At 41.3% G+C, this 288,358-nt stretch overlaps 1 long non-coding RNA gene and 1 pseudogene across 1 annotated transcript; both read right to left on the minus strand.

Annotated features, from left to right (window-relative positions):
* Window positions 1-70,372: 70,372 nt before the first annotated feature.
* On the minus strand, window positions 70,373-232,752 carry LOC132209851 (uncharacterized). Its single transcript, XR_009445994.1, has 4 exons — window positions 232,637-232,752; window positions 132,819-132,954; window positions 75,982-76,082; window positions 70,373-70,571 (listed from the first exon to the last, which is right to left on the minus strand). It is a non-coding gene; the product is annotated as an uncharacterized LOC132209851 (long non-coding RNA).
* Window positions 182,525-185,137, minus strand: LOC125454029 (transmembrane protein 39A-like; annotated as a pseudogene).
* Window positions 232,753-288,358: the final 55,606 nt, after the last annotated feature.

Raw genomic sequence — 288,358 nt, forward strand, 5'->3', positions numbered from 1 at the left:
CAAAGAGAAAAAAAAGGCAATTGATCAGGAGGTAACATCATTGATGAAGCTTGCGGCAACCTGTGAGTTTGTGCAATTAAAGGATGGGTGAATTAGAGACAGTTTGTATTAGGAATCTGTGATCCACAAGTGAAAGCATGCCTGAGGGAAGGCAAACTTAGGCTCAGGAAAGTAACTCACTTGGGGAAATGCCAAAGTTGTAAATCTATACTTGGAACATATTCACGGAAAAGCAAATCAGGTATTACATTATATCAGCACATACACAGGGCAGAACAATTACAGACAAAGAGCTGGATGCAAATACAGTGGAAAACATCATATAAGGCTTACAGAGACATATCCAGCATGGAGAAGTCAATGTTTACACCGAAAGAAACCGAATCATTTTGCACATAAGTGTATAGCTAAAAAAGGAGCACAGCAAGCATGTGAAGATGACCATGAGAAAAATATCATCTGAAGATCCTGCTATATCATGATACATTATTCAATAGATTGCTTCAGCTACTTTGACGGCAGAGTCATATTTTGTAACTGTTGGAATAAGGACTGCAGAAGAAGACCATTAAACGTCTCTGGTGTGTCGTACAATGCTATGATCTTTATGAACCTGGGCAAGCAAATGTCGCTCATCTCAGCTGAAGCAAGTCTACATCTGAGGCTAGTTGGTTTGGCCATGCTAAATTGCCCCTTAGTGTTCAGTATTTAGGTTAGGCGGATGGTCTGAGTGGGATACTCTAAGGGTCGGAGTTGATTTGTTGGGCTAAAGGGTCTGTTCCCATACTGTAGAGTTTCTATGATCTTTGGCCTATGATCTTGGACTGGCAACACGCACCATGCCAAAAGAGATTTGCAAAGTGTCACAGCACACTAAACCATTGACTGTGGAGCTGTTCCCAGGTGAGTAAAAATATATATTTGTAGGATTATGCATTCTTCCAGGAGAATATTTTTCTTAAAATAAATGAGAATGCAAAACCAACTAAATATCAGCCAAGGAAAGTTGCTACTGTCCCCTGAGGTCAGACTGAAAGACAAGATACAAGGATTGGAAAAGAAGGATATCATTCAAATCTAGCTATTGGGGGAATCTGTAGAGCTGTGGTAATGTCCTTTCCTCTGAGTCAGAGGGGCCAGGTTCAAGTCCCATTTCTTCAGAAATATGTCCAAACAATTTAATTAAAGATATCCATCACCTAAATCTGGTAGACATTTTGGACTACTGCTAGCTGACAGTGAGCCAGCTGCATGCCAATGTTAGCAGGGTTGTAAGATAATCATTCCCATTTGTAGGATATTGCCACTCAATTCACACCCAGTGAAGGCAGTGGAAAGATAACTTTTCATCCTTTGTTTTTCTAACGCCTATTGGAGAACAATTGAATTAATTTTATTTTTCAATTGTTTTGTTTCAAGTGATCAGTAAATATCAAGCCTACAGCATGCCACTGTTACGTTTCATTATCTCAGGCTATTTAAAATCAGAGGCGGTGATTTCTGAAGTAATTTTTTAAAAAGTAAATGTACTTTCCATGCTTCAAAATCTGTTGAAATTACACCTTTGGGGTCGAACAGGGTTGTAATAATCACGGTGCGAATCTTGTCCCTTTCTGTGGATAGATAAAGATGGCCAGAGTAAAAATATCTGCAGTTTTGATATTAGTTGATGAGATTTTAATTAAATAAGTGAATATACTAAAGGCACAATACAAAAACAAAAGAAATGGCTTTGGTACTAAAGAATGTAATCATTTTTGTTGGTGTAGATAGCAGTCACGCTATTAAATTGTGTAAGCACACATATATGCACTCTCTGTCTCACATGCACACACACAGTAGGAGCCATACACTGAGCGAAGTTAGGCAAATTAACAATGAAAAGCATTTATTTTATGTTTTAATTCATAAGAATACTTCAGAGATTTATTGCTACAAACTAGCAGTGGCAAACAAATCTTACATCGTAATTTCCTGTTGGAAATTTAATTAAACGTTACAGCTGCTTATCAGTAACTCAATTATAAATGCATATGTAAATTACATTAATTAAGATCATGATACTTGTGTAAATGTCAACCAGTTTAATGTTCTGTTATTAACTTCTAACCATTGATTTGACAGCAAAATGCCTATGATGAATTATGTTGTGAACAGTTGGTTTGTCAGTTCTGAATGCATATTCATGCTTTTACTCTCTACAAACAGAATGAGACTGCAACCAATGACACTTCAGATTAAAACAGATGAATGCTTCCAGCACTTCCGAATTCAGCTTTTCTTAATCCTTAGTTACCTTCCCTCTAATATTTTTGTAGAGAGAACACTCAATGTAGCTGAGAGCCTACTGTTTCTTAATGCAATGTGTGTTATTTTATAGGGTGCATTCTGACCTTCTACTTAACGTGAACCTCAATTAGTTGTCACTGTGAGATTGTCCATGTGTATCTCTTTAGTATGGCATAAGGCTTGACAATAGACATATTTAGACTTGATAAATAATGAATCAGCAATGAGTCCTGATAGGATTTTCATATTTCATACACTGAATGCAGACCTCAAATTTCATATAACCTTTTCAGAGTTAAAATATGTAATTTTGACTTTACAGTATAACATTATACATTGCTCTGGATATGGGTATAGGCCAAACGCTGACAAATGAGTCTAAATTAATTTAGGATATCTGGTCTTCATGGATGGGTTGGACGAAAAGGTCTGTTTATGTGCTGTACAACTCTATGGCTCTATCAGAGTGGTGATCACAATCAGGTCAGAAATCACACAATACCAGGTTATACTCCAACAGGTTTATTTAAAAACACAAGCTTTCAGAACATACCCACTTTGTCAGGTGAAGCAAGCAGGTGAAGAGATGAAGAGTCTACGCTCCAAAGGCTTGTGTTTTCAATTAAACCTGTTGGACTATAATCTGGTGTTGTGTAATTTCTGACCTTGCCCACCCCAATCCAACACATCACAATCACAATGAGATCATCACTCCACTTCTATTTTTTTCCAGTCAAACTGAGCTCCACATTTCCAGCCATGAATTCCGATTTTAGCACCATCAGAAGTGTGGAGTGTACTTGAAATGAAACATTTCCCTTGCAGTGCGGAACAGACAGGAGGATGTCAAATCACGCTGCCTTTTACAGCAATCAGATGTTTTGTTTTCTGAATGTAATTGTCCAGCAGCTCAGCCAGATACCTTACCAACTCCTGCATAGATGTGAGTATGTAAGGTGAGTGCGGTTAGGGTAGCAGTTGGTTAAGGGTTAGGTTGCCAAGGAGCCAAATGACTAGAGTGCTAGTTGGGTATCATACCAGGGGATAGACAGCCAAGGTGAAGGGTTGGATAGTATGTCAGTAAAGTGTACTTAGGCTAAGTCTAGGTCAGTATTTGTGAATGGGATCAGGTTTGGTGATGGGCAATGGGGGATACTGTGCCTGGAAGGAAAGAGGGTATTGGGTTCAACAGCAGGGAAAGAGGGTGTCCGGTTTGTGGAATTGAGGGGAGGGTGACTGTTTCATGGGATGCCAGACCAATGGGGAGAACGGATATTAGGACTGGTGTTGGGTGGGAAAAACCTGTTGGTTTGAGGGTTGATCAGGTGGAGTGTTAGTCAGAAGTCTAAGTGTTGTAAGGAGCCTTGGATGTGTAGATGGGAGCTATTTTTTACTTAATAGACATGTTTAAGCATGATAGTTAATGAATCAGCAATGAATCCTAGGAGGATTTTCATATTGAATATACTGAATGCAGACCTCAAATTTCATATAAACTTTTCAGAGTTAAAATATATAATTTTGACTTTACAGTATAACATTATACATTGCTCTGGATATGGATATAGGCCCAATGCTGACAAATGAGGCTAGATTGATTTAGAATATCTTGTCATCATGGATGGGTTGGACCAAAGGGTGTTTCTGTGCTGTACAACTCTATGGTTCTACCGAAGACTGGTAGTCACAAACAGGTCAGAAATCACACAATACCAGGTTATACTCCAACAGGTTTATTTAGGTTTATCACATTCATGTGATTTGGGCATCGCTGGCTTGGCTAGCACCCCTAAGTGGTTTGGTGAGCCAGAGAGCCAGCTGAACAGTTATTAAGGAGTTAGGCACAGCTTGGAACCTTCCCAAGCCCTGAACAACAAAGGCCACAGTGAGAAATTTGGGAAAATCATTTGAGAGGTCCAGCCAGGCCTTTCTCAACATCACGGGGACCAACTCACACTTTCCAATTGAGGTCCAGACATGGAATGAGGATTTTCACTCATGAGTGGTAACAAGTGCATCAACAGGGGTTATTGCTCATTGTCATTCTCTCATTGCCTAATCTCACCTCACTAAGAGACATTTTCTCACAAGCATTAAAAAGCAACCAAATGCTGAAAATTCGAGATATGGACATCAGAATGAGTAGGTGGCATCTGCAGCTCACTGCTTGCTGCTCTGGGCTTCAATATGGCATCTGGTACCAATGTTTCATGGTATGGTGCATGGGCAGTGACTGCTCACACCCTACACCAATGAATGTGGGCGTCCAATAGTATCAACTTTTCCACATCATCATGGCAGATCTCTCAAGCTTCTGTACTTTAATGCTATACTTCTCATTGCAAAGCTGCTTCAAGTACTCTCTGCTCACAGGGACAAGTGCTCAGCTCATGGATTGGACGAGGCTGCGTCTCAGATCTGCTCACTTCCTTTCTTACGGATCACTCACTTAGCAACTACATGGATACTTACAGATCCCTACCTTGCTTTGCCTTGCCTTTTATTGCATTGCCCTTCAGTTGCATTTAAAAGGTTCACAGTCCCATTGTTCCTGCACTAGCAGTCAAGGAATTGGCAGATCATCAGTTGGGGACCTTGTCAGGGCTGTCCAGCAAAGTCAGCCAGAGCTGAGGGACAACAAAGTGAATGTTATGGGTGAGCATCTGTGAGCATTGTTTGTAGTAGGGAAGTAGGAGGGCTCACCACTGGGGATTAGAGGTAGCAACCTAGAATGCAAAGGGCTGAAGGACAGGAAAAGGGGGAATTCAATGCATAAGTAGGGGAGCTGGTACTTACAAATGGAGTACTCAGGGGCAGCACAGTGGCTCAGTGATTAGCCCTGCTGCCACACAGTGCTAGGGACCCAGATTCAATTCCACCGTCGTACAACTGCCTGTGTGAGGTTTGCCTTTTCTCCCTGCATCTGTGTGGATTTCCATAAGGTACTCCAGCTTGCTCCCATAGTCCAAAGATGTGCAGGTTAGGTGAACTTGCCCATAGTGTTCAGGAATATATAGATTAGGTACGTTAGCCAAGTGAAATGCAGGGTTAGAAGGAAAGGGTAGGGGAATGGGTCTGGGTGGAATGCTCTTCAGAGGTGTGGACTTCTTGGGCTGAGTGGCCACTGTGGATTCTGTTATTCTGTGACATGGAACACTGTGGGAAGTGGTCACTAACACCATTGTTTCAGCAAGGGACTGTGAAGCATGATGGCATGATGATGGGGTTCAGGGTGTAAGGAAGAAAGCTGGAGTTCCACTTTGTGGTGGTTGGTGGAAGCACATTCGATAAAAGCAAAAATCCTACAGGTGCTAGACAAATGAACACAGAGAATGCTGAAGAAACTCAGCAGGTCTGGCAGCCTCTGTGGAGAGAAATGGAGTTAATATTTTGTGTCCGGTATAACTCTCCTTCAGAACTTTTAGAGTCATTGAGTAATCCAGCATGGAAACAGGCTCTTCAGCCCAAACAGGTCCATGCTGACCATGGTGCCCATGCAGCTAGTTCCAACTGCTACATTTAATCCCTCCTCAGCCCCAATAATTTGAACCCTTTTCATCCATGTACATATCCAAATGATTTTAAATGTTGCTACTGTATCTGCCTCAACCACTTTCTCCAGCACCCCATTCCATATACACACAACCCTCCACATGAAGATGTTGCTCTTCAGGTCGTTCTTAAATCTATCTCACCTTAAACCTATACCCTCTGGGTTTCAATTCCACATCTCTGGGAAAAAGACTAAATGCATTCGTCCTATCTATGCCCCTCATGATTTTATACACCTCAATAAGGTCACCCCTCATTCTCCTATGTTCCAACGAATAAAGTCCTATTCTGGCCAACTTCTCCCGAGAACTCAGGCCAACAAGTCCTGGCAGTATTCTCGAAAATATTCTCTGCACACTTTCCAATTTAACTATGTCTTTCCTATAAGAGGGTAACCAAAACTGTACACAACACTCCAAGTGTGGCCTCATGAACAACTTATACAACCATAACATAATGCCCCAACTCCTACACTCAATGCCTCAATTGATGAAGGCCAGCATGCTAAATGCTTTCTTTACCACCCTGTCCACCTGTGAAGCCGCTTTCAATGAATTATGTGCTTGTACTCCTTGGTCCCTCTGCTCCGCAACACCCTTCAGGACCTTACCATTTACTGTCTAAGTCCTACTTTCGTTTGACTTTGCAGAATGCAACACCTCACACTTATCTGTGTTGAATTGATTCTGCCAATCCTTAGCCACTTCTCCATCTGATCAAGATCCCTCTGTTAATTTTGATAATCTTCTTCGCTATCAATGATACTTCCTAATTTTGTATTATCCGCAAACTTACCAATCATGTCTTGTACATTCACCGCCAGATCATTTTGTAAATAATAAATAACAAAGATCCCAGCACTGATCCCTATGCCACATCACTAGTCACAGGTCTCCAGTTTGAGAAACAACCTTGAACAATCACCCTGTGCTTCCTACCATTGAGCCGATTTTGAATCCTATGAGCTAGCTTAACCTGGATCCCATGTGACCTAACCTTTATGACGAGCCTGCTATGCAAGACCTTGTCAAATACCTTACCAAAGTCCACATAAACAACATCCACTGCCCTACACTCATCCATCCTCTTTGTTACCTCTTTGAAAAACTTGAAAAGATTTGTCACACATGGCTGCACAAATCCATGCAGACTATTTGTAATCAGTCCTTGAATAACCAAATTTTGGTTGATCTTGTCCCTCTGTATCCTTTTCAACAACTTGCCTCTACCACTGATGTCAGGCTCACTGGCCTGGAGTACCCTGATTTGTCTTTGCTACCTTTCTTAAACAATGGAACAACATTAGCCACCTTTCAGTCTTCTGGAACTTCACCAGTGGTTAAAGACAAAACAAAAATCTCTGCAAAGGCCTCTGCAATTTCTTCCCTAGCCTCCTACAATGTCCAAGGATGAACCTGATTAGGCCTGGGGGATTATCCACCTTAAAGCGCTTTAAGGTTGCAAATACACTCTCATTGGTAGTGTGCAAGCAGTCTTCTGGTGGGGTTCAGAAGACATAGGCTGTCTCAAGAGTGCTGGTTATAAAGGGATAGAGAGGGTCAATGGGGGCACTGGATGACCAAAATGAGCCTGGTATTTATGGTGCCAGTGCCACCTGTGGTGTCTCCCATGATCTATCATTTACTACAAATGGAAAATGGTTGTGAATATGCCCAGAGTGGGTGAAGTCATTGGTCCACTTGGTGGCCATAAATGTGGACTTCACCTCTGTGTGATGATCGACCTTTCAAGAAGCATTTGCATCAATCAGGAACGTACAGAATGTAGATTGAAATCATTTGCAAGCATATCATCGTACACAAGGAATATACGTTGTGTACAAGTACGTGGGATGCAAATGTTAGTCACATGTAACATCAACCATGTCTTTTGTCCTTGCAAATTGCAGATAGATATCCCTGTGCAGGAAGAGTATTCACAAGCCTAATTCATTAAGGCACCCACAGGCCATAATATACAGAAATAATGCAGCCTCTTAGGCTGTGCATCAAAATGGAAAGGATTATCTCTCCACACAAACTGTAAGCATAATATAAGACTCTTATATACAATGATGCCTTTCATGGAAATCAGGATCTAGGAGCAGAAGAGCAGAACACTATATTGCTATCTTGGCATAGTTCTGTTCTTCCACGATTTAAAGTGGTTTAATCTGAGAGTCACCACACCTCAGGTAAGGGGAGATTTTGAGGAGTTAGGACTTTTATGAAAACCTCAGCTTGTACGGAACCCATGTCATTGGCCTCACTCTGCACAGCAAATGTACAGGAATACAGAGTACTGCACTAATGGTAAGATTCTTGGTAGTGTAGATGAGCAGAGAGATCAGTGTCCATGTGCATAGTTCCGTGAAAGTTGCCACCCAGGTTGATAAGGTTGTTAAGAAGGCATACGGTGTGTTAGATTTTATTGTTAGAGGGATTGAGTTTCGGAGCCATGATGTCTTGTTGCAGCTGGAAAGGGTGCAGAGGAGATGTACCAGGATGTTGCCTGGTATGGAGGGAAGGTGTTATGAGGAAAGGCTGAGGGACTTGAGGGTGTTTTCGTTAGAGAGAAGGCGGCTAAGAGGTGACTTAATAGAGACATACAAGATGACCAGAGCATTAGATAGGGTGGACAGTGAGAGCCTTTTTCCTCAGATGGTGATGGCTAGCATGAGGGGACATAGCTTTAAATTGAGGGGTGCTAGATATAGGACAGATATCAGAGATAGATTTTTTATTGAGAGTAGTAAGGGTGTGGAATGCCCTGTCTGCAACAGTAGTAGACTCGCCAAGTTTAAGGGCATTTAAATGGTCATTGGATAACCATATGGATGATAATGGAATAATGTTAGTTAGATGGGCTTCAGATTGGATTTACAAGTCAGCGTAATATCAAGGGCCGAAGGCGCTGTAATGTTCTATTCCCTGCTGACTGAATTAACCTACCCCCACTGTTTACCACAAGACTGGTGATGTTTTTATTGAAATAAGATCCAATGTCAAAATACAAAGTTGAATCAATGCATGGTCCTCCAAGTCAGAATGCTCCGTGGAGGTGCATGTTAAACTGCCATTTGTAAGGGTTGCAAATTTTGACAGTTCACATTGCTGAGGACATGTTCTCTTCATTTTGCTCCCAACAAGGCTTTACAACAAGTGTAACTGTTAGATCCAGTCCCGGTAGATGTGATGTCGTTGTTGCTGTAATGCAATGAAGGTGGAGGGAAAAGGATGAGGAACACACAAGCCAGCAAGCCCAGGAGCAGCAACAGGCTCCAATGGAAGCTGAATATTACTACTTGAGGAGGTCACAGCTGAAAGGTCCCTCAGGATACCCACAAGGCACAGGAGCGTCAGAGATTTTCATCCTCTATGCCATTCTCTGCAAATGAGAACAATGTACATTGAGCCTGAATTATAACTGAACTATATCAGTTGATAGATGGTGACTTGGGAATCGAGGGAGTGCATGGCCATCCTATTGAGGTGGCTGTCAAGGTGACAGGTTTGTTGAACGTTTACACAGTTGACTCTTTCTAAGGAGCCACTGGGGACTTGTGTAGGATCTTCTTAATCGTCCACCCACAAATGTATTAAGACTGTTACTGATGTCATTTTTACTAGACCACACTATTTCATCCTGGTTAGTAGGATTCAGAAGCATAGCGGGTTTCCCTGGCACAAAGCACACTGAGAGGGCCATATATACAGCTAAGTTCATTAATATAAAAGGGTTTCATTCCATCAATGTCTCATGTCTTTCCACTGTGACTGTGACTGGTGACTCTACTGCACAACTCTGGACTAATGTGGAACTAATGCAGCCTCCCCATCCTTCGACTAGGACTTGGTTAAACAGAAAACAGGCATCCTCAAGAGAAGGCTCCAATGTGTCGATCAGTCTTAGATTAGTACTCTCAACATAGTGTGCTGTAGGCAAATTCAGTGACAAAAACAAAGAACTTCAGATGCTGGAAATCTGAAACAGAACTGAAAATTGCTAAAGGATCTCTGCAGGTCTGCCAGCAACTGCAGAGAGAAAGCAGATTCAACGTTTCGGGTACGGTGACCCCTTCTCTCATCATAGATGGTACAAACATCAAGCGCTGTGCTCTGTACAACTGGAGCAGGCAACAAGTGAATGTGGTGGATTTGAAGGAACTGGAAGAGCAGGAGCTGCCTTCTAAGGAAGAGGATGAGGATATGGAGCAGGAGGAGCAGCACTTGGTGCATGATTAATCCCAGTTGTGTTGGACATTTCAAGCCAGACAGGACCTAACTAATACTCACTTCCAATGGAGGAGAGCTGGATACAATGATTCATTATTGACTGTAAAATTGTTGGTACTCATCATGTAAATGGTTTGCTTGTTTTCCAAGAGGCAAGTCCAGCTTCTATCTGTTCTTGGTGATTGTGAATAAAAGTTAATATTTCAAAATATTTTCGTGTATTTGATGGCCATACATTCATCACTGATCAGATGCTGAGACACAGTACGCATTCGGAAAGTGTAGTGTTAATCTAGAAAGGCTTGTAGAAAGGGTTGTGGCTAAGGACCATTGAAATGTGTAGGTTGGTGTTTTAACCGCAACTGGGTTAGGAATGTGAGGTTGTATATGTAAGGAAGTGTCAGCTGTGTTACCGTTAAACCATGAGAAATTTTGGTTTGCAGCTATTGTGCCACTACATTGCTGGTGAAAGGCAGCTCTAGCCTGCTAACTCTTGATAGGTGCCCTGCTTCAGTTCAAACATAGCATTGGCTTCACAGATGCCAGAATATGCTGAGATATCCTAGCAATGGTGAATATTTCTGGCTATAAAAATTGGGAGAATTGAGCTAGCAATGGATGAGAGGGCACAGTAAGGGATGTGGTAAGTTATTAATAAGGTGAATTGCGGATGATAGTGTGAGAAAAATTGGTGGCCCATGCAGAAAGGGACCCTCCATGACATTTGACAAAAATGACACTTAGTCCAAAACACTGTAAGATTCAGGCCCATGTTTTTAATTTCTTAACCATTCTTGAATATCTACTAACTTAATTGAAGCAAATCATTCAAGTTGTCTACATTTAAGGGATTCTTCTAGAAGGTTCCAAAAGCAGGGGAATTGCCCATTGGAATCTTCAATTCCGTAGGAAACTTCAAAGGAGACTGCTGTGTCTGGGCTTCTGCAGGGTATTGAAGACCTCTAGTCTCCACTGCTGTGACGGCTATCTGACGGTTGTAATGTTTTGGCAATTGAAACCAGTAGATTAAGAATCAAGAGGGTGGCTCTATGCATTTTAGATATTTTCTGATCAACCCGTTCAGAGATAATATCATTCACTGAGAGCAGGTCAGGGATTTGAACCCAGGCCTTCTAGTTCTGTGCACATTGAATGTTTTATTTTCTAATTAACCTGCTCAGAGATGTTATTATGCACCTTTGGAGCAAATGGGACTTGAACTCCTAGTCTCCTGTCTCAGAGGTAGGGACACAGATACTAAGACACAAATAATCTATCCTGTGCATATTTTACTCAGTGATCTCAAACAAAATCCACCTGAGAAGCTTTTTTTTATTTGAAAAAATATACTTTATTCATAGAATATACAAAAAAACTATATTTATACACCTACCCAGTCATACAAGCCGCTTCAGGTACCCCGGGGGTACGTACACCAACTAAAAGAAAAGAAAACAAAAACAAAACAAAGAAGACAAAGAAAAAAACCAAGCGGTCGTCTCCCCGCACAGTCCCCGTTGGCCCTCTGACCTGTTGGGGAAGGCGCCAGCTGGGCCCAGTTACCAGATAGGGCCCCTTTTTCTATTCTGGACGAGGGGTTTCACACGGTGGTCTTTCCCCACAGAGCCTTGGCAGCGGCTGCCCCAAGCTTTAGTGCGTCCCTCAGCACATAGTCCTGGACCTTGGAGTGCGCCAGTCTGCAAGACTCGGTGGGGGTCAGTTCTTTCAGCTGGACGACCAGCAAGTTGCGGCCAGAACAAAGAGCGTCTTTCACTGCATTGATGGCCCTCCAGGCGCAGTTGCCAAATCCACCTGAGAAGTATTGCAGGGTAAAATATCCTAACTGTGTTTTGAGAGGAAATTAGAACTGCAAATCAGTGCACTAGCATGCATTGATATGGTTTTGTCAGAGTGACCAGCAAATGCTGTTTCAACCCCTGGCATTCTGAAGGCTTGGGAACTCCAGACATTCAACATAAAATCACACAGCACAAAAGGGAGCTGTTTAGCCCACTCTGCCTATGTCAGCTTTCTGAACAAGTTCCATTAGCTTGCTTTTTCTTGCCTTTGGCAATGCAAATTATCCCTTTAGAAAAATGTATGAAACAGTGAAGAATACAGTAATAGACAGATAGGGAACTTAGATGGGTGAAATGAGCAGAAACGTAATGGACAGAATTTCATGCAGAAAAGTGTGTAATGATGCATTTTGTTAGGAAAAATAAGGGCACATTATATAAGCTAAATTGTGCTATTCAGTTTGTGTGAGAACAGGAGACCTGGAAGTGTATACACAGCTTTGAACATGACGGGAAATATTTGAACATGAGAAGGCTGTAAAAGATGAATGGGATTTTTTTAAAAATTCCTTCATGGGACGAAGGCATCATTGGCTGGACCAGTATTATTGTCCATCCCTAATTGAGAGTCAAACACATTTCTGTGGGTCTGGAGTGACATGTAGGTTAGATGAGGTAAGGATGGCAGATTTCCTTCTCTAAAGGGCATTAGTGAATCAGATGTGTTTTTTTACCCCCAACAATTGACAATGGATTCATGGTCATCATTACGTTCTTAATTCCAGATTTTTATTGAACTCAAATTCTACCATTTGCCACAGTGGGATTCAAACTTGGTCCCTCAGAGCATTACCTGGGTCTCTGGATTGGTAGCCTAGCAATAATACCACGAGGCTATCGCCTCCCCTATGTCTTGTGTATGAGAAAGGCTACTTGGGTAAACAAATTGAGATAAATTGGTTAACCATGACACCGAGAAATACGACATTTGGAGCAGTGGAAAAAAGGAGGGAATTGAGGTGGGAAGAAGTTTGAGGATGCAGTAGTAGATATAACAGACCTGAAGATGGGAGGGCATTAGAGAAATAATGACAATTATGTGAATGGCTCACTTTAAAATCATATGAAAAATGATGTTTAAAAAATATAGATTTCAGATTGGAAATAACCCATTGCAGTAGCAAAAAATTGGTTGATGCATTTTGAAAGATGATGTACCAAACAATGAACAAATATTGAGCAATATTTAGGCATGAGATCAACAAACAGATTCTGCTTCTAACCGTTTAGCTAGTGCATTTCACATTATTAACAATGCCTTGTATAATTTGTTTCTTCCATTACCAATGACTTTAAATTTTTCTCATCTGGATTTGAATGCATTATGACTAGCAACAATTGCTCATGAGTCTAAGAAGACCATTTATGATTTTGAACACCTATCAAATCTGCTCTTAACTTTTTTGCTCTAAGAACAATGCCCGACTTCTCCACTTCTTATACGTAAATAAAACTCCTCATATTTGGGTATCATTTCAGTAAAGCTCTTCTGCAACTGGACGGGTTGCACATGAACTGGAGAGACACCAATTTCCTGGGCAGGAGGTTGGCTAGAGCTCTTCAGTAAGGTTGTAACTAGTTTGGCAAGGGGATGGGAACCGGAGCTACAGATCAGGGGATGGAGTAGCCGGCGTACAGACAGATACAGCATGCAGGGAATCTGTGAGGAAGGATAAGCAGTTGATAGGGCAAAGTGGCAGTTAGTGCAATGGGTTGAGGTGTGTCTACTTCAATACAAGAAGTGTCAGGAATAAGGGTGATGAACTTAGAGCATGGATCAGTATTTGGAATGACGATGTTGTGGCCATTACAGAGACTTCGATAACCCGGGGGCCGGAATGGTTTTCGGATGTTCCAGGGTTAGATGCCTCAAAAGAAATAGGGAAGGAGGTAGAAAAGGTGGGGGAGTGGCATTGATAATCAGGGATGGTATCACAGCTGCAGAAAAGGAGGTTGTGGAGAAGGGTTTCTCCACAGAGTCAGTATGGGTGGAAGTCAAAAACAGGAAAGGAGCTGTCACTTTATTTGGACTTTTCTATAGGCCCCCCAAAAGCCATAGAAATACTGAAGAACAGATTGGGAGACAAGTTTTGGAAAGGCACAGAAGTAATAGGGTTGTTGTCATGGGTGACTTCAACGTCCCAAATTTTCCTCAGTGTAAATTGTTTGGATAGAGCAGATTTTGTCATGTGTGCCCAGGAAGGATTCCTGACTCAATATGTAGATAGGCCAACCAGAGGGGAGGCCATATTGGATAAGGTGCTTGGCAACGAACCAGGTCAGGTGTCAGATCCCTCGGTGGGAGAGCATTTTGGTGATAGTGATCACAACTCCCTAATCTTTACTATAATCATAGAGAGGGATAGGAGCAGGCAGTATGGGGAAGCATTTAATGCAGGAGGGGAAATTACAATGCTATTAAGCAGGAACTATGGAGCACCAAATGGGATCAGATGCTCTCAGGGAAATGCATGACAGAAGTGTGGATGTTGTTTCAAGAGCAGTTGCTACCAGTATTGGACTGGTTTGTCCCACTGAGGCAAGGAAGAGATGGTAAGGTGAAGGAAGCCTGGATGACAAGACATGTGGAATACCCAGTCAAGAGGAAGAAGGAAGCTTACTTAAGGTTGAGGAAGCAAGGATCAGCCAGGGCTCTAGATGCCTATAAGATAGCCAGAAATGAACGGAAGAATGGACATAGGCGAGCTAGAAGGGGGTATAAGAAAACCTTGGCTGGTAGCATGAAGGAAAACCCCAAGGCTTTCTATATTTATGAGAAGATGGCCAGAGTGAGGGTAGAGCCAATAAGGGGTAGTGGAGGGAATTTGCGTGCGGAATCAGAGGGGATAGGGGAGGTCCTTAATGAATGCTTTGATTCTGTATTCACCAGTGAGAGGGACCTTGATGTTTGTGAGGACAGCATGAAACAGGCAGATATACTCAAACAGGTTGATGTAGGAAGGAGGATGAGCTAGAAGTTTTGAAAAACATAAGAATAGAACCTGCCCATGAAGTTGGGATTCCACTGAAGGTGGCTTGGGAGCCAATGGGAGTTAGACAAGGCCAGAAAGAGCTGAAGGCAGCTTTATGGGATGCTAGGCGCCAAGTTAAGACCATAAGATCCGTGAACAGAAGTAGCCATTCAGCCCATCGAGTCTGCTCAACCATTGAATAAGACGATTGTTGATCTGAAAATCCTCAAATCCACTTTACTGCCTTTTCCCTATAATCCCTAATTCCTTTACTGATTAAAAACAGGTTGAATATACTTAATGATGCAGCCTCAACAGTGCTCTCTATTGAAAAATTCTACTGATTCATAACCCTCAGGGAGAAGAAATTCCTCCTTATCTCCATCTTGATGCGTTATGCTCTTAATCTAATCCCCCTGATTTTAGACTGTCCAGAAAGGAATACAACATTTCTGCATGTACTATGTTAAGTTACCTCAGAATTTATTATTTCAATAAGTTTACTTTTCATCCTTCTGTAGTTCAATGAGTACAGGTTCAATCTACTCGATCTTTCACCATAAAACAGTCCCTTCACACTGGGGATCAGTCTTCTGAGTGAACCTTCTCTTTGCTGTCTGCAATACCAATATATCTTTCCTTAGAGGAAAGAGACCCAAACTGTTCATGGTAATCCAGTTGTAGTGTGACTATGCCTTGTACTGTTTTAGCAATATCTCTCTATTGTTGTTCTCTATTCACTTTGAAATAAAGACCTGCATTCCATTTGCCATCTCTATTATCTGGTTGCACTTATGTAATAGCTTTCTGTGATTTATGCATGGGGGCTCCCAAATCTCTCTATCCTGTGGCTTTTTAGAATTTTTCCCTATTTAAATAATATTCAGCTACCCTATTCTTCCTATTCACGGGCATTACCTGACATTTACCCATACCGTATTCCATCTGTAAAGATTTTGCCCACTTACTTAACCTGTCTATATTCCTCTGCAGAGTCATTGATTCCTCCTCAACCTTCCCATCTATTTTTGGAACATCTGCAAACATGGCTATTGCACGGATAGTTCCATGCCATCGTCCGAGTTATTCATATATTACAAATAATCATGCCTCCGGCATTCCCTATGGCACCCTACTAGTTACAAATTCACATCCTGATAATGGTCCCCTTATTCCAATAGTCAATCTTCTCGCAGTTAGGCCAATCCTCTATCCATGCTAATATACTACCTTCATTACCATGGGCTCTTAGCTTATTAAGTAACCTAATGTTGTACCTCATCAGACATCTTCTAGCAATCCAAATATCGTACATCCACTGCTTCCCCTTCAACCATCCAGCTTGTTCCCTCCTCAAAGGATTTTTTTATAAATTCATTGGCATGATTTCTCCTTCCTGAAGCCATAGTGCTTTGAAGCAGTTTAAGCAGGCTGTTTAAAAAGGCCTGACTCAGTGCTCTGGAATATTATCACAGTTATAATAAAATGGTAAGGGCTTCTAGCTCTCAACTCTCTATTTTCTAAATCCACGCAGACAGCCCTCTGCTTTTCCAATCATGCCTTTGGCCTCATTATCCTATGTGCCAAGCTATGGCACTCACATACACATTTACCTACTACACTTGGTAACAATGAATCTCATAATAACAATAAAATGTGATTAAAGCTTTTAAAAATCCAGTCATTCAGTCACAGGCCAAAAGGATCAATGATCCATACATTTTAAATATCAAAAGCAGAAACTGCAAGTATTTGAAAAACTCTTTGTCAGTTTAATTAACTACTGTAGAACTGACAACAGCCACAATGGAATAATTGATCTTCTTAAGTACCATAAATTACATTTTTTTCATGTAATTAAACACATACCTATATTTCAAACTACCAGTAAAAAGAACAGAAACAAAAAAAAAGAAAATTCTGAGGCTTGGGGAAAAGTTGTTTTGAGAATCAATTGAAAAGCTCAAAGTATTACAACATCGTATTTGTTATTAAAATGTTCCTGAGAGCACTTGAGAATAAATATGTATACTTACTTTCACCTGTCAACCAATGATTGTAGATAAAAAGAAACCCCAAATGATTGAAAACACAAGGATAGAATATACTGTGCAGCGGAATTCAGGTCATGATGTTGGTGCCTTGTACAAGCGACGTCGTTTACTGAGAGAGTTCTTTTAACAGTTATCCATCACAAATGGAGAAAAAACAATTGCCACTTTAGATCAGAAAATCTCTGGATTATAACAAATAAAGTCTGTAAATTAATGGAAACAAGTTGTTGATGTTTTAAACAGGAAAATTTTGGATTTTGCTTGAATGAAAACCTGATTTGCCGATTATCCCTTGACTGTGTTAAACAGAAGGCAGCTTCTTTTCAGATAGACGAGATAGCGCATTGCCAATCAATTCAAAATTTATTTCTTCAATTTATACATAGGGCAGATGTTTCAAACAGTGGCACAATATGGTCAATGTTTTTAGTAGAATGGATCATAGGTTTAACACAAGTAAACCCATAAACTTTCATCAGCAATTATTCAGTTGATAGATCAAATAAAAAAACTATTAAATTGTTCATTGAAAGGAGTTTATGGTTACTATAAGTTTCATTTTCCCTGCTATTTCCAGATCCAGTCTTTTTCTTTTAGAGATATTAACTAAATTTATATTACAAGTCATAGCACAATTAAAACAAATACCTATACAAGAACAGTGAAGAAAGAAATTTCAATGAAGTATTCTAATGCCTATGTTGTCTTTCCTTCCATGCCTAAACAATTTTTAAAAAATCAATCCTGCAACACTCAATCACTCTTCAATGGAAATCCAGCAATTCCTTTTAAGTGAATCCAAGTCAACAATATTTTGTGACAATTTGTTCCACATGTCCACTACATTTTTTTTCGAAAAATTAATCTTACTGGAATTAACAAGGTATAGAGCTGGATGAACACAGCAGGCCAAGCAGCATCAGAGGAGCAGGAAAACTGACGTCTCGGGCCTACACCCTCCTTCAGAAATGGGGGAGGGGAAGGGCATTCTGAAATGAATAGGGAGAGAGGGGGAGGCAGATAGAAGATGGACAGATGAGAAGATAGGTGGAGAGGAGACAGACAGTTCAACGAGGTGTGGGTGGAGCCGGTAAAGGTGAGTCTAAGTGGGGAGTTGGGGGGGAATAGGTCAGTCCAGGAAGGACGGATAGGTCAAGGGGGCAGGATGAGATTCGTAGGTAGGAGATGGGGTTGGGGCTTGATATGGGAGGAGGGGGTAGGTGGGAGAAAGGATGGGTTAGGGAGCTGGGGACAAGTTGTCAGAGGGGGAGTTGAAATGGTCCGTGAGGGAGGTGCAGTTGTTTAGTGTGAACTGAGCATAGGTGTTCTGCAAAGCAGTGCCCAAGCTACCGCTTGGTTTCCCCAATGTAGAGGAGACCACATCAGGAACAGCGGATGCAGTATGCCACATTAGCAAATGTTCAGGTGAACATCTGCTTGATGTGGAAGGTCTTCTTGGGGCCTGGGATGGGGGGATGAGGAGAGAGGTGTGGGGGCAGGTGTAGCACTTCCTGCAGTTGCAGGGAAAAGTGCCGGGTGTGGCAGGGCTGGAGGGGACTGTGGAGCGGTCAAGGGAGTCATGAAGAGAATGGTCCCTCTGGAAGGCAGGTAAGGATGGGGAGGGAAAAATGTCTTTGGTAGGGGGGTCAGATTGCAGATGACGGAAGTGTCAGAGGATGATGCATTGGTTCCGGAGGTTGGTGGGGTGGTCTGTTAAGATGAGGGGGATTCTGCTTTGGTTGTTATTACGGGGAGGGGGTGTGAGGGATGAGTTGCGGGAAATACAGGAGACACGGTCGAGGGGATTCTCGACCACTGAGGCGGGGAAGTTTCAGTCCTCGGAAAACGAGGACATCTGAGGTGTTCGGGGGTGGAATGCCTCATCCTGTGTCACACTACAACTATGCCTCTACATGTTTGTTGCACTGACCTCTACATCGCCGAGGCCAGACGCCAGCTCTCTGACACCTCCTCCTGCTGACCCCACCCCCGACCAACAAAACATCATCTCCCAAACCATTCACAAACTCATCTCATGACTCTACAAAGCCTATCCATTATCTACAAGGCACAGTCAGGAGTGTGGTGCAATGCTCCCAACTTGCCTGGATGGATGCAGCTCCAACACTCAAGAACCTTGACACCACCCAGAATAAAGCAGCCCACTTGATTGGTACCACATCAACAAACACCCACTCCCTCCACCACCGAAGCTCAGTGGCAGAACTGTTTTCACTTTACAAAATGTGCTGCAGAAATTCAAAAGTCCTTAGATAGTACCTTGCAAATGCATGAGATAACAAGGTGTAGAGCTGGATGAACACAGCAGGCCAACCTTGTTATCTCAGAATCTCCAGCACCTGCCCTTCCAAATGCATGATCATTTTCATTTAGGAAAAAAACAAAGTCAGCAGATACACTGGAACACTATCACCTGCAAGTCCTCCTCCAAGCCATACACCACCCTGACTTGGAGATATGTCATCGTCCCTTCACTGTCCCTGAGTCAAAACCCTGGAAATCCCCCCCTAAGGGCACTGTGGACCTGCCAACACCACATGGACTGCAGCAGAATAAGAAAGTAGCTCATTACTATCTACTCGAGGGGACCTTGATAAGGACTATAAATGCTGGCCAGCCAGAGATACCCATACCCATGAGTGAATAAACAAAAGGTAGAGAAGATCGAGAAATATTTGATGAGTGAGCATGTACAGCATTGAAAAGCATTGAACACTTAAAAATTCAAATACTTAGATACCAGCGAAGGTTTCTAGAATATGCAACCAGCCCAGATCATTAGTAATCATGATACTGCATCATTGAGTCACAAAAGCCAATTCTGAACAAAGTACAAACATTCCAATCATGCACAAAGAGAGTAAGGAAGAGCACTCCAATGATGAAACACTCCAATTGTTCAGTGAAGTTGAGTGACAGCAATTAGCAGAGAAGACAACAAAGTTGAAAACCAGAGAACAATATACACCTCTCCAGATGGTGCATAATTGTTATATTATGATCAGTTGTAAAACCTCAAAAGTGTTATACTGAAGTTTGAAATGACAGTCTTGTAAATTCTGTTTTACCTGTTTGCACTATTGTCTATTCGGCAACATATACTTACATACATAGGTAATACATCAATTTGGAGAATTTTTCACCTTTGAAAAAAGAGGATATTCTGTTATTTCTTCAGTCATTACATCAATATATCTTTAAATGACATATTATGTCTGTGTGGCTCCTATATAATCACTGCATCTTAGCATGTGATGTAAGGGATTAAAGATCCATACGCCATCTTAACTTGAAACATGTCACACAAATGGAAGCATTCTACTGCTAGCAAACACAGAAGTAGGAGAACAGAGCAGCTGAATGCATGACTCAAGACTAGATGTAGGGGGTGCGGTTTATATTAATGAATCATTGGGAAAGTTTCTGGGGAAGGTAGAACCTGTACAAGCAGAAAGGTCTGTGCCTGAACCAGAATGGGAGTAACATCCTTGTGGGGTGGGGGGGGGGGGGGGGGGGGGGGTGTCGTTACTATGCAGAAGTGGAATTTAAATTAGTTCAGCAGAGGCAGTGTATTAACAAGAGTGCCACAATGTAAATTAAGAAAGTAAGCAAGCCAGAGTGAGTTCAGACATGTTGTGTCTCAAGGCAGTTAGAAAGGTTGGATGGGCTTCTACTTTAATTCCAAAACTTTGAGAGATAAAACAGATGAGATAAAGTGTTAATAAACATGGAGCCAGACAAACACAGCATCAGAGGATGAGGAAAGTCAATGCCTCAGGCCAAAGTATGTCCAGGTCAAAGTGTGCCCTGTGTGGCCTGCTGTGTTTGTCCAGCTCCATGTTTATTGAGTTTGACTCCCAGCATCTGCAGTTCTTACTGTCTCCTAGATAAGGATATGGATTGACTTGTGGAACTACAATGTTGTGGCCATTACACAGATATGGCTCAGGGAGGAAAAAGGGTAGTGCCTTAAAATTCTGGGGTATGGGATCTTCAGGCAGGATAGGGAGGGTGTAAAAGTGAAGATGGTATTGTCTCATTAGTTAGGGAGTCAGTTACTGTGGTAAAAAGGGGTGATGTTTCGGAAGGGTCCTCAAATGAGGCTTTGTGAGTAGAGCTTGGGAATAAAAGGTCACATTCTTAGGAGTCTATCGTACAGCTCAAAACAATCAATGAGCAACTGAGGAGCAGATATGTAGTCAACTCACTAAGACAAGTGAAAACAATGACAGGGTCATTATATTACGGGATTTCAACTACCCCAGTGTTAACTGGGATAATCACAGTATATAGAGCTTGGGGGGCGGGGGGGAGCAGAGCTCTTCAAATGTATCCAGGAAGCTTTCTTATATTAAAATGTAGATGGTCCTACAAAGGACAGTGTAGTGCTGGACCTAACATTGTGGAATGAAGCCAGAAGGGTGCTTGAGGTGATGGTGGGGGAACATTTTAGTGATAGTGACCACAACACTGTGCATTTTACATTTGAATTGAGAAAGGTGATGTTGGCGAAAAGGGTTTTGGATTGGGGCAAGGCTGATTTTATTAAAATAAGGCAAGATCTGGTCAAAGTAGACCGGGAACAGTTACATGAGGGTAAATCTACAGTGAAACGTATTCAAAAAAGTATGGGGGGAGTTCAGGCCCAACAACCTCCATTTTGGGTGAAATGCCGGAACAACGAGCCCAGAGAACTCTGGATATAGAACATAGACCAGTACAGAACAGGAGAAGGCCACCATGTCTGAGCCAACCATGTTGCTATTCTCAACTCATCTCATCTGCCTGCCCACAGTCCATATCCCTCCATTCTCTGCCCATTTACGGGTCTGTCAAATATTTCTTCAACTTTCCTGTTGTGTCTGTGTCTACTATTTCCCCTGGCAATGCATTCCAGGCACTTAGCATCTACAGTGAAAAAAAAAGCTTTCCTCGCACATCTCCCTTAAACTTGTACAAAAACAAAGTTGCTGGAAAAGCTCAGCAGGTCTGGAAGCATTTGTGAAGGAGAAAACAGAGTTAATAATTTGAGTCTGATAACGCTTCCTCAGAGCTCAGAACTCTCATAAATTTAGATACACCCATGGCTGCCTCCTCAGCCTCTGATGCTAATGTGAAAGCAATCCAAGTTTGTCCAACCTCTCCTTGTAACCAGTACACTTCAATCCAAGGAACATCCTGGAAAGGACTAAATTACTGCAGAAAACACAAAAATGCTGGAAATCGCAGTGGATCAGGTAGCGTCCATGAACAGAAATCATGTTAACGTTTTGTGTCTGATGAAGTGTAATCCCGACTTGAAACGTTAGCTTGCTCTCTCTCCACAGATCCTGCCAAACATCCTGGTAAACCTCTTCTGCACCCTCTCCAAAGCCTCCACATCCTTCCTATATCTAGGAATATTCAGGACTGCATGAAAGGAAAAGACAGGCATATAACAGGTGTAAAGGGAACAGGGGGGGCTCAAGAAAGCAATTAGGAGAGTAAACAGGAAGTAAATGAAAATCCTTGTGGGCAAGATGAGAGAGAATTCTGAAATATTCAACAAGAATATTAGGGGGAACCAAATAATCAGGGAAAAACTAGGGCCCATAAGAGTCCAAGGGGGGTATCAATCTATGCATGGAAGCCAGAGGACATTGTTAGAGTGTTAAATGAGTACTTCAGATCTGTCTTACTTAAGAGATGGAAGATGCAAATATAGAATTCGAGAAGGTTAACTGTGGTGTTCTTGAACCCATTGTTATAAAAGGCAAGGAATTATTGGAGGTTTTGGTGGATTTAAACGTGGACATATCCCCAGGTCTGGATGAGTTATATCCCAGATTGCTGTGGAAAATGAGAGTGGAAATTATTGGGATCCTGATGCAAATTTTTAAATCATTTCTGGCCACTCAGGCGAGGCGACAGAGGACTGGAAAACAGCTAATGTTGAGTCATTTTTAAAAAAGGTGGCTGAACCAGGCCAGCGAGTCTATCATCTCTAATCGAGAATCTGCTGGAGAAAATAGTGAAGGAGGAAATTAATTTCCATTTAGAGAGACAAGGTTTGATGAAAAATAGTCAACATGGCTTTGTCAAAGGGACATCATGCCTCACAAATCTCAGGGAAAGGTGATGTGACCCAGTGTGGAAATGATGGTAGGGAAGTTGATGTAGGTCAAATGAATTTCAGCAAGGCCTTTGACAAGATCCCACATGGGAAACTGATAAAGAAGTTAGAAGTTAAAAGCATATGGGATCCAGGGTAACTCGTCAGGAGACAGAGGAAAGTGGCAGAAGGGTACTTGTGTGACTGGAATCTGGTCTGTACTCAACAACCACAATGATAGTGTTGGGTCCCTTTTTGGTTTGTGATATGGGGGTCTGTTAGTTCAGTCTGGGTTGACAGCTGATTTACAATGCCAAAAATACGGGTTCAAATCCTAGACCAGCTGAGGTTACCATGAAGGGCTCTTCTTCTCCAATTCTGTCTCTACCTGAGGAGTAGTAACCCTCAGATTAAACGACCACCAGTCTTCCTCTCTCTCTTTCTCTAATGATCAAGCAGCCCTAATGTCTGGTAAAGTCACAGGGCACAGAAACAAACTCTTCAGCCCAATTCATCTATGCCAACCAGGTTTCCTAAACTGAACTAGTCCTATTTGCCTGCAATTGGCCCATATCCCTCTAAATTATTCCTATTCATGCAACTGTCCAAATGTCTCTTAAATATTGGAATTGTACTCGATTCTACCACCTCCTCTGGCAGCTTGTGATATGTACGGACCTCTGTGTGAAAAGGTTGTACCTCAATTCCCTTTTAAACCTTTCCCTTCTCACTGTAAACCCATGCTCTCTAGTTTTTGGTAAAACTATGGTGTATTCATAAATGATATAGATGAGAATGTTGCAGGGGGAGGGATGGTAATAAGTTTGGAGATATCATTTACCAGGTGGGTGACAATGAGGAGAAAAGTATTGCATTAAAGGGGAATATAAATGAACTGGTCAGATGAGCAGATCAGTGGCAGATGTAACTTAACGCTGATAAATGTGAGATGATGCAGCTTGGAAGAAGGGATGTGGTGGGGGAACATTCAATGAATGGCAAGGCACTGGGAAGCTCAGAGGAACAAACAGATCTTGGGGTGCTTGTCCACAGATGCCTGAAGGTGGCAGGGCAGGTTAATAGAGCAGTTAATAAAGCATAACAAGACACTTTCCTTCATCAGTCACAGCATCGATTAAAAGAGCAGGGAGGTCATGTTGGAGATGTACAGGTTAGGTCACAGCTGAGTACTGCGTGTAGTTCTGGTCACCGCACTAAAGGAAGAATGTGATTGCACTGTAGAAGGTGCAGAGGACATTCACCAGGATGTTGACTGGCATGGGGCTTTTCAGCTATGAAGAGAAGTTGAATAGGCTCAAGCTGTTTTATTTAGAGCAGAGAAGGTTAACAGAGAAATTGGTAGAAGCAAATTAAAAGAGATACGGACAGGTTCAATAAGAAGCTGCTGTTCCCCTTGTTTGAAGGGCCAATAACGAGGAGCATAATTTTAAAATGAAAGGCTGGAGGTTTAGAGGGGCAGAGGATGGTGGGGTTCTGGAATAGGAAGGTTGTTGAGACAAGAAACCTAACCTTTAAAAAGTATTTGAATGAGCACATGAAGTGCAATAACATTCATGAAAACTATGAAAGTGGCACTAATGTAAGTAATAGTATCTTTTTGGTAGTACAGACTTGATGGGCCAAACAGCCTCTTCCCTATTTTATGAATGTATAAATCCGTGATACTCTTCGTAACCGATGAGCTTAATATTAGGCTTGACACTAATATTCCTTTCAATGTGATATTTGTAAATATTAGTGAGTTATAAGACGTGTATTGCTTTCTTCAATACTACATTATCTATGCCTAGTTGCTTATGTTACAAGGGATAACATAAACATATATGCATCAGATAAGCTGATCACCAATATCCATAGGGAGACCTAGGTAAACCGACAGTGCTGTTCAGAAAGAATCTTCAGGATTTCAAGCCAAGAGATAGTGAAGGAATGACAATTGAGCAAGCCTGTGGCTTGGAGGGGAATCTGCAGTTTTCCATGCATCTGTTGCTACCATCTGCCTGTCTTGTCTTTTTTTTTGAAGGTGCTGCTGATGGAATCTTGGTGAGTTGTTGCAAGGCATCTTATAGACAATACACTCTGCTGTAACTGCTGAGTTGGTGGTGGAGGAGTAAATGCTTAAGGTATAATGGATCAAATGATCAGGATTGTTTTGGAGGAAGTAATCTTTAAAATTTTGGATGATATTTAACAGGGGTAACAGGGACCTGACTGGCAGCTGAACAACCTCATGTAGGAAGACCAACTATCTTAAGTGCCACTTGGGTACTTACCTGAACAATGGTAACTCTTTCTTGTGCTGAGGAACCCTAGCAAGCAGTGTTTACTGCTCTTACCAGAGGCCCAGTTTTGTTGCTAGGTCTCAGATGCAGGATGGGGTGTTGATGTTACAGAATGTAGGGGCAGTGGTATCCATAGTAAAGGATGAACGTGGCTGTCAATGACATTTCATCAGACACAAAGTGATCTTCAGTGATGGACACTACTTGCAAGCGCATCACACTATTTTTATGGCAAGTTTATTCCAATATAATCCCCTTACCCACCATTGGGTTAATACTCAAGGTGGCAGAATGAGGCTATTAGGTTTCTTAATTGCCAGCAGAGTGGGAAAGTCATCCAAAAATCTTCCTGCCATTGACTTAAAAAGTCTTGCGATGATTGATACACACCCACCACCTGATTACATGCATCTTACAATCAAACTCACCATGGGGAAGGCAGCAAATTCCACCATTTGTTTCTAACTTTCTGTCTATTCTGTCTGTTAAACTTAGTATTCCAAACGATTCTAACATGCTGGAGCGGTGTTATTAGAAATTCTAGCCCTTGTTGCTCACAGGCATATCCCCCACAAATGCCATGAGACGTCATACAGAGTGAAATTTTCTATGTAATTTACAGGACATCTCAAAAGCTTGGTTTCCAGTGCTGTATAAAAAAGCCTTGTTGTAAAATTGCAAACATAAATAATAACTCTAAAGGCAATATTGATAATTGAATGAGAAAATTGACGTTGTGATTAGTTCTACAGTTGACAGCATTAAAGGCATGATAATAGAAGTTAATAGAATACATTAGCTTTTGTAAATCACAAACTAACCCTGAATTCATTTTGCTATCCCAAAGTTTCTAGATAAAATTGGTAAGAGTGGATGAATGACTCATTGTCAGGATACCTTTCCACCAATTATTATTTAGATGATCGTGATTTAAATTTTTACTTTTTTAGTTATGTATTTGTGTTGTTGGGATCTATATATTCAATACACTCTCAATCTAAAGCACATAATAACTCTGAAAATGTAGTAATCACATAGAAATATTGTGAAGTTTAGTTTTATATTAAGATTGAAAGGAATTCACTAAAATCTGTTGCATAGTACTCAGCTCCAGGAAATCCAAGAGCAACGATCCTCGCATAGCTGTAAGCTGCTAAATGCAATATAATTTAGAGTATGAATGACCATGCATAATCCTTTAAAGATTTTGGAAGGACAACATAGCACAGAAATTAATAGCTACTGTCATCTTCAAAGCTACTATTAATGCAAGTGAAGTTGTAAATTGAGATTTTAATTCACATAGTACCTCTCTTAGATTAAGCAGAATTTGTCTGCTATGGATAGATCTTTGCTTTTCTGTAAGACCCTTAGATAATGCAGTTCCAGGTGGTAATTCTGTATGGAAGTTAGCAAATTATTTCTCTGTGATGTTTCTTGTTCGTTAAGAATTTCTGTCCAAAAATAGAATATTGCAAGGTAGAAAGAGGTTATTGTATTCTTCAATACCGTGTCAATACATAATCCTTGATCTTCTTAGTCCAACACCAATCTTCTTTCCACTCGCTACCTTGAAAGATTCCTATTTTGTTTAATGCAGTTATAAAATGCCCAAGCAGGAAAGTTAGTGGAGATTGTTTCAATAACAGTCTGTAGCAAATAATGCTTGCAGCTGTTAAAATCATGTTTGCAAAAAAGCAAATGTTCTATGTTTGGGCAACTTTATCATGCTGTTGCTTTATTGAAGACAATTCAATGTGGATAAGAAATATCTAGAATTTCTAAATGAAACCTCAGGTGACGTCTACTCTCTAGTTATGAGCTTCATTGTCTAACACTCATTTTGCTATTAAACAGACCTACCATGACCCAGATACAAAAATTCCAGCCCCACAATATGTAATTCAAATATATATGCACACAAATGTCTAAAAGTATAACTTGAGCAAATATTTAACCAGAATAAAGTGGCTACAGCTGTCACTGAATTTACGCATTTATTTCATTTGTGGTAATGTGTTGAAAAATCTTGACAGAAATAATACCAATGTTTGTCCAGGATAGAATAGCCCTAATAAGAAATCTACATTCTAGTCTCCAGTCTTCAGATTAATACCATGATCTAACACTCAGCAAAAGCAGTGAAAGAAAGAACTTAATTCAGTTAGTTAATAACACCACTACAAAATATTGCCAGTTCATTTTATATTTTGAAATAACATTTGACCTTCAGTCTGGCAATCCATATAAAACTGCTACATAACAAAGCCACACCACCAGGATTTGTAATAATTTTATGATATATTGTCATGCACAGTATAGGAATGTCTTATTAGGAGCTTTTAGTCAATACTTTTAAAAATTGGGAACAAATAAGCTGTTAAGGTGACTGCCACAAATCGTGTAATTATTGGCATTTGGACTACAGTATCAATTCTCCAGAGAATATTTCATCAAATATAGACATAGTCGAGACTGCCTTGCAGCTATCAATGGAATTTAGTTATTATTATTTTAGAATGAGCAAAGCAAAAAGAAAACTATGTGTTTCCAGGTTCTTTTCTCCATTGTCGAATACTGGGAAACAGCGAAAATTGAAAACCCAGTGGCCACTATCAACTTCTCTTTGCAGTTGGCCTGTGCCATCCAAAATAACCAGGGTGGGCCTCAGAATTATTTATGGTCATGTGATTGAAACTGTTTTCAGGGACTGCACCCTCATTCCTCTAGGAGCTTATGAAAATGTGTTGCTTAACTGTTTAATTGGAATACTCACTCTAAGGGTAAAAAAAAGGAATATCTTTCCATTGTGAAGACCGTACTATTTTATTTCTGAATAGTTTTGAATGTGGACTAAAATGGGAATGTTTTACAAATGAAAAATTGTTGAGGGATTGCTGCAGATTTTAAAGGCAATAACCTAACCCCTACTGTGTGTACTGTTTACACAGTTGCTTGTTCAAATAGTCTAGTTTGCAGACAAGGTACAGACTAGGGGTGTCTATGTGTGGATCTTTCACCGACAACAAGTAGCTGATTTTTCTGGGAATAGAGACCATTTATCAATGACAAATGCCTTTTGCTTGTCAACAATTATGTGATTGGCTCACAGACAGCTGAACAACCAAGGGAGTGAATGATTTGGAGGAAACCATTGGACTTGTGGATGAGAAAGACCATTTTTTTACTGCAGTGAAAAGCCCATCAAGCCTGTTGATAGCATTTTTTCTTTCCTTGACTAGTTGTTGTAAACTGTGACTGTTACCCAATAAGCATTACTGGTTACATAACATTATAATTTTAAACCAGCCACCCTGTACCTTCTATAAGCAAGTGGCTGTATCTGGAGGAGGAGAGTCAAGAACAACATATCCTAATGAGAGAACAGGACTATACTAGCAGATGCTGAACAGTGACAAGTTGAATAGTCTTTCCAAGGCCAAATAGTCATCTTGTAAAGTACAGAAACCTGGCCCATGCTTTCTGTCAACTTTGGGCTGAAAGACAAGTAAATTGGGAAAATATGTACCTTTTAGAAATCTCTAACTTTTGTGACCACTTCAGGAGTGATGTGGCTTGATTTCCAGTGTGCCAACCCAGTGAGGCATATGCATTTTGTCCATGGCAGTACTTTTAAAAGTCATTAAAGATCCCTTGTAAAATCAAACTACTGTGCAGTATAAGCTGTTCACAGATATCCATTACAAGTCTACCAACTCCCCAACTACCACAGTTCCCTTGCCTACACCTCCTTACACCCTGCTTCCTGAAAGGACTCTATATCATCCTCACAGTTATTTTGTCTCTGCCACACCTGTTCTGGTGATGCCGCCTTCAAAAGGGTGCCTCTAGGATGTCCCCCTCTTTCTGAGGAAACTAACGCCCCCCCCCATTCTCATTGAAAGGGCCCTCTCCTGTTTCTGACCCATCCCCCCAAACTTCTGCCCTCACCTTTTCCCCTCCCTTCCAGAATAATGATTGGGTTCTACTTGTCCTCACCTTCTATCCTACCTGTCTCTTCATTTAAAGAATCATCTTTTGCTTCTCGAGCACCTGCAGCATGATACCACCACCAAACACATCCTCCCCTCCATTGACAGCATTCCACAGGGACTGTTCCCCTCTGTGACATCCTAGTCCACTCCTCCTTCATACCTAACACTTCCTCACTCTGTCATAACATCTTCCCATACAATCACAAATGTAGCACTTATTGATTCACCTCCACCTTCTTCATTGCCCAAAACCCCAGTAATACCGTCCATTGAACAACATTTTATTTGTATTTCTTTCAGTCTATTTTATTGTATTTACTGCTCAACATGTGGCCTCAACAGTGATGAGCCTCAATAGTAATTGGATGACGACTTTGTGGAACACCAGCATTCTGTCTGTTGAAATGACCCTGACCTTCCCTTTGCTTGCCATTTCAATAAACCACCTTGCTCCCCTGCAAACGTTTCTACTTTTAGCCTACTACATTGTTCCAACAAAGCTCAGCAAAACTTGGAGAAACAACAACTCACGAGTTCCTGAGGCACATAGGGCCTGTAAGTCTCAATAATGAGATGCACAACTTTAGAGCATGACCAATGTATTTCATTTATTTTACATCACCCCCATCCTGGCCATGTTTTGTTGACTTTGCTCTTAGCAGACTGGATCATAAGAACATAAGAACCAGGAGCAGGAGTGGGCCATCTGGCCCTTCAAGCCTGCTCTGCTCTTCAATAAGATCATGGTTGATCTTCTTGTGGACTCAACTTCACTTACCCATCCACTCACTCTGGCCTTTAATTCCTTTACTGTTCAAAAATCTACCTTTGCCTTAAAAACATTCAACAAAGTAGCCTCAGCTGCTTCACTGGGTAGGGAATTCCACAGATTCACAACTCCTTGGGTGAAGAAGTTACTCCTCAACTCAGTACTAAATCTGTTCCCACTTATTTTGATGTTACGCTCCCTCTTTCTAGTTTCACCCAGCAGTGGAAACAACCTCCCTGCTTCTAGCTTATCTATTCCATTCACAATTTTATATGTTTCTCTAAGATCCCCCCTCATTCCTCTAAATCCCAATGAATACAGTCCCAGTCTACTCAATCTGTCCTCATAACCTAACCCTCTCAACTCTGGGATCAACCGAGTGAACCTCCTCTGCATCGCCTCCTGTGCCAGCACATCCTTTCTCAAGAAAGGAGACCTAAACTGCGCACAATAATTCAGGCATGGCCTCACTAGCACTCTATACACTATACACTCTATAACCTTCCTATTTTTAAACTCCATCTCTCTGGTAATGAAGGACAATATTCTATTTGCCTTTTTATTTGCCTGCTGCATTTGCAAACCACATCTTGTGACTCATGCGCAAGGACACCCAGATCCTTCTGCACAGCAGCATGCTATTAAATCACCATTTAAATCATAGTCCAGTTTGCCATTATTACTACCAAAATGAATGACTTCATATTTGTTAACATTGTACTCTATCTGCCAGAACCTTGCCCACTCACTTAATTTATCTATATCCCTCTGCAGACTTTCAGCGTCCTGTATATACTTTCCTCTGCACTCAAATCAGTGTCACCTGTGAACTTTGACACAATACAGTATGTAAATTGTAAACAAATACACTCCCAATACTGATGTGGAAGGATCCATTTTCTACTTTTCACAACTATCATTTAAATACCCTTAATGTCTCTATGTGTCCTTCATCACTGTTAACGCTCCTTTTGTCTTTTGCTTTAAGTGTTCTCACGAATTCTAGAAGTCAGTAAACCAGGAAGTCAGAAATCAAGAAGAAAGGACTCTCACACTCTGACTGCTGCCAGCCAGCCACTGTCAAAAGGGAGCAGAACAAAAGATTTCCACTAACCTGCAAAAACAAGAATCCAAAATCCAACCGTTCAACTATGGTCATTCCATTAACTTGTCTTCGTAAACAGCCTAGGGAGACTTATGCACATATCTTTTATCTTTTACTTCTTCTGGACTCACTTCTCATTTCTAATCTGTGCATATGTTGTTATGTTATTATTTCTTGTGTTCTGTAAGATTAATTCACTCTTCACTGAATTCACGAAAACTTTGTTAAATTGGCTCATTTTAAAACATAAACTCGTTTGGTGTGGGTGGAAGGTGTCCACAAAGGAGGGGATTCTTTATAAATTAACCTTGTAGGAACAAACTGACACGGACAGTGAAGAAAGAAAGGGAGCAAGTTTCTCCCAACTAATCCAAGAGCTGGACAATTTGAGATATGTGGAACTGTAATGACTCCAGGAACCCTGGCTGGGCTTGATCATAATGGAACACAGCTACTACCTTAGCATCTATCAAATGGAAAGGAGGCCCATTCATTCCAGCCAATTACTATCCCTAACGTCCACTCTCAATCATCAGCAAAGGGATGGAAGGGATTATGGACCGTGCTATCAAGTTACACTTAGCAATAAGCTGTTCATGGATGCATGGCAGACCCAGCAGCTGGTCTCATTAAAGCCTTGGCCAAACATGGACAAAAGATCTGAACTCAAGAGGTGCAGTGATGGTCATGGCCCTTGATGTCGAGGCAGTATTTGACCTGTCATGACATTAAGAAGCACTAGTAAAGCTGAAGTCACTAGGAATTACAGGGAAATCTTTTTTACAAGGTGGAGTCATACCAAGTAGGAAAGGCGATGTTTTTATTTGTTGGAGAACTCAGTCTCAGCACATTGCTGTAGGAATTGCTCAGGGTAATGCTTCGATGGCCTTCCCATATCCTCAAAAAATGGGGATGTTCACTGATGATTGCACTAAGTTCAACATCATTTGCAACTGCTCAGATACTCAATCAGTCAGTCTCTATGTAAGGCAGGAGTTTAGTTCCACCTGCCTGCGCTTGGCCTATATCCCTCCACATCATGTGTGTACTCAAATGTCTTTTAAGCATTGTAATTATATCCATATCCACAACATGAACAACATGCAGGCTTGGAATGATAAGTGCAGACCTACAAATGACAATTATTAATTATCCAATAAAGTTTTTGCTTTTACACATTACCTGGTATTGAGTCACTAATTCCCACAAGGTTTAAAGTACAACTTCAAAATTAAATCAACCTCCGGAAGGTAAAATTTGTACCACACAAATGCCAGACAATAACCATTTGCAATAAGAGAGAAGCTCACCATCTGATCTGACATTATACGGCAGTGCCATTTCTGAATTCCCAACGATCAACATCTCTGAGTTTACCATTGGTTATAAACTCAATTGCTTCGACAATATAAATACCATAGTGACCAAACCAGGTCAGAGATTAAGAATTTTGTGGTGAGTAGTGCAATTCATGTCTCTACAAGACCATAAGACAAAGGAACAGAAGTAGACATTCAGCCCATCAAGTCTAGTCCACCATTCAATGAGATCATGGTGATCTGATAATCTGCGAATCCAGCTTGCTACCTTTTCCCCATACACCTTAAATCCCTTAATGATTAAAAATCTGTCTATCTCGACTTTGAATATACAGAATGATGCAGCCTCAATAGCACTGTGAGGTAAAGAATTCCACAGATTCACTATCTTCGAAGAGAAGAAATGCCTCCTCATCACTGTTTTAAAATGTGCAATCTCTTATTTTGTGATCATGCCCTCTGATCCGAGACTCACCAACAATGGAAACTGCCTTACAGTGTCTCCGCTGTCAAGTCCCTACAAGTCTTGTATTTTTCAATAATGTGGCCTGGCTATATTCCAACAAGTACAGGTCCAACCTACTCAAACCCACCTCTATACATGGAATCAGCCCAGGAAACATTCTCTCGACCACCTCAAATACCAGCAAATCTTTCCTTAGATAAGGGGCCCTAAATTGTTCACATTATAATAGCTGACTTAATGCATTGCAAAGTTTGAGCAAAACTTCCTTACTTTCATATTCTGTTCCCATTGATATAAAGACCCACATTTCAATTACTTTCCCCATTACCTGCTGAACTTGGATGCTAATTTTTTTGTGATTCACACAAAATAAATCACAAATCTTTCTGTTCCATAGCTTTCTGCAGTCTTTCTCCATTTAAATAAGAATTCAGCTCCTCTACTCTCCCTGGAAAAGTGCACAACTCCAATTTTTGACCACTCTTTAACTTGTCATATCCCTCTGCAGACTCTTTTTGCTATCTTCACCACACTTCTTTCCACCTATTTTTGTGTCATTCACAAATCTGGCTGTAATATGTTCACTTTCCTCATCCAAGTCATCAATATACTTTGTGAACAATTGTGATCACAACAATGATTCTTGTGAAACACCAGTAGTTACAGGTTTCTCTCCTAAAAATGCTTCTGTTATCCCAAGCCTCTGTCTTCTATTAGTTAGCCAATCTTCCACTAGTGCAATATACTACTTCCAATGCCATCAGCTCCAATTTTATTAAGGTGCCTAATGTATGGTACATTATCAAGCACCATTTGAACACTTCCCAAACCCTGTCCACCACCCTACAAGGTACATATCAAGGCTGTAATGTAGTTCTGTCCAGTTTCCTGAATTGATGCAGTTCCAACAACAATCAAGATACCATCCAGGACAAAGCAGCCACCTGAACTGACATCTTATTTACCTCCTGAACATTCACTTCCTCCACTGTCAAAGCATCTGCATGTACCAGCCAGAAGATGCACTGCAGGACCTTCCATATTAATGACCTCTACTAATTAGAAAGGCAAAGGCAACCGGAACTAGGGATCGCTTCACCACTCCTTCATTTTGAATGAGTCGATATTCTAGAACTCCCTTCCTGGCAGCACTGTGCGTTTACCTACCCCATTCCTCTGATAATGCGGTGGTTCAAGAAGGTGGCTCCTCACTACCTATGCAAGAGCAATTAGGGATGAGAAATAAATAATGGCTCAGCCAATGATTCCCACACCCTTTCAATAAATAAAATGAAAATAATAGCCATTTAAGGTCATGCTCCTATAGCTGGCATGTTTCTCACAACTAGGGACGGCAGTGCCAAGTCTCTAAAGTGGCAGGTGAAAACCGGTTTGGGGATGATTCCAGGTCATGCGTCCTGTGCCCATCAGAATTATCCCTGACTTTCCCACCCAGGTCTACCTTAGGATCTCTCATCAGGGTCTGCCAGCTTAGCTTTGGTGAGGCTTGGACTCACTTGTATGTCCAGGCTCCTGACTCCTCCAAGGCTGCCTGTTGTGTAAAAGATGAGACTTCCATCCTGTTGGGGCAAGACCCAACTCAGTTAGAGGTACCAGAGATAATGGGAACTGCAGATGCTGGAGATTCCAAGATGATAAAATGTGAGGCTGGATGAACACAGCAGGCCAAGCAGCATCTCAGGAGCACAAAAGCTGACGTTATGAAGGGTCTAGGCCCGAAACGTCAGCTTTTGTGCTCCTGAGATGCTGCTTGGCCTGCTGTGTTCATCCAGCCTCACATTTTATCATCAGTTAGAGGTACAACAGCTGTTGAAAAGAGGCAAAGGGAACCATCCAAATGCAGCTGAGCTTGACTCTAAATTTAGATGAGATGGGGTGGGGGAGCAAAGTCTTCACGGCCACAACCATCGACCTCCAACCTCCCATTCAAATGGAGCTGGGGTACACCGGTATGTTCATTTCTAAGTACTGTGTTTTTTTTTAACTGAGACTTTTGTCTGGCCTAGTGCTACAGCATTAACCTAACACAAGGTAAAGGACACCTCACATTTAAGAAAAAGGCTTAACTTATAACTTCATCAATAGACAGAAATCAAGACTACATTAGACATCGTACATCCTTAAGTCATTGACCTGACAAACTCAGTTTTTTGCTGGTACGTAATTTTGCCAGGGTTACTCACTCAATATGTATTAGTGTTTTCATTTATTCATTGGCTGAGAGCATTGCTGGCTAGACCAACATTTATTGCTCATCCTTAATTACCTAGAGGACAATTAAGAGTGGGTCTGGAGTCACATATAGGGCATTCCTGGTAAAGATGGTAGTTTCCTTCCCTAAAGCACATTAGTGCACCAGATGAATTTTTACAACAATCAATTCATGGTCATCATTAGATTCTTAATTCCAGATTTTTACTGTATTCAAATTCCACCATCCACCATGGTGAGATTCAAATCCAGGTCCCTAGGTCATTACCTGTGTCTCTGGATTAGCTATCCTGCGATAATACTACAACGTAGAAAGACAACGACACAAAGAAAAAGAAACAGTCAGCATCAGTGAATAAGTTTTAGTAAAAGGTAAAATAGCTTGGTCTTAAAATCATCATGAAATGAAAAGATATACATATTAGTTTTAAGCTTATGCCAAAGTTGGAGATGCACCAATCCCTATATTTTAATTGGCTTTCTTCATCCTCAATGAGAAATAACAAGATTATATAAGTCTTTATAAATACTGTGTTTTATGTCAGTGTGCAAACTCCGAGGATATTAATGAAATGTAAAACAAATCATAAATCTTAATTCCACATAAGCTTTAGGAAATTGTCAGCTCAAAATTACATGAAACACATATTAATGCATATATTTTCCTTTCCAGCTGTACACTGTAGCAGAATAATGCATTCATTTCTGCCTGGCACAGATCAAGAAAAAAATGGCGTTTGCCAATAGCCAGAAATCAGATACATTGTTGCCAATCAATGGTCACTGCTGGCAGGAGAGAAATATCAGGATTCATGGACAAAGATTCATGGACACTTTTGAAACCAAGCAAGAGATTGGTAGTCATCATGCCCCATGATCTTTGAGTTTTCCATGCAATAAAAGTACATCTTAGTGACACCCGAAGTGCGTTCCAACCACTCTCATTTATGTTGCAGTCAAATGTAATAGATTAAACATTTCAAATAATCCAACAAATAGGAGTCTAATGATTGGAAACAAAACTCTGCTCCCCTCCAAAGACGCTTCCTTTTCTACTGAGTACTTCCAGCGGTTTCTGTTTTTATTTTTGATTTCCTGCATGGGCAGTATTTTGCTTTTGCATTTTGGCAACAGATGGGACACGTTTGAGCAGGAATTACTAGGATAGAAAAGAATTATCGACCGAAATTTCCTGAATAGATGTTGATCTGAAGAGTCAGAAAAAAAGCCCCATTTAGCAATGAAGGAGCAAATTATTGCAGAAGCTGGAATCTGTACTTAAAATGGATGCTGCCTGACTGGCTGTGATCTATAGTTCCCTGGTATTTCCTGACCAATTTTCTTACATAGAGGCACAACATTAGCCAACCTCCTGTCTTTTGGCACCTCACCTGTGGCTATCGATGATACAAATATCTCAGAAAGGATTCAGCAATCTCTTCCCTCACTTCCCATGGAGTTCTAAGGTACATCTGATCAGGTGTGGGAGATTTATTCACCTTTGTGCGATTTAAGACGTTCAGCACTTCCTCTGCAATATGGGCATTTTTCAAATTATCGGTATGTATTTTCCCATATTCTCTATCTTCCATATCCTTCTCCACAGTAACTACAGATGCACAATACTTGTTTAGTATCTCCCCCATCTCCTGCAGTTACACATATGCAAGTCAAACAATGTCACAGTCAGAAACAAGACTAATCAACCTTGAACTGTTGGCAAATGGAACTAGATTTATATAGAATATCTGGTCAGCATGGATGAGTTAGACTGATGGGTCTATTTCTGTGCTGTATATCTCTATGACTCTATGATTCATCATACTGTCTTGCCATTAGATGTTTGTACTTGAAATGATCTTAGTTCTTACATTATAACATGCTAATAGCTGCTATCCTAATTGGTAGCATATCCTAAATATCATTTCAGATGCTTTTAGTGAAGTAACTCCACATCACATCACCAAGTCACCCTTTATTTATATGTGCAAAGTACTTGAGACTGGTCTGGTTTCCTCAAAACCAGCTCTCAGGAGAGCCCTGGCCAGGGCTCCCTGATTGGACCAGATTATAAGCCTCCATCAATGAAGCCATATTTTATGAAGTCTTTTGGATCACTTTGTTACAATCACCACAGTTCGATCCATTTGGCTGGAAATTGGGAGAAGAAATTGCTAATGGATTCCTGCAAACATCAGATTCTCTGTATGATGATTAAATATTCATAAGTTTGCACCAGCAAGGGCTCTCTTTTATTAAGGGCACTTAGAGATTGACCATGATAATACTACAGTTTTGAACATGTTCTGTCACTTTTTAGTGGGGCCACATGTCATCAGATGGGTACTGTTCTCAAACTTTCAATCTAATATTCAGGATGGGTAATTCATTACTTGCACGCTAATCATGAGGAACTTCCTTTTCGCCTGCGGTATGTATTCAAGGAAGAATTAAAAAGTGATCACTGGGGATGGTTTTTCACACTCGTCTATTTTATAACAAGTCCATGTTCCTTCTGCAGCATGAAATTTGCAAGTTCAGAATAGGTGTAGATTCTGTGTTCAAGCAGTGTTTTGCAGCATTTTGGCTGACTATCTACATTGCAGTGTCTGGCCATCTTCTCCCAGCATAAAAATGTAACAGAAAACCTCAAAAGAATGACAGAAGCTAGAAATCAGACAAAAGCAAAAATTGTTGAAAAATCTCACCAGGTCTGCAGCATCTATAGAAAGAAATCAGAGTTAATATTGGGTCCATGGACCCTTCCTCTGAATGTATGGTAGTTAGGAAAAGTTGTTTTTATGCACAAGATAGGGTGGGGGGCTGAGGGAAAGGAGTAAACGATAGGTGGATATAGAGCCCAAAGACCCAAAAGAGCAGCTGGACAGACAAAGGTGTGGAATACAATCAGCTTAAGAGAACAAATGACAGGTAATGGGAACAGTTAGCAGCTAATAATAGGTAGTGTACAATATCAGACCATATGGTAACAATGCCTAGTGTGTGGATTTGGGGGTAAAGACATGAGAGAAGGTGCCTCAAACCCTTCAATTCAATGTGTAAATCTTTGTTGCTTGACACTCAATGATCGTTAACTTGGATGAGTATACAGTACATACTGTGAGACCATTTGAGCATTAATAGTAGTATGATGTGACATGGATCAATTCCTATTTTGTTATTAACAACTGTTCCTCCGAATTAGTTTGGCACCTGTCAGGCTATATCAGTCTCAGATGACTGAGGAGCCCAGTGTTGGGTCCACAAGTTTATTCTGCAGTGGGGATATGTTGTTCCATGGAGAAATGAAATTTATATCTTCAGGTTGCCTTCTTCCTTCCCTTGCCAACATCATTATATCTCGATGAGTTGCTGAGCCTTGAAGCAAGTTGTGCCTTGGTGGATCAGGAGCTGTGTTGTCCTCCCAGTCAGTGGTGTCGATGTTTCAGTGCTTTCAGGGAACCATGTGCCTATCCTTTTTTTTTCCCCTTTAGCTGCCCTTTTCAGCTTTGGCTAAAGAGTTGAGAGAGGGGAGCTCGCCAATAAAGGCCTTTTGAACCTGGACACAATCCATCACAGTTGCTTCATTAGGAGCAGGGCTTCGAAGGAGACAGAATTTCATAGCAGGTTCTCACAGTGGTCCAGCAGCCCTCTTATTCTATCATCAAGATCTGGTGTAACCACTACAGATCGAAGCTCTCAAGCATTTTAAAATGATGATTGTGGACAGTTCAGATTTCACTCCTGTAGTGCAAGTTGTTCCACACAAAAGCCTTATGGACCAGAATATTTCACTTCCTGGTGTCAAAGAAGCATTGTTGCATTGGCACAGTTGACCTGGGGATAGAAGTTTTTATTAATAGTAATGCTCACCATGTAGTATATATGTCGTGCAGTAGTTTTCCAATTCTTGACTTAAGTTTCCACTACTAATTTTCCAAGCAATGAGATATTTAGAGAAATAATACATCATGAGGAAGCATTCTTTTCTTTGCACTACGAATAAGCTTGTTGCTGCTTGTCAAAGGAATGTGGATTTGGAGTGTGCCTCTACTACTGGGTTTGAAATGTTTGTCATGCCTCATACACAATTATGAATCATTGAATATTCTGACTCATCCCTGACCCATACGCAGATTCACATACTAGCTGCCTTATGCATGCAATGCATATGGGGCAGTGGAGTGATATTTTAATGTAATGCTTTTGGTAATTGGACTTGTTTGTCTTTGAGAATGACATTTCATGGTACTGCAAATTTGTCTTTGTATGGACAAAATGAACAAACCTTCTCAGGTGCTTCTTCAAGACCATTCCATATTATGCCTACAGTACGGAAGCAGGCAATTCAGCCACACCAACTCTCTGAAGAGCACCCCACCCAGACTCACTTCCCTACCCTATCCCATGGCTAAACCACCTAATTTACACATCTGTGGACATTATGGGGCAATTTAGCATAGCCAACCAACCTAGCCTGCACATCCTTGGACTGTAGGAGGAAAACAAAGCACGCGGAGGAAACTCACGCAGACACAGGGAGAACATGCGAACTCCATACAGACAGTTGTCTGAGGCTGGAATCAAACCCAGGTCCCTGATGCTCTGAAGGAACAATGCTGACTACTGAACCACCAGGCTGCCCTTGAGTGTTGATCTTGTACAATTCTCACAATTGATCATCTTCAATTACAGCTGCTCACACTGGCTCTGGACAAAGTGTAACATTGAGAATGTCATCTTTGATTCAACCACTAACACGTCAATCAAGTGAAATATTATAATATCGTGATCTTTTTGTGAGTTGGATCATTTGGTTCAAACATCTGTCAAACATAATCATCCTGATACCTGGCTTGTACTCACTTTGAAGTTATATCCGTACACCTGGACAAGTCGAAGTGGCAAATATGGCGGTATACTCTCCAGTGGTTTATGGCATATAATTTCCAATAGTTTATAATCTGCTTCAATGTTAAATTTCTTGCCACATAATTGTGAAATTGCATGGTGCTGTAAGTCCAGAGTTACCGTCTTGCATTCTACACTGGAATAATTGGATAATGCAACTGACAGGTTTTTGAACAAAAGGTTTCTATTACACAAAAGAAACGCACTTAGGCTTTTTTGCAATACATCCACTTTGAACAATTTATTTTTCATGTTGCAATATTGTAGACACTAAGATTATACTGACAGATACTGTTTAAGAAAATTAAAGATATATTTGTTGCCAAAATACCACATAGAGGATATCCTTCTTGAGTAAATTTCTCAGCAGAAATATCTGCCCCATAAGGCTTTGAATATACAGCCAGAGGTAATAAATAAGTCCGAGATAACATTACAGATCCTAATTATTTGGTAAGGTAAACATTCATATAACATCTTTAATCTCAAATGGATCAAGACAGATTCCATGGGCAGGGCAAATGGAGCAAAGAAGTTCATTTGATTTATGCTGACCTGACACTTTGTGCTGTTAAATACTAACCGTTCTGTGTAACACTGCTGTCTTAATAGATAAAGACTGCCTTTGTTGTAGCCATGGCCACTATCAGCATCTATACAAGTACAATCTGATAAATTCTCATCCATGTACTGCTGAAATATCCTTTGGCTAACTGAACGCCAAAATGATAACTCTCAAACAGTATCATCCAAATGATGTCCTAAATTTCACAGAACTCTTGGAATTCTTCTGTTAAATGGACCAAACTAGTATTCATACTTAGCATCCTGCTCCTCTGATGCTGCCTGACTTGCTGTGTTTCTCCAGCTCCACACTGTCTCGACGCTCACTCTAGCATCTGCAGTTCTTGCTAACTCTTGGCATCTAGCTTGAAGTTCAATTTTGCCAGTTACTGATATTTTGTTTGGACAACTTCTTTGTGAAAGTTTAAGGCACCGTGGAACTAAGTGTTCTCATATGATGCCATTGCCCTTTATTGTGCATGTGATGGATCTAAGTCTGTGTAACTGTCAATTTTCCAAATGATACCATTTTACTCCATCTCATTTGGTTCTGGCTATAATTTCTCTGGAATATACACACCACTTCCCTGGAGAATTAATAGATGTCATACTCAAAACAAATAGTTTTCTTCTATTTTCATTACAAAGAAGTCAATATCCCTGGTCTTGACTCCATATTTAAAAGGTTGTTCTGCTCCTGATCAGGCACTGTTAGTCTGAAACTTCCCTGCATTGTTCATGCCATCAAATCAGGGGAAAATCAATGCTTCTCTTTATCTTGTGATCCAAATGAACATGGTGCTGCAGAAATAGGATGTCCTTTTGCTCCAGGACTGGCAGAGAAGACAAAATAACAGCCCACACCAGACTTGCCTGAGGGTACCACCAGGGTCAGTGCAGGCTCCACAGTTAAGAAAAAAATGTGCAGAAATGTCACAAGACATCTCCACTTTGCCATGATAAAAGCCACCATCTTGTCTCTGGTGCCTCACACAGATTCCATCTCTGCTATTGCACTCACCTCCAAATATTCTGTGATACTAGCATCCTTCTAATTTTGCTACTTTGATCATCCCTGATTTGCGTTGCTCCATTACTTTTAGCCATGTCTTTCAGCTGCCAAGCCCCCAAGCTTTGAAATTCCCTCCTTAAACTTCACCTCCTTCTCTTTTCTTTCTTCCATTTAAGATGCTTATAGGTTATCTCAGGTTCAGCTTTTGGCCATCAAAGTTGATACACTAGTCCAGTGCCAAATTTTGCTTTCTGACTCACCTCAGGACATTTTTCATCATTTTGAAGATGGTATGTAAATGTAAGATCTCATTGTTTTAGTTGCTGTTACTAAAGGAGACATATGGAGAGATCTGGCCTTATTTTATCTATCTAGCTGCCATTTGTTTCTGGTCTTCTTTTGATCAAAGTCAAGGGTAAGCCACAGAGTGCATCTATTGGGTTCCTCTGTGGTGCATTGCAGTGGGATAGAGCTTTTTATCCAAATATGGATTATTGGGCTGAATTTTACAGTGGGCCTCAGAATGTTGATGTGGAGTCCAACTGAAACCCTTGAGCCACCATTTCCCGCAAGGGGATTGGCTCAATGATTTCATTGTACGTAGACTCCTGGTCAGCTAAGCAAAGGTGCAACAAAGATCTGCCTTCATCATCTAATTATGGACTGTGGGCATATTTTTCTGATGTTATGAGCCCAATCACAGTAGTGATAACTCTGAAAGCTTAGCAGCCCCATTGGGAGAGGAGGGCTCTGCTGTGTAGGAATACAATGAGGAACTTCCAAGAGCCAAACACGTATGAGAGTTGATAACAAGGCTGGTGCAAACTGTGAACATTTCTTGCCTATAACTATGTATATAAACATAGTAGAGCAGGAATCGACTCATGCTTCTTCCTCAGTCTCAAGTGACATCATAGAGGGAGTGCAACAAAAATTTACCAGCTTAATTCCTAGGATGGCAAGACTCACATATGAATTTTGAGAAGATTTGTAGCTCAGGTTGATGTTCTGGATGTGAGTTTGCTTGCTGAGCTGGAAGGTTAGTTTTCAGACGTTTCATCACCATTCGAGGTAATATTGTCAGTGAGCCTCCGACGAAGCGCTGGTGTTATGTCCCTCTTTCTATTTATATGTTTAGGTTTCCTTGGATTGGTGATGTCATTTCCTGCGTTGGTGATGTCATTCCCTGTTCTTTTTCTCAGAGGATGGTAGATTGGCTCCAAATCAATGTGTTTGTTGATGGAATTCCGGTTGGAATGCCATGCTTCTAGGAATTGTCATGCATGTTTCTGTTTGGCTTGTCCTAGGATGGATGTGTTGTCCCAATCAAAGTCACAAGATGACATGACCCACTATCACTCGTATCCTTACACACAGATGAGGAAGGACACCACTTTGATTGGGACAACACACCCATCCTCGGACAAGCCAAACAGATACACGCACGAGAATTCCTAGAAGCATGGCATTCCAACCAGAACTCCATCAACAAACACATTGATTTGGAGCCAATCTACCATCCTCTGAGAAAAAGAGCAGGAAATGACATCACCAACACAGGAAATGACATCACCAACCCAAGGAAACCTAAACATATAAATAGAAAGTGGGACATAACACCAGCGCTTCGTCGGAAGCGCACTGATGATGTTACCTAGAATGGTGACAAAACGTCTGAAAACTAACCTTCCAGCTCAGCAAGCAAACTCACATCCAGACTCACATATGAAGACAGAGAAAACAAGGTGTAGAGCTGGATGAATACAGCAGTCCAAGCAGCATCAGAGGAGCATGAAAGCTGACATTTCAGGCCTAGACTGACAGACTGGATTACTTCGGACCATATTCACTGATGTTTAAAAGAATGAGAAGGGGTCTCATGGAAACCTATAAAATTCTAACAGGACCAGACAGGATCTCCAAACGTCAAGACCACAGTGTGTGCTCTGCCCTATGAAACTGGATCTTCAACATCCTGACCCACAGACGGCAATCAGTGAGAATAGGCAACAAAACCTCCTCCATGGCAATCCTTAATACCAATGGCCTGGAAGGCTACATACTCAGCCTCCTTACTATACTCCCTGTACACTCATGACTGTGTGGCTAAATTTCATCCTAACTCCATCTACAAGCCCACTGATAACACCGGCATTGCAGGCAGGATCTCAAACAATGGAGAGACAGAACACAGGAAAGAGATAGTGTAGTTCATGATGTGGTGTGAAGAAAACAATCTCTCCCTCAATGTCAGCAAAAGGAAAGAGCTTGTCAATGCCCACAGGAAGCAAAATAGAGGACACACCCAGATCTACATGAATGGTGCTAAGATGGAGATGGTCGAGAGCGTCAAGTTCCAAAGAGTGACCATCACCAACAGTCTGTCCACATTGATGTGATGGTCAAGGAAGCACAAAAACTCCTTTACTTCCTCCAGGAGTCTAAGGAAATTCAGTATGTCTGCAAAGGTCCTTACCAATTTTTATAGATGCACCATAGAAAACATTCCATCCAGATGAACCACAGCTTCGAATGACAACTGCTCTGCCCAGAACCATAAGACACTGCAGAGACTTATGAGCACAGCCCAGGCCATCATGCAAACCAGCCTTCCATCCATTGACTCCATCAATATTTCTCACTGCCCCCGGAAAGGCAGCCAACATAATCAGAGACCCCTCTCACTTTGGTTATAGAACATAGAACATAGAACTGTACAGCACAGAACAGGCCCTTCAGCCCACGATGTTGTGTCGACCATTGATCCTCATGTATGCACCCTCAAATTTCTGTGACCATATGCATGTCCAGCAGTCTCTTAAATGACCCCAATGACCTTGCTTCCACAACTGCTGCTGGCAACGCATTCCATGCTCTCACAACTCCCTGTGTAAAGAACCCGCCTCTGACATCCCCTCTATACTTTCCACCAACCAGCTTAAAACTATGTCCCCTTGTGCTAGCCATTTCTGCCCTGGGAAATAGTCTCTGGCTATCAACACTATCTATGCCTCTCATTATCTTGTATACCTCAATTAGGTGCCCTCTCCTCCTCCTTTTCGCCAATGAAAAGAGTCCGAGCTCAGTCAACCTCTCTTCATAAGATAAGCCCTCCAGTCCAGGCAGCATCCTGGTAAACCTCCTCTGAACCCTCTCCAAAGCATCCACATCTTTCCTATAATAGGGCAACCAGAACTGGACGCAGTATTCCAAGTGCGATCTAACCAAAGTTTTATAGAGCTGCAACAAGATCTCACGACTCTTAAACTCAATCCCCCTGTTAATGAAAGCCAAAACACCATATGCTTTCATAACAACGCTGTCCACTTGGGTGGCCATTTTAAGGGATCTATGTATCTGCACACCAAGATCCCTCTGTTCCTCCACACTGCCAAGAATCCTATCCTTAATCCTGTACTCAGCTTTCAAATTCAACCTTCCAAAATGCATCACCTCGCATTTATCCAGGTTGAACTCCATCTGCCAAATCTCAGCCCATCTCTGCATCCTGTCAATGTCCCGCTGCGGCCTACAACAGCCCTCTATACTGTCAACGACACCTCCGACCTTTGTGTCGTCTACAAACTTGCTGACCCATCCTTCAATCCCCTCATCCAAGTCATTAATAAAAATTACAAACAGTCGAGGCCCAAGGACAGAGCCCTGTGGAACCCCACTCACCACTGACTTCCACGCAGAATATTTTCCTTCTACTACCACTCGCTGTCTTCTGTTGGCCAGCCAATTCTGTATCCAAGCAGCTAAGTTCCCCTGTATCCCATTCCTCCTGACCTTCTGAATGAGCCTACCATGGGGAACCTTATCAAATGCCTTACTGAAGTCCAAATACACCACATCCACAGCTCGACCCTCATCAACTTTTCTAGTCACATCCTCAAAGAACTCGATAAGGTTTGTGAGGCATGACCTGCCCCTCACAAAGCCGTGTTGACTGCATTTGATCAAGCCATGCTCTTCCAGATGGCCATAAATCCTATCCCTCAGAATCCTTTCTAACACCTTGCAGACAACAGACGTGAGACTTACTGGTTTGTAATTGCCGGGGATTTCCCTATTTCCTTTCTTGAAGAGAGGAATTACATTTGCCTCTCTCCAGTCCTCAGGTACGACTCCAGTGGAGAGCGAGGATGCAAAGATCTTCGCAAGTGGCGAAGCAGTTGCATTTCTTGCTTCCCAAAGCAGCCGAGAACAAATCTGGTCCGGGCCTGGCGACTTGTCAATCTTAATGTTTGACAAAATTTTCAGCACATCAGCTTCCTCTATCTCTATCCATTCCAGCATGCACACCTGCTCTTCAAAGGTTTCATTCACTACAAAATTTGTTTCTTTCGTAAAGACAGAAGCAAAAAACGCATTTAGGGCTTCCCCTACCTCCTCAGACTCCACACACAAGTTCCCTATGCTATCCCTGATCGGCCCTACTCTTTCTTTGACCATTCTCTTATTCCTCACATAAGTGTAAAATGCCTTTGTGTTTTCCATAATTCGTTCTGCCAAGCCTTTCTCGTGCCCCCTCCTGGCTCTCCTCAGACCATTTTTGAGCTCCTTCCTTGCCTGCGTGTAATCCTCTCTAGCTGAACTTGACCCTAGCTTCCTCCACCTTATGTAAGCTACCTTCTTCCTTTTCACAAGAAGCTCCACCGCTCTCATCATCCAAGGTTCCTTTATCTTACCCCTTCTTGCCTGTCTCAGAGGGACATATTTACTCATCACTCGCAACAACTGTTCCTTAAATAGTCTCCACATGTCTATAGTTCCCTTACCATGGAACAATTTCTCCCAGTCCATGCTTCCTAACTCATGTCTAATCGCGTCATAGTTTCCTCTTCCCCAATTAAATATCCTCCCATTTTGCCTAATCCTCTCCTTCTCCATAGCTATGTAGAATGTGAGGCAGTTATGGTCACTATCACCAAAATGCTGTCCCACCACAAGATCTGATACCTGCCCTGGCTCATTTCCGAGCACCAAGTCTAGAATGGCCTCTCCCCTCGTCGGCCTGTCAACGTACTGCGTTAGGAAACCCTCCTGAACACACCTTACAAATACAGCTCCATTCAAATCTTCTGCTCGAAGGAGGTTCCAATCAATATTAGGAAAGTTAAAGTCACCCATTACAACAACCCTACTGCGTTCACACTTTTCCAAAATCTGTCGATCTATGCTTTCTTCAATCTCCCTGCTGCTATTGGGGGGCCTGTAGTAAACCCCTAACGAGGTGACTGCTCCCTTGCTGTTCCTAATTTCCACCCATACTGACTCAGTAGGCAGATCTTCCTCGACAATGGAAGCTTCTGTAGCTGTGATACCCTCTCTGCTTAGTAGTGCTACACCCCCTCCTCTTTTCCCCCCCTCCCTATTCTTTTTAAATGTTCTAAACCCTGGAACATCCAGCAACCATTCCTGCCCATGAGAAACTCATGTCTCTGTTATGGCCACAACATCATAGCACCAGGTACTGATTCATGCTCTAAGTTCATCACTTTTATTCCTGATACTCCTTGCATTAAAGCTAACACACTTTAACCGATCCCTTGGTTCCTTCCCAGGAAAATCCTTCCCACTAGCTGGTCTACCTCTTGCTACTGCCTCACCTGCATCAACTCTCACCTCCGGTATACAGCTCAGGTTCCCACCCCCTGCCATACTCGTTTAAACCCTCTCAAACTACTCGAGGAAACCTTCCACCCAGGACATTGGTCCCCTTCCAGTTCAGATACAACCCGTCCTTCTTGTACAGGTCCCACCTTCCCCAGAAGCCATCCCAATTATCTACATATCTGAAGCCCTCCCTCCTACACCAGCTGCGTAGCCACGTGTTAAGCTGTGCCCCCTCCCTGTCCCTCGCCTCGCTATCTCGTGGCACTGGTAGTAAACCAGAGAACACTACTCTGTTCGCCCTGCTCTGCAGCTTCCATCCTAACTCCCTGAAATCACTTTTTATATCCTCAATCTTATTTCTGGCTATATCATTAGTGCCAATATGTAACACGATTTCTAGCTGTTCGCCCTCCCCTTTTAGAACGTTATGCACCCGATCGGAGACGTCCCGGACCCTGGCACCAGGGAGGCAACATACCTTCCGGGAATCCCGATCCTGACCACAAAATCTCTTCCAACCTCTTCCATTGGGCAGAAGATACAAAAGCTTAAACACACATAGAACATTGAACAGTACTGTACAGGAACAGGGTCTTCGGCCCGAGATATTGTGCCAAATATGACGCCGAATGAAACTAATCCTTTCTGCCTGCCCTTGGTCCATACCCCTCCATTCCTTGCATATTCACGTGCTTATCTAAAGGCCCCTTAAATTCCCTTATTGCATCTGCCTCCACCACCACCCCCGGCAGTGCACTCCAGCCTCCTACCACTCTCTGTGTAAAATATGTGCCCCTCACATCTCCTTTGAACTTTCCTCCTCTCGCCTTAAATGCATACTCCCTAGTACTAGAGATTTCAACTCTGAGAAAAAGATTCTGACAGTCAACCCTATCTATACATCTCACAATTTTGTAGACTTCTATCAAGTCTTCTCTCAGCCTCTGCCACTCAAGAGAAAACAACCTGAGTTTTTCTCGCCTCTCCTCATAGCTCATACCCTCTAATCCAGGCAGCATCCTGGAAAACCTCTTTTACGCCCTCTCCAAAGCATCCATATCCTTCCTGTAATGGGGCAATGAAAATTGAATACAATCCTCGAAGTGTGCCTAACCATAAGTTTTATAAAGCTACAACACGGCACCCTGACTATTGTACTCAATTCCAGAACCAATAAAGGCAAGTATGTCATTAGCCTTTTTTACCACTCTATTTACTTGTGTGACAGTTTCCACGGAGCTATGGAAATGAACCACAAGATCCATTCATATATCAATGCTGTCCAAAGTCCTATCATTAACTGTACACATTTTCTTAACATTTGATCTCCCAAAGTGTAGTACTTCACACTTTCATGGATTAAACTCCATCTGCCATTTCTCCACCCATATCTGCCATTTTTTTATATCCCACTGTATCCTTTGACAACCTTCTAAACTATCTAGAATTCCACCGATCTTTGTATTGTCTGCAAATTTACTAACCCGGCCATTTGCATTTTCATCTTAATCATTCATTTATACTGCAAATAGCCGAGGTCCTAGTACAGATCCCTACTGAGCCCCAGTAGTCATGGACCTCCACCCTGAAAAACACCTTTCCACCACTACCCTCTGGCTTCTATGGGCAAGCCTATTCTGAATCCAAGTGGCCAACTCACTGTGGATCCCACACACTTCGTCTTCTGATGAACCTACCATGGGGAACCTTGTCAAAAGCCTTACTAAAATCCATGTAAACAACATCACTGCTCTACCTTCATCAATCACCTTTGTCACCTCCATAAAAAATTCAATCAAATTAGTAAGGCATAACCTGCCCTGCACACGGCCATGCTGACTGTCCCTAATTAGGCCATGCTTTTCCAAATGTGTATAAATCCTATCTGTTAAGAATGCTCTTGAATAGTTTCCAAATCACCAATGTGAGACTCACCAGTCTGTAGTTTCCTGGATTATCCCGATTTCCCTTCTTGAACAGAGGAACAACACTAACAACTTGCCAGACCTCCGGGACCTCTTCAGTGACTAGCCCTAGTCAAAGCCCTAGCACGTCCCTCTTTTGCCCCTGTCAGTAAAATGGGACAGATACCATCAGGCCCTGGGAACTTCCCCACATTAATGCACTTTGAGTAATCCAACACCACTTCTTTGCTGATCTCAAAATGCCATAGCATATGAGCATGCATCACACAAAACTCATTATCTTCCATGTCCTTTTCCTGGGTGAATACTGATGCAATGTATTCATTTAGGATCTCACACATTCTCTGCTTCCAAGCAGAGGTTTGCTCCTTTATCCTCAAGTGGTCCCACTTTTTCCCAAGCTATCCTCTTGTTTATAATGTATCTATGGAATGCCTAGGGATTCTTTTTAACCCTACTTGCCAAGGTCAGTTCATGGCCCCATCTTGCTCTCCTAAATCCCTCCTTGAGTATTTTCCTGCTTTCTTTATATTCCTTATGGGCCCTGTCTAAGTCTAGCTTCCTAAACCTTACATATACTTAATTTTGCCTTTTGACCAAATTCACAACCTCTCTCCTTTTCCAAGAGCCCCTTTCCTTTCCATCCTTGTCCATACTCCTTACTGGAACATGTTGGTTTAGAACTCTTATCAGCAGGTCCTTAAACAATCCCTGCATGTCAAATGTGGACTTATCTGATAACAGTTCCTCCCAATTACCACTCCCTAGTTCCTGCCTAATATTGATGCAATTTGCCTTCTCCCACTTTAGTACCTTACTATAAGGTCCTGACTTGTTTTTGTTCGTAGCTATCTTAAAACTTAAGCAGTTGTGATCACTGTTTCCAACATGGTCTCCCACTGAATGTTTAGAGGCCTGGCCAGGCTCATTTGCTAATACAAGGCCTAGTATGTCCCTTCCTGAAGTTGGACTATCCACATACTGTTTCAAGAAACCCTCCTGAAAGCACTTAACAAATTCTGCCCTGTCTAAGCCTCTTGCTCTCAGGGAATCCCAGCCAATATTGTGGAAGTTAAAGTCACCCACTATAACAACTTTGTTTTTATTGCACCTTTCCGTAATGTGCCTACATATTTGTTCCTCAACCTCTCGATGGCTGTTGGGGGGCCTACAGTATAATCCTATCAAAGTGGTTACATCCATCATATTTTTGAACTCTACCCATATTGCCTCAGTGGATGAGCTCTCCAGAATGTCCTCTCTGAGTGCAGATGTAATTTACCTCCTGATTAGCATTGCAACTCCTCCACCTCTTCTACCTTTCTATCCATCTCGCCCAAAACAATGAAGCCCTGGAACATTGAGCAGCCAGTCCTGTCCCTCTATCAACCAACTCTCTGTAATGACCACAACATCATAGTTCCATGTACTGTACTGATTCAGGGTCTAAGATCATCTGCCTTACCTATAATACTCCTGGCATAGAAATAAACATATGTCAGCCCATTAGTGCCATCACGTTCACTTAACTGTCTCTGTCTGCCCTTGTTTTCTGATTTACTGGCCCAAACATTTACCTTCCTCTCAATCGTTCCGCATGCTGACCTGTTGCTCTGGTTCCCAGCCCCCTGCCACCTGAGGTCTAAAGCCTTCTGACTAGTACTAGCCAACCTCTCTGCGAGGATACCCCTCCAGTTTTGGGGCAATGTGTCCCTCTTGTACAGGTCACCCATGCCTCAGAAGAGGTCCAAATGATCCAAGAACCTGAAATCCTGCCCCCTGCACCAGCTCCTTAATCACATATTCATCTGACCTCTCGTTCTATTTCTTTCCTCATCTGCATGTGGCACTGACAGTAACCCAGAGATTACTACCCTCAAGGTCCAGATTTTCAGCCTCTTTCTGAGCTCCCTGTATTCATTCCTCAGGACTTCATCCCTCTTTCTACCTAGTATTGGTCATTAGTACCAATGTACACCACGACCTCTCACCCTCCACCTTAAGAATTTCGTGCACTCATTCAGAGACATCCTTGACCCTGGCACCAGGGAGATGACACACAATTCCTGAGTCTTGAACGCAGCCATAGAAATGCCTGTCTGTGCCCCTAACTAGCAAGCCTCTGACTCTGACCCTGCTTGGATCTTGCCTGACCAGCAGAGCCAGTTGTGGTGCACAGGCCTGGCTGCTGCTGTTATACTCCCCTGAGAGGTTATCCCCCTCAACAGTATCCAAAATGATCAACCTGTTAGAGAGGAGAATAGCTACAGGAGATTCCTGCACTACCTGCCTGCTTCTCTAAGTCAGTGAGGTGAAATCAAATGGGATACGGGGGGCGGGGGGAGCTAGCCAACTGGATACAAAATTAGCTCAAAGGTCGGAGATAGAGGATGGTGGTAGTGGTTTTGCTTTAGGACTGGAGGCCTGTAATGAACAGTGTGCCACAGGGATTAGTGCTGCCTCCACTGCTTTATGTCATTTATATGAATGATTTGGATATGAATCGAGGAGATGTGGTTAGTAAGATTGCTGATGACACCAAATTAGGCAATGAAGTGCACAGTGAAGAATATTATCTCAGAGTAAAACATGACTTTGATCAAATGGGCCAAATGGGCCAAGGAGTGGCAGGTGGAGTTTAATTTAGAGAATTTTCTCTGGGAAGCGAGGTAAGAGATTGCAGGGCCTTCGGCGATGATCTTTTTGTCCTCACTGTCCACAGGTATAGTGTCGGAAAATTGGAGAGAGGCAAACGTCATTCCCTTGTTCAAAACGGGGAATAGAGATAAATTACAGGCCGGTTAGTCTTACTTCAGTGGTGGGCAAATTATCAGAAAGGTCTCTGAGAGATAGGATTTACAATCACTTGGAAAGGCACAGTTTGATTCGTGATAGTCAGCATGGATTTGTGAGGGGTAGATCATGCCTCACAAACCTTATTGAATTCTTTGATGAGGTGACCAAACACATGGATGAAGGTGGACCAGTGGATGTGGTATACATGGATTTAAGCAAGGTTGTTTGATAAGGTTCCAGATAATAGGCCCATGCAGAAAGTAACAAGTCATGGAATAGGGGGAAATGTGGCATATTGGATTCAGAACTGGCTGACCACTAGAAGACAAAGGGTGGTAGTGGATGGAAAATTTTTAACATGGTGCTCAGTTACGAGTGGTGTACCACAAGGAACAATTCCAGGTCCTCTTCTATTTGTGATCTTTGGTAATGGTTTGGATGCAGCAATGGAAGGGTGGATTAGTAAGTTCGTGGACAATACGAAAGTGGGTCATGTTATAGATAGTGCAGAGGGCTGTTCTAGGTCACAAAGGGGCATTGATAGGATGCAGAGCTGGGCTGAGAAGTGGCAGATGGAGTTTAACCCTGAAAAGTGTGAGGTGATTCAATTTGGAAGGACCAACTTGACAGCTGAATACAGGATTAACAGAAAAATTCTTGGCAGTGTGGAAGAGCAGAGGGATCTTGGGGTTCATATTCACAGTCCCCTGAAAGCTGCCACCCAGGTGGATAGAGTTGTTAAGAAGGAGTATGGTGTGTTGGCTTTCATTAATAGTGGGGTTGAGTTCAAGAGCCATGAAGTTATGCTCCAGCTATACAAAAGCCTGGTTCAGCCACATCTGGAGTATTGTATCCAGTTCTGGTCACCTCATTACAGGAAAGATGTGGAGGTTTTGGAAAAGGTGCAAAGGAGACTTACCAGGCTATTGCCTGGAATGGAGGGTAGGTCTTACGGGGAAAGGTTGAGAGAGCTAGGGCTTTTCAATTTCGAACAACGAAGCATGAGAGGTGACTTGATAGACGTGTACAAAATGATCAGAGGTATAGATAGAGTGGATAGTGAGAGACTTTCTCCTAGGATGCAGGTAGCTAATATGAGGGGATATAGTTTTAAAGTAAGTGGAGGTAGATATAGGCGAGATGTCAGAGGTAGTCCTTTACTCAGAGAGTGGTCGGGGCATGGAATGCATTGCTGGAGAGGGTAGCGAAGTCAGCGTCATTAGCGGCTTTTAAGCGAGTATTAGATAGGCATATGGATGATATTACAAGGTAGGGATGGAGGTTAGGTAGACCTTAGGTTTAGGGTAAAAGTTAAGCACATCATAGCACAACACGTGCTGCACTGTTCTATGTTTTAAATGTGAGGTGTTGCATTTTGGTAAGGCAAATCAGGGCAGGACTTATACGATTAATGGTAAGGCCCTGGGGAGTATTGCTGGACAAAGAGACCAAGGGGTGCAGGTGCACACTTCTTGAAAGTGGAGTCACAGGTGGACACGGTGGTGAAGAAGGCATTTGGCACACTAGTCTTTCTTGGTCAGAACGTTGAGTACAGGAGTTGGGAGGTCATGTTGCAGCTGTACAGGACATTAGTTAGGCCACTTCTGAAATATTGTGTTCAGTTCTGGTCAGCTTTCTATAGGAAGGATGTTGTTAAACTTGGGTGGGTTCTGATAAGATTTACAAAGGAGTTGCAGGGGTTGGAGGGTCTATGCTTTAGGGAGATGCTGGATAGGCTGGGACATTTTTACCTGAAGCATCAGAAACTGAGACGTGATCTTAAAGAGGTTTACAAAATCATGAGAGGCATGGATAGGATGAAGAACCAATGTGGTTTTTTTTCTCAGGTGTGGGAGTCCGAAGCTATAAGGCACAGGTTTAAGGTGAGAGGGAACAGATTTAAAAACGACCTGAGAGGTAACTTTTTCACGCAGAGGGTGGTGTTCATATGGAATGACCTTCCAGTCGAAATGGTGGGGCGGGTAAAATTACATCATTTAGCAGGCATCTGGATGGGTATCTGAACAGCAAGTGTTTAGAAGATAATGGACTAAATGCTGACAAATGACTAGGTCGTGTTGGGATACCTGGTCGACAGGGATGAGTTGGACCAAAGGGTCTATTTCTGTGCTGTATGACTCTACGACTCTATAGCAGCTGATTATTTTTCTTTATCTCAGTTGCCTGACATTTACAGAAAGCCAGCCAATAATTAAATGAATAGTTTTACAACAGGTGGCCAAACGTTAATTCCCATCCAAGCTACATAACATTAGGATGTGGAAATGTCTTCCCGTTTGTTTAGCGGCGCTAAGTTGAAATCTTAACCTCCACTCCACACAGGACTGTGGATGTATCTGCACCATTGCAGCAGCCCATGAAGCAGCTCTCAAGGGAACTCAGGGATAAGCAGTAAATGGGTGACTCATGTACCTCAAAGTTAAAAAGCACATTATGCACCCTGGAGATTTTCAATTTAAATACAAGTTTATAACAAATTAACATGGGAAATTGTATAATATCCATGTACAAAATGAATGCTACGGTCTCAGTGTTATAGCCCCGTAATAGAATACATCCGTGTTTACATCTGTACATTCATGTAACATGGAAAAGGCCATTCTCCCCATTACACCAGTGCTAGGAGTTGGAGGGGACTAACAAGTTAGTCCTATAGCCCTGCTCTATATCCATTGACTTGACCAGGTACAGCAGGTAACTAAGAAGGCAAAAGGAATATTTTGCCTCATTGCAGGGGCATAGAGTTTAAAAATAGGGAGGGAATGCTGCAGTATGGGGTGTTGGTAAGGCCACACCTGGAGTACTGTGTATATTTCTGGACTCCTTACTTGAGAAAAGACATGCTAGCACTGGATGGGGTGCACTAGGTTGATTCTGCAGTTGAGAGAGTTGGCTTACAAGGAGAGATTGAGTAGACTTAGGACTGTACTCATTGGAACTTAGAAGAATGGGGAGGTATCTATCTGCTAATGAAAAGAAGCTCAGTTCAATTTTTTTTTACAGTGATCTCCCCTTCAACTCAAGTAAAGGAAGAATGAAGTTAATATTAGCCAGTTAACTATTTGTACATCAAGATGAAGGGGATCTGAGCAGAACATTTAGGTGGTGTTTTGTTATGGCATGGAGTATATTGATAATAGGTTTCAAGAGTGAATGGCAATACATTTGAAAATGAAAATGCTCATAAGAACTTATGAAATTGGAGTAGGAGTGGGCCATCTGGTCTGTCAAGCCTGCATCACCATTCAACAAGATCGTGGCTGACCTCTTTGTGGACTCAACTCCACTCACCTGCCTGCTCACCACAACACTTAATTTCTTTCCTGTTCAAAAATCTATCTACCTTTGCAATAAAAACATTCAACAAGATAGCCTCGACTGCTTCACTGGACAAGGAATTCCACAGACTCACAACCCTTTGGGTAAAGAAGTTCCAGAAACATATAAAACTAATGAAGGGAATAGGTAAGAAAGAAGCAGGGATGTTGTTTCCATTGGTGGGTGAAACTAGAACTAGGGGGGGCATAACCTCATGATAAGGGAGAGCAGATTTAGGACTGGGTTGAGAAGGAACTTCTTTACCCAAAGGGTTGTGAGTCTGTGGAATTCCTTGTCCAGTGAAGCAGTCGAGGCTATCTTGTTGAATGTTTTTATTGCAAAGGTAGATAGATTTTTGAACAGGAAAGAAATTAAGTGTTGTGGTGAGCAGGCAGGTGAGTGGAGTTGAGTCCACAAAGAGGTCAGCCACGATCTTGTTGAATGGTGGTGCAGGCTTGACAGACCAGATGGCCCACTCCTACTCCAATTTCATAAGTTCTTATGAGCATTTTCATTTTCAAATGTATTGCCATTCACTCTTGAAACCTATTGTCAATATACTCCATGCCATAACAAAACACCACCTAAATGTTCTGCTCAGATCCCCTTCATCTTGATGTACAAATAGTTAACTGGCTAATATTAACTTCATTCTTCCTTTACTTGAGTTGAAGGGGAGATCACTGTAAAAAAAAATTGAACTGAGCTTCTTTTCATTAGCAGATAGGTGAATTTGATGTTGACAACATTAAGAATTTGCAGAACAATATTGTTAGCTGTTATTCTGAGGCTCTGCGACTTTCCAGTAAGTAATTTGCAGTATTAAATCTGAGTATATTTAAGGAAACAGGGATACGGGACGAATGAGCTGGAGTACTCTGGAAAAAGGCTGTTGCAATCTCAATGGGCTGTACGGTTTCCCTCTGGACACTACTATTCAATGGTGGCACATAGCCAGATATTTATTATTGCAAATTGTTTCTGCTTATTTTAATGGAATTCTGACCACAGTATTAGCAGTTTCAGGAAGTTGATACTTGGTACAATAACTCAAGCAACTTTAAAATAAATGCTTGGACTGCCACCTGCCCACTTACCATGAGAGGGCACTGCAATACCACTAAATAGCTTCACTGGCACCAACAACTGTCTTGTATTACCTTCTCCGTTCTCACTATCCAAGGCTCCAAACTTCTTCCTGCTGTAAAAGAGGTTTTCTCATTATACTTCCAAATTATTAGAAGTGTGCATTGCTCAAAATGAGGTCAGCTACACAATGGGGAGAATAAATGCAAATTTGCTCCTTTATTCAGTTTACGAGCATAATACCAGTGTTTCCAGTCACCAGTATTTTTAATTTCTAACTTTATCGTCAATCTCTGTCCTTGACCAATATAAACTCGGGACAACTCCCGCAACTTTTGATTGGGCTGTTTCTTTTTACTGACTTTTCCATTCAACCTGTTCAGAGATTCTTTCAAAAAAAAACTAACCTATTTTTCTAATCAACCTGCCCAATGATGTTATTACACGCCACTAGGGACAAGTGGAACTTGAACCTGAGCCTCACAGCCCAGGGACAGGGACACTACCACGGCATCACAAAAGAGCCTTCAGAGATGTTACCAGCTTTCTGGAGCTGAACAATTTCAGTTTGGAGCCTTGAACCCCATTTCATCATTTATGTTTACCTTTCTCACTGAAAGCAGCTACTAGTGATTAGTACTTATTCCATAAATACCTCTTTTCGACATATAAACAGAAAATGCTGGGGTTACTCAGCAGCTGCAAACATATTTTTTGGCGGAAAGAGAAAGGTTAACTTTTCTGGTCATTGTCAGAACTTTACGAACGCTAGATCTCAACACATCTTTCTTTTCATTACTTGTCTTGTTTTTGTTGTCACGCATTCTCATCACAGTCAGTTAATCTTATCTGTCTGTCGCCCTGTTGTATCTTGCGTTTATTTGTTCTATCCCTTCCCACTCTCTCTGTAGGCTTGACTTGTGCCTGTTAGATCTCTAACTGTTTCCAGCCCTGACGGAAGATGTTGAGATGTTGGTGAGTTTAGACATGGGAAAATTGATCAGAAGAACGTGTGGCTCAAGAATTGCTGCAAGAGGGAGGGTTTTAGATTCCTGGATCGCAGGAGGAAGGTGGGACAGTCTGCAACTGAATCCCATTAGGACCAACATCCTTGCAAGTAGGTTTGTTAGTGACATGGGGAGGAGCTTAACATAGAACATAGAACATTACAGCACAGTACAGGCCCTTTGGCCCTCGATGTTGTGCCGACCTGTCATACCGATCTCAAGCCCATCTAACCTACACTATTCCATGTACATCCATATGCTTGTCCAATGATGGCTTAAACGTACCTAAGGTTGGCGAATCTACTACCGTTGCAGGCAAAGCGTTCCATTCCCTCACTACTCTGAGTCAAGAAACTACCTCTGACACCTGTCCTATATCTTTCACCCCTCAATTTAGAGCTATGCCCCCTCGTGCTCGCCGTCACCATCTGAGGAAAAAGGCCTTCCCTATCCACCCTATCTAACCCTCTGATTATTTTATATGTCTCAATTAAGTCACCTCTCAACCTTCTTCTCTCTAATGAAAACAGCCTCAAGTCCCTCAGCCTTTCCTCGTAAGACCTTCCCTCCATTGCAGGCAACATCCTAGTAAATCTCCTCTGCACCTTTTCCAAAGCTTCCACATCCTTCTTATAATGCGGTGACCAGAACTGTACACAATACTCCAAGTGCGGCCGCACCAGAGTTTTGTACAGCTGCAGCATAGCCTCTTGGTTCCGGAACTCGATCCCTCTATTAATAAAAGCTAAAACACTGTATGCCTTCTTAACAGCCCTGTCAACCTGGGTGGCAACTTTCAAGGATCTGTGTACGTGGACACCGAGTTCTCTCTGCTCAACTACACTACTAAGAATCTTACCATTAGCCCTGTCCTTTGCCTTCTGGTTACTCCTACCAAAGTGCATCACCTCACACTTGTCCACATTAAACTCCATTTGCCACCTCTCAGCCCAGCTCTGCAGCTTATCTATGTCTCTCTGCAACCTACAGCATCCTTCGTCACTATCTACAACTCCAGCGACCTTAGTGTCGTCTGCAAATTTACTAACACATCCTTCTATGCCCTCATTCAGGTCATATATAATAATAACAAACAGCAATGGACCCAACACCAACCCTTGTGGTACACCACTAGTAAGTGGTCTCCAGGATGAACATTTCGCATCAACTACCACCCTCTCTTCTTTCAGCAAGCCAATTTCCGATCCAAACTGCTTTATCTCCCACAATTCCATTCCTCCGCAATTTGTACAATAGCCTACTGTGGGGAAACTTATCGAACACCTTGCTGAAATCCATATACACCACATCAACCGGTTTACTCTCATCTACCTGTTTGGTCACCTTCTCAACGAACTCAATAAGGTTTGTGAGGCACGACCTACCCTTCACAAAACCATGCTGACGATCCGTAATCAATTTATTCTTTTCTAGATGATTATAAATCCCATCTCTTATAACCTTTTCCAACACTTTACCAACAACTGAGGTAAAGCTCACTGGTCTATAATTGTGAGGGTTGTCTCTACTCCCCTTCTTGAACAGGGGAACCACATTTGCTATCCTCCAGTCATCTGTCACTATTCCTGTAGACAATGACGAGTTAAAGATCAATGCCAAAGGCTCGGCAATCTCCTCCCTGGCTTCCCAGAGGATCCGAGGATAAATCCCATCCATCCAGGGGACTTATCTATCTTCACCCTCTGTAGGATTTCTAATACCTCTTCCTTGTGAACCTCAATCCCACCTAGTCTAGTAACCTGTATCTCAGTATTCTCCTCGACAACATTGTCGTTTTCTAGAGTGAATACTGTTGAAAAATATTCTTTTTAGTGCTTCCCCTATATCCTCTGACTCCACACACAACTTCCCACTACTTTCCTTGATTGGGCCTAATCTTACTTTCGTCATTCTTTTATTCCTTAAATACCTATAGAAAGCCTTAAGGTTTACCCTGATCCTATCCGCCAACAACTTCTCATGTCTCCTCCTGGCTCTTCTGAGCTCCCCCTTTAGGTTTTTCCTGGCTACCTCATAGCTCTCAAGTGCCCTAACAGAGCCTTCACATCTCATCTTAACATAAGCCTTCTTCTTCCTCTTGACCAGAGATACCACTTCCTTCGTAAACCATGGCTCCCGCGCTCTACCACTCCCTCCCTGCCTGACAGGTACATAATTATCTAGGGCACACAGGAGCTTTTGCTTGAATAAGCTCCAAATTTCTAATGTGCCCATCCCCTGCAGTTTCCTTCCCCATCCTATGCTCCCTAAATCTTGCTTAATCTCATCGTAATTGCCTTTCCCCCAGCTATAACTCTTGCCCAGTGGTATACACCTATCCCTTTCCATCACTAAAGTAAACATAACAGAATTGTGATCGCTATCACCAAAGTGCTCACCTACTTCCAAATCTAACACTTGGCCGGTCTCATTACCCAGTACCAAATCTAATGTGGCTTCACCCCTTGTTGGCCTGTTGACATACTGTGTCAGGAAGCCCTCCTGCACACACTGGACAAAAACTGACCGATCTATAGTACTCGAACTATAGTGTTCCCAGTCAATATTTGGAAAGTTGAAGTCCCCCATGACAACTACACTGTCTCTCTCACTCTTATTGAGAATCATCTTTGCTATCCTTTCCTCTACATCTCTGGAACTATTCGGAGGCCTATAGAACACTCCCAACAGGGTGACCTCTCCATTCCTGTTTCTAACCTCAGCCCATAGTACCTCAGTTGACGAGTCCCCAAACATCCTCTCTGCAACTGTAATACTGTCCTTGACCAACAATGCCACACCTCCGCCCCTTTTACCATCTTCTCTGTTCTTACTGAAACATCTAAATCCCTGAACCTGCAACAACCATTCCTGTCCCTGCTCTATCCATGTCTCCAAAATGGCCACAACATCGAAGTCCCAGGTACTAACCCATGCTGCAAGTTCACCCACCTTATTCCGGACGCTCCTGGCGTTGAAGTAGACACACTTCAAACCAACTTCTTGCATGCCGGTGCCATCTTGTGTCCCTGAAACTTGATTTCGGACCTCCCTACTCTCAACCTTAAACTAGTCTGGCAGGGGGAGGGGACACAGAATATTGATGAAACAGAGGCAAGTCATGCTACAGCAAAGGAAGCAAAGCCACGGTCTGTTCAGCTGTGTTGAGTGTCAAGAGAGTGAGGCAAGGCTGAATGGTCCTCATGTTAATGTTAGGAGTGTAATAGGTAAGACTGATGAGTTAAAGATGTGGATTAACACATGAAAGTACGATACTGTTGCCATTACAGAAACATGGTTGAGGGAAGTGCTAGACTGATAACTCATTATTCCTGGCTATAAGATGGTCAGGCAAGGCAGAGAAGGGTGTAAAAAGGGTGGTGGCATCGCACTATTAATTAAGAACTATTAATTAATTGGCGTGGCTCTATTAATTAGTTGGGTACTGCAAATATAATACACAAGATTGGAGGAGGTACAGGTGAAATGCTGCTTCACCTCGAAAGCCTGTTTAGGCCCTCGGATGGTGAGCAGGGAGAAGGTGATGGAGCAGGCGTTACACCTTCTGCATTTCACCTGTGCTTCCTCCAATCTCATGTATTGTATTCGCTGTACCCAATGTGGCCTACTCTACATTGGAGAAACCAAATGCAGACTGGGTGTCTACTTTCAAGTCTGGCAGGAGACACACCGTCATTCTGCCATTCTCACATTCAAATCACTTAATCTGAACTATCAACATCCCTTCTCCATCAGTGCCCTACACCCAGTATCCCTGAGTCTCCAATCACCACCCTCCCCGCCAACTGTAGCATAAATGTTGTCCAATCCACATTTCACACCAGCTCTGATGAAGAGTCATCCAGAATCAAAACATTAGCTTGCTCCCTCTCCATGGATGCTATCTGACCTGCTGTGATGTCCGGCATTTATTATTTACAGTACAGATTCCAGCATCAGTAGTAATTTGTCCCTGCATTTGAGGAAGCTTGATGAGATGGATTAGAAACTGGCTTAGTAATAGGACGCAAGGGATAGTGGTAGAAGGCTGTTTGAGTGACTGCAGTCCAGTGTCCAGCCGTGTGCCATAAAGATCAGGGCTGAGACCCTTATTGTTTGTTATATACATAAATGACATAGATGAAAATGTGGGGGGCATGTTAAGCATATTTGCAGATGACACCAAGATTTGTAGAGTGGGTAATAATGAAGTGGATACTTGTAGGTTACAGGAAGCTATAGATGGGCTCATCAGATGGGCAGACCAGTGGCAAATAGTACTTAAGTCTAATTTGTGTGAGGTGATGCGTTTTGGAAGAAACAAGATGAGACAGTATTTAATGAATGGCAGGACACCAGAGTGCTTAGAGAAATTGAGAGATCTTTGGGTAATTACTCATAGAACTCTGAAGGCAGCAGAGTATGTGAATGGAATAGTCAAGAAGGCAAATGGCACATTTGCTTTCATCAGTCATGGCATTGAGTATAAGAGCAAGGAGCTAATGTTGGGGTTTTACAGAGCATTGGTCAGGCCACAAGTGGAGTACAGTGGGCAGTTATGATCACCTCACTACAGGAAGGATGTGATAGTACTAGAAGTGATGCAGAGGAGGTTGAGCAGGATATTACCTGGGATGGAGAAATTGAGCTATAAAGGTGACTAGATAGGTTTGGATTGTTTTGTTTAAAGCAGAGAAGACTGAGCATGGACATGATTGAAGTGTATAAGATTATGAGGGGTGTGGAAAGGGTGAATAGAGAGCAGCTGCTCCCCATGATTGAATAGTTGATCACGAGAGAACATAGTTTTAGGGGAAGGTGATTCAGAGGGGATTTTGGGGAGAGAAACTTTTTCACTTAGCGGGTTGTGGAAATCTGGAATGCACTGTCTGGGGAGGTAGTTAAGGCCAGAAACCTTGCAAATTTAAAAAAAAATTTGGATGAACACTTCAAATATCATAACATTCAATGATGTGGGACAAGTGCAGAAAATCGATATTAGTGCACTTTTAGTAACAGTTATTGTCAGTGCAGACTCAATGGGCCAAAGGGCTTTTTCGGTGCAGTATGAATCTATGCTAACTCCATTTCTTCCCTCATCCCTTCCTCATGCTGCTCTTTGGCAGGTTGAATACTCCAGCAAGTTATTCTTTTTGAACTGTCTTGCAATCTGAAGAGGATTCAAATTAACCTTGTATAAAAACAAGAAAGTCATCATCACCGCTGCTCTCAACTAGAGTCAGAATGATATTTTAATTTGTTTTTTGATGACATGCTTAAGACAGGAGCACATAAGTGAGGTAATCAATTAAAATCCAATATGGAATCTGCCATTTTAACTAAATAAGACAAACAGAATCTATTTCAGAATCTCGTGCTTAGCTTGTTCATAGCTTATTTATTGTAAACTTAATTGTAAATATTTATATTTATTAAGTCCCACACTCAAAAACATAAGTTTATATGTGTATACCAATACAACAATTGCCAAATGGGAAAAGACCCAAAGCAAGAAACTGATTTCTGACACTACCATATTGAGGACAATGGCCCTGTGCGTCTCAGTCACAGGCTGAAACAAGAGACCAAGCTGCTTCTGCTTTCCCTCCCAAGGCCACAGGGGGAGCACTGCATGGAAGTAGCCAAGAGTGGGGACCAGCGCTCCAGTGGTGCACTGGGTGGATCTCTGAGCTGCGTACACTTTTCTTTCCTTTTGAGACACATTATAAATATTGACATCTGAAACCAAGGGAATGCAGTAGTGTAGTGTTAATATCACCAGACTTGTAACCAGAACTCCCAGATAATATTCTGAAGACATGTTATAGCAAAATAGGAGGCCATTCAGCCCGCCAGGTAATAGAAGTGGTGGGCTGAATGGCCTTCTATTTTGCCATAACATGTCTTCAGAATATTATCTGGGAGTTCCGGTTACTAGTCTGGTGATATTAACACTACACTACTGCATTCCCTTGGTCTCAGGTGTCAATATTTATGAAGTGCTTCAAAATAAAAAAAGTGTACGCAGATCAGCGATCCACTCAGTTTCTAATACCTAATGCCAAGCTTCTGCCTTTTCCTCATATCCTTGCACATCATTTCTATCCAAATAATCATCCAATGCCTTCTTGAATGCCTCATTTGAACCAGCCTCCATCACATTTCCAGGCAGCATGTACAACACTCTACTTGTTGTGTGAAAAAGTTTCTTCTCCCATCACCCTTACTTTAAATGTTTAAACATGAATCAAAATCTGAAATAAAGGCATCCACGTCTATTTGCAGTCATGTAAGTATCATCAATAATCATTAAAAACACAACTGGTTCACTAACTTCCATCAGGGAAACAAATCTGCAGCCTTTGCCTGGTCTGCATTACATGTGACTCCAAGCCTCTTATGTTATGTTATGTTTCACAGTAGGTATGTGATATACTTTTAAGGGACTTGCTCACCTTATCATGGCATGTGACCTCATGGTATAAATATCACAGCCTGTCACTTACTGAGCTCTGTTCTCTTGCAGTGAGACAAACTGAGGGAAATGTAGTGGAGTACATCTGGATTGCCTAACTTGAGTCCAAATATACAAAGTCTGAGATTGAATATATATGTACATACGTACATGCATGTATGTCTTGTTGTGTCATGGGAACAGACATAAATAGCAGACTGTGATCATGGCAGATTGCCACCTTTTCATGTCATGGTGGTGCTTCACGTCACAGATCTGCAGCAATATGATTGATGACATTTAATTTCCATCTCAATGATAATGAATAAGCAATAAATATTGATCTAGCCAGTGACGTGCATGCTCTATGAATGAATTTAAAATGTGTTAAGCTCCTTTCATTGACACTGGTACAGAAGAAGATGGATGAAATGGTGAAAAAGGAGAGCAAAGATTCATGAACGTTGACTGTAACACTTCTGAGCACATGTGAACCCATCATTGCAGGAGGGTTGAATTGTTTCAGGCTTCATCTTCAATGAAAACCTTCTCATAGGCAGCTCAGAGTGATTGCCAGATCATGCTGTTACTCTCCTGTCAAAGTGGTTCAGCTCAACTGAGCTTTGACATTGAGGGCTTTCTGATATGAGCTTCAAGCTGTACATTAGCCTCAGTCATTTTCTCAGGCACCTGAACTCTGCATTCTCTTCCTCCTTTACTCCTCCTCCTCTTCCTGCAATGAGCTGTGTTCATTCAGGACCGTCACTCTTCCATATCCATACTTCTCTGGAGGTCCATGTAATAGAGAGTGCAGCCGACAGCTATAATGCATGATAATAAAATGTGAGGCTGGATGAACACAGCAGGCCAAGCAGCATCTCAGGAGCACAAAAGCTGACGTTTTGGGCCTAGACCCTTCATCAGAGAGGGGGATGGGGGGAGGGAACTGGAATAAATAGGGAGAGAGGGGGAGGCGGACCGCAGATGGAGAGTAAAGAAGATAGGTGGAGAGAGTGTAGGTGGGGAGGTAAGGAGGGGATAGGTCAGTCCAGGGAAGACGGACAGGTCAAGGAGGTGGGATGAGGTTAGTAGGTAGCTGGGGGTGCGGCTTGGGGTGGGAGGAAGGGATGGGTGAGAGGAAGAACCGGTTAGGGAGGCAGAGACAGGTTGGACTGGTTTTGGGATGCAGTGGGTGGGGGGGAAGAGCTGGGCTGGTTGTGTGGTGCAGTGGGGGGAGGGGATGAACTGGGCTGGTTTAGGGATGCAGTAGGGGAAGGGGAGATTTTGAAACTGGTGAAGTCCACATTGATACCATATGGCTGCAGGGTTCCCAGGCAGAATATGAGTTGCTGTTCCTGCAACCTTCGGGTGGCATCATTGTGGCAGTGCAGGACGCCCATGATGGACATGTCATCAAGAGAATGGGAGGGGGAGTGGAAATGGTTTGCGACTGGGAGGTGCAGTTGTTTGTTGCGAACTGAGCGGAGGTGTTCTGCAAAGCGGTCCCCAAGCCTCCGCTTGGTTTCTATAATGCATGACTGTCTTGCAGGGGAGTTCTGCACAATGCCACTCAACAGTGCTAAGCAACATAACTTCATCTTCAGAAACCCAATAGTTTGTCATGGTGAGCAAGCAGCATTACTTTTGGTGCTGTGTGCCTCTGTCCTAGGTTTTCATCCAGAGATGAGTGGCCATCTCTTCAAAGGACATCCCTTTTTCGCAAAAATCCATTCACAAATGTTTAGGGGACAGAGTGGAGAGCTAAAGCAGTCTGCACTGGAAAAGGTGAAAAGAGTCAAAGGCAGATCCATGGAGGAAGGGCTTTCTGTAGTCACAGACCAGTTGAACATGAAGGAATGTAAATGCATTCTATTGATGAATTTTGTTGCTCATTTACTGGGATTTTGATGGCCACAGAGGTGTAATCAATGATGCCTTGCAGCGAGGGTAATCCAGTTATTGGAGACTAAACTTATTGTCGTCTTCTCCTGTGAGGCTGACTGTGTCTGGATTGGATTTTACTATCGAGCTCATGAAAAAGGGGTCAGTGATCTACTAAGTGCCCTAGTGAGCAATCTTGGTGAGATACTATTAAAGTCCATAGCTGATTCTGGGAAGGAGACAGAGGTAAAGAGGTTCAAGCTCTATTGACAGGGCAAGGCATTTAGTGCAATAAGTATGAGGCTTTTTATCATTGAGGTTGCAGATCTCTGTGACCACCTGCCTGATGAAACACTAATGCTCAGTCTTCCCACAGATCAACTCTGTAAAACCGGAGGTCATGTTAATGTTTCAGCTGCTACTTTTGAGCCCAGTTAGCCATCTCATTGCATTTGACAGTCTTGCTCTTTTAGCCTCAGGACACTAGCAATCCACACTTTCCTTTTACCATCCTAACACTTTACACTGCACGCTAAATACTTTGGTCAGCTCAGTGAATGTTTACCCTTTCATGGTGTTTATCTGATTCCCTGAGGTGGTTCTGATGATTTCCCCTTTGTATGCCCACCTCCACTCAGCTGCTTTGCGCCTCCCACAAAAAAAAGTACCGTGCACGCCACACAAATTTTTGAACAGAATGTTGAAATATAGGTGTGCAAAATGTCTTAGTTGTCATGGTTTACAGACCAGTGGGATCTTGCAGTTACATTCCCCTTGCACTGCTAAAAGTCACCAAGAATGACATCAGCAAATCAATGTGTTGGCTGACACTGGCATTTTACTTCGACCTCACTGTTTTCCAAAATTCCTCCAATCTCAGCCATCTGCTTTTCTTCCTTCAAGTCACTCAGTACCTTCCCATCTACAAGTCAAAGATTAAGTGATACATTTGAAATTAAACACCTCCCACATTCTGTGAATTTAAAAAAAAACATTATAAACCTTTTCAAATCAACAATCATATTTACTTAAGTTGAGGCTCACTTTTTTATAAAGTGCATCTTTACCTCTTTCTGTAGAAGCTGTCCAGTCTCAAGTCACCTTCAGGCAAGCTCCAGTGAAAATGGGAACTGCAGATGCTGGAGAATCCAAGATAACAAAGTGTAGAGCTGGATGAGCACAGCAGGCCAAGCAGCATCTCAGGAGCACAAAAGCTGACGTTTCGGGCCTCGACCCTTCATCAGAGAGGGGGATGGGGAGAGGGAACTGGAATAAATAGGGAAAGAGGGGGAGGCGGACCAAAGATGGAGAGAAAACAAGATAGGTGGAGAGGAGAGTACAGGTAGGGAGGCAGTGAGGGGATAGGTAGGGACTGACCTATCCCCTCCCTACCTCCTCACCTATACTCTCCTCCCTACCTATCTTGTTTTCTCTCCATCTTCGATCCGCCTCCCCTTCTCTCCCTATTTATTTCAGAACCCTCTCCCCATCCCCCTTTTCTGATGAAGGGTCTAGGCCCGAAACGTCGGCTTTTGTGCTCCTGAGATGCTGCTTGGCCTGCTGTGTTCATCCAGCTCCACTCTTTGTTATTCAGGCAAGTTCCTCCATTTTATAACTCTGAGACATTGCAATCAATAAAATCTGTCCGCTTTAATATCAGAAATCAATCTCATGTGAGTTTCTAAGGATTTTCTGTGGATGAGAAGCTATCCATTAAGTCACCGTTTGTACATATTTACAGAAATCCAATCTTATTAAAAATTCAAAAGCAAGACTCTATGATTAAAAATAAATGGAGAACATATCTCCTAATGATTGGAATCTTTGTTGGTTCCTTCCTTGCCTTTGTTTTGGTAAGAACCGAAAGAACTGCAGATGCCAGAAATCAGACATTGCTGGAAAAGCTCAGCAGATCTGGCGGCATCTGTGGAGAGAAATCAGTTAACATTTTGGGTCCAGTAACCCTTCTTCTTGTTTTGGTATATTTGTTTCCAAGGAATTTTTGTTTTTGTTTTCATGGCTCAATCATTAAAGTATGAATTTTCCATTTTGCTTTCAATTATATGCAGTAATGTAATCCTTACAAAGCTACAAACTTAGTCATGTTATGGAGACATAGAAGCAAAGTTATTACATGTGATTAAAATCTTGAAGACCAATGTTTGCAGTTAGTCACGTTATAGTACAAATAAGCAATAAAGTAATTGGACATTGTGAAATGTTCAAATAGGAATTGCTGCATATAATCTGTTGTATCAGCCTGATCCTTTATCACGTAAATTTAAATATTTAAGAGGTCAGTAAGAGGATGAAAACCTTTTGCAGAACCCAGTAAAACAAATGTGGAAATACTGCTCAACTTGATGACAAGGCCTCGTAACCATAACACATTGTTTCATTGTTACAGGTTAGAAATTCCTTTATAATTAGTCAGATACACAGTATCAATCACTACCAAAGGTTTTGGAAGTGCAGGTTTAAGGACAGTTTGAGAAAATAGGTGTATTGTAAATGCTTGTTTTTCTACCCTTCCTCATTACATCATCAAGGCACTTAAAATTATTTTTTGTCAACCTAAAACACTGTAGATGTTGGAAATCTGAAATTAAAAAAAAAACCATAAACTGCTGGAAAATTCAGAAAAAAAGCAAAAGAACAGCAGGTGCTGAGAATCAGGAACAAAAACAAAGTTTCTGGAAAAGCTCAGCAGGTGCGGCAACAGCTGTGGAGGAGAAAACAGAGTTAATGTTTCGGGTCCAGTGACCCTTCCTCAGAATATTCAGTAAGCCTGGAAGCATCTGTGGGAGAGAGAAACTGAGTCAACATTTCAAATTCAGCATGCCCTCTTTAAAACTGAGGTTAATTTTTGTGACCAGTGTGTGGTAAATGCAGCAACCTATCTTCACCTTCTAAGGCCTAATACAAAGCAATGGTATCCAAGAGTGCTTCGTCTGTTTTGTGTGACTTTGGACTGGATTTGGTATCTGCAGAAATAGAGAACACAGGTTCAGAAAGCATCACTGCCACCAATCTGTGCGCCAGTTCCCCAACTCTGTCCCACTACTTCTGGGTCATTACCCAGAGGCAGGAAGGATTGGTTACTCTCACATGAAGGGAGTAGCAAATCCAGCTTGTGAAGGGCCGCTTGAACCTAATTGAAAAGTGGGGGAATGAAGGGTTAGACTGGGAATTTCCAGTCTGCCTCACGGTTCTCAAAGGAATAAGGGTATTTTCAGTTTCATGGACACAGGCTCTTGACAGCAGAGCCGGGAGCCCTCCAAGTTTAGAGGGCGCCAGAGTGGCCAGTCTCGCCCACTGTTCTTGCCTGCTTCAGAGATCAATGTTTTATTTGCAACTGTAGCTATGGGCAACACTGTCGTCAGGTGAAGTGTTGCAGTCTGCAAGAACAAAAGGTCAGCGATACCTCTCTGAATGTGGCAAAAACACACATGTATGTCGCATAGAAATTCATTCCAAGTACAAAACAAGCAAACAGACCATAACAAGGTGTAGAGCTGGATGAACACAGCAGGACAAGCAGCATCAGAGGAGAAGGGAGGCTGATGTTTCGGGCCTCGACCCTTCTTCAGAAATGGGGAAGGGGAAGGGGGTTCTGAAATAAATAGGGAGAAAGGGGGAGGCAGATAGAAGATGGATAGAGGAGAAGATAGGTGGAGAAGAGACAACACGGTCAAAGAGGTGGGGATGGAGGCAGTAAAGGTGAGTGCAGGTGGGGTGGTAGGGAGGAGATAGGTCAGTCCAGGGAGGACGGACAGATCAAGGGGGTGGGATGAGGCTAGTAGATAGGAGATGGGGGTGCAGCTTGAGGTAGGAAGAGGGGATAGGTGGGAAGAAGGACAAGTGAGGGAGGCGGGGACGAACTGGGCTGATTTTGTGTTGCAGTGAGGGGAAGGGGAGATTTTGAAGCTTGTGAAGTCCACATTGATGCCATTGGGCTGCAGGGTTCCCAAGCGGAATAAGAGTTGCTGTTCCTGCAACCTTTGGGTAGCATCATTGTGGCACTTCAGGAGGCCCATGATGGACATGTCATCTAAAGAATGGGAGGGGGAGTGGAAATGGTTCACGACTGGGAGGTGCAGGTGTTTAGAGCAAACTGAGCATAACAATTTCTCACTTTAAATTTTAAACTAGTTATAAGATCCATGAAAACAACGGCAACGGTTTGTAAATTTCTTTGCTATCAGCACTTTTGATGACTGTTAAGTATATAGTACACAAGTATAGTGCAATGTAGTCTGAAAATGAAACGTTTCATTGAAACTCCGGGTTCTCCCGACAAAGAAATTTATAGATTTATTGTGATTGTTGCTGTATTTCCAAGACCTTACATCTAATTTAAAATGTGATGCTATTCCAACATAATGTTATGGGACATCTGCGCTGGTACAGATGGATTACAGTAGCCATTTTTATGTTCAGAGTCAATAGTGAGGGGGTGTAGTACAGTGGTAGAGCAATTAACTGCACAGCAGGTGGTACTTGGCTCAAAGCCAGCTATTTCTTTTATTATTTACAGCATTCAAAAGGGCATTTGATAATTATTTGGACAGAAATAGCGTGCAAGGGTATGGAGTAACAACAAGAGATTTTCACACTGTAATGATGCTTGATTGGAGAGCTGGTGCTTGCATGATGAGCTGAATGGCCTCCTTCTGCACTGTTGAGATACTCCAGGTGGATCTTCCCAGCTCCTGAACAATGTGGGCCACAAAGAGAAAATTGGAAGAATTGCATGAGATGGCCAGCGCAGTGTTTCTGATATCGAAAGTGAAAGTTTCCAACTAAGTGTTGGGCAATAAGATATGAATCTCGCTAGTGAATGATGAGAGACCTTTTGGCATGCATTAAATCCTCATTCTGATGTCATTTCATCTCATAGTCAGTTTCACATTCAACCACCCTAAAGGTCCCTATTGAAAAAGTGGGTGCCAATTTCCCTCTGTCCGGCAATTAACAGACCCCTCACAGGGCAACTGCAAACTGATAATGCTTGACTGTATATGCCATGGGCTCTAGAGTCAGTCCTAACAATAGCCAATGTGTCAACCAATCGTGACTGGGTAAAAGAGAGGAGCTGTGTCCCACATGGTGCATTGTCAAGCTTCAGAAGTTAGCTAGAGAAAACCTGTTAGGCCTCACAGAGAGAAACCTTCCTTGCAACTTGCCAAAATTGATACTTGACCAACTCCAGTTAAAATTCAGTCCTCGGCTCTCAAACATTGAAGAGGTTGGACAGAAGACTCCACACCTACTGTGGCATCACGTTTTGAAGCTGACAAGTCACAAATTTGGTCTTCCAGACTTGGGCATCTACCTATCGGACAATGAGACTGCCCAATCACCCTTAATTTAGTTGGCTACTCCAGGCAAAAGTCAATAACCAACTGTTTCCTGCACAGTGCGAGCTTCCAAACACCATTTGATCCCAGTTGCATAATTCAGGGTCCTCCAGGAAAGATCCATCTAGTCTTGGCTTCAAAACTTGCATTATCGTGTATTTTTTTCAAGGGCTCCTGTTAAAACAGCCACCTTACCAGATCATATAAAAATGCTGAAATTTAACGTGAAACTTCTTTTACCACTAGGTGGCAGCATACTTCCTGTGGTGTGTTAAAGTCTTTCAGAGACAGCAAGAACTGCAGATGCTGGAGTCAGAGTCAATATGGTGTGGAGCTGGAGGAACACAGCAGGTTAGGCAGCAACAGAGTCAATGTTTTGGGACCACAGATTTGAGTCTCCTGCTCCTCTGATTATGTCTGACCTGCTATGGTACTCCACTTCCACACTGTATTGACTTCCCCTGTGGCAGACAAGGAGGAAATCATTTGGAGAATAGGTTCTAGGCACTGGTGAAGTCAGCTTCTGTAATCGAAATGCAAAGCGATCACAACAGACAGTGGTGTTACAGAAATTGGGAACTGGCTCTCCCAGTAAAGGAAACTTAATTGAATAACAAGGCAAAGTTTGGAATGTCGAAGTTTGTCAAGTCAAATAAGCAGCCATTAAAATGCCAATTGCCTGCTTTCCTGAACAAGAAAGAAAAAAATATTTCTTTTTCTCCAGCACCAATGTAAAAGATGTATACCAACAGTTCTGCATAAAATTGTAAACTTAATATGAAGCTGATTTAGTTGTGTTCATATTTTGACCCCAATAACAGCCATGAAAGTAAATCCCCTTGACACTACGTTCTTTCCTGTGTAGGGGATAGGGTATAAAATGCTGATGAGCACATGGAATATGGGGTGATTTGCCAACAGACCTCACTGATGCTGCAGATGCCACATATCACCCGGTTTCTTCAAGGTTCCTGTCACTTTGGCAATGAATACCTGTCTCAGCAAGAAACCGCCAGCGACAATATGTCCACCGTAGCGAAAACAAGAACTATGCAATGTAATATTATTTTAAAAATCATCCATGTTACAGGGGCATCGCTGGCTAGGCTAACATTTATTACCCATCCCTAATTGCCCAGAGGGCATTAGAGAGTCTACCAGATTGCAGTAGGTCTGGAGTCACATGTAGGCCAGACAAGATAAGGACAGTAGCTTTTTTCCTGAGAGAACATGAATGAACAAGATTTTTTTTCCCAGAAATTAATAATGCTTTTATAATCAGATTTTTTTAATTGAATACAAATTCCATTATCTGCTATGGCAGGATTTGAACCCAGGTTCTGCAAAACAATATCTTGGCTTCCAGATTAATAGCCTAGCACCAATTCTATCAATTCTATCGAGAGCGGTGGAGCTTCTAGTGAAAAGGAAGAAGGTAGCTTACATAAGGTGGAGGAAGCTAGGGTCAAGTTCAGCTAGAGAGGATTACATGCAGGCAAGGAAGGAGCTCAAAAATGGTCTGAGGAGAGCCAGGAGGGGGCACGAGAAAGGCTTGGCAGAAGGAATCCGGGAAAACACAAAGGCATTTTACACTTACGTGAGGAATAAGAGAATGGTCAAAGAAAGAGTAGGGCCGATCAGGGATAGCATAGGGAACTTGTGTGTGGAGCCTGAGGAGGTAGGGGAAGCCCTAAATGAGTTTTTTGCTTCTGTCTTTACGAAAGAAACGACCTGTGTAGTGAATGAAACCTTTGAAGAGCAGGTGTGCATGCTGGAATGGATAGAGATAGAGGAAGCTGATGTACTGAAAATTTTGTCAAACATTAAGATTGACAAGTCGCCAGGCCCGGATCAGATTTGTCCTCGGCTGCTTTGGGAAGCGAGAAATGCAATTGCTTCGCCACTTGCGAAGATCTTTGCATCCTCGCTCTCCACTGGAGTCGTACCTGAGGACTGGAGAGAGGCAAATGTAATTCCTCTCTTCAAGAAAGGAAATAGGGAAATCCCCGGCAATTATAGACCGGTAAGTCTCACGTCTGTCGTCTGCAAGGTGTTAGAAAGGATTCTGAGGGATAAGATTTATGACCATCTGGAAGAGCATGGCTTGATCAAATACAGTCAACACGGCTTTGTGAGGGGTAGGTCATGCCTTACAAACCTTATCGAGTTTTTTGAGGATGTGACTAGTAAGGTTGATGAGGGTCAAGCTGTGGATGTGGTGTATATGGACTTCAGTAAGGCATTTGATAAGGTTCCCCATGGAAGGCTCATTCAGAAGGTCAGGAGGAATGGGATACAGGGGAACTTAGCTGCTTGGATACAGAATTGGCTGGCCAACAGAAGACAGCGAGTGGTAGTAGAAGGAAAATATTCTGCCTGGAAGTCAGTGGTGAGTGGGGTTCCACAGGGCTCTGTCCTTGGGCCTCTACTGTTTGTAATTTTTATTAATGACTTGGACGAGGGAATTGAAGGATGGGTCAGCAAGTTTGCAGACGACACAAAGGTCGGAGGTGTCGTTGACAGTGTAGAGGGCTGTTGTAGGCTGCAGCGGGACATTGACAGGATGCAGAGATGGGCTGAGAGGTGGCAGATGGAGTTCAACCTGGATAAATGCGAGGTGATGCATTTTGGAAGGTCGAATTTGAAAGCTGAGTACAGGATTAAGGATAGGATTCTTGGCAGCGTGGAGGAACAGAGGGATCTTGGTGTGCAGATACATAGATCCCTTAAAATGGCCACCCAAGTGGACAGGGTTGTTAAGAAAGCATATGGTGTTTTGGCTTTCATTAACAGGGGGATTGAGTTTAAGAGTCGTGAGATCTTGTTGCAGCTCTATAAAACTTTGGTTAGACCGCACTTGGAATACTGCGTCCAGTTCTGGGCGCCCTATTATAGGAAAGATGTGGATGCTTTGGAGAGGGTTCAGAGGAGGTTTACCAGGATGCTGCCTGGACTGGAGGGCTTATCTTATGAAGAGAGGTTGACTGAGCTCGGTCTCTTTTCATTGGAGAAAAGGAGGAGGAGAGGGGACCTAATTGAGGTATACAAGATAATGAGAGGCATAGATAGAGTCGATAGCCAGAGACTATTTCCCAGGGCAGAAATGGCTAGCACGAGGGGTCATAGTTTTAAGCTGGTTGGTGGAAAGTATAGAGGGGATGTCAGAGGCAGGTTCTTTACGCAGAGAGTTGTGAGAGCATGGAATGCGTTGCCAGCAGCAGTTGTGGAAGCAAGGTCATTGGGGTCATTTAAGAGACTGCTGGACATGCATATGGTCACAGAAATTTGAGGGTGCATCCATGAGGATCAATGGTCAGCACAACATTGTGGGCTGAAGGGCCTGTTCTGTGCTGTACTGTTCTATGTTCTATGTTCTAATACACTTGGTCATCATCACCTCTGATCCATAATGTTAAATTAAAAAGTCAGTCCTAAAATTGTGCATTGTAAAGCTTACAAAATTTATGAACTATGATAATTGTGAGGCAGGAGGAGGAGTTGGGGGAAGGGTGATGGTAAAAGGGGAGGTTTAAAGGCTGGGAAATGTCTGACATGGTGAGGAGAGGTTGGAGATAGCTATTTAAATTGGGAAGGTGAGTCAGAAATTGAACATTGGAGGTTCAATACCAAGGACAGATGTTGCAGGCGATGTTGGCCAATCAAGATATTTGGATCACAAGTTATTTCCCAGGCTAGCTTGGCAGACAGGGCAAGAAAAGGACTCTTCCCTTCTCCAGGTTTATGAGTAATGCCAGAGAGATACCAGTCACACCCAGCCATTTTCACCTGCCTTTAGTCATTGGGTTTGCTGATGCCTGGAAAATCCATTTTAATGTGAAAAAAGGGGATGGAATTTGAAGCCAGTATCATCAATGAAATACATTAAGGACAGGCATGCTGCTGGACTGTCGGTTAGCTCTCCAACTTACATATCTCTGGTGAAATGGAAAATCAACAAGTTCCAATTGTTCAGATTTGAACTGCACTGCCTGGGGCAGTGGTGGAGACAGATTCCACAGGGGGTTTCAAAAGAGAGCCAGATATATATTTGAAAGTGATGAGTTTAGAGGGCTACTGGAGAATAGGATTAGCTCTTCCGGGAGCCAGTGGTGGGGTGATGGGTTGAATGTCCTCCTTCTGTCTGTAAATTCTATGATTCTATGGTTTAGTTCACTCTGCCATCTTTAATTCTCCTCTTACTTCACCACCTCACTACTTACTTATCTCTGAGCCTGTCCTCAGCGGTCTAACATCACCCACCTCCCTCCAACTGTTCACCATATCCATCAATTTTCTCTGAAATGACCATGTGAAATTAGAATTAATGGTTACACAATAAGCAGTGGAATGATCTTGTGGGTCATTGAAAAGGTTTGATAGTTTGATAAGTGTTTCATAGTTTGAGGGGCATAAATGATAAAATATTAAGTGGGGAGAAGTTAGAATGGCTAATGGCAATGATTCAAAAGTTGAGATCAGGGAACTGGACAGCAGAGGTCTCAATTAATCATTGCCAGTACTAAGAGTGAAAATTTTGCAAAGTGTAGTAATTTGAACCAATATCTTAGTTACCCCTGGTAGCCATTTAGCTAGTAACCCAGTTTCAGCAAGTGTGTCTGCACTGTGCGAGTTAAGAAGGGGGAAGCAACTGTACGCATCAACCATTTATGATATCCTTCGTGCATATTTTGTTCATCAATAAATACAGTCTAGAACAGACATTAACAGGACAATGAAAACATTTAATTTAAAACGTTCTCACCCTGAAGATGGCACTTCCAAAATTTACTGCTGGAGCCAATGTCTGTTATTCTCGTCCACCAACATCATCCTTCAAATTCGGATATTAAAAGTATCAGAGCTCTGCCAATGCAAAATTTAAATATTATATAATAATAAGTTATTTTAAGACTTGTTTATGAGAAATTTGGCTGGATGAAAGCTATGATGAATTCTAACTGTAAATTACCAGCACGTTCCCCACCTACGTTGTTCCTGTCCACGTTTAAATACGGTCTAATTAGTGAGCTGGTTTTAACAAATTTCAGAATACTGCTGGCACAACTTTCCCTTTGAAAACACTATGGCCTTGAACAAAGATATATGAAGATATCAGGCACGTGACAAGATGTGGCAATGTTTTGAGAGCCTTGTTTTCTTTAAGTACTGACTGACGATACCTATGCAATTCTGCTTTGTATTTCACCTATATTATAGCTTTGAATACAATACCTTCAGTGGAACAAAAACATTTAAGTTCCCGTATATTTAAGTAATCAGATCAGAATGTCAAAGTAATGGACTTTATCAGGGGCTCATCAGATAGATTTGATCTCATTTACTGAACATTATGGGCAAAGAATTGAGATCATTGATGTCTCTTTTTGTGGATTGTCTTAATGTTCCCAAACAATATGCAAACTTTTGGCCAAGCTGTGCCTGATGCCAACTGAGTGAGAGTTTTAACGAATGCTCATAGGGATCGCCTGCCAGAGGCTTTAAAGGGAATTAGATCATTGCATCAATCAGTCTGTCACCAGCCATTTTTTGAACCTACTGCTGCGACTAATAACATGCATTAAGTAACTGGGAGGGGGATCTTAAGTTCCTCCCACCCTGTGCTCTTTGAAAGATTCATCTGCAACTGTAATTCTCTAAGTGTTTCAGGATTTCAATGATTTTGGAGAGTGGTAGAAATCTTTTTCAAATTAATTTACAGGATGACAGCATTGCTAACTAAGCCAGCATTTATAGCCTATCCCTAGTTGCCTCATGGACAGTTAAAATTCAACCACATTTCTGTGGGTCTGAAGTCAAATGTAGGCTGGACCAGGTAAGGATGGCAGTTTCCTTTCCTAAAGCACATTAGAACTGGATGGGTTTTCTGAGACAATTGGTAATGGAGTTATGGTCATCATTAGACTCTTAATTCCAGATATTTATTGAATTCAAATTCCACCATCTGCCATAGCAGACTCAAACCCAGGTATCCAGAACATTTTGTGGGTTTCTGGATTAACAGTCCAGTGATAATACCACCAGGCTGTCCCCTCCCCCATCTGTAGAATTTGATGTAACTGGTACGGCAAGATATTATACAAACAATAAGATTGCTGCACAAATGTACTCCCAGATTTGGGTGTGTCTGGGTAGGCATTTCTTTAGGAGTAAAGCATGACATAGAGAATGTCTAGAGTCCATTCAGTGTAAGAAAGTCAGCCAGATGATGGAAGAAGCACAGAGGGACGAGGATGTGTCCATATTAGCCTCTGCTTTCCAAAGACAAAACCTACCACCTGCCCCACATAAATAACAATCAGCAACGTAACATGGCTTTGATAAGATCACTCCACTGAAATTTGTCACTTCCTGTGCCATAAGTACATACTCAGAACAGGATATGGTCAACTGTGCCCAAAGGAAATGAAGGTGGCCGTGGCAAACTTTCACTTGACTGGCTCCTTCGAGGCTCGGCCAGTATACATTGACAGCATCTCAAATAAGGGGGTTGCTGAGGGTCTCCACTCAAGAACTTAACTACGTTGCATTTACTCTCACCAGCAAGATGGATTGAGCATAGTGGGGAACAGCAGACTTCGCCTTCATATAAAATATCCCTGATTGCACCCATGTAACTTTATCAGCTCAAATTGTTGCAATCCAGAACTAAAAGTGATTCCACTATCCCACTCCTGCAATGTTCAGCAGGAGTGTGACTATCTAGAGTGAATCATGAAATTCCATGCCCAATGTCTGACAACAATCATGATGACGCCTTTGTTCTGTGGAATTGGAGTCAGGGATAAGAAAGAACAGGTAAAGACAGCCAGTTGTTTGTATTTTATTAATACATGGGATGAGGGAGTTGTTGGCTAGGCATAATTATTGCTCGTCCCTAATAGCCCAGAGGACAGTTAAGAGTCAATCGCATTGCTGTGGGTCTAGAGTCACATTTAGGCCAGACCAGATAAGGATAGCAGTTTCCTTCCCTAAAGGACATGAGTGAACTAGTCCATCTTTTTTTTTGAAGATTTAATTAATTAAAATGTGTACGTGCAGATAATGAAAGGTACACTGTCATTGGAAAAATGATCGTGTAGATCTTTGGCATGCCGAAGGAATGCTTCTATTTCCTGGACTTTTCTTGAGGATCCTTGCAGCACACAGAAAGCTGAGAGTCAAGGATCACTGTGGCTTCCTGCACTTAGAGAAGTTTAACAATGGCAGGAGATCTCAGACCCGTGTAATGCTCCTCTTGCTCAATGTGGGAGCTCAGGGACACGGCTGATGTCCCTGACTGCTTCACGTGCAGGAAATGTGTTCAGCTGCAGCTCTTGTTAGGCCGCATGATGGCTCTGGAGCTGCGAATGGACTCATTTTGGAGCATACACGATGCTGAGGATGTCGTATGCCGTGGATAGCACATTTAGCAAGTTGGTCACACCACAGATTAGGATTGCTGAGGAAGAAAGGGAACGGGTGACCAAAAGACAGAGAAAGAGCAGGAAGGCAGTGCAGGTGTCCCCTGCGGTCATCTCCCTCCAAAACAGGTATACCGTTTTGGATACTGTTGGGGGAGATGGCTCACCAGGGGAAGGCAGCAGTAGCCAGGTTCATGGCACTGTGGCTGGATCTGCTATAAAGAAGGGCGGAAAAAAGAGTGGAAGGGCAATAGTCATTGGGGATTCAATTGTAAGGGGAGTAGGTAGGCGGTTCCGCGGTAGAAAATGAGACTCCCGAATGGTATGTTGCCTCCCAGGTGCATGGGTCAGGGATGTTTCAGATCGGCTGCAGGATATTCTGAAGGAGGAGGGCGAACAGCCAGTTGCCGTGGTGCATATAGGCACCAATGATTTAGGCAGAAAATGGAATGAGGTCCTACAAGGAGACTTTAGGGAGTTAGGAGCCAAATTAAAAAGTAGAGCCTCAAAGGTAGTAACCTCAGGATTGTTTTCAGTGACACGTGCTAGTCAGAGCAGAAATGAAAGAATAGCCAGGATGAATGCATGGCTTGAGAGATGGTGCAGGAGGGAGGTGTTCAGATTTTTGGGACATTGGGACCGGTTCTGGGAAAGGTAGGTAAGGCAGATGAGCTTAGGGCTTGGATTGGTACCTGGGAGTATGATGTTATTGCTATTACTGAGGCTTGGTTGAGGGAAGACCATGATCAGTAACTAGTTGTCCCAGGATATCGCTGCTTCAGGCGGGATAGAGAGGGAGGTAAAAGGGGTGGAGGAGTTGCAATACTGGTCAAAGACGATATCACAGCTGTACTGAAGTAGGACAGTATGGAGGACTCAAGCAGTGAGGCTATATTGGTAGAACTCAGAAATAGGAAGGGTGCAGTAACAATGTTAGGGCTGTACTACAGACCTCCAAACAGCGAGCATGAGATAGAAGTACAAATATGTTAACAGATTATGGAAAGGTGTAGGAGCAACAGGGTGGTGGTGATGGGAAATTTTAATTTTCCCAACATTGACTGGGATTCACTCAGTGTTAGGGGTCAAGATGGAGAAGAATTCGTAAGGAGTGTCTGGGAGGGCTTTCTAGAGGAGTATGTATGTAGTCCAACTTGGGAAGAGGCCATACTGGACCTGATGTTGGGGAATGAGCCCGGCCAGTTGGTTAAAATTACAGTAAGGGGCTGCTTTGGAAATAGTGATCACAATTCCATAAGTTTCACAATACTCATGGACAAACATGGGAGTGGTCCTAAAGGAAGAGTTCTAAACTGGGGGAAGGCCAACTATACCAAAATTTGGCACAATCTGGGAAATGTAAATTGGGAGAAACTGTTTGAAGGTAATTCCACATTTACTATGCGAGGCTTTTAAAGAGAGGTTGATTAGCATGCAGGAGAAACATGTTCCTGCGAAAATGAGGGATAGAAATGGCAAGATTAGGGAATCATGGATGACAGGTGAAATTGTGAGACTATCTAAGAGGAAAAAGGAAGCATACATAAGGTCTAGGCGACTGAAGACAGACGAAGCTTTGGAAGAATATCGGGAATGTTGGGCGAATCTGAAACGAGGAATTAAGAGGGCTAAGAAATAACATGAGATATTGCTGGCAAACATGGTTAAGGAAAATCCCAAAGCCTTCTATTCATATATAAAGAGCAACAGGTTAAACAGGGTAACTAGAGAAAGATAATAAAATGTGAGGCTGGATGAACACAGCAGGCCAAGCAGCATCTCAGGAGCACAAAAGCTGGGATTGGCCCACTTAAGGGCAAAGAAGGAAAGTTATGCGTTGAGTCAGAGAAAATGGGTGACATCCTTAACGAGTGCTTTGTTTCGGTATTCACCAAGGAGAGGGGCATGACAGATGTTGAGGTTAGGGATAGATGTTTGCTTACTCTTGGCCAAGTCAGCATAAGGAGGGAGGAAGTGTTGGCTATCCTAAAAAGCATTAAGGTGGACAAGTCCTCAGGTCCGGATGGAATCTACCCCAGCAGAAAGCTTTTTCTCAGAGTGGGGGACTCAAATACTTGGGGTCATGAGTTCAAAGTGAGAGGATGAAAGTTCAAGGCAGATATGGGTGGAAAGATCTTTACACAGAGGGTGGTGGGTGCCTGGAATGCGTTGCCAGCAGAAGTGATAGACACAGACACGATAGTGTTCTTTTAAGATGTATCTGGACAGGTACATGGATGGGCGGGGAGCAAAGGGATACAGACCTTTAGAAAGGTTTAGACAGAGGATCTCAATCGGCACTGGCTTGGGTGGCCGAAGGGCCTGTTCTCTGTTTTTTGTTCCTTGTTCTACATTATGAGTGGCACCCTTTTCCACAAGAGTCATTCAAGTGTAGCCAAAATCCCAATTCCTTATTTATCTGCCATCCCAAAATTTCCCATCCTTTTTGTATGACCTTCAAGTCATGCAAAGTCCTAATATAAAATCGAAAACAATCACAAAATATATACTCCAAACTAAATTTATAGATCAAACCAGGCAGTATCAGATGCCAAAGTCAATAATTATCCCTGTGTGCTCCCTCAGTGATTGTCCTAATGTTCCGGTGTTGTGTTCCAACAATGGCTGCAACATGACAGGAGAAAGATTATCTAACTGTCTGTTAGAGGGCAGGTTGTTGCATTGTCATGGGTACCCAGACTCTTTTTGCACTGTAATCCATAGCAATGATGACAAAAGTCTGAGCTTTTATTTGCAGCACTGAGACATTGAGTTCTGCTACTTTTTGTTTTGTATTCACAGGCTGTGGCCATTGCTGCTGAAGACAAAGTTTAATGCCCAGCCTTAATTACTCTGGATACAGTGAAGGTGAACCGTGTTCTTCAACCATGGAAGTCCATAACGAGTTGGCACACCCACAGCACCACAAGGAAAGGAGTTCATGGAATTTGATAATGAAGGAACAGCAATATAGTTCCACATCAGAATGGTACATGTTTTACAAGGGAACTTTTAGGTATTAGTGCTTTCTTTTTATTGTTGTCCTTGTCATTGTTTGTGGTAAATGTCAAAGGCTTAGAAGGTGCTATCAAAGGAGCTATGGCAAGCTGCTGCAGTGCATCTTGAAGATGGTATGCATGGCTGTGATTCTGCTTCAGTGGTGGAATTGAATTGAAGTATGTTTCATTGTTACATGTACTCACATGAGCACAGTGAAAAGTTTACAAGACACCACTTATGGTGCCATCTTAGGTAAAAAGACACCTAGGTTCAGAATCTTGGAGGGAACAGAGAAGGTGGTGCATGGGTGCCAATCAAGCAGATTGCTTTATCCTGAATGGTGTCAAACTTCTTGTGAGTCACAACGAAAGATGAGACGCTAACCATTAGATGCTGCATGGCTACATTCACATCTATCCAATTTGTTACCACTTCTACACTGGATAGAATGGGCTCCAAATTCTGAGAAATCCCTGCACCAATTTGTTTCTGGAACCCTCCGTGCTCCTTGACATTGATTGGAAGCATTCTGACAAGGCTGCCAAAGCCACAAACTTTGTGATCATTTTTCTTTTAATGGTTTCCCAGCAACATATCTGTCCGAGTCTTCTGCAGTAGAACCCAGGCACCACATGCTGAGTTTAAATAGTATCAGAGATAATGGGAACTTTTGCTCATGTGCTCCTGAGATGCTGCTTGGCCTGCTGTGTTCATCCAGCCTCACATTTTATTACCACATGCTGAGTGTTTCTTTTCTCAGCTTTGCCATTGGCCTCTTGTGCCCAATATCTCCCCACATGGGGATCTGACCTCTATTCTGTCTGTTAAAACTGAGGCAGTTGAAAGCACAGCCACCAATAGTCAAGTCATTCAAATCAGAAATACTCAAGAGGATGTGAAATGCCTTAGTTATGATCGTACAACTGAAATCTGCATGCAATACGTTCCTTACTCAGCTTGCATCGTGTTACTTTGAACTCATACTGACATATACATGCAAAATAGATTAGTGCATTCGCAGCTGGGATGGAAGATTAATAATGTAATGTTGTTGGAGGTCCCTCAAGATATGAGTTTTAAATCAACTTTGAATGTTTGCAGTTCTGCTTAGGAAGTTTTCAGTTCAAACACTCTTGTTACATTAGCACAGCAGCCGACGATGTCAGTTTAATTCATTGGTATCCATTATTACCTTTTCTAACATATGAAGAATCATTGGGTTAGACTTCAAGCATAGTCAGGAGCTTCTATTTATGACTCCAATTTGTGGAAATTGTCACTTTTGAATTCAGCAGTACCTGCACCAAAGCTGTTCTTGGTGAAGCTACTATTAAGCGCCTGACGGCATTTTAGCATGGTGAAGGTATGATGTATATTATTTGCTGTTTACGTACCACCAATTATTACCACAATATTACCAAATTATAATACTTTAACATGTATGGCTTAGATTTTTTGATTAGTTCTTTTAAAATCTTCAAAGTATATTTGCTCACTTGAACACAGCCTCATAAGGCAATGCACCTACTCCTCTGTAAGACTGACAGTTCTGGTAGAAAGGTCTTATGTTGGTCCTCATTTGGGTTTGCAAAGAACAAACTATCCAACCAGATACAAGTCAGTCATCTCCACTTCTTCAGCTTTTCAAATTCAGCATCACAAAAAGACTTCCAAACCTACCAAAGATGTGAACAAGGTAAAAATACAGTAATCTGAACCTCTGAGGAGATTTTGGTATCATATGTTTTCCAGCAGTGAACATAATATCAGGGTGTAAGTTTCAGTGCACGTGTTTCTTTCAAAGTACAAAATGCATTGATCTATTAAAAATAAACGGCTTTGGAAGTAGATTAAAATACATTGGTACATGATGAAGCCAGTTCAGTCATCCCTTCAAAAACTTCATGACCGCATGAAATAATATGGGTAAAAGTAATGGATGTATATTGATTTAAATTGTAAGAGCAATTCACAAGAGTGGTTGAAGAAGTGAAATGTCTTGTTACATGTGAATATATAACACTCAACATTATCTCAAATTTATGTGATTCAAAGCAAGGCAGTCATTTAAATTCAAATAGCCAAATAATCTAAATCAAGTCACCCAAAAGCTGAATTGAAAGCTTGTTTGTAAGTATATACATAGGTGCACAATGAATGAAAATTTTAAATGTATGTAATCTCATTAATGATCCCTGAAAGCTACACTAATTGTTCCGCCGCTAATTGAAAATTCTGTAGGAGAGATTTTGCATTGTCTGGCAAAAGGCCTAAATTCTCTTTTAACTCAAGTACATTAATAATTCATGCAACATTTCCTGCTCTCACCAAGGAAATATTCATTCTGAAGGACCTTCTCAGAACTAAATCTTTTTGACAAAGCAAGTACTGTAACTATGGAGTCTAAGGGGCTCGTGGTGTTTCTAGCATTAAGCTACCAAAACACTTGTCAATTTGTGAGCCTCACCTAGATACTGGTTTCATCAGCTATCGTATATAATCGATGGCCTTTCTCCCAGATCACGGAAGGTTTGTATATTTGTCATATAAGGTTACTTCTGGCAGGTACATGGCAATTTTTTCAGGATGTGGCTGCAGTTTCGTTTTTACGTCAGCTGCCTTTGTTTTGTCTCAATGCCAAGTAGAAAAATAACAGGCATGGAAGAACCAAAGTTATCATTCCTCTTGGATTTTAAGAGTGTTTCATGATTGAACTTTTTCGGAAGGTCATGTATATTAACACTAATGTTCAGCTGAAGAGCCACTCAACACACCTGGGAGAATGAACTGAAACTCTCTCAGTCAACAGCACAGCTTTTAATCAATGTGAGTCATGCACCAGGTACCAGACTAGTTGCATGAAATGTAATATTTTATGTGGAAATGAAAATAACTCTACCAAAGAATCTTTGCAAAATATCATTGACAGTATTGAGTCTCAGCATTTCTTTTCTTGGCAAAACTTCTCAACACAGAAGGTACAGCCACTAAGAGGGACAATTTAAGAATGGCAATCATGGTGACTCCTGTCAGCCTCACTTTAAGTCGATGTATCAAGCAAAGAGAAACAAATGTGAATGATGGGTCTAGGCCCAAAACATCAGCTTTTGTGCTCCTAAGATGCTGCTTGGCCTGCTGTGTTCATCCAACTCTAGACTTTGTTATCTCAGATACTTCAGCATCTGCAGTTCCCATTATCTCTGAATGATCTGACTACTGTATTTGATTAGCAGAAGACAATTTGGTCTAAAAACCTGTATTTCCCTCATAAAATACACTTTTTGCATAGCCTTTGTGTGACCTGGTAGATAAAATAAGACCCTTTGCTAAAATATGAGCATCACAACTTATCTCCTCAGCACTTTAATGAAGTACTGCTGAGATTTCCTTTCCCCGCCTATCTAGTAGTTGGTCTGAATTTTATCTCCTCCCACCTCAAAGGTAATAATCAATCAGGTGGGCCTTTAACCAACAATACTTACATGGCCAACATTAGACTAGATTACTTTTTCTTTAAAATTCCTGTTTTTTTAAACTGAATTCAAATTTCACCAGGGGAGTATTTGAACCCATATCCGCAGAAAATTAACCTGAGATTCTGGATAATTTGATCAGTGAAATTATCACTACATCACTGCATATAATGCACCAGTCTACACAAATTCTTCTATTACTCAGAGCTCTGCAACTTTTGCCAATCAAATAATATGCAACTTTCATATTCTTCCTATGAAACTGAACATGTTCATGGTTCCCACATTAAACCCCAGCTGCCAAACCTTTTACCTACTCACAACATATCTTTGGCAAATTCCTATTTTCTCTTTATAACTCACTTTGCTACTTATTTTTGGATCGTTGACAACTTTAGCAACCAGATGTTCAGACCATTCATCTAAATCATTCTCGTAAATTATATATGATTTTAGCCTCAGCACTGTGGCACACCATTTACCACATCTCACCCCATCCAGGCCGGTAAGCATATTCTCTCTCATTCCTGATTTGTGTCTTAAAGATCAGGGACAAGCTTTGGGGACAGGAGGTGAATTCCTAGAATTCTAGAATTCACAGAATTCCTAGCTTCTGCCTTGCTCTAGTAGCCATGGTACTTGTATGGCTGGTCAAATTCAGTTATTGGTAAATTATAGCACCCAGAATTTTGATAGAGGACTCAGTGATAGTTACAAGACTGAAAGTCGAGGGGGAATGCTCAAATTTGTTTTTCTTGGAAATATTCATTGCCTCGTGTTTCTGTGGTGTGATCATTACCTGCTGCATATCATCTCAAACTTGGATGTTATCTAGATCTTGCTGCATATGGATACCGACTGTTTTAATGTCTGAGAAGCTCCAAATTATGCTGAATATTGTGCAATCATCGGCAAACATCCACAATTTTGACCTAATGATGGAGAGAAGCTGAAGCCCCTGAAGATGAGTACGCTTAGGACATTATTCTCATAGAGAGGTAGAGTCACAACATCTCTATAACACGGCAGGAGGCCCTTTGGGCAATTGTATCTGTGCTGGTCATCAAATATCCAACTATTCTAAACCCATCTTCCAGCAGTTGGCCCATTGTCGTCAATGTTATATCATTTCAAGTGTACACCTAAATAATTCTTAAATGACTCTGAATCTATATTTGATGGAGTTTGGAAGGACGAGGGGATCTCATTGACACTCATGGACGGGGCGGCACGGTGGCTCAGTGGTTAGCACTGCAGCCTCACAGCACCAGGGACCTGGGTTCAATTCCAGCTTCGGGTAACTGGTTGTGCGGAGTTTGCATGTTCTCCCCGTGTCTGTGTGGGTTTCCTCCGGGTGCTCCGGTTTCCTCCCACAGTCCAAAGATGTGCATGGTAGGTGGATTGGCCATGCTAAATTGCCCATAGTGTTCAGGGGTGTGTGGGTTATAGGGGAATGGGCCTGGGTGGATGCTTCAAGTGGCGATGTGCTCTTGCTGGGCCGAAGGGCCTGCTTCCTTGCTGTAGGAAATCTAATCTAATCTAATCTAATACTGAGATACCTGGATAGAATAGAGTTGGAGAAGATGTTTCCATCAGTAGGACAGAGAAGAACCCCAAGGATAGAGCCTCAGAGTGAAGGCATGGTCCTCTAAAACTGAGATGAGGAGGAATTTCTTCACTCAGATGGTGGTGAATCTGTGGAAATTATTACCACGTAAGGCTGTAGAGGTGAAGTCATTCAGTATATTTAACACATTGGTGGATAGTAGGGTATCAAATATTTCAGGGAGAAAGCAGGAAAATGAGTGTCAAAAACATATCAACCATGAGTAAAGCAGAATCATGGGCAGAATAGGCCAATTCTGCTCCTAGACATTAAGAATTTGTGGAAATATTGAGTGGCTTGTTCCAGAGGTAATAGGTGAATGTGTCGCAATACATGTTATTATGGAGATATGTCAAGGTATTCTGTTTCCTTCAAAAGATGCTTGTTAAGTTGTTAGCCTCTTCGTGCAAGTAAGCAACATCAGTACTGTGGTTCAAAGGCTTACGTTTGGCATTTCCGCATTCTTTGGAAATGCCCCACTTGGAAAATTTTGCATTGACACAAGAAAGCTGGGCATATTTTCTGTTTACGTCCTTTATTTTTATCTCCACATCCAAAAGTTAATCTTAGCGTCAAAGCATTGAATCCTTTTTTTTGTATTAGCATATTGTGTGTTATTTTGATGTTTACATGCATTAAAAATTGACGAAGCAAGACAATCTCCTTGAGCTAGGTTAACTTTCAGTTCGCATCATTCTGTTTTGTTGTTTTTGAATTTCAGTTTCCATCATTATCTGGATTGGTCTTTCCAATGTGAGGTCCTTTTCTGCTTGTTACAGGAATGGATCAGGAATTCTGAAAACAATTTTGCCTCAAATTAATCCTGGCAGTAAATCTTCATAATCACAACATTCTGACAATATACGGAGATTATGAATAAAGTTGACAACATCTTTCTCTGAAAGAGCAAACTTTGCTCTTCCATTAAAGTAAATTGTCAACTGTTCCTACAATACAGTCATATGGTTTCTGTGTCTTGTCTTACATTCTGTCATTTTAAAAGATGATCGGCTGCTGGACCTACAGAATAAAGTAATGTGTTTGCTTCGCTTTTTCTTGGCTTCTTCTGTAATCTGAGGCATTTCTACTCCTCATGAATTGTCTTTTCCATACAGTTCAGCTTAATATCCTGCATGAAATATTTGTGATTTTAAATCTGCCAGGAAGTGTATTATCATTCTTCATTTTTCACTGTGTCTAGAAGCTGTTACTTGCTTTTTATTCACTTGGCTGTTGCAGGATTTTTTCAGTTGTTTGTATCTGTAGCTGGTTCTGTTGCTTGGAATTTTACATTGTACAATGACTTAAATTGCATTAAACATTGTGTTTTTCAGCTATTTGTTTCAATTTTTCTAAATTTTTACTTTAATTGCTAGATAATGATGATAAATTGCTAATGAAGATTTATTATTACAATGCTTTGTTGGTTCAGTGAAGATTCTCTTTTCTTCAATCTTCTTATTTTCCATTTCAGAAATTTTCTTAATTTCATCTTACTAAAGTTGGAAAATTTATAAATAATTCAAAAATTATACACCCGTTTTGGCTGGAAGAAATATTGTCAAGCATTTAAAAATTGCTGAAATGCCTTAAAACTAAAGAAATTCTGTAATTTTAGACAGCCATTTTCCCTTCTCAGTGATTTCCATGCCTCTATATGGATGATACATGCCTTTTCTGTATTTTTGTAATGTAAACTTGTGCAATTTATATATTTCAAAATATGGTGCCACACTTTTCATTGCATCTTTAAGAATATTTCAGGTGCATAATAAAACCAGTTATTTTCCTCAAAGCACTGATTGATTTTTTTTATCTCTTCTGCCTTTGGTTTATTTTCACTCTCCTCACTCAAATTATACTTTTCTAATAATTTTCCTAACAAGCATCCTTTTATCATAAACGGAAATTGCTGGAAAAACTCAGCCGCCCTGGCAGCATCAGTGGAGAGAAAGCAAACTCGACATTTCAGGCCCAGTGACCATTTATCAGAACTAGTCGTAGATGGGAAAATGTGATATATATGCAGAAGAAGGGCTGGCAAGATGATGGTAATGGATTTCCAGCATCCGCAATATAAATCTTTTTTTTAGCTTCTTAGTCCAGAGTTTTCCTTCATTATAAGAACTTTCATCCTTTCAAAATGGGATTTTCCTTACTCAAGGCGTTCAATATTGACTGCTGAGTCTTTGGTTTGTGATTCAGATGTTTCCCATTGTAGCTTTGGTAAGACAGTTTGTGATTGACATATTTGTTCTAAGCTTCTATAAGCAGGCTTAGCATTGCTAACACTTCTGCAGCCTTTCTAGCCAATGTCTGCGGCTTTCACCAAAACTGGCAGAAACTTTATTTGATTTTCAGCTGCTGAATATTTAAAGATATGACTTTACTTTTCTGACTGAATTGTTTTTAATTCTTTCTTCTCAGATTATGTTTGTCGAAGGTACGGATTCTTCAAGCTTGTGCTTGCTACCTGGAATCCAGCAGGCCAAACAGCAACTTGTGCTCTTAAGACGCTGCTTGGCCTGCTGTGTTCATCCTGCTCGACACCTTGTTATCTCGGATTCTCCAGCATCTGCAGTTCCCATTATCTCTGTTATATCTGGAATCCACACTGCTGGCTACCATGCTGTATGCTGTATTCATGTACTCTGGTACCATGTGAGATGCTTTGGGTAGATTTGCTATCACTAATCATTCTTATCGCTATTAATCTAAGATAATGATATCAAACAGAGAAGGATGCCCAATTGCTTCTGGGTCTCAGAAAAATATACCCATCGTTAAATGTGATTCAATTATTGGAAATCATTTATTAAATAATCCAGACTGTGCTGTTTGTTACACCAGAAACAGATTTGAGATCATCTACTGGGTCCACAATGTGATATTACTGTGGGCTAGAAGCATGTGAATCCCTACCCAGAACTTTATTTATGTAGACAAAAGGAATTTGCACATTCATTGCAACTTTCTCAAAAAGAAAGTGTTCTGGATAGAGCCACAACAGTTACATCTCCATGACAGCACCCCAGCTAATCTTAATCTACTTCCCTGCTGTGTGGATTAAGATTGGTTTGGGTCATCATCAGCATGGTGATGTTTCCAGAACAGTTAACTGTCATCAGCACTTTCATGTTATATAAAACAATGTCTCTTGTTTTTCTGCGATAACAAAGTGTAGAACTGGATGAACACAGCAGGCCAAGCAGCATCAGAGGAGCAGGAAGGCTGACATTTCCGGCCTAGACCTACATTTCTGAAGAAGGGTCTAGGCCCAAAACATCAGCCTTCTTTCTCCTCTGATGCTGCTTGGCCTGCTGTGTTCATCCAGCTCTACACCTTGTTATCTCAGATTCTCCAGCATCTGCAGTTCATACTGTGTCTTTTTTTCTCAGAAGTTTGTTTCTTACGTCCTGGTTCTGATGTCTGCAAGAAGAAAACCTTCAACTTCTAGTGATAATGGGAACTGCAGATGCTGGAGAATCCAAGATAACAAAGTGTGAAGCTGGATGAACACAGCAGGCCAAGCAGCATCTCAGGAGCACAAAAGCTGACGTTTCGGGCCTAGACCCTTCATCAGAGAGGGGGATAGGGAGAGGGTTCTGGAATAAATAGGGAGAGAGGGGAAGGCGGACTGAAGATGGAGAGAAAAGAAGATAGGTGGGGAGGAGAGTATAGGTGGGGAGGTAGGGAGGGGATAGGTCAGTCCGGGGAAGACGGACAGGTCAAGGAGGCGCGATGAGGTAGTAGGTAGGAAATGGAGGGACGGCTTGAGGTGGGAGGAAGGGATGGGTGAGAGGAAGAACAGGTTAGGGAAACGGAGACAGACTGGGCTGGTTTTGGGATGCAGTGGGGCAAGAGGAGATTTTGAAGCTTGTGAAGACCACATTGATACGATTGGGCTGCAGGGTTCCCAAGCGGAATATGAGTTGCTGTTCTTACAACCTTCGGGTGGCATCATTGTGGCACTGCAGGAGGCCCATGATGGACATGTCATCTAAAGAATGGGAGGGGGAGTTAAAATGTTCTTGATTGGGAGGTGCAGCTGTTTATTGCGAACCGAGCGAAGGTATTCTGCAAAGCAGTCCCCAAGCCTCCGTTAGGTTTCCCCAATGTAGAGGAAGCCACACTGGGTTCTGCAAAGCGGACCCCAAGCCTCCGTTAGGTTTCCCCAATGTAGAGGAAGCCACACTGGGTTCTGCAAAGCGGACCCCAAGCCTCCGTTAGGTTTCCCCAATGTAGAGGAAGCCACACTGCGTTCTGCAAAGCGGTCCCCAAGCCTCCGCTTGGTCGACAACAGCCTTGATCGCGTATCCCGCATTTCCCGCAACACATCCCTCACACCCCGCTCCCGCCACAACTGCCCAAAGAGGATCCCCCTCGTTCTCACATACCACCCCATCAACCTCCGAATACAACGCATCATCCTCCAACACTTCAGCCAACTACAATCTGACCCCACCACCCAAGCCATTTTTCCGTCCCCACCCTTGTCTGCTTTCCGGAGAGACCACACTCTCCGTGACTCCCTTGTCCGCTCCACACTCCCCTCCAACCCCACCACACCCGGCACCTTCCCCTGCAACCGCAGGAAATGCTACACTTGGCCCCACACCTCCTCCCTCACCCCCATCCCCGGCCCCAAGATGACTTTCCACATTAAGCAGATGTTCACCTACACATCTGCCAATGTGGTATACTATATCCATTGTACCTGGTGTGGCTTCCTCTACATTGGGGAAACCAAACGGAGGCTTGGGGACTGCTTTGTAGAACACCTCCATTCAGTTCGCAATAAACAACTGCACCCCCCCGTCGAGAACCATTTGAACTCCCCCTCCCATTCCTCAGACGACATGTCCGTCATCGGCCTCCTGCAGCGCCACAATGATGCCACCCAAAGGTTGCAGGAACAGCAACTCATATTCTGCTTGGGAACCCTGCAGCCCAATGGTATCAATGTGGACTTCACCATCTTCAAAATCTCCCCTCCTCCCACTGCATCCCAAAACCAGCCCAGTTCGTCCCCTCCCCCCACTGCATCACAAAACCAGCCCAGCTCGTCCCCTCCCCCTATTGCATCCCAAAACCAGTCCAGCCTGTCTCCGCCTCCCTAACCTGTTCTTCCTCTCACCCATCCCTTCCTCCCACCTCAAGCCACACCCCCATCTCCTACCTACTAACCTCATCCCACCTCCTTGACCTGTCCGTCTTCCCCGGACTGACCTATCCCCTCCCTACCTCCCCACCCATACTCTCCTCTCCACCTATCTTCTTTTCTCTCCATCTTCGGTCCGCCTCCCACTCTCTCCCTATTTATTTTGGAACCCTCACCCTATCCCCCTCTCTGATGAAGGGTCTAGGCCCGAAACGTTAGCTTTTGTGCTCCTGAGATGCTGCTTGGCCTGCTGTGTTCATCCACTTTGTAACCTTCAACTTATAGTCTTCTTTTAGCTGAAGAATATGTAGAATTAAATATTAATTAAATTACCATTATTTATTTATGAATATTTATTAATCAATCAAATGTACAACTTACAAGTTAGTTCCTCCCGGGAGTAGTCTGTTATATCTATTCGGCAGAGGTTATATTGTGATGCCATTTAGCCCTTGAAGATATGAACTGCTTTCTACAACAGACAATAGCTCCTGCTAACGAGTAGATTAGAGTATCCGGCATTACTTAATCTTCAGCTTCTGCTATGAAGTAGCAAACCTTCGGACTGATCATGAGCATCATGACAGGAAATCTAATACTCTTAACAAAATGGCTTTGGTTGGGAATTGGCAACCATCAGCCGGGTTCTCAACCTAAATGTCACAACAATCATTATCTAATCAAGTTGACAGAGTAGAAGTGTTATGAAGCAGACTTCAAATAAAATGTACTTTTATTCTTGTCAAAGACCCATTACTGGTAAGCTTGTCAGAATTGCACAGGAGCTCTCTCAAGCAAACAACTGATCATACTTCCAAGAAAAATTTGGATCGATATAGTCACATATGTTTTTTCAGTACACAGAACAGTTTGCATTCATTTTGCCAGGTCTAGCATTGGAATGCAATTAACGTAGCATTCTCCTATTCATTCTTCAGTTCTGAGGAAGGGTGACTCAATCTGAAACAATAACTCTGATTTCTCTAGACCTGCTAGACCTGCTGAGCTTTTCCAGCAATTTCTGCTTTCGTTCCTGATTTACAGCATCCACAGTCCTTATGGTTTTTGTTAAGGTTATTACTGACTATAGGAGGAGTTTCTGTGTCACATATCCCAACCCCCAGCAATGCAGGATGACAGTTCACTAGTTTGTGCATTCATTTCTGCTCTTTGCAGGATCCAATGGGTCATTTGTCACTGTGCATTCTCTCCATCAGTAGTCTGACATTGTCCTTGACATTGTCCTTGATCGAAATGGACATCATTCCCTGAGCATGCAGCTAATTATAACCACTGGAACACGTAATGCAGGTTTATGCCCAGATGCTTTGCAGCATCCTAGATGTCATCATTTGAGTTGTGAGGAATGGTCACTGCACCTGAAACATTAACTCTGATTTTTTCATCACAGATGCTGCCAGACCTGCTGTGCTTTTCCAGAAACTTCTGTTTTTGTTCAAGTCATTTTTAAGGGTTAACAAGCTCTAATACCAAAAGCATTATGCCAGGATATCAAGTCCATATTACATCAGAAACACATAAGAGTCTAGCACTTGAATCTGTGTATTAGTCAAGGATGAATCTGGACGTAGAATAACTGTGACTGCATGTGATGCACGCCAAATGTAATGTAAAATACTCATTAGCAGAGGAAACCTTTAGATCATAAGACCACAAGACCATAAGTCCTAGGAGTGGAAGTAAGGCCATTTGGCCCATCAAGTCCACTCTGCCATTTAAATCATGGCTGATGGGCATTTCAACTCCACTTCCCTGCACTCTCCCCGTAGCCCTTGATTCCTTTTGAGATCTAGAATTTGTCCATCTCTGCCTTGAAGGCATCCAACGTCCCGGCCTCCACTGCACTCTGCGGCAATGAATTCCACAAGCCAACCACTCTCTGGCTGAAGAAATGTCGTCTCATTTCAGTTTTAAATTTACCCCCTCTAATTTTAAGGCTGTGCCCACGGGTCCTAGTCTCCCCGCCTAACGGAAACAACTTCCTAGTGTCCACCCCTTCTAAACCATACATTATCTTGTAAGTTCCTATTAGATCTCCCTTCAACCTTCTAAACTCTAATGAGTACAATCCCAGGATCCTTATCCGTTCATCGTACGTTAAACCTACCATTCCAGGGATCATCCGTGTGAATCTCTGCTGAACACGCTCCAGGGCTAGTATGTCGTTCCTGAGGCGTGGGGCCCAAAATTGGACACAGTATTCTAAATGGGGCCTAACTAGAGCTTTATAAAGTCTCAGAAGCACATCGCTGCTTTTATATTCCAACCCTCTTGAGATAAACGACAACATTACATTCGTTTTCTTAATTACGGACTCTACCTGCAAGTTAAATTTTAGAGAATCCTGGACCAACACTCCCAGATCCCTTTGTACTTCTGATTTGAGAATTTTCTCACCATTTAGAAAATAGTCCATGCCTGTATTCTTTTTTCCAAAGTGCAAAACCTCACTTTTACTCACATTGAATTTCATCAGTCATTTCCTGGACCACTCTCCCAAACTGTCTAAATCTTTCTGCAGCTTCCCCACCTCCTCAGTACTACCTGCCCGTCCACCTATCTTCGTATCATCGGCAAACTTCGCCAGAATGCCCCTAGACCCTTCATCCAGATCATTAATATATAAGGTGAACAGCTGTGGCCCCAACACTGAACCCTGCGGGACAACACTCGTCACCGGTTACCATTCCGAGAAAGACCCTTTTATCCCAACTCTCTGCCTTCTGTCAGAAAGCCAATCCTCAATCCAAGCCAGTAGCTCACCTCGAACACCATGGGCCCTCACCTTGCTCAGCAGCCTCTCATGAGACACCTTATCAAAGATCTTTTGGAAGCCTCGATAGATAACATCCACTGGGTTTCCCTGGTCTAACATACTTGTTACCTCTTCAAAGAATTCTAACAGGTTTGTCAGGCACGATCTCCCTTTACTAAAACCACGCTGACTTGTTTTAATTTGACCCTGCACTTCCAGGAATTTAGAAATCTCATCCTTGACAATGGGTTCTAGAATTTTACCAACTACTGAGGTTAGGCTAATCGGCCTATAATTTTTCATCTTTTGCCTTGATCCTTTCTTAAACAAGGGAGTTACAACAGCAATTTTCTAATCATCTGGGACTTTCCCTGATTCCAGTGACTTTTGAAAGATCACGAACAAAGCCTCCGCTATTTCCTCAGCCACATCCCTCAGAACTCTAGGATGTAGCCCATCGGGGCCAGGAGATTTATCAATTTTTAGACCCTTTAACTTTTCTAGTACTTTCTCTTTTGTAATGCCTACTGTACTCAACTCTGCCCCCAGCTCTCACTAGTTGTTGGCATACTACTCATGTCTTCCACTGTGAAGACTGATGCAAAGTACTTATTAAGTTCTTCAGCTATTTCCTTGTCTCCCATCACTAGCCTTCCAGCATCAATTTGGAGAGGCCCAATATCTACTTTTGCCTCTTGTTTGTTTCTTATGTATTGAAAGAAGCTTTTACTATCATTTCTAATATTACTAGCTAGTCTACCTTCATATTTGATCTTCACCTTTCTTATTGCTCTCTTTGTTATCCTCTGTCTGTTTTTGTAGCCTTTCCAATCTTCTGATTTCCCAGTGCTCTTGGCCACTTTATAGGCTGTCTCTTTTTCTTTGATATATTTCCTGACTTCCTTTGTCAGCCATGGCTGTCTAATCCCACCCCGGATAATCTTTCTTTTCTTTGGGATGAACCTCTGTGCTGTGTCCTCAATTATACCCAGAAACTCCTGCCATTGTTGGTCTACTGTCTTCCCCGCTAGGCTCTGCTTCCAGTCGATTTTCGTCAATTCCTCTCTCATGCCCCTGTAATTACCTTTATTTAACGGTAACACCATTATATCCGATTTTGCCTTCTCTCTTTCAAACTGCAGACTGAACTCTGCCATATTATGATCACTGCCTCCTAAGTGTTCCCTTACTTTGAGGCCTTTTATAAAGTCTGGCTCATTACATAGCACTAAGTCCAGAATAGCCTGCTCCCTTGTGGGCTCCATCACAAGCTGTTCCAAAAAGCCATCCTGCAAACATTCCATGAATTCTCTTTCTTTGGATCCACCAGCAACATTATTCACCCAGTCCACCTGCATATTGAAGTCCCCCATGATCACCGTGACACACAATGTTCCAATCAGACCTATTTACAATGAATGTTGGAGATTATATCCTGTAATAGATTGCATCTCCAAATTTCCCATTGTACAATGACCTGGCAACAAAACAGGAATGAATTTCACTGACACCGAAGTGCTATTCTCAGTTATCTCAGAATCCCAGAAAAGGTAGTGTCTGACAATGGACATTAGTAAAGTCAGGTACAGCGAGTGGGTAGTGACCACTATCACATCATCACTCCAGTATCCATGCTCAATTTGTCTAGCAGAATGGATGGCCATTTTGAGATGCTGCAGTCTATTGAGTGTAGGGAGGCCCACTATACAGTTAGGGAGTGAGTTCTAGGCTTTTGAATGACTGTGAAGAACCAATGATCATTTCATGTCGAACAGCAAAACAAGCTTTTTGCCTTACATTGGTACATTTTTGTGCAACATTAATGGAGGAGGAATTATTAACCTCAATGGAAATTATTGCAGGATATGTTGGAATTTGAATTTGACAAAAATCTGGAACAAAGATTCTAATGATAATCGTGAAACCATTGTTGATTTTTTAAAAGCCCATCTGGTTTACTAATGCCCTTTAAGGATGGAAACTGTTGTCCTTATCCTTGACCCAGCCTATATGTCCCTCCAGGTCTACAGCAATACAGATTACGCTTAAGTGCCCTATGGACAATAAATGCTGGCCTAGCCAGCAACATCCATACCCTGTGAGTGAATTAAAAAAAAGAAGAATGAAAAATGAATGCACAGTTAAAGAATGACCAAAACTGGACTGGGCAGAGTGAGAGTTAGAAGCACAAATACAAGAGCTTAGATCCCATAGAATATTTGTATAAATATACATCGGACCCAGGACATGGAAAGTCATCACAGATCATAGTTCTACATTGCAAAGGAACCAAAACCAAGTCAGACCGATGTACAACACAATGATCACGCATGGAGAGATTGAGGAAGAACACTCCAATAATTGTGCAGTAACAAGATAACCAAGTTGCCAAACAAATGTAACAGAGAACATGACACAACTTTCAGTTGATAGTTTCAGTTAATAAGACAGTAACTTTTGGGAGAAGAATTGGCCATTCGGCCCATCGTGTCTGTTCCACCATTTGATAATAGCTATTAATGTTTTTCAAATTAATTCTCCTGCATTGAACCCATAACCTTTAGCCCCTTTACTAATCAAGATCGTAGCTATCACTGTCTTAAAGACACTAAATGACTTGGCCTCCACAGCCTGCTGTGGAAATGGGTTCCACTGGTTCGCCATCCTCTGAAGTTCAGGACGAATTCTCAAATGTCCAAAGTGTTATACCGAACTATGAATATTAGTTGTGTAAACTTTTTTTTACCTGTTGAGTATGCGTGGTCAATTTGATAATTACATTGGGTGCAATCATGTATCCTCTGAATGAATAATTTTTACCATTGGACTTAACAGGGGATGTTATTTTATGTCCCGTAGCCAGCCATTCAGCAAACCCATGAGATATCCCAAAGTCAGCATGTCAGTACTTTTAAAAGATGTGTATATATCACTACATCATAACATGTGACCTAAGGGTCTAAAGGTGTCATATGCTATCTTACCCTGAGATCTCTTGACGCATGACAGATTTCTATTAAATGCTCTTCTGTTGTAACCTTATAGCTTAATGTTAGCCCAGTTACAAATGTGCTGGAAGGATATAATATCTGTACATAATGGATAGCTCTAAAAAAATGACTATTGGACTCTTCAAAACCAAAATGCATCCAATTTTGTTTTGTTATATATTTTCACAGAGTGTGGATATTACTGGTTAATCCAGCATTATTGCCTATTAGAAATTTCTAGTGAGCTGCCACTTTGAGATGTTGCAGTCTATTGGGTGTAGGTAGGCCCACTATACAGTTAGAAAGGGAGTTCTAGGTTTTTGAATGACTGTGAAGAAATAGTGACATATTTTCAAATAAGGATGGTGTTTGGCTTGGACGGCAATTTGCAGATAGTGATGTTTCCATGTATCTGCTGCCCTTATCCTTCTATAAAGAACTGGTTGTGGTCTTGCAAGGTGCTACCTAATGACCCTTGGTGAATTTCTGTAGTAGATCTTGTAAATGGTAGTCACTTCTGCTCCTGAGTTTGAATGTTTAAGATTATAGTTCCAGTAAAGTAAGTTTACTTGTTCTGGATGGTGTTAAGCTTCTTCAGTGTTTTTTTGAGCTGCACATGCAGGCAAATGTGGAGTATGGCATCGCACTCCTGAATTGCACCTTATAGATGGTGGACAGGCTCTGGAGAATCAAGAGGTTAGCTACCAGCTGCATATTTCCAAAGTTTTGAACTGTTATTTTCACATGATATTTTTTATGAATAGTCCAATTCAGGTTCTGGTGAATGGTAAGTCCCAGGAAGCTGATAGTAAGGAATTCAAGTAAAGTAATGCCATTGAATGTCAAGGGAGAATGATTGGATTCACTCTTGTTAAAGATGGTCATTGACTGGCACTTGTGTAATGTGCTACTTGCTAGCTTAATTCTGCATATGGGCGTGAGCTTTCTCAGTATCTGAGTACACATGCAACATGTTGAAAATTATGAAATAATCAGCGAACATCCCCTCTTCTGATCTTTGAGAGAGGAAAGGTCTTTGATGATGCAACTGAAGATGGTTGGGCCCAGGAAACAACATGAGGAAATCCTGTAGAGGTGTCCTGGAGACGAACAACCTTGAATAACAATTTTCCACTTGATTCATGTTCTTTGTGTCATATTTGACTCTAAACAGGGGAGAGTTTTCCCTTTGTTTCCTAATGACTCCAGTTTTGATAGGGTTCCTTGATGCCACATGATATTTAGTCAAAATATCAAAAGATGTGGGCAGCTATGATGTCAGGGGCTGTCACTTCCACCTCACTTCTGGCATTCAACCCTTTTGCCCATGTTTGAACCAAAGCTGTAATAAGGTCAGGAGCCCAATGGCCCTGATGGAACCCCAACTGACCAACAATGAACAGATTATTGCTGAGCAGGTGTTGATTGATAACCTTGTTGAAGATATTCTACTGGTGATCAAGAGCAGACTGATGGGCTGGTTTTTAGCTGAGTTGGATTTGTCCTGCTATGTGTGTACGTCCATAACTGGGCAGTTTTCCACATTGGAATTGATCTGACAATGTTGCAGGTAGTTAGGAACAGTAGGGGTGGAGCAAGTGATGGAGCTCAGATTTTCAGTACTATCGGAATGCTGTCAGAGCCTACAACTTCAGCTGTATCCAGTGCCTCCAGCGATTTTTTTGATGTCAAGTGGAGTGAATCAAATTAGTTGAAGAGTGGCCTCTGGAAGACCCTAAGATGGGCCTTCCAGTCAGCACTTCTGGTTGAATATTGTCACAAATGCTTTAGCCTTAATTTTTTTGTACTGATGTGTTGGGCTCCCCCATCTTTAAGGAAAGGATATATGTAGAGCGTTTTCTTCCAGTGAGTTGTTTAACTGTCCACCATCAGTCACAACTGATGTGGCATGATCTCAGAGCTTAGAACTGTCCTGTTGGTTGTGGGATTGTTAAGCTCTGCCTATCACATGTTGCAGTTTGGAAAGCAAGTAGCCCTGTTTGTAAATTGACCAATTCCTAGTTGGAAGTAAGGAGGATATTGAAAGTTTGCCATTTCTGGTACTTTTGTTTTGAGGCTTCCTAGAGGTTGTTATTACTGAATAACTTGAATCACTGAGGATTGTTAGGATCACTGGGTTCACAAATAGGTCACAACAGTAAGCACAGTAACCTTCATGAACAGACTTTTCATTTTTAACTTCTTATTCCATGGCAGGTTTCGAATTTAAGACCCTAGGGCAATACCTGGGTTACAATACTATTACCATCATCTTCCTCTCTTCCATAAGCATCACTGTCTCACATAAAACACCATCATAGAAGCAAAAATCACAGCAACTTCGATTCATTTTGGACCATCAAGCAACAGACATCAAAAGGTTTTCCATCCTGATGTCACTTTATGATGTGAATCCCGTGATAGACATAAGCTTCAAATAGAATCATACCATCATCAGGGATATAATTGAGAATGCTCAAACATTGTATCCACTGCCTGAACTGTTCTGGCAGAGGTGTGCAGTATTTATCTGCCAATTTCTTCAAATATATTACTGTTCTCTGCATGGCACCCAACCACTGGATTGACCACCTGGAGACTATGGGGAGAGTAGTAACACAAACAAACATAAACAGCTTTACCCATCAACTTCGCTCAGTATCAGAGCACTCAGAGCAACATATCCCACTACTGGCATTCACTGTTCAGCCTTCTCTTCCTATCCCTGACATACAGCTTTCTGGAGATCTTTCTACCTATGGAGGATAAAGCAGGAACGTACTTGGTAGGATTGTAATCTTCATCCTTTTATCAATGTCCTGCATGAGGCTCTCTAAAGCTGCATAAAAATAATCCTTAACTTTAGTGCCTAATTTTCTTATTTCTTCCTGACTGCAGCCACAATGCACCTCTCCTTGAAGAGCTGAAAGTTGCCTTTAAATGGAGCCAATGACACCTGATTTCTTTGAAACAGCCAATAGATTTTGCTGACTGCTCTTCCATCTCAGTACCATGAAAAGCAAGTAGTATTATGTGATCAGAGATAATGGGAACTGCAGATGCTGGAGAATTCCAAGATAATAAAATGTGAGGCTGGATGAACACAGCAGGCCAAGCAGCATCTCAGGAGCACAAAAGCTGACGTTTCGGCCCTAGACCCTTCATCAGAGGCCCTTCATCATCTCTGATGAAGGGTCTAGGCCCGAAACATCAGCTTTTGTGCTCCTGAGATGCTGCTTGGCCTGCTGTGTTCATCCAGCCTCACATTTTATTATCTTAGTGTTATGTGATCACTGCCAACATCTGTGTGCAGTGCACTCACCATCTCCCATGTGGCCATTTTCCAGAACAAAATTGAATTTCTTGGCCAAGGTAATTAAAGTAAATCAGCAACTTACTACTAAGCAATTTCAGTAAACAGAGAAACTTCTGCTAGCCCCAGCATTAATTTACCCAGTCACAGAAGCAGCTTGACCCTGATTGTTATGTCATAATGCTTTCACAACTATTTCAAAAGATCGTCCCATTCTCAGAATTCTACTTCAGTTCAAGTCTTTCCAGTTCATTTCTATAAATGTTCAATTTTTTCTCAGCTTTGATTTTATTCTATGAACATTTTGAAACATTCCATCTAATTACCTTTTTACCTGCAAATATTACACAATAAACTAAATTCAATGTTTAAATCAGTTAATTTTTCAAGATACATTTGTCTAGGTGTGTCTGTCACAAAATGAAGGGATTATTTGACACAAAGTTATTTTACAGGCATAGATGTTGCAAATCCAGGTTGGATAATAATTCACATTAGAATTTTTTCCACCTTAATCTGCTCTGAAATTAAGATTATTTGACCTTGTTAGATCTGGTTGCACAGTACTCATGATTTTCTTACTGACAAAATACTGGCGGTATCATTTACATTACTATTAATAATGTAGTCCAAGGGTTAACATTGATATAGTTGACAAACATCCTGGTAATAATTCCACATTTGAATATAGTTTCCAATCATACTATGTATCACTACAATTGTTCATTTCAAACCTAATTTAGTCATTTCATTCTGAAGCATGTTCTGTACTGGTAGATAAAGAACTTTATTTTTAATTGACAAATTTTATTTAACAGAAATGAAATATGCTGATCAATGTTTGGGCCTTAGGCAAGACTCTTTTTACATTATTCGTCAAATAAAATCAATTTATAGCATTATAGCATGATTATACCAACAAAGCCCAGTTTTGTTTGCACATAGTCAGGTTTCGATTCAAAATAATAGTTCAGCTATGAAGAGTAGTGACCCAGTGTAAGTCCTCCTGCTCTGTGTTCTTTCAATGTGCCAGTTGAACAAGTGCCAGTAGCAGCCATTTGTTTAACACATCAATACCAATCAAAGCAAATTTTAAAAGTCAGGTATGTTTCTCAAGATTTTTGTTCCCACTGTTCACCAATTTCCTCCCCCTCTCATTCTTATGATAACATTACTTCTAATATTGATCAGAAGAGTAAGCATGGCTATCCCTTGTTTTTTATGAATCAATAACAATTAAGTGAATGTTCATTAAATGAGAAATAAAAACTGGAAGAACTGTGGGCACTGGAAATGAGGAACAAAAAAAGAAATTGCTGGAAACGCTCAGCATGTCTAGCAACATCTGTGAAGAGAAATTGTTTGGGGTCTGGTGAGGAAGGATCACTGGATCTGTCATGTTAACTCTGATTTCTCTCCACAGATGCTGCCAGACCTGCTGAGCTTTTCCAGCAACTTCTGTTTTTGTTTCTTTAAATGGTGTCAGTTCAATTTTGACTTGGGAGTTTTGAAAAGAGTGGTCAGAAAGAAAAACTTAATCAATACTATTTAATAGGATGTGGGTATCCCATTCATTAACTGATTTCGAAATAAGACCTATGTTCAGACATTACAGAGGGCAGTTAAAAATTAATCATACTGCTGTGGGTATAAAGCATGTGGGCTAGATGAAATAAGGATAGTAGATTTCCTTCCCTGAAGGAAATTAGTGAACTAGACAGATTTTTAGGGCCGTCAATGAGAGCTGTATTGGTTACCTTTTCTGGGTCTAACTTAATGATTCAGATTTATTAATTGGATCAAATTCCACAAGCTGTCATGACAAAGCAACCTTCATGGCTGGTATTACCCCCACAAGCATCCATTTCTCCAACACTGACATTCAGTGGTGACAGGATATCTACAGGATGTACTGTAGAAATTTACCAAAGATCCTTAGACAACTGCTTCCAAATCTATGACCACTTCCATCTAGGAGGGCAAGGGCATCAGTCATATTGGAACACCATCATCTGTAAGTTCCGCCAAAGCCACTCACCATCCTGACGTAGAAATATATCATCATTTCTTCAATGATACTAGATCAAAATCCTGGAATTGCCTCCCTAAGGGTATTGTGAGACAACCCACAGCAAGTGGACAGCAGCGGATCAAGAAGGAACCTCCCACCATCTTGTCAAGGATGGGCAAGCAATAAAGGAACAGAGTTAATGTTTCAGGCTCGGTGACTCCTTCCTCACAACTTCCCCAGTTCTGAGGAAGGGTTACCAGACCTGAAATGTTAGCTCTGGTTTCTATTTTCACAGATGCTGCCAGACCTGCTGAGCTTTTCCAGCAACTTCTGTTTTTGTTCCTGATTTACAGCATCCACAGTTCTTTTGGTTTTTGTTGGCCAGCCAGCAATGCCAAGATTCCATGAGTTAATAATTTTTTTTAAAAATTGAATTCATGTCCCCAGAACATTTTTCTGGGACTTTGGAATTCTCATTTTGTGATATTGCAATGATGCCACCATCTCCTAAATTAATTTTGCAATTGTCCTGTAGTCTTTCTAAATGATTAATTGTGAAACTTAGCAATTACCTTCATACTCTGTTGTTGTTTCTCTTTTTCAATATCTCCTGATCTCCCTCAATATCCAAGATGTTATTTTGGATGTTGGCTCACAAAAGTGTTACATTTTGAAGTCATATCTGGAAGTTCCATCTTTGAAGTTGCCACAGCGATGTTACTCCCTCATGTTATTCACTCCTCACATGGAACTTCGATTAATGTGAACTAATAATTTGCAAAATATTTGGTTGATTGAATCATGTGCCATGTTAAGTGACAGCATGCCCTCTTCATAACTTTAGATATGGATGCTGTGTTCATACAGATACTCCTGGAATGGCTTTTTATTTATAATGGTCTTTGATGAACTGCTCAGGTCGCTGTGAAAAGCCAGATAAACTTTGCTTAATAGGCAAAGGTTATCTCAAGCTTTTGCAATGTTCTAATTGAATCCCCCCTGAGTGGTGCCTTTTTTGTTGATTTGGGCAGGCAAAGACAATTGCTATCTGTAAGATTTATGTACACTATTGTTAATGATTCACCTAAAAACTGAAAGCAAAAAAAGCCTTCAACTTCTCATTTCCAAAATCAATGCTTTCACAAAAGAGAGCTGATAGATTAGTTATCTACAAAATGCACGTGAAAGACCACAATGTATATCCTATTATGTATGAATTGTTATTTATCTTTAAGACATCATGGCTGGACAATGGTCATTGATCGAGTGATTGAAACTGGTCTCTAACGCAGAAATTCTAAATTATCCCAAAACCAAGAAACAATGACACGAGATACCTGAAAATTCAATAGATGCAGGAGAAAATAGTATTAGGTTTGTTTTTTAAGAACTGAGCGGCTGTAAAATCTTTCAAAATCTGACAGTCTAATTCCAAAACATGAAGCCCATCTGCAAAGAAATGTGTCCACCTACTGCAATAGCCTAACTTGCTGACTTGCTGAACACTCAGATCATTGAGGCAGTTCAGCAAAAATCCAACATCTGACTTTACCTGTTTTAGAAATTTTCTATACAATCTGTCCAGATGTTATGCCACACTTGTGGAACAGATAGATCTTAAACCTGGCTCTCCCAGTTCAGAGGCAGATACTCTACTACTACACCACAACAGCACTTAAAAGAACTAATTGAGGACTGTGCATGAACTGTCTGACCTACTACATTAAACCAAACATATGAACTGTTAATTGTTCTGTTAGTTCACAGCATGAGAAAATCTTCTTTAATTGTTGTTTTGCTTTAGCGTATGGTACGTGCATGTTATAATTTTTTGACTTTTTATATTGGTATGTATAAATTATCTTTATTTTTAAACCACTAAATAGTGAGTTGCTATTCCTTCAAATTGACAACACGCTGAAAGGATCTTAGAAACACACATATCCACCTTTCCTTCCAAAAAAATCTCACAGATTATGAATAATAATATAAGGGAATTAGGGTTTCCAGTTTATTTCACCTCTGCTCTCCATTATATGTGACAACATGTTGGATTGCTTTCAATTTTCTTAAATTAAAATAGAAACAATGATTAAATGTCTCTTTCATCATCCAGTCAACAAATATAATCAACTGACAATAAATAACCTAGCACTCAACAATGAGATTGGTCAAAGATGTGTTACATGTGACTTCCATTTTAGCATATTCAATATAATAAAATACTCCACACAACTGTAGAACACTACTTACTTAGAACTATTCATTCCTTTGTGACTGTAACTCATATTTATCAACCCTGAATAATTTACAAGTTATCACTTTGCAGGAGTTTCAGTTGTGACTCTATTGTAGCACACTCACTCTGAGTCAGTATTATAGGTTAAAGCCACATTCCAGAGAGTTAAGCACAAAACTTTCAGTTGGCAGTCCAATGTAGCAGTGAAGAAGTGGTACATTGTCAGAGGTGATGGCTTTCTATTCTCCACTTATACAGCCCAGAAAGTTAAAGATTATAGGGGAGAGAGAACAGAGTTGAAACAAGAGCCAGATTACCCATGATCTTACTTAAGGCTTGAAATGATGAATACCCTACTCCTGCTCCTCAGCCACTTGCTCTTACTACTCCTTCTGTTGGATCCATAAGCTATATATAAAATCCCTATAACACTACTTCAAAGAATAACAAAAGAGTTATCCCTAAAGTCCTGACCAAAGTCCACTCCTCAATCAAAGTGACAAATATTGGTTACCTCATTGTTGTCACATTGATCTTTATACGAGCTGGCTACCACAAACTGCCTACTAGATTTTCTATACCCTAAGTGTGAATACACATCAAGAATAAAGTACTTCAACAACTGCAAACCACTCTTCAACCAATGAAGGCAGTTAATTTGCAACATAAAGTTGCAAATGCAATCCTGTCATTCCTGGAACATCACCACTGGCATTCCTCAGGGTAGTATCCTGACCCCAACCATTGTCAGCTGCTGAATCCACGACCTTTCTCCAATGTAAGGAGAAAAGTAGGAATGTTCACTGGTGACCGTACTATTGGTGAGTCCTCTGATATTGAAACTACCCATGTCCATTTGCAGCCAGACCTGGACAATACCCTACTTGGGTTGATAACCAACAAGTAACGTTCATGCCATGCAAGTTTTAAGCAATGGGCATTTTCAATAATAAAGAATCTAAAAATCCACCTTGACATTCAATGTCATTATTATCTCTGTTTTTCCCCACTATCAGCACTCTGGCAGCTTCCACCAGAAACAAAACTGAACAGTCCCATAAGTACAGTGTCTGTATGTAAAGGTCATAGGCTGGGACAGTGGACAATAATTCAACCCCGACACCTGAACAACTGTTTAGAAGACACAAGTTCAGAGTGTGATGGACTATTTCTCATTTGCCTAGATGAGTGCAGCTATGCAAAGGAGTTTGAGGCCATCTAATACAAAGTAGCCTCACTTGATTTGCACCCCATCCACCAACCTCAATAAGCATTGTCTCTACAATCAATGATCAGTGGCAGCACTCTATACCAATAAGCTGCAGCAACTCACCACAGTTATTACACCACATTTGAAACCCATACCTTCTATCACCTTGATGAACAAGGGCAGTTGGTGAATGGTTGCACTACTACATGCAAGATCTCCACAAAGTTAATCAACCTGCCAATTTGCAACTATTTTACTTTTCCTTCACTGTTGTTGGGTCAAATTCCTGGAGCTTCCTTCGTAACAGCATTTTGAGGGCCTCTTCTACTCTATGGGCTACAACACTTCATTAAGCTCAGCATCACCTTCTTAAGGGCAATTACAGATTGGCCTAGCCAGCAATATCCACATGCGATGAACAAATAAATGAATAATTGCGCGTCATTATTTTGCATACATATTTCTGTTCCATCATCTGTGTAAACTCATAACCAAGTTCAGAAGTACTCAAAAATGTATTTAAAACTGATAGAATTTCTCATGAATAACCCACCTATTGAACTGTAAACAGTGCGGCAGCTCCTTATGAATAGAAATCAATCTCTTCTTCCTGGCTGTTGACATACAAGTGACTATACTGTGTTCAGAAGATTAAAAAACTAAACCTTGCTAATTTATTTGCCTGCTGAGTCTGAAATGATTGGCATCATGAGTAATGTTTAATTATATTTTATAAATGCGATTGTTATGTATGCATTGATTCTGATACACTCAATTAAAACTTGCAATTTTTAGAAAACGATGATAAAAGACGGAATAAGCTGAGGCTTTTCTCCCTGGAACATCGGAGGCTCAGGGTTTATAAAATAAGGAGGGGCATCGATAGGGTGAACAGCTAAGATCTTTTTCCTGGTGTGGGGGAGTTCAAAACTAGAGGAGTTTATGTTTAAGGTGAGAGGAAAAAGATTTAAAAGGGACCCGAGGAGTAAGTTTTTCATGCAGAGGGTGGTGCATGCATGGAATAAGCTGCCAGAGGAAGTGGTGGAAGTTGGTTCAATTACAACAATTACAATTACATTCATATTGTAATTATCAAAAGGAAGAGTTCAGAGAGATATGGGCCAAATGCTGGCAAATGGAACTGGATCAGATTGGGATCAAAAACAGAAGCTGCTGGAAAAGCTCAGCAGGCTTGGCAGCATCTGTGAAGAAAATATTCGGAATAACGTTTCAGGTCCAGTGGCCCTTCCTCAGAACTGATGGTAACTGGGAAAACATTGGCTTATATGCAGAAAATAGGGAGGGGAATGGGACAGGGAGTAAATAATGGGATAGAGCTCAAGGAGAGAGAAGAGCAGTTGGATAGACAAAGGAGTTGGTAACAATTTGGCTAGGAGGGTGAATAGCTGTTAATGGGGACTGTTAGTGACTAACAACAGGGGTGTGTAGTGGCAGGCTATGTTATAACAAGGCCTGGTGTGTGGAGTAAGGGGCTGGGACATGGGAAAGTTTAGGCCCTAAAATTTTTGAACTCAATATTGACTCTGGAGGGCTGCAGGGTCCCCAAGGTTGAGATGTCTGGTTGGTGTAGACAAGTTGAACCTAAGGATCTGTGTGACTATATAACTCTGTGACTGTATGCTTCTAAAAGGATTCTTAATATAAATAAGTACTTTCACAAAAGATGACTTTGTAAACTACAATTCACATGAGCCATAGTACTCATTACTGAAAATAAAACCGGTCGCTAAAGCAGCTGAATTGATTTTGAGTTATAGTTTCTTTGTACCTTGCGCATATGGCAAAGGGCAAATTATTGCACAATATGTTTTGCAGTATCCTGGCCCCCATTGTTCCTTCAAATAGAGATACAAATAAATGATCCAATTGTCATTACAGAAACTTGGCTGCACAGTGATCAGGACTGGGAAATGAATATTTAAGGATATTTAATGTTCAAGAAGTTCAGATATGAAAGAAAAGAAAATGAAGTTGCACTGAAATTAAAGGATGAAATCAGTAAATTATTAAGAAAGAATCTCAGATTAGACAAACAATGTGTTGAAGATATTTGGGTGGAAATAAGTAGCAAACGATAACCAACATTACTTGGAGTCATTTATAGGCCAGCGAATGGTAATCTATTGTGGGGCATGCTATTAATCAGAAGATGAGAGATGCATTTAGCTTGGGTAACATAGCTGTCTATCATGCGAGACTTTAATCTGAATATAGACCAGGTAAACCAGTTGAGCACTAAAACTGAGGAGGTTGTGTTCTGGACAGTGATAGGGATTTTTTTTGTAGAATCCTCAGAGTGCTAAAGCAGGCTATTTGGTACATTGACTCCATTTGCCCCACCCAAAAACACTCAACCCAGACCCTATCAGGGCATCAACTATAGCCAACTCATCCAGGCTGCACATCCCTGGACATTATGGACAATTTAGCATTGCCAATCCACCTAACCTGAACATCCTTGGAATGTGGAAGGAAACCAGAGCACCCAGAGGAAACTCATGCAAACATAGGGAGAATGTGCAAACTCCTCACAGACAGCTGCCTGAGGCTCCTTGAACCTGCGTTCCTTGTGCTGTGAGGCAGCGGTGCTAACTGCTGACGTATTGGGCCACCAAGATTGGTTCTTGATTATCAAGGGGATCAAGCATTACGGGGAGAAAGCAGGAGAATAGGGTTGAGAAACTTATCAACCATGATTGAATAGCAGAGCAGACTCGATGAGCTGAATGGCCTCATTTCTGCTCCAATGTCTTACAGTCTTGTGGTTTTCTAGAGCAGTATGTTGAGGACCTAAATAGACATGTTGTTTTAGATCATGTATTATGTAATTTGGAAGGTTAATGATCAATCTTTTTGTAAAAGAATGTATGGAGATGATTGACCACAATATGACAGAGTTTTACAAAACAGTAGAATGAGAGATAGTTCATTCTGAAGCTCGGTTGTTAAATTTAAATAGTTGAGTTTAAAAGTTAAGAGTCACAAAATTGCTGCAGTGCATTGTGCAGTAAATTAAAATGCTTGACTGTAAATAGGCAGTGATAGTCTTTAATGAACTATTGCACAGTTTAGAGCAACAGGAATTTTTTTCAAGAAACAAAACCTCAAAACAGCAGTTAACCGTGGCTGACAAAGCAAGCACAGGATCACATAAGATTAAAATAAGAAGTCTAAAACATTGCCAGAAATAGCAATAACTCTGAAGATTGGGTAGTTTATTGAATACAACAAAAGATGATTAAGAAATTAATGAAAGAGAGAGTAGAGTATGAATGCAATCTAGCAAGAAACCGCAAAACAAAACTGGAAAAGTCTCCCTAGGTATTTAAAAAGGAGACATTTAGTTCAAAGGTATGTATGTCCATTTCAGGCAGAGGCAGGAAAGTTTATAATGGGGAATAGGTGAAAAGGTAAATTATTCCTTTGTGTTTGCTATCACTGAGGAAGATACCAAAAATACACAGGAACAAGAGATCCAAGTGGCTGTGGAAACTAGAGAGATGAAAGCAACCCAGCAAGAAGAGAGTTCTGGAGATGTTAATGAGGATGAAACTTAATATGTTCCCAGGACCTGATGGCCTACATCCCAAGGTGTTGAAGCAGGTGTCTATCTTCCAAAATTCTATCAATTCTGGAATGAGTCCTGCGGGTTAGAAGGCAGCAAGGGTCACTCCGCTATTTAAAAGGAGGGTAAGACATCAAACAGGGAATTACAGATATGTTGGACTTTACATCAGTAGAAGGGAAATTGCTCAAATCTACTATGAAGGATGCTAATTAAGAAACACCCAGATGGCAATGATCTGATTAGACATTGTCAGCATGGATTTGTGAATCATTTTTAACAAATTTGTTGGAATTTTGTTTTGAAAACATCACCAACTATATTGATAAATTGATAATTGATAGATATAGTTTACTTAGATTTTCAGCTTTTGCAAAAAATACCTCAAAGGGGGCTGGTTAGAAAAAATAAAGCACAAGGGAAAGGAAGTATTGTACTGAAATGGAGTAATGGTTACTTAACAACAGACTGTAGGAATAAATGTGCGCTGTACAGTTTTTGCCTCCTTACGTCAGGAAAAATAATGTTGCCATTGATGGACCGCAATAAAGATTCACCAGGCTTGTTTCTAGGATAGTGGGACAGTCTTATGAAGAGATTGCGTTAACTGAGCATGCCTTCTCTTGGGTTTCAAAGAACAAGAGGTTATCATATTGAAACCTAAATATATTTAAAAGGAGTGGTGCAGATTCAGGTAAGATTATTCTCCTGGTTAGGGAGCCCAGAACCAGTGAGCCCAAAATGAGAGGCATGCCACTCTGAAATACAGAGTTCTTTTTTTATTCAGACATTTTACTTTGGGATTCTTAGCCACAAATGACACAGGATGCTTTGTCTTTTGCATATGATTAAGGAAGAGATTGATTCATTACTGATTACCAATGGCATCCGGGCTTATGAGAATGGAGTGAAGAAAAGTATTGAAGCATTTCATCAGCAATGATCATCGTGAATGGTTGGCTGTCTTGATGGGTTGAATGGCCTACATCTGTTTCTTATGTGTCTATGCTCCTGAGGTAATGACACCAAAATAGCTAGCTAAGTGAAAAGGAGCTTATGTAAAAGTTACTGTGGTCTCACTTCAAGCAGATGCTCGTAACGGTACTACAGTGGAAACATTATGCCATAGAAGATATAGGAAAGATAATTAAATTGATACATTGGCTGTGTTGCATGAGCCGCAAGGACAACTTTATAAGATATAACATTCTATCCCTGATGGTTTCTTGTACAGTTCAGACATGAGAATTTCACAAATAAAAAATGAGGCAACATTAAAAACTCAAATTAAACACTAATATCTTTAGGATGTTTGAAAAATAATGTACCTCTTGCAATCATTGGAGGCAGCAAGGCAGGTTAACAGAACATCTAATGAGCCATAAGGCGTCCTAGAATTTATTAGTGGGAGAATTGAGTACAAAAGCGAGAAAATTATGATGAACTTGTGAAAAACATTCACTGGTTCAGTCTTAACTGGAGCATTACATCCAGTTCTGGCCATTGCATTTAAGCTTGTGAAAACATCAGCGAGCTATCAGGGATGAGAAACTGTAGTTTACATGATTTTGACAAGTTGTTCTTACAGGAGACAAAGTTGAGAAAAGGTTTGACAGAGACGCAGACAGACAAAGAGAAACATTCCTATTTATGGATCAAGAACTAAAGTATCACCCACTGAAGGTGATTGCAAAAGGAAGCAACGATTACATGAGGAAAAGCATTTTCATTATGCAAGTAGTTAGAATCTGAAATGCACTGCCTCAAGTGTGGTGGAGGCAGATTCGACTGTGGACTTCAAAGTGGAATTGAATAATTATTTGCAGAAGACACATTTTAAGGCTACGTGGAAAAGGCAGGGGAGTGGCACTAGGTGAACTTGCAGAGAGCAAGTATACGCAGACTAAGCCAAATGACCTCCTTCTTTCCTATTAGAATTTGGTGGTTCCATGCATCTATTAATAATACTCATGTTTACAATATATTCATTAAAGTTTACCTGTGGGTCAGGAATACATGTCAAGAATTCTTACATATGAGCGTATAGCCTAACTTTAGCCAATTGAACCTTTTAGCAGCTAACCAACCTGCTTTGGCATCATATTACTTTCTGCACTGATGAGTATTTTCTTCCTTCCTAATTTGGGAATGTTGTTGATTGTCTATGTCAAATTGGTCAAGCCACAATATGAGTGATTTCTTCAACAAATTGTGTGTGCAAATTTCCATCCATGTTGCATTTGCTTTCAAGATCTTTAGCAGTCCTCCTTGTCATACATACACACACACACACACACACACACACACACACACACACACACACACACACACACACTTCATTACCATGCAGTAATTAAACTATTCATGCCACTTAGAATTACTTGATTTCTTACAAACTATTATCTTCTAGTTAATCAACATTACATCTGTCAGTTTGCAAAGCACTTAAGATCAATTGACAAACTGAATTGCATTAATAAAATAAATGCTTTCCTTATATAATACAAATAATATTGAAATAATTGCACAGAAGCCAGTATCCCACGACCAAGTCACTTTTTATTTACGTGTGCAAAGTACATGGGCTCTAACCAGCCAGTTCAGAACCAGTCCCTAGAATGAGGTGACTCTCTGAATCTCCTGTTTATATCAGTCAGCCAGAGCTTCCTGACTGGCCCAGGTTAACAATCTCAATCAAGGCTCCCATAGTCAATGAGATCCACATGACCCTTGTTCCAATCACCGCACATATAATTCCATTATCTCTATATTGCCAGATATGATGTCTGAAGATTTCCCTGTGTGTAAATCTTCTCAGTTGTCATTTGACAACAAGTGAAACATAGCTTGAAGATATATCTGTTCATTGATTTTGATAAATTTCATGACATCTTACGCATCGGTTTAAATTTTATAGACTAATCCTCTGCTATTTTGAACAGAGGAAACCATTAGCAGCTGTTACCCTCTGCACAAAGCGCTGTTTTCTATAGATCATTTAAACTATTAATCCTCTTGGAGTTAAATAACTTCTGTAAATCTCAACGATAAATTTTAGTTAAAAGCAACAAAATCATTCAAAAATATTACAGCTCCATACATTGTGGAAACAGGTATTCTTGGCACTAGAGAAAGTCAACGTCTTCAGATACACAAAGTTCTAAGGGATACTTCTAAGGGATATACATAAATCTAAAATTAATGTGAACATTAAATAATCACATTTTCTGTAGAGTGGCACCAATGGTAAACAGATATTTTAGGCTGAATTTTGTAATCTATATCCCAAAAGGGTTGCCTCAGTCTCAGGAATTATCACTCCCCATCTACTGAATGCACATATCTTAAAAGTGTGTGAGATGAAGGGCCTAATTTAGTGTATGATAATGTGGTTAATGCTTAATTTGCTTTGGGAGTTCTCTATCTTCTTGTGGAAGAGGAGATAGTCTGGCCATTTGTTACCAATGCTACATTATTTTCCAGTAATAACTAAACAAAATAAGTAACTCCGCAATTGCATTTGCCTCTACCACACTCGAGGCAGAGCATTTCAGATTTGATCAACTTACTAAATGAAAGTGGTTTTCTTCATGTCATCATTGCTTCCTTCGCCAACCAGTAACAAGTTCAGAAAATTATTTTTGAAAAATTTAAGTGCACAAAAGCCCAATTTTTCTGAAAAGAGAATGGATTTGTAAGGAATTTGTGCTCCCATTTGTAATGGCAAAGACACTTCAATACTCATGTCTTTAAAAAAAATCAAATTATCAGAAATAATTCACATTGTTTTTTTCCCATTGATGCCTCAAGCTCTGTAAAATATGTTTGTTTCAGGAGCAAGCTTTGCTGCATTATTGGGATCAGTTTGCAAGAGAATGCAAAAGATGGTCAAATTACAAAACTACATGATAGTTAGAAATCTGTTGTATATCTACCTCTAATTTTATTTCCAATGTTCCCCATTCAAATAAAAATTCAAAGCATTGTATAAAATGATGTTAATCCACTTACAACTATTTGGCATCATTTCATAACATTAAATTTATGTCAAGCTGTTACTGAACAGGCAAAGTTGGAGACTATTTACTGTGTCAGCAGATGCTTTCCAACTTATAGAATTCCTAATAGCTTACTTACAGAATCATAAAATTGTACAGCACTGAAGAATGTCACTCATCCTATCATGCCTGTACTGGATCTCAGAAAGAAAAGCTGCCTGCTTACTTCCATGACACTATCAGTTCTTAAAGTATCTTTCATGCTCTGTTAAACAAAAGTATTTAAAAATCTCAGAAAGACAGGAAAAGGTTGAAAGCTGTTGATGCCCGATTTGTAAATAAGACAGCAACGCTGAGACTCTCTCTTAAGTACCTCAGGAATAAAATTTCTAATAGAGTCCTTCAGAGAAAAACATCCTGTCTCTTTCTAAAACCCAACCTTCGGTGTATTTTCATATTACTGCCACATCAATGTCAATGGATGGCTGCTTCAGCAGAAGGAGGGGAGGGATTTAGCTGCACAATGTGACAGTAACATAAGCATTCCCACAAAGGAACAAAATCTACTTTAAATTGTCTATTATTACTACTATTGCTAGAGGCTAGTTTACCAAAAAGCAACTGATTGTTCTGTGGCTCACAGTCAGTGAACATTCATAACTGCCCTGATAAGATAAATCTTGTTGACCATTATATGCTTCCTAGACAACCTTTCATTAGCTTCTTTCTTACACAGCAAAAATGAAATCTATATATACAAGGCTTGTTTGGTCTCCATCTAATACTATATAATGACAAGTTCTCTGCATTACCAGGACGATTGATGAATCTGCACCTTGTAGATGGTGGACAAATGATTCTGTGTTCTTATTGTAAAATACACATGACAATAAAATCATTCATTCAATTCTGCAATTAGGTTTTTTTTGTTTATAAACACTCCTCATTCTGATAAATAAAAAATATGATTAAAGAAGCAATATCGTTATTACAAAACTAAGCATTGTTAATATTAGTCAGCTCCAGTGCTGTCTCTCTAAGGTCCTTTCCTCCATTCTCACTTTTAGATTATGCTTTCACTAACATTGTTGAAAAAAAGACGCATGTAACCAAAGCTTTTCAACTTGCACTGTTCGGGACAAACGCGAGAGTTCAAAACTTTGAACAACAGCAATTTTTTCATTCATTCATGGGATTGGGTTTCTCTGGCTAGACTAGTATTCACTGACGTAATTGCTTTTGATAAGGTGACAGTGAGCTATTTTCTTGAACTGCTACTGTCTATTTGGTGTGGGCACACAATGTAGAACTTGCAGATACAGGTTTCCAGTTTTCTGCTGTCTTAATAGTAGCGGTCAGGGATTTGTAAGTGCTGTCTAAAAACCCTTTAGGAATACCTACAGTGTGTTGTGTTTATAACATACACTGTTGGTACCATCCATCAGCGACAGACAAACCAAATACTTTCGATGCAGTGTGAATCAAGTGGGCTGCTTTTTTCCTGGAAGATGTCATGCTTTTGAATGCTTTCGGAATGGCACTCATCTAGGCAAATGGAAAGTATTCCATCATACACCTGGCTTCTGCCTTGTTGTTGGTGAAAAAGCTATGGGGAGTCAGGACATGAGTTACCACTGCAGGATTCCGAGCCTCTGATCTGCTATTGTAGCCACTATGTATCTGTCACTCATCCAGTTCAGTTTCTGCTCAGTGGTAGCCCCAGTATGTTAAGGAAGGGATTCAGTCATGGCATTATCATTTAATGTCAAAAGGTGGAGGTGGGGGTGTGGGGAAGAGAGGTGTTGATTATATTCTGACTTGTTGGAGATAGCCATTTTCTGGCACTTTTGTGGCATGAATGTTATGTGCCATTTGTCAGCCTAAGCCTGGATATCATCCAAGTTATGCTGCATGTGGACATGGACTGCTTCAGTATCTGAAGAGTCATGACTGATACAGAACATTGTGCAATTACCAATGGAAATTCCTACTTCTGACCTTATAACGGAGGGAATTACGAACTTTCATTGATTCAACGGCTGAAGGCAATTAGTCCTAGGCTAAGGACCCCCTGCACTGACATCCTGGTATTGAGATGGCTTAGGTCTAACAGTCATAACCATCATCTTTTGGCTGATACCTCTTATTTAGGTGTGCCAGGTACTGTTCCTGGCCTGCTCTCCTGCGGTTTTCATCAAAACACTCTTCATCAGGCTTGATGGTAAAGGTAAAATATGGGATATGCCAGACATGAGTGTTTGGAATTTGGTCCATAGCGCCTGATGAATGTTGAGTCCCATTGTGCTGCCACATTCGCTGTTTCTGTTCTACCATGGAATAGGGTGTACCTAGAGTTGGTAATGGTGACAGTGATGTCTTGGAAATTTGTTAAGGTATGATTCAGTGAGTGTAACTATGCCAGGCTGTTGCTTGACTACTCCGTTAGACAGATTCCCTAATTTTGACACAAGTCCCAGATGTTAGTAAGGAGGACTTTGCAGGGCCAACAGGGCTGAGTTTGCCTTTGTCATATTTGAGCTTACATTGATGTTGGTTGGCCTTGGTATCATTTGCTTGAGACTTTTAGTTGTTTTGGTACAACTGAGGGTCTTGATAGACTATTTCAAGGGCAATCAAATATCAACTACATGCTTTAGATCTGGAGTCACATACAAGCCAAACTCGATAAAGATGGCAAACAAAGAAAGAACTGCTGATGCTGTAAATCAGAGAAAAAAAAGTAGAAAAGTTGCTGGAAATGTTCAGCAGTTCTGGCAACATCTGTGAAGAAAAATCAGAGTTTACATTTCAAGTCAAGTGACCTTCCTTACATAACAAAGTGTGAAGCTGGATGAACACAGCAGGCCAAGCAGCATCTTAGGAGCACAAAAGCTGATGTTTCAGGCCTCAACCCTTCATCAGATGAACCCTCTCTGATGAAGGGTCTAGGCCCAAAACGTCAGCTTTTGTGCTCCTAAGGTGCTGCTTGGCCTGCTGTGTTCATCCAGCTTCATGCTTTGTTATCTTGGATTCTCTAGCATCTGCAGTTCCCATTATCTCTGACCTTCCTTAGAGCTGTTCTGAGGAAGAGTCACTCAACCTGAAACACTAACTCTGATTTCTCTCCAAAGACACTGCCACACCTACTGAGATTTTCCAACAATTTCTATATTTGTCCTAGATAAACACGGCAGATTTCCCTTCCTAAAGGACATTGACAATTGACAATAGGTTATAATTAGGCTTTTAACTCTGACTTATTTTTATTGAATTCAACTTCCATCTTCTGTAGTGGTGTGATTCGAACCATGTCCCTGGAGAATTATGTGGGTCTGTGAATTATGAATCCAGCAACAACACCATATCATCGCCACCTCCACGTTTCATTAGAAAAGGATGTTGATGGTTTAGTAATGGACTAATTAGCTTAAGCATTGCCATGGAGGCAGCGTTGAAGATCCATAGGTTGTCCAAGATCCCGAGGAATTCAAAACAGGTGCAAGGTTTACAGCATAATTCTTCTGTTTGCAGAGGACAGATTCCAGTGAATGAATAGATGCTTCTTCTAAGAAAGATAAATGAGTTACAGTTTGAGTTTAACTGATTATCCCAAATTGGTTGCTAGTCTGTCATTGGCAAGATATTTCTCCTTTCAGCTATATTCAACTCTGTTTTACTAAGTCATGGCTTATGTATCTATTTCAAACTCCATTATCTATTCTGAGTGAGGTTATTCACGATGTAAGCAGCAATCATGGTCATATTTAATCCTTGGGAGAAAAAAATCTTGAGATATTTCTGTTACCTACATCACAAATCTTGATTAACTATCTCAAGGTATAAGTAAAGAAGAAAGACTAGGGCAGTGGAGCTTGAGCTGCACATTCCTCTGAATATCTAGTCATTCATCTCATTGCTGTTTGTGGGAACATGATGGGGAAGCTTGTCATCTGACCATACGTTAGTGGCTGTACTTCTCAAGTTTTTCAATGGCTGTAAAGTTTTAATGATCATTCTGTGGTTGCAAATCAAGTAAATTAACAAAAAGTATAGAAAAATTATTCAAAACTATGAAACTTTGTAATCAAGGTCAAGGTAACTAAAATGAAAGACTGCAATTTTGTGCATACAAAATGGAAAACAAACTGGGTTTCTAAATGTGACCTAGAAGACATTAACCATAAAGTAAATCTCAAAAGTTGAAGGTACTCATGCTGTTGTCTATTCTGAAAAAGAATCGTTCTTCTATAATGACTACAGGAACATTTTCTCACATTAATATAATTTCAATGACTTCCATGAATTGACCTGACCTGACTCTCACTGGCAATGACCACCAATCTTATCTCCCCTTGATTCCAACTGGCAAGAAACATATCTAGAGACATCACATTAAACTGACAAGTCTGTTAATTTGTTGAAATTTATCAACACCTTAAAGCCAATATTACAACGAAACTCAAGGAATGGTCTGTCACTGTTAGATTTTTTAATAAATCGGAAGATGGATATATACTCACGTGAAAGAATGATGGGACTATTGATGAATTGTTGACCTAAGCTGAACATATGTTAGATATCTCTAAGATTGCCATGCGACAAAGTATTTTTTTTGTTCAATATTAACTTGGTAGCTATCTTTCTGTCCTCTGTTTTTAAATCGAGTTTTCATTCACTTTTAATGAAGTTATTTTACTTATCGAAGCACATCCACACATATATCTTTTATAGGCTGTCCTACATATAAATTCACATACTTTATAAGTATTCTATGATTGTGGGCTTATTCATATAGAAAATGTATGAAGCATTTATGTATTTAGGTGCACTATTTTTACATATTTTACGTGAGTACATTCTCATGCATTGTTTAGTCATTCTCAGCATATCCTGAATGGCTGAAAGAGGAATGTGTCACCACATCATGCTGCTTCTAGTGGGAGCAGTACAGACTGTACAGGATTGACTAAGGAGATTTGTTAGGGTTGGGAACAATGAGAAGGTTCCATTTCACTGGTAGTCTTTTGGGGTAACCTGGTTCTTCTTATGATCAGTAGGTAGTTATTGCACTGAGTGGACAGTTAAGTGTATTTAAGTGCACATGCTTACTTGTATGATTTATTTGCACGCACCATTGCAAATTTTTAATAACGTCTTGCATTCAAGAGGTGGCTAGATATAGCATTTGGGGAAAATGTGATCAATGTTTATGGGGAGAAAGCAGGATTAAGCCTCTTAAAGATATTGCCTTATCTCCTTTGTTAAGTGACCAGAGATTCAAGGGGAAATAAATGTTACCTGGGGGATTAGGTTATTTTCTTCAGAAGATTATTTACTTGTTTGGACCTTCTTAAGTGAAAATTGTTTCGTCTTAAAGTTGAAATTAGTAAGTGTGCAAGTTAATTGGAGTGTAGCCTGGGATATTGTCTTACTGACTAATATATATGTTATAGACAAGTCTTTGATTTTATTCTCTTCTTTCTATGTTTCTGCATAACTTTATCTCTCCTTCTTTCTTTTATACATCCCTCTGACACCATTCATATCTTATACTGGTTAGAAACACAGGAAATCATCATTTAGCCCATGGAAATTGCACCAACTTTTTAGAAAAGCAATCCAATTAGCTCCACTTTTCCATCAATACCATTGCAATTTTACTCATTTAAATACTATCTAATTCATTTTGAAAGTTACCATTGAATCTTCATAAATAAACCTTTCCTTATATTGCCTTTCCCAGAAGGTAAAAGCTATAAAACTAGCAAATGATGCCCACTGATCCAAATGATCTTGAATGCTTCAAAATGGTACAACCTATACATTCACTTCCAAGTGTGGCCTTTTTTTGTTGTCTTCTGACTTGGCATTTTGCCAATCACATTAAATCTAACCCTAAGCTTTAAATATTGAAAATAGTTTCTCCTTGTTTACTGTTTCTAAATACTTCACAGTTTTAAAAACTTCCACCAAATCTCCTCTTAACCTTTCTATTCTAAGGAGAAGGCCATCAATAATTTTCATTCTTAGTGACTTCACTTCAAAGAACAAAGAACTAAGAACAAAGAAACCTACAGCACAGGAACAGGCCCTTCGGCCCTCCAAGCCTGCGCCAATCAAGATCCTTTGACTAACCTGACATCTATTTTCTAACGGTCTGTGTCCATTTGCTCCCTGCCCATCCATGTAGCTGTCCAAATATATCTTAAACAACGCTAACGTGTCTGCGTCTACCACCTCCGCTGGCAACGCGTTCCAGGCACCCCCCACCCTCTGCGTAAAGAACTTTCCATGCATACCTCCCTTAAACTTTCCTCCTCTCACTTTGAACTCATGATCCCTAGTAACTGAGTCCCCCACTCTGGGAAGAAGCTTCTTGCTATCCACCCTGTCTATACCCGTCATGATTTTGTAGACCTTTTGTAGACTTTTTTTACTGTTGTCATCTAGATGGTATGAATTTGAATATAGTGGATGCTCAAAGAGACTTGGGAGTTCAGGAGCCTAGGTTTTTACAATGCCACAAATAGGTGCAGAAGCTATTCAAAAAGCTAATAGAATACTAGCCTTCATAACCAGAGGTTAGAGCGAAAGGATGCAGAGGTTATGCTACAGTTATACAAAATCATGGTCAGAGCCCTCTTGGAGAACTGTGAGCAAATCTGAACACTGCGTGTTGGAAAGGAATTATTGGCCTTGGAGGGAATACAACATAGTTTTTTTAGAAGGATAACTGGACTTCAGGGTTAAGTTATGAGCAAACGCTGTACAGGTTAAGCCTGTTTTCTCCAAGATTTAAATGGTTCAGGGTGATCTGATTGAAGTCTTCAAGACATTAGCAGGAAAAGACAGGGTAAATAAAGATAGACTGTTTCCATTGGTTCTGAATTCTAGAAATAGTCTGAGAATTAGTGCCAGGCCATTTAGGAAAGGTATTAGGACGCACTGCTACACACAAAGGGTGGTAGAGGTTTGTAACTCTCTTCCACAAATGGTAGTCATGCAAGATCAGTTGTTCATTTTAAATCTGCATAATAGAAAAAAAAATCCCAAAGGTATTAAGGGATATGAGCCAAAGGCAGGTACATGAAGTTATGTCACAGATGAGCCATGATCTCAATGAATAGAGGAATAGGCTTGAGAGGCTGAATGGCCTTTTTTCTTATTTTCCTCTGTCCGTTCTTTCTTGTTTTAATTGGATACCTTCATTTTTTTAAAAAAAAGGCATAATTTTGCTGAGTTTTCCTGTTCTATTGTTGTTTTTCCTCAATACCACTTGCAACTGAGTTCACTTTTTTTATTTTTCCCTTCCTCCTCTTCAGCAGTCAATGGTTTAGGGGCAGGGGAGAAGGGACAACAAGCATAAAGTTGGGGCTTCAGAACTTTTAGTTCAGTTAAAAAAGTTGGAAAGCCTTGCAGTGTATAGATAGGGGTGATTGAGGCTACAGCGGTCACACTGGTAGATCAATTCAGCGTAATCCAGCAGTGTTGAAATTATAGGCAAGATTTTACCTATAAGGTTTGGCGTAGATCTGTAGCTCGGGTTGTGGGGGTTGAGGTTGGTTGGCTTGCTGAGCTGGTTTGTTGTTCCACAGACGTTTCGTTACCCTGCTTGGTAACATGCTCAGCGCAGCCTCTGAAGAAGCACTGGTGTGTTTTCCCATCTGGTTTTTAAACTCTGGGATCCATTGCAATGGATTGCCTCACTTCCGGGTTTCCTCCATAGTGGAATGTATACGGGGCCGAGTTCAATGTGATTGAACTCAGGATCAAACGGAGGTCCAAACTGCATATTGTATTGGGAACATCCGTTCAGCAATGAACTCACTTAATATGCCACCTCATGACCAAAGGGCAGTTTGTGGTGCAACTAATAACTGAGAGAACTCACGAATGGCCTTGTTCCAACAAAAAAAACCCTCAAGCTTTCACCCACCAATAAGGGTAAGAGAACCTCCCAATCTTTCTATCTTGAGGTGTCCTCTCAGCATCTGTAACAAATTCAAATTTTAATGAAGAAAGGTCACAATTGCCAGGCTATCATTGTGAAGAGGAATCTCTTTCCATGCTGTCAATGGAGACAAAGTAACCATGGGAAGGTTGCAAAGGTATCCTGGTGAGCTAGTTCCCCAGTCGCCCATCCGGAGGCCTCATTTATTATCCTAGGATTCTGGGAACAGTTACTCATCATGCAGCTGTTATGGCTTCTTCAGTAGCACTGCTAAATGCAAGAGCTGCTGGTCTCTGATTGGACGGCAACTCTCAGTGGGCCAGACTTGGGCCCCAAAAGGTTTTGATTCCAAGCAAAGGGCCAGTGGCAACCCCAGCAATGCCTGATTGGTGTGTAGTTCAATGGGACTTTCTTGAAAGGCAGGGTAGTTTATACACCGGCTCTCCAACTAGCAATCAAGACTTCAGTCTGAATACAATTCTGCTGTAAAGGCAGATGAGAAACCTGACACATGGATCATTTCTGGATCTTAGCCATCTTTAAATGGGTTGCAAGTTGCAGACTCAGAGCAGATTAACTGCGAGGCAGTCATAACACTCTGTTTAGTCAGCATAAGTGTTGAACTCTCATAGAGGCAAGGTACACGTTGAACGTCTCTTGAGAGGTGTGCACTAAAGTGCGCCAGGGCTTACACCGCTCAGTCTCACCAATTGAAAAATTTTCTTCTGGACCACTCCAGGTCACCAATAAGCTCTTTGAGAAGTTCATCAGTCAGTTAACATGAAGTGAGAGGGATCCCAGCAGCATCAACACCACTTCCTCCCGCCATAATTAAAGATGGGATGAGTTGGGCGGGACTTTCAAATGCCTGTGAGGTTGATGTTGCTTTGACATTAATGCTGTCAATCTGTAATGTTCAAAATAAACCCACCATCTGCCCTTGTTTTGAACATTACAGATTGACAGCATTAATGTCAAAGCAACATCAACCTCACGGGCATTTGAAAGTCCCGCCCAACTCATCCCAACTTTAATTATGGCTTTTAAAAACACCAAAGCAAACATAATTGTCCTTCCAAGCTGAGGAAAAGAATACATTTCTCTCTTCACAAACTTATAATTCAGCAGAAAAATCAAAATGAACTGATGATAATCAATTATTTATAAAAAGTGATGTCAGTAAAGAGAAGCTTGGGAGCAAAGCTGGATGATGAATTTGAATCAGGTTTCAAAATTGTTGAGTCTGGCACAGGAAATAAATGTAAGGAAATGAAATATCCTCACTTACTGGATGACAAAGACGAGGAAAAACGTATCAGGAATGTAAATAAAAAACCCATGGCAGCACATCAGATCTAAAAAATGGAGACCACTTTGGATAAGTCCTTTTAAGCACCTTTTGAACATATTGCCCCTTCCTATTAATCTAGATGCATGATATTTGGGCTTGCATGCTTTTTGTACTTAAAAATGTTTCCATGCAAGTGGAACAAGCCCTCTTCCTGAAAATACTACTGTTTGTCACCAATAATCTTGAACTGAAAACAAACATCCATTTGAAAGGTAAAAATTAAATCCATCTAAAAAAATTGAAAGCTTTTCACAGCTGCACATTGCCAAGATCTTCCAACAAAGTATTGGTGTGAGGTCAGTATGTCAGCTGTCATCAGCACTTTTAAGCTGATTATAAGACTTTGTGTGCTTGAAAATTAGAAGGATTGCAAGATTTATTCCTGACACATGTGGGGGCCTCTCCGGCTATCAGCGCATGAGCACATTTATTTCGTAACGAATCACAAAAGCAAAGAAGTTTTATTCTGGCCTTATGCTGCATACTGCTTGAGTCTGATTTTGAGCAGGGTGAGATAGCAAGGTGATCTATGGTGACTCTTCAATTGAGCTATGCAACGATTTTTTTTGCAGATACAATAACTTGCAATTAAATAGCTTACTTCACAAGGTAAAACCCTTCACATTTTAAGTGCACATGTAGAGATATATTCAAGAGTAATAATCTATCAGTCATTACATACAATGATTTTCTTTATTAATACTATGTTCCTAATAAGTGTAAAGATGTGATAGAGGGAGAAGGGAATGCTAATATAAGTTTGGGAAATCAGAAATGCACATTGAATGTTGTGGCATGATTTCATTTCAATATCTTTTTCCCTACATTTTCCAGCCAGCAGCTAACTGAATTAAGAGGCCACCTGATTGGCTGACATGTGGGATTTGCTGTGCTGGAAGAGTGCAGCCATGAGTGGAAAGAAGAGACAGAATGAACAGGGCAAGAGGAAGCAGTGTTGAGATATTGCACAGATGGGGTGGAAAGACAAATATTACAGAGGGGGAGATAGCAGGTCAACATGAGTTGTGGTGTGTGTAGAACAGACCCACAAGCCGTACGGAAATAGCACTTGTTGGTTGGATGTAGAAATTATCTCCTCCCTTCAGCTGCTGGAAAATTCAGCCAGGAGCTTTTAAATCAAAAACGTTGATAAAATCTGATACGCTCAGGTCTTTAGCCTGGATTTGATAGCTGTAATAGCAACTAAACTATCAACGTTTATCTTTATTATTCTGAATCAATATTAAATTCCAGATTTAGAGTCCTAGAGATCTGCAGCACAGAAAAAAGGCCCTTTCGCCCATCAAGGCTAGTCCAGACAAAAGCAACCATCTAATTATTCTATATTAAAGCAAAGAGTTATGGATTCTGAAGATCTGAAACATAAACAAAAATTTCTGGAGAAACTCAACAGGTCTGACAGAATCTGTGAACTGAAAGTAGACTTAGTATTTTGGTTGACACTTCTGAAGAAGTGTCAATGTACTCAAAATGTCAACTGGTTTCTCTCTATAGATGCTGTCAGACCTGCTGAGATTTTCAAGTAATTTCTGTTTTTATTGCGACTATTCTACTCACATTTTCCATCATTTGGTCTAATGCCTTGTAGCCTGTAGCATTACAAGTGTATTTCTGGGATGTTTTGAGGGTTTCTACCTCTTTCAACCTTACACACAGTGAGGTCCAGAATCCCAGAAAACTTCTTGGTGAAAAAGATCTTTCTTCACTCTCTATCCCAAGCAATATCCTGATATATCTCCTCTTCAGTCCCTTAGACCCTCTTCAAAGCAATCACATTCCTCCCGTAATGTGAATTCCAGAACTGCAGACAGTGCTCCAGCTGTGGTCTAACCAACACCTCATACAATTCCAATATAACCTCCTTGCACTTAAACTCTATGTTTTGGCTAAAAAAAGGCAAGAAACCCATATGCCTTCTTAAGCACTTTATCTACCTGTCCTGTTGTCTTCAGATATCAGTGGATGTGTTCACGGAGATCTGTCTGATGCTCAAAGTGTGGAGATGGATGACCACAGCAGGCCAGGCAGCATCAGAGGAACAGGAAAGCTGACGTTTCGGGTCTTGATTTCTGAAGAAGGGTCCCGACCCAAAACATCAGCTTTCCAGTTTCTCTGATGCTGCTTGGCCTGTGTGTTCCCCCAGCTCCACACTTGGTTGCCTCTAACTCCAGCATATGCAATTCTTGCTATCCCTCTGATCCTCGGAGTTTCTATGCTCCTGCCATTCATGTATTCCCTTGTCTTGTTTGTCCTTCCCAAGTGCCCACAAACTTATCCATACTAAATTTCATTTGCCCCTGATCAGCCCATCTGACTAGCCCAGCTATATCTTTGCGTAATCTTAGGCTGTGCTTCTCGCTATTTACAACCGCGACCCCCCCCAACAATTTTTGTAATATCTGCAAATTTACTGACCAACCCTTCTATATCCAGCCTGAATCATTTATATATACCACAAATAGTAAGAGCTCCTACACTGACCCCTAAGGAATCCCAGTGAACATAGGCTACCAGTCACAAAAACATTGCTCAGACACCACCCTGTAGCTGTGCAGTTCATTGTAAAAATTCAGAAATTGCTGTTAGTAATTGTATACTTCCTTCAGGGTACACTGTTGAGGTTCTCTAAGTCAGCATGAATGGAAGATCATTAAATTGACACCAATCTTCACTCAAACCGTCTTTGATACTGTGAACATTCTTGAAAATATTCTTTGAATTATGTTTTACTGAGTTTTTAATGGGATGCTAACAGCCCTAAATATCCTTAAAAGGATCATTTAATATTCATAGGCAAAATATTGCAGGAACACCAGTGTATTACGGCAAATGATCTTGTTACTGTTTTAAGATTTAGCAGTTTTGCTGAGCAGCCACTGGTATATCAAACAAAAAATTGTGTGAAAGTCACTTGGGCCTTTAGACCTATTTTGTGCTGTTCATTCCGTGTAATTCAATGCAAGTTGGACTGGGGATGTAATAGGTTTCAGCAGGAAGGGGGCGAACCAGTGTTAGTAACATAATAACTGTGTAGGTGCAAAAACCATTTCTTACATGAGTCATCCACCTTGGAAGTTAAAGACATTATTAATCTTTGAAATTAATAATACAGCTTTACAGGAAGCAGGAACACATGATAAATGATCCTGAGATAGTTTCAAATTGAAACTGACTAAGTCATATGTTCTGTACACATTTTGGGACATTCATCTACAAATTAACCTTTTTTTCGGTGCAAATGTCACTAAGTGATAACAAGTATTCCAGGGATACATTATGTTTAATCTCCCAAGTAATAAAAGAAATATAACAAAGGGCATTTAATATTAAACACATTTCAGATACTACCTCTACTTCATCTGTATTGTGTCAAACCAACATATAGGTTCCTAAGCAATGAATTGTAGCAAAGAAGTTCTTGGCTCACTGAGCTAATTCTATTATTTTAGAGGTTCAATTTGGAGGATGAAAGAGGAGTAAAATTAGAACATGTTACAAACATTTTCTGGCTAGCAAATGGACAAGGAACGGTGTGCAGGATCCTCATCACGTCTAAAAAATGAGTTTTCTCCTCTTACAGCTTTTTACTGATGCCATCAGTCTGTAGCTCACTGGAAATTGTGTCATGTGGACAGACACTGAGTGTAATTCTTTGACAGGCATACTAATGCTTCAAAATCTATTTGTACTTAAATTCTAAAGCATAATGCAACTAAAAATTCAAACTACTTTTTCTGCTCCTAAATCCTTCTTGCATATTTCCATTGCAATTCCTCCGAAGAGGACTTTAATGAGTCTTTATTGCTTATACCAAATAATTGTTTTCCCTTATGAATATTATGGGCATAATTTAAGATGAAAGCAAGACTCAGATATAAACAATGAACCATAATACTGAGATAAAAAGGTGTAGAGCTGGATGAACACAACAGGCCAAGCAGCGTCAGAGGAGCAGAAAGCTGACGTTTCAGGCCTGGACCCTTCTTCAGAAATGTTCATCCAGCTCCACACCTTGGAGTAGGGTCCAGACCTGAAACATCAGCTTTCTCCTCCTTTGTGTTGCCTGGCCTGCTGTGTTCACCCAGCTCCACGCTTTGTTGTCTCAGACTCCAACATTGGCAATTCCTACTGCGATAGGGTTAGGGTCAGGGTTGCGGTTAACCCTATAATACTGTTTATAACTGACCTTAATATTGTTTGTAACTGACCTTAGTCAGATGGTGAGGATCAGAATTAGAAATTGGCCCTTCGGCCTCACGTTAATAATTTAAGCACAATAGGTTTGAGTTTCCTTTGTGCCCATCCGAATATTGTCTGGCATGAGTAATGGAGACATTGCCATTCCTACCTGGTTTTAATGCAGTTTGATGAGGTGCCTTCATAGGAACAACCAGAAATGTCACCTAAATTTTTTTTAAGAATATGTATATACCTAAATGTAGAATGATGAGGAGTCAGTTGCTGATGAGGAAGGTGGTCTGAAATCAGAGGCTACATGAGAACTAACTTTCATATGAAGATGTGATGAGCATTAGCAACTTGTCTAATTAATTATGTTGAGATCCAAAGGCTAATTTTGACTGCTATTGTTCATGTTATGGCTAAGATGAGCAGAAAATAGCAATACAATTTTCAGAGGAAGGGTCACTCAACCCGAAACATTAGCTCTGATTTCTTTCCACAGATGCTGCCAGACCTGCTGTGCTCTTCAGCAATTTCTATTTTTGTCTCTAATAGAATATTCTCTTTCCTTATTACCGCACTGAGTCTTGCCTTAAGTTATAACAATAATGACATTAAGGACTAAATGGGCAACTGCTTGGTGTGTATGACAAAGATGTATTAAAACTCAATCTTGAGGACCTCCAGTGGAATTAACAGGAGGACACAGCAGCAGAAGCTGTGCTCTGAATTTGTGAACCAGTTTTGCTTTATAACTTTGAGAATAAATGGATTTTAATGGAACATTAATATGAGTGAGAATGAATTGCACTCAATGTCCTTGCAAGAAACACATTTTTCAGAGAAGCACAGAATGCCGGCTTGTGAAAAAGAACAGGGCAATAGAACAATGTCAGGTATGCCAAATCTCATCAAAGGAATAGAGGAAGGAATCACCAAATGGCACTTAAAATCTAAAAGACAGAAACAGGCCATTCAGAACATTTGGTTTTTGAGAATATTTCCACACAAGTCTCATTCCAAACCTACCTCATCAAATGAGATTAGAAATTAATATATTTGGTTGACTCCAGCCCGACAACAGACACACAGACAAAACAATATTACAACTTATCAATTAAACAACCATTTATTCCAGCTCAGCACCTTTTGAAGAGATGATTTAGAGGATTTGTAGATGAGCCAACATGTACCTCCTCAAACTATCAGATTAAAGTGCCTTAACTGAGGCAAGTAAACTTGAAAGCAGAAAGTGTAAATTTGAATATTTAATTCAATGACAAATACTGCAGAGAAAGCAAGATAGTGAGGAAAGGAAAAATGGATAGAGAGAAAAAGGTAACAGGAAATTATTTTATTGTAAATTTCTACAAACACTGAAAAAATGAAATAAGCAGAGGTAGGCCATTCAGCACTTCAAGCCAACAACATCACTCATAGACTCAGAGTCAAAATGTGGCACAATTTGGAAACAGACCGCTTGGTCCAACTCATCAATGCTGACAAATATCCTAAATTAATTTAGCCCCATTTGCCAGCATTGATCCATATCCCTCTAAATTCTTCCTATTCTGTACCCATGTAGATGTCTTTTAAATGCTGAAATTGCATCCACCCCAAATGCAACATGCTTCATCTATTCTACTGGTTACATCTTCAAAAGAACTCCAATAGGTTAGTTAAATGCCATTCTTTATAACTGATTCCAGCATTTTTCCTGCAACCAATGTTTGATTATGTGGCCTGTGATTCCCAGTTTTCTCCCTCCCTCCTTTTGTAAAAGGTGGCATTAGATTTGCCATGATCCAATCTACCAGAATTTTGGAAGGTAATAACCAACAAATTGAGTAATTTGATTGCCAGGATTTATATGATTAGGCCTTGGGAATTTATCAGCTCTCAGTCATGTTTATTTCTCAAGTGCTTTTGGTTCGGGTACAACTTTCCTTCAATTCTTCCCTCGCAAAAAAGACCATTGCTTCATGAGGCATTCTAGAAAGATTTTTTTGTTTCTTCAGCTGTATGAAGGCAGATCTAGAGTAATTGTTCTGCTGGTGTAACATTTCTTTGTTCTTCATTATCAATCTTCCTGCTTCAGACTAGAAGGGGCCTACATTTATCTCCGTTAATCCTTCTCATCTTACACACTTATCGAAGTTCTTACAGTCTGCTTTTATGTTCTTTCCAACTTTACTCTCATAGCCTATTTTCCCCTTTTAACCAAGCACTCAGCTCCCCTTTGCTGAATTCTACTCTGTTCTGTTCCCAGTCCTCAGTTTCTCTCCCTTTGTGAGCATGTTTGTATGACTCTTCTTTAGACCTAATGCTGTCCTTAGTTTCTTTCGTTAACAGCAGTTGAACCACTTTTCCTTTGTGGCCCTTTACAATAAATGGAATGTACAGTTGCTGCAATACCTCAAATATCTACATTGTCAGTCTGTTGTTATGCCTTTTATTGACATTATCCAGTTTATCACAGTCAACACACTCCCTCCACTCCATATTTATAATTTCATTAACTTATATTATGGATCCTAGTTTTGGATTGGAGTACTTAATTTTCTATTATAATGAGGAAATTTATCATGTTAGATGTTCTTTTACCTTAAACATCTGTCAACACAGGATTGTAAATTAAACTGTAAATTGTAGATTGTAAATTGTTGTTGTTGTTGTAAATTAAACTTCATCAATATACAAAACTAAACATGAATAGCCTTTCCAAATTGGTTCTTCAACATACAGTTCCAAAAATTTCATCTTACTCACCCTCAGGAATTCATCTGTCACAGGATTATGTAAATGTGGTTTGCCCAGTTAACAGTCTTTATGTGGATTAAAGTCACCCATGTTTACTGTAGCATTCTCATTACATACATATCTAATTTCCTATTTAACGCACTTCCTACTACACCACTACTGTTTGGAAGACTGTAGATAGCTCGCACTCATGCCCCTTGCTGCTTCTTAGCTTGACCCAGACTGATACTGTATATGCATTTCATGTGTCATTGACAATAATGCCATTAACAAAGGCATTAACAATTGGACTGATTCTATCTTTTACTAATAATGCCATTCAACCTCCTTTTTGATTTTCCCTGTCCTGCCTAAAGATTGATTACACTTGAATGTTTAGTTCTAAATCTTGGTAATCCTAACGCCTTGGCTCCATAACTGCAATCATATCATACTCCTGTACAACTATTTGGGTTCGTAATTCATCTACATTAATGCAAATTCTCCATGCACTCAGTTAAAGTAATTTAGATAATAAAATGTGAGGCTGGATGAACACAGCAGGCCAAGCAGCATCTCAGGAGCACAAAAGCTGACGTTTCGGGCCTAGATCCTTCATCAGAGAGGGGGATGGGGTGAGGGTTCTGGAATAAATAGGGAGAGAGGGGGAGGTGGACCGAAGATGGAGAGAAAAGAAGATAGGTGAAGAGAGTATAGGTGGGGAGGTAGGAAGGGGATAGGTCAGTCCAGGGAAGACGGACAGGTCAAGGAGGTGGGATGAGGTTAGTAGGTAGATGGGGGTGCGGCTTGGGGTGGGAGGAAGGGATGGGTGAGAGGAAGAACAGGTTGGGGAGGCAGAGACAGGTTGGACTGGTTTTGGGATGCAGTGGGTGGAGGGAAAGAGCTGGGCTGGTTTTGTGGTGCAGTGGGGGGAGCGGACGAACTGGGCTGGTTTTGGGATGCGGTGGGGGAAGGGGAGATTTTGAAACTGGTGAAGTCCACATTGATACCATTTGGCTGCAGGGTTCCCAGGCGGAATATGAGTTGCTGTTCCTGCAACCTTCGGGTGGCATCATTGTGGCACTGCAGGAGGCCCATGATGGACATGTCATCTAAAGAATGGGAGGGGGAGTGGAAATGGTTTGCAACTGGGAGGTGCAGTTGTTTGTTGCGAACTGAGCGGAGGTGTTCTGCAAAGCGCTTGGTTTCCCCAATGTAGAGGAAGCCATACCGGGTACAGTGGATGCAGTATACCACATTGGCAGATGTGCAGGTGAACCTCTGCTTAATGTGGAATGTCATCTTGGGGCCTGGGATAGGGGTGAGGGAGGAGGTGTGGGGGCAAGTGTAGCATTTCCTGCGGTTGCAGGGGAAGGTGCCGGGTGTGGTGGGGTTGGCGGGCAGTGTGGAGCGAACAAGGGAGTCACGGAGAGAGTGGTCTCTCCGGAAAGCAGACAGGGGTGGGGATGGAAAAATGTCTTGGGTGGTGGGGTCGGATTGTAGATGGCGGAAGGGTCGGAGGATGATGCATTGTATCCGGAGGTTGGTGGGGTGGTGCGTGAGAACGAGGGGGATCCTCTTAGGGCTGTTGTGGCGGGGGCGGGGTGTGAGGGATGTGTTGCGGGAAATGCGGGAGACGCGGTCAAGGGCGTTCTCGATCACTGTCCAAGTTCTTCAAGGACCGCAACTTTCCCCCCACAGTGATCAAGAATGCCCTTGACCACGTCTCCCACATTTCCCGCAACACATCCCTCACACCCCACCCCCGCCACAACCGCCCTAAGAGGATCCCCCTCGTTCTCACACACCTGCCTGTCTCAGGATCATCACCTCATCCAATCCTTTTAGTAACACTGACTGCCTTTTCTGGGACCATCACCTCACCTGCTAGCCTTGGTGTTGCTGACTGTTTGTCTTAGGAGGATCATCTCGTTCACTCCTCCCATTGATGGTGACTGCTTGTTTCAGAGTACTTAGCCCATCAACTCCTCTCAGTGAAACTGACTGCTTGCCCTTTGAGCATCACCTCATCTGTTTCTTTCTGTAATGCTGACTGGCCATCTTGCCGTCCTCAGCTCCTTGGCTCCTCTCAATGATGCTGACTGCCTCTCCCAGGATTATGACCTCATTTGCTCCTTCAGATCTCTGAATGCTGAGTCTCTCCATAAGATACTGATGTAGTGAAGTTTAGGGTAATTGGGAAAATGTTTGGCAACTTCCCAATTTACACATTGAACTGTGCAAGGATATGTGCAAAACTTTGTGGCTGGCATTTTTCTTAAATATGCAAAGCACAGGAGAGATCACAATATTCTACATACACAAGTTGGGACAAATCTGTTTTTTAGGTGTCTTCAGACAAAATTATTGCTGATGACCAGGACTTTCAGATAACATACTACCTGAGACATTAGTAGATCAAATAATAATAAGCAGAAACAATATGAACATACGCAAAATCTCAAAAAATATTATGACAAATTTTCAATGTCTTTAGTGGCAGATTTTCACTGTTAAGTTAACCAATTAATTAGTCATTATGTCCAGCTGATGAGAGATTGTGAAACTTACATGTCATAAACCAACGTATAGAGCTGGATGAACACAGCAGGCCAAGCACCATTGGAGCAGGAAAGTTGACATTTTGAGACTAGACCTTTCATCATGTTTGTCTTGGATTCTCCAGCATCTGCAGTTCCAATTATCTCTGTAATAAAGCAGCGTTTAATTTGGGAGATGAGTGATTTTTATGCATTTCCATTGTTCGCAAAGTGTATCCTGTTCAACTGTAATTGCAAAAATAAACATAACTTTTCCAAAACAAACTAAGGAACTGTTTATTTTCAGCTGCCAAAATCCTTTCCATTTGTTGTTTCAATATACTTCACAAACTTGAGCACGAGAGTCAACAATTCATGGAAGTTTATTAATTCCCATTCAGCCCTATTTCGTGACTTATGTACAGGGGTAGGTAATGGCCTAAATGTCCACAGAGCTAGGCAAGGTTGTGGGAACCTGGGTACAAATCCTACTAGCAAAAACAAAGTTGCTGGAAAAGCTCAGCAGGTCTGGCAGCATCTGTGGAGGAGAAAACAGAATTAACGTTTCGGGTCTGGTGACCCTTCCTCAGTGTTCTGTTTGTTTTTGTTCCTGATTTACAGCATCCACAGTTCTTTTATTTTAATAAATCCTACTATGATTGGTGGTGTAATTTACACATAATAATTTTAAGTAACAAATGATAACTGTGAAATGTCGTGGAATGTTGCAAAAATCCATCTGATTCACTAATGTCCTTTAGGAAAGGAAACAGCTGTCCTTACCTGTTGTGAATTGCATCATATACTGTGAAACATTGTGAAGATAATCATGGAATCATAAAAAGGGTAGAATGTTCTGTTTTTGAGACTTTTGAGTGTACCTTTGCCTTTAAGAGGTATTAAAGGACTACCGGCGCTGTCTATATAAAAGGCTGTAACTCTGGCTACCAGATGGCCTGACTGCACACACTGAATTCAGCTGCTCAACTGTAATGTCTGTTTTGATTTGTAATTTTTTTTCACCATTATAAATACACTTATCCATAGGGTTAATCAATCTCATGAATGTGGCATAATGACCAGTGGTGGACACTATTGTTTAAAGTTCTGAAACAGTCAAAGACTTTAAGTTAATAAAATGTGAAGCTGGATGAACACAGCAGGCCAAGCAGCATCTCAGGAGCACAAAAGCTGACGTTTCGGGCCTAGAACGCTCCTGAGATGCTGCTTGGCCTGCTGTGTTCATCCAGCTTCACATTTTATTATCTTGGAATCTCCAGCGTCTGCAGTTCCCATTATCTCTCAAAGACTTTAAGTATCCATTTAAAGTTCAAATATATTTAACAAAGAAAGCTGCAGGACGGTGCTGCAGAGCAGCAAATGCAACTTTTTTGAAATGCAGGCAAACAACACCAAAAAAAATTGAATGCTGAATCCAGAATTGAACAGGAGCTGCAAAAAGAGCTTTAAAAGCTACTACAAATCAGATATATTAGGCAAAGTATTTTGAAGTCTGAAAATATTTTCCTAAAAATCATGAATTTAGAAGGAGACTCGTGGTTGTCATTTTGAAAATGGGGAAAAGTGCAGATCTATCATTTTGTTTTTTTTAAATGAAGTAAGAAAGACATACTTTTGCCATTTTAATAAGACTGAGCAGATTTAAAATCCTTGCAAAACAGTTTTCACAAGATTCTTGAGTCCTACTCAGAAATATTGCTACATTTAAAAAGCTTCAAGAGCTTTATTACAACATTATTGCTGCAGAGAAATTTAATTCTTCAAAAAATGTAACAATTGAGCAGTATCTAAAGAGAAAAGGCAACAGCAGTTTCTTGTGTACATATTCCATAGTCAGTGAGAGAAGGTCAAAAGCATTTTGTCAGCGTCTCTACAAAACTCCCTAGTTTAAATTGGGATACACCAGACTTCCCCTAATAGAATCTAAAATACTTAAGTAGCATTCAGAGTTTTGTTTTCTAGAAGTAAATATGTCTCATGTAGAAAAGCATGTCATGAGATTACTTACAAGTTGAAAATGAGAATTCGCACAGATTTAATGCTTCAGTATTAACAGTTAGAAGGTCTCCCAAAAATATAGATCACAAAGGAAAACCAATTCGGACTTAGGTTAAACTTTACTGTTCATCACTACCATTCATGACATGTAAACAAGAGTTTACAGAATCTGTAGTCCAGTAGATGTAGACATAGATCATAGAACATTACAGCACAGTACAGGCCCTTTGGCCATCGATGTTGTGCCGACCTGTCATACTGATCTCAAGCCCATCTAACCTACACTATTCCATGTACGTCCATATGCTTATCCAATGACGACTTAAATGTACTTAACGTTGGTGAATCTACGACCGTTGCAGGCAAAGCGTTCCATTCCCTTACTACTCTTTGAGTAAAGAAACTACCTCTGACATCTATCCTATATCTTTCACCCCTCAATTTAAAGCTGGGCCCCCTCGTGCTCGCCGTCACCATTCTAGGAAAAAGGATCTCCCTATCCACCCTATCTAACCCTCTGATTATTTTATAGGTTTCAATTAAGTCACCTCTCAACCTTCTTCTCTCTAATGAAAACAGCCTCAAGTCCCTCAGCCTTTCCTCGTAAGACCTTCCCTCCATACCAGGCAACATCCTAGTAAATCTCCTCTGCACCCTTTCAGAAGCTTCCATATCCTTCTTATAATGCGGTGACCAGAACTGTACACAATACTCCAAGTGCGGCCGCACCAGAGTTTTGTACAGCTTCACCATAACCTCTTAGTTCCGGAACTTGATTCCTCTGTTAATAAAAGCTAAAACACTGTATGCCTTCTGAACAGCCCTGTCAACCTGGGTGGCAACTTTCAAGGATCTGTGTACATGGACACCGAGATCTCTCAGCTCATCTACACTACTAAGAATCTTACCATTAGCCCAGTACTTTGCCTTCTGGTTACTCCTACCAAAGTGCATCACCTCACACTTGTCCGCATTAAACTCCATTTGCCACCTCTCAGCCCAGCTCTGCAGCTTATCTATGTCTTTCTGCAACCTTCAGCATCCTTCATCACTGTCCACAACTCCACCGATCTTAGTGTCATCTGCAAATTTACTAACCCATCCTTCTACGCCCTCATCCAGGTCATTTATAAAAATGACAAACAGCAGTGGACCTAACACTGACCCTTGCAGTACACCACTAGTAACTGGTCTCCAGGATGAACATTTCCCATCAACTACCACCCTCTGTCTTCTTTCAGCAAGCCAATTTCCGATCCAAACTGCTATATCTCCCACAATTCCATTCCTCCACATTTTGTACAATAGCCTATTGTGGGGAACCTTATCGAACGCCTTGCTGAAATCCATGTACACCACATCAACCGGTTTACTCTCATCTACCTGTTTGGTCACCTTCTCAAAGAACTCAATAAGGTTTGTGAGGCACGACCTTCCCTTCACAAAACCATGCTGACTATCCCTAATCAATTTATTCTTTTCTAGATGATTATAAATCCTATCCCTTATAACCTTTTCCAACACTGGAGGAAGGGATTTGTTGTATGATTTTTCAGATGGAGAGCCAGCAAACAGAGTTGTTGAATTGGTGAGTAGATCCACTTCTATGGAAGCTTTCCAGAAAGTATTGTTGAAACCAAAGAGTACGAGAAACTCTTCAACAATATACGTACTTGCAAGCCCAGCAAAGCTTATTGGTACTAAAGTACCAACTCAATGGTTGATACAATTGCTAGAACACACATAGTCATGAACAAGATATGGGCAGCTTTATATCTATTTCATAAGGAATACGGCAGAAAAGTTAATTTGCAAAACTGCTGAATACTTAAAAGGCTAAGATAGCTAGAAAGAGTTTCATTTTTGTTTAAATTCATTCACAGCATGTGGGTCGTGCTGATCAGGTTATCGCTAATTGTCCAGATGCAGTCAAGAGTCAGTCATATCGCTATAGGTCTGAAACCACATGTAACCCAGGCACTAACATGGCTTCCGCCTTACATTACTGTGGTTTCCCACCCACTGTGGTGGATAAAGCCTTCAACTGTATCTGAGTTATCACCTGTGATTCCATCCTGGCCCCTTCCTATCTATCACAACTGCATGATCCAGTCCCCCTTGTACTCACTTTTCATCTCACCAGCTCCTGCATTCAGAAAACTCCAGCAGAAAGCCACCATCAAACATATCTTCCACTCACTCCATTGTATGCAAATTGTAGGGCCCGCTCCCTCTGGGTCACCCTAGTCCATTTCTTGACCACCAACACCATGCCTTCATCCTATGGCACCTTCCCATGTAACCACAGGCGGGACAATATCAGCACCTTCAACTCCTCCCCGCTCACCATCCATGGTATAAACAGTCTTTCCAGCTGAAGCAGCATTTTACATGTACCTCCTCCAATCTGGTGTATCTGCTGCACCCATTGTGGCCAACTCTATGTTGGAGAAACCAAATGCAGGCTGGGTGACCGCTTTGCAGAACATCTCCAGTCTGTGTACAGGCAGGACCCTGACCTTCCAATAGCCAATTTTAACAGATCACCCTGCTCCCAGGCCTTCTTGTCTGTCTTCAGCACGCTACAATGAGCCAGCGAATCACAACAAAAACAAAAGGAGAAACATCTCATCTTCAAGCTAGGCACTTTACAATCTTCTGGGCACAGTATTGAGTTCAGCACCTTTAAATTGTGAACGCATTCCTTCCCTTTCTTTTAGCTTTGCTTGTTTAATTCTCTGTCACCGTGTCCTCTCTCTCCTTCCCCTACTCCAGTGGGACTGGACTGACCTATCCCCTCCCTACCTCCCCACCTATACTCTCTCCACCTATCTTCTTTTCTCTCCATCTTCGGTCCGCCTCCCCCTCTCTCCCTATTTATTCCAGAACCCTCACCGCATCCCCCTCTCTGATGAAGGGTCTAGGCCCGAAACGTCAGCTTTTGTGCTCCTGAGATGCTGCTGGGCCTGCTGTGATCATCCAGCCTCTCACATTTCATTACCCAGTGGGACTGCTTGTTTTTTCAAGTCTGGCATTAAGACACAGCATTGTTCTGCCATTCTGTCATTCTGATCACTTAATCTGAACTATCAACATCCTTTCTCCCTGACACTCCAACCCCCACCTCCTCTATAGCATAAATGCTGCCCCCTCCACACTTTGCATAATTTCTAATGAAGAGTCAAATAGACTCAAAATGTTAACTTGCTTTCTCTCTATGGATGCTGCCTGACCCCATTTTGATCTCCTGCCTTTTTTGTTTTCACATGGGACACCAGTTTCTTTCCAAAAGGACATTATGAAGCAGATGTTTTTTTTCCCTGACAATAGTTTCATAGCCATCCCAGATTCTTAATTCCAGATTTTTACTGAATTCAAATTCTAAAATCCACCATGGCAGGACTTGAACTCAGGTTCCCAAAACTGTGTATATGAATTAGTAGTTTAACTATAGCAGACCTAGGTCAGGCCTGGTGTGTACTGACCCAAACAGACTGCTCACATGGAGTACTTTCAAACCACAGGACTGGCCAGCTGATATCCCCCTGGATGCATGCACATGATGTGATTGATGAGCCAGAATCTAATAATGTACACAACCAGACAAAGAGTGGAGAACACTTTTCACACTGCTAATCTCATGGAAAACATCAATGTCATCAAATCATTGTTTAGAAAAGTCGTAGCGGTTATCTGTTCCCAGAAATCCAATGATTGACTGTTATTAGTTAAGACTGTCACAGGGGCAAGTGTCAATACACCATCCCTGTGAATTAAAAAAAAATTACCCAGCGATGCAGGAAGTTATAAAAAAATTTACAAATGTAAACCAATCAGCATCCAACAGTTCATCATTTCCAAGTACAAGATCAATAGTGTGTGATTGTAAGTAAAATCAATCTCTTTGGATACGGCCAATATTTTACATTATGGCTACTGCTAGACCAACAATTATAGGTATACCAGCACAGGGTTATGGGTGTGTGGGTCGGGCTCAGCCGGGGCACTACAAATGTCAGTTCCAGGGCACCATATTTTAAAAAAATAGACAAACAACACTTTACCCTCGGCAACCCAAAAGCATAATTTAATCTCTGCTCATTCCCCCCATTTGCCCCTGAAGACCCAGATGGAGACCCAGTTTAGCAATACCTCTCTAGGTGCTCTCTTGCAGGCTATCCAGAAGAGAAAGAATGCATTGTTTCTAAGGGATGGCAACAAGTATCCATCCTGGATGACCAACGCAACCTCACAATGTCAAAAACAATAACAAAAGTTGCTGGAAAAATTCAACAGTTCTGACAGCATCTGTATACTGAAAGCAGAGGTAGTGTTATGGGTCTGACAACCCTTCTTCAAAACTGATTTTAGCTAGAATATGGAGTTGAGGGTGAGTTTTAGAGGAGTTAACAATAGGTGGAGATGAAGCCCAAAGAGATAGAGAGTGAGATATGATGGGTAAAGATCCATCCAGGGCAATCAATAGCTGTTGATGGGAGCCATTAGTGGCTGATAATGAGATGCTTGTAGTAGCAGTCCATGTGATGACAAGGTCTGGTGTGTAAGGGTTGGGTAAGGACATGAGAGAAGGTGCTCAGGCCCTAAAATTACTGAACTCGATTTTGAGTCCTGATGCCTGCAGGGTCCTTGAGCAGAAAATGAGGTGCTGTTCTCCCAGCTTGCACTGCTCCCAGAGCACTGCAGCAAGCCTGAGACAGAGAGGGTGGCCATGGAAAAAGGTGGCATTTTGTAGTGGCTGGTAACCAGAATCACAGGGCCATTTATCCAAATGTTTTTTATATGTGTTCTGTAAAGTGATTGCTCAGACTGTGTTTTGTCTCCCCAGTGTAGAGAAAGCCAAATTTTCAGCCATGAATACAATAGACTATATTGAGTAATTTCGGGTAAATGACTACTTCACCTGGAAGGTGAGCCTGGCGCCTTGGATAGTGAGGAGGATGAAAGGAAACCAAAGGTGTTACACATTCTGTGGTTGCAGGGGAATGAGCCGTCAGGCTGTGGGTGGTGGCGGGGGTGAGGTGGGGGCGGCATGCCGTGTTGGGAGTGGAGGAGAAGTGGACCAGGGAATGGCCTTTGTAGAAAACTGACAAGGGAAGGGAAGGGAAATATGTGTATGGTGTGGCATCTCACTGGAGGTGGAGGAGGTAGTGGCTAATATTCCTTTGTTTGTGGATGCCAATGGGATGGTAGGAAAAATCAAGCAGAACCCAATAGCTGTTGCAAGAGGGAGGAGAGGGCGTGAGGGCTGAAGTGTTGGAAAAGGGTTGCACATTACTGCGGCCCTGTCAACCACGCTGATGATGAATCCTTGGTTGAGGAAGAAGGTGGACATTTTGAATGCTCTCCCATAGAGGCTGGCATCATCAGCACCGATGCAATGGAGACTGAGAAACTGGGAGAATGGAATAGCGTTTTACAGGAAGTAGGGTGACAGGATGTATAATCAAGGTAAGTGTGGAAGTCGTTGGGTTTATAATGGATGTCAGTGGCCAGCCTATCCCCAGAAGTAGAAACAGAGATGCTGAGGACAGTAAAAGGAAAGGAGGAGATGGGGATGTACGAGATGAAGGTGAGAGCAGGGTGGAAATTGGAAGCAAAATTGAAAGCAGATAGCAATAACTACAGATGCTGGAGTTAGAGTCAATGCAGCATGGAGCAGGAGGAGCACAGCAGGTCAGGCAGCATCAGAGGAGCAGGAGAGTTGATGTTTCAGGTTGGAAACCTTCATCAAAATATTTTTGTTTCAATTCAGAACAAGAGTGGGAAGCAGCACGGATGAATTAATCAATGTACTAAAGAGTTGCAGGTGGCGGCCGGAGTGGGACTAAAACAAGAAATGTTCCATATATTCCTCAAACGGATAGGCTCCATTCCATCCTAAAGGCTCTGCTCCATTCTCCTGGTTTTTCCATCTCCATCGCATCTGTATTGATGATGCCAGCTTCTAATAAGAGGGCCTATGAAATCTGTTGATCCAACTGTTGATCCTTTCACTATCTCCCTGGGGATGCTTGCTGTTCTCCCTGATCGCTCTCCTATACAAAGCCTTACATCAAGACCTTTTATTCAGTCCCTCTGCTCTTTGTACATCCCAGTGCCTCTCACAAACTCATTGTGTTCCCCTACACAGTATACGTAGTTCTCACCCTTTCTTCTGCTTGTTTCTCCAATCTTTATTACTCTCCACTCTGATCTAAATTTGCTCCCTTTCATTCCCCAGGATTCTTTCAGTGCTCCAACAATACCCTTTATTTTCAATTCCTAACATTTCTTTACCATCTATCGACCTTTTCTGTTAATCCCCCTCTAAACTTGCTGCTCCTTTTAGGCTAATTCCAGATTTGGGTTGATACATCTTTGAAGTTGAGCCTTGTTTATCTGGCCAACTCGGATTTGCTGGAATCAGCTTGTTTGACTGCCTTGCTTCATCAGGCTAGGTTTTTGTGTTCAGTTATGGGATTTGTCTGTTGAAGGCTGGGTCAACATTTATTGCCTGTCACTTGTTTCCCTTAAGGAGGTAGTGGTGAGCTGCCTTCTTGAACTGCTGCAGTCTATACAAGGCCCAATCAGGCTTCACCCCTAAAAATGTAACTGTTTAACTTCAACAAGGTAGACTGTAAATAACTGAAAGCGCTCATGATAACTCAGTGTGGATCTGAAGGAACACAGCAAGCCAGGCAGCGCCAGAGGAGCAGGAAAGTTGACATTTCGGGTCCGGACCTTTCTTCAGATTTCTGAAGAAGGGTCCTGACCTGAAACGTCAACTTTCCTTCAGATTTCTGAAGAAGGGTCCCGACCTGAAGCGTCAACTTTCCTGCTCCTCTGATGCTACCTGGCCTGCTGTGTTCCTTTATCTCCACACTGTTACCTCTGACTCCAGCATCTGCAGGTCCTCTATCTCTGAAAACTCTCATGGACTGGTTAACCTGGTCAGGCTTTTCCTCTTACTCAATGCCTCTTGTTTTTGAAGCCGTTTGTATTCATTGGTGCTCAGAAGAAAGATTCCAATTCACCAGATATGTGTCTTGTTCATAGATTAACTTGTGAATATTGTAAATAAGACTGTGCCCATGAACATAATCCCAACAGATTGAGGTGCTCGTAAGTATTCATGATATGCCAATAAATGAAAATCAGTTTCCCAAATACAAAAGCCAAGATATATAACCTTCCTGAAAGAATCTTGAAACTTAATAGCAAACTTGAACCAGCCATCGGCAGAAACTAAATCATGACTCCCTGCCTGGCTTCCTAAAAGCCTTGGGAAAGCCTGGAAAATTCTGTCCAAGGATTCATTTCTGAGCTTCTGACTTTCTTTACAAACTGAAATACAGACGTTGACAACATGATGGATGATTATAAGAGAAATCCTTCAGTATTCAATATGAATGCTTAACAGGACTACCTTGCACAAATAACAGGAATGTACTGAATGTACTCACCTGCTGTATTTATCCTTAAATGAACATCGTAAAAAACAAATTATCCTAAAGCTGTTTCAGAGATAGTAGGAACTGCAGATGCTGGAGAATCTGAGATAACAAGGTGTAGAGCTGGGTGAATATGTCTTACTGCATACCATTGGTGAATTGTTTGCCTGGAAGACCCATTCATGTTCTTTAATAATGTCAAAGTTGTACCTATGAATTGCACAAAATTAGTAATTTCTCATTAACTTAAGGGTAACTGAACGTCATTGTGACAATATAATTGATGCTTGTTATCATATTTTTCCTAATAATAGTTTTAACTATAGTGCTAAGAAATGATTGCCTGAAAAGTTCCTAATTGTTTCATAATATGTGACAGTTAAAGATCGACATTCACACTTTCCTTTCACTTATCATTTGGCAAAATGTAATTCCTCACTTCATGTTTCAATGTTTAAAATCAGTGACAAGGCAATTGTAATTACTTTCATGAACATTAGCAGAATACTACACAATAATATGTCCTATATGCCCGCACGAACCTGGGAAACCTTTCCTACCTATGACGCCTCTTTAACCATGAACATGTCTCCCATTTCAAAAGGCATCATAATAAGTGTACACCACTTAAATAAAAAAAACACATTAAGGAGGAAGTACTGAAAGTCAACTAGCAGAAGCATGGGAACACCAGCACCTACATGATACCTGTCGAAACCATAGGAAAAAGGCTTTAGAGCCTGGAGAGACTGTACAACAGGAGCATATCGAATGTTTTTTTGGGAAAGGCAGACAAACGTTTTGAAATGTGATAGCTTTTCTCTTTAAAATAATGGTGATTAGATTAAGTAAAAGTGTTTCAAATTATGAAATGGGACTATACAGTTGTAGACTGCTCCTGTTGTTTGAAAGGCCTAACATGATGGGTGGTAGATGCAATCCGATGATTTAAAATAAAGCAGAAATATCTTGACACAGAGATTTGTAGCAATATGGAATTCACATAAAATTATGAATGAAACATAAATTATCAACTGTTAAGTTTAGTGGGGATAGGTCAAAGGAAATAAAAGGAATTGTTATGTATTTTCACTCCCCTTTGATTATTAAAAATGACCATACTAAGAGCTCTGAGATAACAAGGTGTAGAGCTGGATGAGCACAGCAGGCCAATCAGCATCAGAGGAGAAGGTAGGCTGCATTTCGGGCCTACACCCTTCTTCAGAAATGGGGGAGGGGGAGAGGGTTCTGAAATAAATAGGGAGTGAGAGGAAGACGGATAGAAGGTGAATAGATTTGAATATAGGTGGAGAGGAGACAGACTGGTCAAAGAGGCGGGATGGAGCCAGTAAAGGTGAGTGTAGGTGTGGAGGTAGGGAGGAGATAGGCCAGGCCAGGGAGGATGGACAGGTCAAGGAGACGGGATGAAGTTAGTACGTAGGAGATGGGGGCGGGGCCTGAGGTGGGAGGAGGGGATAGGTGGGTGGAAGGACAGGTTAGGGAGGCAGGGATGAGCTGGGATCGTTTTGGGATGTGGTAGGGGAAGGGGAGATTTTGAAGCTTGTGAAGTCCACATTGATACCATTGGGCTACAGGGTTTCCAAGCGGAATATGAGTTGCTGTTCCTGCAACCTTCGGGTGACATTGTTATGGTACTACAGGAGGCCCAGGATAGACATGTCGTCTGAGGAATGGGAGGAGAAGTTGAAATGGTTTGCAACTGGAATGTGCAGTTGTTTATTGCGAACCGAGCGTAGGTGTTCTGAAAAACCAGACTGACCTATCTATTCCCTACCTCCCCACCTACACTCACCTTTAGTGGCTCTATCCCCACCTCTTTGACCGGTCTGCCTCCTCTCCACCTATCTTCTCCTCTATCCATCTTCTATCCACCTCTCTCCCTATTTATTTCAGAACCCCCTTCCCCTCCCTCATTCCTGAAGAAGGGTCTAGGCCCGAAATGTCAGCCTTCCTGCTCCTCTGATGCTGCTTGGCCTGCTGTATTCATCCAGGTCTACGCCTTGTTATCTCAAATTCTCCAGCATCTACAGTTCCTACTATCTCTGAAACACTGAGAGCTCTTCTAGTAACAACTGCTCTGCTTACCTGTGCTAGGAAACTATGTAGATTCATTTTCTGTTACACATAACTGATGATTCTGCAGTGCAACTGTGAGTATTGCACTCCAGAACACTTACACATAAGAATTGGGCCAAGTTATTTTCAGACAATACAACAATACATATCAGGAAAGAGTATATTTGAGAACAGTATAGTAGAAGTGGTAAGCCCTTGTCTGGAGGGAAAATAATGACTGGACCATGTTCTATTTTGTTTATATTTATTTATTACTGTTATTTTTATCCATTCCCAGGATGCATGGATGAGTTCGATCAGAGGGCCTGTTTCTGTACTGTATGACTCTATGGTTTTATGTTGGCATTGCTGGTAAAGCTTACATTTATTGCCAATCCCTTGTAGCCCAAGGGAAGACTGTGATGAACTTTGTCACAGAATTGCTGCAATCTATGAGATGAAAGTGCAGCTAGAATGCTCTTTAAGTAAAGAGTTCTCACAATTTTGTCTGAATGGCAGTAGATGAACTCTGATATATTTCCAATGTAAAAGAAATCAATACCTTTCTGCTAAATATGAACAGTTGCATCCCAGCATCATACATAAGCTGAAACAGTTAGTTTGTTCAGTAAAAATAAATGTAAGAAAATCTCAATACTTGATTCCTTTAGATCTAATTTGAAAAATGATTAGCTGAATGATATTTTTCAGGTTTCCAATTACTATTACTATGTGACACATTACCACTAATTAATTAAACTCAGTTTGATACTAACATTGAGAACATGGAATTAAAGGATATGCAATAAGGAATGCAGAATGCAGAGCTGGATGAACACAGCAGGCCAAGCAGCATCAGAGGAGCAGACTTGTCCTGCTGTGTTCATCCAGCTCGACACCTTGTTGCCTCAGATTCTCCAGCATCTGCAGTTCCTAATATCTCAGGAATGCAGCATCATTTGTTTAATTGCACAATTTTATTCTGTGCCACATGCACACTCAGAATGAAATTGGTCAAATAATTACATGAGGTGAAAGTTTTTTTTTAAATTCACCACAGCTCAGATCCTATTGCTTAGGGCAACTAAACTGATTTGGGTAGAATCCAATTTAATATTCAAAACTAGAATATTGCAAATGCAGTTGAAACATATGTGCTCCTCAGCCTCCTCTGGTTGATACCTCATTAGCACATCGACATTTGGCCCATTCTTTTCATGAAACATATCCAGTTGCAATTGAATAAAACTTAACAAATCTACTTGAGTCAATAATTTCACATTTGGTTCTATCAAATTTTAAGTAAAAGCTCAAGCTTCTTGAATCTCTGACAGTATTAAAATGGTTGCAAAATTCATGAGCTGATTTATCCTTTTCTGTCCTTTTATTTATTTACATCTCTAAGTCTTTCCAGCCATGAATTATTCTCAGAAGAAACACTGATCCTGCTACCAGCATACAACATATATAACTGTTTGTCCAGCTGATAGTATATAATCCAGAGATGACTATACGGCCTTTCATTCTAATTCATCAATCTCCTTGTGACTTTATTTTTTCATTGTGTGCGCATTGCTGGCCATTCAGCATTTATTACCCATTCCAAGTCACTTGAGAAGGTGGTGGTGAGCTGCCTTCTTAGAATGCCGCAGCCCACCTGCTGTGGGAGGGAGGGAGGAAACTGTAGGATGTTGACTCAGCAACAGTGAGGAAAACCTGATACATTTCCACAATAGCTTGAAGGGGAACTTGAAGGTGGTGTTGTTCCCATATATGTTCTGCCCTTGTCCTTTCAGATGGAAATGGTTATGGTTTTGGAAGGTGGTGTTTGAGAATCTTTGGTGAATGTCTGCAGTATGTCTTACAGATAATACACACTGCTACTACTGAACGTCGGTGGTGGATGGAATGGATGCTTGTGGATGTAATATAAATCAAGTGGGCTGCCTTGTCCTGGATGGTGTCAAGCTTCTTGAGTGTTGTTGGAGCTGCACTCATCAAGGCATCAGGAGTGTTCCATCACACACTTGACTTGTGCCTTGTCGATGATGGACAGGTTTTGGAGAGTCAAGAGGTGAGTTATTCGTTGCAGTATTCCTAGCTTCTGACCTGATTTTGTAGCCACAGTGTTTATGTGCCAAGTTCAGTTGAGTTTCTGGTCAATGGTTACCCTTAGGGTGTTGATAGTGCAGGATTCAGTGACGGTAACACCATTGAATGTCAAGAGGTGGGGTTAAATTGTCTCTTACTGGTGATGGTCATAGCCTAGCTTTTGTGTGGCACAAATTTTATTTACCACTTGTTAGCCCAAGCCTAGATATTATCCAGATCTTGTTGCATTTGAACACGGTCTGCTTCAGTGTTTGAGAAATAGTGCTGAACATTGTGCAACCATCAGTGAACATCCCCAGTTCTGACCTTATGATGGCAGGAAGGTCATTGATGAAGCAACTAAAGATGGCTGGGCCTCGGGCACTGTCCTGACGAACTCCTGCAGAGTTATCCCGAAGATAAGATGGCTGACCTCCAACAACTATGACCATCTTCCTCTGTGCCAGGTATGATTCCAACTAACAGAGTTTTTGTCCCCTGACACCCATTGATTCCAGTTTAGTTGGGGCACCTTAATGCCACACTCGGTTGAATACAACCTCGATGGCAAGCGCTGTCACTCTCAGCTCATCTCACAGAAAGAAATGCTCTCCCCTTGTTGTACTATTCAAGTGTTGTCTTTTGGCCATGCTAAAATGGTAGTCATGATGTCAGCAGGAGTAGAATGTTGAGGGCAAAAGTTGCCACTCCCTTGGGGCTATGCTTCATCATTTCCAGTGATTCACAGCAGAAAGAGATTTCAGTAAATACAAGCCACATTGTAAAACAATGCTAATTCAATGTTTCCATTCTCTATTTCATGGATCTCAGTGTTTTTGGGCAATGCATGAGGTAACATCACTAATGCAAAATGCTTACTTCTCCACTAGCTCTATCCACTAAAGCATACATCATCTCCACATTGAGGCCCATCTATGAAGTTGTCATGGTAATTTGGGATAGCCACCTATCTGATAAAGGTGCTGCACTGGGTGAGTGAGCAATATAGAGCGATGTCCGAGAATTGTTGCAATGCCTTCCCTATTCCATCCCCATATTGTGAAAACTTTCATTGCACACAGGAACATTTATCATTATACTCTCAGTGCAGGAAGGCAGGGGATCCAGTCTATACCCCACGGTGCCCTTGGAAGTCTCATAAGTATAGTGCTGGTTGAGATCAGCATCTGTTCTTTTAAAGTTGGCAGTGATAACTTCTGCAACATTGAGATCTCTACGTACAGTTTACAAAGACCAATAACATGGTGGACATTGCCTGTAACCATCCTTTGAACCTCAGGCACTTTCAGATTGCATGGTACTGGATGATGTGATTGCAAATGTAGCATTGTTAAATTTTGCAATTACATGTTTGATGTCTTTGCCTCCTCAATAACTTTACATTTAACAGAAGTGGATCCTATGTTTTTGCCCATCAAACAGATACAGGCTCCAGCCACCCTGATTGTTGTCCCACACAGTTTGTCATTGCAGGTTTGCTTCTGCAAAGCAGCATGTGATTGCAGAGAATGTACATTCAAGATGGTTGTCATCAGCACCAGGTGAGCCTGGCCACCAGTTTACCCCCAGAGTCTCCACGTACCCTTTGAACTTACACTTTATGGCCAGCCTGTCCTCACTGAACCCCCTATGCAGAAACACATATCATAGAATTCCATTTCCAAATTTCCCCTTCACACCCTCACCCAAGCTCCAACATTACCCACCATGACCTTGTACACTGCCCATGCCCTCTCCATGTGGCACATGGTGCTGGGGATTGTGAATAACCACCTCCAATTGCATCTATGCTCTCTCAATCTTAATCACCAGTGCCTCTTATGTCTTGACTTTGTCCTTCTTGACACCTCAGCACCTTTCTCTCTCGGCTTAGAAGCTGCCCATACCAATCACCAGATCATCCTTTCGCTGACCCCCCAAGACTCTATCACATTCTCCAGTGCTCAACATATGGAACCCCAGGACTGACTGTTCTTCAGCCCCAAGGCTGAATTTGGTGGATAGCCAGGAAAGGACTGACCATATCCCAATGTATCAGATCTGAAGCTCCCTAGCTGCTGAAATTCCCCTGATTGCTTGCAATAGCCCTACAGGATTGACTGTAGCTCATTTCCTGGACTGCACACAGATGTATTCGCTGACAGCAGCCTCCTCAAGCGTAAGACTGAATGTAGTGTATGAGAAATGGCTAACCCCAAACTGATCACTGACAAGCAGACTATCCATGAGTGCACTCAACAGCTAGGCAGTACATCAGTACTATTAGCCATAAGGCTCGAGCTGAAGCACCATCATTATCAAATGGATGACTCAGCAAGGTATGGTAGTGTGCTCTGAGCATGCAGGTAGGTACCAAAAGAACAATGGAGCAGCCTTGAGTCACAACCTTGAGGCTAGTCTAGCCTATCAGCTGGCGATGTGCCCCTGCATGCAAGGTGTCCATGCAGCAGGATTTCAATGCTAGATAACACTTTAGAGTGCAAAAGACTCATGAAAGCCATTCAACACTTACCATTGGGGCTCTGAGAGACTGGCATGCTGGATATCAGCACATGTGGATGCAAGATGCTGAGCCTGGTGCCCTGCCCTGGATGTCCAAGATGCTGCTCAGAGGAACAAGCGATGAGCTGAAGTCACCAGGTACCCACTCAGACTTTCATGTTGGGAATTGCTGAATTCTAGTTTCCTTACAGCAGGTGTACAGTAGAAATCTGCATACCAATGAGCTGAGATTCATTGTTAATGAGGCTATTAACAAATAATAAAAGCCCCAATATGTGGCTAACTACCAAGATTCACATCTCAACATTCTAAACTCTGTTTGAAAATGCAACGAGTTACTCATAATGTCGAGAAAGGCCTTGCCTGCCTTCTCACATGATTGTCCCTTATTTCTCATATTTCTGCCCCGGGAAGCCCACATGTTCAAGCCCCTGATAAGTTTCCACCTTTAGATACAAAATTCTCTAAGTGAAAGGAAACAGAGTAATGATCAAGATAATAAAATGTGAGGCTGGATGAACACAGCAGGCCAAGCAGCATCTTGAGATGCTGCTTGGCCTGCTGTGTTCATCCAGCCTCACATTTTATTATCTTGGAATTCTCCAGCATCTGCAGTTCCCATTATCTCTGAGAGTAATGATCAATGGGTGTTTTTCGGTCTGGGGGATGTGTTGTTGTGGATTTCCACAACAGTCAGTGTTGTGACCCTGACTTCTCCCAAAATTTAGCATTGATTTGGGCATTGGTTTAAGGGAAAAAAAAATCAGTCATCTGACTGAATTGGCCTGGTAATGAACAGGGCCGGAGGGTGGATTCACCGTCAAATTGAGGAAGGAATATGAGAAGCTGCAGGCTAGTTTGTGACCCTCAAGCTTGAAGAAGTAGCAGGCTGCCTCCTCTGGGAGATGAAGGTGCTCTGTCTCCAACATTTTTAAACAACTTTAAAAATGTCCTGAGCAGCTGAGCCAAAATTAAGGAGATGGAACCACTGTGACTTGTTGCTGCAGTTCCACTTATGCAGGTAGGGAGGGCCTGTCATTGGACCTCTCTGGTATCTGCTATGAAGAGGTTGCCTCCAGGCAGTTACATTTCCAAGGACATGGAGACTAAACGTAAAATTCCAAAGACCTCAGACAGTTGGCCTTATTAGGTCTTTAACAAACCAAATTGTCTCCTCATCACATGAGAATGGATATCACCTCTGCATCACCACAGGGAAAATAGCCTGAAGATATGATGGTATCGGGAACCACAAAATCATTGTTACTAGGAGTTTAACCATAGGATCTCTAAAGTGTTGAAACATACCCTTTAGTCCACACTGACCCTTGGTGCATCCCGCCCAGACCCATCCCCATAAGCTACACACCCCTGAATACTACAGGCAATTTAGCATGGCCAATACACCTAACCTGCACATCTTTGGGCTGCAGAATTAAACTGGAACACCTGGAGGAAATCCACACATATACAGGGAGAATATGCAAACTGGTCACAGACTGTTGCCTGAGAGTGGAATTGAACCTGGGTCCCTATTGCTGTGAGGCAGCAGTGCTAACCACTGAGCCATCATGCTGCCCTAAACCATATTGTTAAAAACTATTTGCTTTAGTTTCTGGATATCTCTATTCTGTCTGCAAACTAGATCTAGAGCTGTGGGGTTCATCTCAATCAATAAACTGACAAAATTATTTATCAAGGGCGTATCCTCAACCTTTTGTCTTAACTCCTGCTGCATGACCCATTTGGACTTTATTCCCCAGTCTATATCCAAGACACATTTGAGCTCAACCTCGACTGAGCCAAGCTCAAGCTTGGCTTTACGAACTATCTTTTTAATCAATCTCTTGGCCTCCTATTAACAGTTACTCCAGCAATTTCCCATCAGGAGGCATACAAGCTACAGAGCGAAAGAAAAGTTTTGATGAGGAGAAACTGTTTCCAAGGGCAGCAAGGCCATTAGCCAGAGCTCACAGATTGCAGTTAATTGACGAAAGGAGCAGTGTCACATGAAATGAATTTTTAAAAATTATATGTGTCATGTTATAATACCCTGCAGTGGACTGCCTGAAAGGGTGGTTGAAGTAGATCTGATTATAACTTTCAACAAGTGAATACAATCTAAATATATATATTTCGATATACATATATTTGAAAATGAAGAACTCGTGCATCTCAGGGGAAAGAGAGTAAGTGGGTGGCTCATTCATATCCAAAATGGCCCAACTGGATTCCATCCAGGTTGAATAATTCTAACAACGCAGGCAACAGAGTCATGAACTGACGGCTGTTTATCAACTTTGGAATCATAATTGGCAGCATCAAAACAAATACACTGAGGCAGAAATTTATTTTGGCTTGATTCAGGGCCTGAAATGGATGTATAGCAAAATTGAGATTTGAGCCTAATTCATATTATTGGTGTGAGTTACCAACATCCATGAGACCTCTGCAGGCAATTCAACTATATTAAGAAAACCAGGTTAGAATTACTTTCGACAAAATGTCAACTGGTTTCATCTTGGGAGCTTGTATTCCTAAAAAAAAAAGATGTGTACTACCTGTATCTGGTTGGCATCAGTGAACAATCGAACATTCCATAATTAGTTACAACATTGGCCAGAGTGGCACGGTGGCTCAGTGATTAGCACTGCTGCCTCACAGCACAAGGTTATGATGCTCTCCAAAGTGCAGCATTGATATTGTTATGATTCCAGATGATGTTATTACCAGATAAGTCAAATTTCAGACTGAGATCTGGCTTGTGTTTTTTTATTGGTTTGAATGAGGGGTCTTTCACTGAAACACAAGCATACAATGCTGTATATATGGTTTTAACAAGAAAAAAGCTATCATTCAAAGGAAACGAAGAAAAATAGAACAAGCCAATCTATTTCCTTACACCATAAGTTTAAAGGTTTCAAAAAAGTGTATAATACAATTCTATTAATCCCAATAGGACTCATATACAGTACTCATACCAGAGAGAATTCTCTTCTCCATCACATGAATAAGGCTTAATTTTCACAGTTATCTTCGATCTGATAAAAATCTGATAGGCTCTTCTACGAATCACTATACAACCAATTTTAGACATTCTCAGTTTCAAACAACACTTCTAATGTTTTAACTAATCACTTTTGGGCTGGAACTTTCTAACTAAAATCCCTACATTGGGGTAACATGTTTCTTACCAGTTCTAAATCCTTCTTCAGTAGCAACTGTTTTGTACATTCATCTTCAGCCAAGACCTCTGCAAACTAAAATCCAAAGGGTTATGGTTGTTTCCTCTAAGCCAAAAAAAATTCCAGATCCTTCCATTTGAAACCTAATGCAGAACTGTTTACCCTGTTCACTTGTAATGTTCTCCCAATGAAAATGAAATCTGTTTCCTTCTCATGCATTACAATGTGATATGCATCGCAATGTGATATGTAAAATATCACCAAGGCTACAGAACGGCTTGCAAGTTAATCATTTAACTCCTTCATAGACACACAACAAATGCATATGGGGCTAGCTCAAAAATATAAATCACACACATTACATCATAAGACGCAGAGCTACTTTACCTGTAGATCCATGGTGCATGGGGCTGTTACCTATCTGATGACAATACCTGTGATCAGGAAGTGCATGTGGTCAGTGCCAATGGATCATGCTATTGAGATGCTGGTGCCAGGTTTTCAAACTGGAGGTCCGGAGGAGCAATAAGTGAGTGGGAATTGCTAGATTTCAGCTCTGATTTTCATGTTAGGAATTGGACCATCTAGTCTTTAACTGGTGGGTGAAACTTCATATTAATGAGAAGAAATTAACTGATGTTGAGATACCAATGTGTACTAGTACATTCAAACAGGCTTCTCGCTGTTTTCCAGTGAGAATCTCATCTCACTATTCAACACTTGGTGAGAAAATGGAACTTTTTGCATTTGATATCAACTGTCCTTCTCATGCAATTTTCCAAAATTTCTTACTGATGCTCATTTCATTCAGTGCTAGAAAGGCACTGGCTTTGTTTCCTGAGGTGTGGGGCCCAAAACTGGACACAGTATTCTAAATGGGGCCTAATGCGAGCTTTATAAAATCTCAGAAGCACATCACTGCTTTTATATTCCAACCTGCTTGAGATAAACGACAACATTACATTCACTTTCTTAATCACAGACTCTACCTGCAAGTTAACTTTTAGAGAACCCTGGACCAACACTCCCAGATCCCTTTGTACTTCTGCTTTATGAATTTTCTCACCATTTAGAAAATAGTCCATACCTGTATTCTTTTCCAAAGTGCAAAACCTCACATTTGCTCACATTGAATTTCATCAGCCATTTCCTAACTGTCTAAATCTTTCTGCAGCTTCCCCACCTCCTCAGTACTACCTGCCTGTCCACCTACGTTAGATGCCTTCAAAGCAGAGATTGACAAATTCTTGATCTCACAAGGAATCAAGGGCTACAGGGAGAGTGCAGGGAAGTGGAGTTGAAATGCACATTAGCCATGATTTAAATGGCAGAGTGGACTTGATGGGCCGAATGGCCTTACTTCCACTCCTATGTCTTATGGTCTTATGTTTCAGATTTTCAACATTTCCTGTTTGCTGCACACTACTTTAGAAATAACTGCTTCAGGCACAGCCTGTGTGCTACAGTGCAAAATAAACCAAAAAAGTCAAGAATTATTTATGGTAACTGCACAATAAAATTAGATTCATAAGAGCAGCTTTCTAATTTTAACCCACAAAGCACATAAAACATAATAGCTTTCAGGTCGGCAGAGTTGAAAGCTTGATACTTCAGAGTATGATACTATATCACTTATGTCCAACTTGTTTCCCTTGTGAGATACATCTGCTGTAGTTTATCCACATTGCAGCAATTTTACTGCCAAATGCCAAGATATTTTATCACATTGTATAAAATAAAGCTATCAAGAGCAATAGAGTTGTCAAAATAGTTTGTTGTCCTATGAATTAATTTTTTCATCATTTTGGATGAATATTTGAATAGTTTGCAAACAGAAAAATACATCTGATGACCAAAATCCAAGTCTGTGCATTATATTGTGCTGTGTAAGACCCCAATTTTGGAATCGTTGTAGTTTGTCCAATTTATTCAATTAGATATTGAAGAAAGGATCAATACTCTGATGCAATGAAGTAAATTTGAATTTCCAAACAAAAATCAGAGTGCTGCTAATATATTTAGTTGGAACAAGTCAGTAACATTTCACCTCACAATAATAGTGGACACAAAGTGTGTCTTCATTTTAATTATTACAGGGGAAATGAGCATTACTGGCACATTGCCCAAGACTAATTGCCCTTGAGCAAGTATCATTCCACACAATCTCAGAGGATGGGTAAGAGTCAACCAAAATTTGCTATGGTTCTGGTGTCTTCAGTAGCTTATACTCGATGAGAATAGTAGATTTCTCTCCCTAAAGAGATGTAATGAACTTGATAAGTTTTGATAAAAAGTTATGAAACTTGTTCACCATTACTGAATTAAGCTTACATTATACACTTATTAATTAAATATATATAGATTGGCTGAATAGCCTAGTCTTTTTCCCAGGGTAGGGAAGTCCAAAACTAGAGAGCATTGGTTTAAAGTGAGAGGAAAAAGATTTAAAATTGATCTGAGGGTCAACATTTTCCCACAGAAAAAGTTCCATGTATGGAACGAGTTGACAGAAGAAGAGGTAGAGGCTTGCACAATTACAACATTCAAAAGACTCCTGGATGGGTACATGAATGGGTAGGGTTTCAACAGATATGGGCCAAATGCTAGCAAATGGGGCTAGATTACTTTAGGATATCTGGTTGTCATGGACGATTTGGACCGAAGGGCCTGTTTTTGTGCTGTACAACTCTGATTTTAACCACAATTTACTGCTATGAGATATGAAACCAAGTCACCCATATTACCAGCTTCGAACATTGAGAGTCTGTATTTTCCTCCTTGTTGGTTCCTTCATCACTTCTTACAGACCTAATGCTGGTACTGAGTTATGAACATTGATGTCTCCCACCCAGATTACATTATGTTCCCTTGCATCCTCCAAATGCTCCTCTGATGCTGCCTGGCCCGTTGCGTTCATCCAGCTCGACACTTGGTACCTCAGATTCTCCAGCATCTACTAGTTCCTACTATCTCTGGTAGATTTGCTCTGTTGGTAGAACAGGATTTAATTAGGAAAACTGATGTTGGTGTCTCTATCTGGAGAGGGTGCAGTGGAGATTTACCTGGATATTGCCTGGGCTGGAGAGTTTTAGTTATGAAGAGTGTTGAGACAGACTGGAGTTGTTTTCCTTCGAGCAGTGGAGACCGATGGGATCATGATTGCAATGTTGAAAATAATGAGGGCCATAGACAGGCAGGGTACTTTCCCCAGGAATCAATGGTCAAAGAGCAAGATTTAAGGTAAGGAGCAGAAGGTTTGAAGGGGAGTAGGAAAAATAATTTAACCCAGAGGGTGGTGGGAATCTGTAACTTACTGCCTATAAAGATGGTAGAAGCAGAAACCCTAATAACATTGAAGAAGTATTTAGCTGCATATTCGTAATGTCAAGACTTTCAAGGCTCTGGGCTAAGTGCTGGAAAATGGGATTAGAATAATTAGGGATAATGAGAACTGCAGATGCTGGAGAATCCAACGTAACAAAGTGTTAAGCTGGATGAACACAGCAGGCCAAGCAGCATCTCAGGAGCACAAAAGCTGACGTGATGAAGGGTCTGGACCCGAAATGTCAGCTTTTGTGCTCCCGAGATGCTGCTTGGCCTGCTGTGTTCATCCAGCTTCACACTTTGTCATCTTAGAATAATTAGGGGTTGTTTTTAACTGGTGCAGACACGATGGACAGAAGATGCTGTGACTCTAAGGCTGTCAGGTTTTTATGTTGAAAGGAGTAGTGATTACGGAATATTTTAACGGACAGAGAGAAAAATTAACATTCGGTAGCTCTCAAGCCATGCTAGTGGAAAAAAAGAGATTTCTACCTGGAGGCAGGTTAATTTTCAGTGTGCTGGTAAGAGACCTTGTTGGAAAGAATATTGAGGTGCCACCAGTTAAAATAAAATAGAAAGTGCTCGCGAAACTCAGCTGATCTGGCAGCATCTGTGGATAGAAAAACAGAGTTACTGTTTCCATTCAACATGACTTTTCAAAATTGTATTGTGCTGGAAAATATATTTTTCTCCTGTGCTGTTAAACAGAGGAGGACTGGTAAGTAGAACAGATGGTAAGAATGTCAGAAGAAAAGGCAAAGACAGTATTAACAGTAGTCCAGGGGAAATATAGATGCAAAATAGAATAATTTCACCTTCTCCTGCTTTGTAAATGGCATAAACAACATCATTTTCTGGACCCGCACAAGCCCAAAGAAACATCAATTTTGTTTCTCTTTCCTCAGATGCTGTTAAACCTGTTGAATTATCCCAGTATGTTCTGTTTTTGTATTGCATTTGTAGCTCCTGAATTTCTTTTGTTTTTCAATGCTACTTGTTAAAGTTCACTGACAGAATGAACTTACTAACACTGAGGAGTAATCCCAGTCTTGCCAATGCCAGGAATAGATACTTTATCTGGGGAGTGAATTGGCTGTCAGTAAGACATCGCTCTCAAAGAGACAAGGAAGGAAAGCAGAGAGGAAGGAAAGGCTGGAGAAAGCCAATGGCAAATGGCAGATTGGCCAGAAACAAAAAGTGTTTAAAGATGCCAAAGAGGGAACAGCAAAACCCCTGGTGTTTGGAGTGGCTCATGAAGGATCATTTGAATCAAGTTAGTAGCAAGTTTGACACAGAGACCAGTAACAAAAATATGTTTGGATGTCCAACAGGGAGCAACAAAACCTGTGACATTTGGGGTCGTTCATAAAAGGATCCCTGAATTAATCCAAAAAGGGTCAAAGGCCATGCAGCAAGTCACAATCTATCAAGACAGACCTTGAAGCAGTTAAGAGACACCCTCATCCGCTTATCCGAACTTGTCCTCACCTGAACAACTTCTCCGTTAATCCCTCCTACTTCCTACAGAAAAAGGGGGTGGCCTTGGGTACCTGCATGGGCCCAAGCTATGCCTGCCTCTTTGTAGGGTACATGGAATAAGCCCTCTTCCAAAGCTACACTGTCTCTATCCCCCATCTCTACCTCCGTTACATTGATGGCTGTTTCGGCACCACCTCGTGTTCCCACAAGGATTTCAAACAGTTCATTCACTTCACTAACAGCTTCCACCTCAATCTTAAGTTTACCTGGACTATCTCTGACACCTCTCTCTCCTTCTAACCTCTCTGTCTCCATCTCTGGCATCCACCTGGAAACCGATATCCATTTTAAGCCTACCAATTCCCACAACTACCAAGAATATTCCTCCTCTCACCCACTTTCCTGTAAAAAGGTCATCCCCTATTCCCAATTCCTTCGCCTCCATTGCATCTGCTCCCGAGATGAGGCATTCCACTCCTGAACATCCCAGCTGCCCTCGTTTTTCAAGGACCACAACTTCCCCTCCACAGTGATCGAGAATGCCCTCCACCGTGTCTCCCGCATATCCCGCAATTCATCCCTCACACCCCCTATCTGCAATAATAACCAAAGCAGAATCCCCTTCGTCCTCACGTACCACCCCACCGACCTCCTATTCCAACACATCATCCTCTGACATTTTTGCCATCTGCAATCTGACCCCACCACCAAAGACATATTTTCCTCCCCACCCTTATGTGCTTTCTAGAGGGGCCACTCTCTCCCTGACTCCCTTGTCCACTCCACACTCCCCTCCAGCCCCACCACCCCCAGCTCTTTTCCCTGCAACCGCAGGAAGTGCTGTACCTGCCCCTATACCTTCCCCCTCACCCTCATCCCAGACCCTAAGAAGCCTTTTCACATCAAACAGATGTCCACCTGCACATCTGTTAATATGATATACTATATCCGCTGTTCCCGTTGTGGCCTCCTTTACATCAGGGAAACCAAGCGGAGGCTTGGGGGCCGCTAAGCAGAACACCTACGCTCAGCTCGCAACAAACAACTACACGTCCCAGTCATGAACCATTTAAACTCACCCCCCCAACTCCTCGGACGACATGTCCATCCTGGGCGTCCTGCATTGCCACGATGACGCCACCCGAAAAAATAGGAACAGCAACTCATATTTTGCTTGGGAAGCCTGCAGCCCATGAGTAACAATGTGCACTTCACAAGCTACAAAATCTCCCCTCCCCGGATCACATCCCAAAACCAGCCCAGCTAATCCCCGCCTCCCTAACCATTCCTCCCACATGAATCCCCACCCCCATCTCATACCTCTTAACCTCATCCCGCCTCCTTGACCCGTGTGGACTGTCCTATCCCTTCCCTATCTCCCCACCTACATTCACCTTCACTGGTTCCAGCTCCACCTCTTTGACCTGTCTGTCTCCTCTCACCCTATCTTCTCCTTTAGCCCTCTTCTATCCGCCTCCCACGTCTCCCAATTTATTTCAGAAGCCTCCTCCACTCCCCCATTTCTGAAGAAGGCTCTCGGCCCGATATGTCAAACTTTTCTGCTCCTCTGATGCTGCTTGGCCTGCTGCGTTCATCCAGCTTCACACCGTGTTATCTCAGATTCTCCAGCATCAGCAGTTCCTACTATCTCTCTAAAAGAATGTGATTGTGGTTATTGAAATTTGATTAAACATTTCAGTGACAGGACACATCACTGCACAGGTTCCTCAGTAGTGCCCTCATTGCAACTATCTTCATTTGCATCACAAATTACATTGTCCCCATCATAAAGTCAGAAGGGGAATGTTTACTGATGATAGTACAATGTTCATAACTAGTTGTGATTCCTCATACACTGCAGCTCTCCATGTCCATATTCTCGAAGACCACTGGTAACATTTACTGTTTGGGCTGATATGTAGCACATAACTTCCAGGCCACACAAAGGCCAGATAATGATAATCTCCTATAGGAGAGTACCCCTTGAAACTCATTCAATTGCATTATCATAAATGAACCTTCATCATCAACCTAAAAGCCATATAGTACATAGAGAACATAGAACAGTACAGCACTTTAAGGGCCCTTTGGCCCATGATGTTGTGTCGAACTACTATCCTACTTTAAGAGCAAACTACCCTGCATTTTGTACATTTTACTATTATCCATATGCTTATCCAAGAGTTGTTTAAATGTCCTTAATATATCTGACTTCACTACCACCACCAGCAGAGCATTCCACGCAACCAGCACTCTCTATGAAAGAATCTACCTCTGACACCTTCTCTGTACCTTCCTCCAAGTACCTTAAAATTATGCCCTCTTGTAATAGTCATTTCCACCCTCGGAAGAAGTCTCTGGGTATCCATTCTATCTCTCCCTTTCGTCATCTTGTAAAAGTACATGCTGGAAAGCTGAAACAAAAACAGAAAGCTTTTGCAGATCTAACTGTATTTGTTGAGGGGCAAGCAAAGTTAATGCTTCAATTCCAATATGATCTTTATTTAGCTTCCCACATTCAACATTCTGGGCATTACCATTGATGACAAATTGAACTAAACTCTCCATAACTAGGTATAACAGTAGATGTTTAATCACCATCTGACTCCCCAAAATCCACCATCTTTAGGTATAAGTCAGGAATGTGATTAAACATTCTGATTTGCAGCACCAGCCACACTTATGAACCTTTAGAACATCTAGAACATAGTGGTCTACTTGACTGGTATCCCATTCACTACATGAAGAAGGGTCTCGACCCGATATGTCAAACTTTCCTGCTCCTTTGATGCTGCTTGTCCTGCTGTGTTCATCCAGAGACACTCAGTCTGTCCAGCACAGATGTACGCTGATAACATTCTGTACGATATGCAAGACGCACTGCAGAAACTCGATAAGGCTCTTTCAAAAGAACCTTCCTACTGACAAGATGTATCACTGAGGAGAGCCAAGAGCATAGCGCTCATGAGACACTACCATCTACAAGTTCTCCATACCACATGCCATCCTGAATTGGAACAATGTCACTATTGGAACTTCATCCATAATATTACTGTGGATGCAATCTGGACCACCTGGACTGCAACAGATCAAGAAAGGCAGCCCACCACTTCTCAAGGTCAGTTGAGGAAGGCCAATAAATGATGATCTAACCGATTATTCCCACACCCTATGAAAGAAGAAATCTGTTTCCCCCTTCATTTTATAATCCCATTTGATGTTACTACTGGACACATCGGATCACGCAGAGAATGTATATTTTTCCTTTTAGTTTTGTCAACGTAGTGGCCATTCTTAAATATTGTCACATGAGACTGCAGAATTGCTTTAATAATGGTGCGGAATTCTATTACACAAAATACAAAAAGGTTAACATGACTGGGTCACAGTTGAAAAAAATTCTGAAAATATGTAGTGAAACTAAGTCTCAATCAGTTTCACATGCAATCACTTTGAAGTGATTCAAATGCAAAGAAATCATAGCTCTATATAAAACATTAAGTTCCACTCAACTGATTCACCCCAGTTTCTGCCTTATGAACTGAGAAATGTTTTACATGAATATGCACAAAACTCACAGCTTAGGCTTTCTTATCTTCTGAAAACTTGCAAATCTCTCACCAAACACTTCTGGTCTGGAAGTTGCATGAACTTTTTCTTTCTACTGATGTAACTGAACCCTTTAACTGCTCTGAAAAATTAAAATTCCTTTCAAGGAGAAATAATACTTACTCTTTACTGCATTCAGGCATCCTCCAAACTGCCTAAAGAAATCCAGTCTCTTGGTTTCCTAAGCCAAAATTACTCTTATTAAAATTAATAAAATCATCCTGAACCAAAAGCAAACTACTAGTCTTAAATATTTATATTCTTTACTATTAACCACCACAGAAAAATAATCTTCCAAATTCGCAGTCACCCACTCTCTAACCTAATTTAGTTCCTTGTCTTTGAAGGTCTGTTTGAATTTTTTTTAAACAATCAATATCCAAATGCTACAATACTGAATCCAAAACCAAAAATTAAGGAAAAAGTAAATCACAGACATTTCACTCGACCTTCTGCCAAGAAGAATGAAAACGCATCCTTATGTGGTATTTTAATTCCCATCAAAAATACTTTAACACTATTTCTGTTAGATTAACAGTAAAATATATTGATATCAAACATACAATGAGTTTTGTAGCAACCATATTTTATCTAAGTCCATTTAGATCACAGCATTTGTCTTCTTCGACACGTGTCCTTAATAAACATTAGCTACACTATTTATTTCCAAGTCACATTCAAGGCTTTTATTAGATTGTATAACTGGAGGAAGAAATGCCACCAAAAAAACTATAGGCTTTATCACAGAATTTCTCCAAAAATAAATATTCTGCCCAGATGAATAAACACCTGCAGAATTGTTGATGATATGGGATTCAAACTGAAATAGTTACAACACAAGATCGTCAAAAAAAGGCAGCTACAGAGAAAGTGGATAGATTGATTGTCATCACATTGACAGTTCCTTAAGGGATACTAGATCAAAATCCTGGAGTTTACTCCTGAACAGCATTGTGGGTCTACATTCAACAATCTGTACCAGCCCAAGAAGGCAGCTCACCAGCATTTTTTCAAGGTCAACTAGGTACAGGCAATATACGCTGACCCAGCCACTGAGGCCCACACCCCATGAATGAATAGAAGAAATTGTTGGAAAGTAACAGATATAACTCCCCTATTCAAAAAGGCAGGGGCACAGTAAAAATGAAGCTATAGGCCAGCTAAAAACATAGAAACAGAGAAGATAGGAGCAGGAGGAGGCCATTCCGTCTTTCAAGCCTGCTGTGCCATTCTTCATGGCCATGGCTGATAGTGCAACTCAATAGCCTCATCCTGTTTTCTCCCCATAACCTTTGAACCCGTTCACCCCCAAGTACTATATTTAGCCACTTCCTGAATACATTCAATGTTTTTGCATCAACTACGTCCTGAAGTAATGAATTCCACAGCCTCACCACTCTTTGGATGAAGAAATGTCTTCTCATCTCTGTCCTAAATCCTCATACTGTGACCCCTGGTTCTGGACGCACCCACCATCGGGAACATCATCCCTGCATCCACCCTGTCCAGTCCTGTTAAAATTTCCTGAATCTCTAAGAGATCCACACTCTATCATCTGAACTCTAAGGAAAACAATCCCAACCTGGTCAATCATTCCTCATACGTCAGACCCGCCATTCCTGGAATCAGCCTGGTAAACCTTTGCTGCACTCCCTCGAGAGCAAATGTATCCTTCCTCAGAAAAGGAAACCAAAACTGCACACAATGTGCCAGATGTGATCTCACCAAGGCCCTGCAGAACTGCAACAACATATCCCTGCTCCCATATTCAAAACTTTTCACAATAAAAGCCAACACAACTTTTCTCTTCTTTTCCACCTGCTGCATCTGCATGTTTGCCTTCAGTGACTGGTGCACACAGAATCCAGGTGCTGCTGCACACTCCCCTCACCCAATTTACCATTCAGGTAGTAATCTACTAGTTTATGGTTATCAAAGGAACGGGTTGGAGTTTAACATTAAAGAGATTGTAGCTGTACAGTTAGAAAAACACAAAGTAATTGAAAAGCGCCAGCATTCTCTTGTTAAAGGGAAATCATATTTAACCAATTTAATGGACTTCTTTGAAGAAGTAACCTGTGATGTGAATAAGGAGGAGTCTGTAGTCACACTAAACTTGGATCTCAAGAAGGCATTTGAGAAAATGTCACATCAAAGGTTATTATAGAACACAAAATTACTAATAGAGACAACACCAATGTTTTTGTTAACCTGGGGACTGAGGCTTTTGTTGGCATCTCTAACTTTGCTGATATCAACAAAATTATTACAGTTAACAATTGAGCTTGAACGTTTCCATGTCAGTATGAGTAATTTACACCTTGCTCTCAGTATCCAGGCACATCATCCGTTACGCGTCTATTACAATCATTGAATTCGGAATGTAATAACTTGCTTTTATAGGCTTCCATAATTTGACTGGGCACATACAATATATGAAGCAGAGTTTCTTAGTTGATTTTGCAAGCTGTTTGCATTTATCCCATTATCTTTCTCTGTTTTACACAAAAGTGGCATTGCTCATTATTTCTGGTTTATTGGAGACAATGATCTTAATGGGCCAGGTGGTGTTTAATCGTGTATTACATTTTTTCAAGTCCCATGCCTTAAATTAGCAACTGCAATTAATGGCTCTCATGTCAATGATATAAGATATGCAATTACATAAAAATGTATGTGTGACAATAGATGTAATCCTGTTTGCATTATTTTTACCGTAAGTTTGTTCTTGGTAATCTATAATATTTTCATGCAAATACAAGGGAGCAACTTCTCTCCCTCGCTCTCTTTCTCATCAGCTATGTGACTAATTGACTAATTTACTTAATTAGTGTGTACAGCATATTTTTTCAGTACTCCATTCAATTAAGAAAATGTTCACCGTGTTATCACCAGAGTCAGCTAATCTAATTTCTAATTCATATAATTACCATCTAATGCTAATCACATCACCCACTTAAAAATAATTCCATCCATTAAATTTATCTTGTACTCCTATTACTTGATTGTAATAGCCGTAAAAGCATAAATTATGACTTGCATCATGGATCAGACACTTTTGGATCACACTCAGTTGGTACTTGAAATAACTCCATAGAGGCCAATATTCCATTACCAAGTCACTTTTTATTTACATATGCATAGTCCTTGACACTGTTCTGGCTTCCTCAGAATGAACAGAACCTCTTACACTCCTGTTAGTATCTGTCAGTCAGGGCTGACTAATTGGATCAGGTTACCAGCCCCAGTCAGGGAAGTCATTTTCTGTAAGGTCCACCTGGCTGACCTTGTTACAGTCGCAACAGTGCTGTATACCAGTCCAACCTGTCTCTGCCTCCCTAACCTGTTCTTCCTCTCACCCATCCCTTCCTCCCACCCCAAGCCGCACCCCCATCTACCTACTAGCCTCATCCCACCTCCTTGACCTGTCCGTCTTCCCTGGACTGACCTATCCCCTCCCTACCTCCCCACCTATACTCTCTCCACCTATTTTCTTTACTCTCCATCTTCGGTCCGCCTCCCCCTCTCTCCCTATTTATTCCAGAACCCTCACCCCATCCCCCTCTCTGATGAAGGGTCTAGGCCCGAAACGTCAGCTTTTGTGCTCCTGAGATGCTGCTTGGCCTGCTGTGTTCATCCAGCCTCACATTTTATTATCTTGGAATTCTCCAGCATCTGCAGTTCCCATTATCTCTCACATTTTATTATCTTGGATTCTGCAGCATCTGCAGTTCCCATTATCTCTGATAATTTCACTCTCATTTTGTTTGGCTTTACATGCTGTGATGTTATATATCTATCAACACACATACACAAATAACAGCAGTGTGTTGTGGTGTAATAGCAACATCCCTATCTTTAAACTAGAAAGGCTGGGTTTAAGTCCCACCTACTCGTAACCAAGTTAACTCAACATACCTATAAAAATGATAGGTGTGCCATATTTCAGAGGATGAAAGATAAGGAGAGTTTTTTTTATGTGAGGGATTAAATATGTTGGTCCTTCCCCCTTTTTGCTATTGGAAACCTAATTTTGAATTCTGAAGAATTGACAAGTGGTGGTGAAAAATGGACAATCATTTTTTGACATTCTTCATTTGATTTGTAATGTCTGGGACTTTTCATGGACTATTTTTGAAGGGAAAACTCTGATGTAGGATAATCATAGTGATCATGTAGCCCACTGATTGGGCAAGGTTGATGACTGACCAGGCTGAATAGAACTATCATCAAAATAACCGAGATTAGTCACTCAGATATGTATCTCCCATTTAATTTATATCTTTTTGGAAGTTTCACATGTTGGGATGAATTTTACCCACAGATTTTCCACATTGTATTATATTGTAAAAACAATGAAACTAGACACGGGTATGCACAAAGAAGTTATATTTCCAGCAGGATGATACAGAGAATGAATGATGGATTCATAACAGCAGAATATAAAGACTTTCTCTTTTTCCTGCTATTTCTCTCAGCCTAATGGAAGACAGTGCCAGCAAAAAGCAAATCAGTTAAATATCCATTCACCAAGATCTCAAAAGTATCTACAAATTTTGCTGCTGCTGAGGATATGTAATCAGTTAAACATCTGTGGTCTTAAGATAAAACTAACACCTCAGTGACTCCAAGAACCTCTTAAGTTTCAAATTCTTGAATGTCCTTTTAGTGTCTGTATTCTCCCCTTTTGAAACTTTATATTTGTGTTGGTATGTGTGTGTTTTAAGTCACATTTTATTATTTTTCACAATGTTAGGAAGCAGTAAAGGTCCTCTTTATTTTCCTACAGAAAACATTGAAATTGGCTATTTCGTTTTTGAACTGATGAACTCAGTTTGCAATGAACTGATTAGAGTAGAGACAACTGGAGGAGAGGAGAGGAGAGAAGAGGAGAGGAAAGGAGAAGGGAAGAGAAAAGAGGAGAGGAGAGGAGAAGAGAAGAAAAGAGAGGAGAGGAGAGGAGTGGAGTGGAGTGGAGAGGAGAGGAGAGGACAGGAGAGGAGAGGAGTGGAGTGGAGTGGAGTGAAGTGGAGTGGAATGGAGTGGAGTGAAGTGGAGTGGAGTGGAGTGGAGAGGAGAGGAGAGGACAGGAGAGGAGAGGAGTGGAGTGGAGTGGAATGGAGTGGAGTGAAGTGGAGAGGAGAGGAGAGGAGAGGAGAGGTGGGTAGTGTTACAATTAACTAGAATGTTGCCTGGAATGGGGAGTTTGAGATATAAAATAGACTGGAAAGTCTGGGACATTTTTCCACTGGAGATTAGGAGGTTGAGCAGTGACCTTATTGAGGTTTATAAAATAATAAGCAGTATAGATAAGTGAATGACAAGGATCTTTTCCTTAGGTGGGGAGTTCAAAACTTGGATGCATACTTTTTAAGGTGAGAGGAGAAAGATTTAAAAAGGACATGAGCAGCACTTTTTATACACAGAGAGTGGTTTGTGTGTGGAATGAACTGCCAGAAAAAAGTGCCAAGTGCAGGTACAGTTACAATGCTTGATAGACTTTTGGATAAATTCATGAATGGGAAAGATTTGGCAGGATCTGGGCCAAGCCCAGGCAGTTGGGACTAGTTTAGTTGGGAACATTGTCGATATGGACTGGTTAGACCGAAGGGTCTCTTTCCATGGTATATGACTGTATGATTCTCTGATTAGATTTATTGTTGTCACAGTTTTTGAAATACAGCGAAAAGTGCAGCTGCATGCTAAAAATAAGTTAAGAGCTCTACTATGGCCGATCAGGGATTTATAAAGAGAGAGCTGATTCCCCTCTCCTCACCTGGTCACAACAACAGAAGAATGTAACAAAAAGGAGCAGAAGTCAGTCTTTCAGCCCTTTGAATCTGTTCCATCATTCGGTAAGAACACGACTGATCTCATTTTGACCTTAAGGACATTTTCCTGCCTGCCTTTACTCACTTCTGGATCAAAAATCTGTCTAATGCATTTTTAAATATTTTCAAACCTGGTCTCCACTGTTGTGTGAAGTAATTCAGAATGGCCTAGCCACTTAACTTATCAGATCCCAACTGTGACTAATAATTCAAACAAGCAGCCAAGTAGGCAATGTTTCTCTTATAATGTGCAAAGAAAGCTTTCAATTACCTTCTTACAAGCAATAGGTACAGCCGTAGCATTCTGACTAAACATTCCTGTACAACTGACGGAGAAACTGTGCTGCATATAATAGGCCAGGAGGATGAAAGGATGTAGTTGAAAAGGAAGCAATGAGTGATAAGGATCGTCTTGTGTGAATTTGTTTTGAAAGAATTGGATAATATGCAAACCATATTTCTTTTTGCACTGGGAGAATATAAAATTTAAATTTTACCATTTTGGCCAAAACAAAGTATATCCTTTGTTTTTACCAATTTGATTTTTCTTCATTAATTTAATTCAAAAACAACAGTAGGAGTAGGGTCTCTTACTTCTGGATTCACTGGTGTTCGATGTTGCATTAATGCAAACATCCCAGAAAGGCAGTGTACCTTTAAAAGCTTGAGATGACATCACAACACATGATATACAGTATAAAAGTCCTGACCTCTCAGTACAGTAGAGCGTAGTCAGTGCAATCAACTATGTGTAGTTCTACAGTGCAGTGTTAGAAAATGTATCCATAACATCAATAATCATGGAACTTAGAGTATGTGCAAGTATAAAGTCTTATACCCATGTAAATTATTAACAATATTAATAAACTTCAAGACATTTGTGTCAACAAGAACACAATCTTTAAGGTATATGCTACATCTGTTAACATATAAGGAAGCATTCAAACCATATTATACGGGCAGCAGTATTTGACCCAGGAAGCCACATCACAGTGGCCGTAATTGGGAACTAAAATCTAGTGGCAGCTAGTTATACTAAAAGCTAAAATAGTGATAGCCATAGTGACAATTGTAAAATCTTTTTTGTTCCAACTGTTATCATTTACTGAAGTTCAGAGCTGACATTTGCAAGTAACAACCAAGACCACTCTGCTACAAACTATACTGAAGCCCAATAACTTCAGAGTCAGAGGAACATTTGTGACTGCATTCTGCCTCTCATTTTCGTAAAAAGCAGAAGGCCACAAAGTGTCTTATTCAACAAACACCGGCTTTGCAAGAGGCCCGGGAGAACATTCATAGCAATTTTATGTTAAAGTGTAGCCAAAAATGCTGGAAGAAACTTTCTGTGCATCATTAAGGCCTTACCTGTATCCACACATTAGTTGATTCCACCTTTTGTTTTTGAAAACGGCAGAAAAGCAGCGTGATACCGCTGCAAGATAACAAAGTGTGATGCTGGATGAACACAGCAGGCCAAGCAGCATCTCAGGAGCACAAAAGCTGACGTTTCGGGCCTAGACCTTTCATCAGAGAGGGGAATGGGGTGAGGGTTATGGAATAAATAGGGAGAGAGGGGGAGGCGGATTGATACCACTGCAATATCACTTTTGGTGTAAATGCCATATTCATTCAGAGAAAGGAATCTGCCATCCTCACCTGGTCTGACCAAAATATTACTCCATACCCACAGCAATATTTGGTTGACTTTCAATTGCCCTCTGAAATCGCCTTGCAAGCTATTCAGTTGTATTAATGACTACAAAGCCTCGACAAAGAAATGAAACTGAACAGATCATCTGGCATCGAACAAGACACCAAAAAAGACAATGACAGGACAAGCCCTGTCAACCCAGCAAAGTCCTCCTTATGAACATCTGGCGGCTAGTGCAAAAATTATAAGAGCTGTTTCACAAACTAGTCACGCAACAGCCTGACATATTCAATATCATGGAATCATATCTCACAGACAATGTCCCAGACACCATCACCACCATCCTTGGATATGATGTAGATGTGCCGGTGTTGGATCAGTATCAGTAAGGTCTTATCTGTATACCAGAGGTGAAACCTCAGGCCAGATAATGCCCTTTAGATGTGAGGCCTTGTTTAGATCTGGCTGTGTATCAACTTGGAGTCAGACTGATTTTATTTCTAAAGTGTGTGTACAGACAACTGAACAACCAGGAACACTACAGACAACTAACTGCCAATCTGACCAAAGAATACACCCGTAAACTCAACAGACTGATCAACACTTTTGAGCCAGTCCTTCAGAATTTACTAAGCACTCACATCCCATGTACTTCTCACATAAGAAAACTCTACTGCCTTTTGAAGATGCACAAAGCCAACATACTTGGACATCTCATCATATCAAGCAATGGGACCCTGTGTGAGAACCTCTCTGGCTATGTTGAGGGCATTTTGACACACCTTGTACAGGGAACCCCCAGCTTCTGTCATGACATTACAGATTTCTTACAGAAACTCAGCACCTAAGGACCAGTTGAACCAGGAGCATTCCTCGATACAATGGATGTTTCATCATTCTACACCAGCATCCCCATGGCATCACTGCAAAAGCTTCAGTGCTCAATGCCTAAAAGTGGCAATTTGCAGCTGGCATGCAACAACTCATCCACTTCGTCCTCAACCACATCTTCACATTCAACAGCTAGTTCTTCGACTAGACACACGGAATAGCCATGGGGATCAGATTTGCACACCAATATGCCAACATTTTCATGTACAAGCCCAAGCAATACTTCTTTGCTGTGCAGGGCCTCTGACCAATGCTATACACTAGATACATTGATAACATTTTCTTTCTTTGGACTCATGGCGAGGAATCACTGAAACAATTATATCCCGCCATGGACTACTCTTCAGAATCAGTCTCATTTTAGGACACATGCATCTCCATCAAAGCCAGACACCTCACTCTACTGTAAGCTTATGGATAACCTCATGATGCCACACTTCTCTAGCTTCCACCTTAAACACCTGAAGATGCTGAAGGACGACCTCATAGGAATGGGATACGATATTCAACTCATCGATTGCCAGTTCTGACATGCCACAGCAAAAACCTGTAACAACCTCCTCACAAGACAGACACAGGATACACCTCATAAGGTGTCCTTTGCTGTCTGGTACTTCCGAGGAGTGGAGAAGCTATGCCATGTTCTTCACAGCCTTCAACACATTATCGATGGCATTGAGCACTTTGCCAACACCTACAATCCTATCATGGCAACCTCTGCAAGACATGTCAGATCATCACCGTAGATACTGATATTACACGTGGGAAGGCCACCCACCATGTGCACAGCAGATACTCATGTGACTTGGCCAATGTTGATTATCTCATACACAGCAGGTAAGGATGCCTTGAGGCATGGTATATTGGCGAGACCATGTAGATGCTATGACAATGGATGAATGAACACTGTGCATCAATTACCAAACAGGGATGTTCCCTCCCTCCCAGCGGGGAACACTCCAGCTGTCAAGGACATTCAGCCTTGGATCTTCGGGTAAGTGTCCTCCAAGGCGGACTTCAGGATGCACAACAACAGAGTTGCCAAGCAGAAGCTGATAGCCAAGTTCTGTAGCCAGAGCCTCAACCAGGACCCTGGATTCATTTCACACTACAAGTGATCCCCCACACTATGCACATACATATACGTACATACACTCACACACACATACACACACGCGCGCACACACACACACACAAATCTACAGGTGAATTTTATTTGCAGATTTTTAATTGCAGATACATTCTTTTTTTTAAAAAATACGCAATTTTATGTGGCATTTTATAAATTCCTACTATGGAAATTAAAACAGTCTGACTCCTTTGATGGCTTTGATGGAGATGCAAGTTGATACACAGCCAGCTTCTGAACAAGGCCTCATACCTAAAATGCACAGTCTGACCTGAGATGCCACCTCTGGTATACTGATAAAACGTTTACTTATCTTGGGGCAGTGACTTGAAAAATATTCTGGCATTTGCATATTAATCTTTTCTAACTAAAGATTGAACAGTCATCTTAGGTTTGTTTCAACACATTCACATCAGTCCTATTACCCTTCAATCTCATCAGGTCTGGCAGCATCTGTTTAGAAAAATCAGAGTTAACATTTCGGGTCCAGTTTTGCTTCACAGAAGCTGCCAGACCTGCTGAGCTTTTCCAGCGACTACTGTTTCTGTTCCTGATTTACACTATCCACAACTGTTTTGTTTTTTTTATAACTTTGTTGTTGACACCTTGACAGATATATTCAGTAGGTTCACCGTTCCTCAACAAATTACATCTCATAACTGTCCTTTGTACATTTGCACACCCTTCAAAGTCATGTACAGGAAATAGTGTCCACCATATGACATCTTATCACTGGGCTCAGTCTAGCCGTCATACAAATTAATATCCATGAGTGCCAAGTGCCCGATGACTTGCTGTGACTTGGATCACAGAGTGTATCCAAATGGTTCTTTCAGAGTCAGGTAAATATTGACTGTTAAGAAAAGGCTCAGCAACAGCAACTTGCTTAAATATGTATGTTTTATTTAGTAATAATAAATGATTATCATGGTAACGATAGAAATAAAGAGCAACAAGTCTCATGCCTTTCTAGACAAAGTAACAAGTCTCACGCTCTTCTGCCTCAATCAATGGCTGGTCGAGAGGTATAGGTTCATCGCAGGCACTGTTCACAATTCTGAGCCGTAGCGAAGTCCAGCAGCAGCAGCAGCTTGGATTGAAATTCTCTCTCTCTTATACAGTATCACAAACAGCCAGTACAGAAAACAGCAAATACAACAGATGAAACTGCTGGGTTATACAGAAAGCAAGTTTTCTGTTTAAATTTCTGAAGATGGGTCCCAACCTGAAAGGTCAGCTTCCCTGCTCCTCTGATGCTGCCTGGCCTGCTGTGTTCCTCCAGCTCTACACTGTATTATCTATTTTTTTTAATTGTGCTGTCTGCTACATCTATAGGAATGTTCACAGTACTCATTCAAGGCCACACAGCCTATTAAGTATTATTCTAAACTTGCCCAGTCTATTTTACCATCCCGTACAATCTATTTTCTCATGCAGCTGTCAAATATCATCATTATCGTTTAGCCCTTCGGCCCATCCTTTACATTCCACCCCAATGGTATTTGACAGTGCAGGTTATAATTGCAAATGCAGATGCAAGTTGGCAACGGCATCACGATAACATATAATAAGAATGCGTTATCCACATCAAAAAATTAAAACTACAATGAAAATGACTGTGATCAAATTAATGACTGCAGTGGCCCTTGGAATTGACCCTTAAATATATGTATATATGTACACCCCACCTCAATATATGGTCGGGGCCATAATGGAACAAGCAAGTCATACCATTTGGTTGAGGTAACTAGGATATCATCTACAGTCTTTTTCAGTTAATCTATTAACATAATCTGCTCCAAAATGAGCATATTCCAGATGCAGATTCATTGTGTGTTGTTTTCCAATTCCAATTCTCCTACACCACCTGAGTCTTGGCTCAGCCTTTTTTCCACATTCACTAACTGCTCTAACACATTACAATTTCACCTACTGGTTTAATCATTCAATGTTCAAGATGGGGGTTATCTGTATGTCATCTGGTGGGCCCTTCCACGAGTGTTATTTACATTTTTTAAAGCCAGTATCTCTATGGATTTTGTGTCAGTGTCTTATCATTTAAACTAGGTTTTGTGCTCTTCCAAGCCACACTATTCCTTTTGTCAAGTAGGTGTGCATATCTGAAACCTGTTCTTCAGTGCATTTTTTTCACCATGCTTTAAGAGACAAATTCTAGATCAAAAATTTGTTGTGCCTTTTGTTTCACAAAGCCATTAATGGTTTCTAAAAAAAAAGCATTACATTAACCGTACATGCTCCACACAGATGTAGGCACACAACACACTTGCAAATCACCAGACATTCACAAAATGCAAAGTAAAACTTTAAGGTATCACCACATGTCAAGTTCCAGGGAACCAGAAGACACAAATTTCATAAGATAACATTTAGCAACCAACAAACAAAGGTGCATTCAAACCAGACCACAAAGTGTTAACACTTCTACAAAGTTCTGTGCACTTGCATAGCACAGAAATCTGGCCTCCAGACCTCTCCTTTTTTCCCTGTTATAACCGCCTCTCATCCTTTCTGGGTCCTATGCTTCATAAATGATGGATGCATTTTACTTTGTGGAATCTGCCTAATTGCAGTGGGACATAACAAAGTGTAGAGCTGGATGAACACAGCAGGTCAAGCAGCATCAGAGGAGCAGGAAGGCTGGCATTTCAGGCCTAGACCCTTCTTCAGTTATCTCAGATTCTCCAGCATCTGCGGTTCCTACTATCTCTGCAGTGGGACGTAGCTTGTCGGTAGGAATGAATGAATAAATTCTGATTTGGAATAGCTTGAGCTTCCTTGTGCATTCCCAATATTTCAATATTTTCTGCATGGGAGTAGGTTGAAAACCCTGTCTTCTGTTGGTTTCCCTTTCCTACCTCCATATCTGATTTCATCTCTATTACTTCCTAAGGCTTTGGAGAGTAGCACAGTCTCCACATATTGTACATGGTACCCGTAGGTATTCCATCTATCTTACTCCTCTCTATTACCGCTTTCAGTGATGCTGCAGATATTACCCTCTGGTTATCTTTTGTTTCACATTTGAATCCATCCAATTTCCAAAATGTTGCCCCTGTTTGTCATTTGGTCAGCTGGACCTTATTCTTCACTTACCAGCCTCCACCTCTTCCAACTGTCCTAACAACAAACATGTCTGTCCCACTGCCTGTCCCTTGACTGGCCGTATTAGGGCTAATAAGGACCTCTCATCCAGCCTTGACCACTTGGCATTAGTCTTCTCCTCATTCTAACCGTGAAAGCTTCCTGGTCTGAAACCTGAACCTGTGGAGAACACATATCTGTTTGCATAGCTAAATCCCTCAGACATTTTATACCTTCTGGTATGCTCTCCCATTTTTCAACATCACCTTCCCTGCCGACTGGGGAAGGCTACTACTTTCCTACTGGTAGTGTCAGTGCATTCCACAACGATCCAGTATGCACTATGTTTCTAAAGACCGTAGACACATGTGGATCAATGCTTAGTGCTCCCAGATTCCCCCACTCAGTGACACTCAGCATAACAGAGGCTGCACCTTGGCCCCATGACCGTGTCAGCCAAGAAGCTAAGGGTTTACCTGATTTCTGCTTAATGAGTGACCCTAAATCCCACAATTCAGATATTGAGTAATCTCCCACTGTTCTCGAATTTTGTGGGTTCTGCCCTCCTACCTGTTTTGCCTTATTTGTTATTAGGGGTCATGCTATTAGTCCCTTCTGTAAGGATGGCTCTGGAGGTGGAGTGTCCCCTTCCCCAGCCATCCATTCAGACTCTGAATCAGTTGAATACCAAATGTCCCCAACCCTACGGTCGGGGTCCTATTGAGAGGTAAGTGACATATGCCCTTCGACTGGGTAAACTTTCCAATTGCACCGTATTGTTCTCTTTTTTGGTTATACTGTTGCCAGATGGCACACAACTTGGTTTCAATTTTTCCTCTGCCTTCTCAGCTCTCTCCTGCGCTGTCATAACTGCTTCTGTTAGGATAATGTTACACTCTTCTATCGATGTCAATGTGGCCTCAAACCATCTGTTTCTGGTCTTGCACTCTTCTAATTCCATGTAGAATGCAAAGTTGTTGACACTAGCCACCCTATTTGTGGGACACTGTCCTTGCTTTTGGGGGAAGCCTGCCTCCTGCAGGCACTTGTGTACAGTAGCCTGCATGACTAACATTTTCCCTTTTTCCAGTTATGACCGTCCCCCATTCTTTGGCGGGGGGCCTAATTATGCTAATAAATTGGCTACAGACCCAAATCCTGATTCTGCCACATTCCATCCTAGAATATGGAAGGTCTCTGGAGCATCAGGTTGCCTTTCTATTCTCTTAAATATTTTCCTGAATCCCTTCCTTGTCGCCAAATATGTTTTGGATCACAATGTGTATCCAACCGGTTCTTTTCAGATTTGGGTAAATGTAATTAGGAGAACGCTCAACAACAGCAACTTGCTTAAATTTGAATGTATATTAAGTCATAATAAATGATTATAATGGTAATAGTAAATGATTATAGTGGTAATGATAAATGGGAGAGCAAAAAAAAGCAACAAGTCTTTCTAGAAAAAGCAATAAGTCACATGTCCTTCTGCCTGTCAGGGACTCCTCAACTGATGGCAGCTCTGGAGGCTTGGGTTCATCCCTGGCACTGTTCACAATTCCAAGCCAAAGTGAAATCCAATAGTTGCAGCAGCTTGGAATGAAACTCTCTCTCTCTTATACAGTATCACAAACAGCCAGTACAGAAAACAACAGATACAGTAGTTGAAACTGCTGGGTGATACAGAAAACAAGTTCTTTTAAATTATGCCATCTGTGGCACGTATGGGAATGTTTACAGGACTCATTCAAGGTCATGCAGCTCGTTAAGTATTATTCTAAACCTGCCTAGCCTATTTTCCCATCCTGTACAATCTATTTTCTCACGCAGCTGTTGAATATCATCATTAACTTTTAGCCCTTCGGCACATCCTATACACTTGTCAAAACCTTCTGATAGCTATGTTTAATCTAAGTGCTACTCCTCAAGACAACGGCTTACTGTTAGTAAAAGCTTCTTGTTTGAAAGACAGAACTGAATAGGTCTTTCCTTCCACAGTCTAAGCTCCCAACTCAAGATCATGTGTATTGTTGGAAAGAAGGGAGAAAATAATACACGAGCATGATCATGAAGCATGTAGTCAGTTATCCCAATTTTGAATCAGCTTTAACTGTAAGATTTCAAACGAACACATGGGTTTATGAAAAGACATTACCCAGTCGCATCCAGCCAGAGCCATATGACTTTGTAATAAGCACTGGTCAAGTCCTGTGAAGAAAATGGCAACTTATTCAAATTACTGGCAATGAGTTACACCAGCAAACTGGATGATAACTCTGATAGTGAATGTATTATACCATGTGACAATCTCAGACCTACAAGAAATGATGCACATTGATTCACAGTGACAGATAGCATACTACTCAGCAGCCTACCCAGCTGATAAACTAACGCCTGGCATTCAACCCTGACTAACTTGGCACGTTACTTACCTGTCATCACCACTTTGGTAGCCTACCATCTACCCACTCTGCATTCTACTCGCCTCTTACCCTAACACTTAGCACTCAAATCTCTATTTACTTGGCAGTCTAAAAAACCTTGCATCCTACTTATCTGGCACTGCAGTCCCTGTTTGGAAAGTGTTTCAAAGAGAAAATGCGTTGATGTTGTACTATTACATAGCTGTCTGGAAAGCAATGTACCTTTAAGGTAGTTAGATGAAATCATGACATGTGACTTTCCTGTAAAAATGTTCACACCTCATCCTGTAATTCTCTCAGTACAGGGCAATGCAGCCAACTGCTTGTCGTGTTACAGTCATGTAATGTGACCTTAACAACAACAAACATTGAAACCAAACTATGTGAATGTCTAAAATCTTGTGAAGGTATAAATAGTTAGCAATATTAGTAAATTTGGATAATGAAATGTGAGGCTGGATGAACACAGCAGGCCCAGCAGCATCTCAGGAGATGCTGCTGGGCCTGCTGTGTTCATCCAGCCTCACATTTCATTATCTTGGATTCTCCAGCATCTGCAGTTCCCATTATCACTTAGTAAATTTGGAGATATCTGTGCCAACAAGAACCAGTCTTTGGAGTATATGTTACATGTAGGGAGGCACTCAGAAAATATAATAGGTAGTAGTGTTTGGCCTAAGAAACCACATCACATACTATTGATTATAAAGTGAAAATGTATTCTAAGATTATCTTAGGTGGGTCCCTGTATGGTGAATGGTTTATTTAATATGATAATCTACAAGCTGGTTGATATATTAAGCATCTATATAGCCATATTTCAAATTCAGTGCTTTATCTTTGTTAGCCACAAATCTAAAGTTTAAAAACAAGAAATATAATTTGATTTCAAAAGATCTAATTGTTTGACAGCCAAGGTGGTTTTTGGATACATTTTTTGATGAGATTATTTCTTTAATCTGTTCCAAAGATAGTTTAATTTATTGTTGACTTACAATTGAAACTGAGTAAACATCAGCAAAAGTTTCACAAAATGAATATTTTTACTGCTTTTATGAAATCAGATTGTAATGGCAATGGAAGGGAAAAATAAAACTATTGAAATAGTTTAAAGAAAGTAGAGAGTATTTTGGTAGTTTATTTATGTTGTACTTGTAGAAATTGAGTATCTGTGGTAGAAATCGGAACTCAGTAAAGCTCAAACAGGTTAATTTTAGGGACAATGTCCTGAATCCAAAATATGACTAGGAAAAATCTGACTTGACATTATGGCATGGCATTTTTATGTTATGTGGAATAACATCATGAGGCAGGCATTATGTCCTTGCATTCAATAATGAGGGGACTAGTGACTGCTTTAGGAACCCTAGAGAAATTGGAATAACCGACACAGGACCTGCTTCATTCCAGTTTTATTGACAATGATGTGATCGAGGAAGCAGTCTCCACCAAAAGATTAATAAAGAAATAAAGAATGAAAAATGAGGTTGATCAAGGCTATTTTGATGTCCATTAGTAGCCAAGATTCCCATCACATCCTATTATTGTACTGTCCCCTAATGTAATTACCCAAGGGTATTGCTGATGAAGTCAGTGGATCAACATTCATTTGTGTAGAAAGTCAGTTGCCACTACACGCATGATAGGATGTCATCATCTTCCCTGTTACTTAGGTGAGCCATCCAATTCTTGAATCTATTGCAACCAAATCTCCACCTTTTTGCTTCTATATAGTGATTATACATTGTCTACTTGTAGTCATCAATTGATGAACAAGGGATTAGATTGCAATCTTAATGATTCAAAACAGAAAATTCAATAACCAGAAAGGGTAGAAAATGTTGTAAACATTTCAAAATATTACTTTAGAGTTCTTATCCATGTCCATTGATATAAAACATCACAACGAGTCCTGCTTTTTGATTTAATAAATATTTATGGGAGGAAAATGCTGAAGACGGTGCCGGACTTTCAGATATTGAAACAGCGTTTCTGTTCACTTGCATCAATTTGTTCAGCAAATAACCAAACCAGTGAGAAATTACTTTGCAAGTTGCATCTAGGGCAAAACAAGTTTCCATGATCTTTTACATTCCAAAGAAAACTATTCATTAAAAAACCAGCCTTTCCCACATGACTGGCTCTGCCCTCAGACAGAAATGACCACCATTGGAATTTTATCTGAGTGCATGGTTTTGCAGGCCTTTGAGTAGAAGCTTAGAATTAAGTTTTACTTTAGATGCATTTGACAAAAATAGGCACCCATTAAAAACGTTTAAATATTTCTTCTAATTTACAAATGAATTAACACTGTACAGGAATGTAACTTATAAATGGTTCTGCACAGTTTATTGATACTATTCCCAGGTGGTTTTTTTTCAGATCAATATGCTAATAGGTAGTGGATTGGACATACTGTATGTAGTAAACAGAATCAGGCTCACAGAATTGTTATGGCATTGAAGGAGGTAATTGGGTCCATCATGCCTGAACCAGCTCTTCAAACAAGCATCATTACCTAGTGCTAATCTCCTGCTTTTTCCTTATGTCCTTGCACACTATTTCTATCTAAATAATCATTCAATGGTCTCTAGAAAACATCAACTGAATATACCTCCACCAGTTTTCAAGGCAGTGCATTCCACACCCTTACTACTCACTGTGACATAAAGGTTTTTGACACATCGTCCTTGCTTCCTTTGAACATCACTTTCAATATGTGCCCTCTCGCTCCTGTTCCATCTCTGAGTTGGAACAGCTTCTCCCTATCTACACTATAAGATAAATTGATAGAAATATTACAAATAGAAATATCTAAGAGATAAGCAACACAGTGGAATAGTGATTATGGATAGGAATTTTCAATTAACATCAGAACAGATTCAGTTGATAGTAATCTTCTTTAGAATTACACAGATAACTACTAATAAAAATACCAGTCAAAATTCCAAGGGCAAATGTAGTCCTACTATTTAAAAAAAAGGAGGGACCAAGTAAATAGGGGATTAAAGACTGATATGTCTAATATCAGTTGTAGATAAAGTACTGGAATTCAGTGTAAGGGACGCATTGACGGGGCACTTTGATAATACCAGTAAGATTAGGGAAATTCAACTTGAGTTCATGAAAGGGAAATCATGTTTGATCAGCCTACTCAAGTTTTTTTTTTGAAGATGCCACTGTTGAACAACAGTGAATGTGGTTTATTTGAATTTTTAGAAAGCTTTTGATCAATTCCTACGTAAGAGACAAGTGTGCACACGAGATTGAAGTAATGTATTGGTATTGATTAAAAATTGGTTAGCAGGCAAGAAATAAATAGTACGAACAAATGGGTGATCTTCAGAATGCAGCATAGAAACTAGTACATGCAGCATTTTGCTTCCATTTGATGTTCCAGCTGGCTGAGAGGTGGGGGGTAGAACAAAAGGCACAGTCTCAGGATGCCTCAGGTGAGGGCCCAAAATATATCAGCAATTTGGATGAAAAAGTTTATTGCAAAATTTTGAATTTTGCTTACAACACAGAGCTAAGAAGACTTTTGAGTGGTGAGAAGTAATCAAAGATGCTTCAATGTGATCTGGACAAGTTGAGTGAATGGATCAATGCGTGGCAGACGTAATGTAATTTGGATAAGTTTGAAGTAGTAGGAAAAGCAGTATTATCATCATGAATAGTCATGAAACGGTGATGGATTGCAAAACGTTGATGTGCAAAGGGAACTGGGTCAGCGTGCACATCAGCCACTGAAGCAAACGTAAGCATGGGCATCAGAGGTGAGTTGATAAGTTGGGTAGCGCTTGCACCGTTTATATTGGGCTTTCTGACAAGTAGTGAATGTAGTCCATTTTTGTCCTTTGACAGATTCCCCAGAGAATTCATCTGAAAGTGCCTCCATTACTTCCAATTCTGAAAGACCAGAAAGACTAATGGATGAGACATAGGCAAGTACATCACTGCAATACGATGTTTTACTTAAAATTGAGGAGGGACTGCAGTATTCTGAGGGTGGCATACTTGCCACTGACAATAATGTGGACAATGATGTCTCCTCCTTTAGATTTGTCTGTGATTTAGGAGCGTACAGCACTTCCTTGGCTATGTGCATTCATATTTAGAATCTTCATGTCTATGCCATATACAATCACAAGTCCAAAGAATGTAACATCTTCCTCTTGATAAATGAAAGACCATCCTGTAGTGTCTGCTGTGTTCATCCATCTTCACATCGCGTTATCTCACCACTCTGTAGTGGTGCCTTCAAAGAACTGTTGCACCAATAGCCGTAGTCAAGACAGCAACTCCTTCGCAAGCAGGAGCTCTCTCCTTCATCCTCAAAGGGGGCACGTCAAAATTAATGAATTCCAAATCCTTATTGATGATTGTTTCACTCACCTGGCGAATAAAGGACCTGGGAGTAGATGGTAAACTGCTGAAATTATCACCAGACCAAGACTGAAATGAACCACAAGCGACGAAGAAACAATGATGTGTGTGCCTTTTATTACCATCAATAAGGAAATGTGGCGTCTCAAGTTCAGCACCAGATCTTCATTCAACGTGTCACAGGGACATTCACTTGCACCCACGGTGAAGCACAATTTCCACACATATAGCTCCTGAGACCCCTCTTCACGAGCAATCTGGAGTGCTGCTAGCCTCACCTCTTATGATCCCTGTGTCTGTGTTGTCCAGTCGAGAAGAGTGAGTTCATGGTGACCATAGAAGCTTCAATGGTATGGAAACAAACTGTAAACATGCCTTCAGGTGAGAGCATCTAATTCAAAAGGATTCTGTAACAACCCATTCAAAGTGAAACAGAACATTAGATTATAGTTCCACCTCAGTAATTCAACACCTTTTTTACTAAATGCTTTAGATTTATTTACACATCTCTGAAACTTGCATTTCAATTTTATTTTTGTCAAGATGCATTTGGAATAGACCATTAAGGGTGATACATTACGAATACTCATGGACCATTCTGCCTTGCAAAGGCTAACACGATCTCTGGAAGAGCTAAAAATGTTTTAAGGCAGAAAGAATGATAATTGACTTAAAATGTTTCAAAATTTCTGACATATTCACTTTTCATGCTGACTAACTAATATTTCAGACCATTTAAACAACATTTTTAAACGTCTTTTCAAAGTCTACCCCTTAGAACGGGGATTGTCCAAGCTCCTCTATGACTACATATGAGAAGATTCAATAAAGGCGGTCCACTTGCATTTGTATCATCCAATAGTGATTGGATGATGAACTCCCTGATTGGCCGTGGCTAACAGCCAAATTAAAGATCTCATAGTCAATGAGATCCACCTAGCCTTCATTCTAATCTCTATCGTTTCCTTGTGGGATCAAGCCAACTATTGCATTGTTACATTCTTTTAATTTTAAGCCCTTTAAATATTGAGAGGTCATAAATAACCAAGGTGAAATCTTTAAAATGTCACAAATGCGTGTTTCTGCAAAATATCCAATGTACATGTCAGACGTATGCTGGCCTAATTGCAAAACCTGGGCTTGCATCTCTTACATAGGAAATACAAGTTTCTCAAGACATTGCAGCTTCAACCATGTCATAGAAACATTCCTAAATATATGTATTTGGCTGGAATTCTTTTTAGAATGCAAAAAGAAAGAAAGTAGGAGCAAGTGTCAGCCAATCAGCCCTTTGAGCCTACCTGCCATCCAACATGATCTTTATTGATGCTTTATCTCAATGCTACTCACCTGCTTTCTTTCTCCAAATTCCTTGTCAACTTTAGCCTATAGAAATCCATCTGTTTTTTTGCCTAAATACATTCAGTGAATTGTCTTCCATTGGCTGATGTAGTAGAAAATTTCACAGGTCCGCTACCATCTGAGTGAAGAAATTTCTCCTCATCTCAGTCTTAAATGGTATACTACCCATCCTGAGTCCATGACCCTTCATTCTGGAACACCCCTCTGCACATGCACACACCAGCACAGCCAGATTGTACTTCAACTAGAAACAAATGCTGTAGATGGCAGAAATCTGAAATAAAAGCAGAAAATGCTGTTGAAACTTTTTGTCATTTTGGACTTGAAATCTTAGCTCTATTTCTTTCTTCACAATTACTGCCAGATCTGCTGAATTTCTTCAGCATTCCCTGATTACATTTCAAGGGGATCATGTTCTGTCTTCCTGTTTCAGAACTCTCTATGGTAAGTTTTCTCTTATTCATTTGAACTCTAATAGATACAAGCCGTGCCAACCCAATTTCTCCTCATACGCCAGTTTTACCATCCTAGGAATCCATCTGGTAAACTTAACTAGATTCCTTGTGTGGTACAAATATCTGTTCTTAGGTAAGGTGACCAAAACTACACGTATTACCCTAGGTGCGATCTCACAAAGGCCTTGTACAGTTGGAGCTGCACATCCTTGCTCCAGCGCTCAAATGCCCTTACAGTGAAAGCCAATATGGAATCTGTCTTCCTAACAAGCAGTACTAATCACAGTGGGATTCTGAATGCCAAGTAGACACTGCACACTCTCTTCCAACTCTGTTGGCTCCTTGATGCAGGCTGTTCCAGCACCAGTGAATGAATGTTCCTGGGCAACGCTCACAAGTTTCATTTGAAGGAATAAGTGAAATGAAAATTAAGCAATTCTTTTCTTGTCTTGAGAGAAATGCCATTGAGGTAAAATCCTAGATTACAGATTACACTGGTCCCGTTGTTGGAGGGATTTCCAGGCAACTGCATATACGATGCCTCAGAAAATCACAAAATAACATTGACCATTCAGCATTTAACACTACCGTGAGAGTTGGATGAGGTCGGGGGCATTTCCAAGGCAATTTATTTTTACTACCTCTTTGTCACATTTAACACACAACAGAATTTTAGGTGTTGCAAAAAATCTTCATTGATGCTTTTTTTTTTGCTTAAAATGAGTATAAGATGTAGAGCCAAGAAAAGTTCTATTTTTCTGACCAAAACAGAGAATATAGTTTAAATATCATTACACTGCCTTCTATTCAGATGAGGAGATTGAATATCTGTAATGGCTTATGGAACAAAAAATAAAATCTGACATGTGAAATATCAGAAGGCATTGATACATTATAAGGTCCTATAGCTTTATAGAGATTGTATCTTACCAGCACACCTTGTGGCCAAATTGTGGTTTCAAACCATATGTGCTATGGCATATTACTGTAAGAACCATGTTCCATTTTCTGCCATTTCCCCAGATGAGCGGCTGATTTATGGAGTAGATCACAATGAGTGGCTCATCATCATTACATCATTAACCCAAACCATTATGAGATGCTCACAAGCTCACTGTATATCATAGTACTGCGTACGCTTTACAAAACAAAGAGGCAAAAATGCTACATAATAAGCACTTAACAGGGAATTGAAGAGAACCTCTTTGATCCTTTTATTAAAATCTGCTTTCAGACATTCAATCTCGTTTCTTATAAGATCTGTGGAATAAGGGCAAAAGTGAGCAGTGATGGGTTATTGAACTGTTCTCCGAATGATTCTCGGAGGAGTGTGAAGAAGTCCTTTGGTCTGGCCACGGCAGCTTCTAACCGGTCATTTAACAGGAAGCCAAATTCAGCTGGTAATGGTTGAGTCCTATTTCCCTTGTGGAAACAACACAGTGGCACGTAAGTGGACTGGCACCGTAGTTCAGTAGCCAGCACTGCTGCCTCACAGCACCAGGCACCAAGGTTTGATTAAACTCTTGGGCAACTGTCTATGTAGAGTTTGCACGTTCTCCCCATGTGCATTTCCTCCCACAGCCCAACCATGTGCAGATTAGGTGGAGTGATCATGCTAAATTGCCCATTGTTGTATGGAGTGGGAAGTGCAGGAATAGGGTAGGGGGTGGGTCTAGTGGGATGGTCGTTGGCAGGTCGGTGTGAACTCAATGGGCTGAATGGCCTGCTTCCACACTGTCGGGTTTCCATGAGTTTACCTGGGTAGACTAAGTTAAATTGTAGTACTTTTTACGGCTTTGGGTGACCATCCTGGGAACTGCACTATTTGCATAAATGATGCCAGATTTTTTTTTCCATGCAGCTCTTTGAGCGTTCTTTGCTGGCCTGGACTTTCATGTTATCAGTGATGCACAGACAACCAGGTCTGACTTCAATACTGCTAGCTATGTGCTGCTGGATCTTGGCTAATTGATGGCCATAATAGTAATTTTCAGAATATTTTTTAAAAAATATTTTCCTAATTGCTCTGAACCACTACTTTCTTCTCAGTACATTCAAACAATACATGTACTGTTTGTACCCATGCTATAGTATTATTATCTAATTCCTTTCAAGAGCTTCCTTTTCAGCAGATTCCTTAGATATTCCTACTACTGCAACAGTCTCCCACTGAATTTTCAGCAATTGGCTTGAGTATGTCCAAATGCATAACAATGAAAGCATGTTAATTTTGTTGCATTTCTTTTTGATTAAAGTCTTTCACTTTTATGAATTTGGCATCCTTCTGCTTAGTTTCTAAAACTAGTTTTATCCACAAATCTTCATTTCCACCCATTTCTTTGTGGGTTTCCATGTGACAATATCTCCATCTGCATTCATAGGTATCTGTCAGAATGCTGTTTCTCTGTTTTTGAATACTTGACGTACATTTCAGCAAGATTTTCGTATTAGCAGGAAGGTTATTTCTGAATTCTTCTGTGGCCATAATTTCCGTTACATTCTCAAATACTTTCTCTGGATTACAATCTAAATGACTGATACCAGAGCATTTATTTCTTCCTTGCAAATTCAACAATATTTTTTCTTAAGTCTTAAATTTCAACGACCATAGTTCAGGCACCAGCTCATAAGCATTGAGTACGTCATCTTTGTCAAGCTCATATTCTGCAGGTAACAAGGGCTGAATGAACACAGCAGGCCAGGCAGCATCAGAGGAGCAAGAAAGCTGAAGTTTCGGGTCTGGACCATTCTGCAGACTGCAGAATGTTCTTCTGATTAACTGGAAACGCAGTGTTAGCTACAGTCGTTAAAACACCCTGTAATACTAAACTCTAAACCTCTTTTGGCCATTTCAGCTCACTAACCACCTTCTCAAATTTGCTAAAATACATTTCAACCCTATTGTGATTAAATTTAGGCACTAAGCATATAGGCTTAGTTAAATCAAATCCCTGTTTGGAAGTAGAATCATCATCCAACCTAGTATTTCTTTGTAAAAACCAAAAGAACTGTGGATGCTGCAAATCAGGAGCAAAAACTGCTGGAAAAGCTCAGCAGGTCTGGCAGCATCGATGAAGGAGTAAACAGAGTTAATGTTTCAGGTCCAGTGACCCTTCCTCAGGACTGTAGTATCTCTTTCTTCCTTCTTTATTCGAAGACTTTCTTTTGTCAACTCTTGTTCTTTAATTTCCTACCTCTTTGGAGATTAAGGCCTTTTATTTCCATTTGCCTTTGCTTGTTTAATTCCTCAATTGTCATTTCAAGCTTTCTTAACTGCATTTCCTTCAGTTTTCTGTACCCTCTAATAATTTTGATTTCTCTTTCTCTCGTTAACTGTGCCTTAGCTAATTCCAGTAGTGACATCCCAATTTCAGGTTTACTTTCTTCTAATTCTAAATCATTTGGTTCATCTCACCTTTATAAGATCTTCTTTTTTATTATTTCTATTTCACATTATCTGCTCTCTCAGTTTAACTTTATCAAAGACTTAATATAATCCATTGCTTTATGTTCCACTTCCAGGAAACTTTTGGCAACATTCAAAACTATCTCAGCACCCCATGCAATAAATTTCACCACATCACAGGTTCTTTATGGCCAAAACTATCATACAGCTGTTACCAAAGCAAGAATCATAGAGTTATAGAGTTGTGCAGTACGAAAACAAACCCTTTGGAAGAACTTTCCCAAGCTAACCAGATGCCTTAAATTAATCTAGTCCTATTTGCCGGCATTTGGCCCATATCCCTCTAACCCCTTCCTACTCATGTACCCATCCAGATACCTTTTAAATATTGTAATTGTACCAGCCTCTACAATTTCCTCTGGCAGCTCATTCCATACATACACCACCCTCTGCGTGAAAATGTTGCTCCTCAGGTCCCTTTTATATCTTTACCCTCCACCTTAAACCTATGCCTTCTAGTTTTGGACATCCCACCTCAGGAAAATGACATTGCCTGTTCACCTTATCTCATGCTCGTCATGATTTTGTAAACTTTTATTAGGTCAACCCCAAGTTTCTGACTCTCCAGGGAAAGTAACCTGAGCCTATTCTGCCTCTCCCATCTAAAACCTCCAACACTGGCAACATCCTTGTAAATCTTTTCTGTACCCTTTCAAGTTTAACAAGGTTTTTCTTTTTGAGGATAATGATCTATCTTAAATCCGATATAATCAAAAATCACAGGTCACCCTCCCCCCACTTGATATGATTCCAGCTGATCTTATCTCAGGACAAGATCCTAGACTAAAATCTGATTTTGAGATCATATTTTATTTTGCCTCAGTTATTAGAATTGTTCTTTCACTGAAAAACAAGCACAGATGTATAGATGTGAATTTAGCAATAAAACAAGAGTTTATGAAGCAAAAATCATGAAGATAAAACACAATTGATCAACTTTTATTTACAAAGTGTTTTCAAAGATTTCAAAATACATGAAGCAGAGTATCTTTAATATGGGCATATGGAAAAAATGTGGCAGTGAATTATACATTAAAGTAAATATAAAGAACTGTGTCTGCTGGAAATTTGAAACTCGAATTGCCTGGTGCAGTGTTAGGCCCACTGCTTTATGTTGTTTATATAAATGATTTGGATGGGAACATAGGAAGTATGCTTAGTAAGTTTGCAGATGACACCAAAATTGGAGGTGCAGTGACTGCAAAGAAGGTTACCTCAGAGTACAACAGGATCTTGATCAGGTGGGCCAATGGGCTGAGGAGTGACTGAGTTTAATTTAGACAAATGTGAGGTGCTGCATTTTGGAAAGGCAAATTGGGACAGGACTTATACACTTAATGGCAAGGTCCTGGGGAGTGTTGCTGAACAAAGAGACTTTGGAGTTCAGGTTCATAGTTCCTTGAAAGTCGAGTCACAGGTAGAGAGGACAGTGAAGAAGACATTTGGTATACTTACCTTTATTGGGCAGTGCATTGAGTACAGAAGTTGGGTGTCATGCTACAGCTCTACAGGTCATTGGTAAGGCCATTATTGGAATACTGTGTGCAGCCCTGGTCTCCCTGCTATAGGAAGGGTGGTATGAAACTAGAAAGGGTTCAGAAAAGATTTACAAGAATATTGCCAGAGTTGGAAGGTTTGAACTATAGCGAAAAGCTAAATAAACTGGGGCTATTTTGCCTGGAGTTTCGGAAGCTGAGGGGTGGCCTTATAGAAGTTTGTAAAATCATGAGGGACATGGATAGGGTGAATAGCCAAGGACTTTTTCCCAGGGTAGGGAAGTCCAAAACTAGAGGCTGTAGGTTTAAGGTGAGAGGGGAAAGATATAAAAGGGACCTAAGGGGCAACTTTTTCACTTAGAGGGCAATATGTACATGGAATGAGCTGCCAGAGGAAGTGGTGGAGGCTGGTACAATTACAACTTTTAGAAGGTATATGAATAGGTACATGAATAGGAAAGGTTTGGAGGGATATGCGTCAAATGCTGGAAAATGGGACTAGATTAATTGAAGTGATATGGTCAGCATGGGCATGTACGTCCAAAGTGTCTGACTCCGTACTGTACATATGCTGGTAAATGATAGCTGTTCAGCATAGACAAGTTGGGCCAAAGGGTTTGTTCCTGTGTTGTGTAACTCTTTGACTCTATCTGTTGCCATTTCAATCTCAAAGTCTTCTACAAATTATCATGAAACCACAAGGACCATTTTAACATTGAATGCAAAAGCATAAAATAACCTTTGTTCTCATTATTTGCTGATATAAAACAAATGAAACTTTGAGATTCTCAGCAGCTGATGGATATCATAGAGCCACAAAAGCCTTTAAATCATAGAACCCCTACAGTGCAGAAAGTGAGCCTTTTCAGCCTCTCTCGTTGCACCAACAATCAGACCTATTCCCTTCCTCTAACCCCACATAGAGTTTTTACCATGGCTTGCACACCTGACCTACACATCTTTGAACTGTGGGAAGAAACTGGAGCACCTGGAGAAAAACCACACAGACACAGGGAGAAAGTGCAAGCTCCAACAGTCACCGAAGTCTCGAGTTGAACCAGGTGCTGTGAAGCAGCAGTGCTAATCACTGTGCCACCTTACTGCCATAGAGTTATGGTACAGAATGAAGTGATTTGGCCCATTGTGCCAGCACCGGCTTGTTAAACGATTATTATGACCCTGAAGTCAAGCTCCTGATTTATCCCTATATCTTTGCACTTTAGTTTTTATGCACAGGAGGGATCCTGGGGCACTGGGGAGGATGGCACCTTAACAAGGCTGATACAGCAGGGTGTTCAGCAAGTGGTGTTTGGAAGGCTTTAAAGTAACTTGGCAGGTGTTAGGAAATGAAGAGAGAATAGTAAAGGTCCCTCTTTCTCTCTCCATGGATGCTGTCTGATCCGCTATGATCCCCAGCATTTATTGTTTTCAGCATTGATTTCAGCATCTGTGGCAATTTGCTCCCAGTAAAAAGAAGATCAGGGTTCACAAAATACATAGAGTACTGACAATAGTAATTTAGTAGGCGAATTTAGAGCAAGGAAGAAAAAAGAAGTGAAAAGGGGAATGATGTCAAATTGAGAGCAAGGTCCAATCAGAAATAGAAGAAGTGCAAGGAGAGCCCGGTAGGTAGAAAATACATGGGGCAGGATAAGGCAAAGTTATGAGGAGAAACTGGATAGGCTGGGTCTGTTTGCTGTGGAGCAAAGGAGGCTGAGGCGGTATCTGACTGAGGTATATGAAATGATGAAAGGCATGTTCAGAGTAGATAATGAAAATCTTTTCCTCATAGCAGATGTGTCCAAGACCAGAGGGTATAGGTTTAAGGAGTAAGTGGTTCAGAGGAGTTGTTTTTTGGTACAAGAAATATGGAATATGCTGCCTGAGGCAGTGGGAGAGGCAATTACACTTGCAAATTGAAGAAGCATTGGAATGAGCACTCAACATGCAAGGACACTCCGGGTTCAGGACCAAGTGCGGGTAAATAGGCTTAGTACATTTTGGTGAGTGTTGGTCAGAATACACAAGATGGGCCAAAGGGCCTGTTTCCATACTGTATAACTATGACTTTATAATTCTAAGTTGGGTCTGTTGTCCTTGCAGAGAAAAATTCTGAAAGAGGTTTTCAAAATCATTCAAAAGCAGAATAGATATGGCAAAGCTGTTGGCTTAGAAAAAGGGAACAAGAACAAAAATTCAAAGTGAACTGCAAAAGACTTGAAGGTGAAGTGAGAAAAATCCTTCTCACACGTCAAGTAATGAAGGTATAGAATGAACTGCCTGAAGTGTGTTTAGTCAGAAATCACATGACACCAGGTTATAGTCCAACAGGTTTGTTTGAAAACAAAGGTTTTCGGAATCTTATTCTTCCTGCAGGTTTGAGTGAGAAGTGAGTTGGAAGCAAGTTCAATTGAGGCCTTCAAGAGTGTGTTAAATATTACAGAAATATATTCCCTCAAGCAGTTTTCCTCTGTTACTGCCAAATATATTTTCTTCTTTCAGCTTCTCATATTTTATTTGAGATTGTTACAATATTGGTTGATCATACTTCTCCATCTTTTGCTGTCAGTTTTCAATTCCTCTTCTAATCCTGCTGAGTTTAAGTCTCTTGCTATCATGCATTTCTTTCTGATGTCAGATCTTCCCCTTCTCCTTTTTTCAGATAGTGCAAGCTCCATCACTCACCTCACCACAATTTCTCTATCCCTCCACGACAGATGACTATACCATTTTATTTTATTTTTGGCTCCTTTGTTCTTTGCCTTCACAGAACTCATTGGCCTCCTAACGTCCTGGATCTGGGTTTTGTCCTGTCTTCTTACTCCGCACATTCATCTCAGCATCCACATCTCTTTAATACTGAATTTTTATTCATCACTTCTTAATGTTGCCTAAATTTCTGCTGAATAACAAGGCCAATCACACTTGAGCATTCTTCTGTTATCGCCTGGGAGATGCATTTCTCATCCAAATTGCAATAACAAATAGATAAAATTTATAGAAGCACCTGTTTATCACATTTGTAACATTACAAACAATAATGTTTACAACTTAATATGAGCCAAAAGTAATGGGAATAAACTGATGTAAAGAAACGTGTCTAAAATGTTTATTTGTACACCTGGACATCAAGAAATTCAAACATATTTCATTACTGATTCTTCAGTGATTAATGGATCTTTCATATGTGTTTTTATGAAATACATAACTTAGTATGCCCAACAGACAGTCTGCAATACCTAATTATATCTTCCTAGTTTTATGACAGGCTGAATAAATCGTTATAACTGATGTTTTAGCAGCTTCACTCCTTTTAGCATGCTGAGATGTGAAGCTGAAGAGCCAATCCAGTTCTCAAAGAGTTAAATCTCCTCTTGCTATGTTATGACAAGTGACTGTACCTGAAGGACAGGCGAAGCATTAAGTGAATTTATGCATGAGCTGCTCCGGAGAACCATTATTCTCTTGTGGCAGATGTAGCCCTTGGGTCGTGCAAGGATTATTTAAAGCAAGCATCAATATTATGTCAGTTGCTGAAAGGTAACTTTTAAGTTAGTTCAGCAACAACTGACACTTCGTTCAGTCATTTTCTAATTGTTAAACATTGCGTTGAAGTGAAAACAATTAAAATAATAAATACCACAGTTGGGGTTTTATTAGTCACCTAAAATTTTACATTCACTTTATGTTATAATGATGTTTCGCATCACATTATTTTGAGGGAAAGGATTGACTTTCTATGGCACTTTCAAATCCATTTCATTGCTGCTCTTATTCTAGTTTTTAGCAGTAGTATGTTCCATAATGTAAAGTGCTGCCTGGTTTCTTTCAGGGAGCAAATTGCTCACCAACAAGAAATATCCTATGTATTCTGCATCTGAATAATATCTTGGTTGCATCTATGGTTGAGGATGATTAATTTTTACAGGTTTCCATTTTCAACTCTGAATTCAAGAATTTAAGAGCTATTTCAAGTCCCAATAAGGCTCCATTTTGTTTCCTGTTATTGTTTTCTTCTGTATTTAGATAACGGGTTGTTTATGTTTCTGCCATTTACTCCAGAAACTAGCCCTGCTGTCAGTTAGCAACATAAGAACAAGAGTAGGGCATTCAGCCCATTGAGTTTAATTATGGACCAGAAAAAAACTACCCCCAAAATATATTAAGAAGATAGCTTGAACCCTAACTTTTTCTTCTTTTAAAGACAAATCTAAGACATCGTGTTCTCGATGCAATTCAATTGACCAAGCTACCAGACATGAAACAAAATACATTTTTTTCATATATTATTATTAAAATACAGACTAAATAGAAATGAAAGAAATGGATTGGCATAACTGTAACTCTATTGAAGTGCTTATATATATTAACTACTACAAAGTAATTGTTCGAATAGTGTAACATTTCATAAACACATCCTTGGCAAAAGTAAATTCAATAAAACAGATTGTCTCACATGCATTTCAAGCAGCAGGAAGAGGACCACAGATTTTAGCTGCGACAGAGAGAGGAATAAGATCTCCCACATCCACCTTCAAGACCCCAGAAAATGCAGAAAGCCAAAAGTCAAAATCCTAATTATGTAGGAGCTTGACCCCATCCATTCAGGCTGCTTCTATTGTTCCAACTTGAAAAAAGTTCAAGGCCTCACAAGCTCTTTACTTTATTGACTTTAAAGCAGACTGTTTGATGTCTCTGTCTCAACCTTTCTTCATTAAAAAAAGGTAAAAAAGAACACACCTCTTAAAACTACAGGATCATCACAGCCTGTTCTACCATTTAAAACATTCAAAGCTGGTTCAGCACTTCAATGCTATTATTCACACCACCCCCATAACCCTGTACACAATTGTAAATTAGAAATCTACCAACCTTTGCCTCAAATATATTCAAATTTTCACAGCTTCACAACCCCCGAGTAAAAAAAAACTCATTATCTCAATCCTAAGTAACGTCCCTCTTAATTTTAAACTTCAATTAATCTTAATTGAATATGCCCAGCCAGCAATGTCTGCATCCCCTGAGTGAATTTTAAAAATTATTCTATCTATCTATCATATCTATCCTAATAAAAATTTCTATGATTTGACATCTCATTCTTCACAACTGTAGAAAATACAGGAACAAAAGCAGAAGTTAAAAAAAGTTCAGCAGGTCTGGCAGCATCTGTGAAAAAAAATAACGGTTTGAGTCCAGTGACCCTTCCTCAAAAATGAGGATGTTCACAATTTTAAGTGACTAATAAACGCCAACTGTGGCAATTATTATATAATTGTTTTCACTTCACCATCATGTTTAACAGTTAGAAAATGACAATGAACAAAGAGCCAGTTGTTGCTGAACTAACTTAAAACTTACCTTTCAGCAACTGACATAATATTGATGCTCGCTTTAAATAACTCTTGCACGACCCAAGGGCCACATCTGCTACAAGAGAATAATGGTTCTCTGGAGCAGAACTGAGGAAGGGTCACCAGACCCAAAATGTTATTTTTTTCTTCACAGATGCTGAGCTTTTCCAGTAACTTCTGTTTTTCTTTCTGATTTACAATATCAGCAGCTCTGTTGTTTTTTATGTCGAAAACACAGGCCCGGATGACCAAATATATCTTCATTAGATAGTTCTTCCATCTCCGGAACAAGCCTACTGAGCCTTCATTTCACTCCCTCTATGGTAATACTTTTTCCTGAGATAAGGAGACCAAAAATTCACACAATACTCCAGGTGTACTGTAATCAAGTTCCTACACAATACATAAAGTTCAAATCGATTTGTAACGCAGACTAATTTATGATTAGCCCTCTTAATAGCTTGCCACATTTCTATGTAAACCTTCAGTGACTTAATGACAGGGGCAGCTGGGTCCCTTTGCATAAAAATTTCAGGTTCTCACTATTTAAGAAAAAGTCTGTACATGTGTTCTTCCCTCCCAAAGTGGATAACCTTGCATCTTCCCACATCATATTCTAAGTACTTGCCCACTCACAAAGCCCATCCGAATCCTCTTGTAAATAGTTTACATCTTCCTCACAATGCACATTCCCTGTTAACTTTGCATTGCCTGTAAAGTTGGCAATGTTATATTTGATTCCCACATCCAAATTTTTGTAACATATTGCAAACAGCTGTAGCACATGTTAATCATTTGGGTACCTTACCAATGTGTACCAACATAGCAATGACCCATTTATTCCTATTCTTGTGTTTTGTTTGTTAGCTAATACAAAATTCATGCCAGTAGTTTACTCCTATCACACGTTTTAATTTTGCTAACCAAACTCCTCCGGTGAATCATGTAAAAATACTTCTGAAAATGCAAGTATACTGCGCCCACCAACTTCCCTTTATCAATTTTATTAGTAATATTTTCAGAAATACTCTAACATGTTTTTAAACATATTTTCTAATCGCAAATCTATATAAACTATGACCAATCAAATTATTTTTACCCATATGTCCATTGATTATATCCTTCATGATTCTAGCGCTTTCCCTATTATTGATGTCAGGCTGACAGGTCTGTAGAATTTGAATAAGAGTGAAGTTTATTGTCAAATGTATTCAAGTACGGGAATACAGGAGTACAGTGAAAAGTTTACAAAGTCACCATTCCTGGCACCATCTTAGGTACATACGTACCTAGATACAAAATTTTAAGTCTCAAATAGAAAAATAAAGAAATGAATCAGAAGTTAAACATTTCAGCCCCTCTTAGAAAAAAACTAAAGAATTACAGTCCTTTAGACACGGGCCTGCAGACGCTCCATGCTGGTCTTTTCCATGAGCGCTTGATCTCTAGTTTCCTGTTCCCTTCTCACCCCTTTCTTAAATATTGAGTGACATTTTCAAACTTCCAAGCTGCAACAAGCTTCTATTATCTCCTGTTTTATACTTTGCCCCTCATCAACACTACTATTTGGTGGCCTATAAATAATTCCAATCAAGATCTACTGCCCTTTGTTGTTTCTCAGTTCCAGTTCTGAAATCATTCCTCATTAATACTTCTTTATTCAATCGGTGACCACTTAAGAGCCTAGTACCACATAAGATGCAATTCTTTCAGCTCCAAGCCAGACAAGGAAAAGATGGCTTAGCTAACTGGTGCAAACAGGCTGACAGTTGTGGAATCTGCCCTTCAATCTGCCCTAATCTGCATTATCAGGGAACTGCACTTGGTTTTAGAAGATGGCCAGTGAGTGCCATCAAATTCTCATCCCCAATGACCTTTAAACTTTGTTACCCCAAAATTTCCCCCAACAACACTGAACACCTCGATCACTTTCTGTCCTAGCTGGCTTGAAGCAATGCAGCCCAACTTTAAGTAGTGCTAATCCTGCATAAAATTGTGCCACATGCTGAGATCTGTGCTGAAGAATGTGCTAAACACTGGACTACCCTCCAACAATTTCAATGTATAGAAAGTACAATATTTGCATACCAACTGCATCAAATGCAATGGGTGCTGGTTAATTATGAATTGCAATCCACACGTTTGTTTTCATTGGCTACTCAATCTTATCTATATTATTTCCTCTGAGTAATTGCGGCTTTCTACAAGGAGAATCATCAAGCATATGATCTCGCTCGATTCTTTTTGTAGCTTGTAGCTCACAGCTATTAGGCAAATACTGTGTATGTAAAATCACAGACTGCATTTTGTTTGCTATTTCAGGCAAAAAGAATGTCTCCATTACGTTAGCGTCATAAGTAACTGTATTTAAGTATAATACAGAGCAGCAATTCCTTCAGTTTTAACAAAAAGTTGGAATACCTTTTAGAGGTGGATGACACTGGCCAACCTTGATGTTGTGCAGAGTTGATGGTAGATCCTCTTCTCAGCTGTTGCAGTCCTTGTGACGATCTGCCAGTATAGTTGTAGCTTTATCAGAAGTATATTGTTTGTGATGAAGCTTATATTTATATGTCTTAATATCATTTACTGCAAGTTTGAGATCTTGGCATTCTAAGTTGAATACAATGGTTTGTCTGAATAAAAAACCGAAAGAACTGTGCATGTTGTAAATCAGGAACAAAAACATAGTTTCTGGAAAAGGTCAGCAGGTCTCACAGCATCTGTGAAGGACAAAACTGAGCTGACGTTTTAGGTTCAGTGACCCTTCCTCAGAACTGCTTGTTTGCCCTGCACAAGTGCATAACATTACATAACAACAACTGTTATCAGAGATAATGGGAGCTGCAGAGGCTGGCGAATCCGAGATAACAAAGTGTGGAGCTGGATGAACCCAGCAGGCCAAGCAGCATCTTAGGAACACAAAAGCTGATGTTTCGGGCCTAGACCCTTCTAGGCCCGAAACGTCAACTTTTGTGCTCTTAAGATGCTGCTTGGCCTGCTGTGTTCATCCAGCTCCACACTTTGTTATAACAACAACTGTTGTTGTGATAATAGTTTGTCTAAGTGCGTGGAATTCACAATTAGCTTTCAAAAACAATTCCTACTATTTTTGATGGAATGAAATTTGCTAAGCAGCATTCTTAAGAAAAGGAATCCTCAAGCCATAGGAGTCTACAATATAAAAGAAAGGTCCTTCAGCTTGTTGAATTTGCAATGGTCAAAAGCACTGCCCAACTACTCTAGTTCCAATTTCCAGCAACTCCACCCATAGACGTGTTGCCCAGATATCTCAAGTGCACATCTAAGTACTTTTGAAATGTTGTGAGGTTTCCTGCCTCTACCACCCTTACATGCAGTGAGTTCCAAATTTTCAGCACCCTCTGAATGATAAATATTTTTCTCACATCCCTTCCGCATGGAAGATGGATAATGAGGGCAAGCGCCTACGTGATCTGAGGAAATTTGCCTAATTAGATCCAGAATTAGCTGAGTAGATGGAAGCAGATAGTGCCGCTTTTGTGATGTTGTTGTGACGGGAAGCCTGTGTCCAGTGAAATCCCGCAAGGAATCAGTGTCGGGGCGCTTGCTATTTGTTGTATGTCTGAACAATATAGACTTTAAAGTATGAGGCTTGACCAATAATTTGCAAAAGGTACAAAAATTGTTGAAGTAGTGAATAGTGAAGAGGATAGCTTCAAAGTACAGAAGGATAAAGATGGGCCAGTCAGATGGGCTGATCAATGGCGAATGTAATTCAATGTGGTTAAGTTTAAGGTTATGTACTTGCACAGGACAAACAAGGCAAGGACATACTTGGATCAATGGTTGGATTTTATCTTAGTGTAAAATTATAGTATTAACTACAGATAGAATGTTAGTATAAAGTAGATGGTAAATAAGTGGTTAAGATTTTGAAGTTTTGTAAGGAAGGAAATGAATTGAAGTTGTGTCAGGACTGGAAGGAAGCTAAGATAGGAACACAACAATGGTGCTTGAGAAAACATTGCCTCTGATTCTAGCAGATAGATTGAAATTTTAAATACTACCAGTCTACCAAAGTATTATGAAGGAGAACAGTTTCTTTCACTTGGAAAATAGCTAGACTAGGTCTTGCTGGATATACAGCACTGGATGTTCTCAAAAGTACAATAACATCTGTACACTGTACCAGAGTGCATTTGCTCTGTTCTTTCTGTTTAATCTATAAAGAGGGATTTAAGTTATTTCTACTGTGTGTTTCAAAATCTTTAAATCTCTATCATAAGGGAATAAATTATTGCTTCTGTTCATTTTCATTACTAAACTTTTGCTTTACTTTTAAAACAAAGCCTGTTGCATTATGTGTTTATGTTTGTGTAAAAGATCAGTTCGGTGACAAAACTGTTTTGTGATCTATCTAGTCAGGTTCCTGTTGAGGATCTGTCCAGGCTGGGATGAACATCAATTGGTCATTAGCCTGTAATAAGTGGAGTTAATTGATCATAATATATCAATGGGATATTTTAAGATATTTTAAATACGTTTCTGCCAATAGCCTTCTTTAAATATGCGCGTATTCAGGATATCAAGGCTGTTTTTGTACATACAACTTGTTATCCCAGTCAACTGCAAAATAAGCCTTTTTGTTATCTTTATTGTTAGAAATTATTTGCAACTCATATTGTGTGCAGGGAGTTAGGGCTTCTATGTGCCAGGGTGCAGCCACAGCATTTGACCGGGGTTTTAAAAAGGTTTTTTTTAATATTTATTCCCAAAATTTTGACTTGGTTGCATTATTGCATAGGTTCCAGATGAGACAGTTAGATGACATGACAAAGTACAACATTCAGTACATAGGTACCCATTTCAACTTCACTAGTTGCCAGCTAGGAAATGCTAATCGCAGTAGTAACAGTGCACTCTATTACGACATGTCCATCCTGGGCCTCCTGCGGTACCATAATGATGCCACCCATAGGTTGCAGGGACAGCAACTCACATACCGCTTGGGAACCCTGCAGCCCAATGTTATCAATGTGGATTCACCAGCTTCAAAATCTCCCCGCCACCACCCCCACCCACTGCATCCCAAAACCAGCCCAGCTCCTCCCTGCCTGCCTACCCTGTTCTTCCCCTCACCTATCCGTTCCTCCCACCTCAAGCTGCACCTTCATTTTCTACCTACTAGCCTCATTCCGCCCCCTTGACCCGTCCATCCTCCCCAGACTGACCGATCCCCTCCCTACCTCCCCCTCCCCATACTCTCCTCTCCACCTATCTTCTCCTTTATCCATCTTCAATCTGCCTTCCCCTCTCTCCCTATTTATCTCAGAACCCTTTCCCCATCCCCCTTTTCTGATGAAGGGTCTAGACCCGAAACATCTGCTTTTGTGCTCCTAAGATGGTACTTGGCCTGCTGTGTTCATCCAGTTCCACTCTTTGTTGTCTCAGATTCTCCAGCATCTGCAGTTCCCATTATCTCTGACAACAGCAAAAAGATACCATTTCTAGGTATAGATGAAGGACATTTCCACTCTATAATGTCAATGGTACAATATGTAATGTTTGTGCATTTAATGTATGAAGGTAATGGAGTTTATTGAGGTAATTCTATAATTCATTTGTCAGGAAATTAAATGATTGACAAGAAGATAAGCAGTGCTCCTAACAGAATGAGGAAAGATAGAGGGTGGAATTTTATAGGAGTCTAAGTGACATGGGTTCTGAACTGTGTGGCAGTATTGGATAACATGTCCAGGGAGAAAGATATCATCATCAAGAGCATCACACTGCCTCTTGTATGAATTGAATGTAGAGATGCCGGTGTTGGGCTGGGGTGGTCAAGGTCAAAATCACACAAAACCAGGTTATAGTCTGTCAGGTTTATTTGAAATAACAAGCTTTCATAGCTTATCTCCTTCCTCAGGTGTAGAGAGAGAGAAAGGGTATACCCTCTTGTCCAACAAACCAGTCATTAGGAAAACTTGACATAACAGTTATCTGATTAATTCAGCTCACTATTCCCATCCGAATGATTTCCATCCTCCTGAGATGTTCCATAATCACCATAGCTGCAGTTATGACATTGCTCCCAACAACAGACTGTTAGAAGGCCAGAACAGTACTGACTCATTAGGTAAGCCTAATGAAAATGAAAACTGGCATCGTTTAAAACAATGGGATCCTATTAGTTAGAGTGTACACCATCCAAATTCCAAATAGTACTGACCGACAGTCTGAACAAAAAGAATATTCTTAGTAAGTTCTATTTCTGTTTCCTCCTCAAGGCTCCCCATATTCAGCCCAGACCTTTGCCACTTTAAACCTTCCCATCTACTCCATCCATACTCTGAGCCTGACTCCCCTAACTATTGGTTCAAAGGCTGGCTAGCAAGTTTCTTAATATTCAGACAGCTAAAGCAAATTTCCTGGTCAGAGTCACTCAATATCCAGCTGTAGCCTCTTAGTGATATGAATAAGGCCCATCTCTCAAAACATACAGAGAATCTTGGCCCAATGAACAGGCAACCTGCCAAACATATACAGCTCCTTTCATTTTTTTTTTGGTGATAGTGCAGGCCATGAAAACATATTTGTTTTCACTAAATTCCTTTCTAAAAACTTTCATATAAGTGGATGTGTCTAATTGATTCCCAAGCTTCCTTGTTGTAGTGGAAGCCAATGTTTCTTGAACGTTTCTTCATTAGCAGTAACTTCTTATCGATAATATTCTACGAAATCTCTACGCTTCAAAAATTCTCAGTGCTTTTGAATACAATTGATAACCGATAAATGTTTATAGAGTTATAGAGTCATAAAGTTATACACCATGGAAACTGATCCTTAAGTCCAACTAGCCCATTTCAACCAGACATCCTAAACTGACCTAGTCCCATTTGAAAGCATTTGGCATGTATTCCTCTGAACCCTTCCTATTCATGTATCCATCTAGATGCCTCTTAAATATTGTAATTGTACCCACCTCCACTACTTCCACTGGCAGCTTGATCCACACATGCACCACCCTCTGTGTGAAAAAGTTGCCCTTCAGATTTCTTATGGTGAAGTGGCAATGTCTCTACCTATGGGCCAGAAAGGCTGGGTTTAAATCACATCTGCTCCTGAAGTATGCAATAACATCTCCGAGCAAGTTGCTTAGAAAATATTTGGATAATCAGACAACCTTTCACATGATATTCCAACAATAGCTGAACCAATGTCTTGTGCAAATTCAATATCACTTCCTGGACTTTTTATTCTTGGATTCTAAGCATTCCATCTGAAAGAGAGAAAGAATTTATGTTGGTCGATACAGCGCAAGATCTTCTCATGGTCTCAATGCTTTACAGTCAATTCATTATTCTTAATGAATAGCTGCTGTTATTTTGTGGATAAACATAACAACAAATTTAACCATGAATAGATCCTATGAAGTCCAGTGAGAAACTATTTCATCTGCTTTAGGTAATATTGTTTAGGACACTTGGATATTGAATTTTCTTCTTTGAATCAAATCATGGAATAATCTAAAAGGATAGCTTTACGCTCTCATGTAAGAAGTATACTCCCATTTTTGCTAGGCTCCCTCATCTCTATACTTTAGCATTAGTCTACATTATGGAGGCAAGCACTGGAATGGGTTGTGAACCAGTTTGCTTTAGAGGCAAGATTGTTAGCACTCAGTCCAAGGCAGACACAATTGCCTGTTAGTACCTTTAACCATCCAGGACTAAACAAACAACGTTTTGACACAAGTAGCAGAAACATCCAGTCTTCTGCATGGGCACCTATGGTGCAGTTGCAATGTCCCTACCTCTGAGACAGGAGGCCCATGTTCAAGTCCCACCTGCTCCAGAGGTTTATATAAATATCCCTGAACAGGTTGTTTAGAAAATATCCACACTGAGGCGTTCCTGCAAGTGACATCCTGGAGTTAAGATGATTGATTCCAACAAAAGCAATCATTTCTCTTTCAGTTAGGTGTGACTTTGACCAATGAAAAGGTGTAAGAATATAAGAAATAGGAGCAGGAGTAGGCCATCTGGGCCTTTGAGCCAACCACCATTCAATAAGATCATGGCTGATCTTTTCCATTGACTTAGCTCCACTTTCCTGCCTATAATCCTTAATTCCTTTATTTTCAAAAATCTACCTAGCTTTGCTTTTAGAACAGTCAACAAGGTAGCCTCAACTGCATCACTGGGTTGGGAATTCCACAGATTCACAACTCTTTGGGAGAAGTTCCTCCTTAGCTCAGTCCTAAATCTGCTCCCCCTTATTATGAGACTATGTTCCCTAGTTCTAGTTTCACCCGCTAGTGGAAACAACTTCTCTGCTTCTACCTTATTTATTCCCTTCAGAATTTTATGTGTTTCTCTCATTCTTCTAAATTTGAATGAGTACAGAACCAGTCTACTCAATTTCTCATCATAAGCCAACCTTGTCAACTCTGGAATCAACTTTGTGAACCTCCTCTACACCCCCTCCAATGCCAGCACAACCTTTCTTAAGTAAGGAGTCCAAACCTCTACACAGTGCCTCAGGTGTGGCATCACCAGCAGCTGCAGCATAACCTCCTTATTTTTAAACTCCATCCTACCAACAATGAAATACAATATTCCATTTGCCTCCTTATTTACCTGCAGCACCTGTATATCAACTTCTTGTGATTCATGCACAAAGACAATCAGGTTCCTCTGCACAGCATCATGATGCAATTTTTCACCATTTAAATAATAATCCATTTTGCTTTCATTCCTATTGAAATGGATGACTTCACATTTACCAACATTGTACTCCATCTGTCACAACCTTGACCATTCGCTTAAACCTATCTGTATCCCTCTGCAGATTTTCAATGTCCTCTATATATTTCACTTTACCAATCATCTTAGTGTCATCTGCAAACATTGATAAACTATATTTTGGTTTCCTAATGTTTTCTTTTGATTTTAAATTTTGCTAGGAATCCTTGATGCTGCACTCAATTAAATGTTACCTTGATGCTAAGGGCAGTCCATTTTCACCTCAGCTATAAAATTCAACCTTATTGTTCACATTTGGACCAAAACAGAAATGAGTTCAGGAGTTGAGTAACACTGTTGGAACAAAAAAAAATCAGCATTAGTGAGGAGGTTATTGCTGTGTAATGCCACTTGATAGCAGTGTTGTAAAAATATTCCTGAACAGATTTATTAGAAAATATAAGAACTGAGAAGCTCGATTGTGTCACTTATAGGACATGAGAAGTTCCTATAAGTGACATAATGGAGCTAAGATGATTGACTCCAACAAAAGCAACTATTCCTATTTGCGTTAGGTGTGTCTCTGACCGATGAGGAGGCTTAAGAAATAGGAGGAGGAATAGGTCGTTTGGTCCTTCAAGCCTGCTCTGCCATTCAATAGTGGTTCACCTTTCTTGTAGATTGAGTTATACACACATTACCAGCTCCACTGATAGCAGTGTTGATCGCTTTGCTGACAATTAAGAGAAGGCTGATGGAGTTGTAATTGGCTGGATTGATTTTGTTCTGCCTTCTGTGGTCAGAATATAGCAAGACAGTTTTCCTTATTGAGTGTGTTATTCATTCCTTCATGAGACGTAGGTATCTCTGACAGACTTTTGTGAAGTAATAGTAGTATCCTTGCTTCTGAGAAAGGAGGCCTATGTTCAAAATCTACCTGCCCTGGAAGTGTGGCATGACATGCCTGAACAAGTTGAATAAAAATGTCCAGGCAATTCTGACAAGGTCAATATTTGTTGCTCATCCTTATCTGCCCTGAAAGCAATTAATAGTCATTCATATTATTATTTGAAGGATTCACTACAGAAACACATTCTTTTCCACACCATCACAAGACAGCAGTACTGCACTTCCAAAACCCCTGTCAAAACTGGTGCAAGAGAGCACAATCAATGCCAAGCCAGAAACTATTCTGTTCGAGACATATGCATCCTCAGCATCAGCAATTGCTTTCGATGTTATTGACACAAATTTTAGAATTCCCTGCATAACAGCATGGGAATAACTCAACGACATAAAAGTTTTTGAAGAACAGATTTCGTTTTAAAGCTGATGCTGGCAGGCATTTAAAGACACCACTTATTTTTACTCACCAACATTGTCAATATACATTGTCAACTCAGCTCTGAGATAATAGGAACTGCAGACACTGGAGAATCCGAGATAACAAAGTGTGGAGCTGGATGAACACAGCAGGCCAAGCAGCATCTCAAGGCAGCAAAGTTTCAGGCCTAGATCCTTCATCAGAAATGGGGGAGGGGAAGGGTTTTCTGAAATAAATAGGGAGAGAAGAGGAGGCGGATCGAAGGTGGATAGAGCGAGAAGATAGATGGAGAAGAGACAGACAAATCAAAGAGGCAGGGATGGAGCCAGCAATGGTGAGTGCAGGTGTGGAGTTAGGGAGGGGTTAGGTCAGTCCAGGGAGGACGCACAGGTCAAAGGGGCGGGATGAGGTTAGTAGGTAGGAAATGGGGGTGCAGCTTGAGGTGGGAGGAAGGGATAGGTGAGGGGAAGAACAGATTAGGCAGGCGGAGACAAGCTGGACTGGTTTTGGGATGCTGTGGACGGAGGGGAGATTTTGAAGCTTGTGAAGTCCACATTGATACCATTGGGCTGCAGGGTTCCCAAGCGGAATATGAGTTGCTGTTTCTGCAGCCTTCGGGTGGCATAGTTGTGGCCCAGGATGGACATGTTATCTGAGGAATGGGAAGGGGAGTTGAAATGGTTCACGAGTGGGAGGTGCAGCTGTTTAATGCGAACCAAGTGTAGGTGTTATGCAAAGCAGTCCCCAAGCCTCAGCTTGGTTTCCCTGATGTAGAGGAGGCCACAATGGTACAGCAGATACAGTATACCACATTAGCAGATGTGCAGGTGAACATCCGCTTGATGTAGAAATCTTTTTGGGGCCTGGAATGGGGGTAAAGGAGGAGGTGTGGCGCAGGTGTAGCACTTCCTGGGACTGCAGGGAAAAGTGCTGGGTGTGGTTGGGCTGGCAGGGACTGTGGAGAGGACAAGAGAGTCACGGAGAGAGTTGTCGTCTGGAAAGCAGACAAGGGTGAGGAGGTAAAAATGTCTTTGGTGGTGGGGTCTCATTGCAGATGGCGGAAGTGTCGGAGGATGATGTGTTGTATCCAAAGGTTGGTAGAGTTGTATGTGAGGATGAGGTGGACTCTTTTTTGGTTGTTATCACAGGGACAGAGTGTGAGGGATGAGTTGCGCAACTACATCAATTGTTCTTCCCCTCACTTGTTCCCTTCCACCCACCTCAAGCCCCACTCCCATTTCCTACCTACTAGCCTCATCCCGCCCCCTTGACCTGTCTGTCCTCCCTGGACTGGCCTATCTCCTCCCTATTTCCCCACCTACACTCACTATTACTGGCTCCGCCCCTGCCTCTTTGACTTGTCCATCTCCTCGCCACCTATCTTCTCCTCTGTCCATCTTCAATCTGCCTCCTCTTCTCTCCCTATTTATTTCAGAACCCCCTTCCACTCCCCCATTTCTGATGAAGGGTCTAGGCCCGAAACATCAGCTTTCTGCTCCTAAGATGCTGCTTGTCCTGCTGTGTTCGTCAACTCTGCAATAGAGTTTTAATACAACAGGCAAATCTGACCTGATCACTAATAAGCCTGGAAACCTTTGTTTATTATGCTGGTCAGGCTTCTCAATGGTGGATGTCAGCATACAAGAAGACAGCCCATTACCACTCTTTAGGAATAATGAGCTGAGGAAACAATTGACAGCTTGGGCTTGTGATGCCAATGTTGTGAAAATATATGTTTAAAATGAGGCTTAGAGACATATGCTGAAGTCACCATCATTTGGGATAAATTACTATAATGTAAAATTATTTCCTGTTATTTAACATAGCAATTATATAATCACCACTTTGTAGAATCTATGTATTCTGAGTATTAATGAAACTCCACACACATGCTTATTCAAGAGTTCCCTAGTTTGCTAATTTGACTGCCAAATGTTAAGGATTTTTTTAACATCAGGTGTTCTCAAAAGAAACTAGAATTGTACATTCATTGAAAACTAGAAAACTTTCAAATGCTAGAAAGCTGAAGTGAAAATGCTGGAAACATTCTAGATTGTTACAATCTCACCAATCTGAAGCATTGCATTGAATTTTACCAGCAATGGCAATTTTGATGATTTTTATGGAGGACATCACTCTGAGAGATCCCACAGTAGTCTTTGAAACTTTCCTTATTGGCTATACACCAAGCCCCTATGATACGCTGTTCATCTTACTTTCTCTGTTGCTAGAAGTAGAAGAACTTACAACTGCCAGGACCTCATAGTAAACCATGTCCTCCAACGCACTATCATCCCCCTCAAAAGTTGAGATTCCTCTTCACAATTATTGTCTCCTCTCCATCCCCTAGCTTGCTGTCTCCAATCATCATAATCGACTTTGCTAACTACCATCTCACAGCAGTGTTCGCTGATTACCTTCCTAACTTTCACTGAGCCAGCACCCAAGCATGACAGTGGCTCAGCCCCTGTGTAGAACATAGACAGGCAGTATTGACTAATGTGTGATCGGACACCCTGACTATGTCTGCACAGCTCCCCTACTGAGCTTTAGTTTTAACTTGATTTATTGTTGTCACATGTTTTGAGATACAGTGACAAGTGTTGTTTTCTGTGTGATACGGGCAGATCACACCATACACAATCCTGTGGATTTTTTGCACCTTATCTGTAAGACTGACTGTGGCCCACCCCATAGACTGTCGTGATACAAACCTGCTGACAGTCCCAAGTAGCTGACTGGCCATGTCCAAGCCCGTGGACTGATCACAGAAACTGCCCTTGACTGTACCAGGACCCTTTAATGAAGGGTGTCTCTCTTGGTCTGAATAAGGATGACTCTTTTTACATTTTCAGGCACGGCCATTTGGTTGAAGCACAAGCAGTGTGTCTGCTGTGTAAGTTGTTAGCACATGGTGCAGGTTTGAAATTGATGTTGCACAGTGCCATCCATCAATGTACCCACTCCCTTGACTAGCCGCTATTGACAACCATGACAGTCTGCCTGGCTTTCTATCTGCATTAAAAGGAAAGACAAGGCAGAAGTACCATTAGCCTATAAGCTCTGACTGAGGGGGACAAAACCCACAAAGGCACCATGATCAGCATATCATGGACAAAGTAGATATGTACTAAGAGACCAAATGAGGAGCACTGAGATGCACCCTGGTTAATTCTTGTCTCTCTGTGAAAAGTGTCCTGGTTTCAAACTAAAATGAAAGGCGCTATTGCACTTCAAAGTGCAGCATTGAAGTGCGACCATATGCCAAGTAGATCAGAGATATGCCACGTGAGTGTGGCAATTCTGGTAAATGTCCAATGTCAATTTCCATGGATGGTGGCTGTGGGTGGACTCTGCTTATGAAGTACGCCCTGTTGGCAACTGTTGTCCAAAATGGAGGCCATGGTGATCAAGCAGGAGGCTGGTGTCACCAGGAGCCCGCTTTGACTTTCATGTTGGGAATTATCTTCTAGTTTCAATCTGGTTAGGAGACGAAGAGACAGAATGTCAATGAGGTAGACAGTTCACAATGATACGCTAATACTTGCAAATGGTATATATATATATATATATATATATAGGCTTGTCAGCACTCACTAGCAACGTTCTCATCTTGCCATTCAAATATATTTTAGACAGTTGGATGTTTTGCTCTCAACAATGAGAATCTCAGTTCTGTTGATCTCACCCTATTTTCTCATCTGATTCGACATTGTTGATGCCATTGTGGGGGGTGGTTGGGGGGAAGAGATTCCATCTGTTGGATCTATTTCCTTTTCTCTGTGAATGCTGCTGAACCAGCTGAGTGTCTGCGGCACTTCTTGTTTTAATTTCAACCATAAACTCTTTGTGTTGCACTGCATTATGTGATCATTCTGTGCCGACTATTTAAAGCCTTTGTGTTGGTTATTTTGTGACATCATGTTTTGGTGAACAATTTGATGTTAATAAGTCATGATGTTTTACAACCAACTGATAATATTGATACGGTTTTGGCAGAATAACTATTGTGATACATTTTGATGTCAGAGAGATTTAATAGTTTAGTAAAAAAAGACGAGAACTGCAGATGTTAAAAATCAGGAAACTCACCAGGTCTGGCAACATCTGTGGAGAGAAAGCAGGTTGGCATTTCAGGTCCAGTTCTGAAGAAGGGTCAATCATAGAATCACAAAATCCCTTTAGTGTGGACCAGCCTTTCAGCCCAACAGGCCCACACCAAACCTCTAAAAAGCATCTGACCTAGACTCACCCTCCTTCCCTCTCCCTGCAATTTGCCATGGCTAACCCACCTAGCCTGCACATCCCTGGACATTATGGGGCAATTTAGATTTGCCAATCCACCCAATTGTTTTTTTTTAATTCTGGCAGGTCACTGTGTCTGAAACATTAAGTCTGCTTTCTTGCCGCAGATGCTGCCAGACCTACTGATTTTTTCCAGCAATTTCGGATTTTGGTAATGATTATTTACTTTTGACTCATAGAAAAATTCAAGGAAGAATGGAACTCAAAACTGTCAACTGGTTGTGTGCTTTTTGCATGATTGATAAACATTTATCGATTTCTAGCCTTATTGGTCAAATTCACTTAATACCCTGGATGACAAGGTATTTGGGGCAGCACAGTGGCTCAGTGGCTAACACTGCTGTCTCACAGTTCCAGGAATCCAGGCTCAATTCCACCCTTGGGTCTCTGTCTGTGTGCAATTTGCACATTTTCCCCTTTTCTGCAAGGGTTTTCTCCAGGTGCTCCGGTTTCATGCCACAGTCCAAAAGATATACAGGTTAGGTGGATTGCCCATCCTAAATTGCCCATAGTGTCCAGGGATGTGCCAGCTAAGTGGATTAGCTGTGGGAAATGCAGGGTTACAGGGATATAGTAGGTGGGAAGGATGCTCTTCAGAGGGTTGTTATGGACTGAATGGATTGCTTCCACATTGTATGGATTCTATGATTTGATGACAGGGTTTGTGTTTAGCCCAAGATTCTTTGGAGAGTCAAATCTGTGGCACAATCAGTGCCTGCCAACATCACATTTGAGGCAATATTTTAATCTCCATTAACTTTACCTACGTAAATAGAATATTGGCTTTCAAAAATTATTCAAAACAATATTTGACCACTGTAGAATGATTGTTTTTTAAACGTCAAGAAATAATCAAGCTAAATTTCTTAATTGACATAAAGCTCTGATTTGTTAATGTTGATATAAAACTGAATTAGTATCTTCTACAATAAATCAAGGAATGCTCAGGCACTTAATAAATCTGTCTGACTCTTTTTTAAGATGACGATTGATTGTCAGGCTAATGTCAAAAAAAATTCCAACTCCACGGATGACTTGGGATGTAAAACACGAAAGATAAGAATTTGTCTTTGTCAGAGATGACAAACTAAACATCTCAATGAGCAAGGCTAATCGGGTAAATCATGAGTAACGAATAAGTCACTGTTGGGTCATGACTGAACAAGTTTACAGCACAGTGTGATTAACTTTGACATATTTTTCTTGCAACAAAACTAAATATTCAACTCAAATACTAATTGATTTAAATTGATGTTTTGTGATTCAAAATATTGATTTGAAAGCACTTTGACTTGACGCCTTACTGTTGTAATATCATTCAGTGGCAATGTGATTTGGTTTTTTTGTTAATATGGTCTCATGAAAATCTTACAGATCTTTAAGCACAATTCGTTCTTTGACAGCTGAAACTTGTAGTGGCCTATTCAGAAATGAACTCAAGGTAAAATGACTGATACTGTTGTGTTAAAACGTAGTTTTGTCTGTGATTTTTATAAATGCAATGTGTGGGTTCAAGTCTCAGTTGAGAGGTTTGAGCGTAAGAGCCAAGCGTAAGAGCTGAAACTGCATCACAGTATTAAGTGTGCATGGCACTGTCAGAGACTCTGCCTTTCAGATGAGATGTTAAACTAAAATTCTGGTTATTCTCCATGGAGGATGTAAAAGATCCCATGGCATTATTCCGAATAAAGACAGGGAAATTATCCAATGTTTATTCCTTAACCAACATCATAAAACATATAATTTGATTTTAACTGTTCCCATTTCTAGGAGCTAAATGTGTGCAGCTTAACAGCAACATTTCCCACTTCACAACACTTCTAAAATATTAAATTTAGTATAAAAGGCTTTTCAATGTCCAGAGGTCAACAAGTGACCCTGTTAAAATGCAAGTCCTGCTAATATTTTAGAAAGTTACATTAGCTTGGGCAACAGATTATTGAAGAAAAATTTCCTCAATTGAATCGTTGATGTGTGATTCATTTGATTCTGTAACCTTCAGTGGTTGCAGATTGGGAGAGAAGTAAAAATGCCTGCAATGATCCCTTCCCTGATATAATGTGTGTGGTCCTATTTGGGACTCATGTGGATTGTCATGGCTACATTTTGTTCTGATGTTCACTGTGGTTAACTCGTTATTAGCATTCAAGCCTAAATTCTGCATTTGGAACCGTAGCTTCAAGTTCAACATTCTAGATAAAGTGACACATCTCTTAATGACACCATGATTGAAAATAGACAATTGAAACTCAGGAAGTTGAGAAACGGGAGTTTCAGAAAAGTTGCATTCGTTATTGTTCCAAATTAATGGCTGCAAATAAAAGGAAGTTGGACTTGGAAGTGAGAAATCAGACTGTTAAATACTGCTGCAATTAAATTCCAAATCTGTTGGATTCAACTGTACATTCTTTTGTTAAAAATAAGGCAGAGTTTTAGCAGTGGCAGATGTGTAAAAAGAAACCACAATAACACAAAACCATTCAATTTATGCATTCAAAATGGCAATAATGATCACAGGAGTCTTTTTTAAAAGATTGATTGGGCACAGGTTACAGAAGGGATCAATTAACAGTAGTAAATGAATAGGTAAGATATAGCCTTCCTCTGTAACAAGAAAGGCAGGACACGTATTTATTTGTTGGCTACTTGATAATTAAACAGAATATGCCAGGAATACCCTATAGGATCAGCCAACATCTGTAGACAATGATGAAGAGTTAACATTTCAATCTTTGCCCTGAACTGGTAAAAGAGACAAAAACAGAAATTGCTGGGTCACTGGTTAGAACAAAGTGGTCACAGAACAAAGTAAATCACAGAATGTATAAGTTTGGAATTAAAACTTTAAATTATCAGAGAGAATTGATTTATCTAACACATACAGGGCTTGAGTTAGCAGTGGCTTCAATTCCCCAGCCTTGTGAATCTGACCACCTTTCCTTTAAGTCTTCATACAACTGAACTTAGCCTCTCTCAGTTTCACATCAACCCTTTCAGTGTTTTGAACAAACACTTCTGTTCTGCAGCTTTAAAATTAAACACCTTGCTGTAAGACGATCCATTTCTCAGCTGTTCTAAACCATCCCCCTTCCTCAAGAGCAAATGGATTACATATCTAGCTTCAGCATCAGTCTTACAAAAGTGCCAAAAGGAAAACTAAATGTTTTAGTCCAAGCTGTGGGTATTTCCCTCATCGAAAGAAAAACACTCAGTCTCTGTCTTCCAAAACTGAAACCCAATGCACAACTTTTTTTATGTTTGGTCATAAAAAAAATCTTCCAATGTAAACAAATTCCCATTTAAAAATTTGGTATGATGGTTGTTGACTAATCACAAACATTTAAAGAAATTTTTCATAATTTTCAATTAATCTATATTCCATTATGAAATAAAAACTCAACTGGGAAAAATATCCATCTTTAGCTAACTGAAAAAGTTAATGAAAAAATTTTAAAAGTTTATAATATTTAAGGAGCTACAGTAAGCACTACAAATGGGACAGTTTTAAATTCCAGCAAAGTCTGACAAAAAAATTATTAAAAGGGAGGGAATAAAATATGAAATATACAATCCAAAATATAAAATGTATCTAAAAAGGAAGAGAGTAGCCAAAGTGAATGTGGGTACTAGTAAGGGTGAAATTGCAGTTCAATAAAATTGAAATTCAATAAAAATCTGGAAATAGCAAAAAAAATTGTTGATCTAGTGGTAACCATGAAACACTTGTCTATTGTTGAAAAAAATTATTTGGTTTAGTAAGAGATCATGGGAACTGCAGATGCTGGAGAATTCGAGATAACAAAGTGTGGAGCTGGATGAACACAGCGGGCCAAGCAGCATCTTAGGAGCACAAAGCTGTCATTTTGGGCTTAGACCCTTCATCAGAAAAAAAAGGATGAAGCCCAAAGTGTCAGCTTTTGTGCTCCTAAGATGCTGCTTGGCCTGCTGTGTTCATCCAGTTCCACACTTTGTTATTTCGTTTAGTAACATGTTTTAAGCAAGAAAATCTGCCACCATGACCCAATCTGTCCTACATGTAACTCCTGATCCACAGCAATGTGGTTGACTCTTAACTACCCTTTGAAGCAACTGAGAAACCAACTCAGTTCCAGGGCTATTAGAATAGGCAGCAAATGCCAGCAATGCTTTGAAGCCCGAGGAGAATGAAGAATGTAAATAAAAGGGCTGAAAACCAGCAAATGTCAAATGTCACGCAGAGCTGATTTCCAGCTGCGCAGGCAGTGATTGCATTCTTTGTGATCTTCCAGAATTCCCGAGATTCTAGAATGCTCCCATGGAAGGTAGCACTGCTCAGATAAGGGAAGAAGAGAGAACTACCATCCAATTAACCTGAAAGCATTCTTTGGAGAAAGTGCTGAAATCCGTTAGCAAGGAAGTAGTCACAGACCTCTTAGAAAATCAGTGATTGAACAAAGTCATTATGATTTTATGAAATACAAGTCATGTTTGATAACATTTTGGAAAGAAACATAAAGGGTAAATAAAAGACAACTAGTGGATGTGATATAATAGGACTTTTGCTGGTGGTGTAATCAGGTACCACACAAAAGATTGATGCATAAGCTAAGAGCTTATAGAGGTTGGGATTCTATCGGTATTGCTGATGAAAGGCACATTTCCCCAAAACCTTTTATCTTGCACTCATCAAGTCATTTTGTAAGAACACAAATCCAAGTGGAAAAACAACGTTTATGCTGCGTAAGAGGAGAGTGCTGATTGATGGGCAAATGGAATCTGACTGAAAGAGGTGTTGTCATGGAGAATGCACCCATTAATGCTGATGAGTAGTTAACAGCCAAGCTTTCTTAAATTTTCAACCGCACAGGTTGTACAGAGATACTCTGCTTGTACACCTTCTCTCTGGGTGCAAACAATGAGGATCGATGTGTTAATATATGCAGCACGTCCACCACGTGATGAGCCTGAATGACAGTCCTAAGTTGGTTGTCAGCATATGTCCATGCCAATTCAGGATTATCCAGCAAATGCAGAATCATATCTAATGTGGGACACTGTGTGGTGAGTTTTCCAAAAGTGGTCTGACTCGTTACAGTCATCTTGCTTCAAACAACCAAAGAACAACTGTTTGACACAATCTGCTAGCCTTTGGGATGTACAGCCTACATACCTCATTTCAAAGAGGCACTGCAATTCATTTGTCATGTTATTCATTTAAGTGATAAGTACAGCAACTTTTTGGCTTTATGGCAGCATCCTGTTAGTAGCAAACACCACTCATATCGCTGCTGCACAGTGGCAGCATGAAACAACTAGCTGCACATGTTACTTTGACATATCTTACCCTAATCTGATGTAAACTGGCCACTTTTGAGAACCAAGAGTTCAAGGCCTTAATTCCTGCCAAGAGTATGTGCAAATATACGATGAGAAATGTTCTGATCAGGGAAGTCATTATAGAACATAGAACACAGAACAATACAGCGCAGAACAGGCCCTTCGGCCCTCAATGTTGCGCCGACCTGTGAACTAATCTAAGCCCCTCCCCCTACACTATCCCATCATCATCCAAATGCTTACCCAAGGACTGTTTAAATGCCCCTAATGTGGCTGAGTTAACTACATTGACAGGAAGGGCATTCCATGCCCTTACCACTCTCTGAGTAAAGAACCTGCCTCTGACATCTGTCTTAAATCTCTCACCCCTCAATTTGTAGCTATGCCCCCTTGTACAAGCTGACGTCATCATCCTCGGAAAAAGGCTCTCACTGTCCACCCTATCTAATCCTCTGATCATCTTGTATGTCTCTATTAAATCCCCTCTGAGCCTTCTTCTCTCCAATGAGAACAGACCCAAGTCCCTCAACCTTTCTTCATAGGGCCTGCACCCAGGCCAGGCAACATCCTGGTAAACCTCCCTCCCCTCAATCTTCTGAATTCCAATGAATATAATCCCTCTCCTATATGAATATAATCTCTCCTCATAAGCCAACCCCCTCAACTCCGGAAGCAACCTAGTGAACCTCCTCTGCACCCCCTCCAGTGCCAGTACATCCTTCCTCAAGTAAGAAGGCCAAAACTGCACACAGTACTCCAGGTGTGGCCTCACCAGCACCTTGTACAGCTGCAACATAACCTTTCTGCTTTTAAACTCACTCCCTTTTGCAATGAAGGACAAAACTCCATTTGCCTTCCTAATTACTTATTGTATCCGCAGACCAACCTTCTGTGATTGATGGACAAGGACACCCAGGTCCCTCTGCATTGCAGCATGCTGCAACTTTTTACCATTCAAGTAATAATCCCTTTTACTGTTACTCCTATCAAAATGTATGACTTCACACTTATTTACATTGTATTCCATCTGCCAGACCTTTGCCCACTCACTCAATGTGTCTATGTTCCTCTGCAAAGTTTCACAGTCCTCTGCGCACTTTGCTCTGCCACTCATCTTAGTGTCATCTGCAAACTTTGACACCCTACACATGGTCCCCAACTCCAAATCATCTATATAAATCATAAATATTTGTGGTCCGAACACCAATCCCCGAGGCACACCACTAGTCACTGATTGCCAGCCAGAATAGCACTCATTTATCCCCACTCTTTGCTTCCTGCTAGTCAACCAATCCTCTATCCATGCTAATACTTTACCCCTAACGTCATGAACCCATGCTGCGTCTGCCCAATGGGACAATTTCTATCGAGATGCCTTGCCATTTCTTCCTTGATAATAGACTCAAACAGCTTCACTCCTATAATGATTAAGCTAATTGATCCATAATTCCCCATCTTCTGACTACCTCCGCTTTTAAACAGTGGTGTCACATTTGCTGTTTTTCAATCTGCTGGGACTGCCCCAGAGTCTAATGAATTTTGGAAAATTGTCAGTACATGTGCTATTTCTCCCGCCATCTCTTTTTGTATCCTGGGATGCATTCCATCAGGGCCAGGAGGCTTATCAATCCTTAGCTCCATTAGCTTGCCCAACACTTCCTCTTCTGTTATAATGATTGTTTCCAGGTCCTCACCTACCTTCGTCTCTGTCAGTTACTGGCATGTTATCAGTGTCCTCCACTCTGAAGACTGATATGAAACATCTGTTCAATACCTCGGCCATTTCATCATATCCCATAACTAAATTCCCCTTCTCATCCTCTAAATGGCCAATGTTTACTTTAGCCACTTTTTTTTGTATCGTATATTTATAGAAACTTTTGCTGTCTGTCTTTATATTCTGTGCTAGTTTTTTTCTCATGTTCTATCTTACTTTTCTTTATGGCTCCTTTTGTGGCTTTCTGTTGACCTTTAAAGTTTTCCCGATCTTGTAGTTTCATGATATTTTTGGCCACTTTGTATGTCTTCTCTTTCAATTTGATAGCCGCCCTTATTTCCTTAGACACCCATGACAGATTACACCTTTTCTTACAGTCCTTCCTTTTGCTGAGCACTTTGAAAAATTGCTTTGAAAGTCCTCCACTGCTCGTCAACTGTCCCACCATAAACTCTTCGATTCCAGTCTACTTTAGCCAAGTCCTCCCTCATTCTATTGTAGCCCCCCTTGTTCAAGCATAGGACCCTGGTGTTGGATTTTATCTTCACACTCTCCATCTGTATTCTAAATTCAATCATACTGTGGTCACTCCTTCCAAGAGGATCCCTAACTATGATGTCATTAATTATTCCTGTCTTATTTCACAGGACCAGATCTAGGATAGCTTGTTCCCTCATTGGTTCCATTCCATACTATTTCCAGAAAACAATCATGGATACACTCAATGAACTCCTCCTCAAGGCTACCCTGACCAAGCTGGTTCGACCAATTTACATCTAGATTAAAATCCCCCATGATAACTGCCATATCATTTTTACAGGCATGAGTTATTTCTTTGTTTATTGCCCGCCCCAATGTGATGTTATTATTTGGTGGCCTATAGACTACACCTATCAGTGATTTAAGATATGTACAGACGTCCTTAAATACAGCTGTGGATTCAAATGTATCATCAACATACCATAAATATGCAAGAGGAAGGAGGTTAATTTGTTTTGTTCAATAATAGGATGAGGGTGTCACTGCCCAGGCAGCATTTATTACCCATACCTAATTGCCCAGAGGGCAGTTCAGAGTCAACCAATGCTGTGGGTCTGGAGTTGCATGTAGGCCAGACCATGTAAGGATGGCAGTTTCATTCCCTAAAGGATACTAGAAACACGGAACAGTACAGCACAGTACAGGCCCTTTGGCACACAGTAGTGTACCAGATGGACTTTTATGGCAATTGGTAATGGATTCTTGGCCATCATTAGACTCTGAATTCCAGATATTTTTATTGAATTCAAATCCCACCTACTGCCATGGCGGGATTCAACACCTAGCTCCTGGAATGTTATTTGGGTCTCTGGATTAGCAGTCCAGCAGTAGTAACACTAGGCCATCGCCTACCCAATGTTATTCCATTGAAGACACATTTTGCATGGAATCCAACAAACATATTTGGGAGCACTTGGTGCCATTGTGCGCGTGCTAAGTTCGTAAGTTAAATGAACATTGACTGAAGCAATAGTACAGGGTCTAGATCAACAAGATATCATTCTTAAATAGATGTCCATGGCGTCTTTGAACGTCCATGGTACATTAGTAATTAACCTAATAATGGCAAGTGAGTAATTGAATACTGTACTGACATCAATATGCAAGTGCTGTATTCACTTTGCAAATGTGAAGGAATCCTCCATCACATCAGTGTAGAACTTGCTGGTAGGAATTCACCCAACAAACATATTAATAGAAATGACTTTAACATTAATAAGGTAAGTACTGTATTGCATAAGTAATTAGAGTCTGGAAATGCATGGTTATTACCAATTTAGAGATTAGTATCTGCAGAAACCTCATGACACATGCTCTGTCAGTTAGCTATGCCTTCACAGCATTAATTTATGTTGACTGGATGTCAACTTTCTGCAGTGTTGACTTTGAACTCCAGCACCTTGTCAGCTCAAGTTCATGTCAATTACTTCACAAAGGCCGTAAGACCATCAGAGATAGGAGCATAAATAAACCTTTTGACCCATTGCGTCTGCTCTGTCATTGAGTGAAATCATGGCTGATCTAATAATCCTGAATTCCATGTTCCTATCTTATCGCTAAAATCCATGTTCCTCTTACTGATTAAAGATCTATTTCAGCCTTTCATATGCTTAACAATCCAGTCTCAGCAGGATTATAGAAAACACTAAACAAAAATTCATAGATTCACTACCTTCTAATAGATAAAGTTCCTCTTTATCTTTGTTTCGAGATTATGTCCTTTGGTCCAATATTCTCCCACAAGAAGAAAGAACCTCTTCGCATATACCCTACGAAACTTTCTAAGAACTTATCTTTCACAAAAAAAGTCTCTTTTCATTCTTCTGAATGCCAATGAATACAGGGGAGGCAATGGCCTCATCATTTTATCTCTAGACTGCTAACCCAGAGACCCAGGTTATGTTCGGGGGCACGGGGTTTGATTTCTGGGCAGATGGGGTAGAACTTGAACTTTTTTTTAAAATCTGGAATGACGTATGTAATGTTGGCCATAAATCCATTCTCAATTGCTTTAAAAACACATCTGCTTCAACGGTGTCCATTAGGGAATGAAATCTGCCTACCTTACCTGGACTAGCTTACATGTGATTCCAGACCCACAATACTGGGATTGGCTCTTATCTGCCTTCTGGACAACTCAAGTTGGGCAACAAATGTTTAGCCAGTAACACCCAAATCCCAAGAAAGATTTTAAAATAATAATGAGAGTTTGAGTTGTTTGGCTTCTTGTCACTACAGGGAAAAGGCAGGAAAGTAGACTTGAGGATTATCAGACCAGACATGATGTCATTGAATGGCGGAGAAGACTCAATGGGCTAAATGGCCTATTTCTGCTCCTGGGTATAATGGTATTATTGTAGCCACTTGCCTTCAACTTAGACAAGGGAAATAGTAACAGCAAACCTGACACTATTAACCATATAAAGTTACCAACTTCTACGGATTACGGTCAAAATTGGGAGAGCTGTCTAACTGACTAGTTAAGCAACAGCCTGACATAGTCATACTCACATATTTATACACAATGTCTCAGAAAATGCCATCACAAGCCTAAGTATGTCCTGCCCCAGGGAAAGAATAAGCCCAGCAGAGCTGGCAGCACCATTGTACACATATTGGAGAAAGTTGCCCACTAAGTGCTCATAATTAACTCTCCTGCATCAGGTCAAACATGAGAACAGAAGCTTCCAGCCAATTACCATTTGCTACCCCCTTGGTTGATGAAACAGTCCTTAAACAATACTTAGAGAAAGTACAGAGGGCACAGAATGTACTCTGGTTGGGGTCTTCAACGTTTCTGTCCCAGAGAGGCTTGACAGTATCACAACTGACAGAGCTGACTGAGTCCTAAAGGGCATTACTGCTAGACCAGGTCTGCAGCAGGTGGTGAGGGAAACAAGAGAGAAAAACATACTTGGCTTCATCAACACTGATCTGTCTGCCTGAGATGTACCTGTGCATGATAGTGTTGGTAAGAGAGACAAAGTGTTGTCTTCACATTGAGAAGATCCTTTATCATATTGTGTGGCACTGTGGTAAAATGAATAATCTTCAATTAAGACTGGGCATCTACAAAGTTCTTTATGTCATCAGCAGCAGCAGCAAAACTGTCCCCCAACATATTCTTCAAACTCACGGCCCAGCACATTCCCCACTCTACCATTACTATCAAACCAGGAGATCAACTCTGGTTCAATGAAACATATAGGAGGGCATTTGAACAGCAGCACCATGCATAACTAAAAACGAGATCCTCAAAATGGAGCATCAATCTGCTGAATCTACAATGCGAGACTACGTCTGTGCCAAACAACACGAGCAGCACGCGATCAACTGATTTAACTGATTCCACAACTGATGGGTCAGGAATCAAAGCTAATGTCTTGGGTCCAGCAATCCTTCTTCAGAACACAGAACAGAAGACTGAAACATTCACAACAATCTTTAGCCAGTAAAGCCTAGTAGATGATCCATCTCAACTTTCTCCACGGTCCCCTGAATCACAGACGCCAGACTTCAGCGAACTTAATTCACTCCTCATGATATGAAGGGAATGTCTGCTGACAGCTCCAAGCCTTATTACACATATGCATTCCATGCCAATAGTGCAGTGATGTCATTCCATCTTATTCACTCATACTTATTGTGCTTATTTAGATGCTGCCATTTTTTTACTGGTAGACAAAGCACAGAATTTTCCACATAAACAATGACAATCCTTTGGAATTGTCAGGAGACACAGCCTATCAGAAACTGAACAACCACAAAAAGCAAAAACCTGAGAGATATTACCCTAGAGACAGTTCGTCCTTTTCATCTTTCAAGATGTATGATGCAAATTAATTTGGCACTTCACGAGGTTTCTAAAGAGTTTGCCCTGAAGGAATTGAAGTAACATTCTAATCCATCTTTCAGGACTCCTTCTCGTTTGTTCATAAATACATGGTTGTTCTTTGGGCATAAAATGTTAAAATCTTTCCCAATAACATACTTGAATCTCAAGGCCATATTTTCCCTAAATAGCTTTTTTTTACCACAGAATGTTTTATTCCCTTAAATTTGGCTGAATGATCTGTACACACTTGTTTTGTAGTTGCTGGGCTGTTTACCCGACAATGTGCTGTTCTTGTATTTGAATCAGGCTTTTCTTTAATGAAGGTTTTGATATTTCCTTTCAATTTCCTTCCATTCCTGTGATGGGTGACAATCAAGCTTACAGGTGGAGATCTGTAATTTCGAAATGAAAGTGTCTTTCTCCACTGGCCCATCAAAGGTTCCCATAATTTAAAGATTGCTCTTTTTATAGTAGTTCTTGAGTGAATCAATTTTTATGGGAACATTGGGTTACAATGTGATCTCATCTGTAGTCCAGAAGTATGTTTGCACAGAGTATTAACAACACAGGAAACACTTCGTCTAATCCATCAAATTTATTTCTGATGAAGGAGCAACATGCCTGTCCTGAAGGATGACAATTGGTCTGTGAGAAACAGAATTGAGGAATGATGCTTTTATTTTATTGCAGCAATTCCATTATAATTCTATTATCCACTAGGCCTAGGTCCAACATCATTTCAAGTGGACCTCACATGTGTCTTTAATGTGTTAACACCAGTATTTTAAGGATCTGCTATTCTAATGCAATATATAACTCAGAATGCTAAAGATTGTCTATCTCATCCATTTTATGACTGATCATTTACTTTTTGAAGATGCTATCTCTAATTTTTTTATGACATAGAGAACTTAAATCTTATTTCAAAACCTTTGAATCTATAACCGACATTTAAATTAATGTTCTTTTTTGACCTTCTGAGGAAGTGAATGGATTGAATTGGTCTTTTTGCACTGAAGCTTTGAAGAATAAGAGGGCATCTCATGAAATTATGGCAGAGCTGGATACACTGAACCTAGGGATAATGTTTCTCCAGTCAGGAGCCTCGAACTCGGGACCATGGCTTCAAGAAACATGGTAGAACATGTAATATTGACTTGAGGAAATCTCTTTCTCAAGGCGGTGTTTGCTGACACCGAAAACTGTGAACAACTACTCATGTTTGTGAATTCAGAAATGCACATGCCCATATTTCCTATCCTGTGGTATCACGTAGAATGGGCATGTGACATCAGGTGCAGGTACAGCACTATACATGTGCATTAAAGTGCACTGTTTTGAAACAGTGTTCAACTGCAGAGAGTCAGGATGCGGGAGGGGTGTAGAATTGGGGAAGGACAAAACTGGTGGTGGTGTGGAGAAGGTAATTGAGGGGAAGGAAAGAAATCTGGGGAAGAGAGAATTGGGGCCGGAAGGGGGAATAGGTAGAGGGAGGAAGTTGGAGGAGAAGGAGAGGATTGAAGAGGGAGGAGAGAAACATACCGAGGAGCTAATTGGAGGAGGAGAGAATCGGGGTTGGAGGCAATTATAAAGGATGGAATCAGAGGGGCAGAGAGAATCATGAGGCAGAGAGGAAATCAGAAGGGAGGAAGAAGTTGAGAATAGGGAGAGAATCTCAGAAAGGGGAAGAGTTAACTGAATATCCCCATCTCCCAAACAACCCCATTTCTCCAACAACCACTCCCATCTGCAGGCAGCCACCTCCCGCACATCCGGATCCTGACCACCACCTTTCCCAATGCCCTGCTCCTCCCCGAACACCCACCCGAACATCCCAATGCCACTCCCCCAAACACACCTCCTCTCCTGAACACACCTCTCCTTTCTCACATGCTCAAACCATCCCCGAATCTCTCAGACAACACGGTCCATTCACCATTCAGGCCCTGACCCCTCCCTTCCTGGGCCCCAATCCACCCACCTATCTTGGGTCCTGGACCATGTCTCCCGAAACCATTTAGGTACAACTGCACTATTAAATGGGTCACACAGCACACTTGCAATGGTGTCAGCAAACACAGCCTTTTGTCACGCAAAGGATGATGAACCTCTTTGGTGCTTGACCACATGAATCTGTGGAAGGCAAATCACCGAACATATTTAAAAATGAACTAAACAGATTTCTTGACACTAAAAACCTCATTAGGATGGGGAGAGAGTGGGACTATAGTGTACGGATAGAGGATTGGCCTTGTTAATGTTGAATTGTAAAAGTAGCCTCAGTTGACCAAAAAGCCTAATCTTGCTCCTATTATCTAAATTTCTTCATAACTTGTAATTTGCTACTTTTGGTATTCAACTAAATATGGAACCTGGAGCTAAATCACTGTGAGGAACATTTCAGCACTCTTTAACAAAGACAAAAGAGTACTTAAATCTTTAACTAAAGTTTCCAGAATCATCTCCACGACACATGTTAGCCTTATCTTGTGTGTTATTACTGGATTTTCTCTGTGGCCTATTTTAAAATAGAATTGTGTAATGGTATTGAATAAAACACATTCAGAAGGCTTAAGTTTGATATGGAATCACAGAGTACCATTCAGCTCACCAAACCTGGTCCACGTATTTTGTAGAACTACAAAATGAGTTCTACTCTCCCCTTTCCCCAAAGCTTTAATTTTCGCCCTTTCAATTGTTTATCTCATCTCCTTTTGAAAATTACATTTATAATCTGCTTCCATCTCTTTTCCAGTCATTGAGTTAAAAGATGTTTCTCCATTTCGCTTCTGGATCTTTTAAAAGTCACCCTAAATATGTGCTCTCTGCAACTAGAAGTAGCTCTTCCATATTTACAAATAAACTCTTCTTTGTCAATGTAACCTCTATATGACTGAAATCCCTCCTTCCTGTAGGGATTTGTTGTATTAGATATTGAGTTGTTAATGGGTTAATTCCAATCAAGAGCATGCTCCCCACACTTAACCAGTCAAGACCTTTTAGGATTTTATTGGTTTCTATGAGATCCCTCTGTGCTCTTCTAAACTTCAGTGAATATAATCATATATGATTCAGTGTTGTTTTATATGCCAGTCCTACTATCCCAAGAATAAGTTTCATAAACCTTTGCGGCACTCCCTTTGTAGCCAGAAGATCCTTCCACAGATAAGGAGACCAAAATTGTACACAATTCTCCATGTGTGATCTCCCCAAACCCTGTTCAATTGCAGCAAGACATCCCTGCTCCTATACTCAAATCCTCTCACGATGAAGGCCAATATAGCATTTGCTTTCTTCATCACTTGCTTCACTGAATGCTCACGTTCAGTGACTGGTGTACAGACCGAGAAAGCAGAGCTGAGGTTGAAACTCAATCATGTTCCATTGAAAGACAAGGCAGTCTGAGAAATCTTTCTCCTGTTGTTTTGTTACTATGCCCCAAAGTAAGTACAACTTGCTTTTCTTGAGAAGACTTGAGGTCAGCTGAGAGATACTGGTGCATTAGCAAATGGATTTAAAAATAGCTAAGAGCAAGGTCAACAAAGTCACACCTCAGATGAATTCAATTTTTGTTGTATCGTCATCCAGTAAGACACTTTCTTGACTCCAGACTATATACGAAATTATTGACTTACTGATCGCTACTCTCCAGGTGTTCCACATCTTTATGTTTTGTACTTAACCTCGTTGGAGAAAATTATGTCAACTCTCCCAGGTGGAATAATGACAATGAAATTGACAAAACCAATGTTGTTAAAACTGCATGTAATGCCACAATGAAGGTTAATTAGGACTTATTTTTAGAGGAAAAATCATCTACGAATTAAATATTAGACATAAATGTAACAATGCTATTCCTGTCTGCAGCTCCAGCCACTGAAAGATGCTGCAATGCTCTGTTTAAACGATAAATCACCAGTTTGACCTGTGTTTGTAATGAGAATTTTAATCACGCTGCCAGTAAATATCCTGTAGTGAATAAGAAAAAAAAACCTTTTTAGGTACTATAAAAGATTTGTACTGTTCTACATTAATTAGCGGTGTATTTTTGGAAAAAAACCCTGAGATTAATGCTTTTCATTTTGGCTACTCATTCTTCATATATTTTAAAATTCAAAGATAATGCTAACCAAAGTTAATAATTCATGGGCCATTTTTAATGCTTTTATGTTGAATGCAGTAGCTGTTTATCCTCCCAGAGTTTCTGACAAAAACAATGCTGAAGCACAAAACATGAAATTCTTATTCTTAATACTTTGATTACTGAATTCACACCATGCAGTTTTAAAGTATTTAGAGAACATAAACCTGAAATAGTGAATCAGTATTGTAATTTTTTTACTTTAGTTCTTCTGTTACATTTCTTTGCCTTTCACATCCTCTGTTGGCTTCAATGAGTGCTAATGGCTGCAATCAATTATCATGAGACATTGAAGTTGACTGATGTTAGTATACTAAAGGAGGCATCACAGAAGCATTATGCATAGTTTACCTTTAAACATTTCACCACAGAGAGAACAATGCAGACTATTTGAATAAATGATGGCAGGAAATTTCCTCGTTAGCTGCTCCCCAAATAGTGCTCCCACTGCACTTCTGGCAAAGTTCTGAGAGAAGAATAGAATTGGCTCAGATGAATGTTCCTAGCGTTGATGAAACGAAATAGAATGAGAATGTGCACTTAAGCAGCCTTGTCAGTGGTGAGAACGTCAAGTTACAAAGATTTCTATTCTGCTAGAATGGGGTCAGTTATCATCAGAGGACCCCATGAGAAACAGCACCCTTAGTATTTTCAGAAGGACCTTTGGGGAAGCTCTCCATTTACAGGTTGAATTGTGGGAAAAGGTTAAAATAATTAAACAGCAAGCAGCCTCTTTGGAATCTACCTTCAGACTTAGTCTTTTAACTGATCTCAGTATTCTATTTCAGAGGCACCAAAGCAATCTTAGCAGCAATAATTATGTACAGCTCAAAAATAATGCTTACAACAGTGCTCCATTTCGTGTTCTCCATGGTTGAAATTGAGATGAAGGTTAGGGCAGAAAATGTATCTGACTTTCATGGGGTGTAACTAGGTTCATCTGGGATTTTGTTCTGCCTAAAGGAGCTCCTTACAATACAGATTGGAGGGGAAAAATCAACCTTTTTACTCATAAGGCAGCATTTGACTGAGTTTGGCATCAAGGAACTTGAGCAAAATTGATGTCAATAGGACTCAAAAGGAAAATCTTTAATTATAGCAGTCATATTGACCATTATAAAAAAAATTATGGTTGCTCAAAGCTATACATTTTTATAACAGGGCAGAGCTGCAGGAGCTTTTCAGGATATTGCTCCAGGCCAACATCAAGTGGATAGCAATTGTCCTGGACGGTGTGAAATTTCTTCATTGTTTTTGAAATGGCATCACATTCCTAACTTGTAACTTTTATGTAGATTACAGAAGATGGAAAAGCTTTGAGCAGTTAAAAGGTGAGTTACCCATGAATGAGCACCCAGCCTCTGAACTAATCTACCAGTCACAGCTGATTCAAATACATTTCTAGTCAATTAGGACCTCTAGAATGTTGATAGTGGGGTTTTCAGTGAAAGAATTCCCCTTGAATGACCAGGTGAGGTGGTTAGACTCTCTTTTGTTGGAGGTAGTCAATATATGACACTTTCAGTTACTGATCATACTTGAAAACTATCAGCCAGAGCATGAATGCTGTCCACATTACCTCGTAAGCAGGCATGAAATAGTTCTGTAACTAAGGCGTCCCAGCTGGAACTGACTGCTGTGCAATCAGTAACAAATCCACTTGGGGGTGAGATGGAAGTGAAATTACTGAGTGTACCTGTGGAAACTGATGTGTTTTTGATGATGTTGCTGAGGAGCAGCACACGTTGAACAGTGAGTAGGGGTGACCCCCAATAGTCAATCTTACAAACTCAATCTTTTTACGGTTCAGGAGGCTATTTAAACAATTGCATTCACACTGCTCAAAAAAATCTTGTAGACTAATATCACTTTCCTGCCTCTTGGCTACTAGCAGTTTACTGGGAAATGGAAGAGGAGCAGGTACAATGAACCGTGTGAGTGCATAGAAATCATGACAGCAATTAGAAAAGAAACTAGAAAAATATGCAAGTTCAGAGCTTGAAGAAAGGATAACCTTTGGGGTTCATAGTTCCAAACAGGAATTATATTAGTCTCGAAACATTAAGTGTGTGATTCTCCCCACAGATATGCTGAATTTCTCCAGCAATTTCTGTTTTTGCCTTGTTTTGGATTTCCAACATGTGCAATATTTTGCTTTAGATTTGAACCTCGGGACTAGTTCACTGGGATAGGGATAAGGAGTGAAAGCAAGAGGGGTAGCTGAAGAAATTGTCTGACTCCTTGTTACAAAGCCGTGAGTTCCTTATATTTGTTTGAGGAAGTGAGGGTGGATGGTGGGGAAAGTGGGATTTACAGAGATATTTTCTAGTGGGAAAGAAATGCCAGGAATTAATTTTAGTATTACAGAATGATCCAATAATTGTAGACCATTTCAGCAGATTAAAGCAAGGCCCAATAGTGCTTTATATTGTTTAGCCAGATATGAAAATAAATTGCTAAATCAAGTCAGTTGTCTGCCATCAATGTTCGAGTCTACAACCCATGGACTTAGGACAGTGTTGATAGGGGCTATACCAGGGGAGTGATGAAGATGAGGAAGAGTAATTTTTATAATAGAGGCAGGTGTATCAAAAGTTGTTGTGCAGTGAGTTTGATCCGATCAGTGGCTGAAGTAGTGAATAAAGTAAATGAAGTGGACCTTTGGAAATTGGGAACAAATACAAAACAAATTGTTACAAGGGAAATGCTACTTTGTTCTACACATTTGCTAAACATTTTTTACGCTTCCATATTTTTATTTCTCAATTGGTTTTTTATTACATCAGCTTACTGATGAAACCGCAAATACTTTAGCATCCTAGATAACTAGAATAATTTTTACAGACATCTCCTTGGCACATGAAGGGAATGTCTTAATGCCCTCTATAGTAAAGTTGGCTGGTTTACATCAAACAGAATGATCGTTTCCACAAACAAGTTACAGTGCCTGTCATTCAGGCAAACAAAGCTGACAAGCATGATGAATTCTTGCTCCATTCAGGAAGATGTCCAAGGTGGTGACACCTGTCAGCCATCCCAGTTAGCTGAAATATTTGTTAGTTAATAAGAAAATAATACCATGGCTACAGAATTGTTAAGGTGATGAACATTTTGATAGTAACAAGTTCGAGTTGTAAGTGAGGCTGGTGTGTATGAGCTCTGGTTCTGCATAATCAGGCAAAGGAGGTCTGGTGTGTGCTCTGCTCAGAACATCTAGCATGTGTGAATGTGCGAAACTAGCATGTATTACATCGGATGCCAGATGGAAAATATCCAAAAGGCTTATTTAGATTGAGATGTTATTTGATTTAAAGGCCTTCACAAGTTGAAGTCTTTTGAAGTTGAAGGTTGGAAAAATATTGTTGTAGGAAAAGTGCTACAACTTATTTTTACTTTTCAAATACTGTACAATTCAACACATGCTAAGCCAGTGTAATGCTTAAAAGATGGTCTGTTAATAAAAGTAAACATTGTCATCGATGCACAGCAGATCTCATTCTAATGAAAGTTCAACATCTTAAACATAAACAATTCTTTTTATTTTTCCAGACAGTGAGGGACCTAAAATATATTTCCATTTTTAATTGCTAAACAAATAGTTGGGACCTTCCTTTCTTATGTGTATTTTTAAAAAATCATTATTTTACATTCTCAGATTGAAGCCAAATCCTGCAAAGCCACTTGTTGCATATCAGTGGTCTGAAGAAAATTGGAACTCAGAGAAAATGTGCAGGGTTATTGAGAAAAAGCAGGAAATTGGCACTAAGTGAAAATGTTCAGCAAGTCAGTAGCAGACATAATGTCTTTTTTTTGCACCATGGTAATTCTGTGGTCTGTATTTTGAGAGTGTTCCATCATTCCGCAAATTATAGCTGATCTGGTGTGGTCACAGCTACACTTTCTGACAGCACCCTAGACTCCCATGTCTATCAAACATCTTTCTGAATTAGTCTTGAATAAATTTAAAGACCCAGACTGCACTATTGGCTTTCAGAAGGTTCTCAGTAAGTTCCAACATAATAGATTGGCACATAAAATTAAAGCACATGGGATTTGAGGTCATTGCTTTAACATGCACAGAGAGCTGAGTGACATACAGGATACAAAGAGTAGGAATAAACAGGTCATTTTCTGAGTGGCAGCCAGTGACTAGTAGTGTATCGCAGTGATCAGTATTCAGGCACCAGCTATTTACAATATGTAGCACTGATTTAGATGAGGGAACTAAATGTAACATATCTAAATTTGTCCAGAAATTAAAGCTGGATGGAAAGGTAGCTATAAGAAGGATGCAGAGAGATCTTTCGGTGTGATTTGGATAAGTTGAGTGAGTAGGCAAATGCATGGTAGGTGAAGCATAATATGGAAAGAAGTGAGGGTATTCACTTTGGTAGCATAAGCAGGAAAGCAGATCATTTTCCAAATGGTAATAGTTTGAGAAAGGATGAAGTGCAATGAGACGGGCCTGTTCTTGTACATTAGCTGGTGACAGTAAGCTGTAAGTGGTGAGAAAGGCAAATGGCCTCTTGGCTTTCATAACCCAAGGATTTGAGTGCAGGAGGAGGGATGTCTTTCTGCAATTGTTCAGTGCCTTGTTGAGACCACACCTGGAGTATTGTGTATAGTTTTGGTCTCCTTATCTGTGGAAGGATGTTCTGGTTATGGAGGATGTGCAATAAAGGGTTTACCAGATTGATTCTTGGGATGGCAAGATTGGCAAAGGAAGAGAGATTGGATGAGTTAGGACAATATCACTAGAGTTTCAAAGAATGAGAGGTGATCTTGTAAAGATTGGGTAGGTAAATGTAGGAAGGATGTTCCAGTGATTGAGGAGTCCAAACCCAAGAGGATTTGGAGTAGGTCATTTAGAATTGAGATACAGAGAATTATTTTCACCCAGAAAGAGGTATGTGTGTAGAATTCTTTATGCCAAAGCTTTGAATATTGAATGTTTTCAAGAAATTAGATATATTTTTTAGGGCTAAAGTGTGCAAAGGGTATGAGGCTAAAGCAGGAACAATTCACTGAAATAGAAACTCAGCCACGATCATTCTGAATGCAGGGGCCAAATGACTCTTGCTCCAATTTTCTATGTTGTGTATTCATTCACAGGATGAGAACATCGCTGCTAGGCCAGCATTTATTGCCCATCCCTAATTGCCCAGGAAGCAGTTAAGAGTCACTCACATTGTTCTGGGTCTGGAATGTTAGCAGAACAGGTAAGAGTGGCAGCTTCCTTCCTGAAAGGACATTAGTGAACCAGATGGGTTTTTACAACAATCGACAATGGTCATCATTAGACTCTTAATTCCAGATTTTTATTAAATTCATATTCCACCATTTCCCATGGGATTCAAACTTGAATCCCCAGAATATTACCTAGAATCTCTGTATTGACAGCCCAGCAATAATATCACTATGCTATCACCTCCCTACATGATACTTTCTGGGGAAGAGAATTCCATACCCTGTTTTAAAAGCTTCCACTCTTAAACGATGTCCCCTAGCTTTAGTCTCCCAAACAGAGTACACATTGCTCAATCCAGTTCCCTTAAGATTCCATATGTTTCAAGAAAATCAGCACTTATTCTTCTAAACTCGAACGGATATCGGTCTAATCGTTCATAAGATAAGCCTTTCATCCAGGTAATGTGTAGAGTGGACCTCTGCACTATTTTACAGCAATTAAATCTCTTTTTTTTCAAATAAGGAGACCAATACATTACACTAGATGTGGTCTTATCGACAGTCTGTACAGATAAAGTAAAATTTCACTACTTTTATATTCCACTTCTTATTCAATCGTGGGATGTGAGCATTGCTCGCTGGCCTACATTTATTGCCCATCCCCAGTTTCCCTTGAGAAGATGGTGGTGAGCTACCACTTTGAACCAGTAGCAGTCGATCAATACAACTGAGTGTCTTTCTGGGCTATTTCAGGGGGTATTTTAGAGCCAACCACATTACTGTGGGTCTGGAGTCACATATAGGCCAGACCAGGTAGGGATGGCAGGTTTCCTTCCCAGAAGGACATGTGTGAGCCTTCGAAATTAACCATTACACTTGTTTTCCTCACTATTGCTGCACCTGCATATTGACATTATGTGATTTATATATTAGAAAACTCAGATCCTGTAAAGTATTAGGCCTTCCTGAGCCATAGCTATTTTAAAGATGTTTCCACATGACTGCATGCCTTTAAAGGCCACTTGGGACAACAGTCAAGAGTGAACAACACAGCTGTGAGAATGGGGCTATATAAAGCCCCCAGACCATGCTCCCTTTGGGTTGAATGTCTTATAGCAATCCATAGTTGCATCATCAGTTTTATTGACACCAAAGACTAGATTTTATAATGAAGTGGGGCATTGAGTGTCAGCAATTTTCCTGACCACGCAATCCCGCCTCTGTCCCAGCATTGCAGGTAGGTGGGATTTTCTTTTCGTGGAGCTTGGGATGGTCTGAAATCAGACTTGTAGTTAGAGGGAAGATTATACTAATGTAGCCCAATTAACAGGCCTTCCTCTGTTTATGTACATGGTGTATTTTTTCAAAATGGTAGGTTGTATCGAGTGCACTAACAACATGGTTACAATTCAAAAGTTTAGGTGACATCAGGGATGAGCAATGCACACAGTCGACAGTGTATCATTAAACCACGACTTCACAATCAGCACAGTTCCTTTTCTTTAAATATTTCAACTCATGAAGCTAGAACAAACGTTATGCATGTTAAACATGCAAATTGCTAACTCATTCTACCTTGACTATTAGATTATGTTACATTTAATCATGTGGTTTTAAAACAGTGTTCTGTGAAAATTATGTCACAGTTGAGAATGAACCATGCTATAAGTGAGAAAAATATAGCGATTACTTTGTTTGATTTTATACAAACTGAGTACATGACAGCACAGAACTCAAAAATAGCTGAAAATGTGCTCTAGGTCATCAACATCTGAAAAGAAAATTCCAGATTAATGCCCACTGACCTTTCCACCAATGTTTGAAAACAATAAAATAAACCATGAGGAGGAGCTATGAGTTCCAACTGACTACATCTCACCCAGGTGTTTGGTTCACAAGTTTGCCTGCATTACAATCAATGAATGTGGGAAAATAATTGTGACAATCTCACAGCTATTTTCCAGGTTTATTCAATGTAAATTACGCTCCCCCTGCTCCTGCCAACCCAGCAAAACATTTACAAGGTGCTATGGCTTCCTTTTTGTGGAACTGGAATAATTTCTGACAAACTCTCATGTATCTAAATAAATTTGTAAGCACGCAGAAATAGATTGCAAGGAAATAATTCAGAAGTGGTTAAGACTAGTTAAGGTCATAATCCATCCATAGAAATGAACTCTGAATCTTACAATTTTCCAAATTTCACAACTTTACGTCAAACAATGATGAGCATAGTTTACAGCTGTTGTCAATATAACTGAAAAAGTTTGCAAATGTTCTTGAATTGTGTGATTGCGCAAAATACATTCAATTCCCTTAGTCTTTTCCAAAACGTTTAGCAGCGCATCTGGGTGCAGGATGATTTCTGAGATTAGTACACAAGTTCTTACTGACACACAATGCATCTTTTAAAAATAAAGCTTTCCATGAATTTCCTAGCACTCCTTGATCTCTATGTTGGCTGTTTGTGAAATGTCTCCTGGCCTCATGCCTGAGAAACTGAAGGTTTATCTGACATACACCTCTTTGGTTTAATCGTGCTAATGTGTTCTTTTTTAATTCATTTATGGGATTGAGGCATCCTTAGGTATACTACTGTTTATTGTCAATCACTAACAGCCCATCAGAAGGTGATCCACTTTCATGAACCACCTTCTTGTTAGTTTTAGATCAGAGATAGATTTTTTTTTAAGCAAAGGTGTTAAGAGATATGGATCAAAGTCAGAAGTATGGAATCAGGCCACAGACCAGCCATGATCTGATTGAATGGTGGAACAGAGTTGAGGGTTGAATCGCCTCATCCTGTTCCAACGTTCTTAACTGCTATAGTCCATATGCTGCCTCCCAACGGAACAATATTTCCTGCAACAAGGTAAGTATGCCTATTCTGGCATCCTGTCTCCAGCAGCCAGAGCACTCACTGTTCTGCAGTAAATTAGGGTAAGGTTAGGTGCTGAGCAAATGCCTTAAAGAAAATGAAATGAGTTCTTATGAAGGAGGATATTTTAGCATCAAGTACAAAATCCATGGTATTAATGGATCTGTGAGGCATAGAAATTAGAATTTGACAGAGGAAAGAATCATTTATATAATTTTTTCTTTAAGCATAAGGTGCTGTTTGGTGTAGGCAGGGAAGTAAAACAAACTGTGTGATAACCATGCAGTCCTGAAGGTGAGGACATTGGGACTGAGTGTGAGAGTCATCTCCTTCCGGGCAGTGAGACTCACATTCATGGTGGAATTGATCTCTTGCGGAAAGGTATATCTACATGTGTAATGTTATGTTGGTTTCTTCTTGAAAGGACCATGTCGGTTCAGGTAGCCACTTGGTGGTAAACATTCTCTATTTTGACAACTAAGAATGTTAGTAAGACATACAGCAAAGTGCTTGAGACAGATGTGATTGAACCAAGCATTATTTATTTCTGTTTCGATTCTTCTCCTGATTGCTGCGTAGGCAGTGAAATTTTTCTTCATCGCTGCGCAGAATTTTCTATTTCAGCTATTTATATTCCCTTCACAGAAATGACCACTGTTGGTTTTTTTATGTATTTCATAGTACTGAAGAGATGACACTAGTTACTAAGTAAGCAAAAGGCCTGTTTACAAGTGGTATAAAGTATCTCCGCAATCACAAAGTGTCCGCACTCACGCTCACAGCTCAGTTTTTAATATCTTCGGTGACATCTGTTCCCTTTACTCTGAGTCCATACCTAAGCTTTACCAAACAACCATGTGAGCATAGATCAACAGCCCCAAGTAATCAAGAATCTGTTAATTAAACCGTTGAACATGACAACTACGGCTTTGGGTTTGTGGATGAGAATACCCAAGAAGGGTGTGTAACTCCATCAACTAATTTCCCTTTTAAAGAAACAATAGTGGTACAACTAAGTTCTAAAAATGTTAGTTCTATCTGCAAGGTGCCTCTTGTACAACAAATGTATATGAACATTTTGAAGTGATTAACGTTTTTCAAAAGAAAAATTCAGTTCATATTTTGTTTTGTCATTGATATTAGAATGTCAAATCAGGTTCAAAAGAAGCCTGATCACTGCATTCAATTTAATTTCTTTTAACTGCATCTACATTAGTTCCCTCAATTACTCCTCAGTGTAATGAATGCCACATTCTAAGCACTTTATGGATAAAGAGCTTCATCTTGATATTTATGATGGCTCTATCAGTGACTGTCATATATGTACGGTCACTAATTCTGTCTCACAAAAATGGTAACATCTACCCTGTCAAGCATTTTAACAAGTTAAATTTCTCTGTTGAACTGCCACTTAAACTAAACCTTCTCCTTGACTTTTGCATTCATGTTTTTCAGTTCATATAATCAGAAAATTTTGATATCCGCCCTGTTATGTCTATATCCAGATCATTATATTTCCAGATAAAAATGTTCCCACACTGAAGCGATGATTCAGTTATATACAAGGCTTGCAATCGGTTGAGAAAAGAAGACAAAAGAAAAATATGCTTCATGCAGGATGGGCCAAAGTAAGCAATCTTACTGAGGAAAAAGTGAATATCTTTTTAAGGAGATGCTGCTAATGAAAATTTAACTTTTACAATCTGACACGAATAACAACCTTAACATTCTTATTTTTTATGGTGTGTGAGAGAGACAGAGAAGGACAACATAACATCTCAGACTTTTGTGCCGATAGATAAATCCTCCAAGGTCCCAAAAATATTTGAATGCAATTGAAAAAGTTTAAAATCATGGAAGGTAAAAAGAATGAGTTTAGTTGCTCTCAGCACCTATATCATCAAAGGCAATCAATCACTAACAGATCTTAATAAAGAAAATATGGTATGGAATGATCTGTTAACTGTAATTCACGTCATAAACAATGAGCACAATCACAATAAAATGAGTATAGCTATCTACAGTTACTCAAATTTATGAGGTAAGAAATCATTATTAATGCCTGTTATGAGTGTAAGATTAGTCGAGAAATGATTGGGAGCAATGTTATCATACAAAAGGCATTAGTATTCATATCAAATTACTCTCTATTTCAATGTGTTTATAATCCATTAAAAATAAACAGGTTAATATCACTTTTAAAATTGCAAAGAATGTATTTTGATGTAAATACCTCAAATGTTCATGTGATAACATTACTTGTAATAATTTCCAGTCTGTCAAATGAAAATGGCAATTACATAATTACTGTAAGTGTAAGGTTTAAGTACTGGTAAAAGCTATTACCAAATGAATTGCAACAAGCAGACTCTTCTTAACACCAACATTTTATGTCTAACTAAATAGCACGAGATTTATATGTCAAATAGTTACCCTATAGCACTAAATATTAACTACGTCTGCATTCATGAACAGAATTACAATACTTTATCAAAATGATAGACTAAGTCATTCTGCATATAATTAGAAGATTTACATCAATAAAAACAAAATGACCAGATCATCATAATAATCACTTACATTCATTTCATTTGAAAAAATCTGGAGACTGAACATAGAGTATTATCATCCTCAATAAGGTGGTCTAGTTATTTCACAATTGTGCCACAGAATAAACCCAGAGGCTTCTATTTGTATACTCAGTGAAGGATGACATGGACATATAATGAACACACAAATTTTGCTTCAATGCTCAGTAAAAGGTCATTTCATTTTATTCTATAATCGTAGATAAGTATGATACACTATATTGGTCTGCAGTAGCTAGTAATAAATAGTTGCAAGTCATGGATGACAGATGGTGGGAGTTCAAGGTGATGCTAAACAAAATATATTCACTATATCTGTTAATGAATTTTCTACTGCCAGCAAATCTGTTTGGTGCCCACCTGCATAAGAAATCTGCATGGTGCAGATTTTTTGCATTGTGATTTTTCAAACTTTAATCATTTTACAAGATATTTTTAGCGGTTTATAATGACTATAGTATGAAGCAAAGGACAGACTTTCAATCTGAGAAATGCTTCATGAGAGAAATTGTTATGCAAGGAAGAAAGTTTAAAAATGCTGGCAAATTCTTGCAATATTGCACACTTTTGCCATTTATTTGCAGAGATTCTCCAATGTCATAGGGTACAAAAAATTTTAGTCGAAAGATTTCGATTTTTAAGGAGTTCATTCCCTGAGAGGCAATCAGTCAAATGTATCCCATTTCTAAATGGTGATTGCTTTGTAGGAGTGCGCACCTTCCCCTTCTCAGTTGCAGAAAATGAAATATTTTTGGGAAAGATTCATTCATAATAACGCAAAATTGTATGTTGAGATTCATAAAACTGGGGATTGGCCATGTGCCTACCATCAATTCCAGTTCTAAATAAAAAGCAAAACCGGATGCTGTAAATCAGAAGCAAAAACAGAAATTGCTGGAAAAGCTCCGCAGGTCCAGTAACATCTATGGAGAGAGATCAGAGCCAATGTTTTGGGTTGAATGATCCTTCCTCAGATCTGCCAGACCTGCTGAGATTTTCCAACAATTTCTGTTTTTATCACTTCTAGTACCACTTTGACTACAACTTACCTTCAATTGTTTGACAGAGCTGTGTCTACTCTCACCAGATGTGTTTGGCTTATAGTGTGGAAATAGGGCCCACTATGGAATCCAGGTCAGGGCAGAAATCTAATTCCACAAAGAGTGAGGGAAATATTTTCTCACATCTTACATTTACATGATCAATCCATTGTTAAATGTTCTTGTGAATAATATTTTATTGTCACTGTGTGAAAGTATCTGAGTTGATGCCTGGAAATGAAGATGGTAGTGAAGCAGAATGTGAATGCAAGTTTCAAAACAGAACAAATAGTCTTCCGTTACTTTTGTCTTCATCTTCATCATTATTCTTGTTTGAAAGGAGACGAGAATACAAGAAAATTAGAATGAAATAAATTGGAACAGAAATGGACTGAGTAACCCATTGCCATTATGGTTGATCTCTGGCCTCACTTTCTGCCCATCAGTTTGTGTCTTGATTCACTAATGGGCCAATAATCTGTGTATTCCTCTCAAATATATTCAATCATAGAGCCCTCTGGGAGAGAAAATTCCAAAGATTCACAACCTTATGACTGAAGAAATTTCTCTTTATCTTATCTCTAAATGATCTACACATCACTCTGAGCTAATGTCCCTGTATTCTAGATTCCCCAGACTTCTCAGTAACCATGTTGTCAAGTTTCTACAGAATTGTGTATGTTTGAATGAAATCACTTCTTCTTCTCAAACTCTGAACATGTGGGTTAATTTACATAGCCTCTCATCATAGGAAACATTCTAGTCAATCTTTTCTGTACCATTTTAAATGAATGCTATTTTCCTTCATTAAATATGAAGATCATAACTGGTACAGAATTTTTTTCTTCCCTAAGTCTCTCAGTTACTACCTCAAACTATTTTGTACGTTTCACTAGTCACCAGCCTATCTCGTTCTTGAGCTGTGGATAAGCTTTGAGGTCAATATTTCACCTGCTACCTGCCCTTTTCAGGGAAAAGTGATATTCACACTCAGAGTTAAACAATTCATCAGGTTGCTGATTCCATGCCAATTTAAACGGAGTTGATTCCAAAAGAACAGCTTCAACTTTCAACTTTCAGTGTGCCAGGAAACAAAACTTCTTTCACCGCCATGTTTTGAGCTATGCATTAAGCTTTTTAATCTGCTTTACACTTCCAATTTCCGCATGGCCGTTGTAATGCAACTGCCATTATCATAGAAGTTCTTAGGTTACTTCAAGTATTTTTAAGGCAGAGGTGGACCTTTGATACCAAGAGGATGAATGATTATCAGGAGTGTGCTGGAATGTAGGTTTTTGCTTAAAACCAGATCAGCAATGCTCCAATGGAATAGTGCAGCAGGCTTGAAGGGCTGATTGGCCTATTTGTTTCCCTATCTTCATACTAATTTAGAACCCAGTTCCTCAAGACTCCTCTGCAGAACATTATTCTTTATTCTATCTGTGTCACTGATACCTTTAATGACCACAATAACTGGAACCTCATTCATTCATCACCCCTTCCCTCTCTATTGCCCTTCAAACTTTGGGCAAGTAACTCCACCTTTGAAAGTCCTGGCCACAGAGAAAGTATTTACACTTCTGACTGTTGCCCCCTTTCAATATAATTATTCTTTTATCATCATTTACTTTAATGGCTTCTTACAGTATCATTCTACAGTCAGTCCATTCATCCATTCTGCAGTCTTTGTTTTCATCCACAGGGCAGCTATAACACCAAAGCTACTGGATAAACACAAGGATCAAGACTTTATTACATCTTGGATCACCTCACGTGCCCGACTCACAGTTGTGCTCTCCTGGTCACTAAGCACGTTCAATGTAAAACGAACTTAAATGGTGTGAGTGCCTCCTAAAACTGCTTTTCCAAGTAAATCTCCACCTCTCATTGCATTCCTGCAATAAATGCAGCTCAGATTCCAGCCCAACAACTCTGAACTGAAATTCTTCAAGCTCCAGGTGCTGATGTGTTTGTTCAGGAGCAATGTTGTCCGGAAAACCCCACATGCTACAGCCACCACACAGCATCTGCTTCAAAAACAGAAGTTACTGGAAAAGCTCAGCAGGTCTGGCAGCATCTATGGAAAGAAATCAGAGTTAACATTTCAGGTCAAGTGACCCTTCCTCAGAACCTTAACTCTGCTTTCTTTTCAAAGAAAGAAACATCCCACGTCAACCTGTTGCTAGCTGCTTTGCTGTCACAGTGAGTTAAGTTTTAACGATGGAAATCTAATTTCATTCATTTTATATCCACTTTTCACAGGATTAAAATCAATGAATCCTCATATGGCGAAACAAGTAAGACGACACAGGAAAATCTTACGTAAACACCACTCTCGATCAATAACAGCAGAAATCACTCAAATGGGGCATTTTTCAGAAACCTGAGACACTGATCATACTCATTAGCTGTAGTGATTGCAACGAGGTCAGCCAGATGGACATCATATAATATAAGTTCCCTGATTGGGGCTGTTAGACTGATCCAATCAGGGAGCCCTGGAAGATAAATGAAGCCAGAAGTGTCAGATGATCTGAGATAACAAAGTGTGGAGCTAGAACAACACAGCAGGCCAAGCAGCATCTTAGGAGCACAAAAGCTTACATTTTGGGCCTAGACTGATGAAGGGCCTAGGCATGAAATGTCAGCTTTTGTGGTCCTAAGATGCTGCTTGGCCTGCTGTGTTCATCCAGCTCCACACTTTGCTATCTCGGATTCTCCAGCATCTGCAGTTCCCATTATCACTCGTGTCAGATGATCTGGTCACTTCAAGAGCTGGCTCTGAGGAAACTGGACTCGTGATAAACAATATGCCCACATATACAAATGGTGACTTGGTGATGGGATACTGGTCCCTGTAACTGGTGCTTTTTGGATCCAGTTGGTGAAATCTAAAATTAAAAGTTTGTCTTAGCAATGAAACTACTGTTTATAATTGTCATTAAATCCCACCCGTTCATCTGGTTCACCAATGTTCTTTAGTGAAGGAAACCTGCCATTCTTACCCGGTCTGACCTACGTGTCACTCTGTGGCAATAAGAGAAATAAAAACAATTCACTTGAAGAAATTCACTCAACATTGAGTGGGGTAAGCATATCTGGCATCATGTTTTTACTTAAAAAGCTTGATTTATTTGCTTCTGCCATGGAATACTGGGCCCAGTATGTGGGGAAAGAATGTTTTTTTTTCAGGGCAAATGACATTGGAGAGAATGAAAAGCAACAAGTAATTCTCCTGACAACTTAACGATCTGCAGCTTTTTCGGTTATTAGGAGCCTAAGATTTCTTGAAGCACTGGATACTAAAACTTTTCAAGAGTTGATGGATTTAGTTAAGGAATATTATGACCCCAAACCTCCTCTAATTCTGAGACGTGATCAGCTTTACTCAGCTGTTTGAGAACTATAAGATGCTGGGATATTTGAGGTTAAGATGATTGATAGAGACATGTGACTTTAGTTTAACTCTAATGAGAGATTGTTTGGTATGTAGGATTAATGATGGCATCCTACAAAAGCACCTACTAGCTGAAGCCCAACTGGACTTCTAACAGCCACGATAACTGGCTTTGTTATTAGCATATGGAGCAAGTGGAGCTTTTGAGTTACAGGGAATTCCTATGGAAGTGGACACCTTCGCCAGGCAGACTGAGTTTGGGGGAAAACTCCACTAGAGTGACGGCAATTGCACAGCTACACTCAGGACATATCCTGACAGAGGAACTCCAGGTCAGCCCACAGCAAAAACCCCAAAACAAAGCTATGCCTCAACCAAATGGTTAACATTTTCTTCAGGATCTGGGCCAGCATGCTATTCTAGTGGCTACAATATGTGGACTCGAGGCAGCAAAAGAGCCCCACTAGGCCTGAATCGAGTAGGCTGATATGAGAATGCACCCCCTGGAAAGCTACATCTGGTTTGGAACAGTTAAATTGCATAGCAACATCCAAATCAGAGCCAATCAAAATAAATATCGGGTTAAATGGTCACCTGGTTCTCATGGAAGTTGATGCTAACACAGTTGTATCAGTCATTGCAGAATCAGTCTCCAGCAAAATTCACTCTGGACTCCATGCCTTATGTTTGCATTAGGCTAGACTGAGAACCTATACTGGGGAACCTTTACAGATTAAGGGTACAGCTTTGGTTCCATCTCATAAGAAGCAGCTGGTTCAGTTACCACTGATTGTAGTAAAAGGCTTGGGCCCAAGCCTGAAGGGGTGAAATTGGTTGAAAAAGACGCACTTTGATTGATTTAACATTTTTTGATTTATAAAATGCCTGCCTGAGTGAAGTCCTAATTAAGTAACCTGAAATTTTTCAGGAATGTCTAGGAAATATCAAAGGAGGAAAGGCCAACTTGCATGTTCAGCAGGAAACAATTTCATGCTTCTGCAAGGCCCTCCCAGTGCCATTTGCCTCATGTGCAAAAGTAGATGCAGAAATCAGGAAGCTGGAAGGCAAAAGAACTATCAAACAAGCCCAGTTTGCAGAATAGGCAGCAACTATAAACTTCAGAAAAGCATGCAGAACCTGTTCCTGTCACAAATGATGGGCGTTGATGTCAAGGAGGACCTTCAGGATGTGAACAGCCAGCAAGCCTTACTTTTTGCCTCAGAAGTCTCCAAGATAATCTTCCAGTCCACGGTCCACGCCATGGAGCAGGATGAGACGTACTTGTGTTCCTTCTTCCAGAAGGTGCACAAGGAGAGCTCTGATTAGCAGTCTGAAGGAAGAAGATGGCTTAGTAATTCCATCTCACTCTGACATCCTGAGAATAACTGATTTCTTTAATGCCAGACTGCATGTCACAATGTGCACAGAAAGCACGGCCTCACCACTGTTCCTGTCCTTTATCACAGATGTCTTAGCACGTGAGAAAGGCTGGACCAGGCTTTTCTCTGGATGACAAGAGAAATGTTGACCAAGGTCCTTGAGTCTTTTGAAAAGAATAATTGATGGCTAACTGGCTGTGTTATATTCAGCTCTATGGGATTTGATTGATCAGGATCTGCTTGAGGTGTATGACAGTATACAGAGGCACGGGATTGAGGGAGATTTAGCAGTTTGGATTAGAAACTGGCTTTTTGTAAGAAGGCAACAAGTGGTGGTTGATGGAAAATATTCAGCCTGGAGTCCGATTACTGGTGGTGTGCCTCAAGGATCTGTTTTGGACCACTACTGTTTGTCATTTTTATAAATGACTTGGACGCAGGCATAGGTGGATGGGTTAGTAAGTTTGCAAATGACACTAAAGTCGGTAGAGTGGTGGACAGTGTGGAAGAATGTTGCAGGTTGCAGGAAGACTTGGATAAACTGCAGAATTGGGCTGAAAGGTGGCAAATGGAGTTCGATGCGGATAAATGTGAGGTGATTCCCTTTGGGAAGAATAATAGGAAGTCAGAATACTGGGTCAATGGAAAGATTCTTGATAGTGTAGATGTGCAGAGGGATCTTGGTGTCCATGTACATAGATCGCTGAAAGTTGCCACCCAGGATGATTGTGCTGTTAAGAAGGCTTATGGTGTGTTAGGTTTTATTGGTAGAGGGATTGAGTTTCGGAGCCGTGATGTCATGCTGCAACTGTACAAAACGTTAGTGTGGCCTCACTTGGAATATTGAAGCAGTTCTGGTCGCCCCATTACAGGAAGGATGTGGAAGCATTGGAAAAGGTGCAGAGGAGATTTACCAGGACGTTGCCTGGTCTGGAATGCAGGCCCTATGAAGAAAGGCTGAGGGATTTGGGTCTGTTCCCATTGGAGAGAAGGAGGCTAAGCAGGGATTTAATAGAGACATACAAGATGATCAGAGGATTAGATAGGGTGGACAGTGAGAGCCTTTTTCCAAGAATGATGACTTCAGCTTGTACAAGGGGGCATAGCTACAAATTGAGGGGGGATAGATTTAAGACAGGTGTCAGAGGCAGGTTCTTTACTCAGAGAGTGGTAAGGGCATGGAATGCCTTGCCTGCCAATGTAGTTAACTCAGCCACATTAGGGGCATTTAAACAGAGTTTGGATAAGCATATGGATGATGATGGGATAGTGTAGGGGGAGGGGCTTAGATTAGTTCACAGGTCGGTGCAACATCAAGGGCTGAAGGGCGTGTTCTGTGATGTATTGTTCTATGTTCTATGTATGCTTCTAGCAGGTTTTGTGTGAATCCATGAGGAAAGGTATCATCACCTTCATCTACAAGCAGAAGGGGTAAGAGAGGAAATTCAAAATTGGTGACCAATTTCACTGTTGAAAGTGGATTACTAAGGTCATTGCCAACTGGGTCAGGTCTGCTGTGAGATAAGTGATCAACATGCACCAAACCTGCTCTGTACCAGGCAGGATGCTCGCACACATGCAGGACAGAGAGGTGGACACCTGTTTCATTAGCCTGGACCAGGAGTGGGCCTTTTAAAGGATATCACACACCTACATGGTGGATGTGCTGTCCAAAACAGGTTTAAGGGAGGGAATCTGACTATTCTGTATGAACTTAAGTAGTGAATTCTCAATCAATGGGTGGGAATCAAAACTTCCTGATCAGCCGAGACCATCAAGAAGGATACAAGCCTGAGTGGGAGTGACTATGCCAGGCAGTGAAGACTGAAATTCAAAGCCTCCCTCTACACAGCTGACATTGGTGATTTCTGCTTGGATCTGCTGTCAGTGCACAGACTGCCGAGCATCTGTGACCAATTCAAAATGGCCTCTAGAGCCAAGGTAAATTAAGGCAAGAGTGAGGCCATGTTCTTTGGCAAGACTGGGGCAGTCTGGGGCAGACTGACCCTGTACTGACTTTCCTGTCAGATCAGACTATCTGAAGATGCTGTGTATATGGTTTGGAGGGGATGGACATGACCAAAATTTAGGAGGTGTATCACAAAGGTGAGACAGTGACTAGGAAAATGGGAGCACCAGTCCCTCTCCATTGTAGGTAAAAACGTGGTCATCAGGTGTGAAGTGCTCTAGGTGTTGCTGTATGTTGAGCAGCTCTGGACTATTCCCTAAACCTGCACCACTGCAGTGATGTACGTCATCTTCCCCTTCATCTGGAGATCAAAAATGGAGTAGGTCTGAAGGGATACTGTGTAAACCTCTGAATAAGGAGGGAAATATACCTAATGAGACCCTTATTCCTGATGTCCACCTTTGTGTGTGACTGCATCAAGCTATGTGAATACCCTTGTTGTACAAATACCATGTGTCATTATGTATTGGCTCTAATGTTACGAAGGGTGGGTCTGGCCTTGTTGCCGCACAATGCCCCAAGTAATTGGACCATTCTGTACTACCTGTCCCGTGTGGAGAAATTTGTAAAGGAAAACATTTTTGACCACAAGTCCATCAGGCAGCGGTCGGCACGTAGCACCTTTGAGACCCTTTAGTCAGCACGTAGCATCTTTGAGAGCCTGCAGGAAAAGGAAAGGGCTGATTCTGTTGGGTAGTTGCCTGAGTAGGCTGTAAAGTATTTTGCAGAAAGTCTCATTGCTGGAACTTGTCAACAAGCACCAGGACATCGCTTAGCTGGTGGTAAGACGGGCATTACCTGTAAGATCTTTCAAGTATGCCATCCTCTGTCTCTGCCGCTGTATGCTGCCTTTGAAATATATGTGGAGAGAAGAGACTGTCACACATCTCCTTCTGGAATATGTCAATGCAAAAGAAGTGTGGAGAAAGACGTAATGGTTTTGCCAAGGTTCACCCCAAGCAGCTCCATAATGTGGGACTTTTTGTGCCCTTTTGCAGACGTACGGTGTAAAGAGTTGACCTTGATGGACTGCTGCAGACAAGCACATTTCCAGATCGAGGACTATGTGCTGAGTGATGTGCTAAAGTTTGGGACAGCTGTCATCAAGGAGCACTGGGTAAGGTCACAGTCTAATGTCTTTCCACCAGAGTATATTGAGGGTCTGTTTAATTATCAGAGCCTTCGGTGCCTCCAATTTATGTAAAAATAGCCCTGTACAACTAAAAACTACCTTTTTTTGCAACTGCAGGGTTTGCCAAATTGCAGTTGCAACGTTTATTCTTCAGGTGCTATACAGATTCAGTAACTGTGTATGTACATAAAGAGTTTTATGAAAGTATATTCATAGCAACTTGTTGCTCCGAGTACCGGAAAGGTTTGTCCCACTGAGGCAAGTAAGGGATGGTAAGGTGAAAGAGCCTTGGATGACCACACATGTGGAAGATCTAGTCAAGAGGAAGAAGGAAGCTTACTTAAGGTTGAGGAAGCAAGAAGCAGACAGGGCTCTAGAGGTCTACAATGTAGCCAGGAAGGAATTGAAGTACGGACTTAGGAGAGCTAGGAGGGGTTATGAAAAGGCCTTGGTTGGTAGGATCAAGGAAAACCCCAAGGCATTTTATGCTTAAGTGAGGATATGAGCCATGAGTATTTTCAATTGCCTTTAAATGGCTAGCTTTCTGCCTGTTTGTCCAATGTAGTGCTTGTCACAGTTCTTGCAAGGTATTTTGTAAATGACATTTGTTTTGCTTGTTGTCTGTATAGGGTCTTTTTAAGTTCATTAGCTGCATTCACTACACCTTGCAAGGGATTGCCCACAAGAAAAAAGCTGCAAACTTTGCGGGGAAGCGGGCCACCTCTATAGGGCATGCGCGCGGCGGGGGACCACCTACTACCAGGTTGCTGGCAGGGGTAATGCGGGGCCAGCCCCCCCGGAGGAGAGGAAGGCACCAGGGCCCTGCAAGGACCCCACTAATGTGCAGGAGGGCCAGGTCATGCAGGAGGGCCCAGCCCCGCAGGATGGATCCAAGGCCAGCAAAGTGCCCCTGCAGGCTCCGCTCCCCCCCGACAACCCAGAGTCAATGAAGGCAGTGACAGGTGACCCAGGGGAGTGGATGACAGTCCGGAAAGCGAGGAGGAAGGCGTGCCGGCGGGACCAGGCACCGCAACAATCAGACGGGAAGAGGCAGCTACAGGGGGGCTATAAGAGCTCCTCTGATGAGGGAGATACGGAGGATGCCCGCCCAAAGCAGAAGCTAAAGATCTCAAGGGAGAAGGAAAGCAGCACCCCGCTTCCAGGTGACGGGAGGTGTCCTGAGGCTCCCTCTGACACCCAGCCACATTCCGCTGGGGCCCTGGAGGGCCCCCCGGAACTTCCAGGCAGGAAGGAGGAAACAGCGCGTACCCAGCCTGACCCAGAGCCGGACTCTCCTGCCTCCATACCCCCGACGGGGGGATGCCACCCGGAAGGCAGCACGGATGGTTTCCTGAGCCCAGAGAGCGTCCAACAGTTAGCCCAGGCAATGAGCATGAAGGGACAGATGGAGGGGCTGGACCTTGGACTTGGGGAGAGTACTGCGGTCACTGCCCACAATGGGGGTACGAGTTGCGAGCGTTAATGTGCGCAGTGTCAAGTCCATCGCAAGATGTGTGTCCACGTTGGCCTACCTGACCACCGTCAAGGCGGACCTCCTGTTTCTGCAGGAGTGCGGGATACCGCATCTCAGCAGGTACGGGAATTGTTCCGGCACCTGGACCTGTGGGCCTTCAATCTGGTCGGCGGGTAACGACTGTCGCTCCTCGGGCCTGGCTATTCTGCTGTGGGGGCACAACTTCACCATCTCTCAAGCTCAGGAGGTGGTGGGGGGGGCGCCTCCTAGTGGCTGACGTCACCTACAGGAACACTCCCCTGAGGCTGATCAATGTGTACGCCCCAGTGGTACGGAGTGAGCATTTGGCCGTCCTGCAGTGGCTTCCACCCCTGCTGGCTACATCCAGGCCGGTCATCCTAGGCGGAGACTTCAACTGCATCATCGATGCAGATGGAAGATCCGGCGTGGGGACAGCGGGTGCAGGGAGTCAACTGGACATCACGTCCAGATTCCTGATGGGCACGGTGAAGGACGCCAAGCTGCTCGACGTCTTCAGCACCCCTGCAGACGGAGCGCAGCGGAGAGACACCTGGTCGCAGCCAGACGGGTCTATTCACTCAAGGATAGACTTCCTGTTTGTGTCATGGGCGTTCTCGGTCAGGTACACCGGCGTCGAGCCGGTGTACTTCTCTGACCACTGCCTCCTGCTGGCCGACTGTCACTTATAGGATGACCAGCAGGCCGGCAAGGGGATGTGGAAGCTCAACATGACTCTGTTGACCCCAGAGAACGTCGAGGAGCTTAAGAGGGAGTGCGCCGGTTGGAGAAACGTGAAACCCCTCTTTGAGTCTCCGGGCGACTGGTGGGAGACGGTGAAGGAGAACATCAAGAGGTTCTTTGTCCTCAAGGGTGTTCGGAAGGCGAGAGAGAGGCAGGGAAAGCTGTCACGACTTCAGAAAAGGGTGCAGAACCTGCTCCTTCTGCAGTTGATGGGGGTCGATGTCACGGAGGACCTCCGCGAGGTGAGGGGCCAGCAAGCCTCGCTCTTCGCCACGGAGGCCTCCAGGATAATCTTCCGGTCCAGGGTCTGCTCCGCGGAGCAGGACGAGGCAAGCTCGTTTCTTCTTTCAGAAGGTGCACAAAGAGAGCTCTGTGCTTAGCCAGCTGAAGGAGGACGATGGCTCGGTGACGTCATCTCGGCCCGACACCTTGAGGATCAGCAGATCCTTCTATGCCGGACTGTACGACGCGAAGCCCACGGACAGCACAGCCTCCGAGTCGTTCCTGTCGTCTATCACGGAGGTCTTAGACGACGGCACAAGGGAGTGGCTGGACCGGCCGATATCCCTGGACGAGATGACCAGAGCCCTCAAGTCCTTGGAGAGGAATAAGACTCCCGGGAGCGACGGCTTACCGGTCGAGCTGTATTCCGCTCTGTGGGACCTGGCCGGCCAGGACCTGCTGGAGGTGTACAATAGTGCGCTTCGGGCAGGGGGAATGTGCAAGTCCATGAGGAAGGGCATCATCACCCTCATTTACAAGTGGAAGGGGGAGAATTGGCGTCCCATTTCACTATTGAACGTGGACTACAAAATCCTGGCCAAGGTCATAGCCAACTGGGTCAGGTCTGTCCTGGAGTCGGTGATTCACCCTGACCAAACCTGTGCTGTGCCGGGCAGGAAGATCGCTGAGAGCCTCGCGCTCATCAGGGATACGATCGCCTACGTACAGGACAGGCGGGTGGACACCTGTCTTGTCAGCCTGGATCAGGAGAAGGCCTTCAACAGGGTCTCTCATGCTTACATGAGGGACGTTCTCTCCAAATTGGGGTTCAGGGAGGGTATCCACAATTGGATCCGGCTGTTCTACACCAACATTGTTAGCGCAGTCCCAATCAACGGGTGGGAATCAGACAGTTTTCCTGTCTGATCTGGAGTCAGGCAGGGCTGCCCGCTCTCTCCTGCTTTGTTCATGTGCTGTGTGGAGCCCTTCGCCGCATCCATCAGACAAGACGTGAGCCTGAAGGGCGTGACTATCCCAGACAGTGGAGGCCTTCAGGTCAAGACCTCCCTGTACATGGACGTCGTTGCCATTTTCTGCACCGATCGTCGGTCGGTGAGTAGACTGTTGGACATCTGCGGCCAGTTTGAACTGGCCTCAGGTGCCAAAGTCAATAGGGGTAAGAGCGAGGCCATGTTCTTCCGGAACTGGGACGACTGCCCCTTCATCCCCTTCACCATCAGGACAGACTACCTGAAGGTGCTGGGTGTTTGGTTCGGTGGAACTGGGGCGTGCACTAAGACTTGGTAGGAGCGTATCACCAAACTGAAGCAGAAGCTGGGCAGGTGGACGTTCCGGTCCCTCTCCATCGCGGGTAAGAACCTGGTTGTCAAGTGTGAGGGGCTTTCGGTACTGTTGTATGTGGTGCAGGCCTGGCCTATTCCCTGAACCTGTGTCGCTGCGGTCACCGGGCCATCTTCCACTTCATTTGGGGGTCGAGGATGGACCGGGTCTGCAGGGACACCATGTACAAAGACCTGGGAAATGGGGGAAAGGGCGTACCGAACGCCACCCTCGCCCTGACGGCTACCTTTGTGTGCAGCTGCATCAAGATATGCGTAGTTCCTCTGTACGCAAACACCAAATGTCACTACTTACTGAGGTTCTACCTGTCCCCGGTGTTGCGAAGGATGGGCCTGGCCTCGTTGCCGCAGAACGCTCCAAGTAGTTGGACCGTCCCGTACCACCTGTCCTTCGTGGAGAAATTTTTGAAGGGAAACACCTTTGACCACAAGGCCGTCAGGCAGTTGTCAGCACGTAGTATCCTCAAGACCCTTCGGGAAAAGGAGAGGGTGGATCCCGTCGTGTGGTTCCCCACGCAGACTGCCAAAGTCGTTTGGCAGAATGCCGCATCGCCAGAACTTTCAAGCAAGCACAAGGACATTGCTTGGCTGGCGGTGAGAGGGGCTCTGCCAGTGAGATCCTTTATGCATGCCTGGAATCTCTGCGCCACCGCACGCTGCCCTCGAGGTGGCAACAGCGCGGTCGAGACTGTCGATCACCTCCTTCTGGACTGTGCCAATGCGCAGGAGGTCTGGAGGGGGATGCAGTGGTATTTGTTGAGGTTCGTCCCAAGCAGCTCCGTGACGCGTGACTCCGTGCTCTACGGGCTGTTTCCCGGGATGCACACCGAGACCAACATCAACTGCGCCTGGAGGACCATCAGTGCGGCGAAAGACGGTCTTTAGTCTGCCCACAACTTGCTGGTCTGTCAGCTGAAAGAACTGACCCCGACCGAGTGTTGCAGACTGGCGCACTCCAAGGTCCAGGACTATGTGCTGAGGGATGCGCTAAAGCTTGGGGCAGCCGCCACCAAGGCGCGGTGGGGAAAGACCACCGTATGAAACCCCTCGTCCAGAATAGAAAAAAGGGCCCTATCTGGTAACTGGGCCCAGCTGGCGCCTTCCCCAACTGGTCAGGGGGCCAACGGGGACTGTGCGGGGTGACGACTGCCAGGGTATCTCCTTTGTTTTGTTTTTTTTTCTTCTTTGTTTCTTTTTCCTTTAGTTGGTGTCGGTACCCCCTGGGTAACCCGGAGCAGCTTGCATGACTGGGTAGGTGTATAAATATGTTTTATTTTTTGTACATCTTACGAATAAAGTATATTTTTTCAAATTAAAAAAAAGGTGACGTAACATCTGAAAATGAACCTTCCAGTTCAGCAAGCAAACTTACATCCAGAACCGCAACCTGAGCTACAAATCTTCTCAAAACTCTCTGGTCCGATATACTCAAAGACTAATCTTCACACAGAGATGTCAGTGAGGTGGCAAATGGAGTTTATTGTGGAAAAGTGTGAGGTGATTCACTTTGGAAGGTCTAACAGGAATACAAAGTACTGGGGTAATGGTAAGATTCTTGGTAGTGTGGATGAGTAGAGAGATCTCGGTGTCCATGTGCATAGATCCCTGAAAGTTGCCACCCAGGTTGTTAGGGTTGTTAGGAAGGCATACATTCTGTTAGGTTTTATTGGTAGAGGGATTGAGTTTTGGAGCCATGAGGTTATGCTGCAGCTGTACAAAACTCTGGTGCAGCTGCACTTGGAGTATTGTGTACAGTTCTGGTTACCGCATTATAGAAAGGATATGGAAGCATTGGAAAGGGTTCAGAGGAGATTTACCAGGATGTTGCCTGGTATGGAGGGAAGGTCTTATGAGGAAAGGCTGAGGGACTTGAGGCAGTTTTCGTTAGAGTGAAGAAGGTTAACGGGTGACTTAATAGAGGCATACAAGTTGATCAGAGGGTTAGATAGGGTGGACAGTGAGAGCCTTTTTCCATGGGTGGAGATGGCTAGCACAAGAGGACATAGCTTTAAATTGAGGGTGATAGATATAGGACAGATGTCAGAAGTAGGTTCTTTACTCAGAGTATTAAGGGCATGGAATGCCCTGCCTGCTACTGTAGTAGAATCTCAAAGTTTATGGGCATTTAAATGGTCATTGGATAAACATATGGATGATAATGGAATAGTGTAGGTTAGGTGGGTTTCAGTTTGGTTCCACAGGTTGGCGCAACTTCGAGGGCTGAAGGGTCTGTACTGCACTGTAAAGATCTATGTTCTATCTGGGCTGATGGGAGGTTCAGATGGTAGCTTTGCTGCTGATTCCCCTGAGACCTCAATACTTCCATTCTTTGAATTTGCGGGGAGCTGAATGTTTCGCCGAGGAAGTAGTGCAGATTTTGACTGTATTTGCAAGATACTTGAATCCTTTTAGAATCCTTTCGTCCTATGAAGAATGTCTAACTTCTTACTGAAAACATCCAATGATTTTGGCCTCAATCACTTCCTGTGGCAGAGAATTTCACAAGCTTGCCGCACTCTGGTGATGACAATCATCCTCATCTCAATCCTAAATGGCCTACACCATATCTTAGACTGTAACCCTTGGGCCCCACAGACATCAGAAGCAGCCTTCCTGCATTTATCCTGGGACCAATCCTGTTAGAATTTTATAAGTTTCTAGGAGATCAAACATCTTCCCCTCTCCTTCTTTCTCTCCAACCTCACCCCAACCATCATTCCTCTCCATGGATGAGACTGATCATTCTATTACTGTGAGAATGGCAATGGATTGGAGGATGCTTTGGTACTGATTCAGTTCATGGGTTTTGAATGTTTTGTTGCCCTCATAAGAGTGATCCTGTTCTTCTCCTGTGAGGTGCACCATTTTCTCTTTGTACGGGCTACCCCCTCCCTTGTATGTTTTGTTCTGTCTTGTTATGGGATAGCTTCAGCGGTAATTCGAAGTGGGAGGAAATTGAGTGAAGCGAAAGGTGGATGTTGGAGCTGTTAGTGCTAAAGCTAGTGGGAGCAAGGTGGTGAGGTTTTCTTCGGAGTGAGGAGGCAGGGAAAGGGTCGTGGTGAGAGGGAAGAAAGTAAGAGTTTGCAGGCAATAGCAAGAGTGGTAGACATGTGTCTTGATGGCAGGGCAGTTTAGAAATGCCACTGTTAGTCCGAGCACAAAGCAGCCTTTGAATAATGCAAGGGGAGCTGATTCTATGGTTGTCCGTTGTTTGGGAATGGCATGTGGTAAGGTGGGGCTGAAATTGAATGAGAGATGCCATTGGGTCAGAGTGGGTAAGTATAGTGGCATATTTGCTATGGTAATGCGAGAAAACTCATTACTCCTCATTACAAAAACACCTCCACAGCATTTCACATGACTCAGACAATAAACTATGATTTAGTGCTATATAATAAAATGTGAGGCTGGATGAACACAGCAGGCCCAGCAGCATCTCAGGAGTTATATTAGCGCTATATTGTGGTTCCCTCACTTTATGCTAGGTCAATATCCTTAATCTATTCTCGGAACAATATGATTGCTCTGGAAAGAGTGCAGAGAAGACTCACCAGGATGTTGCCTGGGCTTGGGAATTTCAGCTATGGAAAGAGGTTGGATAAGCTGGGATGGTTCCTCTTAGTTGACGGGTCAAAACAAGGGGGCATAATTTTAAGGTGAAAGGCAGAAGGCTTAAACTCCCTCGAAAGAAACATTGTTCACTGAGATGATGGTGGGAATCTTGAATGCGCTGCCTAGGAAGGCAGTTGAGCAGGAAATCTTTAAAAAATATTTGTATGAGCACTTGAAATTCAATGCTATCGGCCAAGTGATGTAAGGTGGGAATAGTGTAGTTTTCGTTGGTGCAGATGTCAATTGCCAAAGTACCTCTGTACTGTATGATTCCTGGATTCTACAATACAATGAACTCCCTTGCCAGCAACACACTCGGAGAGTTTGCAGCACGTGCACTGCAATAGTTCATGAAGGTAGCTCACCACTATCTTCTCAAGCTCAATTAGGAATGGCAAGTGAATGTAGGCTTAGCTAGCTACACCTATATCCCATGAATAAATAAACAAAAATAAATAAGTCTCCATAAGGCCTTTGCTGACAGGCTTGAATCTTTTTGACAATGTTGAGTAGCAAAGTTACAATACTGAAACCAAAACCATATTTGATCATTCCTCTAAGCCAACCAAATTCTAATCAGAGAGGTGAAATTTGAACATCTTCCAATACAACAATCAATTATTTTTAATTGTTTTGTTTAGTGCAGGTTTAGACTTTATTGACCAATTCCAATCTCTCTGATTCAAATAGATTCTTTCTGAATTATCATCAGCTCCAAGCATCCATGAAAGTCATGCAGTTTCACAAGTTGAACATTTATTATTGCTCCTTCTTTGTCAAATTCAGAACTCTCACACTTAGATACCCCCTCTCTCAAGAACACGTGCGCGCATGCGCACACACCCACACACCAACTGATAGAGTGAATAATTTCATACAAGATGTTTGTTTATTTACAGATACATTCTATTTTGTTCAAGAAACACACAATTTGAGGTCACAGTCAGTCGGGTTGGCATTTTATAAATTCCTGTTTTCGGAACAAAACCAGCCTGATTCCAAGTTAAAACTCTGAGACCTAAAATTCAGCGTCTGACATGAGAAGTCATCTTCTGTATATTCCTATTGCTCTGCCAGTTTGAATTTTGGAAAGTTAGGCTGACATTGAAACCTTTAATTTTTTTTGGGGCAGCAACTTGAAACGGATTCTAGAATTTTCAACTTAGTCAATCAAAACTTGCGTCTTCTCTCGAACAGAGTTCTCCATATCCTGCTCCTGCAATTTCTAGAATGCATGAATGTTTGATTAAAGATTCAATAGGAGGTAGCCAGTTAGCCATTTTAGGTTTGTTCACTCCACTCACACCAATTGCATGATCCTTTGATCTCTTTGCCCATCGTCTCTCTACCTATAAACTCTGTGTCAGTATGCTCTCCTCTCACTACAGCTGATGTAGGGGCTGCGCTCCAAAAGCTTGCGTTTTCAAATAAACCTGTTGGGCTATAACCTGGTGTCATGTGATTTTTGACTTTATTCTTACCCAACAGCATTGCAGCAGTCTTCACCACATACTTTACATTTCATGGAGACAAAAATGAGCAGTTTGTGTCAGCTTTTCTAGTGACATATACACACATCCTGAGAAGAAATTAGATAATTGAAGAATGATGCATTACAGGAAGGAGAAACACATGGATTCAAAAGAAAGGTGTAAAAGAAAAGATAGTAAAACTTTAATATGCTGCAGTGGTATTCAACATACTGGGATAAATTTCTCATGGATGCAGAATAGGGGACATCTCAGACCTACCCTTCAGTTTACAGCAGACTGTAACTCCACCCTGCCAACCCTCACATCTTTCTTCATGTCTTGCTTTCAGAATTTGGTTATTTTACCTCACAAGTTCAGCTGACTGATTTTCTCTTCACTAAGCATGTCACCATTAATATCACCAATTTTTTTTTAACTTGCCCTATCATTCCTGTCAGTTTCACAAATATCTTGTCCATCATTAATTCAGTATCGTTCATTATAAGGCATCAGCTGTGGCGTATAACCTATTTTTTTTTCAAATTCTTCCAGCTTTATACCTCAGTTTAAAAGAAAATGTGGTTTATAACTGGGAAAAGATCTTAAGTGCAGTTATATTTATTTTCATGGTGGCCAAATAATCGTTTTTTTTCAGAGATAGTAGGAACTGCCGATGCTGGAGAATCTGAGATAACAAGGTGTAGAGCTGGATGAACACAGCAGGCCAAGCAGCATCAGAGGAGTAGGAAAGCTGACATTTTGGATCGAAACCCTTCTTCAGAAATTTCTTTTTCATTTAATTTCAAGTTTGCATTGATTCTGAGTCCCTATGAACATAAAACTATATATTGTAATAATGCTAAGAAAAAAGTCATGTAAAAATTTTAAGAAATACACCCATTTTGGCTGACATTTGGATAATGCGAATGGTAAAGTCCTGTTATGAAAGTGGGAAAGATGTAGAGGTTCAAATTTGCAGAAAATAACATTATGAGCCCAAAGCAGAAGACAAAGAGAGTGCTAAAGCAGTAAAGGGATGGCAGATGTGTAAAATAGGAGTGAATGAATGTGTGAAAAAGAGATCTGCCAAGCTGAGAGCAATGTCAACAAGACGCAGCTATGAAACGGTAGAGGTAGAGGGAAAATAGAGGTCAGAGGTCATGCTGCTCCTTTTGTCTTCTTCCTCTTGGCTCTCTTACAATCTGTTCTATGAGGTCTTCCTACCCCTCTCTTACAATCTGTTCTATGAGGTCTTCCTACCCGTCTCTTACAATCTGTTCTATGAGGTCTTCCTACCCCTCTCTTACAATCTGTTCTATGAGGTCTTCCTACCACTTTCTTACAATCTGTTCTATGAGGTCTTCCTACCCGTCTCTTACAATCTGTTCTATGAGGTCTTCCTACCCCTCTCTTATAATCTGTTCTATGAGGTCTTCCTACCACTCTCTTACAATCTGTTCTATGAGGTCTTCCTACCCGTCTCTTACAATCTGTTCTATGAGGTCTTCCTACCCCTCTCTTACAATCTGTTCTATGAGGTCTTCCTACCCCTCTCTTACAATCTGTTCTATGAGGTCTTCCTGCCCGCCTCTTACAATCTGTTTTATGAGGTCTTCCTACCCCTCTCTTACAATCTGTTCTATGAGGTCTTCCTACCCCTCTCTTACAATCTGTTCTATGAGGTCTTCCTACCCCTCTCTTACAATCTGTTCTATGAGGTCTTCCTACCCGTCTCTTACAATCTGTTCTATGAGGTCTTCCTACCCCTCTCTTACAATCTGTTCTATGAGGTCTTCCTACCCCTCTCTTACAATCTGTTCTATGAGGTCTTCCTACCCCTCTCTTACAATCTGTTCTATGAGGTCTTCCTACCCGTCTCTTACAATCTGTTCTATGAGGTCTTCCTACCCCTCTCTTACAATCTGTTCTATGAGGTCTTCCTACACCTCTCTTACAATCTGTTCTATGAGGTCTTCCTACCCCTCTCTTACAATCTGTTCTATGAGGTCTTCCTACCCCTCTGACAACAGCAGAAAAATCATCATTGTCCACCATTTTCAGCTCTGGAAATGAGCCAATCAAACTTCTCTCTCCACAGATGCTGGCAGATCTACAGCAGCCCTTCAGTGCTTTCTGTTTTCATTTCAGATCTCTAACATCTGGAATTTTTTTTTATTTGGGTATGCTATGCTTGTGCAGTGCTCTGGTGAATTGGGAGTGAGAATGTCTCATAACCTCTTACTGATTCTGCCAATCAATTTAAATGGAAAAGAAAGACATGGGGCAATTTCTATAAATTAATAAGCAACTGAAGTATCTTTAATATATCAAGTTATCCCAAGACACCTTGACATGGTGGTCTTCACAAAATCACAGATATGTTATGGTGAATAAGGTAAAGGTACAGCCCTTCATATCTGCACCAGCTCTCTGAGTATTTTAACTTAGTACCATTTTTTCCATAACCCTACTCATTGCTTCTATTTAAATAATCAGCCTGTGTGCTCTTGAATACTCCAACTGAATCTGCCTCCACCACATTGAAAAGGCACTGCATCTGTTGCAGTATATAGGTAAAAGTGATCAGTGTAATCTTACTATTGCAGTAGGGACACAGACAACTGGTTGTCGTTTAATCTGAGGGTCATGAAACCTCAGGCAAGGGGAGAGGAGAAGAAGAGTCCTTCTAACCTCAGCTGGTGCATGAATTGAACCCACTGCAGATGCTAGCATCACACTGCAGTGCAAACCAGCCATCTAACCAACTGTGATAATGGGACCTGCAGATGCTGGAGAATCCAAGATAATAAAGTGTGGAGCTGGATGAACACAGCAGGCCAAGCAGCATCTCAGGAGCACAAAAGCTGACGTTTCCGGCCTAGACCCTAGGCCGGAAACGTCAACTTTTGTGCTCCTTAGATGCTACTTGGCCTGCTGTGTTCATCCAGCTTCACACTTTATTATCTAACCAACTGTGCTAACCAACTCTCTGCAAAATCATGCACAGCATGGCACATTATTATCTTATCTGTATGAAACAGTAGTATTAGTCATGATAAAGGCAACAGATTCATTATGTGTTATAATTTATTTATTGTAGGTTGCACCTAGATCTGTATGGTCCTTTGTTCTGAATTCCTTCTCTTGGATACTGTGGGTGATTTCAAAATAATTCTTTTGATTGGCCATCTGTTTCATTCTTGGCAATAATCACAGCAAAAATATTCATGTATAAGGTTGGAAGTTCTTTATCAGAATACTTTATGAACATGTCAATTTAACATGCGTGAATTGCTCTGCTAAATTTCTATATGTATGCCTAAGGTGTGAGCAGATCAATTTGAAGTGCCAAGTTCTACTTCTCTTTATGTTCCAAGACGCTGTAAAAAGCCAAAGACATTTGAACAGACATTGATCAAGTGGCAGGCATTGCCAGAAAATACAACATTTATAGATGACCTTTTTATTATTACCAGAAATGGAAAGATTTGTTCCTCTACGGAACAAAATCTAATTAAACTAAATTCAATTTAATATATTATTAGTATCCCCTGAGTTCTAATATTCAGAGATTAATTACAGTCTGTATCCAATACTTTGAAAATAATGTATGGATATAATGAAGACACATGTCGCACACTGCAGCAGCCGACAATCACTGAATCTAAATTATTGTTTAATTCGAGGTGAATAATACATCACAAGCAGAAAACGATGGCCGCAGAGAATTCATCATGTACATATTAGAATTGAGAAGAATTACAAAAACCTAACCACGAGGATGATCTACACATTAGTGGTAGGATTCGGTTAGCTAGACAGCAGTTTGCAATGCAGAATAATGCCAACAGAGTGAGTTCAATACCGTCACTGGCTGAAATTACCATGAAGCTGACCACCTCCTCCACCTTTCCCCTTACCTGAGCTGTGGTGAACACCAGGGTAAGCCAGCAATGGTCATCTCTCCCCAATGACACAGCAACATGCAGCAAACAGTGATGATGGCCACTTTACCTTTATGTGTCAGTGGTAAAACGCTGGTCTTTAAATTTTTTTTTCTGTTATTTATTTACGGGATGAGGGCATCACTAGCCAGGCAGCATTTATTGACCATCCCTAATTGCCTTGTGGGCACTTCAGAGTCAACCATATTGCTGTGGGTCTGGAGACACATGTAGGCCAGACCAGGTAAGGATGGCAATATCCCTCCTGAAAGGGCATTAGTGAACCAGATGTGTTTTTCCCGGCAATCAACAATGGATTCATGGTCATCATTAGGTTCTTAATTCCATATATTTATTGAATTCAAATTCCACCACCTACCGTGGCAGGATTCGAACCTGGGTCTCTGGGTTAACAGTCCAGCGATAATACCACTTGGCCATCACCTCCCCTGAGTCCAAGTTTTCTCAGATTCTTCACATGGAATGTGAAGTAACAATCCAGTGCAGGAAAACTAGATTGCTGCATTGTTGAGAGATGCATTTCCAATGATATGTAAGACAACAGGACTGGCTGCCCTGTAAACTGGCTAGAATCATATAATCCCTGCAGTGTGGAAGCAGACCATTTGGCCCATAAAGTCCATATCAACCCTACACAGCACCTCCCAGCCAGAACCTACCTCACCACCCACCCCTACCCTATCCCTGTAACTCTACATTGCCCATGGCTAATCCACCTAGCTTGCATATGCCTGGACATGATTGGGCAATTTAGTATGGTTAATCCACTTAACCTGCACATCTTTGAACTATGGCAGCAATATTGGAGGAAACTCATGAAGACACAGGGAGAACGTGCAAACTCCTCACAGAGAGTTGCCTAGGGGTGGAATCAAACCTGGGTCCCTGATACTGTGAGGCAGCAATGTTAACCACTGGGCCACTATGCTGTGTTGCCAATATTGGGTGGGATTGCCACACCATTTAATTAAAATGCAAATTCTTTCTTTTAAAAGTAACATCACATTTACCAGTTGATGATACCATCTCTAAAGAAAAGCTCACTCTCCACCTAACAGGCCAATTGTCACGAAATTACTGATGCAACCAGAAGTAATTTATGCAACAAATGCACAAATGGGGCTGAATGTTGTCTTTTTTTGGCTAAGTTGGAGTTGCCTCAAATATATTTGGGAAGTTTTTCATCTGGAGGATTAACAGGTTTAACTGGGCCACCCTCTTCCTCCAAGACCAACAGAGGTGACCAGGGCACCAGGTATGCCAGCCTTGTCCAGGATTGCCACCTGGTCTGTGCGGTCTCAGCCATCTGGAAGAGCATACAATACTGAAGGAAGAAGTTTAATGAAGTTTAATGCCAGCGTAAGTGATACCATCTTCTTTGCAACAGCTCCCAGTCACTTTATCTCTGCTACTGTACTCATCTCCTGCCAAGATTTATGCTTCACCATTCTCACTATTTCCTGCTACATCATCTCTCACTCATTGTCACCCACTCCAACATCACCACCCTTGCCCTGCATGCTTTATGTGCTTGGTACTCACTGCCTCAGGGCACCTCCACACATGCAATAAAATAAAAGCTGTGCTACTCACATTCACTGCTCTCCTGTTCCATAACAGCAGAAAATAAACCCATAACAGAGCAGAAAAGTGTGATGACAGCAGCCTGACATTCATTTCCTCACTCGTTCCATGACAAGACCCTGATTCTGGCTGTCCTGAGCTGCCAATTGACCAAGCTGGTCTGATCAATGAGTTATGTTTGGACTGAACCTTCAGTTAATGCTCAAATGCATCAAATAAAAGGGTGGAAGACAAAACTACTGTTGTCTGGCAACAGGATTCCAGTAAGACAGAACCATCCAGGAGGTCAGGCTGCATGTGCAGATTCAGCTGAAGTGAAAAGGTAATGTTCATTTAGTAGTCATTTAAAGCCTTGGGAATAGCCTCGAGTGGTGAAAAGAAAAAATCAGCAGAAAGCTGCTGGAAGTTTCAGATATGAAAAACCCATACAGAGTAATTGAGCTTCACAGCACAGAAACAAACCCTTTGGTCCAACTTTTCCTTGCCGAGCAGATATCCAAAATAAATATCGTCCCATTTGCCAGCATGTGGCCCATGTTCCGCTAAACCATTACTATTCATATATCCATCAAGATGCCTATTAAATGGTGAAATTGTACCAGCCTCCACCATTTCCACTGGCAGCTCGTTGCACACATACACCAGCCTTTGTGTGTAAAAATTGCCCCTTAGGTCCATTTATTTCTTTCCTCTCTTATTAAACCTATGCCCTCTAGTTTTAGACTTCCCTACCCTGCAGAAAAAGACCTTGGTTATTCAACCTATCATGCCTGTCATGATTCTATAAAACTTTGTAAGGTCACCCCTCAGTCTCTGATGCTCCAGGGAAAATAACATCAGCCTATTCAGCCACTCCCTATAACTCAAGCCCTCCAACTCCAGCAACATCCTTGTACAACTTTTCTGAATCCTTTCAAATTTAACAACATCTTTCCTATAGCAGGGAGACCAGAATTGAGTGCAGTATTCTAAGAGTAGCTGAACCAATATCCTGTACAGCCACAACATGACATTCCAACTCTTGATTCAATGCACTGAACAATAAAGGCTAGAGTTCCAAACACCTCCTTGACTAAAGTGTTGAAGAGAAAAATTCAAGCCAACTGAACAATGAACTTTGCAGTGGAGGCAGGGAGACCCTTTGCTGAAGTTTGACTGTGTTTAAGGTTATTGCTGAAGATTAAAGTGTTGAGTCTTTTTTTCTCGCATTTGTCATAGGACTCATTCAAATACTTCATGGTTATCCTTTTTGCATGTCATAAACTTTGTTGTTCTTTTGTTGAAAGCATACTGACAGCCTCTTGGGAATATGTTCAGAGACTAACCACCATGTTAATCAAATAGCAATAATCAAACTTGTGGCCTCTCAAGCTAGGTTTCTTACTGAGAACTAACTTGTCCAACATTATCATCAGCTCAGACAATGATACCACATTAAGGACTTTATGTTGAAATGAAGTGTGTACCACAGCATAAATGTTAATAGCCACTAGCCACTCAAAATACTGACATCCCAACTGCGTGTTCACTCCACACTCCCCACCAGTCCCACCACCCCTGACACTTTTCCCAGCAACCGTAGGAAGTGTTACACCTGCCCCTACACCCCCCCCCCCCCTCACCCACATCACAGGGCCCAAGAAAATGTTCCACATTAAACAGATTTACACCGACACATCTGCTAATATGGTATACTGTATCCACTGTTCCGGATGTGGACTCCTGTGCATAAGGGGTAACCAAGCGGAGGCTTGGAGGCCGCTTTGTGGAACACCTATGCTCGGTTCATGACAAACAACTGCACCTCCCAGTCACGAACCACTTCAACTCCCCCTTCCTCTCCTTGGGCGACATGCCCATCCTGGGCCTCCTACAGTGTCACAGTGATGTCACCCGAAGATTGCAGGAACAGCATCTCATATTTCGCTTGGGAGCCCTGCAGTCCAATGGTATCAATGTAGATTTCATAAGCTTCAAAATCTCCCCACCCCTGACCTCATTCCAAAACCAGCCCAGCTTATCCCTGTCTGTCTGTCTCCTCTCCACCTATCTGCTACTTTATCTAGCTTCCATCTGCACCCTCCCCCCATTTATTTCAGAATCCCTTTCCTCTCCCCCATTTCTAAAGAAGGGTCCAGATCCAAATTGTCATCTTTCCTGCTCCTCTGATGCTGCTTGCTGCTTGGCCTGCTGGGCTCATCCAGTTCTACACCTTGTTACTGCATAATGCATTACCCTGTGAGTTGATAGACAATTCATACTTGAAAGTTTCTGAATTGCTAGGACACAGATTTAAGTAATTATATGTGTTGCTGATTCCAAGATTGCATTTCTGTGTCACAGGGGAGAATAAAGGCCACCAAGAGTCAGAATGATGCTTGTATCATGTGCACTGAATGCGCCATTGTACTCAAGGTTACAAAACCTATGACTGATTGGTGACAGGGACATGCAGTCCTGGGTTATGCACGATGGGCCTGGGTAGCAGAAATGAAGACATTCACTTCAGTTAGGAACAGCCTGTTAGGTCCATTGATGAGATAGACTAGGGCAAAAAAAGTTCTCAAAGGAAGCCAAAAAACTCTTTTCTGCTATTTGTTCAGACTCCTTCAATGTTGTGGCCATTTCGGAGACATGGATAGAGCAGGGACAGAAATGGTTGTTGCAGGTTCCGGGATTTAGATGTTTCAGTAAGAACAGAGCAGATGGTAAGGTGTGGCATTGTTGGTCAAGGACAGTATTACAGTTGCAGAAAGGATGTTTGGGGACTCGTCAACTGATGTAGTATGGGTGGAGGTTAGAAACAGGAAAGGAGAGGTCACCCTGCTGGGAGTTTTCGAGAGGCCTCCTAATAGTTCCAGAGATGTAGAGGAAAGGATGGCAAAGATGATTCTCAATAGGAGTGAGAGAGACAGGGTAGTTGTCATGGGGGACTTCAAATTTCCAAATATTGACTGGGAACACGATGGTTCGAGTACGATAGATGGGTCAGTTTTTGTCCAGTGTGGGCAGGAGGGCTTCCTGACACAGTATATAGATAGGCCAACAAGGGGAGAAGCCACATTAGATTTGGTACTGGGTAATGAGCCTGGCCAGGTGTTAGATTTGGAAGTAGGTGAGCACTTTGGCGATAGCAATCACACTTCTGTTATGTTTACTTTAGTGATGGAAAGGGATAGGTGTATACCACTGGGCAAGAGTTATAGCTGGGGGAAAGGCAATTACGATGAGATTAGGCAAGATTTAGGGAGCATAGGATGGGGAAGGAAACTGCAGGGGATGGGCACATTAGAAATGTGGAGCTTATTCAAGGAAAAGTTCCTGTGTGTCCTAGACAAGTATGTACCTGTCAGGCAGGGAGGAAGCTGTAGAGTGCTGGAGCCATGGTTTACAAAGGAGGTGGAATCTCTGGTCAAGCGGAAGATGAAGGCTTATGTTAGGATGAGATGTGAAGGCTCAGTTAGGGCAGTTGAGGGCTATGAGATAGCCAGGAAAGACCTAAAAAGAGAGCTCAGAAGAGCCAGGAGGAGACATGAGAAGTTGTTGGCAGATAGGATCAAGGTAAACCCTAAGGCTTTCTATAGGTATTTAAAGAATAAAAGAATGGCGAAAGTAAGATTAGGCCCAATCAAGGATAGTAGTGGTAAGTTGTGTATGGAGTCAGATGAGATAGGGGAAGCGCTGAATGAATATTTTTCAACAGTATTCACTCTAGAAAACGACAATGTTGTGGAGGAGAATACTGAGATACAGGCTACTAGACTAGATGGGATTGATGTTCACAAGGAAGAGGTATTAGAAATCCTTCAGAGGGTGAAGATAGATAAGTCCCCTGGGCCAGATGGGATTTATCCTCGGATCCTCTGGGAAGCCAGGGAGGAGATTGCCGAGCCTTTGGCATTGATCTTTAACTCGTCATTGTCTACAGGAATAGTGCCAGATGACTGGAGGACAGCAAATGTGGTACCCCTGTTCAAGAAGGGGAGTAGACACAACCCTGGTAATTATAGACCAGTGAGCCTTACCTCAGTTGTTGGTAAAGTGTTGGAAAAGGTGATAAGGGTTAGGATTTATAATCATCTGGAAAAGAATAAATTGATTAGAGATAGTCAGCACAGTTTTGTGAAGGGTAGGTCGTGCCTCACAAACCTTATTGAGTTCGTTGAGAAGGTGACCAAACAGGTAGATGAGAGTAAACCGGTTGATGTGGTGTATATGGATTTTAGCAAGGCGTTCGATAAGGTTCCCCACAATAAGCTATTGCACAAAATGCAGAGGAATGAAATTGTGGGAGATATAGCAGTTTGGATCGGAAATTGGCATGCTGAAAGAAGACAGAGGGTGGTAGTTGATGGGAAATGTTCATCCTGGAGACCAGTTACTAGTGGTGTACCGCAAGGGTCGGTGTTGGGTCCACTGCTGTTTGTCATTTTTATAAATGACCTGGATGAGGGCATAGAAGGATGGGTTAGTAAATTTGCAGATGACACTAAGGTCAGTGGAGTTGTGGAAAGTGAGGAAGGATGCTGTAGGTTGCAGAGAGACATAGATAAGCTGCAGAGCTGGGCTGAGAGGTGGCAAATGGAGTTTAATGCAGACAAGTGTGAGGTGATGCATTTTGGTAGGAGTAACCAGAAGGCAAAGTACAGGGCTAATGGTAAGATTCTTAGTAGTGTAGATGAGCAGTGAGATCTCAGTGTCCATGTACACAGATCCTTGAAAGTTGCCACCCAAGTTGACAGGGCTGTTCAGAAGGCACACAGTGTTTTAACTTTTATTAACAGAGGAATCGAGTTCCGGAACCAAGAGGTTATGGTGAAGCTGTACAAAACTCTGGTGCGGCCGCACTTGGAGTATTGTGTACAGTTCTGGTCACCGCATTATAAGAAGGATGTGGAAACTTTGGAAAAGGTGCAGAGGAGATTTACTAGGATGTTGCCTGCTATGGAGGGAAGATCTTACAAGGAAAGGCTGAGGGACTTGAGGCTGTTTTCATTAGAGAGAAGAAGGTTGAGAGGTGACTTAATTGAAACATAAAGTAATCAGAGGGTTAGATAGGGTGGATAGGGAGAGCCTTTTTCCTAGGATGGTGACGGCGAGCATGAGGGGGCATAGCTCTAAATTGAGGGGTGAAAGATATAGGACAGATGCCAGAGGTAGTTTCTTTACTCAGAGAGTAGTAAGGGAATGGAACGCTTTGCCTGCAACGGTAGTAGATTCGCCAACTTTAGGTACGTTTAAGTTGTCGTCGGATAAGTATATGGACGTACACGGAATAGTGTAGGTTAGATGGGCTTGAGATCGGTATGACAGGTCAGCACAGCATCGAGGGCCAAAGGACCTCTACTGTGCTGTAACGTTCTATGATCTATTTGTAATAGTTGTTGGGAGTGCAAACTCAGTGAGGGGAGAAAGTTGGAAGGAATGTCAAGTGGTAACAGCAGCAGAGAGCTGAGGTTAGAGGGCTTTGACGGTGGACCATCAAGCAGTGCCTGAAGGGGGAAACCAAGCTCTATTTTGTCACCCTGCTGGGTAACATCGTCAGTGTGTCTCCAGTGAAGCGTTGGTGTTCTGTCCTGCTTGTTATTGATATGCCTCAGTTTGTTGGGGTGTTTGGTGCCATTTCCAGTTCTGTTTGTCAGTGGTTTGTACACAGGGCCTAATTCAATCTGTTGATAGTGTCCCAGTTGGAACACCAGGCTTCCAGGAATTCCCTACTGTGTCTCTGCTTGGTTAGTGCAATTATGGATGTGTTGTCCCAGTCTAATTTGTGTCCCTTGGTGTCCGCGTGTAGTGAGACATGTGAGAATTCGTTGTGCCTCTTGGAGGCTAGCTTGTGTTCACGCATCCTTATTCTCAGTTTTCTTCCCATGTAATGTTTCGCACAATCCTTGCATGGCATTTGTATATTACACTGGTTTTGCTGGTTTTGGGTATGGAATCCTTTACATTCATCAGTAACTGTCATAGGGTGGTTGTTGGTTTATGGGCTACACTGATACCTAAGTGTCTGAATAGTCTTGTAATCATCTCTGATATGTCCCTGATGTACGGCAGGATGATTGGTGAGCCTGGTCGTGTTGTGTCTTCCTGTTGTGGTCTGTCTCATAGATAATGACAGATTTTGCTTTTTGAGTATCCATTCCTTTTGAAGACTCCGGTTACATTGGAGTACGGAGTTTTTTGGCGTACAATTTCCCACTCATATTTGTCAAGGCAGTTGTGAACATCATTGATCAGAATCTTATCATTTTGTGACCATTCTGTTCAGCTGTCCTCCATGACTGTGGATTGTTGATAAGTGGTTCATATTTTAAGCTTTGTGGTAGTACCTGCTTTCTGAGGTATGCATGCATGGATTCAGATTGAAATGCCAGTTTTAACTGGTGTAAAGAATGTTGTTTGGGCCATCTCAGGAGTTAAGGGCCTGGACCAAATGATGCTTTGGTTTTATCATGGAGTTTGGGAAATTCTAAGTCCTAATTTTGTGTGTGACAGTCCTCTGCAGTGGTAAACTTACAATCCTGCATGCTACTCTGACGGGGAGCTAGTACTGAACAGGCAGGAACACTTATGCTGGCAAAGTACAGCAGTTCATTCATCCTTTTCTGATATTAGAACCCAGTTCTCTTGAGTTATCTACAGGTGCTGATCTCTCAGTAAGCTTGGTCCAGGCTGCCTTTGCTAGTCTGAATGGCCTCGAGTTGTCATCGCATGCAAGCAATCCATCCCTTTTCTCCCAGGAGAACATGTAACGGGCTGTTGTAGAAGTATAGAATTTCCTTCTGCATGGTCTCTGAAATCTCTGGGTGGATAGGGGCTGTTACAATTCAATTGGGTCTGTCAGGGACACCTGTGACCAAATGAAATTAGGAAACAGATGATGATTATCCTAACTAAGATATAATTTGTTAAGAACTTTAATATTTATATAAATGGGGAACAAGGGGCCCTTGTGGCTCAGTGGCAATTTCTCTCCCTCTGGAGCACAAGGCATGGTTTGAAGTCCAACCTACTCCAATGGCATGTCATAACATCTCTGAGCAGATTGATTAGAAAATAGAAAATATCAATAAATGGGAACAGGTCATTTGTGGGGTTGGGCTTTTGTGATCTGAACATTTAAATAAAACCTTGGTGAGCAAAAGTAAATGCTTACACTCTGTCAAATCAACCTTTAGAAAGATTGGAACCCAGGAGGTCCTGGCAGCCTTTAGAACATCCTGCCTGTCTGCCACAGTACACATGTGCATGTGTATGCATTGAGCTGAGAAGAATATAACTGTGCGAGACCACCTGCCTCAGCCTCAAGCCCAACATACCTCCCACCTTCCTCCTAAGCCCCACTTAAGTATTCAAAAAATAAAATTCTGTCAAGAGCAGCACTCATCACAATCTTACAGATATTAACCCTTTCAGACCCATATAAAACAAATCTTTTTGCATCTACACCCTGGTTACAGATGCCCATCTGAGTAGCCTCCTTGATTGGGTATGTCAGCCATAACTCTTCTCTTTATCTGTAGCCATTTTTGCCTGAGCCATGTATTTCTCAACAAGAGGCTTCAGGCCTCCCTGACCCTTTACTTCTGATTCAGAATCCTCAACCCCGACACATCCACACCCCTGGACCCAAAGGGATCTGCAACTCACCCGATCAAATCAAACTATCCTCTAAGACTGACTATTCCTATACTCCTTCCCTGAAAAACAGACTGGAACTTAGATTCCATTATCCCAGTGATTGCTCCATGATTGAACTTTCCCAATGTTGCACTGTGCTTCAAAATGCTCCCCTCCCCAAAGTTGGCCCAAATTGACCATGTCCTGATGCCTTTAGTAATTGATTCACTTCTGCCTATTTCTGCCTCTGCAGCCTTTCCCGATTTCACTTAGTTAAGTTAAAGGGGGAAGAGCTGTTTGCTAAATTTCTAACTTCAGAACATGAACTCTGAATTCTCAGTGAGTAGAATGACATATATGAACAATTGTTTATGTCATTATCCGGATTGAAGTTATAATTGCAAGACAAGTTTACTGAACAATATTGAGACCTTCCATAACACGTCAATATTATTCCAGTAAACCTCAGAAACCAGGCAACTCAAGTTCAACAGTTGGATTAGATATTGTGACACTGACATAATTCTGATGTGGGACAAAATCAATAAGGCTTTGCTGAAGTTTCCATCAGGACAAATTTATTGCTATAGGGGTTAGGTTGACTCTAAACCTTGTTCACATTATATTCATTCAATAAAATCTTATCAAGTTTCTTTTTAAAAGGTTCAATCTGAGTGAGACATTCTGGTATTCCCTTTCCAAATCTATTTTATTAATAAGAATTATTGATAATGTAAATGGATTTGTGACAGTAAAGTATAGAATTACAGGAAACAATGAACAAAGCTTACAATTGACACCCAATTGATTCACAGGGCCTTATTTCTTTCTTAAATATGGCATAGGAATATCTGACTGAGATATGTTCATATTGCAGGTGCCAAAATAATATTGTCCAGATAAAACAGGCATACGACAGCTGTATTAGGCATCATCGTGGCTCAGTAGTTAGCACTGCTCCTTCACAGCACCAGGGATCTGTGTTCAATTTCAGCCTCAGGTTACTATTTGTATGGAATTTGCATATTCTCCCCGTGCCTACGTGGGTTTCCTCCAACAATCCAAAGACATGCAGGCTAGGTGGATTGCCTGTAATGTTCAGGGATGTGTAGATTAGGGTGATGGGTCCAGTTGGGCTGGCTAGCTACATAAAGCCATTGTAAGGTTGCATTTGGAGTATTGTGTACAGTTTTGGTCACCACTCTACTGGAAGGATGTGGAAGCTTTGGAGAGAGTACAAAGGAGGTTCAGTAGGATGTTACATGATCTCAAAGGCATTGGCTATAAGGAAGGGTTAAAAAGACTCAGGTTGTTTTCACTGGAAAGATAGCGGCTGAGAGGAGACCTAATAGAGGTCTACAAAATTGTGAGAGGCATAGATGGGGTGGATAGTCAGAGGCTTTTACTCAGAATTGAAGTTTCAATTACAAGGGGGCGCAGGTTCGTGGTGAGAGGGGGAAGGTTTAAGGGAGGTGTGTGAGGGAAGTTGTTTACTCAGAGAGTAGTAGGAGCCTGGAACGCACTGCCAGAAGAGGTGGTGGAAGTGGGCACATTGGCGACATTTAAGAGGTACCTGGTTTGTTACATGATTAAGGAGGGAACAGAGGGATATGGACTGAATGAGGGCAGAAGGTCTGTTTTTAAAGATTAGTTAGGTCATGGTGAGCGGCACAAGTTTGGAAAGCCTGTTCCTGTGCTATTATTCTCTTGTGATCTTTTTGTCCATACAGCCAGTCACGTGAGGCTGGAATTGAATCTGGGTCCCTGGAGCTGGGAAGGAGCAGCACTAACTGCTGTGTCACTGTGTCGGTCCCTGCTGTTGAAGTCAGTGTAATCATAGAGTTATACAGCACGGAAGCAGACCGTTCAGTCCAACTCATGTGTGTAGGCCAGATGTCCTAAACTGATCTAATGCCATTTACCAGCATTTGGCCCATATCCCTCTAAACCCTTCCAGATCATATACCCATGCAGGAGCCTTTTAATTATTGCAATTGTATCAGCCTCCACCAGTTCCTCTGGCAGCTCATTCCGTACACCAACCTCTTTCTGAAAAATATACCCCTCAGGTCCCTTTTAAATCTTTCCCCTCAACTTCTATAAGGTCACTCCTCAGCTTCATCACTGCAGGGGAAATAGCCCCACCCTATTCAGTTTCTCACTATAGCTCAAACCTCACAATCTTAGCAACGCCCTTGTAAATCTTTTCTGCACCCTGTCTCGTTTAACAATATCTTTCTTATAACAGGGAGACCAGAACTGAACATAGTATTCTAAAAGTGGTCTCAGTGATGGTTTCTGTTCAATGGTAATCCCAAGGAAGTTGACATTTAGGCTTCAGTGATAGTTACACCATTGGGTGTTAGTTAGATTGTCTGATATGCAGAACATACAAAGTTAATTGTACTGTTTTGTGGAGAAATGCCACCATCTTGACTCAGTTTTATTTTGTGCATAATTGTCTCCCCTTTCACAATTAAACACTAATGAAAATGAAATGCCATAAGATGGCTTGGCTGCTTTTTGTGTCCTCAAGATATCGAAACAAACTATTCTACCACATAATGTTACAAATCTAAGTAGACAAAAATGCTATGTTACCATCTCATTTATGCCAAAATTTATTTCAGGCTGCTATCAAAAAAAGTGCATTTTATTAAGTTAAAGAATTAATATCTGTTTGCTGCATGCTGTGTATCTTCAGCATAAATTCACTCAGGAAGTCTTCAGGAAAACAGTCAATAGACTGCCTACAGGTGTTGTTTGATTTATGTATCCTCAGCCCCTGTTACTGAAGCAAGGCAGCAAGTGGCCATGATTTACAGTACATAGATGTTGGAATAGAATAGCTCGTCACAACTGGAAACCTATAATCAGAAAATAATGTAGGTCACTTTATAAATTTTAAATCAGTGCATTCTTTTTTTGCTGTTCCGATTTGTTGGTGAAGGGCATTTCTAATTTCTGAGAGAAGATAACAACTGCTGTGATATATTGCTTTTTCATATTTAATTTGTCATACAATCTGTGATTCCTGTAAATATTAGTCTGTGTCTCAAAGTGGAATTCTATTTGCAATAATATAAAAAGCCTGACTCCTTTTCTACAAGAGCAGCAGTTTGAAAGCTTCCTTTAACTGTGTTGAGGTTGGTTGGCTCATCGAGTTGGTTTGTTGTTCCACAGACATTTCATTACCATGCTTGGTAACATCCTCAGTGCAGCCTCTGAGGAAGCTTTGGTGTGTTTTCCCACCTGGTTTTTAAACTCTGGGGTCCGTTGCGATGGATTGCCTCACTTCCGGGTTTCCTCCATAGTGGAATGTATATGGGGTTGAGTTCAATGTGTTAATTAATAGCCTGCTTTGTGGAGTGCCATGCTTCCAGGAATTCTCGTGCTTGTCTCTGCCTAGCTGTCCCAGGGTCTTGGTGTTGTCCCAGTCAAAGTTGTAGTTCTCCTTGTCCATGTGGATTGAGATGAGGGTTGTGTCTTTTTGTAGCCAGTTGGTGTTCATGTACTCTTGTTGTTAGCTTCTTTCCTGTTTGTCTGATGTAGTGTTTCTCACAGTCTCTGCAGGGGATGTTGTAGATGACATTGGCCCTGTCCATTGTGGGGAGTGGGACTTTAGTTTGGGTAGGCACTTGTTGTAGGGTTGATGTGCGCTCGTGTGCCACTCTGATGCCCAGCAGTCGTAGAAGTCTTGAGGTGCGTTCTGATATGTCCCTGATGTCGGGTAGTGTGATGAGTGTGTCGAGGCGTGTAGAATCTTTCTGATTCATAGACCAGAGATGCCAACAGGAACAGCATCAGAAAGATTCTACACGCCCCGACACACTCATCACACTACCCGACATCAGGGACATATCAGAACGCACCTCAAGACTCCTACAACCACTGGGCATCAGAGTGACACACAAGCCCACATCAACCCTACTACAAGTGCCCACCCAAACTAAAGACCCACTCCCCACAATGGACAGGACCAATGTCATTGACAAGATCCCCTGAAGAGACTGCGAGAAACACTACATAGGACAAACCGGAAGGAAACTAACAAGAGTGCATGAACACCAACTGGATACAAAAAGACACGACTAATACGCTCTCATCTCAATCCACATGGGCCAGGAGAACCACGGCTTTGACTGGGACAACACCAAGACCTTGGGACAGGCTAGGCAGAGACAAGGACGAGAATCCCTGGAAGCTTGGCACTCCACGAAGCAGGCTATTAATAAGCACATTGAACTCGACCCCATGCACATTCCACTATGGAGGAAACCCGGAAGTGAGGCAATCCATCACAGTGGACCCCAGAGTTTAAAAACCTGGCGGAAAAACACATCAGCATGCCAACAGAGGCTGCACTGAGGATGGTACCAAGCATGAATGAAATGTCTGCGGAACAACAAACCGCTCGATGAGCCAACCAGCCCCAACACCCAGAAACCGAGCTACAGATCTACTCCAATTCCTTTAACTGTACTGGCCATGGTTCTTTTCCTATCCCTTTTCATTTGCAGTTTTCTTATTCAAAATACTTGTTGTAATTTTCCATGAAGCTGATATTACTGAACACCAGACAATGACACAGGCTTTCTGATTAGGATTGGAAATTTCCAATCCAGAGTGGACATAAAAGATAATTGCTACCATTCTCCCCATAAATTTCATGGCCAGGAGCCTTCCCAGCTGAAGCAATGTTGACAAATTTAGGAATTCAATAAGACAGGAGCAGAGAGAATCGGTGTGGACACCAAACTCCCTTTTCCAGTAGTAAATTACCTATTCTAATTTCCTATTGTCATTTTGAATGCTACTAAGTGATGGTAAATGTGAAGGTATAGTAGTGAATCGATACTGGGGGAATAATCTACCTGAAGGTAAGCTGGTAGAGTGGTAAGGATGGAATGTGGGTGAGGTTGTAAGGGTGTAGATGACAGATGGGCGAGCAGTGAAACAGAAAGATATAAGGTGTTAGATGGGTGAAGTGGGCTAGATTGGCACATGGGTGAGGGGGCATACAGGGTGGCAGATGCATGAAAATATAGGTTGCCGCATGGATGAATTGATCTGTTGCCAGGTGGATGTGGCAGTAAGTGAAATGTCAAGTGAGTGGATGAGTGTTTAGGATAGGTCAAGGGGCTGGGTCAGGTCAGTGAGAAGGATATTTTGGGGTAGTTGGGTTATATCTGGTTGGGGGAGACGGAGACTGGGCAGTGGAGGACCTGTTTGGTCCAGGCTGTGATGGTCATCTGGGAACATCCCACGTCAGACAGGGCTGTCATATCTGGGTGTTTAGCAGGGAATTGGGAGCGGTAGCAGGCCAGTAGGGTGTCAATTCAGAGTAAGTGATGAGTTAGAGAAGTGTGGAGGTTGAGGTCAAGGTTTTGCATCTGGGGTTGGTCCAGTCGGATTAGATTATAGAATCATAAAATCATACAACACAGAAAAAGGCCCTTTGACCCATCAAGTCTATACCACCAGAAATATACTACAACCTACACTGGTACCACCTTCCCACTCTAGGCCCATAACTTTGAATGCTATGACACTTCAAGAACTCACCCAATCATTTTGTAAAGTTTGTGAGGTTTCCCATTTAACAACCCTCCGAAGCAGTACATTTCAGACTTCAACACACTCTGGATGGAAGAAATTTTCCCTAGATATCCCCTAAATCTTCTGTCTTTCAAATTAAAATTAGACCTTCTTGTTATTGACCCATGAACTAAGGGAAACAACTGCCTTTATTCACCCTGTCCAAGTTCCTCACAATCTTATTCCCCTCAATCAGATATCCCTGAGGCTTCTCTCCTCCAAAGAAAACAACTTGAGCTTATCCAGCTCTATTCATGGTGGTACTCCTTATCCAATTCAACTGGGACAACACCAAAATCCTGGGACAAGTTAAGCAGAGACAGGCACGGGAATTCCCTGAAGCCTGGTACTCCACGAAGCAAGCCATTAATAAACTCATAGAACTTGACCCCATATACATTCCACTACGAAGGAAAACCGGAAGTGAGGCAATCCAGCTCAACGACCCCAGAGTTTAAAAACCAGACAGGAAAACACACTGACGCTTCAGCGGAGGCTGCATTGAGGATGTTATCCAGCAGGATAATGAAACACCTGTGGAGCAAAAAACCAGTACGGTGAGCCAACCAACTTCAACACCCACAACCCAATCTACAAATCTACTCCAAAACCTTACAAATAAATGTTTAGCCATCTAATGTAGATTTCGTTATATTTAATAAAAGTTCACATTAATGATAGCTTATTCAATGTGTTTCAATCTTTTCAAGTATTTAATGGCTTATGAAAACAAATGTTTGTATTTAAAGCCCAATATTAAGGAACAACAAATCCTTTAATAACCTCTTTCAACTGTCACGAACTTCTAGCCGAGTCCACTCTGATAATGCTACGTGTGGAAAATACTCATTAATAATACCATTATAATAGCAATTTGAGTAATGCTATCAAAAGGCTATTGAAGTATTTGGCACATACTTATTTCAAATATCACAGACATCATCAAGTAGTTTTATTTGCAATTTTTTAAAGACCTTAAATTTAATAATTTGACAAATTGACAGTTCCACAGACTTTATGCACCTTCAGGAGAATTTATAATTAATCTAGCCATTCATAACCTTGAAAATGGGACCTGTTCAAATTCAGCATATGCAACTCATCCAAAGAGACTCTAAATAGTTGAGGAACTAACACTGAGCATAATGGCAATACTCTAGTTGCGGCTTGCCAACTTGAACACATTTATGTCTACTCGCATCTTCCCGTCAGTTATCCATGCCACTATGTCCCCCTTAGACCATCAGATTATCTTATGTTGTTACTTTGATGTTGTGACTTATTTATTGCATATTTGGAAATGCAAATATACTATTTTCACAGATTCCTTTTATGCATGTGTTTGTACTTGCTCAAAAATGTTCAATTAATTAGTAAACATAATTTCCCTCTCAAAAATTCTGTGTTGTCTCTTTTCAATGACAGCATCATTTTGTAAGTTTCCTGCCAAATCTCCTAAATGCTGCAGTCAAGCAATTTTCTTTTGTCAGATTTTAGGCTAAATGACCTATTTGTCCTAAATGACCTTTCTGCCCCTCTCTTTGCCTGAAAAATAGTAAAACATACATAAGAAAGCATCCAAGTTAATTCTGGTCTGAAATGAGGATGCTGGAAATCAGAAACATAAACAGAACTTGATGGAAAAGCTCAGCAGGTTTGATAGCATCTGTGGAGAAAAGTCAAAGTTAATGTTTTCCTGAAGAAGGGTCACTCGACCTGAAATGTTAACTCTCATTTTTCTCCACAGATGCTACCGAATCTGGTGAGCTTTTCCAGCGATTTCTATTTTTGTTTCTGATTTCCAGCATTCACAGTTCTTTCGGTTTTTAAAGGTCAGTTTTCAACTTATGGCTATACCTTAGCACAAGGGTTAAGGGAAAGTGATTACAAGTGGAAATCTGGCTGACTTTTATTCTCTCCAATCCAGAGATACTAAAAAAACAGTAAACCTTTCATTGCAGTGCAGGATGAGGTTGGCTGACTCAGTTCAGACCACATTGAACTTAGAATGTTTACTTATGTGCCATTTACAAGATATTCAGGCAAACAGAGGGACAAAAAAGCAAGAAAAGTAGGTGACTTAGCCCAAAATCTGTCAAAAGGAAATCGCCGGAACGCAGTCTGACTCTGAGGAAGGGTCGCTTGATGCAAAACATTAACTCTGATTTCTCTCCACAAACACTACCAGGGCTGTTGAGCTTTTGCAATAATTTCTGTTTTTGTTGTTGAAGGCTGAATATTCATAATCAAATTTTTATTTTCATATTTGCTTCCACACTTAGCCTGAGACGTGTGTGGCAATTATTTATCTTATAGCAAGCTCTATGCTTGACAGCCATGCATTGTTTCCATACTATACGTAGTTTTTACTTGTGAATAGTTATGTTTGATTGCCTGCATGCATTTGCTAAGTAAGCAAGTGTCCACATTTTTAATTTATGCAAACATAATTTAGCCTAATTTAGTTTGTAGTTTGCATTAAAGCGAAATCTGTAGTTAAGCTTTTAGCATGTTTGTTTTTGAGGGACCTGTTGAAAGACCAAGAAACTGGATTCTCATTAACTGGCTCAGAAAGGCCCTTTCTGTCTGTGCATCTATAAGTAGCGAACTTAGTGTGGTTGAGCATTTAAGTGGGACTTACTCCAGAGTGTTGGAGTTGAGCTTCTTGAAGAGCTCAGTGGAAGAAGTAGACAAGAGTTTGATTGCTTTTTGCCTGTACAAAGCAGCTGATCGGTGAGTATGGTTGGTGAGTATTTCTAGGAAAATCTTCAATTTGTGTTCAGGTCCCCAGTTTTTCATTCTCTGTATCCCTTACAAATAGTTTGTTAGGTATAAGATTAATATTGGTGCAATTAAAAGAAGCTACAATAAGATGTGAACAGCACGGATAATACCCTGATTTAATTGATAAGTTAAATAAAACTGAAAGAGTTGTTAATTAGGTGATGTGTTGCTGCTGTAGCATGTAGGAGTTGCCAGAGGCCACGGTGGCCCAAGTTAGTACACACCTATGGCAAGTGTCTGTAGGTCAACAAACTTAGAATCTGAGTACAGCAGCGGGTGTCTGAGTTGCTGATACTATGTCACATCAGCGACTGAGAGAGTTCCCTCGACGCTTTGCTCCAGGAGGCAGTTCACATCCTTTAGATTAGGTAATCCAAGCTTGGTCTGTGATCAAAGATAAAATTCTGATCAAAGGTGAGAATGATATGGCACCAAAGGGACAGCTCTTGAGACCCTCTAACCCCACAATAGCCTAACAGTATTAAGGGTCTTGCAAACTGCCTGGGCTAGAATAGGAGCTGCATGGAGGATGAAACTGCCAAGACACCATGGTACAAGGAAAATTTTGATTTGGGGGAAGAAATAGGATTGTACTAACAGGAAGTAAAATTAGTGGATACACACTGGTCTCTGCAATTGTGAGCATAAGCCCTAAAGCCTGTGTCCTGAAGGATCAAGGACATCTCTGTAGGGCTGTAGAGGAACTTGGAGTGGGAAGTTCAGGATCTAGTCATTGTATATGTTGATGCCAATAACATTGACAGAACTGTAAAGAAAGCTCTTCTAAAAGATCACAATCAACTCAGAGCTAAACTAAAAGTCAGAAGCTCCAAGATAATAATCTCATGATTACTTCCTGAGATATTAGAAAAATTACATAAGGAAATAAATTCAAGAAGCGAAATGATTGATTGGTGTGGGAAGTGTAGATTTCACTCCATGGGTCAGTGGCACCAACACAAGGATACAAAGGAACTGTTCTGGTAGGATGAGCTTCATTTGAGCCGTGCTGGGACCAGTGTCCTGCCAAATCAATTAACTGTGGCTGTAAAAAAGGTTTTAAAAGAATTGGAAGGGGTTTGGGTTTGAGAGTGCAGACACACAGGCTTACAGAACAAGGCAATATAGCTGCTTCGCCAAGCAACCATTTACATCATGATACACAACACTCAGAGTGGGAGTGGAAGGGAGAGAGTGTAAAGTGTTTTAAAAAGCAGCAAATCGAGGCAAATTGTGATTTTAAAAAATGGTGAGAGGACAATATTAATAGTTTTTTTATTTGAATGTAAGTGTATATAGAACAAAATAAATTAAATCCCTCAGGCTCACTTCTGCTCCTATGTCTTATGTTCTTATGATCCCCTTGCAATCTGCTACATTATTGAAGTAAAGCAGCTGAGGTAATTATCCATAATACATGCTGGTGAAAGGAGATGCTCAATCTCCAATGCAGGAGGGTTGTGTGAGGCCCTTTCTTTTTGCCAATATCATAAATCTTTAAAATAAGAGACACCAACGAGGGGCGACTAAGTGCAACGTATATTTTGGCTGGTTTTTGCAAATTGGCTTCATGGGAATATAACCTTTTTTCACCTTTTAACAGTAATCTATATTAGTAAAAACCTTTAGTGCAACAAGAATTCCAAGGCTCTTTACAATATTGTTTTAAAACTAATAGTTACACTGAACCACATTAGGAAATAGTAGGACAGTTGACCAAAAGATTGGTCAAATAAGTACATTTATAAGAATGTCTTAAAGGGGTTACAAAAGGTAGAAAAATAGAAAAGTCAAAAGGGGATAAAGATCTTATGATTCAGACAGTGAAGGCATTGGGGCCGAATGGTGGTGTGAGTAATATCAAGTGTGCTGAAGAGATCTGAATTAGCAAAACATTGATATATTTGAGGGTTGTATCATAGAATTGGATTATAAAGACAAAGGTAAGGTCACAGACCCACACACACTATGCTGAAACTTTAGAAGCTTATATACATTGTTAAAGTGATCCCCCAGGTGGACTTATTTCAATGGATATACTTCCCACCATGGCAGATGATGAAATTCAAGTTCAATAAAAATCTGGAAAAAAAAAGCTAGTTTCATAGTGACCATGGAACCATTGTTGATTGTCATAAAACCCCATTTAGTTCATTAATGTCCTTTAAGGAATGAAATCTGCCATTTTTACCTGGTTTTACCTAAGTGTGTCTCCAGATTCTTAATTGCCCTTTGGGCAATAAATGTTAACTGGCGATGCTCATATCCCAAAAACGTGTTCACACGTTATTGTAGATGTGGCCTCATCAACTTCCTGTAAAATTGATAGATAACATCCTGACACATATGTTAAATTTCTCTCATAATAAAGGGTGGTATTCCATTGTTCTTCTTCATTACTTGCTATAACTGTAGACTAAATTATCATGACATATGCACAAGAAATTCATCTCAGAATTCTACAGCCGTAATCAATTTAGGTAATATATTTTGGTTCATCCTATTAAAGAGACAATTTCACAATTTTCCACATTGCATTGTATCAGCCAGACCTCTGACCACTTACACAACTTATTGATATCAGTCTACAATCTCATTATGTCCTCTTCACAACAAACTTTCTAACCTATCCAATGTCATATGCAAATTTAAGTACCATTCCTTTGCCCCACCATCTTAGTTATTAATCTGAATTGGCCCTCATTTGTTACATTTTATCAATGGAGAAAAGATCTATTGATATATATTCTATCAGCCAATCAATTTCCTATCCAGTCTAGCTTGTTACTTACTACTATGTTACTTGCGTCACTGTATGCTTTTACTTTGTACTAGAATGTTTAATGTGGCCCTCTGCCAAATATCTTCTGGAAATCCAAGTATGGTTCAACAATAGGCTCCCCGTTATCCACAGCATTTTGTCCTTCAAAGAATTGAAATGAATTGTCTAAACATGATTTACCATTTACTATATTATACGAACTCTTCTCAAGGACCCTGAATTTTTCTAAGTGCCAAACTGTAACCATCTTTATAATTGATTCGAAAGTCTTACTCACACTGGATGGCCTCTGGTTTTTGGCTTTCTGTCTTCCTCCATTCTTGAGAAAAGAGGTCATATTTGCTACTTTCCAGTCTGAAAGAACCTTTCCAGAATGTCACAAATTTTGATATTTTAAACATTTTAAATTTAATAGCTGCTTATAAATTACCTCAATAGAATTTTTAAGGCCCTAGGATGCAGTCCTTCAGAACCTCTCAAGATGTGTCAGGCCACAACTTACTTAGTTTGCGCAGGGTTACTTCCCTATTGATTGTAATTACAGCAAATTCTTCTCTTCCTTCCATGCCACGATGTATTGTTGTTAATGGTATGTTATCCTCTGTATTGAAGATGAAGCCAAATGCTTTTTTTTTCATTTCACCTGCCATTTCCATATTATGTATTATTAATTCTGTCTTCCCATACTCATGAGGAAGAATGCTCATTTTAGTTATGCTTCCTTTTTTAGATACTTGTAGAACTCTTATTGTCTGTTTTAAAATTTTCAGTTGATCTCTTCTCGTTCTTTTAATGATTCTCTGTCATTCTTTATATTCGGCCCAATCATCTGACTGCCACTCGCCTTTGCACAGTTATATGCTTTTTCCTTCCATTTAGCACTTTTCTTAATTTGTGCGGTTCGCCACAGATGGTAGGCCTTCCCCTTTAAGCTTTGCTTAATAGATTGAAAATGCTTATTCCAAGCATGCTGAAATATCTCCTTAAATGTCTGACTCTACATTGATGCTAGTCTAGTATTCCAGTTCACTTTAGCTACATTAGTTTTCATAGGTGCCATCTTAAAGTTTAATTTTATTTACTGTACTTACATGGACAGTCTAATTGAGTTCCTGGTCAACGCTAACCCCGTAGATTTTGATAGTTAGGAATTCGGTGATTGTAACTTGTAAATATATTAGTTTTAAACTCACTTTCCTCCCTCTCAAACTGGAAGTAAATTTCAATTTTATTGCACTCACCACTGGTGGAGATACCTTTACTCAGAAGTATTTACACAACACCAAGTCTAATAGAGCCTCTCTCTAATAGCTTCTTCAAGCAGCGGATTCTGGAACTCATCTTGAAAACATTCTCTGAACACTACATCCAGACTACCAGATGAATCAACATTTTGTTAATTCATGTAATAGTGATAAGGTGAATGTCAGAAACCCAGTGTGTTGAGATATGGTTTGAGCACGTCTAGGCTTTTGGATTCATTTGGATAGCCCGGGTAGCCTTTTAGAGACAGAAGGTAATCCTTGGCCTTTGGGGAATGTCAGGTGTTCTTTGGGAAAGGTGTTCTAACTTTTTGAGAGAGATCAGGCTTCCTTGGCATTGTTATAACCAGATATAAAAGTCTCTAAAAGTGTTCCAACTCTGTGGGATTCTCAAAGCTGCAAAGGCCATCAAAGAACTGTTAAAGTTGTCAAAATACTGTCAATGCTGACAATAAATTTAGCTTTACACATTTTTAAGTAAATGTGAAGTGTTTAAGAAAGTTCTGTTTGGGTGACCATTGAGTAGGGTAGGAAGGCATGAGCTGATATGGGTTGGCATGGATGAGTCATGGGCACCATGTGGGTGTGCCAGAATAATGGTTGGAGAAGTGGAATACACTTCATTCTTTACTTTTTAAACTTTAAGTGTCAGTTCCCTGAGGCATGCCTGTTCATGCCAAGCAATTTTCCACAACTGTCTGCCCAGAATTATAAACTAACTTGCATCTCTGAACTGAAAATTTGATGCCCAGAAGATAGTTTTAAATGTTGGGATACGTGGCCATGAATGCACCCATTTGATGCACACCCAACTGGGAACGAAAATCCAGGCCCATGATTTTTAAAGATCGTAGGAACTGCAGGTGCTGGAGAATCTGAGATAACAAGGTATAGGGCTGGATGAACACAGCAGGCCAAGCAGCATCAGAGGAGCAGGAAAGCTAACGTTTTGGGGCTAGACTCTTCTTCAGAAATGGGGGAGGGGGAGGAGGTTCTGAAATAAATAGGGAGAGAGGGGGAGGCGGATAGATGGTGGATAGAGGAGACAATAACTGGAGAGTAGTGAGACCGGTCAAAGAGGCGGGGATGGAGCCAGTAAAGGTGAGAGTAGGTGGGGAGGTAGGGAGGAGATAGGTCAATCCAGGGAGTATGGACAGGTCAAGGGAGTGGGATGAGGTTAGCTGGTAGCAGATGGGGGTGGGGCTTGAGGTGGGAGGAGAGGATGGGTGGAAGTGCAGGTTAGGGAGGCGGGGATGAGCTGGGCTCGTTTTGAGATGCGGTAAGGGGAGAGGAGATTTTGAAGCTTGTGAGGTCCACATTGATGCCATTAGGCTGCAGGGTTCCCAAGCAGAATATGGGTTGCTGTTCCTGCAACCTTCGCGTAGTATTGTTGTGGCATTGCAGGAGGCCCAGGATGGATATGTCGTCTGCAGAATCGGAGGGGGAGTTGAAATGGTTCCTGACTGGGAGGTGCAGCTGTTTAATATGAACTGAGCGTAGGTGTTCTGCAAAGCAGTCCCCAAGCCTCCGCTTGGTTTCCCCAGTGTAGAGGAGGCCACAACGGGTACAGCAGATACAGTATACTACATGAGCAGATGTGCAGGTGAACATCTGCTTGATGTGAGAAGTCTTCTTGGGGCCTGGGATGGGGTTGAGGGGGGAGGTGTAGAGGTAGATGTAGCACTTCCTGCGGTTGCAGGGAAAAGGGCCAGGTGTTGTGACGCTGGAGGAGAGTGTGGAGCGGACAAGGGAGTCACAGAGAGAGTGGTCCCTCTGGAAGGCAGATAAGGGTGGGGATAGAAAAATATCTTTGGTGGTGGGGTCGGATTGCAGATGGTGGAAGTGTCAGAGGATGATGTGTTGGATCCGGAGGTTGGTGGGGTGGTATGTGAGGACGAGGGAGATTCTGTTTTGGTTTATATTGCAGGGAGTGGTTGTGACGGGTGAGATGCAGGAAATGCAGGAGACACAGTCGAGGGTGTTCTCGACCACTGAGGGGGGAGAGTTGTGGTCCTTGAAAAATGAGGCCATCTGAGATGCACGGGAGTGGAATGCCTCATTGTGGAAGCAGATGCAGCAGAGGTGAAGGTGTTGGGAATAGGGGATGGCAATTTTGCAGGAAGATGGGTAGGAAGAGGAGTATTCAATGTAGCTATGGAAGCCGGTGGGCTTGAAATGGATACTGGTTTCTAGGTGGATGCCGGAGATCCCCAGACAGATGGCCTAAAGGCCCTCCACTTCTTCTTGTCCCGCAGGCCCGACCAGTCCCTCTCCACTGACACCCTTATCCAAACTCATCCTCACCCTCAACAATTTCTGTTTCAATTCCTCCCACTTCCGACAGACAAAGGGGGTGGCCATTGATACCCAAATGGGCCCAAGCTATGCCTGCCTCTTTGTAGGTTACGTGGAACAGTCCCTCTTCCACACCTATACTGGCCCTAAACCCCACCTCTTCCTCTGTTACTTTGATGACTGTATCGGCGCTGCCTCGTTCTCCCACGAGGAACTCGAACAGTTCGTCCACTTCACCAACACCTTCCACCCCAACCTTAAGTTCACCTGGACCATCTACAACACATCTCTCTCCTTCTTGTTCCTCTCTGTCTCCATCTCCAGCAACCACCTAGAAACCAATGTCCATTTCAAGCCCGCCGACTCCCACAGCTACCTAGAATACACCTCCTCCCACCCACATTCGTGCAAAAATGCCATCCCCTACTCCCAATTCCTTCGTGTCCGCCGCATCTGCTCTCAGTATGAGGCATTCCATTCCCATACATCTCATATGTCCTTGTTTTTCAAGGACAGCAAATACCCCCTCTCGGTGGATGAGAAGGCCCTCGACCATGTCTCCTGCATTTCCCACAACTCATCCCTTGCATCCCCTCCCCACAATAAAAACCAAAACAGAGTCCACCTTGTCCTCACATACTATCCCACCAATCTCCAGATCCAACGCATCATCCTCTGGCACTTCTGTCATCTGCAATCCGACCCCGCCACTAAAGACATGTTTCCCTCCCCACCTTTATCTGCTTTCAGGAGAGACCACTCTCTCTGTGACTCCCTTGTTGTCCACTCCACACTCCCCTCCAGGCCCACCACACCCAGCACTTTCCCCTGCAATGAAGTGCTACACCTGCCCCTATACCTCCCTCCTCACCCCCATCCCAGGCCCCAAGAAGACTTTCCACATCAAGCAGATGTTCACCTGCACATCTGCTAATGTGGTATCCTGTATTTGCTGTTCCCGTTGTGGCCTCCTCTACTTCGGGGAAACCAAGCAGAGGTTTGAGGACCGCTTTGCAGAACACCTATGCTTGGTTCGCACTAAACAACTGCATCTCGCAGTGGTGAACCATTTCAACTCCCCCTCTGATTCCACAGACGACATGTCCATCCTGGGCATCCTGCAGTGCCACAATGATGCCACCCGAAGGTTGCAGGAACAGCAACTCGTATTCCGCTTGGGAACCCTGCAGCCCAATGGTATCAAATGTGGACTTCACAAGCTTCAAAATCTCCCCTTCCCCCACTGCATCCCAAAACCAGCCCAGTTTGTCCCTGCCTCCCTAACCTGCCCTTCCACCTATTTCCTCCACCCACCTCAAGACACACCCCCATCTCCTACCTCCTAACCTCACCCCGCCCCCTTGACCAGTCCGTCCTCCCTGAACTGACCTACCTCCTCCCTACTCCCCCAGCAACACTCACCTTTACTGGCTCCATCCCCGCCACTTTGACCGGTCTGTCTCCTCTCCACTTATCATCTCCTCTATCCTTCTTCTGTCTGCCTCCCCCTCTTTCCCTATTTATTTCAGAACCTCCTCCCCCTCCCCCATTTCTGAGGAATGGTCTAGGCCGGAAACGTCAAGCTTTCCCACTCCTATGATGCTGCTTGACCTGCTGTGTTCATCCAGCTCTGCACCTTGTTATCCCATGATTTTTAAGTTTGCTTAGCTCCAGGTATTAAGGGTTTGAGAGAATTACTAGAAGGGTTAGTTGTGCCTTTGTCAATTCTAAATGATTTCTTACCCTATTCTCCACGTTGCCCAGCAAACCAAAAGAGGTGGAGATTTGAGATTTTTTATGTTTATCTCTCCTTCAAGGATTAAAAAAGAAAATCAACTCTGCTATCTTTCAAGAAATGTGAAATTTAGGTCAGCAGAGGACTGGATTTGGATGTGCTCTGTCAATGACAGACTATCAACCCAACAGATTTTGTTTAGATTATCTTGTGGATGAGAATGCAAAATCCCTTTGGCATTGGAACAGTTAGGGATGTGGTTGAGGTTTGATGGGAAAAAGAGTTGAAATTGCCAAGGGGAATATCACTGGCCCATGGGAATCTCTTGTCCTGAAGCACCCAAAGCCAAAAAGAAGCAACTGTGAAGGTGCCGATGATTTCTGACGGCTGAGATAAGGCCAGGCACAGACCACAGTGGGACCGTGTAAAATCCCTCTCCTCCCACTCAACCATCCCAACCTGCAGCAGGGTGTGTTGATTCAGCCTGAAATGCTCCATTACCTCAAGACCCACAACTGCCTCCATTTCAATGGGCTGCCCGAGAAGAGAAGGAAGAGAGGAAATGAAGGAATAAAGAAAGCAAAACAAGGGATGAGATGAATAAAGCAGAGGGAGAGATAGAGAAATGACAACTGTTAATTTGTTAAAATTTGGGCTGTACGCTGAATTCAGTCTGTCGTGGCCTGCTTTAAATCTTAATGTCGTTGTGTGGGTAAGAACAGCTGGATGTCTGATAAAATGTTTTATTTTCAACAAAGCCTTGCTGTTTTCTGGGATGCAACATTATAACATTTTAAGCATTATCCCCTACTAAATCTATATTTTATCCATGTCACATATGCAAAAGAAATCCATGGGGGAATTTATGCAGACTAATTCTGCTGACACGTTCTAATGTCATGAAGATATATAATACAGAAGAGATGGTAACTTCTTTCTTTTTACCATAACACAGTCATGGAACATTCTAATGCTATTAAAAACCAAAAGAACTGTGGATGCTGTAAATCAGGGACAAAAACAAAGTTGCTGGAAAAGCTCAGCAGGCCTGGCAGTATCTGTGGAGGAGAAAACAGAGTTAACATTTTGGGTCCAGTGACCCTTCCCGATGGCAGCTAGGAAAACATCAGTTTATATGCAGAAAATAGGGGTGGGTCAGGTAGGGAGTAAATGATAGGATAGAGCCCAAAGAGAGAGAAAGACAGTTGGACAAACAAAGGAGTTTCTGACGATCAGGCTGGGAGGGTGAATAGTTGATAATGGGGACTGTTAGTGACTAACAATGGGTGGTGTGGAGTGGCAGGTTATGTGGTAACAAGGCCTGGTGTGTAGGGTGGGGTCTGCAAACATGGAGGAGTTTAGGCCCTAAAATTATTGAACTCAATATTGAGTCCGGAGGGCTGTAGGGTCCCCAAGCTTGCGCTGGGTTTCACTGGAACACTGTAGCAAGCCAGAGACAGAGATGTTGGCCAGGGAGCAAGGTGGTGCATTGAAGTGGCAGGCAATGGATAGTTCAGGGTCTTTTTTGCGAGCACAACATAGATGTTTTGTGAAGCGGTCACCAACTCTATCCTAGATAATAAAATGTGAGGCTGGATGAACACAGCAGGCCAAGCAGCATCTCAGGAGCACGAAAGCTGACGTTTCGGGCCTAGACCCTTCTCTGATGAAGGGTCTAGGCCCGAAACGTCAGCTTTTGTGCTCCTGAGATGCTGCTTGGCCTGCTGTGTTCATCCAGCCTCACATTTTATTATCTTGGAATTCTCCAGCATCTGCAGTTCCCATTATCTCTCACCAACTCTATCCTATCATTTAATCCCTGCCCCACCCACATCCCTATTTTCTGCATATAAACTGACGTTTTCCCAGCTACCATCAGTTCTGAGGAAGGGTGACTGAACCCAAAACATGAACACTGTTTTCTCTTTCACAGATGCTGCCAGACCTGCTGAGCTTTTCCAACAACTTTGTTTGTGATTCTAATGCTATTGTTAGGAATGAATTGTACAAGTGTATTTTACTCTTAAATGTTAGTAATTGAGTGGGTCAATATACATCCATTTCAACAATTTCTTTGAGCTGTCGAGCCAATTAAAGCGATGTATACAAACATCTGAGTTCGATGCAGATGAAGACCATTCAGCCCCTTAAGGCAGCTGCACCATTCAATAACAGTGGATCTTTGTGTGTTTTAAATACCACAGTCTTACCTACCACCAAAAACTTTTAATTCCCTTGCCTAACAGGGCCTATCTACCTCCACCTTCAAAGTATTCAATGGCCTCACTTCCACTGCCAACTGAGATGGTGCACTCAGAAGTTGTGCAAGCTGTGTAACCTGTGCGACCCTTTGGGGGAAAGAAGTCTTCACATCTCCGTCTTAAAAACACGACACCTAATTTAAAAGCAGTGTCCCCTTGTTTTGGAATCAGCCACAGGAGGAAACACCCTTTCCCCAACTACCTTGTCAAGACCGCTGAAGATTTTATAGGCTCATCCAAGTCATCGAGTCATTGAGTCATACAGCATGGAAACAGACCCATTGGTCCAACCAGTCCATACCAACCATAATTCCAAACTAAACTAGTCCCACCTGCCTGCGTAGGGCACATATCTTTCTAGACATTTCTTACTCATGTACTTATCCAAATGTCTTTGAAAAATTGTAACTGTGTACCCACCACTTCCTCTGGAAGATCATTCTACACACAAACTGCTCTCTGTGTGAAAATAAAAATTTGCCCCTCATGTTTTTTTTAATTCTTTCTCTTGTCACCTTAAAAATATGCCCGCTCGTCTTGAAAGCCCCACCCTAGGGAAATCTATACCCTTCATGATTTTATAAATCTCTATAAGGTTGCCCCTCAACCTCCCTCACTTTTCTAAATTCCAATGCAAACAAGTCCATTCTGTGTAGCCACTACTCATAAGACAACCTGCCAGGTATCAAGTTAGTGAGTAACTTTTGATTCAGGTGTGCCTCTGACACATTTACATCCCCCCATAAGTAAAAACTCCAAAATGAGCTGTGTTTCAGCAAATACTTAGTCTTCTTTGAAATCATGGGGTCATTTTCAGATGCTGAATCCCACTTAGGCCTTTCAGTTGCTGTTTTCTGAAAAAAACACAATTCAGGGCCTGCCTCTGGGCTCGCCAATTGTTTAAGAAGAGCGGGATGACATGATTCTTTTTTGTTCAATAGGACCTTGCCATGCTTCAGAAAACTTGCCATCACTCGACTTTTTAAGAATGCACAACAGTAGAGGGAACTAGAAATGTGCTCCCTACCCAGTCCAGGGTCTCTTGTTGCTAACTTCAGGTCTGGCTGAGGAGCTGCACCGGGAGGGACTCCCACAATGAGAGTTGGAAAAGGAGAAGACCAATCTCTCCAAACAAGCAATCATGGATGTAAATGATCAAGGCCTGATCAGAAGGAGTTTGATTCTGTCAACCTGGAGACATGGCACCCACATCCAGAATCTCAAAATGGCAAAGTTGGTGAGTGGCATAACATTTTCCACCCAGGGGTTTTGAACGAAGTAGGGGAGCACATTATAGATACCTTAACTATAATCTTTTAGAGTTCCATAGATACTGGACTCGTCCCTCTGGAATGGAAAATTGTACATATAACTCAGTTTTTTAAGAAGGTCAAAAGAGGAAAGAGCAGTTAGCCTGACATCTGTGGTGAGGAAATTGTTGGAAGTCTAAAATCAAAGATGTGCTAACTGAAAACTTTGATAATGTTCACTTAATCAGGGAGTGCCAGTATGATAGGTAGGCCATGCCTGACAAAGCTCATTGAATTCCTTTGATAAAGTGACTGAGGTAGTTGACAGGTGACTATCTAAAGATAATGTTTTTTATAAACTTGTAGAAGGCATTTGATAATGTCCACATAAGAGACTGTTAAGTCAAGCAGAAGCCCACTGAATTGAGGGTAAATTATTGAAATGGCTGGGAAAATGGTTGAGTGGCAGGTGACAGAAAGTGGGAATAATGGGTAGGTCCTCAAACTGGAGAGACATGACCAGTGGTGTCCCACAAGGTGTTGTGTTAGAGCCTCAATTATTCATAATATTTATGAATGACATGGATAATGGCACAGAAAGTCATAAATTTAAATTTGCTGATATCACAAATTTAGGTGACTTTGTAGACAGTGTGGATGGTAATTTAAAAAGGGATGTTGATAGACTATGTGAATGGGCAAAGCCGCAGCAGATGGAATTCAACGTAAGAAAATGTAAGGTTGACCATTTTAGACTAAAATAGAACAGACATCTCCTCTGTTTAACTTCATACTGTCTAAAAATGATCATAATCTGTTCTATTTTACAGTATGATGTTAAATACAGGAGATGTCCAAAGAGACTTGGGAGTTCAGTTGCAGAGATCTTTAAAATGTCACAAACAGGTGCAGAAAATAATCAAGAAGAGTTTTGAGAAGATTTGTAGCTCAGGTTGAGTTTCTGGATGTGAGCTTGCTCGCTGAGCTGGAAAGTTGGTTTTCAAACATTTCGTCACCATTCTAGGTAACATCATCAGTGAGCCTCCGATGAAGCGCTGGTGTTATGTCCCACTTTCTATTTATCTGTTTAGGCTTCCTTGGGTTGGTGATGTCATGTCCTGTTCTTTTTCTCAGAGGATGGTAGATTGGCTTCAAATCAATGTGTTTGTTGATGGAGTTCCGTTTGGAATGCCATGCTTCTAAAAACTCCCGTGCATGTCTCTGTTTGGCTTGTCCTAGGATGCATGTGTTGCCCCAATCAAAGTGATGTCCTTCCTCATCTGTATGTAAGGATACTAGTGATAGTAGGTCATGTTGTTTTTGTGGCTAGTTGATGTTCATACTAGCCACAAAACGACATGACCCACTATCACTCGTATCCTTACATACAGATGAGGAAGGACACCACTTTGATTGGGACAACACATCCATCCTAGGACATGCCAAACAGAGACACGCACGGGAATTCCTAGAAGCATGGCATTCCAACCGGAACTCAATCAACAAACACATTGATTTGGAGCCAATCTACCATCCTCTGAGAAAAAGAACCGGACATGACATCACCAACGCAGGAAATGACATCACCAACCCAAGGAAACCTAAACAGATAAATAGAAAGCGGGACATAACACCAGCGCGTCATCGGAGGCTTATTGATGATGTTGCCTAGAATGGTGACGAAACGTCTGAAAACTAACCTTCCAGCTCAGCAAGCAAACTCACATCCATAATCAAGAAGACTTATAGAATGCCGGCCTGCACACCTAGAGAACTAGACTCTAAGGATACAGAGGTTATGCTGTAGTTATACCCTGGTTAGATATCACGTGGAGAACTGTGGGGCAGATCTGGACACTACACATTAGGAAGGATGTAGTGCCCTTGGAGGGAGTAGGTTTACAAGAACAATATGTGGGCTTCAGGGGTTAAGTTATGAAGAGAAGTTATGCAAATTAACCCTGTTCTCTCTGGAATTTAAAAGGTTAAAAGGTGATCTGGTCAATGCCTTCAAAATATCGGCAGGAAAAGACCAAGCAGATAAATTGTTTCCACTGATTGGGGATCCTAGAGAGTTAGGCCAGACCATAGATGAGAGATGTTAGGAAGCATACTGATATACACAGCGTCATAGAGTCATATCATTACATAGCATGGAAACAGGCCCTTTGGTCCTCCTCATGCATACCAATCAAGTTTCTGAAACTAAACTATTCCCATTTGCCTGTATTTAGCCCATATCCTTCTAACTCTTTCCTATTCGTGTACCTGTCCATAGATGTTTTAAATTTTATAACTGCACCTCCATCTACCACTTCCTCTGGCAGTTCATTTCATGTACAAACCACCTTCTGTGTGAAAAAGTTGCCCCTCGGGTCCTTTTTAAATCTTTTTCCTCTCACCTTAAAATTATGCCCTCCAGTTTTGAACTCCACAGCTCTAGGGGAAATACCTTTGCTATTCACCATATCTAAGCACCACCCCATGATTTTATAAACCCTTCTAAGGTCACACCTCAGCCTCCGACTCTCCAGGGAAAAATGTTACAGTTTATCCAGCCTCTCCCTATAAATCAAACCCACCAGTCCTGGTAACATCCTGGAAAATCTTTTCTGCACCCTTCTCCAATTTAATAATATCCTTTCTATAGAACTCTCTTCCACAAGTGGGCAGTTGGTGTTGGATCAATTGTTAATTTTAAATCTGACATTCTGTAAAAGCTAATCCTCTGTTTAAATGCTCATGTTGGGAATTTCTTTCTTGCCACCAGCATCTGAGACAGGTACATTTTTGTTAAGCACCATTATTAAAGGATATGGCCAAAGGCAGGTGTCGGGAGATAGGCTGCAGACAAGAGATGGTCTCATTGAATTTTGGAACAGGCTTATTCCTATGTTCCTATATACTTTCAGCATTAGGGCTTCATACTCTAATTTGTTCAGAACTCCTCAGCGCAACACTACTTGCAGCTCCAATCACTCCTCTTTCTCCAGACACCTCAACTCCCCATCTGAACAACCAATACTCACACTGACCCTGAGCTATCACCTCTCACAGCCATGATTCATAACAGCTCTCCATCAATGATGCCCTTCCCTCCTCTGCCCACAAAGACAATATGGTTACTCACTTTTGTCTTCTTTAACTCCTTGCAGAAGAGAGCACAGAACTTGGTGATAGGATGACCTGTGAGAAAAGGGGATGTGGCCACTAGTGACAGATACTTTTCGGGGCTTTGGTAATGCACCTGATCCACTGGGAAGGCAGTCTTGTTCCATGAAGATGCAGATGCCAGCAATGACCTGCCATGAGAGACTAAGCTTCAAATGCTGTTCAGACATGTTGTAAAAGCTAATCATCTGCTGAAATACTTGTGTTGTGGGTTTCATTCCCTGCCATCGGCATCTGAATGGCCACACCCTCTGCCCTGGCAGGTGTTGTTTATGACACAAAAGTGATTAGCTATCAAAGAATCCCTACTGTGTAGAAACAGGCCATTTGGCCCACCAAGTCCACACCACTCCTCTGAAGATCATTCCACCCTGACTCATTCCCCTACACCTGCATTTCCCCATATCTAACCAACCTAACCTAAACATCCCTAGGCAGTATGTCTAATCCACCTACCCTGCACATAGAACATAGAATATAGAACATTACAGCACAGTACAGGCCCTTCGACCATCGATGTTGTGCCGACCTGTCATACCAATCTGAAGCCCATCCAACCTACACGATTCCACGTACGTCCATATGCTTGTCCAATGACGACTTAAATGTACTTAACGTTGGTGAATCTACTACCGTTGCAGGCAAAGTGTTCCATTCCCTAACTACTCTCTGAGTAAAGAAACCGCCTCTGACAACTGTCCTATATCTTTCACCCCTCAATTTAAAGCTGTGCCCCCTCCTGCTCGCCATTACCATCCTATGAAAAAGCCTCTCCCTATCCACCCTATCTAACCCTCTGATTTTTTTTTATGTCGCAATTAAGTCACCTCTCAACCTTCTTCTCTCTAACAAAAACAGCCTCAAGTCCCTCAGCCTTTCCTCATAAGACCTTCCCTACATACCAGGCAACATCCTATTAAATCTCCTCTGCACCCTTTCTGAAGCTTCTACATCCTTCTTATAATACGGTGACCAGAACTGTACACAATACTCCAAGTGCGGCCGCACCAGAGTTTTGTACAGCTGCAGCATAACCTCATGGTTCCAGAACTCAATCCCTCTATTATAAACGCTAAAACACTGTATGCCTTCTTAACAGCTCTGTCAACATGGGTGGCAACTTTCAAGGATCTGTGTACATGGACACTGTGATCTCTCTGCTCATCTACACTACCAAGAATCTTACCATTAGCCCTGCACTTTGCCTTCCGGTTACTCCTACCAAAGTGCATCATCTCACACTTGTCCACATTAAATTCCATTTGCCACCTCTCAGCCCAGCTCTGCAGCTTATCTATGTCTCTCGCTAACCTACAACATCCTTCATCACTATCCACAACTCTACTGACCTTAGTGTCATCTGCAAATTTACTAACCTATCCCTCTATACCCTCATCCAGGTCGTTTATAAAAGTGACAAACAGCAGTGGACCCAACACCGACCCTTGCAGTACACCACTAGTAAGTGGTCTCCAGAATGAACATTTCCCATCAACTACCACCCTCTGTCTTCTTTCAGCAAGCCAATTTCTGATCCAAACTGCTATATCTCCCACAATCCCATTCCTCCGCATTTTGTACAAT

The sequence above is a fragment of the Stegostoma tigrinum genome, chromosome 7, assembly GCF_030684315.1.
Source record: "Stegostoma tigrinum isolate sSteTig4 chromosome 7, sSteTig4.hap1, whole genome shotgun sequence".
Classification (NCBI taxonomy): Eukaryota; Metazoa; Chordata; class Chondrichthyes; order Orectolobiformes; family Stegostomatidae; genus Stegostoma; species Stegostoma tigrinum.